This window comes from Dipodomys spectabilis, unplaced genomic scaffold (assembly GCF_019054845.1).
Source record: "Dipodomys spectabilis isolate Male_0828 unplaced genomic scaffold, ASM1905484v1 ptg000262l, whole genome shotgun sequence".
Lineage (NCBI taxonomy): Eukaryota > Metazoa > Chordata > Mammalia > Rodentia > Heteromyidae > Dipodomys > Dipodomys spectabilis.
This window is the reverse complement of record NW_024870939.1, coordinates 2,417,441-2,680,202: the sequence shown is the minus strand read 5'-3', so window position 1 is coordinate 2,680,202 and position 262,762 is coordinate 2,417,441. Positions and strand designations below refer to the sequence as shown.

Below are 262,762 nucleotides of genomic sequence, written 5' to 3'. Positions count from 1 at the left end.
TCCTCCCAACCACCCCTCCCCCCAACTATTCACAATTTCTCTTAAGATCTTCCTGGAGACAATTATTTCTTTAGAATTTAATCACTACCTGTAATTAATTTAATTTTTGTTTTAGGTATTTTTTAATTTGGCACTTTTGGAATTTGATCAACTTCTTTCACTGAATTACCAGATATGCCATCTAACATAGGGATAGATAAAATTTTAGGGATTATCAGTTGAGCAAGAGAGTGTTGAATTGATAAATCAGAATACTGGGTAAATTAAGTTATAATTTACCTGTCAGGATAAATGTCATCAACAGGGTAGAACTATCCAGAAAACTTAAAACTTTTACAGATTATAAAGGTCACTTGAAGAACAGAATATAACTATAAATTGCTTCTTATATCTGAGAATACTGTTGGTGATGTTGCTCCTCTTTTGAACATAATCCTCTGGGATCTTTCTCCAGTTGCCTTTCACACTGGAGTGGTGCTTTTTCTCTAGTATACACAGGTATACTACTTGGGAGGGTGCTAATTATTTGTAACTATAGAGCTTGCTCAGGAAATGTCTCTTATCATGACACAATAAACTTTAGTGAACATTTGGGCAACTTGAATTCATTTTTTTGAGCCTATGATTTTGAGAATTTGTACCATAGAATATGTGCTACTTCACAGTTACTTCCTGTCCTATCTTTTATATGAACAACATGAAGAACCTGACCTTAGGAAAGTATTCTTAACCTATCTATTCCTCTTGCCAGTGTCTGATTGGCTCAGGCAAGCTTCTGTATGTTTAAGTAATGGCTCCTAGGGTTTTTCTCTGCTTGCTATATTTAACAGAGTTGCAAATGTCTTCCTGGCTATAAGCCTGTTATTGTAGAATTGTTCCCTAGAATCATGGACAGTCACATTGGAAGAAATTGGAGTAAGACCAAAAAAAAAAAAGCAGGGGTAAATAGGGATGCAGCCAGTCTCATTTGTAAAGAATGTTTTGACAAGCAGCTTCTAAGGATGCTACCAACAGAGAGGGTTGTCATATTGTTACCGTCAGTGTTTTTTCTTAACTTTATTTCTCCTTATTTCAGTTATCAACTTGATTTGTTTTCAAACTAGCCTACCATTTGATATTGCATACTTCTTTACTGCTTCTCTGGCTTGTGTTCACACCATGTTGTTGAAAGCCTCTGATGAAAGGAACCAGCAACTGCCTTTTTTAAAGGATGTTTAAGCCAGGTGCTGGTAGCTCATGTCTATAATCCTAGCTACTCAGGAATCTGAGATCTGAGAATTTTCTACCAGCCTGGCAGAAAAGTCAGTGAGGCTTATCTCCAGTTAGCCACCTTTTTTTTTTTTCTAAAGACACCTGTGGAAGGCAGGGCTTAAGTAGTGGAGCACTAGCCTTGAGGAAAAAGAAAAACCAGGGATAGTGCCCCAGGCCCTGAGTTTAGGCCCAGGACCAGCACAAAAACGGGGATTGGGGGAAAATGTCAGTAGTATGTTTAGGCTTTTATTATATACATATAGTTAAAATAGATAGTTTAAAATTCAACCCTGATTATCATTTCTCAAAGTATTTTTGTATTACCTTCTGGTATTTGATTTCCATTGTGTAAATCATATGCCACCTCATGATTTGTCAATTTGTAGTACTATCTGCTGACAGATTTCTACTACGGTAGATTAGGAGTTAGCTCATTCATGATATGAATGTACACTATACCATGGTTGTCTTCCAGCTTTTTTAAAAATCAGTATTAGGAGTTCGTGTTACTAAGTAAAATACTATTCATTATGAGTCATAGTGTATCATGGTTGTGTTTCATTGCTAATATCCCCCTTTTCACTCATTTTTTTCCCTTCATCTTGTTTTCCCCTCTTCCTGTGGGTCTATCACTGATTATCTCCTATATCTCTAATGACATAAAATCTCATTTCTAGAGCCTTTTAATCTGTTGGTACAACATCAGTTTACTAGAGCTGCCACAGCTGAGTTACACGGACTACGTGGCTTAAATAACATTTATTTTTCACACTTCTAGAGTCTAAGAAGATTAAAGTGACCGCTAAAATTGTTTTTGGTTTCTTCTAAAGTTTCTCTTATACATGGCTGACGTGTGTGTGTGTGTATGTGTGTGTGTGTGTGTGTGTGTGTGTGTGTGTGTGTGTGTGTGTGTATACACACTAGCACATGGAAGTATTGAATCCAGGGCCTTCCAATGCTAGACAAATGTTGTACTGACTGGGGACCTGCATCCTCAGTCATATTGGATGAGGGCCAACCCTTGTGTTACCATTTTCATTTATTTAACTCTTAAAACTCTTACGTTTTTATATTCAAGGGCAGTTACATTCTCAAATGCTAGGTGTTAAAACATCAAAACAAGAATTTTGAAGGAATACAACTTAGCTTGTGAGACCTACATTGTCTGTTCTCTAGACCAGGGACATAGCTTCTGTTTTAGGATTTCCATTCCTCTTTATCCTGTTGATTTCTGAGCCCTTTATTTTGTATCTGGAATCCCATAGCTGCTGCTTTCATGGTTTACTTCCCTATATGGTGGAATATCCTTTCAGTACCTTTCAAGGAAGAATGGGATGTAATTTTTTTGACTTGGATAACTGAAATGGGCTTATTTTACTTTTTCTCTACATTGATAGTTTCATTAACTATCGGATTGCAGGTAGGCACTTTTTTTTTTTTTTTTTTTTCAGGTAGGGGGTAGGTTTATTCAGTAGAACTGCTGGACCAGGCAAGGTTGGCACTCCACGTGGCTAGGAAAGGCCTGGGAATGAGAGAGAGCTGGGAAAGAGAGGAAAGAGAGAAAGAGCTAGAAAAGAGCAGAGAGAGAGCAGAAAAGAACAGAGAGAGAGAGAGAGCTAGAAAAGAACAGCAAGAGAGAGCCTCTGGGCCTGGGCTAGGCCTTATCTAGGGTATGGGGGGGGGAGGGAAGGTATGGCCACATCAAATTCAGTGTGACCTCGTCCAGGTGTCCCAGTTGCCTAGGTAACGCAGGTACTGGGTGGAGACTTTGCTGCGAGGAGGGTGGAGTCTGCTGGCCATCCTGGAGCGGACCTTACATTCCAGCCTTTTAATAATCATGAAATAGGGCGTGGATTCTCTGGCTACTTGCAGGTAGGCACTTTTAAACATATCCATTGTTATTGAAGTTTTAGGATCCTCTTTATCTTGGGTTTCTTGATATATTTTCTTTAGCCCTTACCCCCACACATTTTTTATTATTTGTTTTGGTGTTTTGTTCTTTGATAGTGGTACTAGGACTTGAAGGCCTTATGCTTGAGCTTGGCTTTCTTCCTCACAGCTGGTGCTCTACTATTTGAGCCACATCTCCACTTCCTAGTTTTTAATTAATAATTTAGTGAGCTCTTTCAGTCTGGCAAGTTTTGAGAAATTTTCATTTTATATAATTTTCTTTCCAAGGAACTTCTAGCTGGGTAGTGAATTTTCTGAAATATACCTTTAAATTCATTGTATTTTTTTCTCTTATTTTCCACTTCTTACTCTAATTTTTTTTTCTGCTTTATTTTTCTGATATGTCTTCCCACTCACCCCAGTGGGGGACTAGAGATTGAACTCAGAGCCTTAGGCATGCACTATACCAATGGGGTAAGCCTCTAACCCTCCCTCCTACACACACACACATCCCAAGGGACCCTACTGCCTCAGCTTCCTGAGTAGTTAAGACTAAAATGCGTACCACCATGCCCAGCTCTCTACTTTTAATTTCTAAGAGCTGTTATTTTTTTTAATGAATATGTATTATGTTTGTTGAATGTTGCCAGTTTAAAGTTTATTCTTCCTCTCCATCAAATTTCTTTCTTCAGAAACTTTACTAACATTTTTCATCTTCCATTTGTCATCTCTCCAACAGCTTTGGAAATTTCATCTTTAAAAATTCCTTTACTGGGGCTAGGAAGGTGGCTCAGTGGTAGAGTACTTGCCTTGCATGCATGAGGCCCTGGGTTCGATTCCTCAGCACCACATAGGCAGAAAAAGCCAGAAGTGGCACTGTGGCTCAAGTGGTAGAGCGCTAGCCTTGAGCTGAAGAACTAAGGGACATGCCCAGGCCCAGAGTTCAGGCCCCAGGACTGGCCATAAAAACAATTCCTTACTGACATTTTAATGGGTTTGGGTAAAGGTTACAGATATAGGTCTGAGAGTAAGTGTAATGAATATTTAAATTTCCAAATGAATTGCTTTGGAGGTTTATCCTCAGTCTGGCAACCTTGGTTATTTTTAAATATCATGTCCCAGCAGTGTAGGCCATTGAGTGCTCTGTCATGATTTGGACCTATAATGTTACAAACACTTTACTATAAAGAAAGTCTCCATCCAGGATCCTATCGAAGCTACCTTTCCAGTGAAACTCTTAGCTCATAATTCTGTCCTAAAATTATGCTCTTTCATTATTTTCCCTTTGGAAATCTTAAGTGTCTTAAGGTTCCAGTGTCATTCCCATGTCAAGGCTTCCTATATCTGATTTGGAGCTAACTTTTACTGCATTCCAGTCTTTTCCTGAGTATATTGGGCTATACATGTTTATGCCTTTGTTTGTTTGTTTGACTGTAATATCTCTTGTTGTCTCAGTGAATCTCCTTCATTGCATATGCCACATTTTTTGTTGTTGTTGTTGTTGGTCATGGGGCTTGAACTCTGGGCCTGAGCACTGTCCCTCAGCTCTTCAGCTCAAGGCGAGCATTCTACCACTTGAGCTACAGCACCACTTCCGGTTTTCTGGTGGTTTTATTGGAGATAAGAGTTTCATGGACTTTCCTGCCCAGGCTGGCTTTGAACCGTGATTCTCAGATCTCAGTCTCCTGAGTAGCTAGGATTACAGGCGTGAGCCACCGGCACCCAGCTGCCACATCTTCATAAAGCCTTCTCACTCTACCCCCAAATGAATGATCCTTTTCTACAAGGTACCCATGTCATTATTTCATGCAGTTTCAGGTTTTATGCCATCATGTCAGTTCCCTTAATCTTCTCTTTGGTAACAGTACCATCTCTTTGGGCCCATACTCTGATTTCCCTGCCTTTGCCAGCAAGCCTTATTGAGATCTCAAAGCTGACTAAAATACATATTGACTCTAAGCCTGCTTGGTCTTTCAGAATCTACAAGCTTTCTTCTTGCCCTCACTTTAGAGGAAGTGCTGCACAATAATAGGCCATGGGATCTGCCTTTCTGAGCTATGACTGAAAAGTTGAGGTAATAAGAAGGGTGGAAAACATCCTCCTCTGTGGGTTTTTTTTTTTTTTAACTATTGAACCACTGAAGACAGGAGGGAGCCTGGCAAGCAGATGCCCCTTGTTTTTCTGGTGGAGATGACTTTTAGCTATGATTTTTGCCTGTAAGTCTTCCAGAGGAGTTCTGTCCTGCTGAGTGAAATGCCTGCCAAAGAACCTTCATGTCTTCATGGTTCACTGGAAAACCAGTGAGGTAACACATGGCTTTTACTCAACTTCTTCCTATTTGTCTCAGAATGCCTTACTTTTCTAGAGGACCTGATAATGTATTTAAAAACCTGGCAGTCATATGTAATTGTTTAATTGTTCTACCAGGCATAGGACAGTAGATGGTACCTGATCTTTCTCAGTGATTTAACATTCTCCATTTTAAAAACAGAAATGCCTATTATACCTCAGGTATTAATTTATCAACAATTAAGGTTTCTGCCTAGCTACTCAGGAGACTGAGATCTGAGGATCTTGATTCAAAGCCAGCCAAGGCAGAAAAGTCCGTAAGACATCTCCAGTTAACAACCAGAAAACCAGAACTGGCGCTATATCTCAGGGACAGAGCCCTGAGTTCAAGCCCCACAACTGACAAAAAAATTTCATCTTGGGGCTTATAGTCACGTGATTAGGAATAGTTTGTGGAATCTGAGTGTTTTACATTATTAGTTTTTCATATAAGTGTTAAATTCATTTTAACACTCATGAGTATTTACGCAAGTCTATATATCACAGAGGAGAATGAGAGTAATATTCTTAGGAAAGTTCTTATTTAGATCTCTTGAACCCAAATCTGTATTTCCCTGTATTTGAAGATGAAGGAATCGTTTTTAACTCTGAGATAACTCTTTGTAAAAAACAGAAAAATCCATCCCTTTTTAGTATATAGTTCTGAGTTTTGACAAGTATATATCAGTTGTAAACACCTCCACGACTGAAATATAAAATCGTTCTCTACTCCAAATTCCTTCATAGTATTAGGCTCCAGCTCCAACTACTGATATGGTTTGTTGTCGTATTGTTGTTTTATAGTTTTGCCTTTTCTATAGTATCTAGATGGACCATGGTTTGTTTCATTTGAAACTATTGAGGTTCACCCATGTCACCAAGCAGATTAGCCAATCATTTCTTTCTGTTGCTGAATTAGTATTCATTGTATGGACATACCACAGTCTGCTTACTATACGTTGCAAGTTAAAGGATATTCAGGTTTAGTTACTGAATTTTGTAAAAAAGCTACTAAAAACTTTTTTGGCATATGGATTTTAATGTTGGCATATTTTTCCCTTGAATTGGCATTGCTGCCATGGGTTTAGGGTATATTTAATTTTGTGAGACTGCCAAACTTAACCAAAATGGCTATATTATTTTGCATTCCCATTTACAAGGTATGAGAGTTGTGGTTGTTCATATCTTCACCAGCACTTAGCATTATCAGTTTATTTTAGCTATTCTAATAGAAAAGATGTAGTGTTGTCTTGTTTTGTTTTTTGAGATGATCTTGCTGTATAGTCCAGACTAATCTCAAACTCAACAACCCTCCTGCCTCTGCCTTCCTAATGGTAGGATTACAGGCATGTGCCATCATACTCCACTCGTTATTTTTAAGTAGTTTTAGAGACATAACAAAAATAGTAATATATTTTGTCATGTATGCCATTGCCACAAAGTAGAACATATTATCCTAGTTTCCTCATTTCCTTTGGTAACCCTTTTTTCCACCCTAGGTCCCCTAAGTAACAACTCATTTGTTTTCTGTCATTAGAGGTTAGTTTTATATAAATGGAATTTTATTTCTATGTCTATCTGTTTTTGATCAGTATTGAGAAAGTGGTTAAAGTATAGATAGTAGATTTCCTTTTATTACTGAGTTGTATTCCATTGTATGGATATGACTATTGATTCACTAGTGAGTTGTTTTCAGCTTTTGTTTATCATGCTAGGAATTAAACCCAGGACTTTGTGCTTCTAGGAAAGCACTGTACCTCTTGAGCTACACACCCAGCCCTATTTCTAGCTTTCTCCTGTAATAGTACTGGGATTCAAACTCAGTGCCTTGTGTTTGCTAGGCAGATGCTCTGCCACTTGAGTCACTCAGCCTTATTTCCAGCTTTTGATTATTATAAAGTTGATTGTTATAAAGGAGATGCAATGAACTGAGACAAATAGATGTATTTTTAATCAACTTTTTAGGGCCCACTTATAGTCTGTAAAATGCACTTTATTCTAAAGAGTATGATTTGATGAATGTGGCAAATTCATTTGCCCATGAAACATCACATCCAGATACAAAACATTGTCTTTACTCGAAAAGTTTCCGTTGGAGTCAGTGTCACTCATCTCCCAATGCCAATTAACCATTGATTTGCTATCACTGTAAAGCATATTTGTAGATCCTAAGTTTTTAACATAAAAATAGAATCCTACAACAGTGTGATTTTAGCTTGAAACAGAATCTACAGAAATGTAATTTTAGCTTATTTCCATTCTCATTGAATACAGCAATATATGAGGGTTCCAGTTATGTATCTTTGACAACCCTTTGCATTTTGTTTCAAATTTTAGTCATCATGCTCAAGCAGTGTGTAGTAATATCTACTTTTTTAAATTTGCATTTCCTCTTTACTAATACACTTTTTTTTTGCTTCTTTCTATGACATTGTGATCTTGGTACTCAAGATTATGACTGGTGATAAAGGATTTTTTTTTTTTCTGGCCTTTTAAGTGTGTTTTAAATGTTACCTATTCTTAATTAGGTTTGTTTTTTGAGTTTCAGTTTTCATATAATCTGGATACCAGTTCCAGAATAAATTTAAAAATTAAACAGCTTGTGAATGTATTGAAGACACACTTGAGTCTGATATAAATACAAATTTTAATTAAAAATTTGTTTTTTTGTTAAGACATTATAAAATTTTTAAAAATTCAGCCTAAGACTGTAGCATAGTGGTACAACACTTGCCTGCCGTGCCTAAGGCCCTGCTTTGGGTGTGATTTGTTGTTGTTTTTCCCTGACTGGAGACTTGAATTCAGGGTTGGATGCTTTATATCACACTTCTAGTCCCAAAGTGATGTTTCTCAACTATCCTATTTAGAGATACAGCGACCCTGACATTCCCTCTCTTCATATCATATAACCACCTGACAGCAATGTCATTTGCCTGTCTTTCCAGCCAATGACAAGTAGTAATGAAGGGCCCCAACCATAAAGAAAATAAAAAATAATTTACAAATTAGTACAACCAGTCTGGAAGACAGTTTGGAGATTCCTCAAAAAACTACCCTCTGATACACAGAACTAGAGGGAATCAGGGAAAAACATACCACAGTGGGACCCATCAGCTGCACTGGACATTGACCAAAATGAACTAAGCCACTCAATGGCAGCGATGGGAGGGAGGGAACAAGTGGGAAAGAGGGAACAGCTGACGCTTTGCAAAACAAAAGAAATGTACATAGCACCTGATGTGGAAGAAATAACTATTGCAATGCTCATAGAACTCATAAATGTTATAGACCATGATAGACAATTTGCTCCATGAAAGAGTGTGTTTGTGACTTTAACTAAGCATCACTATCCCATAATACTGTGAAATTCGGGGAATTATATAACCACTTAATCACAATAAAAAATTTGAAAAAAAAAAAAAAAAACTACCCTCTGATCCAGCCATACCACTCCTGAGCATCTAATCCAGAACATTAAAACTCAACATATAGTAAAACCACTTACATATCCATGTTCATTGCTGTGCTGTTTACAATATCGAAGATATGGAAAGAGCCCAGGTGCTCTACAAAACGTATGAATGGATCAAGAAAATGTAGTACATGTACACAATGGAACTTTAGTCATCCATTAGAATATTATGTTATTTGCAAGTAAATGGATGGACCTAGAAAAATACATGTTAAGTGAAGTAAGCCAGGCACAGAGACAAATCACATTACTTTCTCTCATGTAGAGGCTAAATATAAAACACAACTATGTGTGATAACGTATACAAGGTTCAATGCATTTGCACACAAACTAAAAGAATATACGTAGGGGAGAAATCCATAGGCATAACTACTCTGGACAATTAATATGCTGTTTATCAAAAAACCAGGAAGTGGAACTGTGTTTTGGGGGTGGGCACAGGAACTAAGAGAGGAAGGGTGAGGAAACATAGTCATAATGAGGCATGATAAATGGATGCCAGTGATTCAAAGATTCAAGCTGAAAGCTTGCCCATCTACTTCCCTTAGGATTAAGGGAACAAAGTCACTTGGGGGGAAATGAAGCTGGAAAACTTAAGGCCTGGTGTAGGCAACTCAAAAATATGGTATCTAGAAACTAGAGATGCTATCTTTGCTTCAAAGAGAAGCAACTGAATGCATTCTTTCCTGAGGGATGTATTTCTCGCCTAAGAATTCACAACTGCCTGACAGGATGCCAAAATACAGATTAGCCGGGTCGTTTCAAGGACAAGGATCTGCTTTACAGCAGATGTATTCTTACGTGGAAATAACACCAGCTGTAGTTAGAGCAAAGACAAAGCACCTAGCTTTGCATAACTTAAAGCTAGAACCCCTGCCTTTACCCTATAAATACCAACAGCTCAAGGAGCTGTGTCTCTCTGGGTGTCTCCTTGTGTATGTCTGTGTCTTTGTGTCCCTATGAGAGCACCTACACTCTGCTGGAGTGTGCCCCTGCCCTTCAGTTTGCTTTTTTTGTCTGTTTCCTTGCTTGTTTACTTAATAAAGCCCTATCGAGTTTTCTTACCATTGTGACTTGTCCAGAAATTCTTAAGGGGGATTCTGCGAAGTCAAGAACCTTAAGTGAAGAGTTCCTATAAGTAAAGGGGAGCTTCACTAAACCTCACCACTAGCCGGTGACAATTGTAATCAATGTACAATAAGCAAAAAGTGAGCAGTAACTGTGGGTATAGAATGGGGGAAATGGAGCAGAATGAAGAGGTGACATTGTCACTAAGCGTTGTACTCATCCTTACTGAATTGTAACCCCTTTGTACAACTAAATGGTTGTTTAAAAAATCATTTACAACCTGTTTAGCCTGAGAGCTTTATACAGGATTATAGATTTTTTTGAGCCTACTCTAGATAAAGAACCAGCCTTACTGGACTGATCTCATCTACGTATGATATACCCATCTCCAGTCCCCCAGGAGCAGGAGCCCGAAACCGGGGCTCCACGACCCCACCTCCCCCCCCCCCCCCCCCCGGTGACTTCTGGGAGAGCACGAGCGAAATCAAGGCCTACTGCCAGGAAAATAACTATAGGATGCCAGGCAGTGGGAACGAAGGCGGAATTCATCTCGGAGGATTGTATTGTTCCTTTCACAAGAAGAAACAAGAACAAAGCCAAGACTAAGGCTTAAAACCCGACTTCCACTTCCGGCTTCGGCCCGTGGGCTACTTCCTCCTCCTCCGGAAGTGACGAAATAGTACGTGTTCTCCTTGTCCGCCCCAAGACCTGGGACTTACGGAAAAGCGTCGGCGCACAGAAGGAGGGCACTAGGACCGCCCGCCGGGGTGTGGAAAGGTCTGGTGCCCGGGGCAGGAATAGTGCCCCGGAGCCAGTCTCCCGGGAAGCCGGCTCTGGGAGGGCGGGGATTGCGCACCGCCCCGGAAGTGGAGGTGGAGGGCTTTGTTTCCGGGAGGGAATCTTCCTGGACGGACCGCGAGCGGAGGGTGAGTTCTGCCCGCGAGGTGGCATCCGGGCCTCGGTGGGCCGGGCTGGTGCCCTGCAGTGCTGTCAGCTTCTTTCTGCTGATACCTCCGGTCCTGTCACCTGATACTTATCTCTGCCAGGCCCAGAAAGTGAAGGTCAAAGCATCGGCCCCCGGCGCGGGGTCAGTGGGAGGCCGAGGGCGACAGCGGCGGCCTGCGCCGGCCGTTCGGCGACTTGAGCAGCGCTTGAGCCCCGGAGATTCCGTCTCGTAAAAGTAGCATGGTTAAGCCCACGGTTTGCTAAAGTTGAGCTCCATACTGAGAAGGAGCTCGTATAGTAGATATTTGGGCTAGACCCCTGGGTGCCGTAGCAAATGAACTCTAAAGTCACGAGGAAACCGGAAGAGAGGGAAACTGCGTGTTGGGAAGCTGGCTAGGAGAAGGCCATCACTGAGGTAGCAAAAGAGATAGGAAGCACTGAGATCCTGTACCTGGGCACCGCGACACAAAGTTAGGACTCAACGGAGCATCACAAGAACGAGATCTTGTTACAGGAACCTGGCCTTGGGTATCCTGTTAATGTTGTCACAGAAAAATAAAGACATTTTTTAAATTCTTGAAAAATTTAAGACACATTAGCCCCCCCCCCCCCAAAAAAAAATAAGTTTAGTATAAAAGGAAAGAAAAATAGTACATAATCCAGACATAGGTACATGCACATCGAATAGCAGATGCAACCAATATTCTAATGGGTAATTATGGTTTAAAAAAAAAATTAATGCTTTTATTTGAATGTGTGTGTTAACTACTGGGGCTTAAACTCGTCCTGGGCACTGTGTCTCTAAGCTTTCTTTGCTCAAGGCTAGTGCTCTTAACACTAGAGCAACAGCTCCACTTCCGGCTTTTTGGTGGTTTTTGGAAATAAAGAGTCTCATGAACTTTCCTGCCCAGGCCAGTTTTGAAGTGTGATCCTCAGATCTCAGCCTCCTCATTGGGATTACAAAAGTGAGCCACCAGCGCCCACCTCTTTATTTATTCTGTGTGCGCTCGTGCCAGTCCTGGAGCTTAAACTCGGGGCCTGGACACTGTCCCTTAGCTTTCGTGCTCCAGGCTAGTATTCTAGAGCCGCCACTCCACTTTTGGCTTTTTTTTTGGGGGGGGGGGAGGGAGGGAGGAGTGCTTAATTGGAGATCAGAATCTCAGACTTTCCTGCCCTTGTTGACTTCAAACTATAATTCTCAGAGCTCAGCTTCCTGTGTAGGATTACAAGCATGAGCCACAGGCATCCAGCTTTTATTTACTTTTTTATGAGTGTTACCTTTTGATCTGATATCTTTATATTTTGCTTTTCTTGCTTTTTACACAATATTATCACTTGGCCCCAGAGGTTTTTAAGATTGATTTGATTATTAAATTTAGATTATTATGACAAATATTTCAACATTTCATTCAGGTGTGGGAATTTTTTTACTGCCAAAAGCCATTTGGGTATTTATAACCTCATTCATGGTCCATACAAAATTAACCATACAAGCCTAGCATCAATGGCTCGTACTTTTAATCCTATCTACTCAGGAGGCTAATATCTAGATGATCAAGGTTCAAAGCCATCCCAGGCAGAAAATTGAGAGACTCCATTTCCAATTAACCAGCAAAATGCTGGACTGAAGGCATGATTCAAGTGATAGAGCACCATCCATGACCAAAACGTGGGCAAGTTCAAGGCCCTGATGCCAAAAAAAGAAAGAAAAAAATCCAAGCAGACGCCTGACAGCAGCCAATAAGGAGCATACATGTCCCATCAAGTACTAGATGATTTTGTGGGCCTTACAGAACCTGAGGGCTAGAGGTTCCCTACCCTTGCAGGTTCTGCCAGATGCTTCCTTCAAGGTAAGTGTCTACCCTGGAGGCATATTTTTATTGGCATACTTTTTGTGCCCATGGTAATCATTTCCAAAGAGTGCCCCCACACATACACACCCAACAACACCCTCTGAATAAGTGTATTCCTTTAATATAGTCTTGCTCAGTTCCTTAGAGCACAGTAATTATTTGGGCAAGCAAACAAGGTCAAAGGGAGAGATCTGCTCTTTTCCCCTTTTTTATTAAATGTGTCAGATTATTAAGGGAGTGCAAGATATAAAGCAAAGGAAACAGGTGTGTGTACTTTTATTCAAGCTATTTATTAGTACAGTATTTATTTCTGATTTTCTGGCTTCTGTTTCCCATGGTTCACTTTCCCTGACCTATCCTTACATATTGAAGGGATTACTTGTGCCTATTGGTAGAGGTTGGATAATAGGAGGGCAGAAATTTCATTGAGGGGATTATTCTTACAAGCGACTGCTGTAGATAAGAGATGGTGGCAGTGGTATAGGAGAGAAATGCACAGATCAAGATACTGAGAAGATAAAAACTTCAGGACTGTAGTGATTGAATGTGGGTTTGGGTAAAAGGTACCTTTCATAGTACATTTTCTGTTGCTTAATGCCACAGGTAAGTTAGAGTACATTATTAAAAGAAAATGTGTTTGTTTTGGCTAATGGATACGTTCTAGGACCACATTTGGTGATAGATAACCTTGCTGATACAGCCCTGATGGTGTCAGAGGGCTCGTTAGGACACTTAGCCAAACTGGCTTTTATGGCCTACTCATTCTAGAGACTGTCAACCCATTAATTACACCAGTCTCTAATCTCCTTATGAGGGCAAAATCTAAATTACCTCCCAGGGGTCCTAGCTGGCTCCACCTAGCAATATCTCATAATAAAAATTAAATTTCAACTTGAGTTTCACAGAGGACAGAACATAGCAGCACCTAATGATGATTCTAAAGTTTCCAGCCTAAGTGAATAAATTACACTAAAACTAGTTTGAGGGCTTCTAAGGTTTCATTTCCTACTTGTGTTAAAAACACAAGATTTTTTTCCCTTTCTTATAAATATTTATGTTTTATTTGCTCATTATGGAAAACTCAGAACATACACATAAAAATATTCGGAATATACACACACTTTAACTAGAGAAGAATATAAATCTAATAATCTCACTACTTAAGATGGATGGCTATATATATTTTGGTGTGTTTTTCACATACCTTTTTTTTTCTGTGTGTGTGTGTGTGTGTGTGTGTGTATTTTGGTGTGTTTTTCACATACCTTTTTCCTCTGTGTGTGTGTGTGTGTGTTCCAGTCCAGTGTCTGAGCTTTTGTGCTCAAGGCTAGTGTCCTAACTCTTTGAGCCACAGCACTAGTTCTGGCTCTTTGGGTAATTAATTGAAGATAAGAGTCATGGACTTTCCTGCTCAGGTTGGCTTTGAACTGTAGTCCTCAGCCTCCTGTGAAGCTAGGATTATAGATGTAAGCCTCTGATACCTAGCTTTGTGCATTTTTATGAGGTCTCATTAACAACTTAAGAAGCCTGGGCTCCATAAATTCCTGGCATTCTGCTTCTGGTTGAACAGTTGGGAAACAGCTCCTTAACCCATGTATGAGCCTCCATCTGATGATCGGGGGACTAGCTAACTCTCTTGACTTTTTCCCATGAATACAAAAGAAGTAGAAACAGCTTAGAAGGAATAGAAAGATAACATCTCATAAAGATACCAAATGTACTTTGGAGATGGTTTTTCTAGGTTAATAGTTCTTAATTTTTTTTTGGGGGGGGTCCGGTCGTGGGGCTGAACTCTGCCTGGGCGCTGTCCCTCAGCTCTTCAGCTCAAGGCGAGTGCTCTACCACTTCAGCTACACCACCACTTCCGGTTTTCTAGTGGTTTATTGGAGATAGGAGTCTCATGGTCTTTCCTGCCCGGGCTGGCTTTGAACCGCGATCCTCAGATCTCAGCCTCCTTAGTAGCTAGGATTACAGGCATGAGCCACTAGTGCCTGGCAGTTCTAATATTTTTTATTAAAACTTTTCATTTGTTGGCAAGAGTATTTGTGAATTAACAAATGATAATCTCAGCTTTTGAATTAATCTTTTGGTCTTTTCTTTTTTCTAGTAGATTCCTGCTTGTGTTTGAAATGCAGTTAACACATCAACTAGACCTATTTCCTGAATGCAGGGTGACACTTCTGTTATTTAAAGATGTAAAAAATGCTGGAGACTTGAGAAGAAAGGCCATGGAAAGCAACTTTGATGGCGCACTGATAAATCCTACAGTGGTAAGTACAGAATGTAAAGAATGAATTAGCTATGCAATAAATTTAAGAATATGGTAATCTGTGGGACACTAGTGGCTCATGCCTGTAATCTTAGCTACTCAGGAGACTGAGATCTGAGGATCACATTTTAAAGCAGGAAAGTCTGTGAGATCTTCATCTCCAATTAACAACCAAAAAAACTGGAAATGGAGCTGTGGCCCAAGTGGTAGAGTGTAAGTCTTGAGCAAAAGAGTTCAGGGACAGCACCCAAGCCCCTGACTTCAAGTCCCAGGATAACCCCCCCCCCCCCACCAAGAAAAAAAAGAAAGAAAGAATCTGTTAATTATTCACAGTGTTTTTTAAGTTCACCTAAAATTTTGTCATCTTCAAGTAAGAAGTTCTTACCCAAGTCAGAATGGGCCGATCTTGAATTTAACAATGAGGTGATGCAAAAGTGACCATCTCTTCCCTAGGAATAGAGAGGGTTGAAGTCTAGCTCTGGCCCTGTTGTGGTCCAGCAGATACCCAGACTCCAGCTTCTTACCTGTCAAGTGAGAGTTTTGAACAAGACAATGTCTGTGGAGGAGGCAAAGCAAAGTGTTGAGAGCACATACTATGGGATCACATTCCTCTGGCGTATTCCAGCTCGGCCACCTACTGTGACTGAGCAAGTCATAGCCAGCTCTTACATACTTACTCTGTCCCTAGCATTGTTCTCAGTGCTTTTTATATCCTAACTTGATGTTCAGTGATTCTGTCAAAAACTGTTATTTTCTGCTGTTAACAGATAGGACTTAGAAACAGGGTGGAAAGATAGAACTGGGAATTAAACCCACACATTATTGCCTCGGTTACCTCATGATTATGTGTAAATAATATTGAATTCATTGAGTAGTTGGAGGATTAAATAAAATAACTAAAATGTTTAGAGTATGGCTTTTCCCATATTAGCTTTCAATTTAGTTATTTTGATTTTTCCCTATTTATCTTAAGTGTTGTAAAGAATTAAAATCATGTATATAATATTGGTATATATTAAATATAATTCTGTTATGATAATATAGAAAATTATATATTACATTACAGAATTATATAGACATACATAACATGTAATTATATGTAATATATTATAACTATATTATGTAATATATAATTTTAATATGTAGGATGTACATATACATAGACATATATACACATATACATATATATATATATATACATATATCGTTGACCCTTGAGATGATAGTTTTGAAGATTAGTCTATAAGAATCATGATAAGGGCTGGGAATGTGGCTTAGTGGTAGATTGCTTACCTAGCATGCATGAAGACTTTGAGTGCAGTTCCTCAGTACCACATAAACAAAATAACCTGGAATTGGCATGTTGGCTCTGTGGTAAAACAAAAGAAATTCAGGGATACTGCCTAGGCCCTGAGTTCAAGCCCCAGGACTGGAAAAAAAAAAAAGAATCATGATAAAGTCAAACAACTGGACACACTGAGTCAGTATAAGATTGGATGCATATTTTCAGAGTGCTCCATAACCTCTGTATAATTCTTTTTGTTTTGTAGATTGTCGATCCATTTCAGATACTTGTAGCAGCAAATAAGGCAGTTCACCTCTACAAACTGGGAAAAATGAAGACAAGAACTCTGTCTACTGAAGTTATTTTCAACCTTTCCCCAAATAACAATGTAATGTAGGATTTACTCTGTTGACCTTGTCTTAACCTTTGTGTGTGTTCTTCCATGATGGGTTGTAGACTGAGTTCCTGCAAACAGTTGTTAGCAATGAGTCAAGGTAATCATGAGCAGAGCTCTGGACACTGCCACTTGCTGGACAATAAGGTCTGTGGTCAGTTTCCATATGAATAAATGAAAGTTTAACTGAATAAATGAAAGTTTAACTAAAGTAAATGAAGCTAGTATGTCCTATGTGTCCTTACCATGTAGGGTTAGAAAGCCAAATGATAAAACATTAGGCATAGATGTTTTGTGTTTACTAAAACTCCTTGAGAGTAGCATACATGTCTTTTCTATATCTAGAACTTGCTGGTATCTAGTACAGCTCTTAATATATGTTCACTTATATACCCAGTGCATGGGAAGATGCTGTTTTTAAATTCTCATAGGAATCTTCCTTTCCTTCCCCTTCCATTCTCAGCTTCTCTACCCTCACCTTTACACCCCACCCCCTTGCCCTCCTCTGTCTGTACTAGTACTGGAGGCTAGAGCTCAAGGCCTTCCTTTGAAGTACCCTGTTTTCAGATGCCCCCTCAGACCACCAGAGACCACGATCAATGCAAACAGCAAAGAGTAGTTTATTGCAAGCTCGAGCTTGATCCTCTGCGTACTCAGCAACCGGTGATGCTAAGAGGCCCTGAGCGTAAAATCAGCCCAGTTTTTATAGTATTGAACAAACAACTTTAAGGAACTTTTACATAAGAAATTACATGATTGGTTAACATTTAAAACAAGCTAAGGTGGGCAAATATGATTGGTTAACCTTTACAGAAAAATATCCTTGGTCCATAGCTTGACCACAAACAGTTATGAGTCACACCTGGACCAACAGTATGCATGGCATGTTTTGCCCTGGGCTCTGAAGAACTGGTTGGTCAGAACATTATATGGTTTTAACTGAAACTCTTAGCTCATGGTCACTCAGGGACAAAGTCACTTGGGGGCTAACACCTGCCTTAAGCAAACGCCATCTATGGCTCCAAGAATTGTGCATGGCTTTCTGTCATAAAATCCTAGCATTGGGGCTAAAGTGGGCCACGAGTTAAGTCGCAGAACTGAGATGGGGTCTTAAGTAAAATGGAATTGCTTAGGTTTTTCACCTTGTACTCTTGTTTGGCTTTCCTGCTTAAGAACTGCATTATACCACTTGAGCCATACTTCCAGTCCAGCATTTTGCTAATTAATTAGAAATGGAGTTTCACAGACTTTTCTTCTTGGGCTGGCTTTGAAACTCAATCCTCTAAGGCTCTGGGGTCTGAGCAGCCAGGATCACAGGTATATACCATTAGTGCTCAATTAGAAATCCTTTTTTTAGTCATAGTTATTGAAAACTTTTATATGTGTTTTAATTTGTTTTATTATCTTTAAAGAATTCTACAAAGGAGTTTCAATTCAGCATGTCAATGTATGATTTGTGATTATAAAGCATCTTGACCAGAGTCACCCTTTCCATCATTCTCCACCCCCCACCCCCTCCATCTATCCCAGCTCCACCTATCCTCTCAAGTCATCGAGTTCCATTTTCGCATATGGCTGAACTTTTGCTGATGACATTTTAGTGTTAATACTACAACCAAGTAGTATCTAGAGAAAAATTAGAAAGCTTACATTGATATGGTTTAAAATACGTACAAGAGAAAAATCCATAAAATGCACTTGGTACGCAAATAGAATTTCCCAGTATCCGCAATAAAATTTACCACATAAATATTACCTCTTAGAGATCATTTGAAATAATTCTTGATACTATTTCTTTTCAAGCTATAGTTTTAGGGCAAAAAAGAAAACATATTTCTAAGGAGAATCAGATGAACAAGATAGAAGTTAAGATGCACTAAGATAAATGATTTAATGGGAATGTGATTCCAATCCAAAGGAACAGTAAAGAAGCCATTTATTCTGGAAAGAGAAGAGTGTGATAGGGAGTAGCCTTTTAAAATGCTAGACTATAAGGCTAAGCCAGAGAAAAATGGGATCAGACAGTAGACAAAGCCTAAATGTAGATAGAAAAGTAGGTAGGAAGTCAGGAATGTATGGCTGGAGGGTCACTTGGTCAGCGCTGGCATGCTGAGATTCTATAGGAACAAGATGCAGCGTAAGTGGAGAGTACTTTACAGACAGTAATAGTAGATGTGGGGATGGGATTCTTGAAGGGGACAATTAGGATAAGAAAAACAGGAAGAATTTGAGGAGGAAGATGCGTCAGGAAATGTTTCAGTCATAGAAGATGTAGGTTCATTGTTTTGTTTTGTTTTTTTCCCTTAGATTTCAGAGGCTCTGAAAAAATTTGGTATCTCAGCAAATGATACTTCAGTTCTAATTGTTTACATTGAAGAAGGAGAAAAACAGATAAATCAAGAAGACCTAATCTCTCAAGTAGAAGGTCACCAGATTTCTCTGGAAAATCTTTCTGAAATAACAAATATTGCAGAAGTCAAAAAGGTTTGTAAATCCATATTTTTAGAGTGTAATATCAAGAACAATGCTGCTGCTGGTTTTTTTGAACATCTAACAGATACTAATGCAGTGTTTTTAATAACATGGAAAAGCGTTCTACATTTTTAGGAAGTGGCTGGCTGTGGTGGTACACATCTGTAATTGCAACTCTCACAGGCCAAGACAGATCAGGAGTTCAAAACAAAACCAAACAAGACTACAGAGTGAGCCCCAGTGAGCCCCTGACTCAAAGCAAGAACAGCAGCAACAATAAATCAACCGAGCAACAAACAGACAAATACTTAGAGGGTGCAGGTTTAATGTAAAACATAACTAGAAAATGTCATTGATAAAAAGCATCCTTTAAGAAAGTGGACCTTTAAATATCAAACTTATGTATTACATTTAGAATATAAAATGTATTATGACTTCAGTATCTAAATTGTGCTTTTATGTATCTTTTTTTTTTCTTCTGAGTCTATGTAGCCCAGGGTAGCCTTAAATTTGCTATCTTCCTGTCTCAGCCTCCTCAGTGCTGGGATTACGTCATGTATCACTATGCTACTTTACAGTCAGCTTTTAAAATTTATATTGTGTTTTATGTCTTAAAAAATTGTCTTTTATGTTCATATGTGTACTTCAAAGGAATATTTGGCATATGTCATGAATTGTCATGTACTTTGAAAATTTTAATCATATTTATGATCTATCATTATCTCACCTGAAAATCTCACTTATGAAATTATTTGTGCATGAATCTATCAGCAAGTAATAATTTATGTTTCATTTTTACAGATATATAAACTGTCTTCACAAGAAGAGAGTATCGGGACCTTATTGGATGGTATTATTTGTAGAATGTCAACAAAAGATGTTTTGTGAAATGTTTTCATTATTAACTGAAAGTTCCAGCATTAAAGAAACATTGACTCTTGTTTGGCACGCACAAGGCCCTTAATGAAAACCCAATACCACCAGAAACAAAAGAAACATTAATTTTTCTTTCCTGAGTCAAAATTAATGTATGTTGATTATAGAAAAAAAAACCACATGGTATAAAAAAGAAAACAGAAGCCTGTTATACCTTTTTTATTATTTTAAGAGATAACTGTTGTAAGGTAAATCATTCCAGAAGCCACATTTTAAAATACAGAATATTGGAGTCTTTATCATACAGGTAATAGGCTGCAGGCTGTCAGTTGTTACAAAGGCCTGCAGCACGCAAATAACACATAACAGCTAGGAAACATGATAAGGAGGAAAGAAATAACAAAAACCAGCAAGCCAATTCAGCTCCAATGGAGAGCTGAATTGGGACTCCATGATGACTGGAGATGAGCCAGGAGACTGGACACAGGACATGATCACGGAGACACATGTGGCATGGAGGTAGGTAGGGTGGTCCTGGCCTAAATAGGTCGGCACAGTGGGTAGATCCTCAGGAAATTCCCAGTCCCAGGCACTAGATTGACAGATTCAATAACCTATTAGCCAAGTGCCTGCCCTTGCCTCCAGGGGTCTAGGCAAGCCCATTACCTGGGAAGCAGGGGGGGTAGGGGAGAGGGGGGGAAGGGAGAGTTTTCTTCCCCCAGCATGAGGACAAGATGCCAGACCCTACCATCCACCATGTGGCCAATATGGTGTCGGCTAAACCTTGCTTCCTTACTTCATTGTTACTATTTTTGTTTCAAATATATTTTTATTTTTATATAACTGGAATAAAAATTGCAAATACTTACGAATACCTACAGTGTTGTAGGTTCTTACATCTCTCAATTTGTATTCCATCCTTTGTTTCTGGCTACTCTGATCCCCTTCCTAGTCTCTGGGTACTGATTCTGGGCATTGTACAAGCAGGAATTCATTTTATTCTTACTGTGTTTTGTTTTGTCCTTGGAGTACTGGAGTTTAAACTCCAGACTTTGCACTTATTAGGCCACTTGAACACACTTCAAGACCTTTGCCTTAAGATTGTTTTTGTGGGTTTTTTTTTTTTTTTAAGATTTCCCCCACCTAACCTTTCCCCTTCTCTCCAAGCTGGCCTGAACTATGATCCTCCCAATGTCTGCCTCCAGAGTAGATGAAATTGTAGGTGTTATCACCTCACCCAGCTCCATACTGGTTTTATCTTCATTTTACACAAGGCAACAAAAAGTTTATAGAATTATTAAGAAACTTGTGAAGGCCATTTAGCTAATGTGCAGTCACATTTGATAGACAGTTTGATTTTTTTTTCTTTATCTCATGTGGTTGTCTCAGCCAAGAGAAACTGGATCAAGGCTCAACAAACTTGTTTGTAAGGCAAGATAAATATTCTCTTCCTTGTGAGCCATGTGATCTGCTTGCAGCTACTTAACCTGGCTGAAGTTCCAGTTGCAGTTGCAGACAACCCAAATACAATGAGCATGTTTATATCCCAGTTCATTTGATTTACAAAAACAAGATGGTAGGTACTATTTCATCTGAGGTCTACAGTTTGTGACTTCTGAGTTAGCAGTGACAAACAGTCCTTAAAGCTTAATACAACATGCTTGTGCCTTTTTCATTCTGCATGGCCATGGTTAATTGGGAGGAAAATTTATTGTAATGATTCAGAAACCATCAGCATGCCTTAGGGGAGAAGGTCCAGCTGTTAGGCCTGTTGGTGCTGAGGTTTAGAGTGGCACATAGGCCAAGGAAGTATAGCAAACAATGTTATCAGTGAAGCTCTGTTATTATGTTCTATCCTGCCTGGTATATACTATAAATGAAGCACATAACAGCAGACCATGGTAGTTTAACCTGAGGGGTTTGGGAATTCATGGGATTAAAAAGGAAGGAAGGAAGGAAGGAAGGAAAAATTTTAAATTTTGTTTTATTGTAAAGATGCTATACAGAGGTGTTAGTTACATGAGTGAGGTAATGAGTATGCTCCTTGTTGAACATTGTTACCTGCTCCTTTGTTTTTCTCCTACTATCCCTTCCCTCTCCTCCAACCTCCCCCCCCCCAAGTTGTAAAGTTTGTTGACAACATAGTTTCTTCTTCTGAGTATCATTGTTCCAATGGGTCATCCTGTGTCCTTGTTTCAGCATTTTGTTATTCCCCTTCCCCTTCCCAAATTAAATAAGTGTATATTCAAGAAAGAATGACACCACCCCATTTGTTAGGAAATGGAAAGAGTTGGAAAAAAATCATATTAAGTAAGCCAGACCCAAAGATATATAGGTCCCATGGTTTCCCTCCTTTGTTGTTGTTTTTAATGTACTATGTGGGTTTTTTTTTCTTTTTTATGCTCTTCTCCCTGTGGTATATCCCCTGTTTTCACTGTATTTTATTTTGGTACCCTGCATCTTGGAAGGAAATTTTTTTGGGGGGGAGGTCCGGTCGTGGGGCCTGAACTCTGGGCCTAGGCGCTGTCCCTCAGTTCTTAAGCTCAAGGCGAGCGCTCTACCACTTGAGCCACAGCGCCATTTCCGGCTTTTTTTTTCTGCTTATGTGGTGCTGAGGAATCGAACCCAGGGCCTCATGCATGCTAGGCAAGCACTCTACCACTGAGCCAACTTCCCAGCCCTTGGAAGGAAATTTTTTTGTTAAATTTTTTTAGTTAAATAGGCTGGTTAGTCAGGACCTAGACTCCTGGAAATAAACCTCATAATAAATAGAAAAACACTGCTGACCTAATAGAACATATTCAAGGAATGTGTTCCATTTGCCTACTTTTGCATTCTCAGTTCACTATACCTTCCCTGGGGGTAGGAAGGTACAGGGTAGTCCTGGTTAAGGACTATAGTTTAGGGCTGTAGTAATATCCAGCTGTCTCTGATCAATCCTTCTATGCCTCAATTGCATAAAGCTTAACCAGTCAGCATATCCTAGTGCTGTGTTAAGCTTAAAAACCCCTCAATTTAGCCACTTTCCTTGTAACTTTCTACTGGGACCCTTTTTGCCCAAAGGAAACCTTGTTTCTTTTTGCCTGAATAAATTCGATATTCACATTCTATTCACATTCACCTTTTTTGTTATCTGTAGACATTCTGTGAGTTCTGAGATACAAAGCCAAGAAGGAATCCTGTGTCCAGCTGCTCAGTTGTAGACATTGTCTGCTTTGGAGCTGGAGGAACAAATGGGCTTTGCCTACCTTGATCACAGCAGAATGATAGCTCCCACTAAGCAGGAAGATCAAGGAGCTGATTTCATGGGAAGATACTAGATTGGTTTGAGGGCCCAGATTTTTCTTTCCATTTATTTCTTTATGATGGCTTTATTGAAACATAATTTATGTTCTTTACCCTTTTAAAGTATAAATTTGAATCATTTTAGCATATATTACATTTTGTGTTTGTATGCGTGCATGCATTGCGTGCATACCAGTCCTGAACTTTGAACTCAAGACCCAAGCAGTGTCCCTGATCTTTTCTGCCCAAAGTTAGCATTCTTCCACTTGAACCACAACTCCACTTCCAGTTTTAGTGATTAATTAGTCTCACAGACTTTCCTGCCCAGGATGGCTTTGAACCATGATCCTCAGATCTCAGTCTCCTGAGTAGCTAGGATTACAGGTGTGAGCCACCTGTACTGCCACATGTAAAAGAAATGTTAAGTATTTGAAAATTTATAGAGAAAGAAAGCAGGTTGGTGGCTGCCTACAGCTGAGTGGGGAATGGAAGGGAGAAGTGTGAGTGTAGGTTACAGAATTTTAGGCTTTTGAAAATGCTCTAAAATTGTGGTGGTTATACACGGTGAAGAATATGTTAAAGAAGCCAGGCACTGGTGGCTCAGATCTGTAATCCTAGCTATTCAGGAGGCTGAAATCTGAATATCATGGTTCAAAGCCAGCCCAACAGAAAAGTCTGTGCGATGCTTATCTCCAATTAACCACCAAAAAACTAGAAGTAGAGTTATAGCTCAAGTGGTAAAGCGCTAGTTTTGAGCAAAAAAAGCTCAAGGACAGCACCTGGGCCCTGAATGCAAGCCCCAGGACCAGCACACACAAAAACAGACTACACTGTTACACTTTAAAAGAGTGAAGCAATTGAATTATATCTCCAAAAGGCTATTTAAAAATTATGCATTGTGCCGGGCGCTGGTGGCTCAAGCCTGTAATCCTAGCTACTCAGGAGGCTGAGATCTGAGGATCGCGGTTCAAAGCCAGCCCGGGCAGGAGAGACCGTGAGACTCCTATCTCCAATAAACCACCAGAAAACCGGAAGTGGCACTGTAGCTCCAGTGGTAGAGCGCTCGCCTTGAGCTGAAGAGCTGAGGGACAGTGCCCAGGCCCAGAGTTCAAGCCCCACGGCCGACCAAAAAAAAAAAAAAAAAATTATGCATTGTGTGATTTCATGTATATACCTTTCTTGAAGTAAGAAAATTTTCTTTCTTAGTTTTTTTTTTTTTTTTTCATTTGGCCTCTATTCTGCCAGCAGTTCACCAGTTCTTTGATGTCAGCCCACCAGGACATGCAAGGCCAACACAAAGACTCTAATGAAATTTACCTTTTCTAACTAGTGGGGATAAACACGGAGCTTGCTAAGTATTTTGTGTATAAAACTGTCTGCTCATTTTCAGAGCAGTCATACCTCTGAGGCAGTGACAGGGACATTAGCTAACCCAGCTGGAGGTGTTTCACTGTCCCTTTGCCTTCCTCTTACCCACGCCTCGTGGTCACCACCGTCATATCACAAAAGCTGAACCATAAGAGCTTTTAGACACCCAGGGCACAGCACACTCATTTACTTATCTGGTATGGAAAGATCAAGAGTCAGGCCAGCTCTCTGGACCTGGCCTCTGGACCCCCTGCCATGATTTAGTAACAGGATGAACTAGAACCATAGCTTCCTCAAATGAGACATTCCAGAAATGATCAGGTTCACAATACCTCACCCTTTCTGGGATTGAGAAATTTGTATCACACAAATGAGCAATTTCACCAAGGCTGTGGCATCTCGGCAGTATTAAGCTTGTCCAGAGCTCCCTGAAATCACCCATCTACTTAGACATTCAGGATTGTCCAGCTAAGACCCCTGCATGGCACAGCAAGGCTGCCTCAGGCTCAAGTGCAAGGACTTTTTCAAACCTTCTATGCAGCTTGGGAACTCCCAAGCTCCTATCCGGAGCCCTCTTTCCCCAAACCTCACCTCTCCTTGCATCCACGTCCCATGGGAATCCTGCTAGCCAAAGTTTTCTCATACATGGGTTTGTGCCAAGTCTCAGTCCCTGAGGTGCTGCAAATCTAGACTTGAATCTTAGGGTTTCCCTTGCATTTTGGCTGGAAGTTTCCATCCTGCAGCACTGAGGCTCAGGGCTAGAGTAAATGAACAGTGAACAAGTACTGAAAACAATTCTTATTCCACAGTCGTGTATGTCCTTAACCCTCACAAGTCATGAACTAAAATCATTGTGTTAGTCAACTCCGTATATGTTGTGGGAATTCTCAGATCAAACAAGCATCACTTTTGTCAGCCATCAGCAAAGAAAGAAAATCAGTTGTTTCTGAAGGAGGCATCTCAGGGATATGTGCCCAACAAAGAAATAGTCACAAAAATGCCTGCTAGAACCTAGGCACTGCGGGTACCACAACTTTTGATAGCTTATATTTCTGCCAGGATGATTACCCACCCAGTGACTGTCAGTTCAAAATGGGAGTCGCTCAATCTGGTTACTGATCCTTGAACTTCTCAGATTTTAAATGTTTGGCCAAGGAATATTGTTTCACTTGCCTCAACCATTTGAAAGCACACACAGTAACCATGCCACATGTGTCACATTACAGTGCTCTCCGTTATTACCCATTAAACTCCATCTTTGGAGAGTCAGCTTCTACATTAAACTTTCTCTTCAGAGCATCAGCTTCTATGTATTATTTTGCCTCCACTGAAAAGAGAACACTGCATCTTCCTGTGGACACAGCTAACAGTTTTCGAGCTGCCCTGGGTAGTGACAAGAGCAAGAATGGGGACTAAAAACAGGATGTCAAGGTTCATGGTCTAGTATGGTCTAAGCTGGAAAAAGATGGAGATGGCTGTGACCATCTATGACCACCAGATCCAGACTCTACCAAGAAACTGGCCTCCTAGAAAGTCATGGCAACATTTTGGGGAAGGTTTATCTTCACTTCCTGTATGGATCAAAGTTTCCCAGGGTCTGCACCCAAGCATCTTGCATATTGCCCTCTCTCTAGGCAGAAGCCACATCTGTGACTTCTTCAACCATGCCATAATTGTAAAGTCATCCACATGTCTCCCAGATGCCCAATGTGCCTGAGTTACTCTTTCAGTATAAGACCCCATGGCAGTCACATCTCTGTTTATCCCATTGTCCACTCAGCCCCTGACCATAATAAGTATAAGGTAAACACCATACCTTCCATTGTTACCCACTCAGGAGCCATGAGAGAATAAAAAAGCCAGGGCCCTAACTGCTCTATCAGGGTAGACCACATGGCAGAGGCTGAGCTGCTGTGAGAAAGGACACATCCTTTTCACAGAAAGGAGTCTATGGACAGGGATTGCTCCTCTATGGTGTGCTTGGCCTGTCTTAGTGAGACCAATCCTTAGCAAACATATGAGAAGTGTGGTGGGTGGGGGCAAGCTCTGAATAGCCGTGAGTGCTCACAGAAGCTGCCAATGTCCTCAGTTGGACACAGCTCTGCTGGGGGCTGAAGACACCTGCAGCATAGCAGGTACACCAACACTACTATTGAGTGAGGGCCTGACAGAGAGGAGGAAAGGTATGGATGGCAGTGTGGGAACCAGCAGATCACTTTTTCTAGGGGCTGGCACAGCTTAGAGAGGGGAAACTCAACTGTACAGGATCTTGTTGATCAGAGAGACTTGGACTCTTGCTGGTGATGAAAGGACCTAGGATGAGTGACAGTCCCTAGATACTTAGTGGTACATTCAGGGATTGGGTGGACCTTATTGAAGGCCAGGTGTGCTGGATGAGAGACACATCAGCCTGCTGGGAAAAGGAAAAGTGGTGGCAGGGTTCTCGTGGTGTGAGGACTCCTGGCCTTTTTTTTTAGGAGGGAGGCAGGGTCCGATCGAGGGGCCTGAGCTCTGGGCCTGGGCACTGTTCCTCAGCTCTTCAGTTCAAGGCTAGCACTCTACCACTTGAGCCACAACGCCACTTCCGGATTTTTTTTTTTCTGCTGATGTGGTGCTGAGGAATCGAACCCAGGACCTCAAGCATGCAAGGCAAGCGCTCTACTGAGCCACCTTCCCAGCCCCTCCTGAGCTTTTTTTTATAGCCTGCTTCTCTCCCCAGTTTAATGGCCCAGGGTTCACACGGTGAATGGACCTTCAATTCCTGCTGTGTTGCTGCCAGCTCTGTGATGCTGGATTTTAGTCATTCCTATGCAGTCAGCCAATGAGGTGCCACCAGTTCTGCTCCTCAGAGTCCTGAATGCCATGAAAGGCTAAGGATGTCCTGAGCACTCTTGGTCTTTGTCGGTGGAAGACTTGGGCTCATGCTGTGGGACTTGAGTCCCATAACCTTCCTGGTATCTCAGGTGTAGGTTGTTAGGTATGAAGGCTCTTTGCTTTCTCTGTAGCTTAAACTTGTATAGTGTGGCAAGTGATGGCTTAGCTGTAACTTGAGATTGAGAACACAAGGTAGGAGAGTGGACACAAAGGGCCTGTATGTATCAGCAATTCATATAAGTTACTGGACTAAATCTTCAAAACAAGAAGGCAGTTGTGTTTTACCTGGTTTTACAGGTAAAGACACAGAGGAAGATATACAAGTGGGACTCACATGGCCTCTTCTTGCTCTGCAGGGCTGGAGCAAAGCCATGCATACAGGCATAGCTTTGGCTCATGGGCAGTGAGATTTCAGTCACAGATGTCTCCCCATGGCTCCTTATCACATCCGCAAGTACCAGGAGAGCGACCACACACAGGTCCTTGTTCACCAGTGGCATGGAAGAGCACATTCCTGCCACTTCACTACCTGCGGAAGCTGCCCAGAACACTCCTGCTCTTACTTGGGATGCCTCTCACTACTCCTGGTCTATGGTTCATGGATGCTGGCCATTGGGTGTGTCTTCACTCTGCTCCTCTTCCTGTGGTTCATTGCCAGACTCCCCTGGAAGCAGTATGTGGCCATGTGTTCCCACACAGACTTGGCTGACATCACCAAGTTCTACCTGAGCTCCCATGATTCCTGCTTCTGGGTGGCTGAGTGTGAGGGGCAGGTGGTGGGCATGGTGGGTTCCCTGCCTGTCAAAGATCCTCCCTTAGGGAAGAAGCAGTTAGAGCTGCTGCACATGTCTGTGGCCTTGGAGCACCAAGAAAAGGGGATAGCTAAAGCCATGGTCAGGACTGTTCTCCATTTTGCCTGGGACAGGGGCTTCAGTAAGGTTGTTCTTGACACCATAACATTATAGCCAGGTGTTCAGGCCCTCTACCAAGGAATAGGCTTCCAGAAGACAGGCCAATACTACATAACTATATTTTGGAGGATAGTGGATATTTATTCAATCCAATTCAGGTATGACCTCCCTTCTGCCTAGGAAGAGGGCCAGTGATCTATTTCTGGGTATTAGTCAGGATCCATCCACATTGCTAAAGTTACTAAGCAAACTAATATAAACCATAAAAGTTCTTTTCTTCTGTCTATCTGAGTCCAATGAATCTAATGTACGGGATTTGGGATTATTAGGGGCTCTGCTCTCCATTCAGGCTTTCCAGGCTACCAGTTTCTGGGTGCTCACACTGGACAGCTCCTTCTGTGGCAAGCCTCCATGAGGAAGAGTGGGGACTGGAGGGTCTCTAGGTTTCGAGGTTCCCAGGTCTGGTCAGCACTGTAACTTCCAACAAGGAAAGGGCCTCCCACCCTAAGTGTCACCACCCAGTTGAGCTCCCTGCACACCCTTCTAGACCAAATCCATGACTGCAGTGAGGCAGCTACAGTACTTCCTAAAGGATTTGCCATAGAATCCCAAAGCTGGGCAGTGGTGCACAAATGTGTGCACTGGGGAGGGCATTATTGGGTCTGGATTGGAGTGGGCTAAGAGAAACAGGAAGGTGGAGTAGAGCCTCTTCCCTCCCCCACCAGAATAAATAAGATACTATGTAATGAGATCTAAATTCAGTGGGGATTAGCCTAAATTGGGGGAGGAAAGAGAGGTATGGGAAGAAGGAAATGGGAAACAATGGCTTCAAGAATATGTTGATGGAATTTTGTGGGGACTTGATAAATGTGGCTGTGCCACACATTGTGAATGGAATAAATGCTGCAAAGATTTACCCTATAAACAGGTAAATGTTGTTTATACAGATTTTCTCAAAAAAAAAGTATAGAAAAGGGGTTTAGATCGTTTAAACTCACAGGGAGGATCTGAAAAATTCCAGAGTGTGATGATTTAGATGGATTTGCTTAGAGCAGAGTGGCTGCCTTACCTGGAGTCTTTGGGAAATGCTACTCTGATCCCCAGTCAGGGAGGTGAAGATACACTGGGGGCAGGACTAACATTTCCACTCTGGCTGTTTAGCTAAAAAAAAATCAACACTTTGTCCAAAGGAATCTCAGCCCTCCTTATTTACATTGCTTGTCACAAGCTGAGGCACAGGCAGCTCAGGGTTAGATTCTGAAAATAAAATGACAAATCCAATAGAAGGTTTTGGGAGGACTGGGACTTTTGAGCTTGGCAGTCAATGTGTATCTTTCCAGCTCCTGCAAATTTAGAATATATACCTTTGTTATCTCTTGTGTAGTCATGCAACACAATGTCTGAATAACTACCAGTTACCAGGCTTTCTCTGGGCAGAGAAAAAACATTCTGATACGTCAATGAAGCAATGAGATCATATCCCCATGTGTGAGGAAATAGGAACAAATATACATCTACAGCATTTAGAGTATCCTGGAAGGTTCTGAGAAAGCTTTAGTGCAGGTAAGCAGGAAGAAGGAGGCATCGATGAGGGAACGGGCAAAGGTGAACTGAATCCTTCATAGGTGGCATGAGTAGGACTGGTAGAGAAGAGGGCCTGGCATGAGGCTGCAGTAGGAACCAGCCGCCCCTGAGATCCAGCAAAGGAAGGATCCTACTGGGTCCTCCCAGGCAGGTCATGGATGGCTCAGTGGATTGGCCTAAAGGCCCTGGTTCAGGTAGTTTAGGGCAAAGATGAGTTGTGGAAGAGCATCCTCCAGAAGCCTGTTCTTCCTTTCACAGTAGGGCCATACCTATGTGTGCCAAGAAGCCTTGTCTCTGACATGCAGCCACAATGAGATTGGAGCAGAGGGGGCTCAGCTAGCTGATGGGGAAAGTGGATGTACTGACTAAAGAGAAATTGGGGTGCTGTGTCCTGTGAGTGGAAAGCTGATGAGTATCAGAAAGTTTGCCAAAAGGGTCAGAGAAAGGTAAAAATGTTTAAAACCTAAGTACAGGCTAGCCAGACCTAAGGCCCAGGTTCAGAAACATCTTCTGTCCAGAGACCTCACTGGTAGCTTGCAGGGGGATCACGTAGACCAGGGATGAGGCTAAGCCCAGGCCCTTCTTCCTGGGAGATGTCTCGGTAGGGACTCCCTCTGGATATCAGTTGCACCTGCCCACTGGGTTCCTTGGAGATGGGTGCTTATAAAGATCACTGGTGACTAACATGAGAACAGGAAGCATTCTAGTGGCCATTGTGGGGTAATTGTGAATATAGGTATAGTCAGAAATAAAGTGCTGAGAAATCCAGGGACAAGCCTGACTGAATCACATTGCACATTTACATTTGAGAACAAAACTTCCAACTCAGAAGGCTTCTTTTCAGGGGGAGGAGAGAAATAAAACACTTAGGCTGTTTTTTTTTTTTTAAGAACTAAACCCCAATGTGAGGCTCAGCAGAGGCAATCCACTGGAAGGAGGCAAAGACAGAAATGTCTAATACTCTTCTTGTACCAACAAACAGTCCTCGGGAAGAGGCTGTGCCAGCACCAGGGACAGCCAGTGCTCACACACCCCAGAGGCATCTGGGTCACCTGCCTACCTGTGTCTGCCTAGTGGTTTTGCACAAAGGTAAAAGGCCTCATCTTCATGACAGGGGGTAGATTTGCCTCTCAGAGCCCATGTCAAGCTCTCCTGTCCTTCAGAACTGCAATCATCTGGGCTCCTCCTTAGATGATTCTATATTAAAGAGAGCTCCTAGGTCCAAAGAGTTACTAAAGAACAAAGGTTGCAGAAGCTCATTGGCTGTTAAGGTTTGCACATATCACAAAGGGGTAGAAGAAGCTTTTTATAATGGCAGGATTTTTATAGTCATTGCTCTAAGGAAAAATAACATGTTTCCTTTTTTCTTTCTTGAGAATTGCAAGGCTTAAATCATTTTTCTTTACCTTTACTTTTCTTCTGAAAGGAGTGACTCCTGAACAGACTACCAGGAATTCAAGGCCAACACAAAAATGGTAAGGGGATATTTTATCTTATATCTAATTACTAAAAAATTAGTTTGATAAATGGTTTTTGTTTGAGTTTTGAGAGTACTAGGGTTTGAACCCAGGTTCTCACACTTGGAAAACAAGTATTCTACCACATGAACTATACCCAGAATCCCTTTGCTTTTCTTTTTCTTTTGTTTTTTGTTCTTTTCTAAGACAGAGTTATATGCTTTCTACCTGGCCTGACCTGGATCCATGATCCTTTTCCATACCCTTCCTGTACAGCTGAGTTTATAGGCAGGAGCTACTATAGGTGACCTTGCTTAATATCTTAACATAATACTGCTTATTCAATCCAGGTACTGGTGGTTCATGCCTGTAATCCTAGTTACTCAAGAGGCTGAGATCTGAGGACTGTGGTTCAAAGCCAGCCCAGACAAGAAGGTCCATGAGATTTTTTTTTAAATCTCCAATTAACCACCAAAAAGCTACCAGTAGAGCAAGCAATAACTCAAGTAGTAAAGCACTAGCCTTGAGCAAAATAGCTCAGGCTATGAGTTCAAGTCCCCGGATCAGTGTGCACACACACACACATACACATACACACACACACACACATATGTATAAAGAAATAAACCCTGTATTTTCATATCCAGCCTATATGTTCATAATGCTAAGGAATGGAAACAAACAGTTGGGATAGGTCAAGTTGCTGCATTTTTTCCTTTGTTCTACCATGGTCACCACTCAGTCTCACCACAAGATATGGCTCATGCAAGCTTTTGCATCCAGGTATATCACATTCCTTATCTTCTCGGGCATAAGATTTTGCTAGCTAAGGTAAAATTGAAGCCAGCTTTGAAGATCTCTGGGACACCTGCCATTATTTAGTCATCATTCAAATAAACTGTTCTTGTTTCAGTCTCAACTTTCGAGGCATCATAGAAACTTTGAAATTTTGATGTAGAAAACTCAGAAATTTGTTTCAGCCCAACCAGTTACTTGACTAGGGATGGATAATCTCCTTAGTTTTGAGCTGGGCCACACGTCTCTGAAACCCTCAGCCATGAACTTCAGAATTTAGGAAAGTCTGTCTTTGTCCCTGCACTAAATAGTGAGACCTCTCAGGCTCAAATGCAAGCCATCTGCTCTGCCAGGAATTCCCAGCCTTGTGACTGAATCCCCACCCCATCCCACCTGGACCCTGCACCTGTCCTCAATGTCCAAGTCACTCACCATCACCTCAAGGTCAGAGAGGACTTAGCTCCTCCCCAAAGTCGGGGAAGCCTGTCTAGCCATTGTCTTCCAGACATACTGTTTGTGCCAGGACTTAGGCCCTATAAGATTCTCAGTCCAAGAATTTAGTTCTGGGGTGTTGGATGGAAGCCTTCAGCCTGGGGCATTAAGGCTGAGGGCTAGATGGAAAGAAAGACAAATACTAAAACCAGTTCTCATGGATAACACGGTGAATGTCGTCAGCGATTATAAACTGTACACTTAAAAACTCGTCATGTTCATCACTCCAGGTCCCTGGTGGGAGTAATCAGAATGGAACCAGTCACTTTTTATCAGTTTCTAGCCATATAAATGGCTAGATAAATGTTCTAATGGAAAATATATTCACTGGAGACCTAGATAGGGCCACACACTGTACAAAGTCCCTCACTACCTTCAGCCAGCAACATTCCTGTCAGGATGTCTGTCCAATGACTTGAGGGTTCAGTGGGGGTGTTGTCAGTGTGACTACTGATCCCTGAACCCCTAAGATTTAAACCTTTTGCCAAGACTGCTTTTTCAAAAACGCTGACATAATCCTCCTCATTTATCTTTAACATCTTCCCCAATAACAATCTTTGGAAGGCACCTGGAGGTCTTTGGCTTTGCTTTCCTGGAAGTTTTTTTATTGTGAAAATACTTTACAGAGGGGTTACAATTACATGAGCAAGGTAATGAGTACATTTCTTATCAAGCATTGTTGCCTCCTCCTTTGTTTTTCGCCTACTATCTGTTCCCTCCCACCTCCACAACTAAACTTCCCCACCTCGATCCCCCTCCCTCCACCTAAATTGTAATGTTCGTTTTTCAACATAGCGTCATTGTTGCAATGGGTCAATCTCTATTTAAACACTTTGTTTTTTCCCTTCCCCTCCCCAAATTATACCAACATCAAATACAGTGAAACCAGGGGTTATACTGTGGGGGAGGGACATACAAAGCAACAAAAAAAAAAATCACATGGTACCTTATAAATACTTTAGCAACAATGGCAAGAAAGAAAAAAACCACTTGTGTCCCTATCTTGGGGTTCATTTCACTTAACATCATCTTATCTGATCTTTTCTGCTTGTCCCAGACATATACTAGTTATTGCAAATAAGGGAAACCATGGGACTATGTTTTTTTGGGTCTGGCTTACTTCACTTAATGTAATTTTTTTTCCAAGTCTTTCCATTTCCTAACAAATGGAGCGATGTCATTCTTTCTGATGGAGGCATAGAATTTATATATCTCAGTGCTCCAAGCAAGTTACTGTTGTTAAATCTTCAAAACAACCTTAGAAGGAGGTATTACCATAACCTGTTGTATAGATGATGATATTCAGGCCCTGAGCAGTTAGTGACATAGCAAACACCACACAGCTAGAAAGGGAGGAATCACGGTTCTAATCAGGTGTTTCTGATCTTATACTTTCTCACAGTGGTGGTTTCAGGTGTCCATTTGTTTAACAGGGTTTCTATGTTTCCAGGGAGGCTGGGAGCTATTGGAGGAAAACTCAATGGCGTCTTCTTTCTTTTATAGGGATACAGGAAAGTGTGAAGACAAGTCTACTGGTCTCTTCTGAACACTGAGATTTCAGACACAGACATCTCCCCATGGCTCCTTATTACATCCGCAAGTACCAGGAGAGCGACCACACACAGGTCCTGGCCTTGTTCACCAGTGGCATGGAAGAGCACATCCCTACCACCTTCAAATACCTGCTAAAGCTGCCCAAAACACTCCTGCTCTTATTTGGGATGCCGCTCTCACTACTCCTGGTCTATGGCTCATGGATACTGGCCATTGCGTGTATCTTCACTCTGCTCCTCTTCCTGTGGTTCATTGCCAGATTCCCCTGGAAGCAGTATGTGGCCATGTGTTCCCACACAGACTTGGCTGACATCACCAAGTCCTACTTGAGCTCCCTACTTGAGCTTCTGGGTGGCTGAGTGTGAGGGGCAGGTGGTGGGCATGGTGGGTGCCGTGCCTGTCAAAGATCCTCCCTTGGGGAAGAAGCAGTTACAGCTGTTTCGCATGTCTGTGGCCTTGGAGCACCGAGGAAAGGGGATAGCTAAAGCCATGGTCAGGACTGTCCTCCAGTTTGCCCGGGACCAGGGCTTTAGTGAGGTTGTCCTTGAGACTGGAGCATTACAACCAGGTGCTCAGGCCCTTTACCAGGGAATGGGCTTCCAGAAGACAGGCCAATACTACATAACTATATTTTGGAGGATAGTAGGTATTTATTCAATCCAATTCAGGTATGACCTCCCTTCTGCCCAGGAAGAGGGCCTGTAATCTCTCAGGATGTCCTTTCCACTCTGCTATAGTTCAGAAGCAAACCGTGATAGTGCAGTAATATGGACAATTAAAGCTCATTGTTTGTATATATCCAAGTCCATATGACTTAGGGGCTCTGCTCCATTCAGGTTTTCTGAGCTACCAGTTTCAATCACATAAGGTCACATTAATGTTGTATTAAAAACAATTCAATGGGGCCAGGGGCCAGTGCTGACACCTGTAATCCTAGCTACTCAGGAGGCTGAGATCTGAGGATCACAGTTCCAAGCCAACCTGGGCAAGAAAGACTCTTATCTCCAATTAATCACTAGAAAACTGAAAATGATATGTGGCTCAAAGCAGTAGAGCACTAGCCTCGAGTTGAAGAGATCAGGGACAGTGCCCAGACCCAGAGTTCAAGCCCCACAACAACAACAACAACAACAACTACAACAAAAAAAATCATAATTAAGCAAGATTTTTTTCTGGTTATATTTCTTTTCTTTTTGTTTCCTTTGTTCCTTTATCTGTCTTTGAGAGTGTAAAGGGGAGCACAGAAATGGAGGGAGAAATGGTGAACAAATGTGACAGTGTTATTAGACATTAGGTTAAAAATGAACTACACAACTTGTGGGTGAAGGTGGGTTTGTCTATCTTTGGGAGTTTAAAGGGGAACACAGAAATTGTTAGCCCTCTCATAACCAGGCCATTGCCTAAAACTGTCTTGAAAACTAGTAGGGCCTTAGCATTCCAAGCCTATATAATGTATCCTTAACCAGTCTATGTAGAAATTTGTAGGAAACCCAGCAGGAGGTATGACAATCACCAAAGCCACTGGGAAACACCACTGCAGCCCAGCCAAGATCCAGCCCATCTCTTCCAACCTGGAGATTCCATTTGAAAAAAGTTTAAGGATAGCCTCTTATTATCTGCTGGACCTGCCTCCTCCTACCAGGGAGTTTAGGATTTGGCCCAAAAGAAGAACATAAGAATCAATGATTTGATTGGACACAAAAACCAGTGGGGAATGTGAGAACCAGAGGGGCATTTGAGAAGTCCTGCCCCACGCTGATATCACCATGCTGGTCTGCTGGTTGGGGAAGGGGGAATAAGGGGGAGGGGCGGGTGATCCAACATATTCAGGCTGAATGTTCTGGGGAAGGGGGATAGAGAACAAGAGATACCCCCATGAAGCCACAAGAGAGGTGCTTGCCAGACAGCATCAATGCCTGGGCTCTAGAACCCAGGCCAGTGGAGAGGCCTAAAGAGAGTCAGGCCTAAGGAGAGGCCTGAGGAGAGTGGAGAGGCCTGTGGAGAGGCTTGCTGAAAGTGGAGAGACCTGTGGAAAGGTGAGGCTTACAGGAAGGAGGAAGGAGGAAAAAGGAAGAAAATCTCGCAGCCTTGGAGGTTGTAGCTGCTCCTAGTTCTGAGGTAGCCTAGGACATGGCTGTTGCAGATGGACTAATAAAACTCCTTTGTCACCTTTAACCGTGCGTCTGTGGATTTTCTCGCTCTCAGGTCATTACAATCCAGAGAGTTAACAAGCAGAATTTAACAGATCTCCATGTTTATGTATATTGATAATAAGAACAGAAAACCTTTAAATCAATTTTTGATAATAAGACATATTAGTATATGAAGTAACCTTTGAATATCTAGAGGAGTAAATTTGGTGTTAAGTGAGGGTTGTAGAAAAACCCACCAAGTAGGCTGGGAAGGTAGCTCAGTGGTAGAATGTTTACCTTGCATGCCTGAGGCTCTGGGTTCAAGTCCTCAGCACCACATAAGCAGAAAAAGCCAGAAGTAGCACTGTGGCTTAAGTGGAAGAGTGCTAGCCTTGAGCTGAAGAGCTGAGGGACAGTATCCAGGCCCAGAGTTCAGGCCCACAACCACCACCACCAACAACAACAAAAAAAACACCATGTGGCCTTTGTCCCTTTTAGGCAGGTGTTAATTTCCAGTATCTGAAGAAAGAATAGGAGAGGTTTGATCTAGAGTGAGTGAGGAGCAATGTTATCTGAGAGAATTTCAGGCCAGGATTGCTAACCTTGAGAAGCACAGAGCAAGACAGGGAGAGAGAGAGAGAGAGAGAATAAAAAAGGGGAATGAGAGACAGACTGAGCTGCTCTTTGGAGGCTTATTTCCACCGCCATCTTGTGTCGGCTGAAGGTTGCCACACAGGCAGGCAGGCAGGCAGGCAGGCAGGCACAAGGAGAGAGAATTAGAAAGAGTTTGAAGCAGACAGTTTTAGTTTAGAGAATCTGAACCAACTGTGTACAGCAAGGAGAGGGAGAGGGAAAGGGAGAGAGAGAGAGAGAGAGAGAGAGAGAGAGAGAGAGAGAGAGAGAGAGAGAGAGAGATGGCCTTTTTAGCCAGGCACCAGTGGCTCACGCCTATAATCCTAGTTACTCAGGAGGCTGAGATCTGAGGATCATGGCTCAAAGCCAGCCCGGGCAGGAAAGTCCGTGAGACTCTTATCTCCAATAAACCACTAGAAAACCTGAAGTGGCACTGTGGCTCAAGTGGTAGAGCACTTGCCTTGAGCTGAAGAGCTGAGGGATAGCGCCCCAGCCCAGAGTTCCAGTCCCATGACCAAGAAAAATAAATAAATAAATGGCCTTTTTACTTGCCTGGGTGCCTCTATATACAGGCCCCATAAAATACTGGAGTCCAGTGTCCTATGAAGGGGTTATGTGGACTCATTGTCCAGTGAATATTGGGGCCAGATTTGATTGTACAGCCATATGAGCTTATGAGGCTTTAAGTAGTGTCTCAAAGTTAGACAGAAGACAGCCTAGAGGAGAATTTTGAGGAATTTTAGATGCTAGAGACTCCACAGCATCCTTGGGGATCTCCAGTCAACTAAAGGAGGGAGCAAGCATCAAGAGGGGTGGTCACCCACAGTTGCTGGGTCCATAGAACTTAAGGGAAACAACAAAAGGGGTCACCATACAATTGTTAAATCCCCAGCCTAGTGGCCTAGGCCTCCTGGGGCAGTGTGTGTGGAGGGAGAGGGAGATGACTTGGTACTAAGCTTTTATCCTGTGAATTTGGAGCCCCAGATTGTCACGCACCACTGAAGCAGGGGTGGATTAGCTGATGTTGAACATAGGAAGTGGCACTCCGTTAGGAGGAATTCACCTTGGCAGTTATCTGAGTGGGCTTGGACCCAGCAGGGGGCTCCCTGGGACAGCTCAGATTTCCCAAGAGGGGAAGAGTAAAGTCACTGGGGTGGGGGTGGGGTGGGGGAGCCTAGGATCTGAGTCACAGCACCAATATAAGCCCCCTCCCAGAAAACCACATGGACATACCTATGTATGGAGAAGCAGTTTATTGCCAGCAGAGGTTGACAAGGCCACCTCTCCCATGAGAGAAAGAAAAATGGTGCCTGTTCAGGGTCAAATTTATATTCAGGGAGGCTAGGGGAGGGAAGATGGGAAGTCTCCTGTGTGTGTGCAGCTGAGTGATAAAGCCAGCACTAGCTGGGGTGGGGTTTTCTGATTGTAACAATGACAAGTTAGGCTCACTCCCTGATGCAGCTGGGAGATAGGGGTAAATCAGGGCTCTGGGAAGTAAAGTGGGAGGAGCCAGGGCTGAAGGCCAACTGCAGTTAAACCTGGTCAGATCAACTGGTTTTGTGGGAGAGGCTGAGAACCTGAGATGGAGGGCATGCTTACAGAAATGGAGGGAGACAGGGTAAACAAATGCAACAGTGCTACTTACTAGACACTTGGCTGAAAATGAACTATAGCACTTGTGGGTGGGGATGGGAGGGAAACACTGGGAGAGAGTGAAGGAAGCAGTGACATTGTCCAAAAAGAAAAATACTCTTAGCCGGGCGCTGGTGGCTCATGCCTGTAATCCTAGCTACTCAGGAGGCTGAGATCTGAGGATCGCAGTTCAAAGCCAGCCTGGGCAGGAAACTCCGTGAAACTCTTATCTCCAATAAACCACCAGAAACCCAGAAGTGGCGCTGTAGCTCAAGTGGTAGAGAGCTCACCTTGAGCTGACAGTGCTCAGGCCCAGAGTTCAAGCCCCACGACTGACAAAAAAAAAAAAAGAAGAAATGTACTCTTTATCTGACTTACATAACTCTAATCCCTCTGTACATCACATTTTAAATGACAATAAAAATATTTAAAAGGCCCAGCACTGATGGCTCATGCTTGTAATAATAGCTATTCAGGAGGCTGAGATCTGGTATGGTTCAAAGCCAGCCTGGGCAGGAAAAGTCTGTGAGACTCATCTCCAATAAACCACTCAGAAAAAAAAAACAAACTGGAAGTGGCGCTGTGGCTCAAGCGAGTGCTAGCCTTGAGCTAAAAAGCTCAGGGACAGCACCCAGGCCCAGAGTTCAAGTCCCATGACAGACAAAAAAAAAAAAACAAACTAATGTACACAGCTTGTGAGACTGTGTGATAGGAGTTTTTCCGGACTTGGTTGGCAGTTCTATGGTGTCTCAACAACTATGCACAGGATTAGCTGAATTGCCAGGGCCACAGGGTTTCATCTTGTTCCAGACTGTCAACTGAGGAAGGACTCAAGGTACTTTGCCCAACACCAAGAGCAAAAACAGCAAAGAGCAAAGCCTTTTTCAAGCCTCTGTCTGGGTTGTGTGTAAAATACCCTAGATTTGGAGATGAACTATTGTCTCTCTGTAGCACAAGATGTTCAGAGTTACAGAGCAAAGAGCAAAGGTACTCTAGTCTTTTGTCATTGAGGAGACGGTATGAGAGTTGCCTTTATAGTGAGCATAAATGTATTGGACCCTGGCTAGGCCCAGTCGTGTGACTATCATAACCGAGGGAAGGCCAATCATGTGGAGCAATCCTGTGGGTCCAGGAAGAGGATATGGGATGGCTGTGTTCTCTAAGACCTGCCACTACTGGGACATAGCCAGATGCATTCTCCAAATGCTCAGCATCTCCAGAATGTATAAGTGTCTCAGGCTGTCCGGTGTCATCCTGGAAACCTCTATACAGAGTAAGTTGGAATGTGGGTCTGTGTTGCTGTTTGCTTTCCTGTTGCCTCTTTCCAGCTATTTATCTCTAACTCAGGAATACCCAAAGAGGTCCTCCTATCCCCGTGCTGATCTGTCACTGATCAGAACACTCCAGGCATCAGGTGTGGTGATACTGTAATCACACCTATTTGAATGTAGGATCATGGTTTGGTGGTGTCATTTGAGACCAAAAATTAGTTCGTCTTTTTCTCAAGAAACAAGCTGGGCATAGTGGTGCACCTCTATAATCAAAGCTCCTCAGAAGGTGGTAGCAAAAGAATCAAAGTACAAGGCCATCCCCAGGCCAAAAAAAAAAAAAGTAAAAAGGGATGAAGGTTTGTCTCAAATGGTAGAGCACTTGTTTAGCAAGTGAGAATCCTTGAGTTCAAACATCAATAGTAGGTACGTGTGCATGTGCACACACACAGACACACACACACACTGAAAGAAGTCCAGGAGCCCCTCAGCCAGTATCTTATGATACTGTTCAGGCAGTACTGAGAGGTCCTCTCCTCAGCCTAATTGCATCTGCTCATAGCTGACCTTACTAGTGTTAGGATGGTTAAATTAAACAAATAGAATATTAATTAGACTAAGGAAGGAGAAAATTTAACTGCGATAATTAAATCCCAGGACCTTAGTAAGTGCAAACTTCAGAAAGGGAAAAAAATCTGCAGCTTGACATTTACTGAGAATAGCAAAGCAAGTAAAAATAGGGCTGGCAGTCTGCAAGGCTAACTACCAATGTCCCCATGTATGGTTTTGTGTGTGTGTGTGATTATGCTTGCTCAGCAATTATACTAAAACATAGAACTTGATTGTTTGCAGTTATCTTTTATTAATAAGGCCAAACTTGTAAGGTAGGATCTCCTTTTAGAATAAAACCACCAGGTTAGTCATTAAAAGAAAGAAACCCAGAGAAAAAGGCTTGAGTAAATCAGGGGTTAAACACTGGATTACTGAGATTTGGTAATAGATGAAAACTAGGAGAATTTAGATTGTGTTCTGGTTAATATTAGTTAAACTCAAAACTGGGAACAAAGGGAAGATCAAGGACGAGAACTCTGTTGATTGATTATTGAAATTGTAATTGCCATTTATTATTATTAACGGCTAGCTTTGCTTCTATAACTTGCTTTCTTGCTGACTGCAAAATTACCACTGACAACCTGCAAGTGGCCTCTGTGGTTTTTGCCTTTATCATCCCTGGGTTGTTTGAGGTCAGGGCTGGTCTTCACTGTCTTGATAGTGCTCATAAAGTTTCCTAGCCCTGTAGACTGAGTGTTGGTAACTCCTTTTGCTGATTGTGGGTTCGAGTCCCAACCGCCCCAGGAAGTTGGGATACTTCAACTAGCAGTCACCTTACCAGTCTTTTATAGCGTATGGCCCTCCTTTAGTGTGTAGGCTCTATGCTTCTGTGAGAACTCAACCATCCACATACCTGTTTCCAAATCCCCAACCCACCACTGTTCATGTCGAACTTCTGAGGCTCCAGAACTGTAGTTCCAGCTCCATATTCAATGATGGGTCTTAGAAACAGATACTGTGTAGCCATGTAACCTTTCCCTGGCTTTGGGGCTACCAGCTCTCCACGTCTAGCATGCCCAGTGCTTCTAGGAGCAGTTCTCAGTCCACAAGGGTTACTCATGCAGAACACATATGTAAGTTGCTGCTAAGGCCTAGATGAGAGGAGCAGAGGGGCCAGGATGGATACACTGTGATAGTAGGGTAATGGCAAATCTTGGGCACCCAACAATGCCTTATAAAGCCCCAACCCCTCCCTGATAGAGGCTCCCACAGGGATTAGGACCTTTGCTCCTGGACACTCAGCCTGCCCCTGCTCCATCCCCAGTACTCTTAATGCAAAGTCATTTCTCCCTTTCAGTAAGTTTTGCTGGAGGGAACATGCTGTTCATTTGGCCTAGAGCATCCAGCCCCCACCTCCACACGTCTTTCAAACACATTGCTTTAATTTCAGCCACTGGAGTTTTCTAGTGAGGTATGAATAACTGACTAGAAAATCAATTTGTGAGCAGGGAGAAAGCTCTTTATCCTGCTTGTATTCTAGTCACCACTGGGATTTAGACCTTTCTTCTTTAAAGCATGAGCCTCACAGTAGTTGCTCTGTTGCCTAGATACCTTTTAAATGCAAAGCATAAAGCTTCTTATGTTCCTAGACTAATAACAGGACAAAAGTATTCACACTGGACGATTGCTCCTATTGCAGGCAACCTGCAGTCTGTCCAGGAAGAGGGGTTCCCTGATCCTTGAGACTCACAAGTCTGGTCACACTGCAACAATAAAGAAGGAAGAAATTCTCACTCATCTTCTTGGACCAAATCCATGCTTGCAGTGGGGCTGAAGGATTTAGCAGAGACGCCCAAAGCTGGACAGTGGAACATATGTGTGTGCTTTGTGGAGGGTATTGTGGGTCAGGAAGTGAAGACAGAGGCATCCCAGATTGGAAAGCTCCACATGCTGGCTTAGAAATGGAGCCATGACTTGAAGGTATGGAAGGTGCTGGGAAAAGGTGGGGGAGAACGATGGAAGGAGTAAGACTAATCAAGATGCGGTGTACTCAAAATCTGACTTGAGAAGTGAAGCCCCTTTGACAACTAAAGAGTTGAGACCAATCAAGCAAACGCGCAGGAGGTTTTAGGGATGGCTAGAAGGGCCATAGGGCTTGCAGGCTATTACTCTGCGGTCACCTGTCCCGACCCGCAGGACTTCAACGAGGGCAGTGAACCTAAGCGAGAAGGAATGAAGGGACAAGAGACACGAAGAAGGACAGCAAGACAAAGATTCTGATCAAGCTGCCAAATTTTATTTTTCACGCAGGGGTATTTATTTGCTTAGAATAAGGAAGCTTTTTCATTGGGGGTAGCAGCTGCAGGATGCTTGCTTAGGGCAGTGAAAAGGTGGTTGTTAGCAGCTACCGGGTGTTTGTATGGGGGGTGAAAAGGTGGTCGTTAGCAGCTACTGGGGGGTGAAAAGGTGGTTGTTAGCAGCTACCGGTATTTGTATGGGGCAGGATGAAAAGACCGGATTCTGTGAACAGCCTCCTGATGTTCCAGTGAGATAGTCAAGCCTATCATGCAGATAGACTATCTGCAGGGCTCTCGACAGTCACCAGATGGTCCTTCCTCTGGCCCACTACTTCGGTTATTGGGAAGAGGGTTCAGATGTACGCGGCCTCGGGGGTCTTGACCAGGACGGTGGGCGTGTCCGGGAGTGGGCGTGGCTGGCGGGGACGTGGAGGAGGAGCACGGCGGGGGGAGGAGCCACGTGTCCGGGCACGCTGAGGAGCAGTCTGTGGAGAACTCTCACTTGTTTGCGCAGGTCCTTATCCTTGACCCAGGTGGGCCTGGAGCTGGGCAGGGCGGGTGTCCGCGAGCTGGGGCGGGTGGGGCAGTGGAGCTGCAGGCAGGTGCCGCCTTCCCACCGCCCGGCTCCGCTCCGCTTCCGCAGAAACGGAGGGGGGGGGCGGGCGTGCCGACCGTGCAGCCAGGCGGGCCGCGGCTTCGCGACCTCCCCACCCCACCTCCCCACCCTCCGCCGAGACCAGGGTCCTCAGCTTCAGTCTCTTCCGGGACCCCGAGAAGCAAAGAGCGAGGCTGAGAGCAGAGGACCCGGGATCCTGTGATCCTGACCGCCCGCCTTCTTCTAGGCACGCCCATCCAAGCGATGGGTGTGAGTGTGTGTGTGTGTGATTCAAGTGGTAAAGCAGGAGCCCGAGTGTGTGTGTGTGTGTGTGCGCGCGCGCGCGCGCGATGGGGTGTGTGTGTTTGTGTGTGATTCAAGTGGTAAAGCAGGAGCCCGAGTGCAAACCCCAGTAAATAGAGCTTACTGGGGTGTGTGTGTGTGTGTGTGTGTGTGTGTGTGTGTGTGTAGCAGTTTTGCCGATGTATTTGTAACATTTAGCTATATTGGGGGGGAAATGTTAGCCGCATGCAGCTGGCTCAACAACTCAGGAGTTCAGATCTAAGTATCACTGTTCGAAGCCAGCCTTAGCAGACAGATCTGTGGGACTCAAACTCTAGTTAACCACCTAAAAGCCTGAAGCAGAGGTGTGGCTCAAGTGGTAGAGTGCCAGCCTTGAGCAGAAAAGCCAAGTGAAAAAGCACCCAGGCTTTGGGTTCAAGCCCCAGTGCTGGCACACACACACACACACACACACACACACACACACACACACACACACACACACACACACACACACCATGTGTATTTGGAAAGAGAAAAAAGACTATTAGGTGATTTAAACAAACAAGTTTAGAGATCCCATTACTCATAGGAATAGTTTGAGGAATAGAAGATGGCCACTTGGCTGTCTCAGGAATATGGACGGTTCAATGTAGACCGTGGACAGTTGTCCTCTCTCAGTGTTTTTATTAGGTAAATAATGCACATTACAGGGGGTAGTGAGACTACAAATACTAACAGGTGCTCCATTCTTATGAAATTGCCCTCATACAGAAACAATCTCTATGCAGTTCAGAAAGAAGACACATTGGCATTGTTGCTGTTGGCACCCAGCTCAGAAACTGAGTACTTGACACCTGGCTGCTGTGGAGTAGCCCCTGCTGCCTGCTTCCTATTCCAGTTCAACAAGTAAGTAAAGTTCACTGTTGGCTTCATCTTTTGTAAACATAGATGTCAGGAAGCAGTTACACTGCCCTTCCTTCCTCCCTTCCTCCCTCCCTCCCTCCCTCCCTCCCTTCCTTCCTCCCTTCCTTCCTTCCTTCCTTCCTTCCTTCCTTCCTTCCTTCCTTCCTTCCTTCCTTCCTTCCTTCCTTCCTTCCTTCCCTCTCCCTTTTTTGTCCTTGGCCATATTTCAGTCCCTATCTACTTTCTAGCTTTCTTTCCACTACTTGAAACTTACTTTTGCCAGCCAGGCCCCAAAGCTAGTTTTTGGAGCCCTCTGCCTGAAGTTTCTTCTGAAACATTCTCCTCCAATGAGATCCTATCAGTCTTTCAAATCTTACCCGAGTCTTCCATAGAGCTTGCAGAGTCAACATATATTGAGCTCTTGAAATATGCTAGAATATTCCTGGGATCCTGTATGGTAGTGACTGCTCCTTTTCTGGATTTATAGTTCTCAGTTTGTATAGTTTGGGTCATAATTCAAATTTTTTTTTTAGGTACTTACGTAGGAAACAGAAAAGAAAAGAGGGAGGGAGAGAGAGAGGGAAAGAAAGAAAGAAAGAAAGAAAGAAAGAAAGAAAGAAAGAAAGAAAGAAAGAAAGAAAGAAAGAAAGAGAGAAAGAAAGAAAGAAAGAAATGCAGGCAGAGAAGAGAAAGAGAAGGAAAGGAAGGAAGGGAGGAAGGAAGAAAGGAAGGGAGGGAGGGAGGGAGGAGGAAGGGAAGGAAAGAAAAGTTAGGGTTGAGCTGTTGCTGGGGATAGAAGGACCGCTGTGCACATGGAAAGTGAAAGGTGCTGCTTTGACTTTACCTTCACAAGTGATGGTCAAGGTCAGAGAGGTGACACACACTGAAGGTGGGCTAGGATTTGGACTTCAATCTGTTGGACGCTAAAATTCATATTTTGTCCAATAGACAACTCTGCCCTTGGCTTTATCTTCGTTATGGGGAGCCTGCGGTGAAAATATAAAAATTTTCGAGGGAAAAATGTTAGCCTTGAAAATATAAAATTTCATGTCTAAATAGGATTTCTTGCTAGGATTTCTTTCTAGTACAATGGAGGGAAGAAATTTGAAGTTTAAGATTTGTAACTTCAAATCCTAGTAGCCAAGTGTCAGTGTTTCATGAAAAGCTAACATAATCCTCATTTCTCTAGTTTGGGAAAAGAGGGTAAAGGGGCAAGGGAGAGTATAATCAAAGTACTTTGTATGCATGTATGAAAATATATAATGACAATCACTATGTATTTTATATTCATATTTTCTCTTGAAATGTTTTATATTTAAAGTATTGCAAGAAAGATAAAGGGAGTATAGTGAGAGAATAATAAAAAGTAATAGATAGCTGAATAAGATCAAAGTATATGCACATATGGCACCTACGTGGCAATCTTAAGTGCCAGTCATACAGCTTCCCAACCAAAAGCATACTTGTGGCCTCCAGTATTGCTAGAATTTATACCACTTACTTCAGGGAGCTGGTCCTGAAGGCCAGACTCTGTCACCTATACACACTTCCTTCTTCCTTTGGCCATCATTCTCCAGACAACATGCCTCTGGCCTGTCTGCTTGTTATCCATACCTGTCTTCCCAGGCCTAGGCCTAGGAAGTTTTTCTCACTGCCTTCAGACCCCAATGTCTCCTAGAGTTGGGCCCAAGCAATCTTTCTGGGAAGCCTCATTACTCACTCTTCTTGTGACCTTGGATCTGTCCCCTCTTCGCTTTGCCATAGCTGTGAGGGTATCAACCTATCACCCAACTCTCAAGCACCTGAGGAGCTCCTGCAATATAAGATCTTTGGTTATCTGTTTCCTCCTCAGTGCCCACACAGCCCCTAGCCACAGTGAACACGCACAATTAGTGTACGTAGATGTCATCTGGCAAGGAAGCAGCCCTTCCACAGTGAAGAGTTACAGAGAAGGGATCTCTTTTCTGTGGTTCTTAGCCTGTCTTCACAAGGGACATCCTCAGCTAACACTTGTGACAAATGTGATGACACAGCTCTGGGTGACATCTGCTGTTTCCTAGGCCTGTCAGCTGGAGGTCAGCTCTGCCAGGGACTAGAAAAGACACCTGCAGCTCCACAGGTAGATCAGCAGCACTGCTAACTGAGGACCTGATGGAGAGGAGGGCAGAGAGTACAGTATATTGGACTGCTAGGATCAGTTTTTCTAGGTCCATATACAGCTTGGGTAGAGGCAGTCTGTTTGAAGGATCTTTTTGAATCCAGGGGACCTGGTCTTTTGCCTGTGGTAAGAGGCCAGGGTGAGCAGCACAGTTCCTAGGCTCTTAAGTGTTGTGCTTAAGAAACCAGACTGAGCCAGGTACCCATAGCTCACATATGTAATCCTAGATTCTTGGGAGGCTGAGATTATTAGGATCATGGTTGGACGCCAGCCCAGGCAGAAAAAAGTTTCTGTGCCTGTTACCCTAGCTACTAGGAAGCTTAGAATAAGTGAGCCATCTCAAAGCAGAAAAAAACACCCTACCCCAAAAATGACTAGTAGAAAATAGGGCTGAAGGCATGGCTCATAGGCTAGAATGCTGGCTTACCAAGCATGGAGAAAGAATTCAAATCCCTGTACTGTACAGATGGAAGAGGAGGAGGGTTGGCCTTTCAAGAGTGAGGCCTCCTGATCTGACCTGGGTCTGCACCCTTACAGAATTAATTTCCTGAAAATTTCAAGGTAAATGGATTTGGGTTTCAACTGGCCCTTCCCTGTTTTTGACCTTCAATTTGATGATTATTTAGGATCTAGCCAACAAGTTGTCAACTCAGGTCTATTCCTCAAACATGAGGTAGGCCCTAGACAGTCTTTCCTAGATGCCATTTAGAGGTTGAGGCTGTCCAGAACACTCACAACTCTGTAGTAGCAGGTGAATAAATAAGACTACATGGTCAGGCAGGGTATGAGTAATGTCTGGAGTCCCACAGCCTTTGTGGGATCTCAAGGTTGGTGTGCTATGGTAGTTAGACCTTTGGGGCTACTCTGCAACCTAAATCTTTTTTTTTGGGGGGGGGGGGTCCGGTTGTGGAGCCTAAACTCTGGGTCTGGCTGCTGGCCCTCAGCTCTTCAGCTCAAGGCTAGTGCTCTACCACTTGAGCCACAGCGCCACTTCCGGCTTTTTTCTTTTTTCTTATGTGGTGCTGAGGAATCGAACCCAGGGCCTCATGCATGCAAGGCAAGTGCTCTACCACTGAGCCACCTTCCCAGCCCCTGCAACCTAAATCTTTACAATCAAGTGGAAAGAGGTTTGCTGGAACTTTAGTTGGGAACACAGGATTCTTCAGTGTATGTACTGCAGGTACCCAAGACAGTTTTGACAAAGGGTGCCATCTCAATGTACTACGAGTTCAGTCTGTAGTAAATTAAGGCGCTCAGGGGGAAGGGACCATATATATCAGAGTTTTGTGTAACATAAAGGCAGGGGTTACTTTAGCACAAGCTGAGAGATATTAAATGTTACACCTCAGATATCACACAACGGGAGAGAGGAAGTAGAGTCTAATGAGGTGTTTTTGATCTTACACCTCCCAGTGGTGCTGTCACATTTCCTTTTGAGTGATAATAGATAGAAAGACCCTTCAATGGATTGTCCATGGTTCCCCAGAGGCTGGGAGTTGGTGTGTGTGTGTGTGTTTGTGTGTGTGTGTGTGTGTGTGTAGGGGAATTCACATGGCTTCTTCTCTCTTCTACAGGGCTACAGGAAGGTATATAGACAGATCTACTAGTCTCTTTTGGACATTGGGATTTCCACCACAGACGTCTCCCCATGGCTCCTTATCACATCCGCAAGTACCAGGAGAGCGACCACAAATGGGTCCTGGCCTTGTTCTCCAGGGGCATGGAGGAGCACATCCCCACCACCTTCCGCCACTTGCTCATGATGCCTCAAACCCTCCTGCTCTTACTTGGGGGGCCTGTTGCTCTACTCCTGCTCTATGGCTCATGGATCTTGGCCATTGTGTGTATCTTCACTCTGCTCCTTTTCCTATGGTTCATTGCTGGATTCCCCTGGAAGCAGTATGTGGCCATGTGTTGCCGCACAGACCTGGCTGACATCACCAAGTCCTACCTGAGCTCCCATGACTCCTGCTTCTGGGTGGCTGAGTGTGAGGGGCAGGTGGTGGGCATGGTGAGTGTCCTGCCTGTCAAGGATCCTCCCTTGGGGAAGAAGCAGTTACAGCTGTTTCGCATGTCTGTGGCCTTGGAGCACCGAGGAAAGGGGATAGCTAAAGCTCTGGTCAGGACTGTTCTCCAGTTTGCCCGGGACCAGGGCTGCAGTGAAGTTGTCCTTGAGACCTCAATGTTTCAGTATGGGGCCCTGGCTCTCTATCAGAGAATGGGCTTCCAGAAGACTAAAGAGTTTTATGTAGACACAATAACAAAGCTACTGAATTTCCGTATAATTCGTTTTATGTACTGTCTCCCTTCTATTCAGGAAGCAGGGTTATAATCTTAGTTCTCGGTGGCAGGGTAAGATTGGACTCTAAAATAGTAACAAGAAAATCTTGAGATCTGAGTAGTACAAATCATTAAAGCTCAGATTTTGTGTATTTCAGATTCTAATCATCTAGGTGGTGGGATGGAGGCATTGGGAATTCTGTCCTTTTTTTTGAAGTGCTTCTGTTTCATTTGTCTACCTGGTGGTAATGTTGTATTAAAAGCAATAGAAAAATGATAGACATATATATCTTTCACTGTGGACCAGCAACAATTTGTCTTAGGCCTGGGCTACCAGGTCTCAAAGTCTCAGAATACCTGTGCAAATCCCTGAAGTGCTTTAAAGATTGCAGTATCTATCATCTTGACAATAGAATTGCAATCTTGAAGAAAACAATGGATGCTGATGACGGTACAAGAGAAAGAGCCTTTATACACTGTTGGAGGGAATCTAAATCAGTGCAAGAACTATGGAAACCAATAGGGAGAGTCCTCAAAAAACTAAATTAGATCGACCATATCAATATACTCTACCGTGCTTGGGTGTATATCTGAAGGCTGTGTGTAAAGCAGCACACAGTGGAGATAACCACACACTCATGTTAAATAATGACATTACTTACAGTAGCCAAGCTAAGGAATCAGCCTACCTTCCTAACAGTTGATGAATGGATGAAGAAAAGGGATATATATATATATATATATATATATATATATATATATATATATATATATATACACACACACACACACACACAATAGAATATTATTCGGCATTAAAGAATAAAGTTATGTCCTTTGCAGGAAGATAGATGCAATTCATCATGTTGAATGAGATAAGACAAACTCAAAAAGTTAAGTATCACATGTTCTTGCAAGCTAGACTTTAAATGATAATAATGATGATAATTATAGGACAGGAACCTTAAAGAGAGACTACCTTGCAGGGGTAATCACTGGGAGATGGGAAGAGTAAAGGAAAGGGTGCTAGGGGTGAACAGCAAAATATATGATAGATTTGTAAAATTCACTAAGTACTGCTTGAAAAGGATAGAGGATGATTAAGAGAGTATACTAAGAGTATAAATTACATGCATCTATGAAAGTATCACAGTAAAAGCCAGGCGCTGGTGGCTCACGCCTGTAATCCTAGCTACTCAGGAGGCTGAGATCTGAGGATCGCAGTTCAAAGCCAGCCCGGGCAGGAGAGACCGTGAGACTCCTATCTCCAATAAACCACCAGAAAACTGGAAGTGGCGCTGTAGCTCAAGTGGTAGAGCGCTCGCCTTGAGCTGAAGAGCTGAGGGACAGTGCCCAGGCCCAGAGTTCAAGCCCCAGGACCGACCAAAAAAAAAAAAAAAGTATCACAGTAAAGCACCTTTACACAACTTAAAATACATATTCCCAAGACATGTGTAAGATGTATCTAAACTCACAAAAGGGCAGAGCTGCTCCTAGATTTTCTAGGTCTAAAGGGATTACACAGGGGGGATGCCACTTTGACCCCTCCTGCACAAGTGGGGGTCAGGGTCAGAGAGATTGAATTCACTGGAGGTGGGGCTAGGATTTGAACTCAAACCTGCTGGATTCTTAACATTTTTATTTTGACCAATGAACAACTCTGCCCTTAGCCTTTATCTTGGTTGTGAAGAGCCTGAGATTTTGACAATTTAGGTTCTGCCATGAGAATATGAATTTATATGTCCAAACAAGATTTCTTGCCAGGACCAGTAGAATGGAGAGAGAGAGTTTGAAGTGAAAGGTTTGTAGTATCACAGCAAATATTCCTCTTCCCATTCCTGTACTCCTTGAAATTAAAAAAGCAAAAACAAAAAAATGTTCTCTGTCTTTAATCATTTGCCACACATTGCTTGAGTTCAGAGTTATTTTGAGCATTTAGGAACATCAATGAGACATTAGCCTTTGAGAAACCTGGGTTCAAAATGAGGGAGAGGGAAGGAAAGGTGAGGAGAGGGGAGGAGAGGACTATTCTCCAAAATATAACAGTATAATAATTGAAGTAACATATCGAAGTGGGGTGGCCTACCAGAACCAACTAAAGGGATTTCATACATTGTTTTTTGTTTTTATTTTTTTCAGCTGCTAGGCACATAGATTTATTATGGATTTAACAAATCACATGGGAGAACTGGTACCAATAACAACAAAAGTATGGAACAGAATTCCCACCCAAGCCAACATTAAAAATCACAAATGTGCAGGGTGCTGGTGAGGCAAGCTTGTATTCCTAACTACTCAGGAGGCTGAGATCTGAGGAGTACAGTCTGAAGATAGCTCAGGCAGGAAAGTCCATGAGACTTCTCTCCAGTAAACTACCAAAAAACCCACAAGTGAAGCTGTGGATCAAGTGGTAGAGTACTAGCCTTAAGCAAAAAAGGCTCAGGGACAGCACCCAGACCCTGAGTTCAAGCCCCAGAACACTCTGTCTCTGTCTGTCTGTCTGTCTGTCTCTCTCTCTCTCTTTTTCTTTCTCTCTCACACACACACAATTACAAATGTATGATTTTAAGGAATGAAAATGGTTGATCTTACCAGATTTCCCAAGTTTTATATTCCTACCTCCAACACAAATCTATTTTTCCCAATTTGGTATTGGATTCTTATATGAAAAACCTTGTTTTGGAGTGGGGGATAAGGGTAGGGTGTTACAGGTCTGTTGGGTTCAATGCAATATCCAAAGAAGTTTCCCTGTGCCAAATCTTAACTCTAGATAAAAACAGAGGATTACAAAACTTTTTCTTGCTTTTTTTTTTTTTTGGGGGGGGGGGGGGACTCCAGTCGTGGGGCCTGAACTCTGGGCCTGGGCACTGTCCCTCAGCTCTTCAGCTCAAGGCTAGTGCTCTACTACTTGAGCCACAGAACCACTTCTGGCTTTTTTCTTTTTGCTCATGTGGTGCTGAGGAATCAAACCCAGGGCCTCATGCATGCAAGGCAAGCACTCTACCACTGAGCCACCTTCCCAGCCCCTAAGCAACCTTTTCTTAAACCTATGATCACCATCATCACCCATGTGTCATGTGTTTCCAGATGAAGATTCAGGTTCTGCTTGTAGATTGCTTTCTTCTCTACACTGATTCTTTTTTAAAACATTTTTATTTTTATGTTATTATAAAGGTAATACACAGAAGAGTTACAGTTATATAAGTCAGGTGACAAGTTCATCCATTACCCTCCCAAAGACAGATAAACAATACAAAAAGAAAACAAAAACAAAAAACCTCATTTCCATTTCCTGCAGTTCATTTTGATAAATACTCTTTTTTACATGATCAGAGGCACACAGACATTGCACTTTTGTGTCAGAGACTTTTTATCAATTCTTTTTCCTTTAAAAATTATTAAGTAGTTCTACAAAGGGGTTACAATTTCAAGTCAAATAAATAAATCCTTTTGGTTATCAAGTAGGGAACTCACAAATATGTTCACTAGAAATATTAACCAAAGACGTTATTAGAACTATGCCTTCCTTGCCCAAAGGCCACCACAATCTTAGTCAATACTTTTGCCATGACCTCTGCCTAATAACCTTTGATTGGATCAAGCTGGGAGTGGCTCTGTTCTGGTTTCCTGACCTTTGAACTCTGTGGGGTTTAATTTTTGTAGACAAGAACTAGTGTTTCAACAGTCTTACATCCTCCTTACCTTCCTCCTCATTTCTCCTTAAAGCCTTCCATTTTGTCAGACTTGTGGCTGCACAACAGTTCCTCAGGTCCCATACAACTCATTGTACTCTTCTAGTCTCCATGAAACAGTGAAATCTTAGAGAAGAAGCCTTTGCCCTCCCAGGCTAGCAACTCCATAGTATCTTCTTGTAGGCACTGCTGTTGAGAGTTTCCGCTCTGCCTCCCCTCGATAGTGACACCACAAGTTATGAAATCCTTTCGTAAGTTTCCTCTCATATACTCTGTAGATTTCCTGTGGGTCTGTCTTTCAAGAGGACACCTGATTAATAACACCCCCCAAGATGCTCACAAACTGGAAGGAGGGTCAGTTATCAGAAATAAACATTGAAGCTAACCAATCAATGAGGGCGGCTCAGAGCCCAGGAGGCACTGCAAGGTGTGGGCACAGACAAAACTGGAAAGAGGAGAAACTTCCGTCAGTTATTGTACACTAGTAGCTATTTTGGTGCTTGGAAGACATCCATTAGAAAATTTATGTTGGGGCTGCTGGGAAGGTGGCTCAGTGGTAGAGCACTTGCCTTGCATGCCTGAGGCCCTGGGTTCAATTTCTCAGCACCACATAAGCAAAAAGCCAGAAGTGGCGCTGTGGCTCAAGTGGTAGAGTGCTAGCCTTGAGCTGAAGAGTTGAGGGACAGCGCCCAGGCCCAAGTTCAGGCCCCACGACCGGACCCTCAAAAAATAAATAAATAAATAAAATAAAAAATTTATGTTGCAGAAGAACTTTACAACTTGGGAGGAGGGTGGGAGGAGTTGGGAAGATGGAAAGGAAGGGCTGGTAGGGGAAAAACAGAGGGGAGGTAACAATGCTTGATAGGAAATGTGCTTATTACCTTGCTCCTGTAACTGTAACCCCTCTGTACAGTATTTCCACAATAAAAGCATATAAAAAAAGTTATTCTTTCTTACAAAAGTAGTGATACTGGGCCAAGAGAAGACAAGAATCTGTATACTCTCTTCCATTGGAAAAACTTTGATTTATATTTAACATTGAAAATTTGGGGCATAGGGATGGGAGGGAGAATATGGGAGAGAAAAACCAAAGGGGTGGTATTCATCAAGATGCATTGTACTCATAACCTGACTTTTGGAATTGTAATCTCTTTGTACAACTACTTAATAATAATTTTTAAAGTCCTACTGTACAATTTGAAGGCAGATCAAGAAGCCTATATTTATTGTAATTGTTTTTGGGCAGTATCTCATTTCCACTTGGGTTCAGAATTATAAATAGTTCCAATTTGTAAAAGAAAGAAAGAAATACTGGGAGATTTCATGTTAAAACCTAGACTTATGTCCTCTACTGAAAAAACAACAACAGTGAATGAGGCCTAACAAAAGGGTGTGAGGCATCCTTTTTTACATGTATGAAAACAGAATAAAAGTCACTTAAACTGTTTTAAGAAAAAAAGGAATATAAGGATGAGGGAAAGGGGCTGGGAAGGTAGCTCAGTGGTAGAATGCTTGCTTTGCATGCATGAGGCCCTGGGTTCAATTCCTCAGTACCACATAAGCAGAAAAAGCCAGAAGTGGTGCTGTGGCTCAAGTGGTTGAGTGCTAACCTTGAGCTGAAGAGCTGAAAGATAGCGCCCAGGCCCAGAGTTCAGGCCCACGACCAACACACACACACACACACACACACACACACACACACACACACAGGATGAGGGAGAGTGACAGAGGATGGAGGTTGATTGAGACATGTTGGCTACAAGTGTAGAAATATCACAATGACCTTTTCTTCTGACAAACGACGTGTGCTAATAATTTTTTTTAAGCTGGCATCTTTAGCTAGCTCAGTCCTGTAATCCTATCTACCCAGGAAGCTGAGCTCTGTGAAGATCATGGGAAGTCTATGAGATTCTTATTTCCAATTAAACACTTTAAAAGCCAGAAGTGGAGCTGTAGCTCACGTGTTAGAGCACTAGCCTTGAGCAAAAAAGCTCAAGGACAACTCTTAGGCCCTGAATTCAAGCCTCAGGATGGGCACAAGAAAGGCAGGGGGGTGGGGAGAGGGTTAAGGTCCCCTGCAGATTATGTAGTGGGTTAGGAAGGCCCTCCAGATTGTTAGAGCAGCTGTGGAACCAGGAAGTCAGGATAGCCTTGAGGAGGTCAGAGTCCAATTGTATATACTAACATGGAAAATATATTGCTTCGGGAGTCTACAGCTTGTGTAAGAGACACAAACTCTCTCAAATGTTTGGAAATTCAATGAGAAAGTCACTGAGTTCAGAGGCTATAAAATTAGCAAGTGTTCTATTTCTTCCAAAATCTTGCTCAATGAAGCCTCATAACAACCAGTTTTGTCCCTTAAAAAGAACAATGGAAAGGTAGGCGGATGGGGCTTAGAATGCTTATAGTCTGGGGTCTTCTTGGCAGATCCATGTATGGATACTGTAAAAACTCCACCCCAATCCCTCTGGATTTCTGATCACATCACTACAGGTAGTGGTCACTGACCTGCCCCTAAGAACATAGGTCATAGTGATCCTGCATATCTATGGGAGTGCTGTACCCATTGGACTCAGTAGGCCTCTTCACTCATTGGAGGCTAGCATAGCATCCAATGCAAGCTCATTGATGCAAGCTCATGCATGTGTGTGTGTGTGTGTGTGTGTGTGTGTGTGTGTGTGTGTGTGTACATGCCCATGTGCACGTGTCTTGGGGCTTGAACTCAGGACCTGAGCTCTGTCCCTGAGCTTATTTGCTCAAGACTAGCACTCTTACCATGTAAGCCACAGCTCCACTTTTGGCCCTTTGGTAGTTAACTGGAGATAAGAGTCTCATGGACTTTCTTGCCCAAGCTGACTTTGAACCATAATCCTCAGAGTTCAGCCTATTGAACAGCTAGGGTTATAAGCATGAGCCACTGGTGCCTGGCTCTGGACCACTTTTAAATGAAACCTAACTATATCAGGGAGTGGAATGTTCACATCTAGTCCTCAAGTGAAGACTAGAAAAGAGAGTAAACTTGAGACTGTTCATGTTCACATCTGCTGACACTGGCGATGTTGGACAGCAGCCCTCACCTCTCAGCTGGTGGGAACAGCCATGCCACAGCCTCAAACATGGCCAAAGTGCATCCTATATCCAGTGAGGACCCAGAAGGAGAGAGCTGCTCCTGCATACAGAACAGCAGAGAAGCCACAAGACCCAAACCTCCTTCAGGTCATCTTGTGACTGAGGCCACTGTGTATATGGAAAGCCATAGTCACACCAAGCACAAGGCGAGACAGAGCAGGGACAGTGCTCAAGCCTCTTGCCCCTCAGCTTGACTTGGATTTCCATCTAGTTAATATTACACAGACTCTCCCCATACCTGGAGCCCTCTCTCCTTGCCTCCTATTCCTAGTTCACCCTATGCTTCCTGTTCAATAAGGCCAGCATTCAACATTCCCAGTTTAATTTCAAACAGGCAAGTGTTCATGGCAATATTAAAATATATTCAAGACAATGCAACCACTCAACAATATTCAAAGTTAGCCTAATTAGCCCAGCACTAGTAGCTCATGCCTATAATCCTAACTACAAAGGAGGCTGAGATCTGAGGATCACAGTTCAAAGTCAGCTCAGGCAGGAAATGTCACATGACTCATCTTCAATTAACCATTAAAAAGCTGGTAAAGTGCTAGCCTTGAGCAGAAAACCTAGGCCGTGAATTCAAGCCCCAAGAATGGCATGTGCATGTGCATGCACACACACACACACACACACACACACACACACACACACACACACACACAATTGGCTGGACTAGAAGTTAACATTCCCAACCCTAGCAGCTTCCAAACACCAGCCTGGGTTTCAATTGTTGTTACCAACTCCCAGTTTCCATGAAGAAGATATAGGAAGTCCCCACAGGTAGGTCCTGATTTTTCTAAATTTGATCTCTCCCATCTAGCCTCCAGGAGTCTCTTGACATCATCTTTGACCCCTTCTTTTCTCATCCCAATTGGAGTCATTGAACTCCTGGTATTTCTACCGCAGAAGACACCCTCAGGTGATATGGATTTCACAGCCTTGATGTCTCATAGCAGACAGGCCACAAGTACCTTGAAGGATCAATGATAGAGCAGAAGACTCCGCCATCAAAACTGAATAGGGTGCTCCTTTGAGCAGTAGGCCCATTGGGTACAAGAATAGAAGGGAAACAAGACCTTTGAGAAATTTAACAAAAAGTGTTTTCTTCCTGATCCATACCTAGCTACATTTCAAGGTCCCACTCTCTGAAATCAAAACAAACTAGGTTTATACATAGCACCCACGTACCTGGGGACATTATTTTGCCAGGATCATTCACATGACTCTTAGAGTATCTCCTGATTCTGCCATCGCTGGTTTATGCTCCATGTGATAAACTGTACACACACACACACACACACACACACACACACACACACACGCGTGCGCCCCATATCTTAGCCATGTACCTTACAAGGAAAGTCATGCTTTGGTCCTGTAGTGTATGTGGAATAGGATCATCACTACATAACTAGAATACTGGCCCAGTAGCTTCAAGTCTACCCACATCCTCTACTCCTCCCTGACAACGTTTCCTAGAGCAGTGGCCATAATTGTCCAAAAACTGGACCTTCATCCTTAGTGTTTTCCATTCCTCTCTTCCCTCAGCCTGGGAAATCTCACTGGCTGAGGAGGCTGACGTCTCCTATGATCTGGGACCAAGCCCCTCACTCCTAATCCTGGTCACAGCTTGAAGGGCATCTCCCTGTCTTCCACACACTCAAAGCTCCTAAATTGTTCCTTCAATGTAAGACTTCAAATTAGTCATTCTTTTTTTATCTCAGACTTTAGACCACAATAAATATGATCTAACAATCCAGGCAAATGCTGGTTTCTACTTTAGGAGTCATAAGAGGAAAAAAGCAGAGCATTACCTGTTCTATTAGGACAAGGCACACAGAGACCGGGCTGTTAATAGGAATGGAAGCATCCTTTCCACAGAAGAGAGTTCATAGAGCAATAATTGCCCATTTGTGGTGCCTGGCCTTAGTAAGGTGCCTCACTAAGGAAAGACACAAGACACATGTGAGGATTGGTCCTGTGTGGCCACCAGCACTCATAGTAGCTGTCCACTGTTCTAAGTCAATTAGTTGATGTCAGCTCTATGCTCTACTGGGGACTGGAGAAAATGCCTGCCCTCAGCCAATGCATCAATATTACTGAGTGAGACCTGAGAGAGAGGCGGTGGGGTGTGAGGACAGTGTCAGGGAAGCTAGCAGGATGCATTTGTCTAGGACTGGGTGTGGCTTGAACTGAAAGAAGCTCAGCCACAAAGGACCTTGTTGCTGAACCAGGGTACCTGGATTTTTGCCTAGGGTGAAAGAATCTAGGGTGAGTGGCACAGTCCCCAGGCTCTTAGCATGAGTTGTGTGGTAGAGCCTGGTGATGTCAGAGACAGAATAGTGTGCTGTGGGGGTGGGGGAGACACTGAAGTCTGAGGTGAACAAGAAGAAAAGTAGCAGATCTCCCATGATGATGGAACCTATAGGCTGTCTCAGCCTTCACTACTATTTTGAAATTTCAGGAGGTTCTCAGGTGAAGGGACTTTGGATCCCTATTCTAGCACTTTCCAGGTCTCACCTTGGGTTTTATGACCATCTGGGAATCAGCCAATGAGGGACCAATGGGCAGGATCTAGACCGTCTCTTCTGAATGCCACAGAGGGACTGGGGACTTCCTGGACACGCTCGGACCCATGGAGTAGGCAAAAGGACATGGGTGCCAGGTAAGGGTGCCAATGGGGGATTCCACCAACTTTTTGTATCTCAAGTGAGGGGCAGTTTGGTGCTTGGCCTTTTGCTTTATCAGAAACCTCAACTTCCTTACCAGGGAGAAGGAGGCTTTGCTGGAACTTCTGTAGGGAAAAATAGGATTCAGCAATGTCTAAGAGTCTCTTTCCAGAATTGGAGAGAGGAAATTATCCTGCAACGGGGAGCCATCTCAACATACTAGAAGTATAGGCAGCCTGTAACAGAGCCAGAATGGTGGGGGAGGGAAGCAGGTGGGAGGGTAAGGTATATATTAGTGCTCCATGTAAGATATTGTATTAAATGCTCAACAACAACAACAAAACACAAGGCAGATCTTATTTTCCCTTCATGCAGTAATGACACACAGGCTCAGAAATGTTGGGTAGCATGTCCAACGCCACACAGCCAGAGTTTCCATAGGCTCTTTCTGAACCCACATCTACTACCAGTGGTGGTATGAGGCTTCCTCTTGGGCGAGAGTAAAAAGACACACTCTGGAGCAGGGTGTCCATGGAGGTTCCTGGAGGTTGGAAGCTGTGTGGGAACTCACAGGACTTCCTCTTTCTCCTACAGGGCTACAGGGAAGGTGTGAACTAAGGTCTAGATTTGGCTCACGGACGCTGGTATCTAAAACAAACATCTCCCCATGGCTCCTTATCACATCCGCAAGTACCAGGAGAGCGACCACACACAGGTCCTGGCCTTGTTCGCCAGTGGCATGGAAGAGCACATCCCTGCCACCTTCCACCATGTGCTGAGGCTGCCCCGAACCTTCCTGCTCTTACTTGGGGTACCTATTGCTCTACTTCTGGTCTATGGCTCATGGATCTTGGCTGGTTGTTGCACCTGCATGCTTCTTCTTTTCCTGTGGTTCATTGTAGAATACCCTTGGAGGCAGTATATGTCCACCTGTTTGCGCACCGATCTGGCTGATATCATCAAGTCCTACCTGAGCTCCCGTGACTCCTGCTTCTGGGTGGCTGAGTGTGAGAGGCAGGTGGTGGGCATGGTGGGTGTCCTGCCTGTCAAGGATCCTCCCTTGGGGAAGAAGCAGTTAGAGCTGCTTCACATGTCTGTGGCCTTGGAGCACCGGGGAAAGGGGATAGCTAAAGCTCTGGTCAGGACTGTTCTCCAGTTTGCCCGGGACCAGAGCTGCAGTGAAGTTATCCTTGAGACCACAATGATGCAACATGGGGCTCTGGCTCTCTATCAGGGAATGGGATTCCAGAAGACCGGCCAGTCATTTTTTACCATATTAAGAAGGCTAGTGGATATACCTACATTTCAACTAATGTACTGTCTCCCTACTGTTCAGAGGGTAGACCTATAATCTTATTTCTCTGTGTCAGAATGAGGTTGATGCTGAAGTAACAAGTAAATCCTAAGATCTCAGTTGCAAATCATTAAAGTCCATATTTTATGTACATCCAATTCCAGTCTGCTTGGTGGTTGGGTATGGGCACTGTGGATTCAGTCCATTCTTTTTGAAATTCTGTGTTTAATTTTTCTAACAATCGTGGTAATGTTACACCAAAAATGATAGAAACAAGACTTATTTCACTAATAAATCTGTAGATAAGGAATGTCTCCCAGAGCTTGGCTGCATAGCTTTACATGTATCAGGACACCTCTGGAAGCATCCTGTATTGCCTGAATTTCCAGGTCCCTGTGCTTCATCCTGTTCCAGTGTGCCAGCTCAGGCAGTCTATAAGATCTTGGCAAAGAAAAGTCAAAAGGTGCAAAATATTTTTAAATTTTTGAATTATCTTTAAATAGTTGTACAAAGGAGATATCATTTACCAAAGCAGTTAATGAATACAACGCATTTTTTTATTGTGAAAATACTGTACAGAGGGGTTACAATTACATGGGCAAGATAATGAGTACATTTCTTATCAAGCATTGTAGCCTCCTCCTTTGTTTCCCCTTCCCCATCCCTTCCCATCCTCCCCCTGCCAGTGCCCCCAATCCTCCCCGCTCCCCCCACCCCGCAGGAAAGTTGTAAATTTCGTTTTCGACATTAACGACTTGTACATCTCATTGTTGCAATGGGTCCACCTGTATCCCTATTTAAACGATTTGATTTTCCCCTTCCCCTCCACAAATTATACCGCCATCAAATACAGTGAACGCAGGGTTATACTGTGGGGGAGGGACATACAAAGGAATACAATGCATCTTAACCAGTGCCATCACTTTCGCCATTCTCATCCTCGTTCAATCCACTCCTTTCCTTACTTTTCCTAATTTTGTGGCTATATATATATATATATATATATATATATATATATATATATATATATATATATAATGGATTCTTGACTGCATTCTCCTCCCCATTTCCTCCCTTTACTTGTCTCTCCCTTTCCCCTTAGCCCTACATGCCCTCTTGCAAGTATTCATTTCCTGGTGCTTGTTTTGCTGGACTGTGACTTTGAATGCAAAAGGTTTCCAGAGACCCTGCAAGTGATTGTACAGAATAATCTGACACTCAAGTTGTTAGAGCCACGCTGCAGTAGAATCGGCACAATGCGGGTGAAGGCAAATGGTGCAGCCGTGTGAAGAGGCAGTGATTATTTTATCTGTTCTGGAACCAGGTCTGTGCACAGGAGGAGGGTAGTGTCCAATGAAGTGGTGGCAGAGGTTTTTGTGGCCCGACATGGACATGGTGACCCCTCATGGCTATCATTGGATGCAGCTTCTTTGCCAGTATGACTGAAGGGAAGGCAGAATATAGAGGGTCACTATTGTGCTGGAAGAAAATGTGGATTGGTACGTTCCCCCAGAGCATCCATCCTTGGGATCCAGGCTGAACCCTCCCTCTTTCCCCAATAGCTCAAGGACTCTAGAAACTTGTATATATCAGATATGACCTTGTCAATCTGGAGGTCCCCAATAGAAGAGAGTGGGGACACAGGTTTGTTCTGATGTTGTGGATCATCTCTCTTTCTCAGCTTCTTCATCTCTATCATTGGGCACCTGTGGAGGACTGGAGTCTCTCAACCAACCCGGAAGCTGATCTCTCACTTATCAAAGAATGAAATATACCCTTCAATCCGTATCTTATACCACTAGGCTGGAATTGGACATGTGCTCCATTCTGGCAAGGTGTCTGGTTTATTGCTATCTCCATGGAGGGTTGTATGGGCAACTCTGCCAGTCCTGTAACTAACTTTGTCACATACCCATATCATACATGGAGACCTTTTCCCTAGACATTGGATGGTTCCAAACACAAATCACTTGCAGCTCAGATTCCAGGTTTTGTATACCTCCCCATACCACTGTTCTAGACTTTGGGCTTGAAAGCCACCACGAAGCATCCTCCATGCCTGCCTCTGTGTGCTTTTCTGAAAATTCAACCATCACACACCCTTCCCTGCTGCTTCATACTGTTCATACAATGTGTTTTTCTGTTTAATGTGGACAGCTTCATGTTCAATGGAGCCATCAGAATAGCCCCTTGAAGGCTGACAGGTGCTGGGCAGATAGATTATTTCCTGTTTTAGGACCACCAGTTCTCTCCCATCAAGACCAGTGCTTCCAGAAGCTTTTCCCAGTCAACTGGTGCAGGGTCACGATATGAAGGAGGACCATCTTAATATTTTCTCTAAAGCAAGGAAATCATCAGAACACTTGTGGGCAGGCCCTGCTGTGAATCAGAAGACAAGAGCCGAGGCCAAGGGAAGGCCGCGTGGAAACACTGGGATATTAGTGAGGTGATGGGGGAGTGAACACGTAGGAATGCTGAAAGTACCTCCACTCCCCCCACCCCCCCCCCCGGTGGAGGCACCGCAGAAGACCAAATCGTTGTTCCTGTAACTTGGGGTTCTGCTTTCACCCTGGACTCACTCCCCAAGTGCAGCCAGATGCTCTGGTTCAATCAGTTTTACTGGAGACTTTCAACTGTGCTACTCCTTTGGCCTGGAACATTCTCACATCTTACCTCTATCCATACTTTTGTCCATTCAACAATAGCAGTTGCCAAGTGGGAGGTAGGATGACTGTGAGGGAAATGTAACTTAGTAGAGGCAAGAAGGCCCTTCCTTCTGCTTGTGTTCCAGCTGTCAAAAATGTAGCTCTTCAGTCCTCAAAGTTTTCTTTCCATGCCAGCTGCAACATGGAAAGTTTCTGCTAAAGATAAGACCCTTGGTTCATACCTGTAATCCTAGCCACTCAGGAGTTTAAGATCTGAGGCTAGAGGTTCAGATCCAGACCAGGCAGATAAATTGGAGAGATTCTTATGACCAATCAACTAGAAAATATCTGGAAATTCAGGCATGGCTAAAATGGTAGAACACTAGCTGAAAGTAAAGAAGCTGAGCATGAGTACAAGGCCCCTGTATTCAACCCCAGGATTGTCACACACCACACACACACGCACACACACACACACACACACACACACACACACACACACCATGAAATCTGGAGCTCTAGAGCCAACCCTGATACTTCTTATGTCTCAAGACTAATGCCAGCAGCAAGCGTTCATTCTCGACAGCTCATTTTGCAGGCCACATGTGGCCAGGTTTCAGCAGGAAAAGATCACTAGAAGGTCTTCTCTCTTTGTGGCTTCCAGGCCTGGTCACCACTGCATCTACCCAAGAGGGAGGAGCCTCCCATGCAGACTGCTTTCTCCTTGCTCATCCTCTCGGACCAGCTCTTTGCCTGCAGTGAGGCTGACACAGTTCTTCCTGAAGGATTTAGCATAGAGGTCCAAAGCTGTGGATGCCTCTGTGTGTGCCCTGTGGAGGGCATTGTGGGTCACGAAGGAGGCTAAGAACAACAGGAAGATATGGTAGAGGCTCAGATTGGGGAGTTCCATGTGATAATTGGGATCTAAAACATTCCAGAGTGTGAAGTTCTAGATGGATTTGCTTAAGAGCAGTATGGCTGCTGTGCCTAGATTATTTGGGAAATGCTACTCTGACCCCCGATTATACAAATTAGGGATAGGCATCAGGGAGGTGAGGATACACTAGGGGCAGGACTAGGATTTCTACTCTGACTGTTTAGATAAAAAATCAACACTTTGTCCAAAGGAATCTCAGCCCTCCTTGTCACAACCTGGGGCACAGACAGCTCAGGGTTAGATTCTGAATATAAAAATGAAAATCCAAATAGAATTTTTTGGAAAGACTGGTGCAGGGAGAGAGAATTTAAGGTTACACATTTGAGCTTGGCAGTCAATGTGTGTCTTTCTAGCTGGAAGTTTCTTTCCTGGAAACTTAGAACGTATAACTTTGTTATCTCTTGTTTGGTCATATACGTCCATTGATGAGCTCCTATCAGCTGGTAGACTTGCTCTGGACACTGAAGGACATCACTGATATATCAGTGAAGCAGAGATCAGATCCCCCTGGGTGGGGAGGGGGTTTAAGAACAAGATACATGTACAGCATTTACATGCTGGAAGATGCTGAGAGAGCTTTGGTGTAGATAAGGGGAGGATGAATGAGAGGCCAGGGTAAACTTCACAGGAGGCATGGATAGGACTGGTAGAGAGGAGGCCTGGTATGAGGCTGTGGTTGGAACCAGCCACCCCTGGCATTCAGAAAAAGAGAGAATCTTGCTAAATCTTCTCGGGCAGGTCATGGATGGCTCAGTGGATGGACCTAATGGCCCTTTGTCAGATGATTTAGGAAAAAGATGAGTTCTGGACAAGCATCCATTGGGAAGGCTGGCCTTCCTTCCACAGCAGGCCCCACATGCGTATACCAAGAAACCTTGGTCTTGAAATGAAAACCAAGTATTTACTAAGGAGCAATGGTTGACTAATAGGACAATGGTTCCATGTGGGACTTCTATCTCCTGGCTGGATAGATACTGACTGAGGAGAAGCTGGGATGCTATGTCGCATGGGCAAAAGAGCTGAGGGGAAAGCAGGGGTCCTCCTTGTCATGGAGATCAGAAGGAGGTAACAATGTGGAGCTCAAGTACAGGCTAGCAAGGCCTTGGGACCTTTAATGCCAGGTGCCAGTGGCTCAAGTCTGTAGTCCTAGCTATTCAGGAGGCTGAATCCTCAGGATGGCAGGTTAAAGCCAGCTTGAGCAGCAAAGTCTGTGAGACTCTTATCTCCACTTACTTACCAAAAAGCCAGCATTGGAACTGTAGCTCAAGCGGTAGAGTACTAGCTTTGAGCAAAAAGGCTCAGGGACAAACCCACATGCACACGTGCACACACACACACACACACACACACACACACACACACACACACACACACACACACACAATGTCTTTACTATGCCACTAGTCCTCTACCTTGCCATGGCCTTGTCTTACTCCACAACCAGGATTGACAAGATAAAATCCTGTGTGACAAAGTAACAAACATAACCTTGAGGTATCAGGCATAAATACTGAGGCACATTAATGGCCTCACGCTTTAGACCATGGCTTCCTGGGACTCTAATAATCCACTGCATTTTATCCTTACATAGTAAATGGTTGAGGTAGGGGGAATTGTAGATATTCTTCCTTTACACTGACGAATTCACTTTTACCCACATCAGAGTCCTAGGAACACACATTATCTGCAAAGCAACCCACCCTCTATTGATATATTATCCAGAGTTGCTCTCTAGGTCATCCTAATAACCAGGTAACCTGAGTAGCCTGGCTAGACCTGCTCTGGTGCAGGAGAGGCAGAGTTGGCTGAGCTAAGGGAACTCTCACTTGTCCAGAGGTGTCAGAAATGAAAGTGCTCAGAATTCCTCTTTCTAAATATTATAGGGTTCCTGGAATCTTTTAAGAGGTTCTTTTTCATGGAAATAGTAAACAGAAGTGTGAAGAATGGATGAATGTTTGTTCTAATTTTGCTGCCTGCTGGACAGTAAGATTAGAACGTCTTCCAGCCTTGAAGAAATAAAATTAAAATCAAAATCCCCCAATGTAGAAGGCCTCGGAAGGAGTAGGATAGAAAGAAAATACTTTCAGTGATGAACAGTGTTTTATCGCAGAGGCTGACACATCACAGTCATCCTATGAGAATATGGCAAAAAAAAAAAAGCGGATACATCCGCTTCACTCTCTCTTGATGAGATAATATTCTCCTGATGATAAATAGTCCTTGGTAGAGCACTGACCAGCACCAGGGACACAAATTGTCACTCTAGGTTCATCCTGGATACCTGCCCTTCTTTATTACTCACAGAATCTTCGGGAAGGGAATCAAGAACTTCTATCTCCATGACTTACCCACCCAGCCTATGTCAGGACCATCTAGTCTCCAAGGTCTTGGGAGAAGCTCTCTTCCTGGTCACATCAAACAGGATGCCCAAGCCTGGTGCTAGTGGTTCACACCTGTAATCCTAGCTACTCAGGAGACTAAAGATCATAGTTTGAAGCCAGCCTGGGCAGGAAAGTCCATGAGACTCTTATCTCCAATTAACTACTCAGAAAAAAAAAGCAGGAAGTAATGCTGTGGCACAAGTGGCAGAACGTTAGCCTTGAGAAAAAGAATCTCAGGGATAGCACCTAGACCCTGAGTTCAAGCCCCCTCTCCCTGCCACACCCCTAAACAAACAAAAAAACCAGGATGCCCAAGTCCTTGAGAAGACTATACAATTGGCAAGAAGCCTATCAGTTGTTAAGGTCTGTACACATTTCATCAAAATTAAAAGGTTTTCTGAAGACTCTTCTTTTTTCAAATGTGATGTTTATGACGTTTATTACTGTGCCCATTTTTAAAATAACCAAAGAAAAATCAATTTTAAAAATGCCCAACTGTTAGTCCAGGCAGTATTGACATTTCAGCTTGACTGGTTCATGGTAGAGCATAAATGTGTGGGCATCTGAAGCAATTCCTTACAGACCCAGCTTGGTTCTCCTCCAGTGTCTTCTCTTGGAGTTGTACCTGATTTTGTTATCAGTTTTCATCCAAATCCACGGGGGAATGGGGTGATTTTGCTTTTGCTTCTTGACCAGAAACCGCTTGATTCTGAAAGTCTTGTGAGAAGATGTGGTGAGAAGCTCAGGAAAGCACATAACCAGGATGGTGAACAAAAGCTGACGAGCTGAAGACTCTTAAGAAAAGCCAGAGATGACATCTTCCAACACTCAAAAAAGAAAAAACACACCGAGAATTCAAGTTTTCATTGTAATTTTTCCTTCACCTTACTCTGCTTCTAAGGGCAGTCCCAATACTCCACTGTCAGGACAACAGGCCCTCCAGCACTAACACAAAGACTGTGAACGGGTATTTTCTCTTCATCTGAAGGAATGGGGGGAAATGGGCTGGCTTAGGCTTTTGTGAAGAATTGCCTAACTCATAGAACAATCCTAACTCTGAGGTTTATAATTAGCTAACACATCTGGAGGTGCTTCACGGTTCCTTTGCCAACTTCCCTTAGCCAGGCCTCACAGTGACCACTCACTGTCACACCACAAGGTCTGAACCATAAGAACTTTTGCTTCCAGGACACACCACACTCCTTCACTTATCCACTATGGTGAGATCTGCAGCAGATATCCACTTCCAGGCAGCTCCCAGGGCCTCTGGGACCCTACCATTGTTTAGTAATTGCAACTAAACTAGAACCATGAACTCTGCTAAAGAAGACATATGAGATGGTCAGGTTTGAAAGTTCTGAACATTCTAGAAAAAGAGACACTTTGATTATTTGATTTAGAGAGTGATTTTGGACATTTATTTCAGACACACTAGCAACCTTATCATGTGTGTCATACATTTTGCCAGAACTAGTCTTACTCATAGCTCCCTGAAACCATCAACCATGACCTTCAGGACTGGGCATGTAGCTGAGTGTTAGAGTATGTGTTTTGTATACCTGAGGTCATAGGTTTTTCTCCCTAACAATAGGGAGAAAAAGATTTAACAAAGTAGCTGAAAAAGTCAAGAAAAGATTTACTTTGTCTCAGTGTCCAGGTTTCCATCTATGACCATCGATTTCTGCACCTGTGGTGAGGCAGCAAGCACATTACATTAGAAGAGTGTGATGGAGCAAAGCTGCTCACCTCATGGTGGCCAGGAAGCAGAGGAGGGGGACTCACAAACAAGATTTATCCCTTATGGTTACACCCTAGTGATCAAGTGCCTCCAGTTAGGAACCACTTCCTAACATTTCCACCACTTCTCAGTAGCCTACCAGCTGAGAAACAAGCTTTCAAACATGATTCAATGGGGGAACATTCTGGATCCAAACTGTAATAGTGCTCCCCACCTCCACTCAGCACGTGTTTCCATCTCTAGTTCATGAAGTATTTACCTCCAGCCTGAAGGCAAGGAAGCCAGGTTAGCCAGCATTCTCCTAAATGTGTTGTTTGTGTCAGGTAGGTCCTGGAAAGCTCCAATCCTAGAACTGAATGACAATGTTTCATTAGAGGTTGCCTAGATGCTTCCACCTTGGGTGCTCTGAGGCTCTGGGCTGCACTAATGCTCATCAAAGTACTGTGAATGTGCTTAATGACACTGAATTGCAATTAAGAATAGTTTTCCTTAATCCAGGTATATGTAGGCATTGTAAGAATCACATCACTTTTATATTATTATATGTTATTATTATAATCACTTGAGTGCTATCCTCTCCTGTCTTCCCTTAGCCTGGAAGCTCCCCCTACTGCCTTCAGGACTAAGATATCCTCTAGTCCAGGACCAATCATCCTACCTGGGCATCCTTATTGCCCTCTCTTTCAGTCTTTATGTTTGAACCCTCTGGAACCTGGTTACAGCTGTGAGGACATCCATCTGGCTCCCACACACTCAAAGCTCCTGAGTTGCTCTTTCAGTGTGAGACTGCATGTCAGCCACAACATTGTTCACCCCCTGTACTATCCCAGCCCTTTGTCACATGATGAAATGTTCAGCATGAACTACACACTGTAGGCAAATACTTGCTTCCACTGTTAGCCACTTCAAGAGCCAAGAGATGGAGAAGATAGGGCTTTAACTTCTCTACAAAGTTGGGCGTGAAAACAAAAGCTGAGCTACTTTGGGAACAAGAGCATCTTGTTCACAAAACAGAGTCCACAAAGAAAGGACTGGCCTTCTGTGGTGCATGACCTGTCCTAGTGAAGTGCATCCTTGGCTAACACACATGATGAATGTGAGCACTTGTCACATCAGTAGTACTTCTAGGGGGTGCTACTGTCCTGAACCTGTCAGCTGATGTCAGCTCTGCTTGGGGAAGGAAAAAATCACCTGAAGTTTAGAAGGCACATCGATACCACTACTGAGTTGAGAAGGGAGTGACAGTATAGAAGAACCACCCAGATATATTTGTCTAGGCTCAGGAGCAGCTCTGGCAGAGGAGGACTGTGAAGCTGAGCCAGGGGATTTGGACTCTTGCCTAGGATGAACAAGTCCAGGATGAGTGACATAGTCCCCAGGCTCCTTCCAGGGTTGTACAGAGGACCAGGGTGAATGTCAGAGAAGGAAGAATGTACTGGCAGGAGAGATGCTAGAGCCTGATTGAACAAGAAGAGAGATGCTGACCTCTCATAAGGAGAAGGACTGTGAGCTGTCCTAGCCTGCACTACTATGCCAAAATTCCAAGGGGACACAAGGTGAATGGACTTTGGATCCCTGTGTTATCACTTTCCAGGTCTTGACCTTTGGTTTTATCATTATCCAGAGGAGTCAGCCAATGAAGGGCCAATCTAGCTGTTTCCCACAGATTTGGTAGAATGTAGACAGTCTTCTGGGTGCCACTCCTAGGTGAGGATGTCCTAGACACTGGGCCTTACTGTGCATGTCAGAGAACACAGGTGCCAAGTAAGGGTGTTAGTAGGCCTGGAGGCCATCATGGCCTAATATTATAGGTGGGGTTGGTTTGGTGCTTGACCTTTTAGCTTAACGGAAGCCTCAATTTTCTTTTTTTTAATACATTTTTATTGTAAAAATACTGTACAGAGGAGTTACAGTTACATGAGTGATTGAGCATTGAGCCTATTGAGCATTGATGCCTCCTCCTTCATTTTTCCCCTACCATTCCTTCCTTCTCCAGCTCCCCAATTACTCTCCCCCCTCCCCCATCCCTCACCCCCATCCCCCCCTCCAAAGTTGTAAAGTTCATTTTCAACATAGTGTCTTGTATATCCCATCAACTTTCTTATCAGAGAGGAGGAGGCTTTTCTGTAATCTTTTGTTGGGAAGATAGCATAGTGAATGAGTTGGGGATAGGAAATTGTCCCACTACAGGATGCCATCTCAAGTACAGAGAACATGTATCAGGGCTAGGACAGTGGAGGGGAAAGTAAGGTATATATCAGTGCTCTAAGAAAGTTACTGCATTAAATCCTCACAAAGGCCTATAAAGGAGGTACCATTTCCTCTATTCTGTGTGAGGGCTCACAGACTCAAAGAGATTACATTGTGTATCCAACACCACACAGCCAGAAGAGGATGGAAACAGGGTTCCAATCAACTGTTTTTGACCACACATCAACTCACATTGGTAGCTGTGAGGCTTCTTCTAGGGTGACAGTAGAAAGATACACACTTGAGCAGGCTTTTCATGGTTCCTGGAGGCTGGGAGCTATAGGGGAAACTTACATGGCTTCCTCTTTCTTCTGTAGAGTTACAAAGAAAGTGTGAAGACAGGTATAGCCCTAGGCTCTTGGACAGACATTCCCCCATGATTCCTTATCACATCTGCAAGTACAAGGAGAGCTACCGGAAACAAGTCCTGGACTTAATTCCAGGGGCATGGAGGAGCACATCCCCACCACCTTTCACCATGTCCTCATGCTGCCTGGAACCCTCCTGCTCTTATTTGGGCTGCCTGCCACTTTACTCCTGGCCTATGAATCATGGGTTCTGCCCATTAGATGCACCTTCACCCTGCTCCTTTCCTGTGGTTCATTGCTGGATACCCCTGGAGGCAGTATGTGGTTATGAGTTCACACATAGACTTTCCTGACATCACCAAATCCTACCTGAGCTCCCAAGACTCCTGCTTCTGGGTGGCTGAGTGTGGGGGCCAGGTAATGGGAATAATGAGTGCAGTGACCATCAAGAATCCTCAGCCGGGAAGGAAGCAGTTGAAGCTCTCTTGTATATCTGTGGCCTTGGAGCACCAAGGAAAGGGAATAGCTAAAGCTCTGATCATGACTGTCTTCCAGTTTTTTTGTTTTTTTTTTTTTAAATTAACCCATTTATTGTAGGGTAGGGACATCTCAGATGGTAGAGCTTTTACTGGTCTTTTAATTCCTTCAGTCTTCTAATGGCAGACTTGACTGTGACGGCAGAAGTGGTGTTGTAGGTCCAGGCACCACCAGCCACTGTCTTCATGCAGGAATCACAGTGCCAGATGCCCACTGCTCGCCTCTTCATCTTTGTCTTGCCACAGAAGGAGCAGGTGTACTTGGCGTGCTGGCTGATTTCAATTTTTTTCACCATCTTCCGGAGTGAGGCACCATAGCGGATGCCGACCTTCTTGGTGCGTTTGGCCATATTGCCGTAACTCAGGTCCAGGCCCAGAGAGCGACTGTCTTCCAGTTTGCCCAGGACCAGGGCTGCAGTGAAGTTGTCCTTGATAACACACTGTTGCTATATAAGTCCCTGGTTCTCTAACAGAAAATGGGTTTTCAGAAGACTAGAGTGCCATTTCTGAACATAACAGCCAGGCTAGTATTTCTCCCTACAATTCATCTAATGTATTGTCTTCCTGCTATAGTTGGGTTATAATCTTACTTATGTGTCAGGCTAAGAGTAACTCTATGCAGTAACAAGCAAATTCTACATGGCCATAGAACAAATTATTAAAGCCCACATTTTATACTTCATGTTCCCATCTGCTTACTGGTAAAGTATGGGCATTGTGGGTTCTGTCCATTACGTCTTTTTAAAGTCCTGGGTTTAATTTTTATAATACTATGGTAATGTTACATAAGAAAAAAATAGAAACAAGAAATCATGTATAAATAAACAGTTTCTCCTATTCAAGTCCATGCCACTCACTTTGCCTTTGGACTTGATATCCACACAAACACCCTCCACAGGCTCTTCCCTGTTCTCCATGCCTGCTTCCTTGTGCTTCCCTGAAACCATCCACACACCCATTCCTCTGCTGCTCCTCACACAGCACTGTTGAAACCAAGTGTTCATTGAATATGGACATCATATGTAACATGACCATGAAATAGTTCCTTAGAGGCTGACAAGTACAGGCTACACTGTAGCTTATCTCCTGCTTTAGAGCTACCAGTTCTCCTTTCTTAGCAAAGTCAGTGTTTCCAGAAGTTCCCAGTCAGCCATGAAGTGGGACCACATGATCACTAGACTCTGAAGATTTTCTTTAAAAAGGGAAATTGTTTGACTCACCAGAACACATGTGGACAAGCCCTGCTTGGGTTCTGATGACAGGAACAGAGACCAAGGAAGGGCCATGTTGGACACACTATGATAGATGATGAGAGGGTAAACACCCAGGAATGCCAGAAACACCTCCACTTCCTCCCTGGGGAAGGCTCCTCAGGGGGCTAAGTCTCTGTTCTTGGACATTCAGATCCAACAGAGCAGCTTGGGCTCCTTTGCATCAGCCCTGACTGAGTTCACTCCCTACACACAGCCAGTTGCTCTGGTTCAGTCAGTTTTGCTAGGAGCTTTGGATTGTGCGACTCCTTTGGCCTGGACCATCCTTTATCCATATCTTTGTCAGTTCACCAACAGCAGCTTCCAAATGAAGAGTGAGGATAACTAGGCTGGAAAGATAATTTAGCAGAGGCAAGGAGGCCTTTCGTTCTGCTTATATTATGACTGCCAATTTAGTCTTTCACTCTCGAAGTTTGGTTCTAATCTGGTCTTGTGCTCCCATTGGGTTTAACAGACCTCTCATTTACCAGAAGTTAGCATAATGTACTCCAGGACAATCTGTCCTTCCTGATAGGTTGGCTCTGGGCCACTTTTAGATGAAACCAAGGGAATGGAATGCCACTTCTCATCCCCAGGCACCTGTCAGCTGGTGGGGAACAGAGATGCTACAGCCTCCAACATGGCCAAAGGGCATCCTACATCCAGTGAGGACCCAGAGGGAAAGAGCTGCACCTGCACACAGAACAGCAGAGAAGCCACGAGACCCAAACCACCTTCAGGTCACCTTGTGTGTGACTGAGGCCACTGTATGTGGAAAGTCATAGTCATACCAAGCACAAGGCGAGACAGGGCAGGGACAGTGCTCAAGCCTCTGCCCCTCAGCTTGGATTGGATTTCCACCTGGTTAATGTTGCATAGACTCTAATTATTGCACCCCACTGCACCTAGAACCCTACCTCCCTGCCTGCCATTCTCAATTCACCCTCTCCTTCATGTTCAATATTCAAGGTCAACATTGTTACTTCATCTTCTAATGTTCAAGTGCCAGAGACACTATTAAAGTGTATCTAAGACAATGTAATCATGCACATTAAATATATTAAATGTTAGCTCTAAATTGCGATTAGAAGTTAATATCCCACACATCAACAGTATCCACCAGGGCCCTCAGTTCCAGCTCCCACTCTCAGCTTCTAGTTTGCCATGAGGAAGCTGCAGGCACTTTTTACTACAGGAGGTCCTGGTCTTTCCATTGCCTCCACCCAGTGACCTCAGGATGCTCTTACCACAGTCCACGCTGTCTCTGCCCCCTTCTCTGTACTCATGCCCATTGGAATCAATTAACGCCTCTATTACTGCTCACTATGCATATCCAAAGAGCTCAGATTTCAGTGTCCTGACTGTCTCAGGTCCCAGGTGAACCTATAAGGTACACAGCTAGGGCAGAAAGCTCATTTGTCAGCACCAGTAAAGGTACCTCCTTTAAACAACAAGCAAATTGAATGCATATAAGCATCGAGAACTTTGTAAGTATCAAGACCTGAGTAGGCAACCAAGACTTTTGGAAAAATTATCCTCCAAATGTTTATTCCCGATCCACTCTCAGCCAAGTGTCATGAGTCCTTTTCTAGGAGTTGATATAGACTAGGTATTAGTTCCTAGTAAGCCTTATAACCAGGAGTTTCTGTGCACTGTGCAACCTAAACACCTTTGCCTGGGTACCTTATTTTTTCAGCAACATTCCACATGTCTCTTGGATTATCTCCTCTGTAGTATATTCATGCTCCATGTTAATACACACACACACACACACACACACACACACACACACACACCATACACCATGACTCAGTCATGCAGCTTCACAGTTAAAATTATACTTATGGCCATCAATGCTACCTAACCAGGATGCTGATCCTGCAGGGCCTGGCCCTATGTGTCTTACTTATTCTTTCCCTCCCTGCCTAGGTCAGCTGGTTTATCCAAAGTGATGGCCACCATCCTCCAAAAACTATGCTTCAGCCTTCCTGAATGTCTTCTCTTTCCACTGCCTAAGACCTTCCTTCACAGCCCTAGAGAGGACTGTCTTCTAGATTTCCTGGACCAGGGCTTCAGTGAAGTTGTCCTTGAGACTGGGACATTGCAGTCAGGTGCTCTGGTCCTCTACCAGAAAATTGGCTTTCAAAGAGCGGGTGGTCATAAAAGCAGACTTTTGACAGAAAAAATCCTCGATCACAGGTCTACCTATGTTTGCCAAGTTGCTTTACACAAAAGAAACAGGGACTCCTATCCTCGTGATGAAATGGATTTGCTCACATTAATGCTCATGTAGCCCAGAACCTGAGAGGTGGGAGCCACCTCCCTGATGATTCCAGCTCCAAGAAGGTCCTCAGGTCCTAGAGAAGGTGCATAACTGACTAGTGACTCATTCCTGTAAAGTTCGCTTACATCTCAAAGGAGCAGAGGAAGGTTTGACAGTGACATGCTTTCTAAGACAATGCTCTAAGAAAAAAGGAAAGACAAAACTTCCTTTTTTTAGTTTTTAAATATATATATTTATTGTTTTTGTAAAGGTTATGTACAGAGGAGTTACAGTTACATAATGGCACCCCTTCCCTTGCTCTCTCCCTGTAACTTTTCCTTTTTCTTCCTTTTCTTTTCACTCCTTAACTCTCTTTACTTCCTTCCTTCCTGCCTTCCTGCCTTCTTTCTCTCTTTCTTCCTTCCTTCCTTTCTTTCTGTTGTGGGACTGAACACAAGGACTCAAGAAAGCCAAGCTGGATCTTTACAACTGAGCAACAGGCCATTACCTTTTTTTTGTTGGTCATGGGGATTGAACTCTGGGCATGGGTGCTGTCTTTAAGCTCTTCAGCTTAAGGCTACCACTCTGCCACTTGAACCACAGCACCAATTCCAGTTTTCTGGTGGTTAATTGGAGATAAGAGGCTTACGGACTTTCCTGCCTGGGCTGACTTTGAACCATGATCCTCAGATCTCAGCCTCATTAGTAGCTAGAATTACAAGTGTGAGCCACAGGTGCTTGGCTTCCATTACCCTTTTCTAACAGCGAAAAGTTAATCTCTAACTTTTCATCTTTGTTTGCCTTCACATTGCTTCTGAGAGCTATGGCCTGAGGCTCCTGGGTCAGGCTACCAATACTTTGAGCTGATACACAAATTCTATAGAGGAAAAAATTATCTTCTGAATTACTTAGCCATCACCAAATAAAAAATCAAATAGCTTAATATTTTGTATGAATGTCCTGCATGTTGCTTTCTAGGAAATCCTTACTGAAAAACAATGTGACAAAGGGAAGACAGCTCCTGGTACTAAGTTGTTCCTGTGCTCCATTCCCTAACCCAGGCCTCCTGGGTTTTACTTATATGCACAAAGCCTGGCTTGAATCATAAAAGCATTTCTATCCAGGAAACATGCATATTCACCCCCTTTTTAAACTTTGGAGTGATTGCAGAAAATGTCCTGGTAGACCTTTGGACACATCGTACACTCTTTTTGTCAATGATTAATTGTTCTTTTAATAATAAACCTCAAACTTGAGAAGCAATAGCAAAAATATACCCAACTAATAAAATCCAGAAAACAAGAATAACTTTGCATTTGTTTTTAATGTTCATAACAAAAGCACCAAGAGTTCAATTAAAGACAGACAAGAAGCAGAATTATGTTTTTGAAGCAGCTATAATAATTAATCCTCTTAACTTTATTTGGGTCATTAAGGACCAGATCTCCAGGATTTCCTACAGATTCCATAACAAGCAAGAATTTCACCTGACACTATTAAATGATGCAATAAAAACTAACAGTAATGTACCCACTGGTATGTTACATTAACTTACAATTAAACTGTACTTGCTCCCCTCCTCCTTTTATTGTGCTAGTCCTTGGGCTTGAACTCAGGGCCTGAACAGCTTGAGCTTTTATGCTCAAGGCAAGCACTCTACTACTTGAGCCACAGCTCCATTTCCTGTTTTTATGGTGGTTAATTGGAGATATGATTCTCATGGGCTAGCTTTGAACCTCAATCTTCAGATCTCAGTTTCCTGAGTAGCTAGGATTACATGTGCGTGCTACAGGAGCTTGGCTTGTACTTGCTTTTATTTTTTATTGTTACTATAATAGTGATGTACAGAGGAGTTACAGTTATATAAGTCAACTAAAGAGTGCATTTCTTTTTGGACAATGTCACCCTTTCCCTCACTCTCAGTTTTTTCCTCCCACATCTTACTCTTTAGTAATAAACTAGAACCACAGAGTCTTTAAACAGAAAGATATTTCACAAATGAGTTACTTGGCTAGTTTGGACATATTTGAAGACCTGGTATAAAAAATTATCCCACAAATTTGTCTCAGTTAACATTTGAATCCAAACTAGGCTGACCCATAGCTCCCTGAACCCATCAACCATAACTTCCAGCAATCAGCAGACCTGGCTCAGCCCACTGAACTGCTCAAGTTCAAGACCTTTGTAAACTATCTGCTCTGCCTGGCACTTCCCCAACTTGTAACTAAATCCCTCTTACCCCAAGCAAAACTTGCACCTGTCCAGTCCATGTCATTCTCCCCTCTATCTGTAAATGTTTATCCCTTCTCCTGTGCAAGGAAGCCTGCCTAGCTATGATTTGTCTGGACATTATTTTATACCTTGTCTTAGACATTAGGAAAGTCCAAACCTAGAACTGAGTCCTGGAATTTCTCTTGTATTTTGACTGAAGCTCACACCCAGGACGCTAAGGTTCAGATCTGAACTAAAAAGAATAAAAAGAAAGAAAGGAAAGGAAAGGATAAAAGTACTCTTTCCCATCTTGCAAAATGGTGGGTGAGGTCTGAGAAGCCACACATTAAGAAGAAGACTGGAAGCCACAAGGGCTAGTGCCCATGGCAAACTGCAGAACTCTGAAGGCTAAAAAGCCCAAAGGCTGAGGCCCCGCTGCAGCTGAAACCGGGTCTGGGTCTGAGGAATGTTAGATACTCTTGATCTGCCATGTATGCCAGAAAAGCCAAGGATCAGAGGAAGTAGTTGGCTGCTAAATCCAAGGTTGAGAAGCAAAAGAAGATTCTTTGTGTCACAAAACCAGTTGGTGGTGACAAGAATGGGTGGCTAAGCTTCATAAAATGCCTAGATAGCATCTCACTGAAGATGTGGCCAGGAGGCTGCTGAGCCATGGCAGAAATCTTCCAGTCAGCATCACTTCAGGGAACACCCTCATCATCCTCACTGAGCGCCACAGAAGCAGGAGAGTAGTTTTCTTGAAGTAGCTTGGCAGTGGCTTACTACTTGTGACTGGATCTCTGTCCAGCAAGCATGTTCCTCTGTATAGAAATGTGTTATGGCCACCTCCACAAAAATCGATATCAGCAAAGTGAAAATCCCCAAATGCCTCACTGATAATGACTTCAAGAAGCGGCAGCAGCTGTGGAAATCTAGAAACCAGGAGGGTGAGATCTTTCGCACAGAAAAACAGAAATACAGGTTACAGCGAAGCACAAGGTTGAGCAGAAAGCTATGGACTGACAAAGTCTACCCCAAATCCAAGCTATTCTTCAGCTCCAAGGCTATCTGCCATCTCTTTTTGCTCTAACAAATGGAATTTATCCTCACAAAAGAGTGTTTTAAACTTACCATTTGTACATTTAAAAAAAAATCCAGTTCTCATCGCACAGTATTGGAATGTCCTTACTGCTGCTCAGTTGTGCACCTAAGATTGCTTACAATGGTAAATTCCATGTTCTCCATATTCTTACCAACTAGCCAAAAGAAGATGGACTCTGGGTTTGTTTCTCCCACAGCACAAGCTGTGTGCCATAGTTTCAGCTCTGCTCAGGGTAGTGACATGGCAAGAGCAAGTACGGCAAGCAGGGGACCTCCAGCCCCAACCACACCGAGTCCATATGAAGACTCGGTACTGCATGTGTGGATGGTGGTAGGAGTGACAGAGCAACGGTGCCCACCAGCTTTATACTCTGTCAGAGCAGCCATGACCTCTGAGCAAGTTGGGGTAACTTCATTGGACTCAATTTGGCTCATATTAACTCAGAGAATATATCTTCTTCTTGAAACCTGCACTAGGAAAGTGACTCACTTGTTTTAGATATCAATGAGAAATTTATTCAGCTGTCAGAGGTCCAAAACTAGAGTGTGTTCTCTCATCTCCTCTAACATTGTTCCCCATTGCCCATCAAAGCAATCCTAGTCTTCCTCCTACCTGTCCCATAATAAGCTCCCATAATGAGCTTATTATGGGACAGGTAGGAGGAAGTGGGCAGGTGGGAAGTGGGCACTCAGAATATTCACTCTGAGATCTTAGTGTCTTTGTAAATCCATGAGTTCAGAGGTGTGTAAACACTTGCTGCTGCCCACCAGTACCCATGCTCCACTAAGGACAAATTCCCCCATGGTGAACAGTGGTCATAGGCAAATCAGTCCCCCAGATCCTGGGAGCATTGTGTTCCTTCTATCTGTGAGAGTGGCAGTCACCAACATCTCCCAGTGTCCACCTCCTGTATTTGGGTTGCTGCCCTATTTGGCCTCACAAAGGAGCTCTTGTACCGTTGGGTTGTCTGGAAGTGTGGGCATGCAGTAGATCTCCATTTCTGCTTGAGATCCAGTTTCCTGGGATCACATCAATCCTCAATTTCCTTTATAGTGCTAGCATCCTGGGGACAGGATCTCTGTTCAGATTGCCCTGAGATTGCTGGATCCTGATGTGAATTGTAGTTGCAACAGCTAGGAATGGGAGATACTTTGAGATTGACCAGTTAACATTTACTGACATTGGGAATTCCTCAGCTTTAGTGGGTAGGGGACAAGGAAGCCACAGCTTCAATGAGGGCAGAAGAGCATCTGATATCCAATGACATCAGTGTCAAAAGAAAGATAACAGCAAGCACCAAATACCACTAAGTACTTTGTCAAACCCATCTTCAGCCGGCTACCTTTGTTCATGGACATGTCAGTTTGAGGAGCAATTCCATTCACTAATTCCTCAAGCCAGTTTGTAGGTGGCCTACATCAAAGCCCTAATTGCCTGGTTCAGCCTCCTACCATAGTAGTTCTGGGTTGGATGTCTCCAAGCACTGACCATGACCTCAGTCATACTTTGTGTGTTGTGCTAAGAGAGCATGACACAAGGTAAGAACTCACTTGCTATATGCTGAATAAAGAAATGAGTCAGGAAAATAAATCCCAGGCTCCTGTGGAAAGGGCCTCAAAAGTATAGATGTATATTAATGCCTGAGAAGAACTAGAGCTTCAGTGTAAAGCAAGGTTTTAGAGAAGATACAGTTACTAAGAGCCTATGGGAGGAAGAGGACAGTGCACCAGCTTCTTGCCTGCTTATTTGGACTTGGTTTCTGCCTGGTTAATGTTGCCCAGACTCCCATTAGGGTGCTCACTTGCACCTGGAGTTTTCACCTCCCCATCTCCCATTCCCACGTTAACTTCTGCTTACCATTCAAGTGTCAGGGGCAATATTAAAATGTTCTGAGGACACACTATTCATATGAAATGATAAACATCTGTTTTGAGTACTTAGAGGGTATGGAGGATCACAAGGCTCAGCTGTCTTCATCCAGGTTTAACCTGTGGTTGCAGCATCCAGTTTGCCTGAGGAGGCTGCAGGCAGCACCTCCAGCCACATCCTGACCTTTCTAAATTGGTCCTGCCCCCTAAATGCTTTGCCATATTCTTGGCCATCATCTCTGACCCCTGCCAAAACTCCATCCTCATTTGAGGCATTCTCAACCCAAATGCAATTCTTGGAGATCCAGGTCTCACAGCAATGATTGCCTTGCTTTGGTCCAAGTCACTATCATGACACTTGAGCCTTTGCTAATCTGATGACTATCGTGAACCAAAGTACTCTGCCTTCAACCACTGAACAATACCTTTATGCGAAGTAGAAATCAGTGCCTTTTCTTCCAGCGTGGCTTGGCAAATTCTGGCTTCCCCTTTCATGTACTTCAGGAGCCATTAGAGAAGGCCAGGGCCTTAAAATGCTTCACCAGGGCAGGAAACACGCCAGGAGGCTGAGCTGCAGTGGGAAAGAAATCATCCCTTCCAGGAAGGAGAGGCCATGGAGAAGGGATTGCCTTTCAGTGGTGCTTGGTTTGACTTAGGAGGCCCACCCTTAGCTAACACATCCAGAGCTCACAGCAATTTCCCATTGTCCTGGCCTGTCAGCTGGACGTTAGCTCTGCTGGGGACTGGAAGGACACCTACAACACAGCAGGTATATTGACACCAGTGCAGAAAGGGGGTTGGCAGAGAGGAGGAGTGGAGGATGGTGTGGCAAATACTAGGATCTGTTTGTTTGAGAACAGATTCAGCTTGAGCACAAGAAGCCCAGCTGTGTGCTCAGGGAACTAATTGGAGGCCATATGCATCTAGTGAGAAACACTGCAGCCTAAAAGGAACAAGAGGGCTGGCAGGCCTCCCATGACTGTGCAAGCACTTTGGCAGGGGTTCTGCAAGAATCATGGGGCGAATGGATTTGGATTTTTACTCTCACTTCTCAGTTCTTTATGTGCAGTTTTGTGATTACATAAGAGAAAGCTATTCAGGCACTAACCCGGATCTGCTCCCTAGAGATCAGACAGGACCCACACAGTCTCTTCTAGATGCCACTTGGAGGCTGAGGCCATGCTGGACGCTCTCTACTCTAGAAGGTGAGAGGTGATCAGGGGGGTAGGGTCCCCTGGGACTGCCCAGGACCTTCAGGGACTCAGGAGTGGAGTATGTTGTGTTTAGTTCCTTGCCATGTCTGCAGACAAGCCCTGTATAAACAAGTTGGAAAAGAAACACAAGATTCTGGACTCTGGAGAGGAAACAAAAAGCCGGTTACATAGGAAAGTCCCGTGACAAGGAGTCATGGCAATGTACTGTTGGGTCTTCCTCCATCCCACGAAAGACTGACAGGGTCCAAGGAAAGGTAAGTGCGGTGCTCACCCAGTCCCCAGCCTCCCTTAGCCTGGGAGACAATCAGACACAGCAGGGAGACAAATCCAGCAGGTAGAAAACTCGTTTATTAACAGAGAGCAGCCCTTTTTAAAGCCAACAAGGGCGGGTGGCATGGCAAGGGAGGAAGAGGAACCAATCACTGTCAAGGTCACACCCTACCATGCACCTAAGCCTTCAAGGGCTGGTTAGGCACTGATGGTAAGGTAAATTGGGCTCTGCCCACTCTACTCTCTCCCAGCGCTATCTTTGCTGCCCATGTGCTCTGCAGATTCCCCCTTTTTTTTGTTTTAATGGCAGTTATCCTTTTCCCTCCTCTGTAAAGGTAGTTTTAACAGGATTACATTGATAAGATAGCATTGGCCATGCAGGGGGTTTGAGGCAAGTCTAGGGGTCGAGATTTGCCAGACTAGGATAGGGAGGGCCGTTGTGCCTGTCCCAGTTACCTCACATCCCCACCTAGCACAATAATAAACATCAGCCCCACCACAGTTAGAAATGTCCGAAGCAGGGGCTGGGAAGGTGGCTCAGTGGTAGAGCGCTTGCCTTGCATGCCTGAGGCCCTGGGTTCGATTCTCAGCACCACATAAGCAAAAAGAAAAAAAAGCCGGAAGTGGCGCTGTGGCTCAAGTGGTAGAGCGCTAGCCTTGAGCTGAAGAGCTGAGGGACAGCGCCCAGGCCCAGAGTTCAGGCCCCACGACTGGACCCAAAAAAAAAAAAAAAAGAAATGTCCGAAGCAGTTCAATTAATTCCTGGGCACCTGGTGTATTTCAATTGAGCCAGTTCCTTGTATGTGCCTTTAAGCTAGCACAGGGGTCAAGATGACCTTTGAGCTTTACTGTCAGTTCCCAAGGGCTCCCAACATCTCACATCTCCCCTGTCTTTGTGTCTTTGTTTAAAGAAGTGAACCCGCCTGTCTTAGGTTGGGTGGATCACCTTGTCTGCCTTACCCGTCACCGGGAACTTCTTCAGAGTGAAGCTGAAGGCCCTGTCCTAGGTTGGTCGGACTGACACCCCCTCTTACCCGTCTCTGGCTGCGATTCCTCTCAGGGGGAAATTCATTCACTTGGAGCTTGATCTTATGTAACTGGCTGGCTAAGCTCATAAGAGTTTTGCAGTGCACGTATAATGCAAGGAAGGCATAGAAAAACCATCAGCAAAAGCATTACCAGGCCAGGAAATGTCATTACTAGTCCTTTAACATTAGTGAAGGATGGGATAACAGTCTTTGCCACTTCAGAGTCCAGAGGTGGGGATTGTTCTAATCCAGCTATTTGCCTGTGGGGTTGGACAAGATCTAAACTGGAAGCATAACAAAAGGTGGCTGTTTAACAATAAGTATGGATTCAATGCTGCTATACAAGCAATTAGTAAAAGAACAATTAAAGCAGGTAACATTAAAATAATTAACTCCTACAAAAATATTAAACAGTCCATAGGGTGGTGATCAAAATGAAGGTCAGGCCACCAGGTCGAAGGGACAGCTTCTCTTGTGGTGCTATTGACCATTTCTGCATTGCCAGCATTGATCACTACCCAGGTCACCTGTTGAGGTTGATGCAGATTCTATAGGGCCGTTCACCGGATTGGGAGTCAGGACAGCCAACAGCTGGAGTATCGCCATCTGCAATTGTTAGAGAACACAAGAGCTTCTCAAGGGCTGCTTGCCCTTGGGGATGGTTAGTAATTGTGTTTTTGGCTTTTCTCTTTAAAACACAAGCCTCGGCCATGGCCGTTTTTCTTTCCTTGTTGGTTAAAAACTTAAGGTTCCTGGCAGGGATCCAAATGGGAGCGGACTCCCCTATTGGGAAAACGCATCCAAATCCCCTGCCCATAGTAACTAGGAGGTCAGGTCCTCTCCCTTGTTGTGTCAGGGGGTCCTGACTTTCACTTGGAGCTTAGGGTTTAGTTGTCCCCAGTGCTTCTGAAATCTGGATTCAGTTGCCCCTTTTGAAAAATTTAAAATGTTAGAAAAAAAACAATCTTTAATATCAATCACAGCCAAGGTATATCCAGGGCATGCCTCTTAGGGGCGTTCCTACTAGTTCCATCCTTTCATTTAGGTCTTGGAGCAGATGCCAAGCCCCGGAGGCTTTTTGAATAAAAAATACGGGTGTGTTCCAAGGACTTATAGAAGGGCGAATATGCCCGAGGTTTATCTGTTCCTCCACCAGAAGGTGGAGGGCTACAAGTTTAGGTTTGGTCAATGGCCACTGCTCCACCCAGATTGGGCTTCCCAGCTTCCACCTAATGGGAGGTACTCAGGGGGCAGTGGCCTTTAGGATTGGGGGTGCACCTGAGCGGGTCCCCTATGTTCTTCTCTGTAATTATGAAAGTTAAAAAATCATTTTTCCTTAACTCCCTCTAGATCCTGTTTAAGCCTTTGTGCTTCTTCCCCATCCAGGATATCATCATAGGATGCTCGATGGTCTGTAGTGACCACGGCATCCATTTGTCTTAGCATGTCTTGCCCTAGTAAATTGGCAGTGAGGTTCTTTGCCACTAAAGGGCGTATCTTTTCCTGTTCTCCATCTGGGCTAGTCCATGTCATAAGGGCAACCATCTCTTTGGACTGGGAGTTGCCCCCTACCCCCAATATCCGGGGCCCAGGTGCAAGCTTCCAGTCCAAGGGCACTTCCTCCTCCCTGAGTATGGTTCGATCTGCCCCAGTGTCAATTAAGCAGTGAAACCTCTTTCCGCCTATGAGAATACTCATTTTAGGGTGGAGTCCTTCCACCAGGGGGACGGTCCAATGGGCCTGGGTCACCCTGCCACGAGGCTGCCTGGGCCTCACAGCAGAGGAGGTTCCTCCTTGAGTTAACGGGGCTGGAGGCTGCCCCTCCCCAAGTTTAAAGGCTTCCCATCTAAATCAAACTTGGATCGACAATCCTTTTTCCAATGGTATCCCTTCCTGCACCTAGGGCAGGGTGTAGGGGGCATTTTGCCCCCCCCCCCCCCCCCCGGCCGGTTGGCAGGGAATTGTTGTGTACAGTTCTCTTAAAATGCCCCTCCTGCCCGCATTTAAAACAAGTCCTTCTCCCCGATGGTCTTGGGGTTCCTCGGCCCTGGGCTGCCAGCGCCTGAGTAATAGCCTCAGTCATTGCAGACACCTGAGCCTGTAAAGCTAAAGCTAATGATTGGGACTTGTGCTGTTGCTTTCCCACATCCTGTGAGGCCACCACCTATCTGCCCAGGGAACTCTCAATCCCGCGCAGGCCATGCGGTGGTCTGCATTCCTTCCTTCCCAGACCAGCAGCTTTACAAACTGATCTCAGAGGTTCCCTGCCGGCAGCTTGCGGTGAACGCTCTGTTGGACTCTGTCTATGAAATCAGGTAGAGGCTCACCCGGTTTTTGTCTCACTCCTGTCATGGGGGACTCAGTAGGCCCATCATCCAGTTTATACCACGCAGCAAGTCCTGCCTGCCTCACCTGGTCACAGTACGGGCCAGGTATGGTGGCCTGTTGGACGCCAGTGGAGTACCCTTCCCCCATCCCTGCTAACATGGCATAAGTAATAGGTATCGCTGGTTGAGCCTGCCGGTTACTCTCCGCTTGCACTCTGCATTCCTCCTTAAAGAAAGCACACCATTTAATAAACTGAGAACTAGTAAGAACAGCTTTGGCCACATCCAGCCAGTCTTTAGGGACACACAAGTGATAAGCAATGTCCTTTAATAGGGTCTGGGCCCAGGGAGAGTTTGGGCCATCCTCCAGCACCGCCTTGCGGAGCTCTTTAAGATCCTTAGCTTCCCATGGATACCATTCCAAGGGCCTGTTAGCCCCTGCTGCCAGGTTGACCGGATACACTTGGGGAAGCGAATCCAGTGGCCTAGAGTCTGGGCTCTCGGGTGGCCCTTCCTTTCCAGAGGAGGTCTCCGAGTAGGTTACTTCCCTGGCCCTCAGCTCCTCCGTGGAAGGTTGGTAGGGATCCGGGTCTTGCAGGTCCCTCTTGCAGGTCTCGTAGAGAGCCATACCTCCCCTCCAATTGGGGGAATAGGGAGGGGGCCTAGGACCATCAGGATCACCTGGGTCAGAAGGGGTAACTTTCACCCTTGTTTTGACTTCCACTGTGCACGTTTCAGTGCGTTCTCGGTCGAATTTGACCCTTTCCTTTTCCTTCTCATTTCCCAAGTCCTCCTGTACTCCTTCTAGGCCTAATGTTGCCGCCTCCTCCTCCTTCTTCTGTGAGATACCATTACCCATACTAAGGGTTTCACTTACCCCGAGAGACCGCTTAGCCTCGGCCGGTATCTTCCTTTCATGCCCCACGTTGGGCGCCAGATGTTGGGTCTTCGTCCGTCCCACAAAAGACAGACGGGGTCCAAGGAAAGGTAAGTGCGGTGCCCGTTCCCCAGCCTCCCTCAGCCCGGGAGACAACCAGGCACAGCGGGGAGCCAAATCCAGCAGGTAGAAAACTCGTTTATTAACAGAGAGCAGCCCTTTTTAAAGCCAAAAAGGGCGGGTGGCATGGCAAGGGAGGAAGAGGAACCAATCACTGTCAAGGTCACACCCTATCATGCACCTAAGCCTTCACAGGCTGGTTAGGCACTGATGGTAAGGCAAATTGGGCTCTGCCCACTCTACTCTCTCCCAGCGCCATCTTTGCTGCCCATGTGCTCTACAGTAAATTGGGCTCTGCCCACTCAACTCCCTCTCAGCGCCGTCTTTGCTGCCCATGTGCGCTGCAATGTACCATGAAGTTTCTCCTCATGGGACAAGAGGGAGAGAGAGGAAGGGAAGATAGGTATGTGTATGAATTTCATGCAAGATCCTCAAAAAGATCCTAAAGTGAGGAATGTTTTATCCTGTGAATGTTAGGTTTTTAAAAAGAGGTAGCCGAGTAAGAACTGCACCACGCACGTGGTATTCAGGTAAGGGGTAGGTTTATTCAGCAGACCTGCTGGGACCAGGCAAGGTTGGCACTCCACGCGGCTGGCAAAAGAAAAAGGAACGTCTGGCCCCGGTTTAGGCCTTATATAGGGTAGGGGGTGGGGAAGGGTGTGTCCAGGTAAAGGGACTTGGGATAAGGTGGGAGAAAGGTGTGGCCACATCAGGTTAAGATGTGACCTCAGCGGATGCGGATGTGACCTCTTCCAGGTGTCCCAGTTGCCTAGGTAATGCAGGTACTGGGCGAGATCGAGGTCTGTTCGCCGTCCAGGAATGGACCTTACAGTGAACACACAGGCTTAGAGAGGTGAAGTCACCTGCCAAATACTTCCCAGCTAGAAAGGGGAAGAACTTAGGGTTTCAACCAGCTGTTTCTGAACTCACACCTTCTCCCAGTGGTGAGGTCATGTTTCTTCCTGAGTGACAGCAGAAAGAAATGGCCTTGAGCAGGCTCTCTATGGCTCCTGGGGCCTGAGAAGCAAGGAGCTCACTCACCTGGTATTCTCTGTCTCCTACAGGGCTGTAGGGAAGGTGTGCAGATAGATCAAGTCCTGGCTGGTGAACCCTGAGATTTCAAGTCATAGACGTCTCTCCATGGCTCCATATCACATCCGCAAGTACCAGGAGCGGGACCACAAAAGGGTGCTGGAGTTGTTTATCAGCGGCATGGAAGGAAACAGCCCTGCCACCTTCCGTCTCATGCTGGCGTGGCCTCAAAGCCTGCTGCTCTTAGTTGGGCTGCCTCTTGCCATGCTCTTGTTCTCTGGCTCATGGCTTCTGGCCATTGTCTGCTGCTTCACCCTGCTCCTGCTCCTCTGGCTCTATGCCAGATATCCCTGGAAAACACATGTGGCTAAATGTTTGCACACAGACATGGCTGATATCACCAAACACTACCTGAGCACACCTGGCTCCTGCTTCTGGGTGGCTGAGTGTGGGGGGCAGGTGGTGGGCATGGTGGCTGCCCAGCCTGTCAGGGATCCCCCCTTGGGGAAGAAGCAGTTGGAGCTGTTTCGACTCACCGTGGCTTTGGAGCACCGAGGAGAAGGAATAGCAAAAGCCCTGGTCAGGACTCTTCTCTAGTTTGCCCGGGACCAGGCTTACAATGAAGTTGTCCTTGTGACCAGTGTAGTGCGGCAAGGTGCCCAGGCCTTATACCAGCATATGGGCTTTTGAAAGACACACGAAGGCTTTTGGGACCTGACCCCGTGGCCAATGGCTATTGGTATAATCCATTTAACATACCACATCTCTTCTCCTCAGGAAAGGGGGCTGTAATACTTAATCACATACATATATATCCAGTTTATCATGCTATGGTTAACACTCAGTTCCTGACATTTCTGTAGTTTAAATCATTAAAGATCATTTTTTGTGCATATCTGACTCTAGCCTGTGTGGTGGTAAGACATAGATTCTGCAGTTTTGTTGTCTCCTTTTTTGAAGTGCTGTGTTTTGTTTCTAAAATGCCTAGGAAAGTGTTAGACATATATATCACTAGTGAGGCTGTGGAACAGTAGTGTTTCTCCCTAGGCCTGGCTAGGCAGCTCTTCCGGTCTTAGGAGAGCTCTGTAAGTGTCCTAGGTGGCCTGTCAAAGTGCCAGGGCTAGCTTACTTCAGCTTGTCTCAGCAGCTCAGCTCAAGCAAGGCTCGAGGTCTATCCAAACCAGTCAAAACAGAAGCAGAAAGGAGGGGGAAAATTCCAGGCCTCCTCATAAGTCACATGTGCAAAAACATCTGAGACTTTGATCCACTTCCTTGGCAGTGGAGCTGCACAATCAGAGGGCAAAGGTTTGGGGCATAGTCCTGTAAGGAGAATTGGGGCAGTGACATGCTCCATTTGCTCCATAGCCAGGTATGTACAAAGGCAGAGAGCAGTGGCCACTGAGGCTGGCGGGGAGGACTTCATGGTCTGACCTGGACATGGTGACCCCTCAATGCCACTACTTCTATGCCTTCCTCTGTGCTCAACCATCTACCCACTGGATCTCTTGCTAGTATTTCTATCAGGTGTCTGTTGCCACTTGAGTTCTGTTCCTCCCCTTATACTCATTGGCAGATCCCTAGGCACATCCACACTCTTCCCAGAGGTGCAGGCCATGCAGCCTCTGCCCTAATATGCAGCGTCTGGTTCTCCTCCCCTAGCAGGCCCAGTGCTTCCAGGTACAGGTCCCAGGGGGTGACATGAAAGTGGACCATAGTGATTTCTATCACTATCACCATAGTGATTTAAATGTTTTTTTAATTCAATATCAGGGAGTTGCTTTCATTCCCATAAGACTTGTGCAGGCAGGCCCTGTAGGTGCCCAGATGACTGAGAGGCAGAGGAAGCACCAGGATGCAAGGGATTGTGAAGGGTTGTGGGAATCCTGTAAACCTGGAAATGCCAGGAGAAGCCCCATCCCCCTCCCTGGTAGAGGCTGCTTCAGGGACCAGGTCCACTCCTCCTAAACACTCAGACCCCAAGTTGCTGCTCACCTTCTTGGGCTCTAATCTCTGCATCCATTCCTCGACTAGCCAACTTTTTTGCTTCATTCAATGCTGCCAGATGCCCTGTGTGCTCTTTCTTGGCCTGATTTGTTTTTCTTTTGTGTTTTTTTTTACCTTATTGTTATATTAAAGATAATGTACAGTGGGATTACAATTACATGAGTCATGTAATGAATACATTTCCTTTAGTATGGTGTTTTCCATTTGCTCACTCTCTCAGAGTCCCTCCTTCCCATCTCCATAGTTCATGAGTATCCAGTGAACTCCCTTGCTGCAATTTTGCACCCTTTCCTTCAAACTCTGTACCCTTCCCTCACCCTCCTAAAGATAATGCACCACATATTAAGAAAAGAAGACAGCATCACCAAAATATAAAAAATAAAAAAGAGAGCTCTCCTGTTCCTATACCTTGGAATTCATTTTGATATACACACATATAATTTTTTTATAAATATAAAGAGGCATGTAGGCATTGCACCACCTTTGTGTTTCTCTCCTCTGGGTATCCCCTTTTTCTGGTCTCATAGTGTGTGAATATCTAGAATCCTGCATAATTTATCATATCCCAGTGTATTTTAGGTCTAATTTCCTCATTTCAGAGAAATCATGCACTGTGTATCTCTCTGAGCTTGGCCTACCTCACTTAACATGATTTGGTGTTGTTTTATCCATTTCCCTGTAAATGGCATCATTTTATTCTTTCTAGTGGCTGTGTAAAACTCCACTGTGTACCACATTTTTTGGATTCCCTCATCTATTGTAGGGCCTATCTTTCTTGTTGTGAATAGTGTGGCAACAAATATGAATGTACAGATGTCTTTATCATTAACTGGCTTTTGCTGTTCAGGGTAGATGCCTAGGAGTGATATGGCTGAGTTGTAGGAAAGATCTTTGTTTGGTTTTATCGAGGAAACTCCAGACTGCTATCCAGAGTGGTTGTACCAGTTTACATTCCCACCAACAGGCACTAGGGTTCCTTTTTCCCTGGATCATTCTTATACCTCCTTTCTACCCATATCTTTGTGGGTTCTACAAGAGCAATTTTTAGGTGATGGGATGATGACTGCTTTGGAAATAGTGAGCAGGGAAGAGGACCTTCATCTTGTTTGTGTTCTGGTTTCCATTGAGATTCACTCTTCACTCTTCCAAGTGCAGTCCTTATACCAGCTACCACATTACCCAGATGCCCTTTGAAAACAAAGGGATATATGAAGCTTCCTTTGTCCTAAAGACTGAGACCAGCATGTGAATGTTCGCCCTACACAGCTCCTTCCACAGGCAACATGGCAGCCAGCCTCCAGGAGGAAGAAGGGACAGGAGGGTCCCTTGTTCTTTGAGGCTCTCACGACTTATCGCCACTGTAACAGCCAGGGAGTGAGGGCTCCGGCTCTCACTAATTCATCCCTGCTTATCTTTCTGGTCCAAATCTGTACTTGCAGTAGGGTGACACAGCTTTTCCTGAAGGACTCAGTATAGAGCTTGTCAAGTACGTGTGTGTGTGTGTGTGTGTGTGTGTGTGTGTGAGTGTGTGTGTGTACATTAGAGTGAGCATTATGGTTCATGGAGTGAGGCTAACACAAGAGAAGATACCGTGGGATGATTGACTGGGAAACTCACATGATAAAAAAAAGAAATTGCACCATGAGATCTGAGACAAATAATGAAAACCTCTAAGAGGTCATCAAAGAGCCTGGGGGTGGCCAGCTTCTGCTCATAGTGCAAAACACTACATCTTTCCTTATTAAGTCACTATCCACAGAACTGTGTTTCTTCTCTTGCCTAGTTCTCCTGATGGCACAGAAGAATGAGCCTTTCAGGGGAAATGAAACAATTCAGAGGTCTAAATAGTAAAGTTGAAGAAGCAGGAGGAGAAGGAGGAGAAGGAGCAGGAGGAGGGGTAGAAGAAGAAGAGGAAGAAGAAAGAAGAATTCTATAACTCCTCTGTACATGATCTTTATAATAACAAGAAAAGAAAAAGAATTATGAAAGTATAAATCAGACCACCAGATAAAAAGCTCTAGCTTGTCCTCTAGATGAGAGGTGTTATGCTCAAGTTCAAGTATGAGCATGTTCGTTGTGAATGTAGCTTCCTACTATGGCACTCACAGAAAGAATAGTAAAATAGATGGCAGATATGGTATGAATGATTGATACATAAAACATAAAACAGGGCTGAGAAGGTGGTTCAGTGGTAGAGCGCTTGCCTTGCATGCCTGAGGCCCTGGGTTCGATTCCTTAGCACCACATAAGCAAAAAGAAAAAAGCCAGAAGTGATGCTGTGGCTCAAGTGGTAGAGTGCTAGCCTTGAGCTGAAGAGCTGAGGGACAGTGCCTAGGCCCAGAGTTCAGGCCCCACAACTGGATCCAAAAAAAAAAAAAAAAAAACCATAAAACAGTCTCTACAAAGATCTATGCCTTATCTTTTTTAGTAGCTTCCATATAACTAAAGAATATTTAGAAATAAAATAATTATTTCAGGCCAGCCCCTTTTTCTTAAAAATTTATCTATGACAGTAGAAATAAGAGGTCTTCCTAACTCATTAATTAGCTAAGCTTTAAAGCTCAGGCTTCATGTACTATTTGTGGCCTTTAAAACATTTGTGCTTAAACACACACACACACACACACACACACACACACACACACACACACACACACACACACACACACACACCTTACTAGAGTTAGAACTCAGTTCCTTGTATTCCACTTTCACTTGCCTTTTGCCCTTATGGTTGGTGGTCTGTCACTTGAACCATAACCTCCAGCTTTGACCTGGTTATTTGGAGATAAGATTCCCAGATTTATCTACTCAGGCTGGTTCTCAGATCTTAGCCTCTGGAGTAGCTAGTATTATTAGTGTTAGTCACCAAGACCAGGAATACACACACACACACACACACACACACACACACACACACACGTATATGTATATCTTAAACTTAGGGCCTGGGCTCTGTCCCTAAGCTTTTTTGCTCAAGGTTGTACTCTACCACTTGAGCCATGGCTCCATTTGGCTGTTTTGGAAATAAGTCTCACAGACTTTCCTGCCCAGTCTAGCTTTGAACTGCAATCCTCAGATCTCAGTCTTCTGAATAGCTGGGATTAAACATGGGAATCACCAGTGCTAGTTTAGACGTATATTTTTATATGCATAAAATATTTCTATAGCATAAAAGAGAAACAAAACTAGTAATAGCAGTTGCCTTTATGGGGAAAAGCAATATTTTCTGTGCAACTAAAATGTCTCCATCTAGTAACCAGTCACCATCCTGTGACATTTCCTGCTACTGATATTTCCTGAAGTTATTAGCTTCTTGACTTCAGTTGTAATGATCATCCGTGTTGTTTGTAACCAGCCAGCCATGTCAAGGGTATGAGTCCTTGCAAGGCAGCTAAATAATAATACACTCCCTCCCCGCCCCTCCCCCCCCCACTTGAATGGGAATTTTCCACTGACTTTATCAACCTCCTCCAACTGTAATACTTAGCTGCTCCATTCCCAGCCCTGTTCCTAGCCAGCCTTGGTGAGAAGAATGTGTGCCTTTGCCTCCAAAAGGAGACTATCTCATCCCAAAAGGATAGTATGCCGCCCCAGTAGCAATTTTTCATTACCCCATCACTCTAACCAACAGTAGAACAATCATGAGCCTGACTCCTTAGCAACAAAGGAAAAGACAATGTCACCCTTTGTACTGGGATAAAAAAAACAAGCAACCCTCATACCAGCTGTGCCTGCCTAGATCTGGGGAGCATAATGGCAGAGCACCTCTCTTTACAGAAGTAAAATGCCTTGATGAAATCGCCTGCATCTCTTGTGTGTCTATTTTTCCAACACTTAGAGAAAAAGAATTAAGTGGCTATAGTAGAGGGTAAACAGATAAGAGACACCCAATTATTCAGCTTTCTATAGTTTCTGAATCTCTGCTATTGCAAGCTACTCATTAATTCAATTGATAAATGTATGTGTTTATTATGAAGATGCCATGGGAAGTTAAGTGAAGGGATAGTTTTAGGGATTCACTGGAAGCTTGCTTGCTTCAATAGTTGTTTTATAGTTGGAGTAGTGCTTCTGAAATAGTGGCTCTGGAAAGCAGTCCATCTCATGTAACTGAAGCAGTCCTCTGGAGATCTGGTATTTTTACTCTCCATTTCATAAACCTTTGAAAGTCATGCCCAAGGGATGCTTGAATTCACTGGCTCTCAGAGTGGTCCATGGGTCTTTGAGAGTTGCTGAGGCCCTTTCAGGGCATGTGCAAGATCAAAGCTACTTTCAAACCACTAAGGCCACTGTGTGCCTTTTTCTCTTGTTGTACTTATGGAGGCAAAAATCAATGGAGAGGAAGTTAGGACTTCAGAACCACTGTTGAAGACAGACAGCAGCACCAATCTGGCACCAAAATGTCAGCAATGCCATGCAGCACACAAAGCACTTGTAGTCCACCCTGAAATCTGGTCATTTGACTTAGGAATATGACAGACATTCTCCTGACAAGGAAGAATGAGTGCCTCACTTCAGCTGAAGAAACAGCTGACAGTATTAGCTGCCAATGAAAACAAGTGAGCTTAAGAATACAATTCTGGAACACTTCTATCTACCTAGACAAGCTTGAAAAGTGTCCAGTGCTTAGACTTTTCACTGGATCAGCAGTAATATTAACAAATGTGACCATTTTTTTTATCACTTTTAAGTAAATTTGTCAACACTGGAAAATCTGAAGAACACACTTGCCAAAACATTCCACATAAAACTACCACTTTTTGGGTTTCAAGAAGATTGAGCTGGGTGTGGTAGAATATATCTATAATGTCAGCACCGGAGAGGCTGAGGCCGCAGGAATGTGAGTTCCAGGCCAGCCTGGGTTACAAAACAAGACTGTGGGGGCTGGGAAGGTGGCTCAGTGGTAGAGTACTTGCCTTGCATGCATGAGGCCTTGGGTTCGATTCCTCAGCACCACATAAGCGAAAAGAAAAAAGCCAGAAGTGGCGCTGTGGCTCAAGTGGTAGAGCGCTAGCCTTGAGCTGAAGAGCTGAGGGACAGTGCTCAGGCCCAGAGTTCAGGCCCCACGACCGGACCCTCAAAAAAAAAAAACAACAAGACTGTGCCTCAAAGAATCCAAAGCAGAAAGGATTGATTACCTGGAAAGAGCATTAAGCTACTTATTTGTCTAGTTTCTGGTTACATATGTGTGGCGTCTGATTGTTTAAATGTGTACTTTAACTAGTATGACAAGTGACAACAGACAATTCAGAGGGAAACAGGAAGTCCAGCTGACTTCCTTTAAACCACAGAAAGAGATTTGTTAAAAAAAAAAAAAAAAAAAAAAGTAAAGCAGTATCAGCCTTCTCACTATAGTTTGTTGTTGTTGTTGCTGTTTTGGAAGATATCTTTATCACTTAAAATAGACTACTTATGGTAGTATACAATAGGCTTATTATTATTTTTATCTTGTTGCTGCTTTAAGTGGGTTGAGGAATCATTTTTAAGGTTGGAGGTATGGCTCAAGTAGTACCACATTTTGCCCCTGTTTTCTTTAACCCACTATTTTCCTAAAGTGACTTTTAGTGGGTTTCTTCCTGTTCATGAGCACCACACCCTAGATATCCAGCCATCCAATGTGATGATGGGATACAGCAATGCTGGGTACATCTGAGTGGCTAAATGCCTTCCTTAAAATGGTTGAGTTTAGAGTTTTGTGAGATGCAGTCACATACCTCTGTGCCTGCTAACCTCATTGCTTTCTGTCTTCCACTGGTGTCATTTCTCCAAGGATTTATGAGCAGCTTCCAGAGTACAGGAAAAGAGAGAAGTGGAGAAGAGAAGATCAAAATATAAGTTCAAAGGGCTACATCTCAGTTCTTCAGAAAGGTCAGCTGAATTGTTCCTCTGCTCAGGGTGGGATGACCAGGTTTATCAGGGGAGAGAGAGGTGGAGAGAAGCAGTCTGACCTATTTGTGCAATCTGTTGGAATTGAATTTGAAAAATGATGTTAGCTCAAAAAGCACTGCTATAGTGCTAGTATTTTGGGTATGAGACACCTGTGATCCGCTTTAGCTCCTCAACCTTAATTGCAACAAAACCAAATTTTCCACATAGGAAGTGATTTAGATAGCATGGTGGAAAAATTCAAAATAGCAGACTTGATAGAGTACCAGTGATTTTCATTCCCTTCATGGGTAAGTCAGATACCTCCAATTTTTTTTTTTACCTGAACTGAAAAATATCAGTTAGAATTAAAAGTATTGTTTGTAGCTGGGTGCCAATGGCTTATAACTGTAATCCTAGCTATTCAGGAGTATGAGGTCTGAGAATTATGGCTCAAAGCCAGCCCAGGCAGAAAAGTCTATAAGACTCTTATCTCCAATTAACCAACAAGAAGCTGAATGCGGAGCTTTGGCTCAAGTGGTGGGGACTGCTCTCAGGCCTCGAGTTCCAGTACCAAGACCGACATATACACACAGAAAGCATTGCTTGTATATCTTCTTTACTAAATGCTTGAGGAAGAATTACTGGTTAATTGCCATCATTTCATAGCTTAATAACATAAACAAGGAACAAGGTACGGGGAGAACTACTGGGTCTCTTCAAAACATAACTGGGGTCAAGAGTTTCATCTTCCCTACAGGGAAAGTTTACTTGACTTCTTTTCAGCCTTTTTTCTTCCATAGAAATTAACCAATCAACTCTTGGAATTAATGTAAGATTATTTGCCTCAGAGCCTTGGAGTTACTTTTTAAATTTTTATCTGTAAGTAGTAGTATAAAGCAATTTACAAATACAATATACCTTGGTCAATGTCACTCCTTTCAACATTTTCATCCATCTCTCTCCTATCCATCCTTTTCCTCACTCTTCTTAATTTTGTAGGATATACATTGGTTTCTTGTCTGCCTTCCCCCGCTCTTCTTCTCTTTTTCATCTGCCCTTTCCTTTTGGATTCACCCCACCCCTTTTGAGTATGGGCTTCCTAGTGTTTTGTTTGTTTGTTTGTTGCAAAAGATTGACTTTGCCTTTCTAAGGAATAACACTATTTGAGATCTCCTTTGATTTTTCTGAATTTCAGTTAATACATTTGTATATACTTGCATGCCATCAATGTATTTAGTTATGAGTTTTTAAACTAAATATAGTGCTTCTATAAGGTGAAAAAATGGATCTGTTGTCTCTTTGGTCCTGACTTACTTTATTTAACATAATTTTTTCCAAATCTTTCCATTTCTTTACAAATGGTACAATATCATTATTGCTAATGGATGAGGAAAAATCCATTCTGTATATACATTTTCTTGATCTATTCATTCACTGAGGGGCATCTGGGCTGTGGTGAACAGTGCTGCAATAAACATGGTTGTACTGGTAGCTTGACTGTATCTTGACTTTTAATCTTTTGGGTGGATGCCCAGGATTGGAATTTCTGGATCATATGGTAGTCTATGCTTAAGTTTTTGAGGAACCACCACACTGCTTTCCAGAGTGGTTAAACAAGTTTCCAATCCCACCAACAGTGTATTAGGATTCCCTTTTGGCCATATCTTTGCCAGAATCAATTCTTGTTTGTTTCTTGATAATTGGCACTTTAACTAGGGTGAGGTGGAATCTTCAATAAATGGTGCTGGCAAAACTGGATGTCCATATGCAGAAAACTGAAACTAGATCCTTATATATCATCTTGCACTAGCACCAATTCAAAATGGATTGAGAGCCTCAATGAAAGACCTGAAACCAGGTAACTATTATAGGAAATTGTAGGGGAAACATTAGGAATTCTGGGCACAGGTAGAACTTTCTGAGTAAAGACCCAGAAGCACAGAAAATCAAAGAGACTTGATGAATGAGACTGCATTAAACTAAGAAGATTCTATATGGCAAGAGACATAACCAACAAGCTAAAAAGATATTCTACAGAATTGGAGATTTTTGCCAGCTATACATCAGACAATGGCCTAATATCCAGAATATAAAGACAAGTTAAAAAGTTAAATCCTTCAAAAACAACCCAATTAATTAATGGACTAATGAGCTAAACAGTCTTTTCAGAAAAAGTAAAAATGGCCACTTCACAATGTCACTAGAACTGTTACCATGCTCATGTCACAGCTGGGAAAAGTGAATAAAGTTTCATGGGTTAACAGCAGAATCTCTTGTTCATGGAGTATATATAGAGCTCTTGGCTCTTCTAGTCTGGAGAACCAAGCAACTTGCTCTTTGAACATCAGGAGCCACTTTCCTCAGACATGCTCAACACCTTTGCCACACATGAATGCAAATCAAATAACATTGATATTCTTACTGATTTCTTAAGGGGACTGAGGAATAATCACACAGGAGAAAAGAGAGCTTTACAAAAGTAAAACTAATGTCTGGTTTCTAGGAGGGAACTCTTGGGTCATTTCTACTGCCATTGCCCCTTGCTCCCCAAGATAAACATCCTCTACTGAGGAAACTCCATTCTTAACAAACAAAATTATTTCCAAGAACACCCTTGTTACTTTTTTAAGGGAATTACATTTGAAATTTCTTTTACATATGTTAACATGGATAAATGCAGCTCTTAACAGGTCCTCTCCTAACTTTAAGAAAGCCATGTTTGGCCAGAAATAGTAACAAACCATCTCCTCTTTAGGCATTATGGTACAACCTGTGTACATGTGTGCATTTCTCTCTGTGTCCTTAGAGCTGTTTCCTCCAGTTCTAGTAGTTTTATTTTGAGTACTGGTAATGTTGCAACATTGGGATCCAAGACTCTGTACTGGACTTAGAGAAATGGAGTTCTCTTCACAGGTTCAGCTCAACTGTCTTGAGCCTTGGATGTTTGAAATGTTTCAAAGGAGGTTTGACCAAATTTACATAATCTTGTGGTTCCTGACCAAGTGTGATCACAGTATACAATCACACTCCACTTAAGAGCCCAACATTAGAGTTGAAGTAAACCCCGCAACCAACTGTAAGGCAGATGAAGTTAGACTGAAAAACACAATCCAGTTTTGTTTATGAGACTGAAATTACAGAAATGGTGGTAAATGTTTCAGCACATACTCACTGTCCATTCTTAGACCAGAGGCTGACAGTTTTGACCAGACAGGACTGGAGAGAAAAAGATGTACAGGCCAGCACTATCTCCTGTCAGGAGTCCAGAAAATAACTAGGAATATAAAGCTATGGAGTTTAATGGTGTTTTGATGTTCATTTGGTTGTTTGCTTGGAAAGCTTTGTTTCCTTGTTTTTATTATACCCTCAGCTGTGAGAAGGCAAGACTCATAACTGCCTTGTTCACTTTATCAGGCCAAGCACATGTGTAGCTCCCTAAAAATCTGTAGATTGCCCCAACAACAAATCCTCAAAGAAACAACTGCCCAATAAATAAGTGGGCTAAAGACTTAAAGAGAAACTTCTCTGAAGAGGAAAGAAGGATGGCCAATAGACACATGAAGAAATGCTCAACCTCCCTAGCCATAAAAGAAATGCAAATCAAAACAACATTGAGATACCACCTCACTCCAGTTAGAATGGCTAAAATCAAGAACTCTAATAACAACAGATGCTGGAGGGGATGTGGACAGAAGGGAACCTTACTGCATTGTTGGTGGGAGTGTAAACTTGTTCAGCCACTTTGGAAAGCAGTATGGAGGTTCCTCAAAAGACTCCACATAGAGCTCCCCTATGACCCAGCAATCCCACTTTTGGGCATTTACCCAAATGTTCACAAACAAGACCACACTAAAGCTACCAGCACTACTATCTTCATTGCAGCATTATTTACTATAGCTAAGATACGGAACCAACCCAGATGCCCCTCAGTAGATGAATGGATCAAGAAAATGTGGTGTATATACACAATGGAATTCTATGCCTCCATCAGAAAGAATGACATTGCCCCATTTGTTAGGAAATGGAAAGGCTTGGAAAAAATTATATTAAGTGAAGTAAGCCAGGCCCAAAGAAACATAGGTCCCACGGTTTCCCTTATTAGTATATGTCTGAGTCAAGCAGAAAAGGTCAGATAAGGTGATGTTAGGGAAATGAACCCTAAGATATGTATTCAAATGTTTTTTTCTCTCATGTGATTGTTTCTAACACATTTATAAGATTATTTCTTTGTTGCTTTGTATGTCCCTCACCCACAGTATAACCCCTGCTTTCACTGTATTTGATATCGGTATACTTTGTGGAGGGGAAGGGGAAAAACAAATCGTTTAAATAGGAATACAGGTGGACCCATTGCAATAATGAGATGTACAAGTCGTTATGTTGAAAGCGAACTTTACAACTTTGGTTGGAGGGGCAGGGGGAAGATGGGAAGGGATGGGAAGGGGAAACAAAGGAGGAGGCTACAATGTACTCATTATCTTGTCCATGTAATTGTAACCCCTCTGTACAGTATTTTCACAATGATAAAAAAATATCTGTGGATTGATACACAGAGGGTGATCAGCTCAGACTTGAAGCCAGTAGGCTCTAGAAAGGGGATTAAGTAGACAACTGATCATTTCCCTAAGGTACCTGAATATTATAAGGAAGCATTAAACATTCCGACAATGTCTGAGGTTAAAGAGATGAGACATAGAAATCTGAGTACCGACAAGAATATAACAGGTTTTCCTCCTTCTGACTTTCTTAATCAAATGATGTTTGTCCAACAGTCTCTTTGACAAGACTGAGAACAATTGGCTGCCAGTGTCTTATGTGAACATGTCTCTCTTGCATGGATATGCATATTCCAGATCTGGTCCTCAAAAACACTTGTTAATCCTCTAATCAGAAGGTGGCAGCCCTCCTAGGCTCAAAAACCAGCTCTCTGGATTTATTTTTTGTTTTGTTTTGTTTATTAATAAGTTTTTTATTGTGAAAATACCGTACAGAGGGGTTACAATTACACGAACAAGGAAATGAGTATATTTCTTATCAAGCATTGTTGCCTCCTCCTTTGTTTCCCCTTACCAACCCCTCCCATCTGCCCCTCCCTGCCCCCCACCACAGTTGTAAAGTTCATTTTTTAGACATAACTTCTTGTAGCTCTCTGGATTTCTCAGTCCTGAATCAGCCCCATTCTACTGAACTCTCTAGCTTCAAGACTGATTTGCTAGTGCTGAAGGTCTACTACAATCCAGAACTGGAACCATGTGTGCTTAAGTTACAATTCTTCAAATGGGCCTTGCTAGGCAGAAGAGTTCCAGAGAACTCAATCAGATGTGTCCATCCTTCCTTAGGATTCCTGTGGGAAATTATACCAGAACTGAACTCAAGTTTAGAATTCTAGATCGTATCCACAGGAGAGTTGCCAGATTTTACAATAAAATATATCAGACTCCAGTAAAATTTGAATTCCAGAACAAAAAGTGGTATTTTTTTTTAGCAGTATTGAGGATTAAACTTAGGACCTCACATGCTAAACAAGTCTACTACCACTTAAGTCATTCCTCCAGCATCTCATGGAACTGGTTATTTCTGAGGTAGTCTTACCATAGTCTTCCTACTTGTGCTTCCTGTACCACTGGGGCTGACAGCTACCCACCACTATATCTAGGCATTTTGTTTTACCTGTAATGGGGCTGTAACAAGTGCATGCCATTGTGCTCAGATAGTAATTAAGAGGTGTCTCAATTTTTTTTGACCTGGGCAAGCTTTGAACTATGATTTCCTATTCTCTGTTTTTCTCATAGTTATGATTACAGGCTTCAGCTACTGCTCCCAGATCAACCTTTTTTCTTTTTCTTTTTGTCCCAGTCCTAAGTGATACCAATAAACTTTTCTTTCTTCACCTTTACCTCCTCCTGCGTGTTCTTTCCTTGCCTAAAACCTTACACTAAGGGCTTGAACTAAGATCCTGGGTGCAGTCCCTGTGCTTCTTTTGCTCAAGGCTAGATAACACTCTACCACTTGAGCCACTGCTCCACTCTTGTTTTTGTTGATGTTGGTAATTAATTGAAGATAAGAATCTCACAGACTTTCCTGCCCTGGTGGCCCTGAACCATGATCCTCAGATCTCAGCCTCCTAAGTAGCTAGGATTACAGGCATAAGTTACTGGTACCTGGTTTGACCATTAGTTTTTCGTGTAAATCTGTCACGTGCTAGCTGGGCATCTAGGGCTCACACCCGTAATCTTAGTTACTCAGGAGGCTGAGATCTAAAGATTGCAGATGGAAGCCAGCCAGAGAAGAAAAGGCTATGAGGCTCTTATCTCCAACAAACTACTCAGAAAAAGGCAGAAGTGGTGCTGTGGCTCAAGTGAATGCCACCTACATGTCCTCCAGTGGCTGATCAAGTCTTACCCCCCAGGTAAGTGAAGAGTCTAAAGGCTTAGATTTCACTGTGCAGGCTCTGTGCCTCTCTCAGGGAGCTTCAGGGCCCCCCCTCTGAAAAACTTGGCCAAGTATCTAAGCCACATTTCTGAGAGCCTCCGTGGCTGAGGGACAATGTGGCAAAACATGGTGACATTTCCCACTGGTTGTTTCCCACTTTCTGGGCCAAACTGCACTGCGTAGGACGCTTCACAGCTGCTTTTGGTTCCAGATCACTTACCATGGGCAGGGCACAATCTAATATTCCTGACATTCCTCAGGACTCCCCCTTGGGTGTTCTCCTAAAAAATCTAGAAATGCTTAACCTTGAATCTGACATTGATTCACAGGAGCTCATGCATTTTTGTACTGAGATCTGGCCTGAATATCCACTGGACAATCAGCCCACGTGGCCCATTCATGGGACACTGGATCCTGATATCATACAGAATCTATCCTACTTCTGCAGGTGGTTGGGCAAGATGCCTTCTTTTTCTTTCTCTCCTTCCTCCAAACTGAATTTCTTCCTGAGTCCTTATGTTCTCTGCCCAACTCGTCCTGGCCACTGGCTTATAATACAGACTCTATTCCAGATCTGGTGAATGAGTTGCCACCATTTTGAACACTTGGAGCAACAGCCCCTCCTGCTGTGCCAGAGGAGGCAGGACTTCCACTAAAGGAGATGGGACTTCTGTCGAAGCGGGTGGGACTTCTGCGGGAGGTGGCAGCCCCCTTTTCCCAGCCTGCCAGTCACCCATTCCTGAACCCTCTGCTCCTGCACCAACCAAGGCCAAGGCCCCCTTCCATCGGCACCCCTTCTTCCACCACAGGACAAAAGCACGCCTGCCCTGGCCACTGGGAACCAGCTGTCTCAGAAACATTGAGTACCATCCTTACCCAGGCCCAAGAGCCTGCTACAGATCAGAGTTCTACCTCAGCCCACGTTCTCCCATTACCTGAGGTGGCAGGGGCTGATGGTATAGTCACAGTGCACATGCCCTTCTCATTAAATGACCTAGCACAGATCAAGACAGGCCTGGGATCTTTCTCCAGCAATCCACCTACAGGCATGTATTCCTATCCTATGAGGTAACCTGGCATGATGTATACTTAATCTTGAGTAATTCCCTTTTACCAGGGGAACAGCCAGATGTTTGGGAAAAGGCTTGCTGCTATGCAGATGAGATCCACAGGACCACCCCCATCACCCAATTGGGACTGAGGCAGTGCCTGACCAGGAGCCTCACTGGGATTAAAATTCTCAGGGTGATCGCCAAAGGGGAAACCAATTTACTGCCTGTATAATTAAGGGTCTCAAACAGGCAGACCACAAAGCCATCGACTATGACAAAATGCCCATGGTCACACAAAACAAAAATGAAAACCCATCTGCCTTTTGGGCCAGACTGAACCAGACCCTCCTTCAATATACTAACCTAGATCCCGAGTCTGTGGACAGACAGCACTGTTTAATGACTCATTTTATTAATCAATCCACTCTAGACATCTGGGATAAATTTAAAAAACTAGACATAGGCCCCTAACACCTACTAGTGAGGCTATGGAGGCAGCCTTTAAGGTGTATCCTGGCAGGGAGGAAAAGGCCAAACAGCTCAAGTACCAGATGCTAGCCAAAATCTACCAGCCTCCAGCTTTGCAACCAACCCCTTCCCGACAGGGTCCACCTGAGCCCTGCTATGTCTGTGGTCAAAAGGGGCACTGGAGGGAAACCTGCCCCCTGAAGAAGCCGTGCTACCATTGTGGCCTAGCCTGCCCACAGCCACTTGAGCCAATCTGACCATGCCCCAAGTGCAAAGTTTCAGGGCACTGGACCGTGGACTGTCCATCATCCTCTCAAGGATGATGGCCATCCAGGAAGGCCCCAATGCCCCCTCCTGGCACTCAGAGACTGGCAGCCAGAGAAGACTGAGGCAGTCCTGGACTCCTGGCCCCGACCACTCCCATCACCACACAGGAGCCCAGGGTGACAATCATGGTTGCAGGTAGGATGACCTTGCTTTTGGTGGACACAGTTGCTCACTGGGTTCCATGGCCAGACCTACCTAGCTGATACCTCCATAGTCAGGATGGAGGGAAAACCTTACACCCCTCCCCCAAATAAACATCCAAACCCTGTCCTTTGTCTTTTTTCAGGTGTAACCTGTCACTCCTTCCTTGTTATTCCTCACTGCCCAGTTCCACTGCTGGGCAGAGACCTTTTGGTCAAATTTGGAGCCTCTATTACCCTATGCCCTTCCCAATTGACACATATTGATTAGGCCACCCCCTCCACGATCTCCTTGTTGATGCCTTTAGTAGGCTCACCTAGCAATCCCTCAGATTTCCCTTTTTCACCCTTTGAGGTGGACCCCAAGATGTGGGATACCTCAACCCCTCTATTACTAACCTTCATTTGCACTGGTTGCTTACTTGTTGAAATGCCTAGACCCCACCACTAGGGGCTGGGCTGTTTGCCTTCGTGTTCTAGCCACCTCTTCTGTCCTATTACAGAGTCAAAAAAAACAAAAAAACACTAACCTTTGGTGCAAACCTTACCATCCTCTCACACCATCATCTCTCTGAGTTACTAACCTACAAGGGGTTGCAAACTATGTCTCCCTCCCGTATTGTCTCCCTTCAGTGTCACTGGTAGAGGACCCCATATTAACCTTCCAGTCCCACCTTCCATTATACCCCTCAATCCTATTACCCATTCCAGATCCGACTCCCCTTTCCCCCCACCAATGCTGTCCTCTTTCCTTCAGCACCTGCGCACTTTTCTCTGTAAGTATGTGGACCAATATGAACCTAAGCCCTCCGCAGTGCTCGCCGAGCCTTCCATCAAGGCTGGGACCTAGTGTACATTTCAAGAAATTACCTGCCATGGGCACCTAGTTCCACCAAGCTCTCTGCTGAGTGGGAGGGACCCTACTCAGTAACTCTCTACTCCCACAGCCGTGCAGGTTCAGGTCTGTCCACACTGGATTCACATGTTAAACATCAGGTGCCTGATGGGCGCTCACATACATCTGTGCCAAGTGGACCCCTGTCTCTACGGATAAAACAGATTGGACCTGGTCTTCCCTTAGTCATTGAGGAACCAGAGGACCCTGCTCTGGACAAGTAACATCTTCACAACCACCATGACCTTGGCCAGCTTTATATACAGTGCCTGGCGTCCCTTTCCCCTTCATTGACTACAGTGCCCTTCTCAGCAGGTGGTAGCTCCAGAAGAAAAGGCCTTTGCCCATATTCCCTGCCCAGTACTGTACATATTAAACCAAAAAGGGGAGAAATGTAAGGAAACGCCCACCTCGCAGGCCTAATCTCCGCCCTCCATGGCAGCGCATGCGCAGTAGCGAGGCACTCCCACTTCCGGCCCCCAACATAAAAGGGGCCTCCAAGGAGCCAGACGGCGCCATTTTCTCCCTTTCCTCATGAGAACTTGGCCTAGTCAGCTCTGCTGGCAATAAATCTTTTCTTCTACTTGACTTCTGTCCACGTGGTCTTTTGGATTACTTTTTTGGGGATTACTTCCTGCCTAGGTTTAGATTTTCTCCTTCATGATCCAATAAGACGTAAGAGTTTTTTGCTTGCTTTGTGGCGTATGGGGCTGGAAAACAAGTTTACCCCACATACAGGTCTTGTCCTTCTGTTCATCCTTCTATTGGCTTGTACCAGGCAGGCCTAAGCTACAGAGGTTTTGCAGACAGAGTCTTTCTGTGTTGCCCATACTGGCTTCAAACTCACAATATTTCTGCCGTAGTCTGCCAAGTGCTAGGATTACATATGTGTAACACTATGAAATACAAGTATTTTTTTGTTTTAAACATTGTTATTATAAAATTGATATACAGAGAAGGGCTACAGTTACATAAGTCAGGCAAAGAGTGCATTTCTTTTTGGACAATGTCATTACTTCCCTCCTTACCCACAAGTTGTATTGTGCATTTGCAACAGAGTGTCTAGTGAGTACCACTGCTGTACTAATGAAATGTCAGGAACTGAGTGTTACCATGGCAGAATAAACTGGATATATACATATGAATATGTATGTGATTAAGTATTACAGCCGCCCTTCCTGAGGAGAAGAGATGTGGTATGTTAAATAGATTGTACCAAGAGCCATTGGCCATGGGGTCAGGTCCCAAAAGCCTTCATGTGTCTTTCGAAAGCCCATATGCTGGTATAAGGCCTGAGCACTTTGCTGCACTACACTGGTCACAAGGACAACTTCATTGTAAGCCTGGTCCCGGGCAAACTGGAGAAGAGTCCTGACCAGGGCTTTTGCTATTCCTTCTCCTCGGTGCTCCAAAGCCACGGTGAGTCGAAACAGCTCCAACTGCTTCTTCCCCAAGGGGGGATCCCTGACAGGCTGGGCAGCCACCATGCCCACCACCTGCCCCCCACACTCAGCCACCCAGAAGCAGGAGCCAGGTGTGCTCAGGTAGTGTTTGGTGATATCAGCCATGTCTGTGTGCAAACATTTAGCCACATGTGTTTTCCAGGGATATCTGGCATAGAGCCAGAGGAGCAGGAGCAGGGTGAAGCAGCAGACAATGGCCAGAAGCCATGAGCCAGAGAACAAGAGCATGGCAAGAGGCAGCCCAACTAAGAGCAGCAGGCTTTGAGGCCACGCCAGCATGAGACGGAAGGTGGCAGGGCTGTTTCCTTCCATGCCGCTGATAAACAACTCCAGCACCCTTTTGTGGTCCCGCTCCTGGTACTTGCGGATGTGATATGGAGCCATGGAGAGACGTCTATAACTTGAAATCTCAGGGTTCACCAGCCAGGACTTGATCTATCTGCACACCTTCCCTACAGCCCTGTAGGAGACAGAGAATACCAGGTGAGTGAGCTCCTTGCTTCTCAGGCCCCAGGAGCCATAGAGAGCCTGCTCAAGGCCATTTCTTTCTGCTGTCACTCAGGAAGAAACATGACCTCACCACTGGGAGAAGGTGTGAGATCAGAAACAGCTGGTTGAAACCCTAAGTTCTTCCCCTTTCTAGCTGGGAAGTATTTGGCAGGTGACTTCACCTCTCTAAGCCTGTGTGTTCACAGGGTAAAACATTCCTCACTTTAGGATCTTTTTGAGGATCTTGCCTGAAATTCATACACATACCTATCTTCCCTTCCCCTCTCTCCCTCTTGTCCCATGAGGAGAAACTTCATGGTACATTGCCATGACTCCTTGTCACGGGACTTTCTTATGTAACCAGCTTTTTGTTTCCTCTCCAGAGTCCAGAATCTTGTGTTTCTGAGCATAAGTTTCTGCAAAGCCCTTTTCCAACTTGTGTATACAGGGCTTGTCTGCAGACATGGCAAGGAACCAAACACAACATACTCCACTTCTGAGTCTCTGAAGGTCCTGGGCAGTCCCAGGGGACCCTACCCCCCCAATCACCTCTCACCTTCTAGAGTCGAGAGCATCCAGCATGGCCTCAGCCTCCAAGTGGCATCTAGAAGAGACTGTGTGGGTCCTGTCTGATCTCTAGGGAGCAGATCCGGGTTGGTGCCTCACTGGCTTTCTCTTATGTAATCACAAAACTGCACACAAAGAACTGGGGAGTGAGAGCAGAAATTCAGTCTGGTGACCACGTGATTCCTGCAGAACCCCTGCCAAAGTGCTTGCACAGTCATGGGAGGCCTGCCAGCCCTCTTCTTGCTCCTTTTAGGCTGCAGCCTCTCTCACTGGATGCATTTGGCCTCCAATTGGTTCCCTGAGCACACACTGAGCTTCCTGTGCTCGCACTGAACCTGGTCTCAAACACTCTTCCTCTCTGCCAACCCCCTTTCTACACTGGTGTCAATAAACCTGCTACAAGCGTCCTCTCCAGCAGAGCTAACATCCAGCGGACAGGCTAGGACAGTGGGAAGTTGCTGTGAGCTCTGGATATGTTAGCTAAGGATGGGACTCCTAAGTCAGGCCAGGCACCAAAAAGGCAATCCTTTCTCCATTGCCTGTCCTTCCTGGAAGGAAGAATGATTCATTTCCCATAACAGCTCAGCCTCTGCCTCTGTGCCCTGCCCTGGTGGAGTATTTAAGGCTCTTTCTTCTCTCTTGGCTCCTGAAGTGCATGACAGGGGAAGCCAGCATTTGCCAAGCCTCGCTGGAAGAAAAGGCACTGATTTCATTGTTCAAAGGTGAAAGGCATTGTTCAAAAGTTGACAGTAGTTTACATTGGTTTATGATAGTCACCAGACTAGCAGAGGCCCAAGGGACATGATGATGACTTGGACCAGAGCAAGGCAATCATTGCTGTGAGACTTGGATCTCCTAGAATTGCATTTGGGTTGAGAATGCCTCAAATGAGGATGGAGTTTTGGCAGGGGTCAGAGATGATGGCCAAGAATATGGCAAAGCATTTAGGGGGCAGGACCAATTTAGAAAGGTCAGGATGTGGCTGGGGGTGCTGCCTGCAGCTTCCTCAGGCAAACTGGATGCTGCAACCACTGGTTAAACCTGGGTGAAGACAGCTGAGCCTTGTGATCCTCCACACCCTCTAAGTACTCAAGACAGATGTTTACCATTTCATATGAATAATGTGTCCTCAGAACATTTTTATATTGCCCCTGACACTTGAATGGTAAGCAGAAGTTAACGTGGGAATGGGAGATGGGGAGGTGAAAACTCCAGGTGCAAGTGAGCACCCTAATGGGAGTCTGGGCAACATTAACCAGGCAGAAACCAAGTCCAAATAGCAGGCAAGAAGCTGGTACACTGTCATCTTCCTCCCATAGACTTTTGGTGACTGTATCTTCTCTAAAACCTTACTTTACACTGAAGCTCTAGTTCTTCTCAGGCATTAATATACATCTATACTTTTGAGGCCCTTTCCACAGGAGCCTGGGATTTATTTTCCTGACTCATTTCTTTATTCAGCATATAGCAAGTGAGTTCTTACCTTGTGTCATGCTCTCTTAGCACAACACACAAGGTATGACTGAGGTCATGGTCAGTGCTTGGAGACATCCAGCCCAGAACTGCTGTGGTAGGAGGCTGAACCAGGCAATTAGGGCTTTGATGTAGTCTGTATCAGTAGGCCACCTACAAACTGACTTGAGGAATATAGTGAATGGAATGGCTGCCTTGTCCATGAATAGGGTTTAGGTGACTGAACATGAGTTTGACATAGTAGCTTTCTGGTATTCCGTGCTGTTACCTTTCTTCTGACACATACCTCATTGGATAACAGTTGCTCTCCAGCCCTGATTGAAGCAGTGTCTTCCTTGTCCCTCACCCACTAAAAGCTGAGGGATTCCTACTGTCAGTAAATGTTAACTGGTCAGTCTCAGAGTCTCTGGCATCTGCTGAGGACTAGCTGTCACAACTACAATTCACAGCAGGGACCAGCAATCTCAGAGGAATCTGAACAGGGATCCTTGTTTCCCAGGATGCCAGCACTGTGATGGAGATTGAGGACTGATGTAATCCCAGGAAACCAGATCTCAATCAGAAATGGAGGTCCACTGCATAACCACATGTACAGAAAACCCAATGGTACAAGAGCTCCTCTGTGAGGCCAAATAGGGCAGCAAGCCAAACACAAGAGGAGGACACTAGGAGATGTTGGTGACTGCCACTCTCATGGAAGCATACAGTGCTCCCAGGATCTGGTGACTACCACTCACCGTGAGGAATCTGTCCTCGGTGGGGCATGGGTACTGGTGGGCAGCAGCAAGTGTTTACACACCTCTGAACTCATGGATTTACAAAGACACTAAGATCTCAGAGCGAATATTCTGAGTGCCCACTTCCCACCTCTCTGTTGATCTTATTATGGGACAGGAAGGAGGAAGAGTAGGATTGCTTTGATGGGCAGTGGAAAACAACTTTAGAGGAGATAAGAGAACACACTCTCACTTTGGACCTTTGACAGCTGAATGGATTTTTCATTGAGGTCTGAAGTAAACGAGTCACTTCCTACTGTGGCTTTCCAGAAGAAAATATATTCTCTAAGTGAACCAAACACTCTAACAAATTTACCCCATCTTGCTTAGAGGCCACAGCTACTCTAAGCTGGTGGGCACCGTTGCCTCTGTCACCATCCACACATGAAATTCAGGAGTCTTCACAAGGACTCGGTGTGGTTGGGGCTGGAGGTCCCCTGCATGCTGTCCTTGCTCTTGCCATGTCACCACCCTGAGCAGAGCTGAAACTATGGCACCATTGTCCACAGCATGTGCTGTGGAAGAAACAAACCCGGAGTCCATCTTCTTTTTGCTAGCAGGCTAGAATATGAAGAACATGGAACTTACCATTGTAAGCAATCTTAGGTGCACAACTGAGTAGCAGTAAGGACATTCCAATACTGTGCGATGAGAACTGGATTTAGCACACGTCCTTTGTTGCTTTTCAAGGAATGTATAAATGTTAAGAGTAGAACACTGTTTTGTGATAATAAATTCCATTTGCTAGAGCAAAAAGAGATAGCATGTAGCCTTGAAGAATAGTTTGGTTTGGGGGTTGACTGTCAGTCCATAGCTTGCTTGCTTGCTTCCCTTTCTTCCTTCCTTCCTTCCTTTCTTCCTTCGTCTCTTCCTTCCTTCCTTTCTTCCTTCCTTTCTTTCTTTCTTTCTTTTTTTCTTTCTTTCTTTTTTGTCGGTCATGGGGCTTGAACTCTGGGCTTGAGCGCTGTCCCTCGGTTCTTCAGCTCAAGGCAAGTGCTCTACCGCTTGAGCCACAGAGCCACTTCCGGTTTTCTAGTGGTTTATTGAGATAAGAGTTTCAATGACTTTCCTGCCCAGGCTGGCTTTGAACCAAGATCCTCAGATCTCAGCTTCCTGAGTAGTTAGGATTACAGGCATGAGCCATGGCGCCCAGCCCTTCCTTCCTTTCTTTCTCTTTCTTTTTTTTCTTTTTCTCCGTTCCTTCCTTCCTTCCTTTCTTTATTTCTTCCTTCCTTTCTTCCTTTTCTTCTTTCTTTCGTTTAGATCTGAACCTTACTGTCCCTGGGTGTGAGCTTCAGTCAAAATACAAAAGAAATTCCAGGACTCAATTCTAGGGTTGGGCTTTCCTAATGTCTAAGACTGGGTACAAAATAATGTCCAGACGAATCATAGCTGGACAGGCTTCACTGCCACAGGAAAGGGGATAAAAATTTCCAGCTAGAGGGAAAATGACATGGACTGGAGGACAGGTTCAAGTTTTGCTTGGGTAAAAGGGATCTACTTGCAAGTTTGAGAAGCACCAGACAGAGTAGATGGTTAAGAACATCTTGAACTTGAGCAGTTCAGTGGACTGAGCCAGCTCCCCTGATTCCTGGAAGTTTTGGTTGATGGATTCAGGGAGCTGTGGGTCAGCCTAGTTGGGACAAGATTTCATTCTCCTTATTCAATTGTTGATTTAACTAAGACAAATTTATGGGATAATTTTTTACACTAGGTCTTCAAAAGTGTCTAAGCTAGCAAAGTAGGTCATTTGTAAAATACTGTATCTTTCTCCTTGAAGACTCTGCGGTTCTAGTTTATTACTAATGAATAAGGTATGGGAGGGAAAAACTGGGAGAGAGTGAGGGAAAAGGTGACATTGTCCAAAAACAAATGTACTCTTTAGCTGACTTATGTAACTGTAACCCCTCTGTAGATCACCATTATAATAACAATTAGGTGAAAAGCTAAAGTCATTTCCTCTAAATTCAGAAATGAGACAAAGATGTTCCCTCTCTCTACTCCTCTTCAATTTTAGTATTAGAATGCTGCTAGAGCAGTACGACAAGATGCAAACATAAAGGGAACCCAAATAGGGAAAGATGAAGCAAAACTCTCCCTCTTTGCAGATGACATGCTTTTGTATTTAAAGAATCCCATGGACTCCACTCCCAAGTTACTTGAGCTGATCCAAAACCTTGGCATAGTAGCAGGGTATAAAATTAAACCTCAAAACTCAATGGCTTTTCTGTATGCCAGTAACAAGAAAAGTGTGTCTGAAATAGGAAAGCAACTCCTTTTGTAATAGCTCCACAAAAAAAAATATCTAGGAGTTAACTAAAGAAGTGAAGGACCTCTTTGAAAACCTGAAAAAAGGAAATTAAAGCAGAACTAAGGTAGTGGAAAAACTTCACATGCTCCTGCATTGGGAGGATTAACATCATGAAAATGGCAATACTGCCAAATTCTGTCTACAAATTCAATGTGATACCTACCAATATCCCAGCCTCATTCTTCAATTAAATAGAAGAAGCAATCCAAAACTTCATATGGAACAATAAAAGACCCAGAATAGCAAAAACAATCCTTAGCAGAAAAAACAGTGCTAGAGAAATATCAATACCAAATTTCAAACTCTACTACAAAGTCATAGTATTCAAAACAGCTTGGTACTGGCACAAGAACAGACCTGAGGACCAATGGAATGGGACTGAAGACCCAGAAATAAACCCACACACCTACAGCCACCTAATCTTTGATAAGGGAGCTAAAAAAATAGAATGGAAGAAAGACAGCCTCTTCAGTAAATGGCGCTGGCAAAATTGGTTAAACACCTGTAGAAAACTAAAGCTAGATCCTTATATATCACCCTGCACCAGAATCAACTCCAAATGGACCAAAGACCTCAGAGTCAAAGCAGACACTCTGAAAACATTACAGGATGGAATAGGAGAAACTCTAGGGCTCCTTGGCACAGGCTGAAATTTTTTTAATAAAGATCCAGAAACACAACAAATCAAAGAAAGTTTGGACGAGTGGGATTGCATGAAACTGCAGAGTTTCTGCATGGCAAAGGACATAGCTAGCAAGATCAATAGAAAGCCCACGGATTGGGAGAAGATCTTCACTAGCTATACAACAGAGAAGGTCCTCATATCTAAAATATATTTAGAATTCAAAAAATTAAATCCCCAACAACAAATCCTCAAAGAAACAACCGCCTGATTGATAAGTGGGCTAAAGACTTAAAGAGAGACTTCTCTGAAGAGGAAATAAGAATGGCCAATAGACACATGAAGAAATGCTCAACTTCTCTAGCCATAGAAGAAATGCAAATCAAAACAACATTGAAATTCTACTTCATCTAGTTAGAATGGCTATAATCAAGAAATTTAATAACAAGAGATGCTGGAGGGGATGTGGCCAAAAGGGAACCCTACTGTATTGTTGGTGGGAGTGTAAACTTGTTCAAACACTTTGGAAAGCAGAGTGGAAGTTCGTCAAAAGACTCCACATAGAGCTCCCCTATGACCCAGAAGTCCCACTTTTGGACATTTATCCAAACGATCACAAATAAGGCCATACTAAAGCTACCAGCACAACTATGTTTATTGCAGCATTATTCACCATAGCTAAGATATGGAACAAACTCAGGTGCTCCTCAATAGATGAATGAATCAAGGAAATGTGATATATATATGCACATACATACATACATACATGCATGCATGCATACATACATACAATGGAATTCTATGCCTCCATCAGAAAGAATGATAACACCCCATTTGTTAGGAAATAGAAAGACTTGGAAAAAATTATATTAAGTGAAGTAAACCACACCCAAGGAAACAGGTCCCATGGTTTTCCTTATTTGCAATAACTAGTATATGTCTAGAATAATATTACCAGACAGGCAGAAAAGGTCAAAAGCTATGTACATATAACCATATAAGATGATGCTAAGTGAAATGAACCCCAAGATAGGGACACTCTCTGTTGTTTTTAACGTACTATGTGAGTTTTTTGTTTCTTTTGTATGTTCTTCCCCCATGGTACAACCCCTGTTGTCACTGGATTCTGGTGTCCTGCATCTTGTATATACATTTTTCTAATTTGGGGAGGGAAAGGGAAATAACAAAATGCTGAAACAAGAACATACGTTGGCCCATTGTAACAATGAGATGTACAAGACACTATATTGAAAACGAACTACAACTTTGGGGGTTGGGAGGAGGGAGGAGTTGGTGAGGTGGGGAGGGAAGGGATGGTAGGGGAAAAACAAAGGAGGAGGTAACAATGCTTGATAGGAAATGTACTTATTACCTTACTCATGTAACTGTAACCCCTCTGTACAGTATCTTTACAATAAAAAAATCAAAATAAACCCAAGTACAAGTCTCCAGTCACCTATGCATGTAATCCTAGCTACTCAAGAGACTGAGATTTGAAGACTGAGGAGGTTCAAAGCCACCCTAGGCTGGAAAGTCTATGACAACTGAAGGATTGACACCCCCCCCCCACCCTGTTTTCCCAGGTGCATACCAAAGTTAGGCAAGCCGCCAAAGTATGTGCAGACTGCTTGCCAGGGAGTGACGGCAATCCACCTAATCCTGGCTGTAAACATTCTATGGGCCAAACTGAAAAGCTCCTCACCTCCCTAGACCTAATGGTTTTTTCATTAACCTCTGATCAGAAGTTAATTCATTAACCTTATTGATCAGACCTCATAAAAACCAAATTCCTGTCTCACCTCTTTGCACAGTCTCCCAGCTTGCAGGAAGGCTGTGCCCCTCACTGCTACATCTCAATGAACAGTCCTCACCTATGGAATAGCGAGTCCTGCCTGTTCCTTCCTTTCTCTTCCATTTTCCTAATATATGGTGCCAATACTTGGGAGAGGAGAAATGCCAGGAGTGGATGGTCCCCTCCACTCACCTTCTGGCCACCTCTTATCAAGCCTCACTCTTTCTGAGGCCTCTCTCCACCAGGAGCACAGAGCCCTTTGTGCCTCTTCTTCCTCCATCTTCCTCTTCTATTCCCTCTCTTCTGTCCGTGGACTCCCTATCTCCAGGCAGGATGCTCTTGGCCATTTGATGATCCACTCCATCCACCACGCAAAAGCCTTCAGGACAAGGTAACCAGCTTTGGTCTGTGGCAGAGGCACCAATATGGGAATTTTAGGAATCCCTCACTTTTCGTCTGTGGGGTCACCAGAGGCCCCAGTAGTCTCTCATGCTTTGCTGACCCCCTGATATCCTTTAATTAGGACTTTGGGGATGGCCTCTCTTAATTATTGGACCATTTGTTTGCCTTCCCAAAGCCTCAGGGACAACTGAACTGGCAAAACAGGTCACTCCAGATCTGGCCTCAGGACAAACTCAAGCCTGCATTTAATACTTTTGATTGACTTGAAACTATACGGCAAGGGGCCCGAGGAGCCCTACACCCAAGCCTTGCTCTATTTCAGCTCCAGAGACCACCCATCCTGTTCTGCCTACCAAGTCATTTTCTGACCTCCACTTGAGGTTCCCCTCTGCTAGTCCTGCCCTGCTCACCAAGGCCTTCTCTGCCATAACCCTCCCAACCATCTCCTCTAAAAAGGTAACTTTCCTTGTCTTGTAGCTGCTCAATCTGTCTCCCTCCCGACCCTACTTTCTCTGATGACCTCCAGACTGGAGATTAGTTACCATTAAATTGGCTCCACTCCAGCCAACAGACCTTCGGCTTATGTCCTTGAGAATGGGATACAGGCTGGGTCCCAGGGACCCCCTCTAGGTTCCTTCTTAAAGGCTAGCCATCCTGGATCAGAGGTTCCCTAAGCCCAGGTCTTTTCTGCTTCCTTGCTCTTGTAACTACATTCTTACTTTCTGAAGTTTGTCCAGATTCTCTAAGCTAAAACTGCCTGTCCTCTAAGCAAACTTCCTCTATCGACCTTTGCCCCTGTGCATGCCTGCCTGCATACCTGTTAGCAACAAGCTAACAGCCCTGCTTAAACTCCAAAAACCAAACTTCACAACCAAAGCAACTTAATGAGACTTCTTCCCTTTGACACCCAACCTTCCATAAAAATTCCCCTAATGGACAAGGCCTTACACTATCCACCTTTTCCATACCTCCAAGTGCTTCTCCAAATGCCTGCCCCTCCTCATACACCTTGCCAAATAAGCCCCTTTGTACTTACACATTTCCCAACTCCCTTCTCTGGCTAATACACCTTCTTCCCTTCTAGACCCTAAAAAAATGGGCCTCTGCTCTGACTCTCTCACTAATCTATCACTGACAGTGGCTGGCTGGCCAACACACTAGGGTCAGCTTCTTTCTCTTACTTCTCTCTCCTTTTCCCACCCCAAAACCCCATAATGGGAGCAGTTAGACAGATAGCTAACCCCAAAACAAACCCATCCAAGTGGGAGGGAAGTGATGGTAGGGGAAAAACAAAGGAGGAAGTAACAATGCTTGATAGGAAATGTACTCATTTTCTTACTCATGTAACGGTAACCCCTCTGTACGGTATTTTTACAATCAAAAATTCTTGTACCCAGATAAGGATCCTCAAAGACTACCAAGGAGCTGATTCTGATGTAAGCACATAAGAGTCATTTATTACAAGCTTGAGCCTGGACTCACAACCATCACCGATGCAGTGGGTCAGAGTTGAGAGCCCTGACGCTTCCTCTAGCAGGGTTTTTATAAGGTTTTTAGGGACTTCTGTGCATCATTGCAACACTTAACAAATCATATCATACTGCAGGAAAATCATAAAATAATTCTAAAAGATGATAAGCGTAACCAGTGGTAGGAACTGACCAGCTATTAGGGATTAGCTGGTTCATGGAGTTGATGCTCTTCAAAATGATTGGCTAAAGCAGATGGTCTGAGCTGCAACCAAGTCGTCTTTAACTTGCAGGAACGTCTGGAACTTTGGGTTTTTCCTGTTATCTGCTGATTAGCTGTAGTTAGTGGAATTCACCGTAAAGAGGGTTATTCCTGGAATTTGCACTCAAGGGGGATCAAGGGGAGCGGCTGACACATTTCCTAGATGAAATGGAATCCAAATCTAAAACTGCTATATTTTGTTCAGGCTTCACAAAAATATATTTTTTAAAAAACATCCTTTTTGTCTTTGGGACTCAGACACTAATCCAGTTCTGTTCTCTTTCCTGAGTCTATTCATTTTAGAATTTGGGTTCTTAATTTCTCCTTTAAGGCTAACTCCTTTAGGAGACAGCTAAAGGCCCCCTAGAGAAACTTCTCCTCCCCCCTTCCCCCCCAGTTTACTATGCAGGTCCTGGAGACTGACACCTAGGAAGAGACAAAGGACCCATGATGGGTTTTTCTGCAATCCCTACTCTTCTACCAGGCTTACTCTGTCTTCACTCCTCTAGATGTTCAAGGTCAATTCATATACTAATGTGCCTCATTACCAAATTGTCTTAAAGATTTTGTTCTTGTTATCAATGTTTAAGAATGGAGAGTCTGTTAAATTCTCTTTGTTGTTTGTAGAAGTTAAAGTGCTTCTGCCTTGTTGCCACTTGAGTTTTGCCTTGTATTTTGTTTGGCATTGCCTGTTTTTCTAGCACTGTCCATGTGGTTCTATCATACAGTGGACAAAAAAAAATGTCTTTTGCCATTGTAATTCTACAACATTTATAGCAGATTTTCATTTTTTAAAAACCTAAGCACACCTTAAAACTTTTGTGCATGAGTGTGTGTGTGAGAACATGTTCAAACTAATCTACATTACATAAAAACTGTCATCATGGTGTAAAAAAGTAATCTTTTTCAATTTTTTAGTACTGATATTGAAGTGAGGAGGCTGAGTCTAAGTGACTTCTTACAGCCATCCTGGTGCCTCTTGCTGGGTGGAGAGAGTTCTCTACCCTACTGAAAAAGCCTGCAGGTGAGACCTGGACCATCCATTGAATGCAGATGCCTAGATCAAGATGAGCTAGGAGAGCCCTGCTTCAGAGATTCAGATGTCATAGCCTTACGGAAGCTTTGCATAGAGAATTCTGATTCTGCCTTGATTACCTCCCTGAATGGTTTGAATTACCCACCTCTGAGGAGCCTCTAACATTTCCTCTATATGGAAAGTGGAGGCATATCTTCCCTAGATGGAAAAGTTGTGCTGTTACCTGAGCTCGTACCTGTGTATGTCCTAATAAGGTCTGCTTTTGCTCAGCCCCCACCCCAAGCATGTGGTCTTTGTCCTTAAAAGCTTGGTGCAGGCTCATTCAGGGATGCAGATCTTTGAGACAGTGGTCCATCTGCAGTCACCAGCCTCCAATAAAGACTCCAAATTTGACCTCTCAAAATGTGGCTTCTCTGTTTTCTCCTGACTGGATTTGTATCTGATTTACTGTACAACATTCCTTCTTGAAATTATTTGTTCCTTGACTGCAAGTGTAAATCTGTGTCAACAGAGTTCATTATCAAGTGTTCTGCTTGTTAAAAGGAAAAATATTTATCAATGGAAACATTCCTAGCCAGTGGTGATGGAGATAAGGAGATAAAGAAATGTAAAGAAAGCAGAAAGTTAGTAAAGAAAGTGTTGGGAAAGGAATTGGGGAAACAAAAATTGGTTTCTTTTGGATAAGAAAGGAATTGGGGAGTAAGAATTGCCTTAAATGTTTGTTCCCAAATGGAAAGACAAATCCCAGAAAGTTCAAGTATGTAGCAGATGGTATGAGTATGTCTTTTTTTTTTCAGTCATGGGGCTGGAACACTGGGCCTGGGCATTGTCCCTGAGCTCTTCAGCTCAAGGCGAGCACTCTACCACTTGAGCCACAGCGCCACTTCCCATTTTTCTGGTGGTTTTATTGGAGATAAGAGTCTCACAGACTTTCCTGTAGTGGCTGGCTTTGAACCACAATCTTCAGATCTCAGCCTCCTGAGCAGTTAGGATTACAGCCATGAGCCACTGGTGCCTTGTAGAATGTCTTGAAAGATAAAACTTATAAGTAAAACGGGTAAAGTTGGAATGTAATTAAGTTGTGTACTAGTAAGTTTGTAACACAAAACTAAGTTGAAGTCAGACAATAATTTTCCTTCTAGTACAGTGTCAGTAACCATGCATAAGAGCATTTTTGGGGGGGGTCACTTTTGGGGCCTGAACTCTGGGCCTGGGTGCTGTCCCTCAGCTCTTTAGCTCAAGACGAGTGCTCTACCACTTGAGCCACAGCAACACTTCTGGCCTTTTCTGCTTATGTGGTGCTGAGGAATCGAACCCAGGGCCTCATACATACAAGGCAAGCACTCTACCACTGAGCCACCTTCCCAGCCCCAAGAGTATTTTTTAAAATAACCTCTCAGCTTTACTTCCTTTTGGAAGTTTGTTTACACAGTTGACTCAAACTTATGATCCCTGTTTTAGTACTGCTAGTGCTGGAATTAAAGGCATGTATTACCACATCCAGCAAGACTCGATTTTATTTATTTATTTAGTTAGTTATGCCAGACCTTGGACTTGAACTCAGAATCTGGATACTGGCATTGAACTTTTTTGCTCACAGCTGTATCACCTGAGAGCCACAGCTGCTGCTGCTGCTGTTCCTCCTCCTCCTTCTTGTTAATTGAGATAAGAATCTTCTAGTCTTTCCTGACCCAGCTGGCTTTAACCATGATCCTAACATTTCAGCTTCCTGAATATCTAGATTACAGGTGTGAGCCACCTACAGCCAGCCAACTCCGTTTTAATTTCTTTTTTGTTTTTTGGTAAGTCATGGGGCTTGAGTTCAGGGTCTGAGCACTGTCCCTGAGCTCTTCAGCTCAAGGCAAGTGCTTTACCACTTAAGCCACAGTGCCACTTTCAGTCTTCTGGTTGTTAAATGGAGATGAGTCTCACAGACTTTCCTTCCCAGACTGGCTTTGAACCGAGATCTTCAGATCTCAGCCTCCTGAGTAGCTAGGATTACAGGCGTGAGCCACTGGCAGGCACCCTGCTCTCCATTTTAACAGCACCTAGACTCACACCCTCGAACAGTTCTATGTGAATACATCATTGATCAGCTACCATGTGGTTTGGTTTTAATTGTCCCTCCTAGCCAGTATGAGATTTTTCCTGGTTGGTCTGGACTTGATCCCAAATTGGCTGGGGGTGGGGGGACAGAGGGAGACAGTGACAGAGCTTGTAGTCCATACTAGTAAGACCCCTTTGGCCAAACTCAAGCAACTATGAAGTTTAGGAGTGTCTCATAGACTGACTTTATCAGGAGTCTATTCTTAGAATTCTGTCTGCTCTGTAGGTCCTATTATCTCAAAACACTGCTCAGGTTGACTTTTTAGTGGCTATGTTTTTGCAGAATATAAACAGGTAACAGTTATAGGGACTTTCTTGACCAGGTTGCCAAGGACTCTTATTTCCAATTAACTACCAAAAACTTGGAAGTGGAGGTATGGCTCAATGGTAGAGCTCTAGCCTTGAGCACAAAATCTCAGGGACAGCACCTAGGCCCTGAGTTCAAACCCCAGGATCAGCACCAAAACAAAAAAACAAAAATGAAATAGCCCCTGTCTCTGATCATTTAGTTCTTGGAATTCCAGGAACAGATTAAGTTTTTCTCAATGCTTAATAAATCAATATACAATAACATAGGAAGTTATATTAATTCAGGACTCATTCTTCGATAAGCCTTCCAGTTTATGTTTTTAATTTGTTATTTTAAAGATGATGTACAGAGAGATTACAATTACATGAATCAGGTAATGAGTATGTTTCCTTTCGTACAGTATCCTCTGTTCCCTCACTCTCTCCCAGTCTCTCCCTGCTGTCACCAACCACAAGTTGTATTTCACTTTCATCATGTTGTAAGGGAACTCAGTTACAAGAAATAGAGAAGCCATCACTCAAGAGGCCAAATTGGGAGTCTTTATTAAAGGGCCAGAGCCTGTATGGTAGACTCCTGTCTCAGACCAGCAGCAGCAAAAGCAGCTAGCACAAAGCTTATATAGACCAAAACCACATAAGATGTGAGACACAGTCCAGGGGAAATCAAGGGCTAATTATCTAAGGGAAGTTAAGACCTTACAGGAGCTTAACAACTTAGGACATATTTGTAATCCAAAAGATGCCCTCTATTACCTCTAGACATTTTTTCAGAGCTGTGTAGAAATCCTCCTGTGCCCAGAAAGGCACAAAATGGCTTGTAAGGACAAGGTATATTGCTTCAAGGCATATTGTTTAGACGCAGTCTCCTTACTTCATCAGTGTCCAGTGAGCTCCACTGCTGCACTTTTTACCCTATTCCCTTGAGTTCTATTAGTCTATAAGGTTTTGGGTTTGTTTTTTTTTTTTAAGGTAGGTCATGGGGCTTGGACTCTGGGCCTTGGCACTATCCGTCAGCTCTTCAGCTCAAGGCAAGTACTCTATCACTTGAGCCACAGTGCCACTACTGGTTTTCTGAGTGGTTTATTGGAGACAAGAGTCTCATGGAGTTTCCTGCCCGGGCTGGCTTTGGACCATGATCCTCAGATCTCAGCCTCCTGAATAGCTAGGATTACAGGCGTGAGCCACCAATGCCCAGCTATAAGTTTTATAGTTACAAATAAACTAGTTTCCCTGAAGACTTCCAAGATGGCAGATTAAAGACATACCATCACATTACTTTATCTCCATGAATCAGAGATAAAACCTCTCTCAAGGAAAGGTGAGCAATTTGGAAAAGTAGGAGAGGACATCAGTTTTTTAAAAAGAAACAAAAAACATGAGTGAGAAAGAGAAATTTAAATTTAGAATTATTGAAATTTACAGTTATGAAAGAAATGGAGAAGGCTTTGTTTAGGAGGAACCCAGAGCAGCCCCACACTGTCCCCCTGTCCAGTGCTAGTTGTAGGAGTGAACAAACTGTAGCAGGTGTCTTGAGCTATGCCATATTTATGTGGCACATGTTACTTTGCAAACATAGCACCAGTAAGGTATTCTAGGGCCAATCTCATTACAGCTGAGACAGGGGGCCAGGGCTACTCAAAACCTTGAGACCCCCCTCCCAGGGCAAGCCACAGGCCCTTGGCTGTGAGAGTAGACAGAATCCATGGAATGTGTCCTGACTCACTCTACCCCTGTGAATTCGGGTGACAAGAGTCAGCCACATGCAAACCCAGCAACAGCCCAGTATTGAGGGGAGATGGCAAACTTTACTGCAGATGAGCTCGAGTCACTTAGCACCCTGACTCTTCCATCTAGAGGATCCAAGGCAAGCAGTTGAAGGGGGGAAACATAGCAGCTCACACCTCAACTCACTAGCTATGCTGAGCAACCATTCTATCCCCTAGAGCCATTGCCATACACCCCTGGAGGAAACCCACCTCCAACACAACTGCTGCCATGGGCCCCTCTTTCCACTACTACCCACACCCCCATCAGGACATGGTCTACCTTCCTAATATTCATTTTTTAAAGTTATGTTAATTGTTCAGAGTCTTTTCTATTGTGTCTCACAGACATATGCCATATATATGTTTACATGTATGTTTGTTAACCTAACATCCACTGTTACTTTTGTGCTTCCTAACCTAGCTTACTTTACTTATATGATGGTAATCTTCAGCTCCATCAATTTCCCTGCAAATGATAGTTTCTTTATGGCTGTGTAACATTCCATAATATATATATATACCATATTTTTTATATTCATCAGTTGTATAGGGCATCTGGGCTATTTTCATAGTTTGGCAATTGTGAATAGTGCTGCAATGAACATGTATGTTCAAATGCCTCTCTTATATTCTGCCTTACATTCTAATCAGTGTCCAAGAGTGGTATTGTAGTTTTTTTTTACTTTTTGAGAAAACTTCATACTAATTTCCACAATGTTTGTAATAGTTTACATCTCCACCAACAGTATATATGGATTTTTTTTTTTTTTGCCAGTCCTGGGGCTTGAGTTCAGGGCTTGCTTGGATGCTATCCCTGAGCTATTTTGCTCAAAACTAGCACTCTACCACTTGAGCCACAGCTCCACTTTCAGCTTTTTGGGTAATTAATTGGAGATAAAAGTCTCAGACTTTCTTGTCTATAATCCTCAGATCTCAGCCTCCTAATAGCTAGGATTAAAAGCATGAGCCATGGGGCCCCCAGCCCATGAGGAATTCTTCACATCCTCACCAACATTTGTTGTTTGTGTTAATGATGGCCACTCTGACTAGAGTAAGATAAAATCTCCTTATTGTTTTGATTTGTATTTCCTTTAGGATCAAGGATATTGAACATTTCATTATATATTTACTGGATATGTGTACTTCTTTTGACTGTTCAGTTCATTTGCCCATTCATTAAGTTGTTAATTCATTTGGCGTTTAGGGTTTTTTGTTGTTTTTTTTTGTCTGTCATGGGGCTTGAACTCTGGGCTTGGGAGCTATCCCTCAGCTTTTCAGCTCAAGGTGAGTGCTTCTCTAAGTAATTTTAGAAAGAAGAGTTTAGATACACTTAAGCCATATCCAAAGAAACACAGCTTGCATGTTTCCCACATTTGTGGTAATTAGGATATGCCTATAAATCTACAAGTAAACGCACTGAAAAATTTAAATGTATATGTGTACATATATATACACACATATATCCATACACTGGGGCAGGATAAATTGTACAGGTCTCTAGACATTCACAGATTGAGACCAAAGGAAGATATGCATAGGAACAGATCAGCTATGTGCACATGACCGTACAAAATAGTTTACAAAATGAACTCCAAGAAAAGGAAATGAGATTTTTTTAAGTTGCTGTTTTTGTCTTTTCCTTTTGTCTTGTTTGACTTTGGGAAGGTAATGGGGGCAAAGAAAAGCTGAAACAAAGGGTGAAAAAATACAACAGTGGTACTCACTATACACTATATAAAAATGAACTATACATCTTGTGGGTAGGGAGAGGGGAAAATGGAGATAATGAAGGAAAGAAATACATGGTTCAAGACAATTGTACTCATTACTTGACTCACGTAACTGAAACCCCTCTGTATGTCACCTCTACAATAATGAAATATAAAAAAATGGGGGTAAAATCTAAGTTGGGTAAAGGCGGCCAGGGAGAGCAAAGCTGTTAAGTTTTATGGGGAGTTGAAGCTATACCATCTGCTTTCACCAAGCCACCAGGAAAGTGGGAGAGGCCATGCTGAACCCCAAGTCCACTGGCTACCGAGACTTTAAAGGCATTCCTTTGGCCAGCCTGACACCATATTCTATCATGGAAGAAAACTAGTGATAGTAGACAGTTGCCATTGGAACCTAAAGACCATTGTGTCCCTAAGGGATCTGAACTTGGGCCAAGCAGGCAGGCTGTTGCTAGCTGGGAGCCATGAGAAGGGAAAGATACTGAGGGAGGCAGAGATTGCTTTTGCCTGAGGTAGGATTGTGGGCAGTGGGACATGGCAGCCCTTGAATTACACAGGCTTCAGGGAGTGGACAAAAGCAGATTTGTAGGAACTCATTTGTGCAAATGAATGGAACATTGATGGTTTTCCAGAAATTAGGGAGCGGTGGGGCCATGTACAAATCATTTGACAATCAATAGGTAGAAAATCTAGGAAGCTGATTCCAGATTTTTTTATTCTGTTAACACCATTTTTTTTTTCAATTTGAAGGGAAAGATTTTGCTTTGAAAGTGCTAATAACAGACACTAAGATTCCTTCTTGTGTTACTAGTGTACTGGTATTCCAAGTAGCCTTCATTTTTTGTTTTTGATTTTTCTTCTCTGGCCTATGTATCTGCCCAGCCCCCCTGTGTGCATGCTGGAGGTTGTGGGTGTGTGCAGGAAGGGTCTGCCAGCCCAAGCTACTTCAGCCTTCCCCAACCTGCCACCCATATTGTGAAAATACAATGGGCCATTTAAAAGTGTACAATCAGTGTGCTCATTACCTTTGCAATGTTGTGTAACTGCCATCACTGTGTTTTAAACAGGAGCTGTGCCCGCTAGGAGGAACTTCTTGTCTTCTCCATCATCTGCCCTGGTATCCTTGGTTCTGCTTGCCTAGTCGATATCTCATGTAAGTGGAAATATGACTGGGTCTTTTGGGTCTTGCTTCTTTCATTTTTCTGATTCATTTTGTGGTAGCTTCTATCAGAGTTTTCTTCATTTTTAAAGGTCAGATTTATTCTACAATATGTGTACACCACCTTTTATTTACTACTGACGTCATGTCAAGGCATAGCAGCTACCCTTCTCCTCCATTACCCTGTCATGTTCACGTGTTCTTTCTTTCCTCATTCTTTCCCTCCCTTCACCCTACCTTTTCCTTCTCCCTCCTTTCTCTTTCCCTTAGTGGTATTAGGGCTTAAACTTAGGATATGCTTACTAGGCAGGTGATCTACCACTTGATCCATGCCCTCAGCAATAACTTTCTCATTTTCAAATTCTGTCCTTTCCCTTTAGATCATTTGATTTTTTTTCTCACTGTTGTAATACCTCTGAATGGTATCACTTAATATGTAAGGCTTCTGATTTCCTGATACTTTCTGCTTCATGACTCTGCATATAAATGGAATGGCACAGTATTTGTCCTTTGTGTTTCTTTCTTTCCCATCCTTGTCAACTACCATCCTTAAAAAACCTTGTATCTCATGGTGTTACATACCTGTGATCCCAGCATTGAAAGGCTGGCAGAATTGTCAATCTGAAGCCAGTTTGGGCTTGAGACAGAGACCCTGTCTCAAAAAAGCTACAGCTAATGCCTGCTTGGTGCAAGCCAATAAAATGATGAACAGGAGGACAAGATCTATACATGGTGGTATCCTGCTTCCCATCCCCACCCCACAAAACAAGCAAGGAAACTGCTAGTATCCTCTTGGTTTATAATGTTTATTTGCACTCTTAAGTGATAGATTTATTTAATTTATACAGGATTTCACCAACTGGCCCAGGTTGGCATTTTTATGTGTGTGTACCAGTCCTGATACTTGAAAGGCTAAGGTGCTGTCCCTGAATGTTTTTTGCTCATGGTTAGCACTCTACCACTTGAGCCACAGCTCAGCTTTGAGGATTGCCTGCATTGGTTCCTGATACAATTTGGGTTCTCTGAGTCTTTTTTCCCACCTTTCTCCACAATCCATACAAAACTCTAAAGCTTTATTCTATTGCTACTTCTGCACATGTCCCTGTTGCTGCTAGCCTCAGCCTAGTATGTCCTCCAGTACCTGTGCATGAGGGTTGGCAGATAAATATGGGCCCTAATGTTTATAGAAGCTTTATTTTGTAAGTGCTAAAGATATTTACTTATGAACCTGTTTAACAATCTAATAAACCATTAGAAAACATCTGATACACTAAAATGTGTATGTTATATACAAACATATTATATATTATATAAAATACATTACATAAATTAAATGATCATACCACCTGATCGATGAATAAAGGTCTCTTTACTGTAGACAAGACTTTTAAAGTTGTGTCTCTTTCCCAAGCCCATCTCTCTGAAAAGCGAAATTTTTTCTCAATTTAATCAGTCTATCATCTATGTATGTTTCTGTCGGTCTATCTGCTTATGTATTTCAAAACCACCAGGGTCCACATGTCACTGAACACCTTTATTCTGGCTTGTTTTTGAACTTTATTTAGCATCACACTAACAGTCCCTTCAACCTCAGTCTTCCTGTTTTAGAACATGAATAATGACAGTATTGTACAATGTATTCTGTAGTTTTCTACTCAGTTATTCCTAAGATTCATCAAAATGAATTGGCAGTTGTTTATTAATTTTCCCCTCTGTCTAGAATTATTTTGTGTGAACATGCCAGTTGCTTACCCATTCTCTTGTGAAAGGGCATCAGAGTTGTTTCCAGTTGTTTACTGTTAGGAAGCTGTTGCTGTTAATCTTCTTGGATGGACTGGTGGTGGGCATTTTTGCCAGAGTGCACACTTAAAGGCAATATGTGAATGCATTTTGATCCATATTTTTGCCAACACTTGGAAAGAATTAAAAATATTCACTAAACTATTAAGCATCAAAAGGTATTTTTATTGTTTATAATGTGCATTTCCTTCATTAAAGTGAAGCGATGTTTTGTGTTGATTGGGCAGATGTGTTTGTTCTTCTATTATTACTTAGCCCATTTTCCAATGAATGGCCCATTTTCCTATGCCTTTTAAAGAAATTGATTCATACAAGTTCATTATATATTCTGAATGAAAACCCTTTGTGGTTTACATGAGCTACAGTTATTCTCTCCCATTTCCCACATTGTCTTTTCACTGTCTTAAATAACATTATTACATCTTACCTATACATTTACTCTTCTTGTTGTTTGGTTTACTGTGAGTCAATCAGAAGTGATTTATTTTCTAAACTAAAACACATAAAAAGAGGGGCTCATTCTTGAGTACAATTAAGACATAATACCATTGGGATTTACAACACTGTGGCAAAAGCCTCTATGGAGAAAGAACTTCTTTTAAACCATCTGTCACTCTACTTGACACACTGCCCCACATCCCAGAAATGACTAAATTACATAAGCACACAGAACACAAAGAATAAGCTTTATTAAACCAGATCCATAAAAATAAGGACTATGTTTCTCCGGGTTCATAAAAAAATAACTCCAAGACTCTGAGAAAATAATCTTACATTAATCCCACGGAACTTTTCTTCCCAGGAGTTGACTGGTCAATTTCTGTGAAGGAAAAAAAAGGCAAAAAAGAAGTAAGTGTGCCCTCAAAGGCAGGTGGCACTCCTGACCCCAGCTTTGTTGTTGAAGAGACCTAGATGGTTCTCGCCACAAGTTGTTTCTTGTTTATGTTACTCAACTATGAAACTATGACAATTAAAGAATTCTTCCTGAAGTGTTTAGAAAAGATAATCTACAAGCAATATTTTTAATTCTAACAGATATAGACAATCTCTAATCATGACAGACTGAGCACACCGTAAGTTTATAACACACAAGCACAGCAAAGGGATCAGTTCTGTGATGCTAACACAGTAGCAAGGCCACACAGAGCCCTCTGCCTTCCCCAGTGTGGGCTCAGGGCACTCCAGAGACAGTCCTCTAAGTCAGGGTGGGAGGATCTGGGATCCAGTCTTTTGGTAATTGACTTTGAGAGTCCTAGAGGTATAGTGAGGAGGCTGGGAGGAAACAGGAACAGTAAAGGCATGGTGCTCCAAGCCCAGTGTCCAGTCTTCATCCCAGGGAATCCATTTGAGCAAGACTCTTGTTCATTCCACCATTAGATAATATCACCTCCTATGTGCAACATTTGGTTTCATTGCAATTAAGGTTAAGGAGCTGAAACTGATCACAGGTGCATTGTGTCTGAAATACTAGCACTACAACAGTGCTTTTTGAACTCACTCCACTTCTCAGGCATTGAGAGGTGCTTCCCTTATTTCTCTCTTAATAAACCTGGCTATCCCACTCTGAGCAGAATGACAACTCAACTAACCTTTCTGAAGAGCTGAGCTCGCAGCCGGTTGGACTTATATTCTGATTTCCTCTTCTCTTCTTCTCTCTTTTTCTGTACTTCTGGAAGCTGCTCATAAATCCTTAGAGAATGGCACCGGTGGAAGACAGAAAGCAATGAGATTAGCAAGTACAGAGGTATGTGATTGCATCTTACAAAACATCCCTAAATTCAACCACTCCAAGGCATTTACTCCCTTGTGCATGTCCAGCACTACTATGTAACCCATCATCCCATTGGAAAGTTGATATCTAGGGTGGGGTGCTCATGATCTAGAATAAACAGGTAAACAAAAATATACCAAAGCCTTATCAGTACTCACTTCTGGGAAAATAGTGGGTTTAAAAAAATTTGGGGGGCAAAATGTTCTACCACTTGAGCCATGCCCTAGCCTTAAAAATTACTTATTTCTTAACCCACTTAAAAATAACAGTAAGCTGAAACATAATAAGCCTATTACATGTCTAAAAATAAAGGTATTTTCCAAAACCACCACCACCACAGTAACAAAAAACTGTAGGCTGGTACAGTGTTTTACCCCCCCCCCCTTTTTTTTTTAAAACAAATCTCTCTGTGGTTTAAAGGAAGTCAGCTGGACTTCCTGTTTCCCTCTGAATTGTCTGTTGTCACGTCATTCTAGTTAAAGTACACATTTAAAGAATCAGACTCCACACATATGTAACCAGAACCTAGACAAATAAATAGCTTAATGTTCTTTCCAGGTAATCAATCCTTTCTGCTTTGGATTCTTTGAGGCACAGTCTTGTTTTGTAACCCAGGCTGGCCTGGAACTCACATTCCTGCGGCCTCAGCCTCTCCAGTGCTGACATTATAGATATATTCTACCACACCCAGCTCAATCTTCTTAAAACCCAAGAAGTGGTAGTTTTATGTGGAATGTTTTGGCAAGTGTGTTCTTCAGATTTTCCAGTGTTGACAAATTTACTTAAAAGTGATAAAAATGGTCACATTTGTTAATATTACTGCTGATCCAGTGAAAAGTCTAAGCACTGGACACTTTTCAAGCTTATCTAGGTAGATAGAAGTGTTCCAGAATTGTATTCTTAAGCTCACTTGTTTTCATTGGCAGCTAATACTGTCAGCTGTTTCTTCAGCTGAAGTGAGGCACTCATTCTTCCTTGTCAGGAGAATGTCTGTCATATTCCTAAGTCAGATTACCAGATTTCAGGGTAGACTACAAGTGCTTTGTGTGCTGCATGGCATTGCTGACATTTTGGTGCCAGATTGGTGCTGCTGTCTGTCTTCAACAGTGGTTCTGAAGTCCTAACTTCCTCTCCATTGATTTTTGCCTCCATAAGTACAACAAGAGAAAAAGGCACACAGTGGCCTTAGTGGTTTGAAAGTAGCTTTGATCTTGCACATGCCCTGAAAGGGCCTCAGCAACTCTCAAAGACCCATGGACCACTCTGAGAGCCAGTGAATTCAAGCATCCCTTGGGCATGACTTTCAAAGGTTTATGAAATGGAGAGTAAAAATACCAGATCTCCAGAGGACTGCTTCAGTTACATGAGATGGACTGCTTTCCAGAGCCACTATTTCAGAAGCACTACTCCAACTATAAAACAACTATTGAAGCAAGCAAGCTTCCAGTGAATCCCTACAATTATCCCTTAACTTCCCATGGCATCCTCATGATGAACAGACCAAATTAAATAAATGAAGGTAATGTTTACAATGGCACAGACTCAAATGGTATAAAAAGGTAAATATTTGTGTATTTCCTATCCCTGGCCTCTGTAACCTAGCCATAAATTTTTTTCCCCCAAAGGGATCCACTATTACCAAGTTTGTTTGTGTGTGTGTGTGTGTGTGTGTGTGTGTGTCTTATAGAGGTATTGTATAATATATACACATATACACATATACAAAGTACATTTACATAAGCACAAATACTTCTTTTTAGAGGCCCCCAAATAGCACCTGTCTATGCATGCTTTTGTAACTTGATTTTGAAAGCCTAACTAAATGTGCTGGAGAGAATGCTTCTTTTTCACTTTATTAGATAGACTGCTAGAAATAGTATTGCTAAGAAAAAAGGGTTAGCCTCAAATAGACAAATTATTTTCTAAATATTCTTTAGTTACAAAGGCATGGACATCCATAGAGCCCATTTTTTGTTTTATATATGAATCATTTATACCTTATCTGCTTTCTATTTCACTATTCCTTTTATACTGAGAGCCATAAGTGAGGGTAAGGTAGAGTTCTTGACCATCTAGTGGCTTGATATACATTTCCATAATTACCTGTTGTTTTTTTTCCTTACCGTTTAGACCTCTGAATCATTTCCTTCCTCCCAATAGGTTTGTTCTTCTGGACCATCCTAAGAACTAAGAAAGAAGTGATATTTATTGATTTAATCAGGAAAGGTTAGTGATAGTCTAGAGCTACAAGAAGAAGCTGCTAGCCTTTGACCGCCTAACCTGAGCTAGCCATATCAGATATTGAACACTGACTGTGGCCAAGGCCAAAGCAGGACTGGATAGGGCAACTGTGAGAGCAGCCTGTGGTCCTTGTGGCACAGACTAAAGAGTGGGAACTCTAAGAACAACCAGTTTATAGGTTGTGATGACAGCATTAGGTAGTACTTCACAGTTTTCACAGCTTTCATGTTTCATTGCTTGAGATCTTAGGTAACTATCTTAGATATTTATTGTACCTACCACAAGATATGCTATGAGACCACCAGAGAAGGAGGAAGGATTACTACTGGTTTCCTATTGTTGTTGTTACTACCATCATATGAGGTAGGCAGCCAGAATTGGGTCCTTCTTCAAAGGAATCATATTTTTTGGAATCAAATTGTTCGTGAGCCACAGCTAGTGTATTAAAAAAAAAACTCTTCTTACACATGTTCTCCTTTGTAAATGCAGTGATTGGTCAGAGTAACTGGCATACTTGGAACACAGAAGTGTTGAGAACTAGGTTGTGGTGGTCTGCTACCACAGAGATTTGAGTCTCAGCAAGCAAAAGGCACATTCAGCCCTCCTATGTGGCCTCACACTCAGCAGCACTTTCCAGCAGAGCAGCAGCCCAGCCTTCTCTATCACTCGTAGGAAAATGACAAGAGCAGGTACCTCTCTTAGGCAGGGGGTGCATGGCATTGAACAGCGCATTCCGCTCACTCTGAAACACATTCTGTAGCTTCCTTTCCTGGACTATTAACTTGAGGCGCTTAACTCGCTCTCCAGAGCGAGAGATGAAGTCAGGTCTGTGAAGCTGAAGTGATTCCTAAGGAGAGAAGGCCCAAGCTCATATGAATGATGGAGTCTGATCTCTTAAGTGCCCAGAAAAACAGCCCTTGCCTAGCAGGTTTGGAGATCCTCTTTCTAAATCACAGAAAAAAATCTAGAATAGAACGATTCTCTGATCACGCAAAACTGGGAGAGCTCTAGAAGGGAAATCAAAGAGCTCAAAGAAGTGTTTTTGGTTTAAGCTCAGAACTAAAACTGGGGCAGTTACAACTTTCTCAAATGTACCTTATCCTTTTTAATATCCTCTTCAAACACACCTATCATTAAATAACATTTATTTTAGCCCTCAAAGAAGACACTTGTTGAGGGCTGAGTGTCATTCAGAGGGACAGTGCTTGCCTAGTATGTGCAAGGCCCTGGGTTTAGTGATCAATACTGGAAATAGAGTAAGAGACAGACTGCCAGAGACAGAGGCAAAGAAAGAAAAGAGAGAGAGAAGAGAGAAAGAACACAACACAATTACCAGGTGCCTTTTGATTTTTTTTTAAATTTTTTTTTTTCCTTTTGCTTATGTGGTGCTGAGGAATCGAACCCAGGGCCTCATGCATGCAAAGCAAGCGCTCTACCACTGAGCCACCTTCCCAGCCCCAGCCAGGTGCCTTTTGAGTCTTGTATAAAATAGAAACAGACTACCTAAGTACAGAAACAAATACAATGTTGGCATACACCAGGCCTCTATGAACTCCACAGGTTGGTATTTAGGCATTTGACAAGTAGTGCCATAATCACTTCCCTTCTATTGGCTTGTCTCCACATCTCAGGGGAGATAAACTATTTAGAGCATTATGAATACTACAGATGTTGACTAATGAGAAACCAAGTCCTTACACAGTGAAAGAGATGAACTGCGTAGCTGCTAACAAGGTCATGTAACTAAACCCCAGAATGCCAGTCACACACCTAACTCATCTGTGACTTGTCCTTTTCCACTCTTAAAAATACCTGTAGAGTTGTCCTCACGAATGGCGTCAGTTGCTCTTGGCCAACATCTCCTCCTGGGCCTGGCTGTAATCCCCAACCAACCTTGCACTGCTTCTGCCAGTTCTGTTCTCGCAGTGGCTCTCTCCAAGGTTTGGTTCTGGATATTGGCTCAAACCAGGAGATACCAGGACCATAACTCTTAGGACAGTTTTCTTTCTTAGTTGCAGGCTTCACATTTTCCACAGGAACAAACCAGGAAACTCCTACAGGAAATATTTTTAAGAAGAAGAGAGATGTTTTTTTAAACCCACCCAACTACCATCAAAGACAAGTATATAATAGACTTTTAGGGGCTCAGCTGTCAGGTACCCCGAGGGTGCCCTTGAGTATTAACTGCAACACTCTGCAAATATTGTTCTAGATATTTTCAAAATTTGTCCAAAAAGTGGATGGGGGTTGGAAGAGCCAATACAGTCAATCCAAAAACAAAGACTCTCAGCATTGTAAGAGACCTCACTCACTACTTTTTCTGCCACAATGATTATAAGCTAACTGGAATGGGAAATCAACTTTCAAAATAAAAATTACGAAAGAAAGAGAAAATGCACTGACCTTCATAGGAATTCTGCTTACTCTTTAACTTTTTGTCTTCAAGAGGACTGGCAAAGAGTGTTTTCTCTTTGATTATTTCTTCTGACACAGAAGTCTTATCACTCTCCTCTTCTAATCTGGCTTCACTAGAACATGGAGTTGGGAAAGTCACTCCAACATCACGAGTATGTTTTTTGACACCATCCAAAATCTCCAAGTTACCTGAAAGAAAAACCAGATGTCTCTGGAAACATCTATGGGGTTTAGGTGATGATGGTTTTACTTTAAGTCAACAGGTAAACCCTGCAAAATGATTCAAAGAAATGTTGCCTTTTTAGTGAGTAAGGGAACAAGAAGAAAAAGGGAAGCACGGTTAAGAAATTAGAGACAGAGAGGAGGAAGAAGAGAGGGAGAAAGAAGGTTTTTGTTTCTAAGTTTACATATTAGAGACAAAGACTAAATATGCATTCATATGTAAATGATTTGGTTCTGATCTCAAGTGAGAAAGACAGTAAGCACTTGGGAGATCCTTAATGGCAATTACCAAGGTATGGAAGATGTTGATAATGACAACTACAGATACAGACAACTAAAAGGAAGAAAAACAAGATCTTTACTTATTGTTACTTTATAAAGTCAAAAGGTACAGAAAGGTAAAAACTGAAAACCCTCCTTCCACCCTTGTGTTTTATTCACTCCATGAATCCTATCATTCCAGAAAATTGTTTTTATAGGTTCAAGAAATTCTCCTGATTCCTTCATTTAGAAAAAAATTGTTTGTGTGTGTGTGTGTGTGTGTACAGTAGAGTCTGGGCACTGGTAGCTTATGCCTACCTACTAAGGAGGCTGGATCTTAGAATCTCAGTTTAAAGCCAGCCCAGGCAGAAAAGTCTGTGAGACTCTTTATCTCCAAATAACCACCAAAGATCTGTGGCTCAAGTGTAGGAGTGATATCTTTGAGCAAAAAACCTCAGAGACATTGCCCAGGCCCTAAGTACAAGCCTCAGGACCAGCCTCAAAATCAGTTAACCAACCCAAAAAAGAAAAAAAAAACTGCATGTAGTAATAATAATCCTTTATTTAAAAAAAAAATTTTGTTTGTCATGGGGCTTGAACTCTGGACCTGGGCACTGTCCCTCAGTTCTTCAGCTCAAGGCAAGTGCTCTACCTCTTGAGCCACAGAGCCACTTCCCCATGTAGTAATATACTGTACACTATTATATCCCTTGAGGCTTTTTTTTTTCCCAGTTATATACCTTGGAGATCTTTCTGTATTAGGACAGAGAGAGCTTGCTAATTCTACACAAGATTTCATTATACGCAAGTATAAGAACTGATTTAACCATTCAGCTACTGATGAGTACCAGTTTTAATTTTCTTCTATCTGAGGTATTATTTCAATATTCATACTTGACATTTTGCAAATATCCAAGTATACATATCTCCAGGCTAAACTGCCACAGCAAAAATGATGGGTTAAAATAATTTTGCTAGAAACTGCCAAATTACTCTCGCAGAGATTTTACCAAGTTATACCCTTACCAGGAGGAGCATAACAACTAGATAATTTCTAGCTTATAATACTTGGATTTTTGTCAATTTATAAATGAAAAGTAACGCCTAGATGTCTATAGTTTTGATGTTGATTTCATACTTATTTATCTATTTATTATTTATTTTGCTGGTCCTGGGGCTTGAACTCTGAGCCTGGGCATTGTCCCTGAGCTTCTTTTGCTCAAGGCTAGCACTCTACCACTTGAGCCACAGCGCCACTTTGGCTTTTTTTGAGAACTGGAGATAAAAGAGTTTCATGGACTTTTCTGCCCTCGCTGGCTTTTAACCATGATACTCAGACTCCATCTCCTGAGTAACCAGGATTATAGGCATGAAACATCAGCACCTGATTTTATTTCCTTTAATATGTGAGAGGTGAATCTATGTTTAAGAACCCTTTTTATTTTAATAGAAAAGTTGATTTACCTGCTTGGATGCCTTTGTTGAACATGGGCACTATTTGCTCAGTGCAAAGAGTAGACTCCAAGCTCAAGCAACTACTGGCAGATGCAACAGAGTCAGAAGAAATCCTGTGGTTTGCCATCTGAAAAGTCAAGAGACCCTGTTGTAATTATCTGTAAGCAATGACACAACCATCTCCAGGATAAACAAGCCTACTGGTTCTCAAGAGTCAAATTGTTTGTTGAGATGCAATTGGAGGAAACTGTGAATGATGTGAACATGGACCATGTATGTGCCAGAGAGAATTCTGTTTCAGCAGAACAGAGACCATGGTGTTATAAAACAGGAAGACACAAGGATATTATTGGGTATTTTCCCAGGGCTTGGAAAAAAAAAAAAAAAGATGCTCCTCTAACCTTAGCCTGATGCCTCTCCAGAATGATATTTTCACTTGACACCTATACATAATTTTGATGCTACCTAAGGAGGCCTGGGAGGAGCTAAGTGATGAACTGCATAGAGTGCTCTTTCTACTCAAGAGTGGATTTGGACACTCACACAAAGACAAATAGCAAAACACTAAAGGACCTGCGATGTTTCTTGAGTAAGTGGAGTATTATGAATCACAGGAAAGAGCCTGAAAGGCCTTTACAGCTATATTATGAGCAAGTAGAACAATAAAGATAAATTGTTATTGAAACTGATAGAATGTTGGTGAGAAATGAAAAGATCATCCAAACATAGTTGAACAAATACAAAACAGTATTACTTAAACTTGTTTCTCAAAGAAATGTCTTGCCCCAGGTTGTGGCTTCAACATTGTAGGAGGAAGGTTGTCTTCTTAAAAATGTGTTGATGAGCCTGAAGCAGTCTATCTTTTTAACTATGATCCTTATCACTTAGCCTCTTGCACAACTAGGATCACAGCATAAGCCATGGGCACCTGGTTCTGGAACAGTCTTTTAAGACCCACCAGAGCATCTAATTTGGCCAAGATGTCCACCTGAGCAGGGCAGTGAAATTCCCAGGCACAGTAACCACCAGGAGTATTAAATGTCCAAGGACAAGTACTAGATTCACATCATTTTTTACTCTAACCTGTTTAATTGAAAAAGTTCTAACCTTCCATCTGTGATGATCTCAATGGATGGTTGAACTAATTACCAACCGTAATTGTCAACCATAACCCTACGTGGGCTAATGTATAAACAGGGTTCAATATAACACTGCCTTCAGAAAAAAAAAAAGACATCTTAAATGAGGTTAATGAGAAATTTCAGATCCTTCACCAGGCTGACACCAAAACACTCCAGATCCAAAAAATTCAATACTGACAAGGTTGCTAAATTAGAATCCAAATTCAGATGATAACATACTCCAAGTATATCATTATCCTAAGTGTCATGCAAAGGTTCAACAGAAGGTATCTAAGACAGATGTTTAAAAATTACATCAGAGGCTGGGAAGTTGGCTCAGTGGTAAAGCGCTTGCCTTGCGTGCTTGAGGCCCTGGGTTCGATTCCTCAGCACCCATAAGCAAAAAAACAATCCCAAAGTGGTGCTGTGGCTCAAGTGGTAGAGCGCTAGCCTTGAGCTGAAGAGCTGAGGGGCAGCGCCAAGACTCAGAGTTCAGGCCCATGACCGGACCCAAAATAAAAACCCAAACAAAAATTACATCAGAGGACAAATAGCCCCTGAAGTCTGGTTAGAAAAAATATACCAAACCTACAGACAAATACTAGGTTTGTTCTAGAAGCCTCTGAAAATATATGAACTATCAATATGACCTTCATTGGGCAATACTAAGTGAAAACTACAGGACTGTGGGCATGAACGCTTCTTAATTAACATAGCCCACAAAGTCTATAATGAGATGGCTTAATAAACCACGGCTTTTGTTGAATCACCCAGAATTAGAAATCTAGAACTGAAAGTCCTACTTAAAAAGGAAAAAAAGTTCTTAGGGGAAAACTGATATGCATACTTTGATGAGTATTAAAAGACAACCAATTCCAAACTCTAAAAAAAAAAAAAAAAAAAGACAGCTAGGTGCTGGTGGCTTACACCTGTAATACTAGCTGCTCAAGAGGCTGAGATCTGAGGATCTCGGTTCAAAGCCATCCCGGGCAGGAAAGCCTGTGAAACTCTTATCTCCAATAAACTACCAGAAAACTGGAAGTGGCACTGTAGCTCAAATGGTAGCAAGCTAACTTTGAGCTGAAGAGCTAAGGGACAGCGTTCAGGTCCAGAGTTCAAGCCCCATGGTGGACCAAAAAAAGAAAAAAAAGACAGATTTGAGAAGTTTTTTTTTTTTTTTTGGTTGGTCATGGGGCTTGAACTCTGGGCCTGGGCACTGTCCTTGAGTATTTCAGCTCAAGGCTAGTGCTGAACTACTTTGAGCTCACAGCACCATTTCTGAGAAGTTTCTGATGACAGGAATCAATGGTGATTTTGATGGGGACTAAGAAGTCCTCTGACAAATCTTTAGGCTCCAAACATTATTTCCTCACAGAAGATTAGGGCACAACTGACAGTGTAGTACAAGACCATAGGTTCCTAATCAATAATGAAGCTATATTATTTAATGACTCCTTTAGCAAAAAGGACTAATTGGATTCTACCTATTACTGGAGTATTGGGAAAGCCCCAAAAGCAGATTTTCCTACAGCCACTAAGGTGACCTAGTATTCTGATTCACAGCTTTCTGTATGTGCTAGTGTCTAGTTCCACTATGAGCTCAAACTTGCTCTGTGAGCTCAATTATTAAGTGACCTTCCTCCCAGAGAAGCAGTAAATACAGGTGTATGTGCACCTGAATAGGCACTCCATCTTCAGCTGATGTTAACCCAGGAAAAGCCACCAAAGTGTCATGCCTTCTACTGTCATCTTGTTTCTGTTAAAGATACTCTAATTCCACCACTTAAAGGCTTAAAATAAAATAAAAACCAAAACAGTAGGCACTTGAGGGAATCCAATCCATAACTCCTCCAAATTCTAAAGTGAAATCTGATCTAGCCCTACCACTCATTTTTAAAAATACAGTATTTAATACCCAACCCAACATGATAAGCTTTAGTTCCAACTACATTGTAAGTAAAAGCCACATTTGATATTACTTTCTAATAGAGTTTATCAATTGTGACCCAAATGGACAAGAAAGTAAACAACACTACTGAGGTAGTCTATGAGGCTAGGCTGCTGGCTATTTACTTCAGCCACGCATTATAGATAATAACTCAAGAAAAATTATTTTGAATGGATATTATAATTGATACAAAAACCTTTGAGAACTCCCTGAATGAGTGAGCAATAAGTAAATGTGAAGGTATAGGACATTATAGCACATTACCATCAATGATGTGAAAACTTGGCTAACATTAAATTTATGCTTAATTTTATTTTTCCTCTATAACAAATTGACCTTAGATTAGTGAATTGATTTGTATGCTGTTCCACTCACATTATTATACTTGTATCATGTCAGCTACTCAGGAGGTGGAGATCTGAGGATCATGGATTAAAGCCAGACCAGGCAGTAAAGTCCATGTAGAGCTGTGGCTTAAGGGAAAAGCACTAGTCCTGAGTTTAAACAAGCCCCACAAGTGACAAAAAACAACAACAACAACAAAAAACAATCTGAGGACTAGTATTTTATTCATTATCTATAAGCCATTAATAAAATTGTTCAGGATATTTACCCTATAGTACCTAACACTTACATTCTTCTAAATTTCTTATTGGCAGAGGGTAAATGGTTCACTTGCTTTTCCATTCTACATGTAAGTCAGCTGTGAATACCTTTTGCCTTTAAATGGACAGACTCTCATCGACTATTCTTTAATACTGTTTGGTAGTGCTGCCACTTGGATTAAAAATCTCACCAGTGAGCTTTGAGGATATATTAACTACAAGAGTTTTAAATGTTATTATTTGAATTGGGGAACTCCACTGCAGTATGTAGATGATTTGCTCATCAAGAGCCTCGCCTAAGAAACACCATCCAGATTCAGAATCACTTTGCCAAATGCTGGTATAAAATGTCTTTTTCTGAAGCAAAATTTGCAAAGAACAACTTGTTTACCTGTGGTTCCAATTATATCAAGGTTAGTGAGGACAGTATTTAGGTCCCCAAGACCTGAATGAAGTTCAGAAGGTTCCTGGGACTGACAGGCTACTACAGAATACAGATACTTATTTGGAGCTTATAGTAGTGAAGCCCTTAGCTTTAATTGGGATAGATCTTGAGCCTTTAATTTGGTTAACAAATGTTAAACTGCTCTTAAAACTCTCAAGGACTGATGGAGGTTTGCCCATGCTCAACCTTGTTCTTTTCAGTTGCTGGGTAGTTTCCCAACCTGCATTTCTTCGAAGCAATTGGACTATATGGCCAATGGGTGGCCTGCTCCTTTCTGGACAGTAGCTTAGGCCTTTGAGTTCTTGCTTGGCTTTTTTTGCTCATTGCTGGTGCTCTACCATTTGAGCCATGCCTCCAGCCCAGTAGCCACTTGTGATGTGAAGGAAGCTGAAAAGTTTACCCTTGGGATGACCTACTACCATTGCCACATCAGGTCTTAAACTTGCTGAACTGCCAGGAGGCTGGACAAATATCAAGCGATCTTGTTAGATGATCTTAATGTGACCCTTCAAACAACTATCAGGTTTAGAACTAGCTATGTTGCTGTCTGCCTGCAGGATCTGATCCTGCAGATTGATTTGTGGATTGATTTGTAGAAGTTCTTTATACTTTTGTAGCTGACAGGTGTGACACATTACAAGTAGGTTATGCAAACTGAGAACTCTTCATGCATGAAAAGAGCTTCATGTATTATGTAAAACACCACTCTGTTTATTCAGTAGTGCCTCTACAAGAGCTCATCAAATCAAACTACCCCCAGAATATACATCTGCTCAAAAGGTTACATTAATAGTCTCCAGAAGGTGTTATATGGAGAGAGGTTTCTACCTCCAATAATGATACAAAGGATCCTCAGATGATATGCAAACTCCTTCATGGGCAAAAGAGGTAGCAATCAATCACACACTGCCCTAGGTATCAAAGGGAGACTGTAAACAGGTAGAAGAGCCCAACAATGAAATTTATGAAACCCTTTCTCTATTGGAAGGTAAACCCTCATATAGACATATCTGAAAAGCTTATTTTTGTTATGGCTTAACTATCTCCATTAAGACTCTAATGTTGAGTGAATTATATTAACTTAATTTTTTCAGGTGATACCTCAGAGGGCCAGTATTACATCAAATAATAAAAGAGGTAACCCAGAGGTGCCAACTTTGTTTAAAGAGTATCTGAAGAAAAACAGCTGCCTATAATCTCAGGGTGCTCAGGATTATGGTCAATTCCTTTAAAGACTGAAAGTGGACTTCACCCATATGCCTAAGACTGCTGAAAACTTCAGTTACCTACTAGCTTTTGTTGATACATTTTCTAGTTGGGTCAAGGCATATCCTATAGTACCAAAAGAGCTTCAGAGGTGGTATGAGCCCTGCTAAAAGACATTATCCCTATATATGGCATACCCGATTCCTTACAAAGAACAGAAGACTTCTCTCGTTTCATAGGTAACAAAACATGGGTGACATGGAATCAAGCCAGGTACCAGCTGTAAACCTAGCTAGCTTCTTCAGGAAGCTAAGATTAGCCCTCCTGATCCCTACAAAATCTATGTTATCCCACTAAACAGAAATTTCCACAAAAGACCTCAAATATCTCTTCAAAAAAGGCACTTTATCCAAGCAGCACACCGGAATCATTAATTATACTTCTGTCACTTCACTTTTTCCTTGCTCCAAAGCACCTCAGTCTATCTTTTTCCAGATTAGACTCTGTAGTTTCTGAAGTCCATTGGCAGACTAACTTGCATGTACAAGAAGCTCCCCTTCTCTGCCCCCATTAGACTGCCTTGGAAAAAACAGTTAATTGGTTTATAATAAAAATTGTCCATGTGGCCTAGAATTGGGAAGCATGTATTTTTCCTTCACCTGGCAGAGAATGCCTATTCCTATCCTCTAATCAAGAGCACCCTGGGATGTTTTAAACAGTTAACTGTAACAAAATTGTGTTTGCTTTAGTCAATGCCACTCTAGTTTGGGCTAAGGAGTAAATGATGAATCAAGTGGTTAAGGACAAAACAAGTTCAGCTAGGAAAATATAGCTCCAAGCAGTTAAAACTAATAATTATTGTGAAACATGGGTTATACCCCAAGAGATGGTTATATGAAATCTATCAAAATTGAATCCATGGCTTAGCCAACAAATTCATTTCATAGACAAGGGCACATTCCGTACCACAAGGATGGCTATGTAAATGCAAAAACCATGAGTGGTCCTGCTTGCCCTATGAATGCATTGTTTGGCGCAGCTGGAGTTGCCCATGCCTTCCAGAACAAACTGTCTCCCATTTGTTAGTTCCCTATACTCCAAACACAGTAAAAGCCAGAAACCAAATAAAGAGAACTTCTTGGTGGTTCTACTCCTGGCTATATTCAATATAGAAGTATATTAATATACAGGCCCTATTCGATATAGGGTTTTTACTTAAGCACTAATCAAACACACACACACACACACACACACACACACACACACACACACAGCTTTTAACCAATTCAGACAGGCTACCACCACTCTTAAATCATAGACTACACACTTCCTTTGCAAGAAAGCTTCCAAAATCAGATTGCCTTAGGAATGACTGCTGTTCAAAGGAGAACTTGTGCTGTTATCAAGACAGAGTATTGAAGGGTGCTGGTGGCTCCTAGTTACACAGGAGGTTGAGATTTAAGGATGGTAGTTCAAAGCTAGCTGGGGCAGACAAGTCTGTGAGACTCTTATTTCCAATTAACCACCAGAAACCAGATGTGGCACTGTGGCTTAAAGTGGTAGAGTGCTAGTCTTGAGCAAAGAGAGCTCAGGGACAGTGCCCAGGCCCCAGGTTCAAGCCCCACAACTGGGGGAGGCAAGCGTGCTGTAATTATATCCTTAATTATTCAAACAGTGTAACTAAAGTGATGAGATATAAACATATTGTCTCTGCTGATCAATTTAGTAAATGGCTAAAATCTTTTTTTTTCTGAATGGAGACACTTATCTTTAAGCCTGTTATTTTCCTTTCATTTCTCCTCATCAGTGCTGTTTAACTTACTGCAATTCGTAAGGCTAGAGCCCAGACCATTTTACCAACTTAGAAATACTTCTGTTGGGCTGGGAAGGTGGCTCAGTGGTAGAGCACTTGCTTTGCATGCATGAGGCCCTGGGTTTGATTCCTCAGCACCACATAAGCAAAAAGAAAAAAGCCGAAAGTGGCGCTGTGGCTCAAGTGGTAGAGCACTAGCCTTGAGCTGAAGAGCTGAGGGACAGCTCCCAGGCCCAGAGTTCAGGCCCCACAACTGGACCCAAAAAAAGAAAAAAAAAAAAAGAAATACTTCTGTTAACTTGTGGGCAGGAACAGGAGGGGGAAACGGGGAAAGCAAAGGTAACGTACAAAAACAAAATATACTCATTACCTGACTTATGAAATGGTAACCTCTCTATATACCACTTAATAATAATAAAATTGTATTTCAAAAAATACTTGTTATATTCCCCACAAAAGGCATATGAAATTAATTCTCTAATCCTGTCAAGATCTTCCATTTTGAGATCTCTACTATGACCCAATCAGCAATAAGTAGCTAGTAAAGAAAATGGCCTTGGCATGATTGTTCCTAATGAGCCTGATTTGTTTTCCATGGTTTGTTATTTTCCTGGTTTCTAAGCACAAAATCATTAGCATATAATCAAAACCATTAGAGTGGTATGTGGAGCTTTATGACTACAGAGTGAATGATGGCACCAGATAAACCAGTTTGTTCCCAAAAAAAGAATGAAAAAAAGGAAGGAAGGTGAGAAGAGAGGAAGGGAGGGAAGGAGAGGGGAGGGGAAGGGAGGAAAGGAGGGAGGGAAGAAAAGGGAGAGGAGGAGAGGGGAGAGGAGGGAGGTGGCTTTGGGACCTTAGCTCCCAAATTAAAACTGTGACTTGACAGTGAGGAATTGAAGGAGGGCACCAATGTTACCAACTCCATTTTGTTCTTCTCAGGCTCTATGTATACCTCTTTGATTTTTTTTTCCTGAGTCTCATATAATCACCTAGGATTCCAGAAGGGACAGGACTGATTGCTAAAATTTTTATATGAAGGAGGACCAAACTCCCCCCAAGCAATAGCAAGCCTTGCACAACAAAGACATCCCACAAAGGGCAATAACCTATAATGACTGTAAACTGGAGCAGTAACCTATAGCAGAAGTAATTGTGAGACTCAGATTGCTGCTCTCAAGTGATGTAGTGATTGTAATTTCTCCAGGAACCATTCAAGACTAAGATGATGACCAATCAGACCACTGACCTGGTCAAGCCTATCTGCTATGTCAACTATGCATATTTCAAATCCTTACTCTTGCCTCTTTTATTCTATAAAACCTTAAAGTTCCAGTAAGCTCCTTAAAGATAGTTTGGGGGCCTGTGTTCAGATGCAGCTATGTTCAGCTAAATTTCCTTTCTCTATCTTCCACTATTACTTGTCTTTTTAATCAACATATTGATGTGGATAGCACAACTTAGTTCAGTTGGGGACCCTGGAGTGGGGACTTTTTGCCCTAAAATCTCCTCTTACCAAAGGACAGTGAGGAAGATGAAATCATGTAGATACACAATACATCCAAGGTGGCTCTAAACAAGGGAAACCATGTGAGGTACCCTCTCAGACTTACTTTCAAAGGAGACATTTAAAAAGCAAAGTGTGCTACCAATTTTATGAGAAATGGTAATATATATATATGTTTGCTGTTTTGCATATAAATATTTGAAGGAAGAGTCCAGGTTGGAAAGGAAGAGGTAAACTTCTTTTCATTCATAAATGACAGGATCCTACCTATAGAAAATACTAAAAAGTCACAAAGAAATATTCAAAATACTACTAAGTTTAGCCAGACTGCATACCAGTAACATTAGAGATAATAAGTAAGGACATTTCCGTATTGTTGCAATGAACAAACAAAATTTAAAAAACAATCCTATCAAAAACATAAGAAATAAAATATTTAAGAATTAAGTTATAGGGCTGGGAAGGTGGCTCAGTGGTAGAGAGCTTGCCTTGCATGCATGAGCCCCTGGTTCGAGTCCCCAGCACCACATAAGCAAAAAAGAAAAAAGCCAGAAGTGGAGCTGTGGCTCAAGCGGTAGAGCGCTAGCCTTGAGCTGAAAAGCTGAGGGACAGCGCCCAGGCCCAGAGTTCAGGCCCACGACCGGACCCAAAAAAAAAAAAAAAAAAGAATTAAGTTATAGATATGCTAAGCTTGAATATTAAGGACTATAAAAGATTTCTGGGAAATACTAAAGATAAAAATAAATTATGAGACATTTCACATATATGGATTAGTCTAAGAAATCTGTAACTGTTCTCAAGCTTCCATGAAAATGTAAAGAACTGTAAGAGCCACAAATTATTGAGGAAGAACGGTGGCTAAGTGTGAAGAAGCATACCTGTAAAACTAGTACTTGCCCCCCAGAAGGCAGAGGCAGGAGGATGGCCTGGGCTACAGAGTTAAACCTTGTCTCAAAAATAAAACAACAACAAAAAAAGATAGAAAACTTACGTTTTTCAAGTTAAAAAGTTTCAGTAATTTAGACATTGTGGAATTCATGTAAAACTGACAGATATATTGATTAAAAGAACAGAAGAACTAAGAGTCTAAAAGCTCATTTATTGAAAATTTACTTTCAACCAAACAGCAAGGCCATATAATGTTAACCTCCCTCATGTAATGTTAACTTCCCTCATAGATTCACCATAAGCACAATGCAGATCTGTATTTGTGTCTAAACAATTTGTTTGGACCATGGGATAGAACATTTAAAAAAATTAATTCACAACTGCTACTGGTAAACTACCAACTATCCATGGTGAATCACAAATATCTCATCAACCTTCAGAACTAAGTGTGAATCAGCTCACATAGTTCTATGTAATGGGGCTGCCACATATAGATGTGACTATCAATATAAGTGGTAACTGACATTATCAGCTACTATGGTTTAAATGTGTATAATCTGGCAAGGAACTATGTGCTTGTTCTCTGCTTTAGTTTCAATGTTCACTATTACAAGAGCAAACTTACTGATGTTGCTTTATTATGAAAAGGGAAAAAAGAAAGGAAATGATATTTCAGAACTTTTGAATTGTATTTGTTTCAAAAGTATAAGGTAATGGGTGCCAGTGGCTCATCCACTTATATAAGGCTTGTGGTTGAAAGACAGCCAATGTAGTACTGTAGTACCAAAAAAGTGCCAAAGGCTCAACTGGTAACGCACTAGCCTCGAGCAAAAGTAGCTCAAGGATAATGTCTAGGTCTTGAATTCAAGCCCTAGGCACCACACACACACACACACACACACACACACACACACACACACACACACACACACACACACACACACACACACACACACACACACACACACACACACACACACACACACACACACACACACAAAATTAGGTACGATTTGGGGTGCAACTCATTCTCATACTTGTTGGTTAGAGACATCAGATACAGAAAAGCTTTTCAATTAAGAAATAACTTCCTACATAAAAATGAGCCTGGATACACATATCCATTCTTCATGAAGGAAGACTGTTACTACTGTTCACCAGACAGCCACGAGCTTGTAGGAGATTCTTTTCCTTGTGAGGAACAGGTTTGTAGTAATTAATTTAAAATCACCTAAGTTTAGGACCAGATAGGTACACTGATAAAAGTTTGAGTCAAAATTAGAAATAAAGTCTAGGATCCCAAAAGACAGTGTTTTGTTGTGAACAGTTTTTGGAAATGTCCAAATCAATAAAAAAAATTACAGACCCCATCATCTCTGGCAATACTGGGGTTTGATCTCAGGTCCTTGAGTTTATTAGGTCCTGGGTAGGTTCTACCACTTGAGTCATGCCTCCCAACCCTTTTGCTTGGTCATTTGTCAGGCAGGGTTTTTACCCAGGGCCAGCCTCATACCACATTCCTTTTACCTATGTTTCTAGCACAGCTTTGATTACAGGACACCTGGCTTGGTTATGGGACCTCACTCATTTTTTTGCCTGGGCGGGCCTTGAACTATATCTTCCTGATCTCTACTTCTTGAGTATCTGGGATCACAACTGTGTGCCATCATGCTTGGCCCTGAAAATTATAGTTTTAATAATAGAATTTAGAGGCTACTAAGGGGTGAACCAATTATAAAGTATAAAAAGCACCATTTATACCCCGTTTTCTCTGTATTTGATGTTGGTATAATTTGTGGAGGGGAAGGGAAAAAACAAATTGTTTAAATAGGAATATAGGTGGACCCATTGCAACAATGAGATGTACAAGACGTTACGTCGAAAAACAAACTTTACAACTTTGGCGGGGGGGGGGGGGGGGGGGGGGGGTGGGGGGGTGGGATGGTAAGGGAAAACAAAGGAAGAGGCAACAATGCTTGATAAGAAATGTACTCATTACCTTGCTCATGTAATTGTAACCCCTCTGTACGTTATTTTCTTTTTTTGGGGGGGTCCAGTCATGGGGCCTGAATTCTGGGCCTAGGCGCTGTCCCTCAGCTCTTCAGCTCAAGGCTAGCACTCTACCACTTGAGCCACAGCGCCACTTCCGGCTTTTTTTTTCCTTCTGCTTATGTGGTGCTGAGGAATCGAACCCAAGGCCTCATGCATGCAAGGCAAGCGCTCTACCACTGAGCCACCTTCCCAGCCCAGGTATTTTCACAATTAAAAAAAAAAAGTGCCATTCCGACATATACATATACACATATATATATATAATGTTGGTCATAGGGCTTGAACTCAGGATATGGGTGCAGTCCTTGAGCTTTTTTGCTCAAGGCTAGTATTCTACCACTTTGAGCCACAGCACCATTTCTGATTTTCTGGTAGCAATAGAAGATAAAGAGTCTGGACTTCCCTGCCCAGGCTGGCTTTGAACCATGATCCTCAGAGTTCAGCTTCCTGAGTAGCCAGGATTACATGTGTGAGCCACCAGGGTCTGACCCACATTTTTGACATATATTTATTTAATTCCAAAACACAGGACTAAAAAATTGTAAATCAGGAACTCAGGTCATTTTAGAAAAGCAGAACCTGGTATCTACTTTCTTAGATATGGTAGATAAATAACTATGAAAAATACCAAATCTCCATTTTGTTTGCATAATAGGTCCTTAGAAAATTTCTTGTGATACCAGAATAAGACTGCAGAATGAAAAAAAATGTAAAGCCAAAATTCAAACTATAGCTATGAGGATTGCTAATATATACCATGGAAGTCATTATGGCAAAAGGTCATTAAAACCGAGTTCAAAGCTAGCCTGGGCGGAAAAGTCCCCATAAGACTCTTATCTCCAATTAACCACCAGAAAACCAGAAGTGGAGCTATGGCTCAAAGTGGTACAGTGCACCTTGAGCAAAAAGTGCTAAGGGACAGCAACCAGGAAGAGTTCAAGCCCCAGGAAAAAACAAAAAACAAACACCACCAAGAAACTGAAGATAAGATCTGAAACTTTAAATCTACTACTAGAAAATATAGGGAAGCACCTGGAAATTGTTAGGTATTGTTAGATATTTTCCGACTAGGATTTCAGTTACCCAGAGGATGAGACCAAGAATTGACAAATAGAATTACATCAAATTGAAGAGTTTCTACATAGCAAATCAAACAATCATTAGAAATAAGAGACAACCTAAGGAATGTGAGAATATCTTCACCAACTATCTAACCAATAAAAGACTGATATTCAGAATATACAGAGCTCAAAAAATTAAACAGCAAAAGAGTAATCCAAGCCATAAATAAGCAACAGATCTAAATACAAATGGCTGATATATGAAAAAATGTTCAACATCCTAAGCCATAAAAGACATGGAAATCAAAACCAAACTAAGATTAGTCTTACTCCACTCAGAATGGTATCAATCAAGGAAACAAACAACAAATGTGTGTGTGAGGAGAGAAACCCTCATATGCTGTTAGTGAGAATGTAAACCAAGGAAGTCACTATGGAAATCAAAATGGATTTTGATTTTCCTCAAAAAACTAAAGCTAAAACTACATCTTTCCTTATAACCCTGTTGTACCAATACTGGGCATAAATCTGATGGAGAGTAAATCAATACCAGAAAAGTACCTGCACATCTATAATTATTGCAGCACTATGTGGAATCAGCTGAGGAATCCAATAACAAATGAATAAAAATGTGATTATTACATATAATTTTATAGATCACATTTGTATATATATACATACTATGGATACACAAACCATGAAGAAAAATGAAATAATGTAATTTGAAGGAAAATGGATGGAATTTGAAGACATCATATTGAGAGACAAACCAAGCTCAAAACCCCAGATACTGTATTTTTATGCTCTTATGTGCAAGCTAGACTTAAAAGACATGGAGATATAAATGTATGTGTACACATATACACTGTATACATAATTAACTATATAGATAAGCATAAAATGTGAGTCTGAAGGACTATACTTATGAGAAGAGGGAGATGGAAAAGAGAAAGACAGTAAAAGATTTTGTAATATATTGTAATTATATATGAACACAGTAAAAAGAACTTTAATGAAAGCTTTGACTTTCATTAAGGGGTTGGGAAAACAGAGAAAGAAAAACAGCTCTGTTTGAGGAGGTACTAGTAGGAGAATAAGGAGGTGAATAAGAATGGATAGAAGTGGATTGTTTGCATATATGAAAATAGAACAATAAAGCCTACTGAATTTTGAGAAAATGGGGAAGTAAAAGAGAGGAATAAAGGGGGTGAGGTTGATTGGAATACACTATACACAAGAGTGAAAATGTCACAATGAAATCCTCCCTTGTATAAGTAATATATGCTAATTTTTAAAAATTAGGTCAAGAAACTATAGTAAATTTCCTGGCGGAGATTGAAGAGAAACCAACAGTGAAGTACTCAACTCATGGGAGGAAAAAAAAAAAACCAGAAATTTGACAAATGATCATGAAAACCCTATAAGATGATAGTAGTGAGTTGAAATGGGTCCCAAAGATTTTCTATCAGATTTGAAAATTCAAGGTCTAGAAGTTATCCCATGTTTTCCTTCTTTGCATTCTGCCAAATATTGCTCCTGTGTGTATGTGCAAGTGCAGATTATCCAGATAACTGGATAACATGCAAAAGAGAACAAAACTGCATCCTCTACATATAAACATTTTTAAAAAATGATCATGGATCAATAGAAAGCCCACAGATTGGGAAAAGATCTTCACTAGCCATACAACAGACAAGGGTCTCATATCTAAAATATACTTGGAACTCAAAAAATTAAATGCCCCAACAACAAATCCTCAAAGAAACAACTGCCCAATAAATAAGTGGGCTAAAAACTTGAAGAGAAACTTCTCTAAACAAGAAAGAAGGATGGCCAATAGACACATGAAGAAATGCTCAATCTCCCTAGCCATAAAAGAAATGCAAATCAAAACAACATTGAGATACCACCTCACTCCAGTTAGAATGGCTATAATCAAGAACTCTAACAACAACAGATGCTGGAGGGGATGTGGACAGAAGAGAACCTTATTTCATTGTTGGTGGGAGTGTAAACTTGTTCAACCACTTTGGAAAGCAGTATGGAGGTTCCTCAAAAGACTTCACAAAGAGCTCCCCTATGACCCAGCAATCCCACTTTTGGGCATTTACCCAAATGCTTACAAACAAGACCACACTAAAGCTACCAGCACAACTATGTTTATTGCAGCATTATTTACCATAGCTAAGATATGGAACCAATCCAGATGCCCCTCAGTAGATGAATGGATCAAGAAAATGTGATATATATACACAATGGAATTCTATGTCTCCATCAGAAAGAATGACATTGCCCCATTTGTTAGGAAATGGAAAGGCTTGGAAAAAATTATATTAAGTGAAGTAAGCCAAGCCCAAAGAAACATAGGTCCCATGGTTTCCCTTATTTGCAATATCTAGTATATGTCTGAGTCAAGCAGAAAAGGTCAGATAATGTGATGTTAGGAAAATGAACCCTTAGATATGTATTTAAATGTTTTTTTCTTTCATGCATTTGTTTCTAACGCATTTATAAGATTATTTCTTTGTTGCTTTGTATGTCCCCCCCCACAGTATAACCCCTGCTTTCACTATATTTGATGTCGGTATAATTTGTGGAGGAGATGGGGAAAAACAAGTCGTTTAAGGATACAGGTGGACCCGTTGCAAACTATGAGAAGTACAAGTCGAAAACGAACTTTACAACTTTGGTACCCGGGGGCGGGGGAGAAGAGAGGGAAGGGGGAGGGACTGGGGGGGGGTGCAGGGGAGGCTGGGAAGGGATGTGAAGGGTAAACAAAGGAGGAGGGTGTAATGTTTGATAAGAAATGTACTCATTATCTTGCCCATGTAATTGTAACCACTCTGTACAGTATGTTCACAAAAAATTAAAATTAAAAAATAAAAATAAAAAAATGATCATGAATCTAATTGTAAGAGCCAGTATTACAAACCCTTTAGAAGAAAATAAAGCAATAAAATTTGCTTAGGCAATAATTTTGTGTTTTGGTGTTTTGCTTTTTTTTTTTTTTGGAGGGGAGGGGGATGTTAGTCATGGTGCTTGAACTGTCCCTGAGCTTTTTCATCAACACTGTACCCCTTTGAGCCATAGGGCCACTTCCTAATACCTGTTGGTTAATTGGAGATAGGAGTTTCATAGACGTTCCTGCCCAGAATGGTTTCAAACCACAATCCTCAGATCTCGGCCTCTTGAGTAGCTAGGATTAGGCAAGAGCCACTGGTATCCAGCTAACAATAGTTTTAGATATGACACGAAAAGCACAAATGAGAGACATATATAAATTGGACTTGGTCAAATTAAAATTTGTGAACTATTAAATGCAACCATCAAGAATTTGAAAAGCCTAAAAAAACAGAACATGTTTATAAAGCATGTATCAAAACATTTGTATGCAGGATTTAGAGAATTTATAGAACTTATATTCATAATAAAATGAGAACACAATTTAAAAATGAGCAAAGGATGAAAACAGAAATTCCTCATAGAAGATATACAAATAGCATGGCTGATAGTACAAGAAAAGGCATTCAATATTACCAGCCATTAGGAAAATGCAATTCAAAGGTAAATGAGATACTACTGCCTAAAATCCATTAGGATAGCTATAATTAAAATACAGATGCTAACTACTGATAAAGATATGGAAAAATTTGGCTGGGTGCTGGTGGCTCACACTTGTAATCCTAGCTACTTGGGAGGTTGAGATCTGAGGATCATAGTTCAAAGCCAGCCCAGGCAGGAAAAGTCTGTGAGACTCTTTATCTCCAATAAACCACCAGAAAACCAGAAGTGTCACTGTGGCTCAAATGGCAGAGCACTAGCCTTAAGTTGAAGAGCTCAGGGACAGGGCCCAGGCTGAGTTCAAGCTCCACAACCAACAACAACAACAACAAAAGATATGGAGAAACTAGATTATGCTAATATGCTCAGTGGTAATGTAAAAAGTTACAACTACTTTGGAAAACAGATTAGCACTGGGCATGATGAAGCTGAGGGGGAAGATCAAATTTAAGAGCAGTCTGGGCTACATACCAAGAACATGATTCTTAAAATTAAAAAAATGCAGGGTGGCAGGTATTCATGGATTAAATAGAGATGTACCATATGACCTAGCAATTCAACTTCTGACAATTTCAAAGAAAACTGAATAAAATAGGTCCACACAAAAACACACACCTTTTTATAGTAGCATAAGTCAGCATAAGAGTATAAAAAGTAAAACAACCAAAATACCCATTAACTTATGAAGATGTAAACAAAATGTATAACCATGTAAGGTGTTTATTCAGACATAATAAGCAATGAAGTCATTCATGCTGCAATGTAAATGAACTTTGAAAATATTACTTAAGTAAAAGAAGCTACACACAAAAGGTTATATGATTCTGCTTATATCAAGTGTTCTTAATAAGTGAATGTGTAAAACCAGAAAGTGGGTTTGTAGTGGCCGGGAGGTATGGTAAACAGAAAAGAACTTCTAATGAGCATAGGGTTTTGTTTTCAGGAAACAAAAATGTTTGGGTATGACTGAAAAAGACAGTAGAGTCTTTAAGTATATTAAAAGTAACTGAATCATACACTTTAAAAGGTGAATTGTGTGTGAACTTGATCTCAATAAAAGTAATAGTGACCAGTGCTGATATAATCTGGAAAAGAAATGAGACTTTTTTAAAGCTTAAAAAAGAAAAATATTTTACAATTTTAAAAAATAAAAACATTTAAGAACCCAGGAATAAGGATTGGAAGGATTAACATATTGAAAATGGCAATACTTCCAAAGGCTATCTACAAATTCAATGCAATCCCTCTCAATATTCCAACCTCATTCTTTAATGAAATAGAAGCAACCCAAAAATTCATATGCAACAATAAAAGGCCCAGAATAGTAAAAACAGTGCTAGAAGAGTATCAATACCAAATTTCAAACTCTACTACAAAGCCACAGTAATCAAAACAGCTTGGCACTGGCACAAGAACAGACTTGAGGACCAATGGAATAGAACTGAAGACCCAGAAATGAACCCACAGACCTATAGCCACCTAATCTGTGATGAGAGCTGAAAAAAAAAAAAAAAAAAAACAGAATGAAAGACAGCCTCTTCAGTAAATGGTGCTGGCAAAACTGGTTAAACACTTGCACCAGAATTAACTCCAAATGGATCAAAGACTTCGAAGTCAAAGCAGACACATTACAAGAACGAATAGGAGAAACTCTAGGGCTCCTTGGCATAGGCTGAATTTTTCTTTTTTTTTTTGTAGGTCGTGGGGCTTGAACTCTGGGCCTGGGCGCTGTCCCTCAGCTCTTCAGCTCAAGGCGAGCGCTCTACCACTTGAGCTACAGCGCCACTTCCGGTTTTCTGGTGGTTTATTGGAGATAAGAGTCTCACTGTCTCTCCTGCCTGGGCTGGCTTTGAACCGCAATGCTCAGATCTCAGCCTCCTGAGTAGCTAGGATTACAGGCGTGAGCCACCAGCACCCGGCTGAATTTTTCTTAATAAAGACCCAGAAACACAACAAATCAAATAAAGGCTGGACAAATGGGATTGCATGAAACTGCAGTTTCTGCATGGCAAAGGACATAGCTAGCAAGACCAACAGAAAGCCCTCGGATTGGGAGATCTTCACTAGCCATACAATGGACAAGGGTCTCATATCTAAAATACACTTAGAACTCAAAAAACTAAATCCCCCAACAACAAATCCTCAAAGAAACAACAATAAATAAGTGGGCTAAAGACTTAAAGAGAAACGTCTCTGAAGAATTAAGAATGGCCAATAGACACATGAAGAAATGCTCAACCTCCCTAGCCATAAAAGAAATGCAAATCAAAACAACACTGAGATTCCCTCACCCCACTTAGGATAGCTATAATCAAGAAATCTAGTAACAACAGATGCTGGAGAGGATGTGGCCAAAAGGGAACCTTATTGCACTGTTGGTGGTAGTGTAAACTTGTTCAACCACTTTGGAAAGCATGTATGGAGATTTCCTATGACCCAGCAATCCCACTTTTAGGCATTTACCCAACCGATCACAAACAAGGCCATACTAAAGCTACCAGCACAACTATGTTTATTGCAGCATTATTTACCATAGCTAAGATATGGAACCAACCCAGATGCCCCTCAATAGATGAATGGATCAAGAAAATTTGGTATATTTATACAATGGAATTCTATGCCTCCATCAGAAAGAATGACATCGCCCCATTTGTTAGGAAATGGAAAGACTTGGACAAAATTATATTAAATGAAGTAAGCCAGGCCCAAAGAAACATAGGTCCCATGGTTTCCCTTATTTGCAATAACTAGTATAAGTCTAGGACAAGCAGAAAAGGTCAAAAGCTATGTACATATGACCAGATAAGATGATGTTAAGTGAAATGAACTCCAAGGGACACAAGTGGTTTTCTTTTTCTTGCTATTGTTTTTATTTAATATGTACTATGTGATTTTTTTGTTTTTCTTGTATGTTCTTCCCCCATGGTAAACTGTTTTCACTCTACTTGATGTTGGTGCCCTGCATCTTGTATATACATTTTTCTAATTTAGGGAGGGGAAAGGAAATACAAAATGCTGAAATAAGGATACAGTTTGACCCAGTGTAATAATGAGATGTACAAGACACTATGTTGAAAATGGACTTTACAACTTGGGATGGGGGCGGGTGGGGGGGGGGGGGAGAAGTTGAGGAGATGGGGAGGGAAAGGATGGTAGGAGAAAAACAATGGAGAAAGTAACAATGCTCGGTAGGATATGTAATCATTACTCATGTAATTGTAACCCCTCTGTACAATATTTTTACAATAAAAACATTTTTAAAAAAGTATGCAGGAATAAAAAACCATAAATGTGGTGCATTCCTATAACTCAATACTCCAGAGGCTGAGATAGAAGGATCAATAAGAGTTCAAGGCTAGTGAATTTTTTGTTATTGTTGTTTTGCTGGTACTGTGGCTTGAGCTTATACCACATACAAAAATTAACTCAAAATGGATACGAGGCCTACAACCATAAAACTTTCAGAATATGGGAAAATTTTTATGACAATGAACTTGACAATAATTTTCCTGGATATGACACTAAAAGCACAGACTTTGAACAAGGTTAAAAATAGACAAGTTTGATATCAAACTCAAAACCTGTATACCAAGAAACACAATCGTCAGAGTGAATTAGCTGAATTCAGAATGGGGGGAAGAACACTTAAAAACATGTATCTGAGCCAGGCACTAGTGGCTCTTGCCTGTAATCCTAACTACTTCAGGAGGCTGATATCTGAGGATCTTTGTTTGAAGCGAGGACAGGCTGGAAAGTTTATGAGACTCTTAAATCCAATTAAACTCCAAAAATGCTGAAAGTGGAGATGTGGCTCAAGTGGTAGAATGCTAGCCTTCAGCAAAAAATCTCAGGGACAGCACTCACAGCCCAAATGCAAGCCCCAGAAATGGCACACATATACATGTGCACACACACACAACATGCACACATGCATGCGCACACACATGTATCTGATAGTAAGTTAATATCCATAAAATATAAAGAATGCTTGCTACTAAAAAGAAAAAAAAGGAAAAGAAAACTTGATTGTCCTTAAAATAGATGGAGTCCAGTGCAGGTGGCTCACACATATAATCCTAACTACTTAAGAGGGTTAAGATCTGGAGGATCAAGCTCTGGAGGTCAGTTTTGCAGGAAGGTCTGCAAAATTCAATCTTCAATTAATTTTAGACTGGAGGTATGCTCAAGAGGTACAGTGCCAGCATAAGAAACCTGAGTATTGGAAGGGATGGGAAGGGGAAACAAAGGAGAGGCTACAATGCTTGATAAGAAATGTACTCATTATCTTGCCCATGTAATTGTAACCCCTCTGTACAGTATTTTCACAATAAAAAAAAAAAAGAAACCTGAGTATGTATGAGATCCTGAATTCAAGCCCCAGGACTAGCACATGTACACATATATACACACACACAATTGCACACATCATATATGTGTGTGTGTGTGTGTTTATATATATATTTATCTATGATGTGTGCATCATACTAACATGATGTATACATCACACGTACATACATTCCACAAGGGCAAAGGATTTGGGATAACTTTACTGAAGGTAATACACAAACTGCCAACACACATGAAAAAATAAGGGAATCATTAGAGAAATACAAAATTCAAATCAAAATCCTAACCTGCTATCACCTCACATGTAAGGTTATTATGAAAAGTCAAAACAAGTATTGGTGGCATTGTAAATGGGAAAACCTCTATGGAAAACAATACTGAGGTTCTTCAAAATGTTAAAAAAAAAAAAAAAAAAACTAGCATACAATACAGCAACTTCATCCTTGGTATAAATCCAAAAGTACTATCTCAATGTATTTACACACTTATGTTCACAGCAGCACTACTGATGAAAGCAAAGAGATGGAGAAATACCAAATGCACCAAAGGGTAAATGGAGATATATGGTAGATGCAACCAATAGAATACTATCCAAACTTCAAAGAGAAGAAAATTGTTGCAAGCTTATAAAATGTGAGGATGTTATGTTATTGAAATAGAGTAATTCACAAAAAGACAAATAGTGTGTGATTCCACTCAGATGAAGTATCAGAAGTAGTTAAATTCATATAAACAAAAAGCAGATTAGTGGTTAGCAGAGGCTGACATGAGAAGAAAAAGTTAAGGGTACAGATTTCTAAGACAAAAATGTTTTAGAGACCTATTTCACAACAATGTAAATATACTTAATATTGCTGACTCAAGAATGATTAAGATGCTGAGTGCTGGTGGCTCACACCTATAATCCTAGCTACTCAAGAGGCTGAGATCTGAGGATCCCAGTTCAAAGCCAGCCCGGGCAGAAAAGGCTGTGAGACTCACTCAGAAAACTGGAAGCGGCCTTGTGGCTCAAGTGGTAGAGCACTAGCCTTGAGTTGAAAAGCTGAGGGACAGTGTCCAGGCCCAGAGTTCAAGCCCCATGACCAACCCCCATCCCCCCTCTCCCAAAAAAAGGATTAGGATGAAAAGTTTTATGTTTTGTAGGGTTTTTTTTCACTGTAATAAATGTCTTCATAAACAGAAGGCTGAGGCAGGAGGATCATTTGAGCTCAGGATTGGAGGTCAGCTTGGCAAACAGTAAAATTGTATTAGAAAAAGTTATTTTAACCCACCCTACTCTTCCAATGTGAAATATTTACTTAATAGAAACACCAAAATGGGGGGGGGGGATTAGGAAAATTATATTTAACCCAAACATATTGTGATTTCACATGAAGCAAATCTACTTAAAAAGATTCTCACACTAGCAGAGAGGAGGGAGACAAATTTACTTAGATGCTACTTACACTGAACAAAGTGACTCACAAAAGCCAGAAACAAAAGGACCAGCCAAGTGCATTTTGCAGATGCCAATTTAAAATGCACTAGGTAAAAGACGATTACAGGCAAAATAAATTTAACGGTAAATGTTACTTTACACCATTTATGGTAAAAGCTACAGTGAATAAAGAAGTCATATATATATATATATATATATATATATATATATATATATATATATATATATTTCCCATTTGAGTAGTTTCCATGTTGAGTACTAGTGGCTCATGCCTGTAATCGTAGCTACTTAAGAGGGTAAGATCTGAGGATCATGGTTCCAAGCCAGCCCAGGCAGGAAAATCTGTGAGACTCATCTCTAATTAATCACCAAAAAGCTGAAAGTGGAGCTGTAGCTCAAGTGGTAGAGAGCTGGCCTTGAATAAATATACATACAAAAAAGCTCAGGGACAGCACCCAGGCTCTGAGTTTAAGCCTCCAGGACTAGCACACACACAGAGTATAAATATTTCCTATTACCAAAAGATGAACTAACTTTAAAATATACTTTTTTCATATATGCTTAACAGATCTTTTTCCAGATCTGAAAAAAATATTTAGAAAAAATTCAATCAACAAAGATAACAGGTGCAATTGTAATGCCATACTTTATATAGAAATTCTATCTTGTGTATAAAACAGACATAGAATACTTTTTCATAGTAAGCAGGAAAGAAAGCCTCTATTCTTAAGACAGAAACACAGTGGATATAGGCCCATTTTCCACTCGGTCATGTAAAGAACTAGATCAAACATTGTTTCTACCCTTATAGTAATTACATTGTACAAATTGCAAACTCATGGCTTTTCCTGAAGGTGGAGTACAGGTTGATACCTATAGCAACATAAGAGACAAGAGTTACTAAATCACCTAAATACACAATTAGACACCAGGAAAAAGGCCGGACACCATATTAAGTGGTTGAAGTGAAGTGTGTACATGTTGTGAATATGATGCCCTTAGAGGCTATAGAAATTAATGTCTATGTTCTCTTACAGGCTAACTCTCCAGAACATCAAACAAGGGAAAGAGAGAAGACTTTAAAAAAAGACATGTTCTCATGTCATGCAGACATGAGAAAGAAATGCAAAGTTGTGAGAGGCACATAAAACTTAACTTTGACTTCAACAAAAATGGTGGAGTACAGACTTAAAGGATATGGGGATGGGGGGACATGCTTTCCCTAGAACCTCCAAAACAACCAGGCAAAAGGCCATCAAAATCAACCTTATCAAGACTATGAAAGATAGTCAAAGCTTTATAGGAACCAAGACAAAGGCTACCTAGAGAAGGTAGGAGAATTTCATAGCATTTTAACTTATCCTTGTGCCATACACAGCACAGAACATCTTAAATATGGTAGCCTGAATTTCTAATGTAGGTAAGCACCCGCCCCAAAGAGCAGAGTATCTTATTCCCATGGAGGTTTGAATTTTCTCTGAAGACTGATAGAATGGCTTGTCTGTGCTTCACCTAACTTGGAATTCTCTCAGGGTAAAATTGCTCTACAAAGAATGAGTGTTCCTTGAAAACAATGAAAACCAAATGAACAAGAAACTGCTGCCTGAGGGGAAAAATAATAGTTGACAAGTACAGCTGAAATCTTAGAGGTATAAGGATTTGAACAATTACACAGGGAAAAAGAAAGTATGCAAAGAATAAGATCCATGTCAGAAAGACCTAGACCATAAACTTTCAACCACAGGCTGAATTTAGGCGCAGTAAGAAACAGGATGTGAGGCTAAGGCAGAGCTGAAAATTCTCCAACAAAGACTAACCGCTGCGAGGGAAAGAGACAGAGACAGAGAGACAGACACACAATATGTCTACCCTAGGTCCTGTTCCAAAGCTTTATGCTCAAGATTAGTGCTCTCCTATTTGAGCCACAGCTCTGATTCCACTTTTTTAATACTGACTAGTTGGAGATAAGAGTCTCTTGCCTAGGCTAGCTTCAAACAGTCTCAGCCCAGAATAATTAGGATTATAGAACTGAGCCACAGAAAACCAGCCTAACTGTCAATTTTTTTCAAGATTATGAGAGAGATAAAGGCTGTTTCCAGCCTGGCAGCCCCAAAGTTCCCAAGCCATTGACCTCTCTACTGACGATGGAACTGAGATGGCAAGACTTAATATGTTCAAACTAAGCTTGGCCCAGTAGCTCCAGGCTGGCCCAGGCTAAGGTGAGAGGACTATATGCTAAGAAGCTTAACATAATCTGACCAGAAAATACCAAGTGGTAAAAAGCTGCTCACCATCATTTGTCAATACAAATACAGTGAGGCACAATCACAACCCTATCAAATCCAGGGCAACACAACGCCATATTCAGTCCAGTATATGGACAGACAGCACTGTCCTCCCTGCTGGTGGTTAGGAAAGAATAGCAGCTACCTTGCAGAACACCTGGTGGTTCTCTGTTAAAGTACCCTAGAGTCAGTCTCTCTCTTTTACTCAGAGGAGCTGAAAACTGAGTTCTACCAAAAGCCTGCACACAGATGTATATAGCAGCTTTATTCATAGGTGCCAGAGCTTGAGTAAAACCAAGATGCTATTTCAACAGGTAACGAGTGAGGGCTTAGGCACATCTACACTGAGTGATGCCACCAGGACTCCATTCATGACACACTGGAAGAGATCTTAATGTTATTTTACCATGTGAAGGAAGCCAGACCCTTCAGGCGGCGGCCTACTACATGATGCCACTTAAAAGATTTTTCTGGAGAAGACTTTAAAACTATAAAGGGTGAACCAGGCACCAGTGGATCACACCTGTAATCCTAGTGACTCAGGATGCTGAAATCTGGAGGGTCACAGTTTGAAGCGAACCTAGGCAGGAGAGTCCTTGAGACACTTGTTTCCAACTATCCAGCAAAAAGCCAGAAATGGTGCCGTGGCTTAGGTGGTAGAGTGCTAGCCTTGAGCAAAATCAAAATCTCAGGAACAGTACCTAGGCACATATGTGTACACACACACACACACACACACATACACACACCACCCCCACCACCACCCAAAAAAAAAAAAAAAAAACTACACAGGTGGAGAGATGGGCCACATTTGTGCTGATGAAGCTGCTGTGATTTTATTTTCTAATTATTAAATTACTTTAGTGTTAAAAAATATTATGAGGCATATGAAGAAACACCCCATTCATTGAGCTGAGGAGGGAATGAAGGGATGAAGAAACTGTACCTGAGGAAGCACAGATGGTGAGCTTATTACACAAAGTTTTTACTTTAATAGATTTATAGATTTGAGAGGTATGGTCTTACTAAATAGCTCAAGTTGCAACTACGTATCCAGGCTGGCCTCCAACTCATGTTTGGAAAATAAGCATGAGCTACCATTAGCCTTAGACAGAGACCTTAAATCAGTTGCTTTACATATGCTCAAAGAGCTAAAGGAAATCACAGATGATGAACTAAATATGTGAAAAACTTACCACCAAATAGAAAATAACAATAAATATAAGTAAAAGTTATGAACCTAAAAAGTGAAAAATTCACTCGAACATTTCAACAGCAAATTTTATCACACATGTGAATTCTATCAGTAAATTTTAGCATAGGTGAAATGAAATTATCTAGTCTAAGGAAACAAAGTGAGCAAAATGAAGACATCATCCAGTTTATCTAATAGTATATATTTTGGGAGTCCTAGAAAAAAAGAATAATATGCATTTCTATACTCCCCAAATTTCATAGAAGACATGAACCTAAATAGTCTAAGATATTCAATGATGTCTTAATAGGAGATATTATCATCAAAGCATCAAGAGCTGAAGATAGAGACTCTTGAAAGTAGTAAGAGCAAAAGTACTAAGATTTATAACATACAAGGAGGGATCATCAGTCATCTTAACTTCCATTTCTCATTAGAAATCATGGTGAATAAAAATAACTTATCTCCATGAGCCAGGTATGGTGGCTCAGGAGGCTGAAGTGGGGCAATCATGTAAGCCTAGATGTTCGAGACAAACTTTGATAACATAGTGAGACTTCATTTAACAACAAAAAATAAATTAAAAAAATAAAAGAAACCTGTTTTCAACAAAACATTCCACTAAGAAAAAAAAGAACAGGGGATGAGGGTAAAAACAGTACATAAAAGCATCTACCATTTTGACTCCATAAAGGGAACAGTCAAATTTGACAGGAGAGACTATATTATATTCTGAAGAGAAAAAGAGAAAAAAAACTATCAGGAATCACAAAGAGGTAGCAAAGTAATAGAAAAGCACAGAAGAACAGACAACAGAGAAAAGTAGCAGCTACTTCCAAGCTCTGTCCCAAGGGGAAGGAGAATCGAAACATGCATTCACAGGTAAACCAAATGGCACTAGTAACAGACTAGAAATTCTAGTTCCGAGACAAACCGACACTTCCTAAAAGCTTTATACCCAGAAGATTTGGAAAGCCAGTGACTACTCTGGTAAGGAAAACTGTTCTCTGGTAGATAGAGACTGTCTCTCCCTTAACCATACCATTTTGAGGGTCTATTATTTGAGATTAAGACACTCTGTGGGCTTGAAAACAAGGAACAGTCACAGTTCAAGGAGTTTTGGGAATAAGAGTCTTCGATATTTGTCTAGATAAGAGGCAGTCACAAGAAGTGATTGTGGAGACAGAGGAAGTCTAATGTGGTGCCACATAAATATTCAGGCAATGGGAAATATCCAACAGCAAAACGGTGCAGTGGATTGGAGACCCTTCTCAGCAAGGTATGAGTCCTATCTTGAGGCTTGTAGTAGAAACAAATACTATAGTTGCATACAGAATTTGGCCTCTGGAACCTGTGTCCTAGGCTTCATGTGTTGACAACTCAAGTCAGTTCCCTCTGAATTATGTGAAAGCCACAGCTTTCCCCTCTCCCACCAGGAAAGTAAACTGTTTGACAGGGTCTGAACATACTAAGGCATGCTTTCCTGAATATAATGAAACATGCTCCTGTGAACTACATCCCATCATGTACTTGCATCTAGGTGAATGGGGGGAAAGTATGCAAAACATAAAGAAAACATCACGACTGGAAAAGGAAGTCCTTTTCTATGTGCATTACTTTAAAAAATAAATTGGTTATGTTCTCTAATGAAAAGACAGAGATAACAGAATGAATCCCAAAACACAGCCACTCGTAAGTGTCACTTTAGACTTAAAGACATGGAATTTCAAAGTAAAACCATAGAAAAGTAGTACCAGACAAACAGTACCCTATCCTAAAGACAAAACAATTTCAATTTAAACATGGTTATAAGAGTCAACGGAGGAAATTTTACTAAAAAGCCAATCCAAGAAGACAAAACACTTATGAACATATATGCACCTGACTATAGAGCCTTACAAATGACAGAACTGAATGGAGACAGACAGTTCCACAGTAACAGCTGGAAATTTCAATACTTCCCCCTTTCTGACAGGATGTTATTATGTAACCTGTCCTCAAAGTAGGTAACCAAAGCTAATCCTGAACTCAATAACCTCCTGCCTCTGCTCCTGATTGCTCGGATTGCAAGCATGTACCATCACACTTAGCAAATATTACACTTTCAATATGGATTTAAAAAAAAACTAGAAAGACCAATAAGAGCAGTAAGAACATAGAAAGCTTGTCCAACTCTGATCAACTAGTCCTAAAACATATTCAGAACATATCACAAGTTACCAACCAATTTCTTTTATGAATATAGATGTAAAAGCCCTCTTCAAAATTCAAACAAACCAAATGTAGCAGCTTATGGCATGACCAATTGGGAATTTTCCCAAGAATGCAAGCATTCAACATGGTTCAACATATGCTTATCAATAAAGATATACTAAAATAATAGAAAAGGGGAGGGGAGAACCCAGCTGATCATCTCAATAGAAGCTAAAGCATTTGGCAAAACCCAAAATTCTTTCATAATAAAAATCATCAAAACAGAAAAAAAGGAATATTCTCAGCATGACACACTTCATATGAAAAATTCAGTTAACATCTATCTTGCCCACCCTTCTCTCTTGTCTCTTTCATAACGTTTTTCTCGATGGTGAAAGTTAGGTAATGTTCCTCCTGAAATCATGAAAAAAAAGATACCTGTTTTTGCCACTGTTATCATTAGATTTAACAACGATTTTGTGTGTGTGTGTGTGTTGTTACTAGAACTTAAATTCAGTGCCTGAGCACTATCCTGAGCTTTTTTGTTTAGGCTAAAGCTCTGTCACTTGAGCCACAGCTCTACTTCCACCTTTTTTTTGGTAGTTAATTGGAAACAAGAGTCTCATTTTCTTGAGGCTGTGAACCTCAATCCTCAGACCTCAACCTTTTGAGTAGCTAGGATTTACAGGCATAAGCCACCAGTGCCCAGCATGAATGAATTTTTTAAGTAGCATAGGAAACAAACAAACAAAAAAACGGTATGTTAAACTACATCAAAATTTAAAATTGCTGGGTGCCAGTGGCTCATGCCTGCAATCCTAACTACTCAGGAGGCTAAGATCTGAGAATCACTGGCAGCAAAGTCCATGAGACTCTTATCTCCAATTAACTACCAAAACCCAAGCTGTGGCTCAACTGGTAGAGCCACCAACCTTAAAGAAAAAAAACTCAGGGACAGCAATCAGGCTCTGAGTTCTAGCCCCAATATTAGTAAACACATACGTACACGTACACATACATACATACATACACACACACACACATACACACACACAGCAAAGTTATCTCCCTCCCGGCTTCAACTCATCTTTTCATCCCTCAATAAGTTTATTTTTAATAAACCATGATGTAGCTTACCCTAGCTTCAATTTTTCTATCATCCCAAATTTTGATTTACTTTTAGAACTTCATATTGTATTACTTATGTTGTGTTTTTGTGTGATTATAGGCACTTCAAATATTTCTTCAAAGACAGGAAGAGTAGAAAAATAAACAAAAACCAGGTAATGCTGTTCAGAATAGATGTTATTCTGAACTTGAACCTCCCACGTCAAGAGTGTACTCTGTAGATAATGAAAGTCCCCTCTCATCCAGAGGGAAATTGGTAAATGAGTGTTGATGAAAAGAATGACAACTCACTGTACTACACTTTCTCACTCTTTTCCATTTAGTAAGAAATGTTATAGCGCGGAAAAGGGCAAATGGCTTTTTTTTCACCTGTGTGCAGAGATTAACTATTTAGAAGTCCATGAACAAGGCAGTCAGATGCAATTTGCAGCCAGATGCAATTTGTAGCCATGTACCTGGATGTGCTTCCTTCTGGTGTGCTCAGAAGTCATTTGGGGATGACTTATGTTCAATGCTTTCTTGGTATGCTTGCAACGCTTCTCAAGGTATCTCCTCTGTTGGTTGGTGATGCTGCTATATAACTTAATTTGCCTGGGTGACAAACATACTCTTTCATGGCCAAAAGCTTGAATCAGTCTTGCAGTGTCAATGGTGGAAATGGAGCTACTCCTTTCATGCAAAGTAACCTCTCTGTCTGTTTGGGTTAATATATCTGAGTCACGAGGAGAAGTGGTGGTAGAAAGAATGTTGGTGGTAGTATCTGTGAGTAGCTCACTTTCCTCTGAAGGCCTAGAATCTGAAGAAGTGTTGCTAATATAATTTAAATAGGGTTGTTTTTTCAGAATATATTTATCAAATTTAATCTGTTCGATCTTAATCTGACTAGACTTTCCAGTCTGATGAGAAGCTACCTTGCTTTTTCTAAGATCACCTATGTTTTTATGGCCTTTTTCTAGACTTCTATAGCGCTTCTGCTTCTGAAGTTTTTTTTTCTGCTGTTTATTATTCCATTCCTTAAAGTCTCGTTCCCCTCTGCTATCATCTAGTGTACTTTCTGAGACCTGAAGAGAATGTGTGATGGGATTCTGAAGAAGTTTAGCCAGGCGATCAAGACGCTCTATCAAAGACAGTTCTTTCTTGTCACTGACATCAAGTGGCTTCTGTGGTTTCTGTTGCTTCTGTCGCTCCTGGTACTTGTTCCAAAGTTCATTCAAACTTGTAGTGGGCTGTGTTGTTAGTTCTTTGGTAACTTTATGGTCCTTTTTTGGATCATTTATTTGTCTTTTATTTTTTAGATTATCTCTGGCCTGACTTTTAGAAGCATGTGCCTCTTCATTGTCTCCCAGATTCATATTGATGCTGAGGCTCTTTCCTCTGGAGTAATCCATCTTAGTCTTGTCCACACTTTGATAAGAAAGAGGAAGACAAGTAGGTTCTCTAAGTTTATTTGAATGATGCTGAAAGAAATCTTTCCAAGACTGCCTCATAAGAGTACTCTTTCCCAAAGACTCATGACAAAAGTCTTGATCGTTTGGTAGATGCACTGGATGATGAAAGTAAAATTTGGCTGATCTGAAGACAGAATGAGTAGTATTTTCAAATTCTGAGTGACACTTGGATTCTGTAAGAAAAAAAGATTGAATAAACTTAGGACTATTTTCATTCCCTTCAGAGAACTGTTTGTTTAATTCCTTAGGTATAAGACAAAAACTGAAAAACTTACATAAAGTTTCAGAAAATTCATTCTTATCAGATACTTACTGTACTTAGCTATCAGACTGGGAAGGATCAAAATATCTCGATTCTGAGTTGAACTATGCTATTATATGACAGAGCTATGAGACTTAAAGTCACATAAAGAAACTTTAGTCTACAGATAAGCTTAGCTGCTGATTTACTCACTACTCACTATTATACACAGTGTTATTACATGTATTCTATTTGTTTTTTAAAAAATTCACCCTATTAATAAAACTGAAATGGTTATGGGTAGCCCAATTTTCAGCTGAAAAACTAAAGACTTTATTTTCATCAGTCATTAAATGGATGAAATAAAAAATATTTTTATAAATTTTTAAAGCCTTCTAATAGTTCTTTACTATGAACTACCTCCATTTATTTTCTCAAGACTTTGTTATGGTCAAATATGCATGGCATAAAAAAGTTAAAATCTTCCAGCCTCATTATCATCATCAACTCCTCCTCCTCCCCCCCCCTCCCCCTCCCCCTCCTCCTCCTCCTTCTTTTTATTATTATTATTCTACAATAAATAGTCATTTGGAAATGCAATAGTATTTTACAACCCGTTATAGTTTCAATACTTGTGCTCTCTGAAATTCATATTACAATTTAATCCCCTAGGCTATCGTAGTAAGAGATCTTGCCTTAAGTAGGTGATTAGGTTAAGATGGCTCCACCTTCTTGAGTGGGATCAATACCCTTTAAAAAGGACTTAAAGAAGCCATCTACTATGTGAGGGCATAACCTTTTTTCTTGAGACAACAAAGCACTGAGGTGTCATCTTAGAAATAGACTAGGCTCATATTAGACATCAGATCTGCCAACACCTTGAACCTGGACTCCTCAATCTCCAGAACTGTGAGAAATAATTTTTTATAATAATTTTATGACAGCAGGATTGGATGGATTAATACTAAATTAAATACACTAGAGCCTACTTCATCTCCTTTGGTTCTTTGATCTATTATACTTCTCATATATTTAGGTCATCCCTCTTTATTGGACCTTTTCCAATTACAACTTTTAGTACATAATAATCTCAGAAAATCTTCATATCCTTTCAAGTATTAGCCCACTACTCTGCTTCTTTTCACAGTCAAGCTGCTAAGTATAATACAGATATTTTTTTAAAATTCTCTTTATCCCAATTTTCTCTTCAAATTACTCTCCTAAAAGGAGCTATACCACTAGACTAAAACTGCTCTACTAAGATCAATGAACCTCCATATGCAACTAACATTAGATTATTTTTACAGATCTCAAGACTTCTAGAATCAAAATATAAAACATAGAAAAATTTTTCCTCTTCTTGAATATGATTTTTCAGGCTATATTGTTCATTTTTCTTTTCTTTATTGTTTTGGTCCAAGACCAGGACTCAAACTCAGCACCTGACACTTTCATTCACTAGCTGGCACTCTATCAACTGAGTCACATCTCCAACTCTTCTTTTTCTTTTACAAGCTGTGTCACACTATCCCCTACAGAGCTGCAATATTTTGATTCTCCATTTCATTTTTTGTGTATGATTAAAAAAAAGTCTTTACAGAAGTAGCAATTATTTTACAAACTAATATATATGTCCACATAGATAACACAGCATTAAAATGCTGTTTTTAAAAAAAGGAAAAAAAATCAAAAAACCAAAAACGAACAAAAAGCCTTTGTTTAAAGCATGAAGCTATAGCCTCATCAGAAGAAAGAAAAAAGAAAGAAAGAAAGAAAGAAAGAAACCAGTCCTCACACATACTGGCACACACATCCCAATCCCATTACCTGAAATATCTATTTGTAAGGATTCTTTCTCTTTCGGCCTGGCTTCCTTACAAACAGTCCTTTTAATATGGATTTCCTCTTTCTGTTTAAAGGCTTTAGTTTCTGGTAGGTTCTCAATCTTCTTGTCTTGTATTTGAGCTGAGTCCTCAGCAGTGATTGTCTCACTAGAATCTAAAAGAGGAAATAACACATTAATAAAGACTGGATGGTAACAAAAATAGTAAAATGCTTCTACTATGTCAAAAGTATTGTTACTGGTATGGAAAAATAAATAATGTGTTCAATCAAAATGTGTTTAAAAAACAATCTAAACTGGAGAACAAGTAAATCAATAAATCAATTATATGAATGGATCAGACAATTCCCATAAGAAACAAGAAAGACCAATAAATACATTTTAAAAATTCAACATTGCTAGTCACCAGGAAAAAGCAAATCAAAATAGTACTGAGATTCCATAAAATAGCAATAAAATGTTGATAAGGATATGGATCAGAGGGGGAGGAATCCTTCCTTATATACTCTTGGTGGGAATGGATAATGAATGCAAATAAATAAGGGATGCAAATCAATTTTTTGGAGTTGCCTTAAAAAAAAAAGCAACAGGCCGGGCGCTGGTGGCTCACTCCTGTAATCCTAGCTACTCAGGAGGCTGAGATCTGAGGATCGTGGTTCAAAGCCAGCTCGGGCAGGAGAGACTGTGAGACTCCTATCTCCAATAAACCACCAGAAAAAACCGGAAGTGGCGCTGTAGCTCAAGTGGTAGAGCGCTCACCTTGAGCTGAAGAGCTGAGGGACAGCACCCAGGCCCAGAGTTCAAGCCCCACAACCGCCAAAAAAAAAAAAAAAAAAGCAACAGAGAACTCCATGATCCTATTCCTAGGTATTCACCAAAAGGAATATAAATCATACTCCAGGAACAACTCTAGTCTCAACAGGCAAACTATGGAATCAACTAGGGAGCCCATCAACACATGAACAAATAATCAAAATATGGTATATATACACAAAGGAGTTTTATTCAGCCATAAAAAAAATATGTAGCTTCGTGTGATCTCACTCTGTGACCAAGTCTAGCCAGTAGGATGTAAGTGGAATGATATATGCAAATTCTGAAAAAATCCTTATAAATAAATATGCTTTTGTAATACTGTAGCTAATAACTACCATTTGATAATGAAAGCCAAAAATGTTTAGGCAACAGAAGAAAAAGACTATTGTTCCCTGCTACACTGCCAACCTTGAAGAATGTCTGTCTGAGTTTTTATAAGAAAGATATGTTCCTGTTTCTTTCCTTCCTTCGTTCCCTCCTTCCCTCCTTGCTTCCAGCCAGATCTGGAAGCAGTCTCTGAACTCTACCACTTTGAGCCACAGTTCCACTTCTAGTTTTCTAGTGGTTAATTGGACATAAGAGTCCCATGGACTTTCCTGACCAGGTTGGCAGGATCCTCAGATCTAGCCTCCTAAATAGCCAGGATTACTGGCTCCTGGCATGCTTCTGTTTCTTCAAGCTCATGTTTTATTTTTGTTTTCATCTCAAAGTAATTCTAATTTAAATATACTATCATGGGAATTTTTAATCAATATAATCCTGCTAAAGTAAAATAAAGAGCTAGTTAATAGTAAATAAATTAAATTCCTATAGCTGAGGTATAAAAGTTATTAGAGTATCCATATCTTGTAGTATCAAATTTATTTTATCATTAAAGAGAAAAAGTTCACTAAGCACATTTCTGACAGTAAGATTAACATGTTTCATATTCAAAAGTTCTCCAGGAATATCCTGTTCAGTTACCTTCAGTGTCTTTCTGCAAACATTCATTTCCTTCAGGCCAGGCAATCTTAGTCACAACTCTTTGACTAAATATCTCTTCTTTATGTTTACCTGAGAGAATCTCTGGCACTTGAATTGGAGCCTCTGGAATAATGACATATTAGATCCCATAGAGAAGGAAAATATAATAGATACAATATGCAATATGTCTTCACCCTCATAAAATCCCAAGCCCTTTCTAAGTTAGGAAAAAATCGCTTCAGCAGGCTTCATTATATAAAACCATGACATGAATTGGTTAGTTTTCCATATTTTTCTAGGTATAACAAGTTATATAAAAATTTTTCTCATAGTTTGATGCAAAAGTAAAAACAAATAAAAGATCAGGTTGTTTTTCTCAAAGAGAAAAGTAGACAAACACTTTCCGGCCTTACAAAAACAATCTGTTGTCATTTATGGAGCCAATTTTGGTATTTCACTTAATCGAAGAAAACACCTCATCTAGATTTCATTTATAGAATTTTCATATAATTTTTTAAAATTTCATGTAGTTATGTTATTTTGAATTTGTCTAAAATTTTGTTTCTTATATCTTTCTATTTCTTCTTGGTCACACTTCATTTTTTTATCTCTATGCTTATTTCTCAACAAAGAAATAAAAAAGACAACAGAGATTACTAAAGCCAAAGAATCAGTCTAAATTTTACTTATCATGCTCTTTTCTTTTAAATTCATTGTGCTTTCCTACTCAATATGACTTCAATACTGCTAATCTATTTGATCTAAATGTATTCTGAAATATTTAGAACACTTCGCTAAATGTTAATAAAACATTTCGGGAATGCCAAAGGTATAAATAACATAATAAATATGAAAGTATTAACAACTAACCTTAATAAAACATTACAGACATATGCCATCAATAATGTCATTTTCTCTTCTCAAATCTTGTATTGAATTTAGAGCTTATCAATCTCAAGGATTGCTTATTAACTTTTATAGATTGCAATAATACTAACCAATTAATAATTGTTAATAAGGTATAATATTCAAATGAATTTCCTATAAAAGGTTCAATATCGTATTCAATGCTGATAATTTAGATTTAGCCAAATCAATATATGACTCTGATTTTCAGTGTTATTTTACTATATTGTTATTCTACTATTTTATTACCATATCATCTCACCATATCATCAACACAAGGTTGTTTCCAAGTTTTTTACATTAAAAAGCACTACAATGTAGTCTTATAAAATTTACCATTGGTTGTATTATTGCAAATATTCTTTGAGTCTGGTAGGTTGGTTTTGTTTTTTGTTTTGTCAGTCATGGGGTTTGAACTCAGGGGCCTGGGCATGGGCACTGTCTCTGAGCTTTTGTGCACTCAAGGATAGCACTGTACTATGTTGAGCCATTACACCACTTCTAGTTTTCTAGTGGTTAACTGGAGGTAAAAGTCTCAAGAACTTTCTTGCCCTGTCTGGCTTTGAACCCTAATCCTCAGATTTCAGTTTCCTTCTCAGCTAGGATTACAGGCATAAACCACCAGCACCTAGCCCTCAGTCTGTTTTATCTGTTACAATTTATGTCTTTTATGCATAAAAGTTTTCATTTTAACAATGAAATGTTGTGCTTTTTCTCTCTAGGGTCTCATGTTTTGTCTTGCTTAAGATATCATTAATTTTCTTTCAGGTGACTGTTTCTAACACATTTATAAGATTATTTTTTTGTTGCTTTGTATGTCCCTCCCCCATGGTATAACCCCTGCTTTCACTGTATTTTGAGGTTGGTATAATTTGTGGAGGGGAAGGGAAAAAACAAATCATTTAAATAGGGATACAGGTGGATCCATTGCAACAATGAGATGTTCAAGTCGTTATGTGGAAAAACGAACTTTACAACTTTGGTTGGAGGGGGGAAGATTAGGGGGGGCAGGGGGAGGATGGGAAGGGATGGGAAGGGGAAACAAAGGAGGAGACTACAATGCTTGATAAGAAATGTACTTATTATCTTGCCCATGTAATTGTAACCCCTCTGTACAGTATTTTCACAATAAAAAAATAAAAAAGATATTGTTAATTACCCATGGTCATAAAGATAAACTATCTAAATTCTTAAAAGTTTACGTTTTCCTTTTACACTGAATATGCCTGGAATACATTTTTGTTCATCATGAAGTTGGGATTTGATTGCTGTCCAAGCTCTAAAGAATAGCTTATCTTCATTTCTTTATACATTGTTCTGCCCTCTCTGTATATAGTAAACTTCTACATTCATGAATGTATTTTAGGGTCCCCTTGTTTCACTTTTCGGTTTACTCTTTAAGAAATGATACTTTAAATAAGCTACATACAGAATAAGTTTTGATGTCTGACATAGTAATTCCCTTACCTTATCACTTCCACATATTTTTCAATTTCCCATAAAAGTTACACTTATCTACCTGGCAAATTCCGTGCAATAGTCTACTGGAAGGAACCACTGGTGCCCAGCTCTTTTTAAAGGATTAGATTAATATCTTACTTTCTTCTATATGCCCAATATAATATCAAGAAAAAAGAGCACATAATGAATCAGTAAAAGGTTAAAGCCTATACAATATTCTCACCTAAATGAAAAGGGGGACAGGTCACAGAATACACAAAGTGTCATTACCTGCATCACCTTTCTGAAAGGGCTTTTTTCCAACCAAGAAGGATGCCTTAGTTACTGCTCTTTTACTGTAGATCCCTTCTTCATGTTTAATATTTACGGTGTCTGGGGGGTTATCATCCCTTGTGCCTAGCACTTGAGCTGGAAAGTCTGGAGCAACAGCATCATTGGATCCTATAAAAAAAAAATGTAGGGGAAAAAAATAAACACTAACACAGACTTCAAGTTGAGAAAGAAGTCTAAACAAATTGCCTCTCAGAAAACATCTATGAAAGAAGCACTGTGACAGGAGTGTTACAGAGTAAATTAGGCTATGTCAACCAAACTAAAGCTATCAGACATTTGGAATAAATGCCAGCAAAGAAGCAAATGACATCAAGACATAAAAAGTGAAGCATTATTTTCAGGAAGAAGGCTACTTCCAGCATTCCAAAAAGTTTTTGAAGGAAGAAGAAAATAGATTATACCTTGAGGATTGAGAAATAGGCTTTTCTGGTCTGAGGAGAAAGGTAGAAAGGCATGAGAACTTGCCTAAAAATAATTAAAGCAAAAAAGGGTTGGAGTCTAGAAAGTATGAAGCCCCAGGTGAAAAGTTCATTATCACCCCCTTCTCAAAAAAAAAAAAAAAAATTCTGTAGTAACTGCAGAACTGTCTTTTACAAAATAGATTTTCTTTTCAAATGCAGGATTCCTTGTATTATAGGAATCTGATCTGTAACATAACCACAACAGATATTTTGTTCACCTTTCATAAATCTTCTTCTTCTTCAACCACCTTTTTAACAAAAGGCAATTCTACTCATCCAGTTTCTCACTCTAGAAAACTAAAGATCATTCTTCACACACCCTTATCCTTTTTCTTTCCATATGCTATCACCATATGCTATTTCCAAACTAAAAGGTAATTCTATTAGTTACATCACTTTAACCCTAAAAGCTTCCACCTCTGCTACTGATTAGTGCAACAGTCTTCTAATCAACATGACTTACTTTATTTTTCTTTACATTGACTCTGACTTTTCATCAACAAGTCATGTCATCACACAGGCAGAATCAATCTTACAAGTATAAATAAAATTGCACTTGCTTACTAAAGTCCAAATGCTTTAATATAGTTTACATGCCTGTGCATGATTTTTTATCTGTCTTTAAACCATATTCACCCACTATTCTAACATTACCCTGCTAAACACATCTTATTGGAGGGTCACTGTTTTGGACTAAACTCATGCAAAAGACAGACCAAAATGGAGTCACTTATTTTAAGCACCATGCAATCAAACCAAAACTTCAAATAGGAAAATATTCCTAAATTGTCCCATTTTCCATTAAAAGTGAGGTTTGCAGCAACCAACTGAAAAAGACCATTTTAACAAAATGGGAAGAAAAAGTAAGCCATTTCTTTAATCCTTACAAGGAAGTAACATGGGAATCAAACTGGTAGGGGGGGTATTATTATTTCCTTGTTCTTGTTATCTTATTAAAACCAACTAATTTGCCAGCAATCAATTATTTAGCAATCAATTATGCAGTGGGTTACTGCCTGATTCAGGGTATTTAATAAAAGCCAATTTGATTTTTAAACTAAAGTCTGAACTTAGGGCCTCTACCACTTGAGCCATATCCCCTAAGCCTTTTGGCCTAAGTTATCTTTCAGATAGGATCTTGCACTTTTGTCCGTGACCAATCATAGCTCCTCTACTTCTGGCTTGTGTTTTTGGTGATCAATTGGACATAAGTCTCATGGACTTTCCTACACAGTTGGCTCTGAACTGTAATCCTAAGGATCTCAGCCTCTTGGTAGCTAAGATTACAAGGCATGAGTCACCAGCACCCCATCACATTGAAGGCAAATGGCTTCTGGGTTTGAGGCACAGTGGTCAAAACACATCTTGCCTCCATTCTTTGCCCTCATCCTCTATATTTCAGCTTAAAAGTTGCCTCCCAGAAAAGGAGAAAATAGACTGCACCTTGGGGGTTGAGGATCTCCTAAAACTGAAGGGGTCCCCTTGTTTTGCTCACAGAACTCTTCCTTAACACTTACTATTTGTAATTATGGACTTATGGTTTGTTTGATGACTATCTCCCTTCCTGAATTTAAACTCTATCTTAGGAGGGGCCATGTGTAACTCTGTTCACCCCCTTGTAAATGTAGCACCTATAAATCTGCTTGGAACCTATTAACAATTTTTTTTGGGGGGGTCCGGTTGTGGGGCCTGAATTCTGAGCCTGGGCACTGTCCCTCAGCTCTTCAGCTCAAGACTAGCGCTCTACTATTTGAGCCACAGCGCCACTTCCGGCTTTTTTTCTGCTTATGTGGTGCTGAGGAATCGAACCCAGGGCCTCATGCATGCAAGGCAAGCACTCTACCACTGAGTCACCTTCCCAGCCCACAACTTTAATTTTTTTTTAATCTTTTTTTTTGGGGGGGAGGGTCAGTCGTGGGCCTTGAACTCTGGGCCTGAGCACTGTCCCTCAGCTCTTCAGCTCAAGACTAGAGCTCTACCACTTGAGCTACAGTGCCACTTCTGGTTTTCTGGTGGTTCATTGGAGATAAGAGTTTCAAGGACTTTCCTGTCTGGACTGGATTTGAACAGCGATTCTCAGATCTCAGCCTCCTGATTAGCTAGGATTACAGGTGTGAGCCACCGGCGCCCAACCAACTTTAGTATTTATTTGTTGAAAAAAGCAAATGAATATTAGCTGATAACTTCCTTCATTAAAAAGTATAATCTAAACAGGGCACCAGTTTAGAGACTCATGTCTTTAATCCTAGCTACTCGAGAGGCTGAGATCTGGTTCAAAGCCAGTCCAGGCTGGAAAGTCTATGAGACTGTTTTCTCCAATTAATCATCAGAAAACCAGACGTGGTACTGTGGCTCAAAGTGGTAGAGCACCAGCCTTGAGCAAAAGAGCTCAGGGACAGCACCTAAGCCCCAAGTTCAAGCCCTGAGACCTACTAAAAAAAAAAAAAAAAAGATTTTCAGCAAGGCGCCTATAATCCTAGCTTGAGCTAAAGACCTCAGGGACAGGGCCCAGATCCAAATTTCAAGCCCCATGACCAACAACAACCAAAACAAAACAAAACAAAAGTTACATATATATACATATGTATATATATATATATAATACGTAATTATATATATATAGTCTTGCTTAAAAAACAGAAAAACATGAAAAAACAATCTTGAATGTGTACTGGGATCAGATCACATACAGTTTCATATTTTTTCACTCTAGGAGCAATATATTTCCCATGACATAAGACACCATATCACTGAGTAATTTTCTTCTCCATCACCCACCACAATGTTACATTTTTAGGTTAATGTCTTCAACTAGATGGAAATCTCAGAAATGTACACAAATAGCAGGACACTAGAACTGTTCACAAAGTACTGGGACACTTGACTAGATTTCTATTATCTAAAGATATTCTGTCATTGAAACAAATGTCTTTACAACTAAGAGTGGGAAAACCAAAGAATTTCCTATCGGCAATAAATTAAGTGAGCCTGTTTCACTTCTGGAAAGTATGCATTTAAAAATCAGTCAGCCAGCCGGGCGCTGGTGGCTCACGCCTGTAATCCTAGCTACTCAGGAGGCTAAGAGCTGAGGATCGCGGTTCAAAGCCAGCCCGGGCAGGAGAGACCGTGAGACTCTTATCTCCAATAAACCACCAGAAAAACCGGAAGTGGTGCTGTAGCTCAAGTGGTAGAGCGCTCGCCTTGAGCTGAAGAGCTGAGGGACAGCGCTCAGGCCCAGAGTTCAAGCCCCATGACCGACCAAAAAAAAAAATCAGTCAGCCAGGAGTTGGTGGCTCACAACTGTAATCCTAGCAACCGAGGAGGCAAAGATCTGAGAATCACAATTGAAAGCAAGCCCAGGTAAGCAAAGTACATGAGGTTCTTACCTCCAACCAAACACCAAAAAGTCTTACGTAGATCTGCCATTCAAATGACAGAGCACCATCTGAATAAAATGCTAAGGAGACGGTATCCAGGACCTGAGTTCAAGCCCAACTACTAGTGCATGTGTGTGCCCCACCACACACAAAATCTTTCTTTTTTTTTAAAATTTTATTGTCAAGGTGATGTACAGAGGGGTTTACAGTTACACAGTAAGGTAGTGAGCATATTTCTTGTCGAACTTGTTACCCCTTCCCTCATTTTTCTCCCTCTTTCCCTACTCCCATGCCCCTGCAAGTTGTACAGATCATTTCCAACACAGTGTCTTGTATCACTGTTGTATTGGTTCCCTTTGTTCTCTGTCTCACCATTTTTTTGTTCCCCTTCCCTTCCCTAATTCAAACAAACATATATATAATACGATACCTAGAGTACTTCAGTAGAAGAATGGATAAAGAAAATGTGATATATATATATATACACACACACACACACACACACACATATATATATACATATACTTACATACAATGGAATTCTATGCTTCCATCAGAAAGAATGACACTGCCCCATTTATAAGGAAATGGAGGACAGGGGGAGGATGGGAAGGGGAAATAAAGCAGGAGGCTACAATGCTTGATAAGAAATGTACTCATTATCTTGCCCAAGTAATTGTAACCCCTCTGTACAGTATTTTCACAATTTAAAAAAAAAAAAAGGAAATGGAGGGACTTGGGGGAAAAAAAATCATATTAAGTGAACTAAGCCAGACCCAAAGACCCATGGCTTCTCTTATTTGTAATAATTAGTATACGTCTAGAACAATCTTAGCAGATGAGCAGAATAGCTCAATAGCTAAGTACATAACCACATAGGATGATGTTAAGTGAAATGAACTCCAAGATATAGACACAGACATTTTCCTTTGTTGTGTTGTTGTTGTTAATGTACTATGGGATTTCTTTTTTCTTTTGTGTTTTCCCCCTATGGTTTATCCCGTTGTCACAAAATCTTTCAAGGAATGAAAACATCTTGAATTTTGGTTATAAACCCAATATGCACACTTGATGAGCATTTTTGTGATTCATTTATCTCTATCAATCAGAACATTAAGAGGTTATATCAAAGACTTTAATACAGCTGCTATTAGAAATTACTTGGTCCTCGGTTAAAATTGTTTTAAGAAATGAGGGCATAAGGGAGACAGAGTAGGAAAGAGTACATCACATACATATATATACATATATATAACTAATAAATGCTAATGAAAAATCTTTTAAAAAGAAACTACTTGGTCTCTTAGAAAAACAAGAAAAAAAAATCTGCCTACCACTAAGGTCAACTTCTCTTTTTCATGAATACACACACACACACACACACACACACACACACACACACACACACACACACACACACGGACAATGAAGAAAGCTATTTGTCAAAGTAAACTAAATATCTCCTATACACCATTCAAAATGTTATCCCCTCAAATCAAACCATCACACCATACCAATTCGCTATACTTCAAAACAAAGCTAAGCCAAGCCAAGCCAAGCCAAGCCAAGCAAAATAAAATAAAATAAACAAAAATAAACAAAACACATGTCACAGATAGCACCTATTAAGCTCTTTCCACTTTGTGGTTTGCCAGTGAAGAAGTCAAAGGATGATGCTGAAAGCTATTTTAAACTTCTAGGGAAACAGTGATATTCAGTACCAGATGTATTCCATGAACAGTAAGTTCCAGGCAGTTCAAAATTTCAACATTGGATAGTGTTCTGTTCTTTTCAATGCTGTTAAATCTTTGAAACAGAAGATTTTATGCTGTTGCTATTATAAAAAACAAGAAATTGGAATGGCTGTGACTAATTTCATCTGAAACAGGGAGAAGTGGTATAATGCCCAATGGCTGTACATAAGCCATCTGTTAGTAACTGCATTTCCAACTTACTTATTCCAACATATTTTTTATGAACTATTTTCTTTCAAAAACCAAAGCCAAAAATAAAAGTTCTGTTTGCTAAGTTGTTAGATCAAAACAGAATTTCTCTGTATCCAGAAGCTGCTTGAAAAAGAACTCTACATGCATTATATGCAGATTGAGAAAAAAATAGAAATATTAAAGACACTATGAACCAAGAAAGCTTAGAAACTTTTTCCCTAGATGGAGTCCACTAATTGAAACAATTGACCATATAATTTTCACCAAATACTTACTAAATGCTTAATGGTATACAGCATATATGATTACTCACTACCTATCTGAATCAGATCAAGACATGAAAAGCTTTATATTTCACAAAGTTTAAAGATCCCGAAACTTTCACTTAACATTTTGTGATCAAAATGGTAAGTCAACACAAAATTTCAAACAATAAGATTTTGAATAATTTCTGCATTAATACCTGAATGTGAGCTCTCAAGGGTAGTGTCTGATGATTTGCAATCTGGAAATGAAGGAATTGCTTCTAATTGTGGAACATAGTACATCTTCTGACTACCAGCTGGCTTGTATGGCAATAGTACAGGCTGACCTAAGGGGGTAAAGATCAAAACAATTCATAAGACAGCTGTTAATTTATTGATTACATATTGATTAACATCATGTGCCAGGAAATGTTTACATTTCTCAGGGCACATAAATGACCTCAACTGAAATCTACCTTTGCTTTTAAGAGGAACCGGAATGCTAGAGGCAGAAGATATACAACACATCAATAAACAAGCAAATTAGATGTTATTGTAATAAATTATAAATGGCATACTAAAAACAAACAAACAAACAAAATACTGTAATAGATTAGGAATACATGAGAAATCCCAGGAGGAAGCAATTAAAGATTATAAGTGTTAGCCTGTTTTTAAGTTATTGCATACTATCTGCATTTTTACAAAAATCATTAAAGTAGTATAAATTTCACATGTTACTCTACCAGAAGTTAAGATACTCTTGTCATAACTATGTAAATAAAAGATGGGTAGAATAATCATCTAGATCCTAATGCTTGGATTAAAAGTAGATTTAATAACAAGAAAATCAGTGACAACTTTCTAAGGTAATTACATGCAAAATTTGGTACAACGACCCTTACAATCTGCACCATGTGAAGGACTAATCTGTTGCACTGAAGATGATGAAGAAAACTTCACAGGAACTGTGGGTGGCTTTGAGGTACTGGGTTCTTCACAGTCGCCAGCATTAATAAAAATCTCAGATGAAAACATGGTCTTTTCTGGACTTTCTGTTGTTATCTGAGTGACAGCATCAGATGATAATTTGCCAGAGGAGGCTGAAAAATGAGGCTTACTCTGTTCTCGTGAACTGAAAAGAGAAGAGATGGCAGATCATATCCTTGGTCATAAATATTTTGCAAACACAGCAATCTCAAATGTTCTTAAGGTATTTCCACAATACCCTTCATTTTCTTAGGAACACATTAATAAGTGGTCATGTGTTTACTTTTGTAATGCATTATATACTTTAACTTGGGAAACAGTACTTTTAGTTTTTTAATTATTAGATGGCCACTATGAAGTAAAAGACAGGGGTAAATGCCTGGAGTGTTCAAAAAATAAAAAAAGTAATAGTCTTCTCTCAAGGGAAACCAGAAGCTCTCAAATTTATATATATAAATCAAGAGTCAATAAATGGTCAAAATAGATACTAGCTATCAAATTTGTATAAAGATGATAAAGAACTTACAGTAAATGAGAACAGAGCAATAAATGGTCAAAATAAATAACTAAGGAGTAAATGCAATTTTTTCTTTAAAAGAATACTGAATAACACAAGTAGACACCTTCCTACCAAAAGTGGTCCTGCTTAATCTTCACCTACCTCCTTGAACTTAGGCTGGAATTAATTGATTTCAAGGAATATTGTGTAAGAAGGGAGAAACAGTAACTTCATAGTGGAGAAAACTGGAAAACACTACTTTATCTAAGTGATGAAGGCTGACATCACCAAGGAGGACTTGTTGATATCATATTTCCTATATGATGTAAAAGGAGCACTTGGGCTGTGATATTATTTCCCTGAACCTGAGACCTGCCAAAACCAAATTTAAGAACTATCTAGAAAATACCTAACACTACATTATGCAAGGTTATGAAAAGAAAGGAATGACTGACAACTGTTTTAGTCTGTTTGCACTGCTATAACAAATGCTACAGTCTGTACAGTATTTATTATCTATAACAGAAATTTACTGTTCACATTTCTGGAGCATGGGACATACAAGATCAAAGCACTGGCAGATTTTATGTCTGATAAAGGCTCTCTTTCTGGTTCACAGATGGTGTCTTTTCTTCATGTTCCCATATATACAAGAGACTACATAGCTAATTTAAATCTCTTTCCTCGTTCATAAGGGTATAAATCCCCTTCATGAGGGACTCACTTTCATGACCTCATCCCCTTCTAAAGACTACATCTCCAAATTTCATCATAATAGGGATTATATTTGGGCATATGAATTTTGGAGACACAAATATTTAGAGCATTGCATTCTGTCCCTGCCCATCAAAATTCAGGCCTTCTTACATACAAAAATCCATTCATTATATCCTAAAGCCTTAATTCACTGCAGCAAAGAATAAAATCAAGTCTAGAGCATTGTCTTAATCAGATATGAATCGATTCAAGTTATAATCCACTTAAGGCAAGTACTCCCCAGATGTAAACCTGTGAAGTTAAGCCCATTATGTGCTTCCAAAAGACAATGGTAGGACAAACAAGCACAGGATATACATTCTCATTCCAATAGGAAAAAATGAAAGGGAGAGGTGAGAAGGAATGAGTCCCAAGAAAGTCCCAAACCCTAATTCTCAAGAATGGCCCTAACTAAAGGGTTTGCACTAGAGTGAAAGTTCATGCCTTCTGGACCCACAGCTTTGAACAATCTTGCCTCTAATGCAGAGTTTTGTGGTTGATCTACTTCCCTGATGACTCAATGAGCAACTCTTGTGGGCTGGAATTATACCCAGGTGGCACTATTCTGGTACCTTGGGACAGCCTTGTCCTCATGACTGCTAAACAATGCCTGCAGTGGTTCTCCCTATGGCCTTGCTCTCACAGTGACTTACCTGGGCTCTATGGCTCTCTACAGCATTTGTACCCCTACAACGTTGCTGGGAGCAGCACATGCAATACTCACACCTCAAAGCCACACCTCCAAGATGCATCAAAATTGACCTTGACTGTTGATAAGCAGCAATTAATATAGGCCTTTTCTAGCGTGTTTCTAAAAAAACTCTTCAGGCTTCTCTCCATTACAAACTTTCAAAGCCACTTCCACATTAACAGGTATTTGCTATAGCAGCACCCCCAATTTCTTGCCTTAGTCTATTCAGGCTGCTAAGAGAGTATCACATGCCGGATGACATATAAACAATAAAATTTACTACACATAGTTCTAAAGCAGGGTACTGGTACATTTTATGCTCTCTGCTTCACAGGGCAAAAAGGATTTGTAGCTCTCTGAAGTCCTCTTATAAGATACTAATCTCATTCAAAAGAGATCCACCGTTATGATCTAATTATCTCCCAAAGATCCCTTCTATTCAATAGTTAACTTTAGGAGGATACAAACATTTATACTAAAGCAATAACTAACAAAATTGAAGGTATTGGATTGGGTCATGGAACAAATATGGACATTAATAGGAACTGTAATAGATAGATGCAAATAGACTCCACAAATGGGACTGCGTCAAAAAAATTTCTGCACAGCAAAGGACATAAGCTAAAAAGATAGCACACAGAATGGGAAAAAAAATCTTTACCAGCTTATACACCTAACAAGTCCTAATATCCAGAATATATAAGGAGCCTAAGAAACTAAACCCCCTAAAAAATCATAACTCCATTAATAAAAGGGCAAAGGAGCTAAACAGAGACTTTTCACATAATAATGGCCAGTAAACACCTGAGGAAATGCCACACACTGGCCATACAAGAAATGTAAATCAACACAACATTAAGATTTTATCCCATCACAGTAAGATTGGCATCATCCAGAATATAAACATTAACAAATGCTAGCAGAGATATGGGGAAAAAGAAACCCTACACTGTTAGTGGGAATGTAAACTAGTGAAACCACTCTGGAAGAAAGTTTGGAGATTCCTCAAAAAACTAAACTATCCCTATTCCAGGGATACCACTCTTGGCATGTACTCAAAGTATTACAGGTCAGGATTTAGTAAACACATTTGCACATCCATGTTCACTGCTGCTGTATAGAAACAGCCCAGATGCTCAAAGGTGGATGAGTGGATCAAGAAAAGGTACATATATACAATGGAAATTTACTCATCTATTAGAATAATATGACATTTTCAGGGAAACAGAAAGACAGAAAAAAGTAGGTTAAGTGAAGCAAGTCAGGTTCAGAGGGACAAATGGCACATTATTTTCTCTCTTACATGAAAGCTAGATCTAAAATACAAACATAAAATACAAACATATATACATGTATATAGACTCAAACTGACTATCCATATACTTAAGAGAGTAGTCCAAAGACCCAAATTGTTTAACAAAATGAATACCAGGAAGCTGAACCATGTTTGGGAAGATATAAAGGAGGGTACATGAATGGAGGATACAATGATGAGCAAATGCAGTCATTATATACAATCTACATTATGTAAATACTGAAGTACGTAACTTAAGAGTAGGGGGAGGGATTGGGGAAAATAATGAAAGGGGTGACATTAATCAAGATGCACTATACTGATAACCTGATGTATAGAATTGTAATCGCTTTGTACTACTACTTAATAATGAAATTGTAAGAAAATGTAAGCTGTTAACACTGGATAAGCTGGGGGAAGGCTGTAAGAAACTTTATTTTTAATTAACAAATTAATAATTAAGTTATACCAGTACCAGGACTTGAACTCAGGGTCTTGGCTTTCTTGTTCACAACTGGCACTTAAGCTACCACTTAAGCCACATCTCCAGCCCAGCTTTTTCCTTTTCTGTTCCTGCCAGCTTAGAACCACAATCCTCTCAGTCTCAGTCTCCTTAGTTAAGATTACAGGTGTCAGCCAGCAGTGCCTATCAATGGCTATTTCTGAAAATGAGTCTATGTTCCATTACATGGCAACAGTTCTAACACAAACTAGCTCTTCTGTCTAAAAACTACATTTACCAAAATAAAAGAATAAAATTACTATATTTGAAGTTTCCTGAGAGAAGAGGCTAAATACTTAATCCCTGAGGGAGAAGTTCAAAGGTAAGGAACTAAACACCCATCAGATTCTCAATCAAAAGTCAAAAGAAAGGTTAACACTGTCCAAAAGAAAGAAATGTATTTATTGCCTGACTTATGAAATGGTAGCCCCTCTGTACAACATTAATAGTAACAATAAAATTATTTTTTAAGCCAAAAGGACCACCATTCAAGAAAGGGGCTGGGTTAGAAATAGTAAAATTATTTACAAATCTTACAATGCTTAAGAAATAGATTTCCATTGAAAAAGTGTAACTGGAGCAAATACGTAGCATATATTCTAAGACAATAAGGATGGAGAAACTAAAAAGCTGAATTCCAAATAGCTGAAGGGTTCATAGTAATTACTGAAGAATCAAAAACTTATGAAGCAGGAATTATGAGAAAATCAGACAAGAAAAGGGTACTCCAAAAAAATGAAGATCCTGAGACCTTTCCTTCAGAATCATGAAAGGACTTTAAAGTCATTATGAGCTTGCAGTTTTATCTATCTCCTACCCTAAATTCTCCCTATTTAACTTGAAACCAGTGTCAGTACCTCTAAAGATAGCTAAAGATGTCCTGAAGTGCTGCGGGAGTTGCAGGGGGGTGGGGGTAGGAACGTGCCTGTGTAGCCTTTCTTTGCCCTTTATTGTTTCTCTTTATTTTGCATGTGGAAGCAAATAGATAACATGGGACACATGGATTTGGGTTGAGGTCTAAAAACTTGGCAAGCACAAGACTTCAGTCACATACAATAACCTTGAATATAATCTTTCTATAGAAGGATGAACTGCTACATGGAATCTGAAAGAACTGAGACTCTCAAGAGAACAGAGAAACTGAGTGCCTCAGTTCTCCAACACTAGTAAGAACTCAGTGCAATCACTAGTTCATCCCACTATCAGGCATATTAGGGAAAAATTTTGAAAGGTGCCACGTGTACCACAGGAGACACAAACAGGTAGACCTGTGGGGCAATTGACCCACAGACTAAATAAAGAACACTGTGCAGTCAACAACAGCTTCCAGTAAACAAAGAAAGGAAGCCTAAGATAGGAATAGCACAAAAGGGGATAACTGATCCTTGACCAGTCCACTCTTAATTCACATATAATATCAATCTATACATAAGAAAATACAAGATATGCTAGCTATTTCTCATCTATAGGATCTATAGGAGTGGTGGTGGAGGACCAGCCCCGTGCCCTGAGCACATGGGCACATGGGCAAAAATCTATATACTGAGCTATCCCCCTTGTCTGGAGAACAAAAACTACACTGTATCCCTCCCACAACAAATTCCTTCCCAAGCACTAAAAAACACTTCAGATGCAAGACTATAGGTAATTAAAAACTTAAACAGCAAAGTATTCTAGGATGTATAAATCTCAACACAGAAACACAAATATGAAAAAACAAGCCAACATGATATCTCCAAAGGTCAACAAAAGACATTACCAATAATGAACAGTAAAAAAGCCTAAAGAACTAAAAAGCATGATCATAAGAATGGTAAACAAAATAAAACAAGACATGTATAAAAAGATAAATAAAAGATGATACAAAGCTGAGTGCTGGTGGCTCACTAATCCTAGATACTCAGGAGGTTAAGATAGGAAGATTGTGGTTTCCAGACTAGGCAGGAAAATACATGAGACTCTTTACCTCCAGTAAACTTCTAAAAAGTCTTAAGTAGAGCTGTAGCTCAAGAGGTCTTTATCTCCAATAAACTTCTAAAAAGTCTTAAGTAGAGCTGTTGCTCAAGAGGTAGTACGCTAGCCTTGAGCAAAAAAAGCTTAGGTATGAGTAGCCAAGCCCTGAGTTCAAGCCCAGCACACACCACACACCACACACCACGCACCCACGCACGCACGCACGCACGCACGCACGCACGCACGCACGCACGCACGCACGCGTGCACATGAATACAAACAGCTTAAGGAGCTAATAAAACCTAATTTAAAAAAAACAATGTTGGATATGCAAAAGAGAAATCCAATAAAGAAATCCTGAAAAAGAAATTGAAATTCTGAAAATAAGTCAATTAAAAAGAAGGAAATCTCTCTAGCAGAGAAGATTGAACTGAAGACAGAACATCAGACCACCTGGATAAGGTAGTAATGTTAGAAAAGTCAAATGAACAAATAGGGAGGAAAAATTAAGAAATACAATGAAACCTCTAGGAAACAACTAAGATATCAAAACTAAGAATTATGAGCTTAGAACAAAGAAAAGAGATACAAGCTAAATGGAGAGAAAACATATACAAAATAGGAAAAAATTTCCCAAATCTTGAAGAAAGAGCCACACAATTACAGGAAGCTTTTAGGACAGACCAGATAAAAAAAAAAAAAAAAAAACCACTCCAAAACACATCATAGGTAAAAGATTAAGGATAAAGTACAGAAAGCTAAAAAAGGGAAGCACCAAGTCATGTACAATGGTAACCCATCAGAATAACAGGATATTTTTCACCAGAAACTTTAAAAGGACATGGAATGATATACTTCAAGCACTAAAAGAAAACAGATGCCAATGTAAACTAATCCACCCAGCAAAGAGTAGATTATTCATAACTGAATGACAAACTATTTCAATGAAGTAAATTAATTTATAACCACTAACCCAGAACTGAAGACAAAAATGTTTTACACACAGAAGAGAAAAAATAAATATATCCATGAAAATATTTTAGAAAACAAATTCCACAAGATCAGTAGATAAACAAATGAAGGGGAAAAACACTATAAAAACAAATGCAGAAGTCACTATACATACTTTCCAATAATAACACTGAACATCAATGGTCTTGATTCTCCAATCATAAGACATAAACTGGTAAGCTGGCTTAAAAGCATAAGCCAACAATTTGTTGCCTATAAAGACAAGCAGCTTAAGCCAGGCACTAGTGGCTCACACCTATAATCATAGCTACTCAGGAGTCTAAGATCCAAGGATCATGACTCAAAGGCCAGCCCAGGCAGAAAAGTCTGTGAGACTCTTACCTCCAATTAACCACCCAAAAAGAAAAAAAAAAAAAAACAACCACCAAATCAAAATCAGTCAGAAGAGATAAAGAAGGTCATTTCATAGTAATAAAGAGAACAATCCATCAAGAAGTATCAATTGCTAACATCTATGTGCCAAATGTACATTTGAGTAAAGATAGCCTCTTCAATAAATGGTACTGAGAAAACTACATATACACATTCATAAGACTGAAACTAGATTTCTATCTCTTATCCTGTTCTAATATCAAATCAAAGTGGATTAAGTATTTTAATGTAAGACCTGAGTCTTTGAAACTACTACAAGAACACAAAATACAACTTATTGGTAGTAACTTCCTGAACAGAACTGAATTTGCTGAATTGCTCAGCAAAGAAAAGCAAAGACTGACAAATGGGATTGCATCAAACTGAAAAGCTTCTGCAGTCACTGGACTGAAAAGACAGAAAATTTTTGCTATACATCAAAAGGGAATAATAACCAGACTATACAGGGAGCTCAAAAAACTAAACTCACCAGGAATCAACAACACAATTGACATATAAGCCAATAAACTGAATAGACACCTCTCCAAACTACAAATGGTCAGTAAACACATGAAGCAATGTTCAACATCCTTAGCCTTAAAGAAATCTGTATCAAAAACAATACTGAAATCTCATGTCATTCCAGTCAAAATGACTTTCATAAGCAACACATACAGTAAATGCAGGAAACAATTCAGGAAAAAAGAAACCTTTGTTATTAGCCACTATGGAAATCAGTATGGAGGTTTTTTAGAAAACTAAACAGAACTACTATATGATCTAGTGATATCTGTCTTGGGCATATATCCAAAGAAATGTAAGTCAGGATATAATACAGGCACATGCATACCCATTTATTGCAGCACTTTTCACAGTATCTAAGCTGTGGACACAGCCCAAAATAGCACCCCACCACCACCAACACACACACAAAATGGAATAATTTTTAGCCATAAAGAAAAAATTCGGGGCTGGGAAGGTGGCTTAGTGGTAGAGCGCTTGCCTTGCATGCCTGAGGCCCTGGGTTCGATTCCTCAGCACCACATAAGCAAAAAGAAAAAAGCCAGAAGTGGTGCTGTGGCTCAAGTGGTAGAGTGCTAGCCTTGAGCTGAAGAGCTGAGGGACAGCACTCAGGCCCAGAGTTCAGGTCCCACGACCGGACCCAAAGAAAAAAAGAAAAAGAAAAAATTCGGTTTTCAGGAAAATAGATGGAATTCTCATCATGTTAAGGAAAGTACGCCAGGTTCAGGACACAAGTCACATGTTTTCTCTCCTATGTGGACACTAGGTCTAAAAGATAAAACATACATGCAAACATACATATACATACAAACACGCATAGATACACATAAAGAGAGAATATGTTTGTAATTGTGGGACTATTTGCAGGGATTGCAGATGTTAAGAGGGTGAAAAATATCAAATAGCTGGGTGCCAATAATCTGCAATCCTAGCTACTTAGGAGTCTGAGATCTAAGGAGTGAAGTTCAAACCCAGTCCAGGCAGGAAAGCCTGTAAAACCAGTCAATAAATGACCAACATGCCAGAATGGAGCTTTGGCTCAAAGAGTCCAGCACTAATTTTGAGTGAAAAAGCTAAGGGGCACACCCAGACCATGAATTCAAGCCTCAGAGACAAGCATACAAAAATATCAAAATACATCATCTGAAACGAAAATAGCAGAATGAAATCCATTGAATGCTATTGAATAACAAGGTCGGGAGATGAAGAAATTGCATAAGAGGATCTGTTTGATTAAAGCATGTATATATGAATTGTGAAATGTAAAACTCTTTTGAACAATTAGCATATAATTTTAAACAATGAATGACAGCAATGTAAAAAAGAACATTTGGGATGTGAGTTTAGTGAGAAGAGAAATAAATGGAGATGAAGAGAATTTGTATTTGTTAATACAAAAAAAAAAATCTGAAGTTGTTATCTAAGACAAGTATACAAACACAGGGAGATTGAACACTATACATTTGTGTGTAAACACCAGTACCGGGGCTTGAACTCAGGGCCTAGTCTAAACATTATCTCTCAGCTTTTTCACTCAAGGCTAGCATTCTACCACTTGAGCCAGAGCTCTGCTTCTGGGGGGTTTTTGCTGGCTAATTGGAGATAAGAGTTCAATATACTTTTCTTGCCCATGGCTTCAAACCATGATGAGATCTCAGCCTCCTCAGTAGCTAGGATTTCAGGTGCATGACCCACCAATGCCCAGTCTATGAATGATATACTTTTAAATAACCAAAATTGAATAAATCTGGAAGGCAATTATAAAATTCCTAGAATCAAATGAAAACAAAAATACAACATACCAGAACCTGCCAGATAAAACAAAGGCAGTTCTAACAAGCAAGTTTATAGCAATAAGCACCTATATTTAAAAAAAAAAATCAAAGATCTCAAACAGATAATCCAGCAGATGCACCTCATAGGAAAACAAAAACAACCAAATTAAAAATTGGTAGGTTGAAAAGATAAAGATCAGGACAGAAACTAATAAAATGGAATCCTAAAAAAAATCACAACACACAAAGAATAAAACAAGAAGTTATGTCTAATTCCTAGTTAGAAGAATCAAGAGAACAAAGTTAATGAAATTAGAGAGGAAATGGGTGATGTTACAACAGACAACAATGAGATCCAGATTATCAGAAAGACATTTTTAATGAACTAAAAAAATCTAGAAAACAATGTAGATTTCTAGATACAGATGACCATATGACCTACCAAACTTGAACCAAGAAGATATAAACAACTTAAGCAGATACCTAATAATTAGACACTGAAGCAGTAAGTTTCCCAACAAAGAAATCCCAAGAATGGATGGATTCACTACAAAATTTTACTAGACCTTTAAAAATGAAACTCAAACTGGGAGCTGGAGGCTCATGTCTGTAATCCTAGCTATCTAGAAGACTGAGATCTGAGGACCTATATATCAATGCCAGCAAGCAGGAAAGCCCATGAGATTCTTATCTCCAAATAATTACCAAAAAAAGCCTCAAGTGAAGCTGTGGCTCAAGTGGTGAAGTGCTAACCTGAACAAAAAGCTCAGCAACAGTACCTAGGCCCTGAGTTCAAGCCCTAACACCAGCAAAAAAAAAAAAAAGGGTGGGGGGGGGGAACCTTTATACTTGTTGATGTAAATTAATCCAGCCACTACAGAAACCAGTATAGAAGGTCCTCAAAAAGTAGAACTATGCATACACACAGTCTGACAAACCCAGGTTCAAATCCATGAAATGGCTATGTGTGATCTAAAAACACTTAAATTCTCTTACGTCTTATGTTTTAAAAAATATCTAAAATTGAGGCAATCCTATCTATTCCCAATGATTATACTAAATATAAAGTAATATAAGTATTCATCATGCCTGACATTTAATACATTCTAAGCAAATGGCATTGCTATTAGGTTCATTTTTATAATTTTTATAATCATCTATTATTTTCTTTTCATTCCTAACTTTATCTGATTTTTTTTTATTTTTTCTTATTTTCTTGGTACCTGGATTTGAACTCAGGGCCATGTGCTTGTACACCTTACTTGTCTGTCTCTCAACTATCTGAACTATACATATTCCATCCTGGCTTTTCTCTAGCTATTTTGGAGTCTCACAGACTTTTCTGCCCAGTCTGGCTTTGAACTGCAATTCTTGGAATCTCAGCCTCCTGAATAGCTATGATAACAGATGTGACTCATCAGCACCTGGCTGCTTTATCAGTTTTTGAGGAATTCAGTTCCAGTAAGTTGGCATTTAAACTTTGAAAGATTTCAGTATTGTACAAAATTTGTTGACTTTCTAATTTTTAAGCATTTTAAAAATCATCAGCACTGAGTTCTAGAGTCTCCTACCATTTTTAATCCTGAAACAAGACTGATGTTCATTTTCCTTCCACCATTCTCACACAGGAGTATGAGATTTAGTAAGTTGTCCAAGATTGTGGCTAAAAATGTCAGGAGTAGTGTTCATAATTGTGAGAGAGATAGTAGTATTATATAAGAAAGCAAGTTTTTGCTTTGATTAAACATTGGATTATCTCCTCTTTTTTCTTACAGACTCACTTAGTACAAGTAGCCCATGCCAATTTCAGTTTCCTAGTGAATAAACAGAAATATTAGCACTAACTTCACAGGATTGTCATGTAGACTAAATGAAATAGGATATTTAAGTTTTATGGCCATTAACTACCATAGCAGATATAAGAATTTTTGCCCTTTCGAAGTCCAGGGTTCTTTTCACTGTGGTATGTTGCTTTTTAAACCATAAGATACAAACAACTAGCCACAATAAAACTCATTAAACTTTGTCATTAAATAACAAAGTGTTAAAAGTAGCCTAAATAAGATCAGTTTAATACATTTATTGCTAAGTTTGGTTTCATTCCCTGTAATACAATTTGAGGTGGGCATATCAGAAAGAAATTATGATGATATGCATTAAGTGATACTAGTGATGCTAAATTAACATATGGCTAAAGTAGTTATCTGCCAGGATTCCCCACTATAAAGCTGCTTTTGTCTTCCTTATAAATACTAAACATTTTAGAAAAATTATGAAATAAAATTAAGAGGGAGAGAAAGCAGGAGAGATACACACACAAAAAAAGCATGCACACACATGTAATGGCGAGCTCAACTTGACTGGATTAAAAAATACTTAGGAGATTAACCCTCTTCTACCACATGCTCCAGTAGCTATAATGATGTACGTAAGTCCATAGGGTCAAGCAACCATGGACTGGACCCTCTAAAAACCAAGAGCCATAATAAGTCTTTCTTCCCTTACGTTGTCAGATATTTGGTCACAGTGACGTGAAGACACAACTAAGACAACATGCAACCCTTCAAAGGAGATCTTCAGAACATTTCCAACATAAAATCAATTAGTGAATCATTAGTACCATTGAATGATCAAAGATTATACAGTAATTCAGTTCCTTACAACACTTGCTATTATCTTGAAAAAAGGCCTTTGACAGCATACAGTACCCTCATATGCTCTTATTTACATATTTCTTGAAAGACTTCTGCATATTAGCAGATATAACCTCCCTTAAGAAAAATTGCACTGCATTTTCCCCAAGCACTTACATTTGCTTAAATATTTAAACCCTTCACAAATTTCATCAGCTTGCTGGTTATCACAAAGAGACTCACCCATCTGCTGATACCGGAGTCTCCTCTGGTTTGGAATATCCTTCCAAATCTGAAATGTTCACTTGTGTTTGCCTTGAGGTAACTATCTGGCTATTCTGAGAAGGTAAGTTTTTCAAGTCCTGAATAATAGTCTTACTATCTGGAAAAGGAGATTGTACAGCTTGCAAGTCCGGAGGAGTTTTAGGTCCTAGAAAACCTACATATTCTTGATCCTGTGCTAGAGGTTTACTGGTCAATAATTTGGAGGTTGGTTCCAATGATTCCGAAGATTTATATTGTAGGTCACGATTAAACTCACTATTCATCCTTGTTTTAGAAGCAGGATCCAACAGGTGAAACCTTTTATCTAAGGTTCCACTATCCAACTTGGAAGGAGTCTTGGGACAAAGAGTTATACGAATACATGAAAGTGCTTTTCTATTTGATGGTGGAGTAGATGCAGATGTTTCTAATTGACAGTAATCGGGGGCCGACTGGGATATCACATTATTGAACTTGGCTTCAACATTTATCAAATTAGAAATGGGTGAGTTAGGTCTATGTTGAGTCTTTTCTACCACACAATCCTGACCTTGCGAAAAAAGGAAACGGTGGGCATCTACACCTGGGGCTTTGCTCTGATGTTGTTCAAGACAAATAGGAGAATGAAGGTCTGAAGCTACAGAATCCTGACATTGAGGAAGGGGAGTATGGCTTTCTCTCATCTCATGATCTACATGTGGGACTTTGCTTTGTTCATAGAGTTCTTTTTGTTCAAGAAAAATGCAAGGAGGAAGGTTTAGACAAGAGGGAGAATGGTGTTTTCTCACAGAGTGATCTGTATGTGGAGATTTACTTTGTTCAAAGAGCTCTCGTTGTTCAAGAAAAATGTGCGAAGGAAGATCTGGAGTCGGTCTGTCCATGCTAATTAGAGTATTGTTATCAGAAAGCTGAACTTCCTTGGAATTGGTACCATTTCTGGGCTCAGAATGACTGACTTTAAAACCTGATCTTTCTAAGAGTTTTTCTTCTTGGTGAGAATGCTCAGAATCAACAGGTAATGTTTGGCTTTGCCTACTCCCTTCTGCTAAAATAGTCATTTCTCTATCTGGTAAATAACTAAGTTTTTTAATTGATGAAGGGGAAGAGGCTTTCTGTTTAAGATCTCTAGGAGAAATTTGCTCTTCAATGACATGTGAATTAAATACCCCCACAGGTGCTCCAGTATACTGGCTACCTTGAGTAACACCAACCTTAAAAACAGAGGAATCTGAAATGCATTTAGAATGTCGGTGAGATGAAAAAGTGATGGAAGTAGTAAACTGTTTCATGGGTTCTGAGGGCTGTATTTGTGGTGAAGAATGAAAATCCACTTCCTTAGGTGGCACAAAAGCAGGTTCTATCTCTGACAACCAAGGATCTATGTTTTCACGGAATGGCATTCCAAAACTCTTGCTAATTTTGAAGTCATCATGCATAAGGTTTTGAAAAGGGGGATGACTTTGTAACTGCAAGGAATTCCAAACTTTGAGATGGGGGTTGTTCTGATCTAGTGATTTAGAAAAGTTGATGTGTCTGTTTCTCCAGGGTGCTGGGCTACGTCGTCCTCTTATCACTTCTGAGGGTTCAACAGATCTAGAAACACAAGGGTGGCTGTTCACTTGTGGTGGTTGAGTAGACACAGTCCTGAAACATCCTTTTTCATGGCTCTCAATAATAATGTGACTGCATACAGACTCAGGTGGACATCCTATTCCTCGTGGACTCTGTAAACCCAAGAAGATACAAATAGATTTTTACCTAAAGTAGTTCAAACAGTTATACTATACAAATCAGTTCTCTATTCGTGCTATAATCGGACCATGAAGATCATTTATTCACCTATGGCAGGTCAAAAACAGCAAGAAATGACAATTACACTCTACTAACTACTAAAACCATTTAGTAAAGTTCTACAATTTTCTAGCAAAGTATCAGAACAAAACTATTATTGTCCTCCAGCACAATTTTAACTTTCTTCTATTTAGTTAACTCACCAAACTTTTGTTGGCCACATAGCCACGAAATTGTATATATTTTCTTCTTTTGAGGCTAATTGTGATCATATGACCAACTTTAGTCTAATAGGAGCAAAAATCATTAATAGTTAGCTTCAGCTTCTTGTCCTTAAAGTCCAATTCTTGTCCTCCATGTTCTCCTCCTGTACTACCAGTTTACTCCTTTTAATGTTTTTTTAATTTACAGAATAATGGGCTTCATTATGATCCATCACAATTACTCTTGTCACCTGAAAATGCTGATGCCAAGAACAACCATGGTGTCATGGGTAAGGATAGTTTAGTTGTCCAGCCAACATGGGCCTTTGGATGATTTCAAGGAACAGAGCTCACTTTTCAAGCCTAGACTAGGACATAAAGAGAATTCTGCTTTATTTGAGCCATTCAAAACTAATTTCTATTTATTTTTGGCTCTCTACTGCAGAGGCTTAATCTACAACCCACTGTTTTATTCCCCCAAAACAGGAAAAAGAATTAGTGCCTTTTCCAAGGGCATAGAGTCAGTGCTCAAGGCTACCATACATACAAAATTTCACTCAAGTTTCTGTATTTTATCTCTAAATGTGTTATACTTTAGCATTCTATTTGATGATATAGAAATTTTATTTCATACAAAAATTTTAAACTTTTATGTATTTTTCACTTGATGAAGATATAGTTTTTCCTAGTCTTCCTATATAAAACTAAATCCTCTGGTCATTACAGAGGAAACCAATACAGAACATACAGAGAAGGCAAGAAGACTGGCTACAGATTTTAGAACTTGGAAAATGATATGGTGATGACACCTCTGGATTTTCTTTTCATCTCAAACATCCAAAGTTGAAGAATCCAGCAAACACAGGATCAATAGGCATAGCCAAATCTCTAACAAAAACTAGGTTTTAAAACAACAACAACAACAATGAAGAACAGTAAAGGTATGAGCTATAAAAGGAGAACTGTATGGGCAGAGGCAGAACAAATGACAAGATATTAAAGGCATGAAGTAGATCCTCAAGTTTTGTTATTGTTTTCTTTTTTCTTTTTCTTTTAGTGCATGTTCTAGTGCTTGAATTCAGGGATTAGGCCTGTCCCTGAGCTTTTATTATTTTTTTTAACTCAAGGCTATTGCTCTAGCATTTGAGCTACAGCTCTACTTCTGGCTTTTTGGTAGATAACTGGAGATAAGTGTCTCATGGACTTCCCTGTCCAGGCTAGTTTTGATCTGGGGTCCTCAGATCTCAACCTCCTGAGTAGCTATAGGATTAAGGCATGAGCCACCTGCAACCAGCCAACCCCCAAGGTTGTTTTTGTTGTTGTTGTTGTTTGTCGGTCATCGGTCTTGAACTTTGGGCCTGGGCGCTGTCCCTGCACTCTTCAGCTCAAAGCTAACACTGTACCACTTCAGTCACTGCACAACTTCCATTTTTCTAATGGTTAATTGGAGGCAAGAGTCTCCAGACTTTCCTGTCGGGGCTGGCTTTGAACTGTGATCCTCAGATCTCAGCCTCCTGAGTAGCTAGGATTACAGGCATGAGCCACCAGCACCTGGCTAACCCTCAAGTTTTTTAAACACACATACAAAGAAAGCAAAATAAAATTGAAATCCCCTTGTACAACTTAAAAGATTAAAAAAAGTCAGACACTAGTGGCTCATGCCTATAATCCTATCTACTCAGAAAGCTGAAGAATTGAGGATCACAGTTCAAAGCCAACCTGGGCAAGAAAGTCCATGAGACTCTCATCTCCAATTAAGCATCCCTTCCCCCCTCAAAAAAAAGCCAGAAATTAAACTATGGCTCAAGTGGCAGATTGCTAGCCTTAAACAAAAAAGCTCAGGAACTGAAGCCCTGAGTTCAAACCCCAGGACCAGCACAACAAAAAAGAAAAAGAAAATTCACCAAATACTTTTTGAGGGCAAGAGAGAGAGGATAAAGGAATATAATAGAGGAGATGAACTTGGTAGAGTATATTATACACAGCTATACAATTATCACAAGGAAGCCCATTTGCATTATATACATGCTAACAACAAAATAAGACAGAAAGCCTTTAATCTTTATACAACTAATCCTGAAAAAATTGTAGTCTTACCTATACCAATACTAAACAAAAGCCAAATCAGAAGCCTAGGCTTCTCTTCTTGTAAAACTAGAATGAAGAGCCAGGCGATGGCGGCTCATGCCTGTAATCCAAGCTACTCAGGAGGCTGAGATCTGAGGACCACAGTTCAAAGCCAGCCCAGGCAGAAAAGTCCGTGAGACTCTTACCTCCAATTAACCACCAGAAAACTGGAAGTGGTGCTGTGGCTCAAGTGGTAGAACACTCACCTTGAGCTAAAGAGCACAGAGGGACAGCACTGAAGACAGAGTTCAAGCCCCACAACCAACCTCCCTCCCCCCAGCAAGGGGGAGGGGGGGGACAACAACAACAAAAAAAAAACAGGATAAAATGAAGTAACACATCTCAGGAGCCCATGACTTGATTTTCATTGTGTGTATGTGTGATGGTCCTAAGGCTTGAACTCAGGGCCTGGACAAGATCACTAATCTTTCTCTTCAAGGACTGCACAGTTCCACTTTCTGGCTTTTTTGTGGTTAAATGGAAATAAGAGTGTCACAGTTTTACCAGCCCAGGCTGGCTTTGAAACATGATCCTCATATCTCAACCTCCTGAATAGTAGAATTACAGATACAAGCTGCTGGCACCCAGCTCCAGCACTTGCTTTTATCCCTGCTACCCCTTATCATGTCAATAAGGGAGTCTGAACTTTTATTTCCATTCAGCAATAATAAGATGCACTGTCTACTTCCAGCTACAACCTGGAAGAAGGTATTTGCAAACTTCATATCCAGAGATGGGTTTATATCTAACATATATAAGCAACTCAAAATTCAATGGGACTGTGGGTATAGCTCAATGGTAGAGTGCTTCCCTAACATATGCAAGGCTCAAAATTCAAACCTTACCACTGCAAACAGACTAAATATACAACAGTGGAAGAAAATGGCAATCTAAATAGGAAATAGGCAAAGCATAGATAATTCATTAAACAGGATAAAAATCAATGCAAAATAAGGATATAAAGAAGCAAAGTGTAAAATCACTAACAAATATATATAAATTAAAACCCAAATGTGGTATCACCCATGTACCTGCCAGGATAGCAAATATGAAAAATAATGATAATATCAATGTTGGTGAAGATGTGGAATAATAGTGGGTCACTTATACATTCTAATAGGAATATAAAATAACAATGTGTATCCACCAAGGGTGTTGGAAGCTTGGCCTCAATGTGACAATGTGGGAGTCGGTGTGATCTCAAAGAAAACAGAGTAACTCTGAGTATTTATTTATCATCTGGAGAGGGGGGAACAGAAGAGGAAGGAGAAGAGAATAGGGAGAATGTGTGTATATATGTGTGTGTTTAATTACATTCATACATACTATCTACTAAGAGGACATAAAGGAAATGACCTCATAAGATCACATCACACCAAGATCTTAGTATCTAAACAGTTTCTGCTAAAAAGAAATCAAGGCTTCCTAGAAAACAATGTTGGGAACATGACAAAAAAAAAAAAATACACATTAACTAGCTTTAGAAAGTTCTCACTTGCCAGGTGCTGACTGCAGTTCAAAGCCAGCCCAAACAAAAAACCAGAAGTAGAGCTGTCGCTCAAGTATATATATGAAGACTGAGGCTCAAGTGGTAGAATGCTAGCTTTGAGCAAAAAAACTCACAGTACCCAAGCTCTGAGTTCAAGTCACAGGACTGAAGAAAAAAGGGAAACTGCCAGCCACCAGTGGCTCATAGCCTGTAAACCTACCTACTCAGGGGACTGATATGTGATGATCACCATTCATAAGACTCCTATCTCCAGTTAACCACCAAAAAGCTAGAAGTGGAGCTGTAGATCAAGTGATAGAGTACAAACCTTGAGAAAAAAAAAACAGAACAGAGCCAAGCCCAGAGTTCAACCCCCAGGACCAGCCCTTCCCCCCAAGAAAACAGTTGATAGTACTTGGCGGTACTGAACTCAGGTCTTATGTTTTCTAGGCAGGTACACTACCACTTGAGCCACATCTCCAACTTCTTTCATTTCTGCTTTAATTCTGTGGATTTTTTGTTTGCTTTTGCTTTTTTAAAAAAGCTGTTACGTGGTCTGGGAAGTTGGCTCAGTGGTAGAGCACTTGCCTTGTATGCTTGAGGCCCTGGGTTCAATTCCTCAGCACCACATAAGCAAAAAGAAAAAAGCCGGAAGTGGCGCTATGGCTCAAGTGGTAGAGTGCTAGCCTTGAGTTGAAGAGCTAAGGGACAGCGCTCAGGCCCAGAGTTCAGGCCCCACAACTGGACCAAAAAAAAAAAAAAAAAAGCTGTTATGTACATACCTGGCCCAGTCTGAATGTTGTTCTTCTATTTATACTTCTTGTATAGCTGGGATAACAGGTACACATCACCACACCACACTCAGTTTATGTAACTTTTCTTAAACAGAGAAAGTATAAATATATACATACATGGATATATATAGATATATATAGAGAGATATAGATGTGTGTGTGTGTGTGTGTGTGTGTAAATGAATGAATGAAACTAGCTAGGCTTCACTTTTTTTTTTTTTTTGGGGTCCGGTCATGGGGCCTGAACTCTGGGCCTGGGCGCTGTCCCTCAGCTCTTCAGCTCAAGGCTAGCACTCTATCACTTGAGTCACAGCACCACTTCCGGCTTTTTTCTTTTTGCTTATGTGGTGCTGAGGAATCGAACCCAGGGCCTCAGGCATGCAAGGCAAGCGCTCTACCACCGAGCCACCTTCCTAGCCCCTTCACTTTCATTTTATGTTAACTATAAGAAAAACTAAGAATAGGCAGATGTCTGTGGCTCCCACCTTAGCTACATAGGAGGTTGAGATTTGAAGACTGAGGTTCAGAGCCAGCCAAGGCAGAAGACTAATCCAAGAGACTCATCACAAATTAACAAGCAAAAAGTTAGAACTGGAGTTGTTGTTCAAATGGCAGAGTACCACCCAGGAGCAAAAAAAATCAAGTGAGAATGCAAGGACCCTGAGGGAAAACCCCAAAGGGGACAGGGGACACGCAGGAAAATGTGTGTATGTGCTTGTGTGCATCATTCCTGGGGCTTTAACTAAGCCTAGGCACTGTCCCTGACTCTTTTGCTCAAGGCTAGTGATCTAACCACTTGAACCACAGCGCCACTTCCAGCTTTTTCTGAGTAGTCTAAGACTCATGGACTTTTCTGCCAAGGCTAACTTAGAATCACAATCCTCAGATCTCAGCCTCCTGGGTAGCTAGTATTACAGGCATGAGCCACGGGAGCCTGCAAGCATACAAATAAATAAATTCTTATTTTTATAAGTTATATTTTTCTCTCTAGATGAATTTGCAATAAACATTTCCAGAATCTAATCCTTAAATCTTAACCTTGGAAGAATTAAGACTCCTAACATTTTAGCCCAAGATCCAAAATCATCAGCAGTTAGAATCATAAGAAATCAAGTAAGAGATCCAATTTCCATCTCCCTTTCTTTTACATTTTGCTTTCATTATTAGATTTCTTTATACCTCTGAGAAGTCGGTTGTTCTCCCTTCACAAAACAACTTTGCTTTGATCTCTTCTACTTTCCTTCTGTCATCTTCATTTAATTCTGAAATGGGGTATCCATAATCATGTGCTAAATTCAACTTCAGCTTCCAGGCTAGAGAGAAAGCATAGAAACATTTGAGATACAATGTAAAAGTAATCATTTTTCAATAATTATGCTAGCAAAGAAAATCAACATATACAACTTAGTAGCTATCCCAATGTGCCCTCAATGACAGGACAAAATTCTTGAAGGATGATTTCACAGAAAGGTGTGATTTTTTTGAGATGTCGTCTAAGCTACACAGTCTCTTGAAGGTAATCCTCTTGCCTTGCCTTCTCCAATGATGCTATGGATTATAGGTATGTACCACTATGCTTAGCCCAAAAGTCTGATTTTCTAAGTTACAGAGTAAAAAAGATTCACAGATTCAAAAATACCACAGATTCAAAAAAGTCACATTAAATAAAAGTATTCAGTCAGTTTTATCTCAACCTTCATTACAATCAAGCGAGTCTCTAAGAATTCAACCTCCTTTTACTGTCATTGACAGTTACTGTCACTTGTATGAAAACTAGCTTTTGGGAGTGGGTACTAAGGCCTAGACATATCCTAACACTCTAACTTGGCTTTTTTACTCAAAGCCGGCACTCTGTCATCTGTGCCACAGCTCTACTTCTAGCATTTTACTGGTTAATTGGACATTAAGAGTCTCAGGGACTTTTCTCTCAGAGCTGGGTTTGAATTGTGATCCTCAGATCAGTATCCTGAGGAGACAGAATAACAGGCGTGTGTCATCAGTGCCTTTGCCAAAGCTGATATTTTAAAATGGAAGGTAAGTTTCTTTTTTTTTTTTTTGTCAAGGGCCATTTTGATATTTGTAACCTCATTTGTAAGCCTAAGATTTACTGAATTTTGCTTTAAAAAAAACTCTGAGAGCCGGGCACCGGTGGCTCATGCTTGTAATCCTAGCTACTCAGGAGGCTGGGATCTGAGGATCATGGTTCAGAACCAGCCCAGGCAGGAAAGACCGTGAGACTCTTATCTCCAATAAACCACTAGAAAACCGGAAGTGGCGCTGTGGCTCAAGCAGTGGGAGCGCTCACCTTGAGCTGAAGAGCATAAGGACAGCGCCCAGGCCCAGAGTTGAAGCCCCATGACCGACCAAAAATAAAAATAAAAACTCTGAGAGTCACTGAAGCCACCTATTGTTGGCCTTGACAGAACCTAACCAAATGGCAGAGCCAGAGCAAATGATTTAGATGGCCTTATATGGTCTGTGAACCAAACGTTTCCCACCCTTCTTTTAAAATGAGACTCATCTCCAATTAGCCACCAGAAAACTGGACGTAGTGCTGTGGCCCAAGTGGTAGAGTACTTGCCTTGAGCTGAAGAATGCAGGAACAGTGTTCAAAGCCCAGAGTTCAAGCCCCACAACCAACCAAAAGAAAAAGAAAAAGAAAGAGTGTAGACAATTAACCTCAAATATTCCCAAGTTTCTGAATTACTTATTAGTTACCCTTCCAACAACATGTCTTAAAAGTTGTTACTTTCTTGTTTGCTTAAGTTTTTTGTTTGTTTGTTTGTTTTTGTGCCAGTCCTGGGGCTTGAATTCAAGGCCTGGGCACTGTCCATGGAGCTTTTGTGCTCAAGGCTAGCACTCTACCACTTGAGCTATAGCTCCACTTCCATCTTCTTGGTGTTTAACTAGAGATAAAAGCCTCAAGGACTTTCCTGCCTAGGCTGGCTTTGAACCATAATCCTCAGATTTCAGCCTCCTGAATAGCTAGGATTACCAGAGTGAGCCAATGATACCCAGCTATTTCTTTCCCTTTTAAGAGAACCTATTAATAAAATTAATGGTATTTCTAAATGAAATTTTTTAAATCCCTTACCCATTCTATAGTATAAAATACCTTAGTCTTTATTTTTCATAATGTCTAAGATCAGCTCCAAGAATTTTATTAGCAAAGAAAATAAAATAAATATATATAATTTTAGGACACAAAATAATGCACAGCAAAGTAAACTGCAGACTTTTTCTGCTTCAAAAATAAACATACAGCCAGGCGCTGGTAACTCATACCTATAATCCTAGCTACTCAGGAGGCTGAGATCTGAGGATCGAGGTTCAAAGCCAACCTGGGCACGAAAGCCCATGACTCTTATCTCCAATAAACCACTAAAAACTGAAGTAGCACTGTGGCTCAAGTAGTAGAGCGCTAGCCTTGAGCTGAAGAGCTGAGGGGGACAGCACCCAGGCCCAGAGTTCAAGCCCATGACTGACAATAAACAAACAAACAAACAAACTACAATGGAAGGACTGGGGAAACATAACACCTTTAGGAACTTGGAAGCTCAATCTACTTTTTTACTTCCTATCTGACATCAGAATCCACTTTTCTTAAGGCCATAGATTCAAATTAGTGTTATTAATGCTATAATTAGCTACCTCATTTGTTAAATTTTTTTTTCTGGATTGCTGGTGGAAAATGTTAAGCAATCAAAAATTCTACAGAAAAATAAGGAATATCTTCATTTTAAACAAATTATCAACCACAATGTTTATAAACCAAAGTGTGCCTATCACAAATGATCAGCTCTTACCTTGTGCTCGTACCCGACTTTCCTCTTCCTCTGCATTTTTAAGTATTTGTCTGGCGTGATTCAATGAGGATTCACACTGCAGAAGGTTTTTCACATGTGCAGCCAGTGAGTCTACACTATCATAACCATCCTCACTGTCTGACACACACTCTTCCTCTCTGCTATCTGTTATGCTTGTCTTTGGTGAAACACATGGAAGAAAGTTTAGAACAACATCAGAAACTGATTCCAAAGACTCTGGTAAATTACTGTCCCATGAGCAGGAACCATTTCCATCACTTACATCACTACTTGAATCATTTTTTATGATAGTCATCATAGGTATAATCATCTTATTCCCAATGGTTCCATTATAGCCTTCAGGTTCAGACCTCATCATAGATCTGGCTGCTTCATACTGCCTAAAAGGTCCATCCAATGACACTCTGGGTTTGCTTTCTGCTTCCGGTAGAGGACTTCTAAGTGTAGTTGAACTAATAAACTCCCAATTTCCAATGCCTCTCTGGAATTTCAAATTTGTCTGTGTGCCAATATCCTTCTGTATACATCTGATACTTGGGCTTTCCTCTGTAAATGTTTGTCTCTGCAACAATTCATTGTTAGTTACATCAGTTTTGGAGGGTTCTTTGAAGCAAACCATCTTCTTTGATTGTACAAATGGAATATCATTAACATCTCTGAAAGGGACAAGGGGGGCAGAAAAATTGCATCGTTTCAGAGCTATATTTTCTGCCTCCATTAAGAGAGTCCGAATTTCTTTAAGCGTTTTGGAACCGTTGTCTGAATCCCGGATTTCCTCAGAGACAACATCTCCAAAGCTCTGAGATTCTGGCTTACTTATTATAACTCCATCATCAGTTTCAGAATTTAAAAGCATATTGTTTGAGCTGACATTGGAGTCAGAATTCAAATTATCTGCTAGTCTTTGGACATGTTCTGATACAAGTTCTTGCTTCTTGTCATGTGAGTAAGTACCAGAGGAAACTGTAGGTAATCCAGTAATTTGCTCAGCTTTCCCAAGACCACTTGAGCCCTTCAGAGAATTTTCAGTTTGATGTCTATCTGGCAAATCCTTCTGATAGAAACTATTCCCTTTTTCCTTATGTGAAAAGGAACTGGAAGAAGCTGTTGGCAACACCGTTTTCTGGTCCACTGGCTCAGGAGCTGTTGAAACCTTTAGCACATCTTCAGGTAAATGTCTGTCTGGCAATTCCTGTAAAGAAATAACACTAGCTTTCTCTTGGTGTAAATGAGAACTAGGTAAAGGTATTGGTATCCCAGTTTTTACATCAGTTGGTTCGGGGACAGTTGAAATATTTTTACTTTGTTCTTTATGTGGCAACTGCTGTTGAAAGAAAATGCCAGACTTTACTTTTTGAGGATAGAAGCTACGAAAAACTGCCAACGGAGTCTTCTGGTCATCTGATCCAATCACAGTTGAAACCTTGGGCTTCTCTCTCTGTAAGTAGGAACTATGGGTAGCTGTTGGTAACTCAGTCTTCTGGTCATCCAGTAGATTTGCAGTTGAAATCTTGAGTTTCTCTTTATGAGAGTAGGAACTTGGTACTGTAGGACTCCTATTCTGCTCAGTTGGTCCAGGAGCTGTTGAAGACTTCAGAGACCCTTCAGTTAGATCACCATCTGGCAAGGTCTGTTGGTAAAAATCACTGGGATTCTCTCTCTGAGAGGAGCTAGAAGGTCCTGTTGGTTTCTTCTGTTCTGCTGATACAGAAACTGCTGAAACTTTCGGAGCCTCTTCAGTGAGATGGCTGGCTGGTAACCCTGGTTGAGAGAGAACGATGGGCTTCTCTATGTGTGAGTAGTAACTTACAGGTACTGTTGGTACTCCAATATTGGGGTCACTTGTTTCAGGAAAAACCAAAGCATCAGCAGCTTCTTTACTAATTTTTGGCAATTCCTGCTGAGAAAAACCACTGGGCTTCTCTGTATGAGAGTAGGGACTAGCGGTCATTAGTTGTATACCAGTCTTCAGCTCTTTAGGTCCAGAAACCCCTGTTTTCAAAGTTCCTTCAATGAGAGATGGTACCTCTGGCTGGTAAGAGATAACAGGTTCCTCTTTCTGTGAGTAGCCAGGAGAAGGTACTATGTATATCCCAGACATGTCATCAGCAAGTCTAGGAACACCTATAACTTTCAGTGCTTCTGTAGTAATATCTGGCAACTCTTGCTGGTAAGAAATAATGGGCTTCTCTTTATGTGAGTAAGGAGTAGAGGTTACTATTTGTATTCCAGTGTTCTGTTCAGCAGGTCTAAAAACACCTAAAACTTTCAAAACTTCTTCACTACGATCTGGCAAATATTGTTGTAAAGAAATTCCAGACGGTACTGTTGATATCCTAGACTTTTGGTCAGTTGGTCTAGGAACAACTGAAATATTCATATTCTTTTCAGTCTGATTACTATCTGGCAATTCCTGTTGGTAAGAAACAATAGTTTTCTGTTGACCTGAGTAGGATGAAGAGGTTACAGGAGGTATCCCAGGCTTCTGGTCAACTTCTTCAGGAAAAACTAAAACTTTCAAAGGATCTTTATGTAAATGACTCTCTTGCAAGCCCTCTTGGTAGAAAATGGACTTTTCTCCAAGTAAGTAGGAATCTGAAGGTCCTACGGGTGTCCCTATCTTCTGTTTAGCCTGTCTAGAAATAGCTGAAACTTTCAAAGCGCCATTAGTTAGAGGGCTACCTGGCAAAGCATGTTGATAGAAAATAATGGACTCCTTACCAACTATAGGTGTTCCAGTATTCTGGTCAGCTGGACCAGGAACAACTGAAACTTTCAGAGAGTCTCTAGGTATAGGACTACCTGGTACAGCCTGCTGGTAAAAAATACCAGGCTTCTCTCTCTGTAAATAGGAAGCAGAAGGTATTGGTGTCTCTGTTTTCTGGTCTCTTGTTCCAGATACACCTGAAATGTTCAGAGTTGCTTCAGTTAGATGACTCTGTGACAACCTCTTCTCATAGAAAATACCAGACTTCTCTTTACATAAGTAGGAAGTAGAGGGTGTTATTGATACACCAGGTATTTGATTAGCTGATCCAGAAACAGATAAAATTTTGTTAGCCTCTACAATTCTATCTGGAAGGGTGTGTTGGTAGAAAATGATAGGCTTCTCTCTCTGTGAGTAGGGAGTAGAAGATACTATTGATATTCCAGACTTCTGACCATTTGGTCCTGGAACAACTACAACTTTTAAAGACTTTTCTACTTGATGACTATCTGGCAACTCCTGTTGATAGATGACACTAGGCCTAGAGGGTACTGCTTGTATCCCCAAATTCTGGTCAGCTGATCCAGAATCAGATGCAACTTTCAGAGCTTCTTGAAGTAGATGACTCCCTGGCAGCGTCTGTTGGAAAAAAATACTAGGCTTCTCTCTATGAGAGTAGGAACTAGGCAATTCTGATGGCATACCAATCTTTTGGTCACCTGGTCTAGGACTAACTGAAACTTTCCGCAACTCTTCAGTTAGATGACTTTTTGACAAGGCCTGATGATAAAAAACATGAGACTTTTCTCCATTTGAGTATAAAGCAGAAGATACTGTAGGTATCCTGGTCTTCTTGTCATCAGACCCAATAATACCTGAGGTTTTCAGAGATTCCTCATTTAAATGACTCTCTGGCAACACTTGTTGGAAGGACTTATCAGGTTCCTCTCTGTATGAGTAGGGAACAGAAGTTACAATTGGTATGCCGCTCTTCTGGTCTGCTGGCCTACGAGTAACAGAAGCTTTCTGAGTATCTTCAGGTAGGTAACTACCTAATCGAGACTGTTCAAAGAAAATATCAGACCAATCTCTCTGTAAATAAACAGCAGTTACAGTTGGTATGCCAGTTGTCTGGTCAGCTGGAGTAAGAGGGAGTGAACCTTCCACAGTCTGTTCAGGTAGATGGCTACCTAGCAGAGACCGCTGGTAGAAAGTATCAGGCTTATCACTTTGAGAATAGGAGGTAGGGGTTACTGTTGGTATGCCAGTCCTCTGGACAGCTGGAATAAAAGTGGCTGAAACTTTCAGAGTCTCTCCAGGTAGGTTACTACCTGGCAGAGGCTGCTGGTATAAAAGACCAGGTTTCTCTCTTTGTGAGTAAGAAGAAAAGGTTACACCTGGTATACCAGTCATGTGGTCAGGTGATTTTGTAGCTGCTGAAGTTGTCAGTGGCCAATCAGTTGGGTGACTAACTGGCAAGCTCTCTTGGTGTTTTCTTTGTGAGTAGGAATTTTTAGTTGAAAGTAATATCCCAGTCTTCTGGTCAGCAGGACCAAGAGGAGCTGAAGATTTTAGAGTCTCTTCAGGTAAGTGACCTTTTGGCTCAACTGGCTGGTAGAAAATACCAGGCTGATCTCTAGGTGAGTAGGGAACAGAGGATACTGTTGCTATCCCAGACTTTCGGTCATCAGATGTCAGTGGCTGACCAATTAGATAACCTTCTGGTAAACCCTCCTGGTATAAATTACCACCCCTCTGCGTATCTAAGTAAGAAGTTGTAGGTACTGTTATCTCAGTGTTCTGGTCAACTGGCTCATAAATATCTGAGACTTTCAGATTCTCTTCAGTTAAATGACTATCTGTCACAGCTTTCTGACTAAGAGTATCAATGTGCTGACCAATAGTATACTCTTGAGAAGAACTTGCAGCCAACCGAGATAATTCCTCAAAGGACATAGATAAATGAGATCCAAGGTCTGAATCTCCAGGAGTGGTAGTGATAACTGATTCCAACTTAGATTCAGTAATTTCAGCTTTGCCTCCTTCAGTAGTATCTCCTAAAGAAAGAGAGATTTGTATGTGTGTGTGTATATATATCTATATATAGAGATAGATAGATAGATATACACATACATACACACACATATATACATAGATATATGTATATATATACATATACATATATTTTCAATTCTTAATACCTTTATTTTCACTGGGAAAAAAAAACAAGCTTGGCTACCAAGGGCCATTAAGTGTTTAGAAATCAACCCTATGGAAATAATCAGGAAAGGAGACAAATATATATATGAAGACATAAATTGTAAAGCAAATTAAACAAATACATTAAGTGCTTTAAAATAAACAGGCTATCCACTTATAAAGTATACACAGGTGTTAGAGTCTGGATTTTTAAAGAGTTTCCAATGAGATACGAAAAGGCTGTTGGTTCTAGGGTTTAATTTCATCCTCCTCACAAGCCAATAGTTGACCTGTTATTTCATGATTGCTGACAGAAGACAGAATACTCTTGTCCAAGACAGACATCTTTATTATATACATCACAGCAAAGAACCATCAGCTAATTTCCAAGGATTCTTCTTACCCTCAACTCTCAAAAGGTTACCAACAGGATCAAGTAGATGCTGTGCATGTAGTGACTTGACTGACTCTTCCTATATAATACAGTTCTTAAGTATACAAAACTATAAAAGACTTTAAAGGTTAGGCTGAGAAGCTGTTGGCAGTTTTGAATCATAATCTAGAAATATGAGTTCAAAGAGGGTAGAAAGGAAATGTGGATGTCAAAGCAGCAAAACTCAATGGAACTTTCTATGACAACAAAAATGTCCCTCAGATTTTCACTCTCATGCTCATATAAATGAAAATAGTTCTAAATAACAATGTCAATAAACAGCTGCAACACAAATGACAGAGTCTGATAAGTTGTACTCACTAAAAAAATGTTTACTATAGGCCAGGCCCTGCTCTAGACATAGGATATAGCAATAAACTGCTAATAAACCCTATGTTACAATGCCTATAAGCTAGCACAAGGAGTCACACAACAAATTCATGCATAGAATATACTGTATGTTAGATGTTACTAAGATGGTTACTATGTAGCAAGCATTATGTGTTCTTTACATACAAGGAAACTTGAGTTTACACCTATCCAAGATAACTACTATATGATGCTTCTCAATGTAGTTATCTTGGTTACTTGCATATACTGATTCAGGAAGACTGGAGCTTTTTACAAGTTCTCTAATAATGTCCAATGCTATTGCTCCTTGGACCACATAGGTCTAAGTAAGAAAGATCTTTTTTTTTCTAGGGATACAGAGTAAGCAACAAAAATGAGCACATTCCTTTAATGCTAGCACTAAATTCCAAAGTCTTCTCATTGCAACTGACTGCCCTTCTCTAAAACTATAAGTGAGCTTCAAAATGCTAGCTCAAAATAAAATGAAGTTTGAGGGTTAAATTATAGGGTAAAAAAAAAGAACGCTTTTAAAAATTCAAAGCAAAAAACAACTGCAGACTGTATTGTAAACTAAGAAGGAACAGGAGTTATATTTTTGTCCACTGATGTAACCATACTCACAGGCCTTCTTCCTGCTTGCTCTGTGTCTCTGTCTCTGTCTCTGTCTGTGTCCTGAGACTTGAACGCAGAGTCTGGGTACTATCCCTGAACTTTTTTTGCTCAAGGCTAATGCCCTATTCTAAAGCCAGAGCTCCACTTCTGGCATGTTTTTTTGGTGATTATTAATTAGAGATAGAGACTTGAAGATTTTACTGCCTGGGCTGACTTTGAACCTCAATCCTCACTCAGATCTTAGCCTTCTGAATAGCTAGGATTACAGGTATGATCCACTATACCCAGCCAGTCTATATTTATTTTTATTTTAAATATTTAAAGTGGAAAGCTCTCCTGCAAATTTAAAAAACTAGAAAAAATACAGATAAAAGGGGTCCAAAAAAATTAAATGAATTTGTAAGAACTTCAAAACTCCATTAAATGACTGAGAATCACAGAGTTAGTAAAGGGGAGGAAATGTTATCTAAAGGCATATGAAACAAAGTAATAGCAGAAAACTTCCTGAATCTTAAAAATGAGAAATCCAGTCAGGTCTAAGAGGCATTTAAAAAAAAAAACAGACCAGACCAGAATACAATCTTCTCCACAATAGGCCATAATTAAAACAACATAAATATAGAAGTCAAAAGAAGATAACTGAAAGTTTAAGATATAAACCAGTATTATAGAAGGTTCTCAAAAATATCCTAGACACAAAACAGAAAAATCAATATAAACATGAAAAAAGTGGAGAAAACTAGTTAAGTGTCAGTGGCTCATTCCTGTCCTAGCTACTCAGAAGGCTGAGATCTAAGGATCTCAGTTCAAAGCCAGCCCAAGCAGAAGAGCCTCTGGGACTTTTTATACTCAGATACACCTGATTAAGTAACTTCAAACCTAAATTAGCCAGCGCAAACTAAGAAGGCATCTTCATATTAATAAAAGTAACTTTCCATCAAGAGGACATAATAATTGTTAACATATATGTTCTAAATGAAAGGACATCCAACTTCATTAAAAAACAAAACAAAACACTTGGACTTAAAGCTCACACAAATAGGAGCTTTAATGACCTCAACAAATGACAGCACTTTACTGATAGCAGACTTTAATGCCCAACACAATGATAGGAAACTTTTATGCCCCACTTTCACCAATAGGTCATCAAATTAAAATCAACAAAGAAACCCCAGACCTAAACAATACCACAAACCAACTGGACCTAACAGACACAAACAAAATACTTTACTCAGCAGCTACACAATACGTATTTTCCTCAGCAGCCCATGGATCACTGTCCTGAAATGAAGTTTGAATAGGTAAAAGGAAGCCTTAATGGAAAGTGTGTAGATAAATGACAAAGTCAATGAGGGACAACTATAATCTCTCAATTGAGATTCCCGAGTTTATTCCGTATTTTCTAAGAAATATTATTCCTTGCTTCTTACATCCACAACTCTCATTTGACAATTTATATTAACAGCCAAAGAAAGTAACACACCTGAGTTAAGTTTCCAAACTTAAAACTTACTTTCCAAACATTTTCCAGGCTCGGGCCAATGATACAAAAATGCACTTTTCCCTCCCCTTCTCTGGAAATAATTCAATAGACAATCACAAAAACACTATGGAAGGTAGAAAATGAGTGGCAGACGGGTTAAGGATCCCTTTGCTTTCCTTCAACTCTCATTCATGTGTCCTTTGCTAGATGCTAAAAAAAGCATGAAACCTGGAGCTACTACCAAGAATAGGAAGGGAAAAGGGAAGGGAAAAAAGAAAGGGAGATCTGAGAATTACTGTTCAAACCCAGCCAGGGCAGTTAAATCATGGCTCAATTGATAGCATACCAGCTATAAATGAAAAAGCCAAGAAAGATAGCAAGGCAAGGCAGGATTCAAGCTGAAGTACTTGCACATACAAAAAAGAAAAATCATATGCCATTATGTTCAGCATATATAAAATATATTTAATCATATTTAAAGTGGGAGGGTACAATCAACTAATTTACTTAGTTTCCAGTGGTAGAAGACTGATACACATAGAAAACAGAAAGGTCTATGACAATAATGTGATATCCACAACAATCACTAAAATACCTACACAAAGCAATATGCTCAAAATATTCTGGATAAATAAAAATGTAATACAAAATATGTAAGAGAGGAAATGGCACTGTGGCTCAAGTGGTAGAACGCTAGCCTTGAGCTGAAGAGCACAAGAACAGTACCCAAGCCCAGAGTTCAAGTCCCACGACCGACAAAAAAAAAAAAAAAAGATACCAAAATATGTAAGAGAAAATAAAGTGGCAGATATAAAGCCCAGTAATCAGAAAGAGTAGCAATACCTACTTTTAATAGTCTAAATACTCTAACTAAATACAGATGTGGATAATCTGTATGGATAATGGAGTGGATAATAAAATGATCCAACTATGTGATATCTATAAAACAAATTCATAACATACATAAATCAATAAACATAAAACATCTCAAAAAAGAGCCAAAAACAGCCAGGTTCTGGTGGCTCACACCTGTAATCCTAGCTACTCAGGACGCTGAGATCTGAAGGTTGCAGTTCCAGCCAGGGCAGGAAAGTCCATGAGAATCTTTTTTTTTTTTGGGGGGGGGGGGTGTGGGGTGGGGGTCCGGTCATGGGGCCTGAACTCTGGGCCTGGGCGCTGTCCCTCAGCTCTTCAGCTAAAGGCTAGCGTTCTACCACTTGAGCCACAGCGCCACTTCTGGCTTTTTTCTTTTTTGCTTATGCAGTGCTAAGGATTCGAACCCAGGGCCTCAGGCATGCAAGGCAAGCGCTCTACCACTAAGCCACCTTCCCAGCCCCTCCATGAGAATCTTATCTCCAATTAACCAACAGAAAACTGGAAGTGGTACTGTGGCTCAAAGTGGTAGAGCACTAGCCTTGAGCAAAACAACTCAGGGATAACCCCAGGTCCTGAGTTCAAGCCCCACCAACCAACAAAAATAAAAATAAAAAAGAGCCAAAGACAAGAACTTACATGATCATCTCAATAGATGCAGAAAAAGCCTTGGACAATACCCATTCATGTTAAAACCTCTGGGAAAGATGGGAATAGAAGGAATATACCTCAAAATAATAAAGGCTATATATGACAGGCCAACCGCAACATCATACTGAATGGTCAAAACTAAAACCATTTCCTCTAAAGTCAGAAACAAGGCAAAGCTTTCCACTCTCCCCACTTCCATGTTCATGGATATGTAGAATTAATATTGTGAAAAATGGCCATACTGCCAAAAATGATTTACAGATTTAACACAATTCCCATCAAAATCCAATGAAGTTCTTTACCAACAGAGAAAACCATCCAAAATTTTACATGGAACAACAAAAGACCTTGAATAGTCAAAGCAATTCTAGGCAAAAAAAAAAAAAGCCAGAACTATAATAACAAAATAACAAAAAGCTGTAATAATAAAAACAGCTTTGTATTGGCACAAAAACAGACCTGAAGATCAATGGAACAGACTAGAAGACCCAGAAATTAAACCATACACTTACAGTTATCTGATATTTGATAAAGGAGCCAAAGATATACAGTGGAAAAAAGATAGCTTCTTCAATAAATGGTGTTGGGAAAACTGGGCATCCATATGCAGAAAACTAAAGTGCATTCCTATTTGTCACTATACACCACCCTCAACATCAGACCTGAAACTTGGAAATGACTTCAAGAGGGAGGAGAAACACTGGAACTTATTCTAGGCATAAGCAGAAACTTTTTCAAGAGTCTCAAGAGCACCGAAGATAGGAGAGAGAATTGACAAATGGGATTACATCAAAATAAAAATTTCTACAGCCAAGGACATAGTTACTAAACTAGAAAGACAGCCCACAGACTGGGTAAAGATCTTTACCAACAATACATCTGACAAAGACCTAATATCCAAAATATTGAAGGAGCTCAAGAAACTAACCACCCACTCAAAAGAACCTAATAAACCAATCACTAAATGGGCAAAGGAGCTAAGGAGAGACTTCTCAGAACAAGAAGTAAGAATAGCAAAGAAATATAAAAGGAAACACTCAACATCCCTGGCCATTAAGGAAATGCAAATCAAAACAATTCATACACCACTTTACCCCAATTAGATTGGCCAATATCGTGGATTCATACAACAGCAAATGTTGGTAGCATGTGGGGTGAAAAGAACCCTATTGTACTGTTGGTGCGAACGGAAACTAGTACAACCACTCTGGACAGCAGTCTGGAGGTTCCTCAAAACACATAGATCTTCCCTACAACCCAGTCATACCACTCTTAGACATCTACCCAAAATATCACAAGCCAGCATACCATAAGAATAATTACACATCCATGTTCACTGCTGCACTATACACAATAGCCAACATATGGAAACAGCCCAGATGTCCTATAATAGACGAGTGGATCCAAAAAAATGTCATACCTATACACAATGGAATTTTATACAGCCATTAGAAAGAATAATAATATGTCATTTGCAAAGAAATGATGGACCGAGAATAAATCATGTTAAGTGAGGTAAGCCAAGCTCAGATAGATAAACAGCACATGTTTTCTCTCACATACGGAAGCTAGATCTAAAATACACCAGGACATAATGAATTATACAGGATTCAAGGCATTCACAGTAAGACCAAAGGAGGATAGTCATAGGGGAGGAAAACAAAGGCTCAATACGTATGTGCCTCTGATCATATAAACAAACTCCAGGAAATGCAAACAAGAGTTTTCTTTTTGTTGTTTTTACTTTTCTTTTTGTTTTATTCATTTATCTGTAAGGGGATAGACACAGAAATGGAGAGACAAAAGGGTGAGCAATTGCAGCAGTGGTACTCACTAGACACTATGTTGAGAATGAACTATGCAACTTGTGGGTATGTATGGAAGGGAAAACTCGGAGAGGGGGAAGGGGTGATACTGTCTAAAAAGAAATTACTCATTACCTGACTTATGTAACTGTAACCCCTCTCTGTACATCACCTTTATAACAACAAAAACTAAAATAGAAAAACAGAAAAAGAACTATTATATAAAATGAGCATGGTGAAAAACACTTAAAATCTCTGCACTTAGATAATAGAAGGTAGCTTGAGCTAAAAAAGCAATGCACTATCTTTTTAAAAATAAATCATATATAATGCATATATTAGTATATTCACATATATTAATATATGCTAACATATATATTAGTGTGTATGTGTGTGTATTCTACAAACAGTATTCTTTTAAAAATAGGAGCAGCTATGCCAGTACCAGTGACTTATGCCTGTAAATCTAGCTAATTCAGGAGGTAAAGATCACAAGGCTCTTGAAACCAGCCTGGGCAAAACATTCACTAAACTCCATCTCAGACTAACAACTGGGCATATTAATATGCCCCTATCAACTCAGGTAGGCAGGAGGCTGAGATCAAAAGGATTGCAATCAGTCCATGAAAAAGGCCACAAGACTCCATCTCAACAGAAAAACTGTTCATGGTGGCACATCCCTTCCCAGATTGAGGGAAGAGAACATAATAGAAGCATAATGGCAGTGCTGACTCTGGCAAAAAAAAAAAAAAAACTATCTCAAAAATAAAGCAAAAAGGCATGGATCAAGTAGAGTGCTTACCTAACAAGCACAAGGTCCTGAATTCAAGATACAGTAGGACCAAACAAAAACAGCACAGGTACAAGTGGCTACACCACCAGATAAAATAAGATTCAGAATAAAATTTTCTAGGGATATCACATAGTAATTAGGATTAGTACAACATCAAAGATACATATTATAGATATATGCACCAAGTTAAAGACAAATGCACAAAAATCCAATGTGACAAGACAGAGGAACTAAGAAATGAAAATGGAAACAAAGAGTAGGAACAAACTAAGAGTAAGAAACTTGATAAGAATTTAAACTATCTCTTCTGTGCATTCTCTACTGGAACACCTTTCTGCTATACTCTATTCCATAAATTCCGCTCTTGGTATTTTGTTCTCTATTCAAAGGTAGAAAATCTTTTTTTCTGCCAAGGGCCATTTGGATACTTACAACATCATTCATAGACCAAACAAAACAGGTCTTACACAGCTGACAAGAAGCATACAAAAGTATGTGTATTTACCCTGCCCTGTACCAAATGATTTTTTTAAGCCGTATAAGGCCCAATACCCAACATTCCTCAAAATGAGGAATGTTCTATATGCTTCCTCAAGAAATTCAACTAGTTGGATTATTTACTCATTCATTCATTTTGGTGATAGTGAGGTTTGAACTCCAGCCTCATGCTTGATAAACAGGCAATCTACAACGAGTCAGGTTGTCCATTTTAAAATAAGTTATGCACTAGTGGCTCATGCCTGTAATCCTACCTCCTCACAAGGCTGAGATCCAGAAGACTGAAGCTCAAAGCCAGCCCAAGCAAAAACTTCAAGACTCTTATCTCCAATTAACCAGCAGAATACCCAACTGGAGACACAGCTCAAGTGGTAGGCCACTAGACAAAGAAGCAAGCCAACTAGGCACAAAGCTCCTGAGTTTAAGTAATGGCTATACAAACAAATTGAAAATAAATAGAATAAAAAGTAAAATAGCAGGGGAAATGATTATCCAGAGCCCATTTCAATCCAATTATTTATTGAACACAGACATAAACTTCTTTTATCTGCCTCTTCTTCATCCAACTGGTAGAGGGATTTCTACCTAATGGTTATGGGGATGTAAAACATGCAACACCTGAAACTGGACAGACGAGAATGACAATTTGTTAGTTACATACTCACAGCCTAAGGGCCAAAGACTAGGTTACACAGGGGTTACACCTGGACACTGAATGAACAAATAGGAACTGGAAGAAGCACAACTAAAATATAGTAGCTAAGTGTCTTTTTTATTTGAATAATGTCATGGGCTAGGAGAGGAATTAAGCACATTATGATGATTACCAGGTGATATACAACTCCTACAATTGATAAGTGAGCCTTTCCAACTGGTTGGAAGTCATACGTGAGAGCAGGAATTTTGTGATTAAGCCTTTTGAGGCCTAGCTTAACATGTCAAGACAGCATATAATAATGAATCGTAATTTAAGGCCTTCTATCATAGTACTATCAGGAGCTCAGGGTCTTATTGGTAGGAATGAAATGGAGCATCTGAGTACAACAATAGAACAATGCATAATGTAACAAGGTAGAATAGGGAAGAAATAATGGGAGAAAGATATAAAGGAAGAGCACAGGGCCAATTTACTTTTCCCCAATCCCCATTTGCAAAATGGAAGATTTACTCCATACATGAAAAGGACTGGGACCCAAAAAAAAGCATGAAGTACATTTGCAAATATTCAAAAACAGATAATTTTTGGTAACATCCATCGTATAAAAAATAACTAAAGAAGCTAGGCACTGGTGGCTCACACCTGTAATCCTAGCTACTTAAGAGGCCGAGATCTGAGGAGGGCAGTTCAAAGCCAGCTCAAGAGTCCATGAGACTCTTGCCTCCAATAAACCACGAGAAAACTGGAATTGCACTGTGGCTCAAGTGGTAGAGCACTAGCCTTGAGCTGAAGGGCTCAGGAACAGTGCCCAGGCCCAGAGTTCAAGCCCCACAACTGACAAAATAAAATAACTAAAGAGAGCCATGTGCCAGTAGCTCACACCTGTAATCCTAGCTACTCAGTAAGTTAAGAACTGAGGATCTAAGGATCCTGGTTCAAAGGCAGCCCAAGCAGGAAAGTCTGTGAGACTCTTATCTCCAATTAATGAGCACAAAGCCAAAGTAAAGCAGTGGCTCAAGTAGTGAGGCTCAAATAGTGAAAGCAACAGCGATAAGCAAAAAAGCAAAAAACTCAGGGATAGCCCCAGGGCCCTGAGTTTAAGCCCCAGGACCAGCACAAAAAAATAAAAATAAAAAATAAACAAAGCTAGGCAAAATGAAAGTAAGTATGAGACAAAGCAAAGTGCTAGTAAAGGCAATAATGTGACTAAGCACAAAGACATCAAGTTTACACATCTCCCTTCCTGTATTACAAATGATTTAAAAAAATTTTAAATACATAAGGTAATAATATATGCAATTGTATCTGGGAGCTATAACAAAAACATAATACACTTCACAATAGCAAAATGATGTGAGGTGCAAAGCTGGAGTAGAATACAGAAGTTACATTAGACAGAAGTCTACATAAATAAATTAAAGCGTTAAGAAATAGGTAATATAGCCAGGTGTGATGGCTCATGCCTGTAATCCTATCTACACAGTCTTGAGATCTTAGGATCACAGTTTGAATCCAGATTGGGCTTAGGAAACTCCATGAGACTCTATCTCCAATAAACTACTAAGAAAAAGACAGAAGTAGTGCTGTGGCTCAAGTGGTAAAGCACTAGCCTTTAATAAAAAAAGCCAGGCCCAGAGTTCAAGCTCCAGGTCCAGGAAAGGAAGACAAGAAACAAAGAAAAGAAAAGGAAAAGGAAGGAGGAGGGAATATAAATACCTACTCTTTTTCTCTAAGCTTCTTTAAGATACATTAAATGATGTAATTACAATAATAAAGCAATCTATTGGGGGATTTGTAACACATTATTTATAATATGTGTAACAGAAATAACACCAAAAGAAAGTAAAAAGAAGAAAGAAGGGAGTAACATAGAACTAAAGCTTATTACACTAGACTTACTTTACTATAAATCACGAGTATATTCTGATCAATTGATACTATTAGCTTTAGAGTCAAGAATAAGAATTTAACTCTTAAAAATTTCTCTGGAACTTGTTGTTACTATAAAATATTCACTTAGTGAATAAAAAGTGGTAAAGGAACAAAAGAATAAAAACAGGAGTATTCCAAAAAAAGTAAATGAGAAAACTTAAGTTCTATCAATCATGACATTAAATATAGCTAAATATCACATCAAAAGTCAGACTGCCAGACTGAATTCAAAATTGAAAAACTCAATATACAACTATGCTACTTAACAGAAGATACATTTTAGATTAAAAAATTTAAATATAGATTCAGCGATGAAAAATAATAAAAGTTATAAATATCAAACATAAGAGCTAAAAAAATGTCTACAACAAACATCAATACAGACATTAAACAAGAAATGTTGCTAGAAATAAACATATAAGTCTAACAATAGATTGATTCATCAAGAACAGGAATAACAACATATATGAACTTCATATCACAATCTCAAAATACAAAAAGCAAATCAAAGAGAAAAAAGTGAGAAATAGATTAACAGTTGAAGATTTTTATTACCCTCTTTTGAAAATGAAGAAAACAATGAGGTATACCAACAAGGATACAGAAGACTTGAATATATAAACCCACTAGAACTAAGAGACATCCATAGAATATTCTTCTCAAGCATAAACTGTACATTCTAAGGATAAACTATGTGTTTAAGCCACAAAACAAGTCTCAATAACTTCAAAGGGCAGAATAATCACACTAAGTATATTTTCTAACAAAACATGAATTAAGCCAGACATTGGTGGCTCATGCCTATAATCCTAGCTATTCAGGAGGCTGAGATCTGAGGATTTCAGTTCAAGGCCAGTCCAGATAGAAAAGCACCTGAGCCTCCTAACTCCAATTAACTTTAAAAAATAAAAATAAGTAAAAAGCTATCAGTGAAACTGTGGCTCTAAGTGGTAGAGTACCAGCCATGAGCAAAAGAAGTTCAGGGACAGAGCCCAGCCCCTGAGAGTTCAAGTCCCAGAATCCACACATAAAAAAGAAAAAAAGAACTGAACTGAGTGAAATCAATAACAGTAGGAAATACATAGATATATGGAATTAAACAATACATTCCTAAACCTAACAAAAAGAACAATGAACAAAACTCACAATGGAAACTGCTTTTAGATTGATTAAAACCAAACACAAGAGATTTATATTGTTTAGTTAAGAGTCTTGGAAAATTATAATGCTATAAATAACTATATAGGGATATTAAGTCACTATCCTAACCATAATTAAGAAAAAAGAAAACACACAAATGAAATATAAAACAAGTAGAAAGACTAAAAAAAATTTAATAAAAAAAGACAAGAGAATTCAAAGTTTATTTAAGAAGATCAGCAAAACTGACATTTAAATACTCAAGAAAAATGGAGGAAAAATTGAAGATTACTTCAGGAATGAAGGGGGCATTATTACCAACCTAACTGAAATAAAAAGGATTGTATGAGAATATCTTACACAGTTCAAAAAGAACTAAAGCAAAGGTGGTAGACCAGCTGCCTGTAGACTATCCCCAGGACCACAAAACAAAACAGTACTATTAGAAAGGAGGAAGAATTGGAGAGGAGAGGGATGGAGAAAGAAAAGGAGGAAAGGAAGGAGAAGATATAGGAAAGGAGGGAAATGACAAGTTGGGGGTGTGAAAAGAGTGATTTGGTAGAATTTATGCTGAACTGAACATGAGATGCAGTAAACCAAGGAAAAGGGTTAGCTGGTAATTCTGAGATTGAAAGCAATGATTTTATAATGCTGTCAGCTTTAAAAAGCTTAGTGGTAGTAGCTGGGCACTGGTGGCTCACACCTGTAATTCTAGCTACTCAAGGGCTGAGATACAAGGATCAAGATTAGAAACCAGCCCAAGCAGACAAATCCACGAAACTTTTTAATCTCTATTTAACAAGCAAAAGCCAGAAGTAGAATATGGTCTAAATGGTAGAGAACCAGCTTTGAGCAAAAAAGCCAAGGGAGAGGACAAGTGCTAAGTTCAAGCCCCAGTACCAGTATAAAAAATAATAATCCTTAAACTAGCTGGACATGATGACATATATATAATCCCAGCACAAAGAAGGCAGAGTCATTAAGATTGTTGAGTTCAATGCTTAGTTACACAGGAAGTGGAGAGCAGTCTAGAATACATAGAAGACCCTCAATGGAACCTCACCCCCACCACCCCATTATAAAAAGAAGAAAAAAAAAAGGAGGAGGCAGTAGCTAGTGCTTTGGCTCAGTCATTCCCCCAGAGGCCTCAGAACAAGGAAAGCCAGTAGTGTAACTTTCAGTCTGATAAAAAAAAAAAAAAAGGCTGAGAACCTTAGGAATCCACTGGTGAAAGGCCAGCACTGATGGAAGGCCAGAGAATCAGGAGGTGCAATGTTCAACATCAAAAGAATGATCTTCCAGCTATAGAGCAAACAAATTTGCCTTAATCTACCTTTTCTTCAATCCAAAACTCTGCCAAACTGAGTTGGCTGGTGGCTCACGCCTGTAATCCTAGCTACTCAAAGAGACTGAGATTTGAGGATCACAGTTCAAAGCCAGCCTAGGTAGAATAGTCCATTAGACTTTTATCTCCAATTAACTACCAGAAAACTGGAAGTAGAGCTGTGGCTCTAAGTGGTAGAGGCTAGCCTTGAGTAAAAGAGCTCAGGGACAGCACCCAGGCCCTGAGTTCAAGGCATACAACTGACAAAAAAACTCAGCCATCTGGATGGACTCAGTCAATTTAGTCTAACTTCTTCCCCACAAAGCCTCACAGCTGTATATCAAGATATTTCTTAATCTAGACAGGTTGCTAAGAAGGTAAAGCAAATATTTTTCATGAGCCATAATGAAGATATTTAATATCTCCTTTTCCTACATACCTACAATCTTTGTTACAGTGTCAGGCGATACCCTCAACATTCTCAGATTTGAAGAATGATGTTCCGAGTCTCTAGTTGGCTCATATGGAGCAAATGAAGGCAATGAAGATGAAAAGGACTGATTAATGCACAAATTAGAATGACTTACCTATTAAAAAAGGAATAAATATAAGATTAATTTCAGATTTCATTGGATAAAAAACTTCAGTTTTAAAAATAAACATTGAGCAGTTTTAAAATGTACTTAAGATTATAGTTATAACCCTCCTGAATTCATACACAGTTCATATCTTGTTTAGTAAATTCTGAGAAGACTCTACAACAAAGATGTATCCAATCTAAAATGGTAGCAATACTGAGAAGACTTCTTGACACAAAGTACACTCTTTTTATTATATTTAAGTAATTGTACAAGGGGGTTGCCATTTAACAAAGCAGTTTATGAATTTATCTTGATCAATGACATGGCTTTCAAAATTCTCACCCATCCCTCCCCGACCTTCCCTCACTCTTGTTAATTTTGTAGGATATACATTAAATTCTTGACTGTATTTCCCCCCCTTCTCCTCTTCATTTCTCTATCCCTTTCCCCTTGACCCCACCCCATCCCTTTCAAGTACCCATTTTCTGGTGTTGATTTCATTGAACTTTGAGTTGGCCTTTCCAAGGAATTACACTATTGGAGTTCTCCTTTGAATCTACTGTATTTTAGCTAATACTTACATACCACCCAACATATTTACTTATAAGTTTATAAGCTAAATCTAGTTTCCACATATAAGGGAAAACACGTATCCCCTTTGTTTCTCTGGGCCTGATTTACTTTACTGAACATAATTATTTTCCCACATACAAAGTACAAACAAGTTTTAATTCATCCCACTCGAGTCTTTTTTTAGTATAGCTCATTTATATACGTATGTATATATATATATATATATATGTATGTATTAATCATGATACATAGATATTTGTAAGAGAACACGTGTTTCTCCTTGTAGCATCCAAAATTAACAAGAAACCTTAGCTTAGGAACAGTGCACAGGATCCTGAACTGCTCCAAAAGATGGCCTTTTCCAAGACACCACAGAACACTCTGTTGTTTTTGTAGTTGTTGTTGTTTGGTGGTAGTCCAGGGCTTGAACTCAGAGTGAGGTTCTGTCTCAGAGGTTCTTAGCTCAAGGGTAAGGCTCTGTTATTTGAGCCACAGCTTCATTTCCAGCTTTTTGTTGGTTAACTGGTGGTAAGAATCTCACAGACTTTCCTGCCTGGGCTGGCTTCAAACCTTGATCCTCAAATCTCAACCTCCTGAGTAACTAGTATTGTAGGCATGAGTCACAAGCACCTAGCTTGAACTCACTAACTCTTATAGTCTGAAACAAACGTTTCTTTTACATATTCCTAGATGTCAGAGAAGACCAAAGTATAAATCACAAGTAGGTATTAGAAGATATAAGTGGCTGCTTTACTTTCATTATCACTTTTCAACTAAAATATTTCTTATCCTACCAATGAGAAATGTCAAGTAGAAAAACTTACAGGTTTGTTCTCCTTAGATGATGATTGTAAAGTAGGCTGCCAATTCAAGGAGCTCTCACAAAGATCATCAAGCAAGTTCTCTAAAGTTGCTAGCTCAACATACTCACTAGTAGCTAAATTATATTGATCACATGTCTAGGAAATAGTAAAAAAGTAAAATAACATTTCTAAAACAATACTAGAAAAGAATATATTTCTACAATTATTTTATTGTGTCTTACTTTTCCTTGTAGTTCATCAACTTTTTCACAGCACACAACAGCATGTTCATCAAGGCTACGACATTTACTGTCACCATCCAGAGTAATCACATCAGACTTAGCCTTCCCATGCAGGTCCTCTACAAAACAGGAATAATTCTGCATAATTGCATGTATAGTAAAACATATTGTATGTATAGTAAAAACTGTTCCTATGGGCCAAGGAATTTCACGCTGGCCTATATCAGCTTTCAGCAATGTCTCTTGGCCAACTACAATTTATGATTTAATGATGCATTACCAGTCAGTGATAAAGTACCTTGTGACTTTGCATCATATGCCACCAAGTTTGCTGAAAAGCTGTTTTCTGCAGCTGCAGATACCTTCAATGGCATTACTACAATTTACATCCTTACCCAAATTATGAGGAATCTGCAACTTCTTCAAAGGTCTGCTGCTTTAAATCTTGTTTCATTGGACAAATAATGTTTGAAGATCCTACCTTCTTTGCAAGATCAAGACCAGAAATGGACTTTATCTTCCCAAAGGGAAGAAATGATTCATTGTATTTATCACACTGAAATAATGCTGACTGTGTTTTCCCTTGACCAATAGCCTGGTTGTAAGATTTTTCACTTAAAGAATCAGATGGTTTAAGCTCTGAAATAACAAAAAGTGGCTTAATGAACATGTTCTGAGGAGCATTAGGAGGTGATTTTATATTTGGATACCAATGTAGGGAGATAGCATCATATTCTTTAGGCAACAATGATTCCGAATCTGCCGGTTCAAACACCCCAAGAGCAGACTGATAGTTTGGATGTTTAAACTTATCAAAGAAAGAATTTTCATCAGGATAGTTTAATTGGGAAAGATCTGGATTTGGGGGTTGTCTCTCTTGGCTGTCATCTGTTAAAGATAATCTTTTTATTGATGTCAGTTTGGATTTCACTTACAGTACTACTCTCTGTCTTTGTAGACTCAATAGAGGCAATAACTGCCTCAAAAGCTACATTTTCAGTAGCATCAATATTATTCTCACCAAAAATAGAAGTTGCCTTTTGGTTTCTTTCCTCTTCAAAATACAGTGGCTCTGATGTCTCGTCCAGCTGGACTTCAACTGTCTGAAGAGGACCACTAGAAGCTTCTGTCTTAGAGATATCATGTCCCCTGGAGAGTATATGAGCTTCTGAAACCCGTACAGAATTATCCACAACTACAACATTCTCAGCATAATTCATCTCTGGAGATGTGGGATGTACCTCTGAAGATGCCAAATTACTTCTACTCTCATTTTGTTCAAAATATCGGGACAACTCTTTCTGCAGATCTTCTTCATTTCCTTCATATCCCTCCAAAAAATCCATCTTTTGTTTCACCTCATTCTCAGCTGGAACTCTTAAATCAACATTCTCAAAATAATGATTTTCAGGGTCCAAAGGGGCCCCCTTTTTTCCTCGTCTTTCCAATAAACATCGCAGAAAAGAATATGACCTTTTACTATGAGGAGGAGTAGCAACTTCTTGTGGAAAACAAATGTTGTCTGTACTGTTTAGACACGTTTCTGCTTGCTGTAAAGCTTCCTCTTTCCAACACTGCACATGTTCAGAAGAAGCATCAAAACTGTCATTTGACTTAGTAGCTATGTTGTCATCACTAATGGCAGATAAAGTTGAAACTGAAATTTGATCTTTATCAGCTAAATTGTTTTCTGACTGCTTTGTATCTTTTCCTGGCTTCCATGACATATATGAACAAAGAACATTGTAACTGTCAAAGTCTTTGGGGGTTTTTAGGTCATTAACAACATATTCTTCACTCTTTTGTTCAGGAGATAAACAAGAGTGCTGAGACCCAACATTTGTGCTACTTATAAGAGGATACTGAGATACACTAAAGCAACTGTTAACCAAATCTGAAGATGCTTCTGAAGTAGCCTGGAGCAAAGCTTCACTAACTTCTGATGGTCGAGAAAACCATTCAATATCTTCAGATTTATCAGGAATGCCTCTGAAAATATACAGTTGAAAATAAATAACATATTAACAGAACTTTTAAGTACTACTACAAAAATATAAACCTGATGTCACTGAAACCGTTTATTTGAAAGCATGTTAAAAATAATAATAAACATTTGACCAGGTGCTATTGGCTCATGCCTGTAATCCCAGCTGCTCTGAGGCTGAGATCTGAGGATTGTGATTTAAAGCCACACCAGGTAGGAAAGTAGCATGAGACTCTTACTTCCAAGTAACCACCAAAAAACAAGAAGTATGTTGAACTGTGGCTCAAATGATAGAGTGTTAGCTTTGAGCAATAAAGCTTAGAGACACACCCAGGCTCTGAGCCAAGCCCCATGACTGGCACCAAAAACCAAATTAAAAAGGAAAAAAAAATCTAATTTTAACTTCTTGTGACTAGTGAATGAATAAAGAAAATTTTGTGACCAGAAAGTAAACTACCATCCTGTTTTCCAGATATTATCTCAGACTTCTCCTAAAATAGACAATAATCTGATTTCCCATTACTCAAAACAAATTTTATAAAGAAAAATTCAAACTAATCTCTTAATAAGCTCTACTGTTTTAAGTGCTCATCCACTACTATTTAATATTCATTATACATACTTAGACTTATTTACTACTCATCTATCATTTAGTGAAAAAAATCAAATGAGCTACTCCCAAAATGAAACAGTAACTTAATCATTGGTTGACAATCTAGTGTGCACAGAGCACTCTTCATAAAAGTACCAAAAAAGTAATGTATAGCCTAAGAGGCAAAAGGACATTTTTACTATCTAAATATCTATAGTTTTTAATTAAAGGTGAATTTTTATTTCAGTTCTAAAAAGACATGTTTTTGGATAGATAGTTCAAAGTATGGTTTGAAGAATTCTTTCCCATTATGATTTTTCTAAAAGAAAAATCTTAAAATTTTTATTACTTCAGATTCATATGTACTACAAGGTAAAATGAACTAAGCTGACCTACTAACAGCTGACCAAAATAAAAGAGTAGAAAAAATTTGTAATCTAGAAATTAATGCTTTGTTGCAGAATGAGGGTGAGGGAGGAGGAAGATAATACCAGAATAATGAGGAACCTTAGAATAAGGAAAATCTAGTGTACCTAACAAATTCAGTGTGCTTGAAATGCTAAGATACTTTAGAAATGTTTTTAAATAAACTACAGTTACCTAGCACATCTCTACAGATATATTACTGCCATATTAATACTTATCATTTAGGACTTGTTATCTTCAGAGTGTATGGTAAGAAAATCTAATCCCAACTTCAAAATTCAACCTTACACTGAAGTCATTAACAACTTATCATAAGAAACAGTAGAAGCTGGGCACCTATGGCTCATGTCTTTATTCTAGCTACTCAGAAGGCTGAGATCTGAGGATCAAGGTTTGAGACCAGCTTGGGCAGGAAAGTCCATGAGACTCTTATCTCCAATTAACCACCAAAATGCCAGAAGTGAAACTCACTCAAGTGGTAGAGCACTAGCCTTAAGCAAAAACAAGTTCAGGGACACACCCTGAGTTCGAGCCCCCAAAAAAAGAAAAATGGTAGAAAGATTAAAGAAAAATAAACCACCCTACCTCAGAGGTGCAAAATCTAGTTCACTTTGGTGAAATAAGGAATCAGGCCCAAACTCCTGGTCTTGTGTCAAACATGTCAGCAAAGGCAAATCAGGAGTAGCAAAGTCATCATCCTGTATTACTGGAAAGTTTCAAATACAAAAGTACTGACAATTTGAAATGAATTCTTTGGCTTATTTATGAAATACTTTAAAATATCTAAACATGCTATCTGAAAGTATCTACAAACTTTAGAATAATAACAGCATCAGCTACCATTTATCGATCCTGACATTGTCCAAGCACTTAACATACAACATTTTATTGAATATTCATCATAACCTTGAATGATAGGTACTATTATACTTACCTTATAGGTAAAGAAACATGATTAACAAAGTTTAAGAAGTATTAAGTAATTTGCCCATATTTAAATATTTTAAGCATCAGAATGAAATTTTATAAATATTCTCTTTAGTAAATATGAAATTGAGTACTTCTTAACTATTATAAGCATTGTTCCAGCTTGAATAACATAAAAACTTAATATTCATTATATCAAAATAATTCAGGGACTCTTGGGCCCTAATAAATTCTTAAGAAGTAACTAGGATCAAAGTTAGATTCAAAATACTATGAAAAGATCATATGCAGCTAGGCACCACTGGCTCACACCTATAATCCTAGCCACTAAGGAGACTGAGATCTGAGGATCCTGGTCTGAAGTTAGCCTGGGCAGGAACACTTATGAGACTTTTCTCCAATTAACACCCAAAAAAGCCAGAAGTGGAGATAGCTCAAGTGGTAGAGCACTAATCTTGAGCAAAAAAGTCCCAGCCCAAGTGCAAGCTAAGGACAGGCACAAAAAAAAAAAAAAAATCAAAAATCATATGCAACCAAGTGCTAGCAGCTCACACCTGTAATCCTAGCTATTCAGGAGATTAAGATCTGAGGATCAAGCTATTCAGGAGATTAAGATCTGAGTATCAAGGTGAGAAGCCAGATAACTAGCAAGAGAAATTATGCATAGAATACTATGCAATGGTATTATCTTGAATGAATAATTTTTTTAATTGCTCAGCTTTAAAAATCCAAGAGTCCATCACTGTGAAGATTAAAAGGTGTTTGTGACTTTAAAATAAACAAATAAATAAATAATCCAAGAGTTGGAAATCAGGAAGATAGTGGTTAGAGGATAGCCCAGAGAAAATATTTGTGAGATTCCCATCTCAACTAATAACAACAACAAAAAGCTGGGTATAGTGGATGTACCTGTCATCCCAGCTATGTTAGAAGCTTCAACAGGAGCGTCTCCAGGCTAGAGGTGTAGCTCAAGTGGTAGAGAACCTGCCTAGTAAGCACAAACCCCAGTACCATTAGAAACAAAAGCAAAAGCAAAAAATTTATCAGCTTTACCAGCACAACTATGTTTATTGCAGCATTATTTACCATAGCTAAGATATGGAACCAACCCAGATGCCCCTCAGTAGATGAATGGATCAAGAAGATGTGGTATATATACACAATGGAATTCTATGCCTCCATCAGAAAGAATGACATTTCCCCATTTGTTAGGAAATGGAAAGGCTTGGAAAAAATTATATTAAGTGAAGCAAGCCAGGCCCAAAGAAACATAGGTCCCATGGTTTCCCTTATTTGCAATATCTAGTATAGGTATGAGTCAAGCGGAAAGTCAGAGAATGTGATGTTAGGAAAACGAACCCTCAAATATGTATTTTAATGTTTTTGTTTCTTTCATGCATGTGTTTCTAACGCATTTATAAGATTATTTCTTTGTTGCTTTGTATGTCCCTCCCCCACAGTGTAACCCCCGCTTTCATTATATTTGATGTCAGTATAACATGTGGAGGAGACGGGGACAAACAAGTCGTTTAAGGATTCAGATGGACCTGTTGCAACAATGAGAAGTACAAAATGTCATGTCAAAACCAGCTTTACAATGTCGGTGGGGGGGTAGGGGGGTATGATTGGGTGGGGGGGAGGGGGGAGGCTGGGAAGGGAGGTGAAGGGTAAACAAAGGAGGAGGCTGCAATGTTTGGTAAGAAATGTATGCATTATCCTGCCCATGTAATTGTAACCCCTCTGTACAGTATGTTCTCAAATAAAATAAAATAAAATTAAAAAAAAAAATTTATCAGCTTTAAGTTCTAATGTAGGAAATATCAATAATCCAGATAAACAAAATTCTTCAAAGTTGTGTTTAAAATGTGTAAGGGAGACAAGCTTGACTGACTCTTGCCTGAAATCCTAGTTATTCAGGAGACTGAGATCTGATGATCACAGTTGGAAGCCAGCCCAGGTATAAAAGTCTGTAAGACTCTCATCTCCAATTAATCACCAAAAAGCTGGAAGTAGAGCTTCTGGCTCAAGTGGTAGAACATTAGCCTTGAGCACAAAAGCTCAGGGACAGAGCCTGGTGCCAGTGGCTCACACCTATAATCCTAGCTACTCAGGAGGCTGAGATCTGAGGATCACAGTTCAAAGCCAGCCTGGGGAGGAAAAGTCCATGAGACACCTCTCCAATTGACCAGCCCAAAACAAGAAATGGCACTGTGGCTCAAAGTAGTAGAGTGTTAGCCTTGAGCAAAAGAGCTCAAGGACAGTGCCCGGGCTCTGAGTTCAAGCCCCACAACAGATATACATACATACATATATACACACACACACACATACATACATACATACACACACACACACACACACACACACATACACTCCTATCCCATTGCCCTTACATATGTACAAAACAGACATAAAGTCTTTATTCTCTATTCAATCATACAACTATAAAACAATATTAGTGGAAATAAAACTTTATTTGTGGCCAAGTGCTGTTGACTTACAGCTAGGGGCAATCCTAGCCACTGAGAGAAGGTCAAGATCTGAATGGTCATAGTTATAAGCCAGTGCAGGCGGAAAAGAAAAGTCTGCTAAACTCCCTCCCAAAATAACCAGCAAAGAGCAGGAATGGAGACATGTCTCAAATGGTAGAGAGTCAGCAGAGCAAAGAGAGAAAGTATAAGACTCTAAGTTCAAGCCCCAGTACCTCCAGAAAAAAATTTATAAAGAAAACACATTTGAAATTAATTCAACTTTGCAACTATTTTCCTAAAACTAAAATCATTTTTCTCAATACAAATGTAATATTGATTTCTACAATATACTTTCTTGATTTTAGAATGTCTACAACTGCATACAAACTGAGGATTCCATCCTCAAGCCACTGTTCTCCCTGAAATTACTGTCAATGAGTGTTCACAGAGCTCACTATGTTGTCTTCTGCCCTGAGTGTACCAGTACATTCTCACTGCTCTCATTCCCTTCACATTTTCCCAATTCTTCACTGTCATTTGAATCGTCAGTCTGTTTGCTTCTCCCAATCGATGCCTACTTCATTCACAGCGCAATCCCAAGTGAAATATCTGCTATACTTAGTTAGAACTCAGATTTATTTATTTACTGAATTTAATGAGAAATTGAGCTGGACTCATGCTCATAATCCTAGCAGCTCAGGAGGCTGGGACCTGAGAATCATGGTTCAAAGCTGGCGCAGGCAGAAAAGTCATAGACTCTATCTCCAACTAATCAACTCATAGTGAAATCTTTAACCCAGTACTGAAATCCTTCTATCATAGAAATTTGTATTACAATTTTGTTAAGACATTTTGCTGTGGCATAAATTCACTTTACTGTTATATTTCTTCTTATAGACATTTTTCGGGTATCAAATTGATCAACAGCTCAGTTTAAGCTATATGAGCTCATTTTAACTTGAACACTGAGTTAGCAAACACTTTGTAAAGGGTCAGAGAATAGATATTAGGTTTTAAATATTAGGTGGATAAAATACAGACTGTTACACATTACATATCCTTTGTTTTTACAATCTTTTAAAAATGACAATGGTGGAGCACATAGCTCAGTGGCAAAGGATTTGCCTAGCACATATAAGGCCTGGGTCCAATCCCCAGTACTACAACAACAGTAAATAAAAATGTAGCTGGGCATGCTGGAAAATCGAAGCACTGGGAGGCTCAGATACAAGGATCTTGAGTTTAAGGCAAGCCTGGGCTACATAGAAAGTTTCAAGCCAGCCTGAGCTATTATAGATCAAGATCCTGAAGGGGGGAAAAAAAAGTACATTCTTAGCTTAGACAGTATAAAATCAAGCCTTAGTGTGTGGGCTGTAGTTTATAGATTTGCCCTCCAGATCATCATAATACCTCATTCCACTGTATTGTTCTTTTCTGAATAATCTTTTTTACTGAATAACGTGTTTACTGAATAACCTTTCGAAAAGAGAAGGAGGTAGCTTCATCTTTCTGTCCCTAGCATCAAATAAATACAAATTGGGCACTTATGGACACTTACATTTATGAATGAATTAAAAATGGGTTGCTTCCTCTTTAGTATGACAGCCTTGCAAATGTGATTACATCTACCAAACTCCTCCCAAAGGTACTCTTAATTTTGTAAACATTTTTCTCAAAACACAGACATAAAACTGACTTTAATGTCATTAAGAACTGATTGTCAATCCTAGAATGTTAGCACTAAATATGTTGATTTGGACAGCATTGGCATATTTGAAAAGAACTTGCTGAATTCAGTCCTATTCATGCTAATTTACAAAACTCTATAAAACCATTTGAAAGATACTTTAAAGTTTATTTTTGGTAAGAAGCTAATAAATCTGTTTTATACCAAAAAAAGGAAAGTAGTAAGATCTTCTCAGATAAAGCAAGCCACTTAATCTCTTTCTCCTAAATTTTTGGTCTCAAACCTGAAGATAATATATGCCTTAATTCTTAACTCTTCAACTGCACATTTCATACATAACTACACTAGCCGCCCAATGTGAAAAATCAAAAACTAATTCCTTCGAGTACAACTCTATAGAGATCTTCAACTCAAAAAGTCTTAGCCCCCCCAAAAGTGTTTTACAAATGTAAGACGTTGCTACTAGATAAAAATACAGAAGCATTACCTAGCAGTGGAGAGCTCAATTTCTTCACTTGGCCTTCTGATTGGGTCAACACACCTTCTTCCAAAAAGGAAGACTCGGTCACTTTAGATCTTTCTGCTTTCAAATTAATCCTGGTCTGGGATGTATCCAAGTTTTGAGGAGAAGACTTTTTTTCTTGTAGAAGACCATGCCAAGATTCCATTCTCTAAAACATTAATTTTAAAAGAAAATATGCTGTCATTAATTGAGTTAACATATATATTAATAGATTAAAATGTTCACTCATGGCCTAGAGCCAGTGATTCATAGCTATAATTTTAGCTACTAAAGAGGCTGAGATCAGGAGAATCTCAGTTCAAGGACAGTACAGGTAAAATAGTTCTAGAGACCACTTTTTAAACCAATAGCTGGGCACAGTGGTTCATGTCTATCATCTCAAGCTATGTAAGAAGCTGAAATTGAAAGAATCAGGATTCTAAGCCAGCCTAGAGAAAATCTGTAAGAGTCTATCTCCATACAAGGCACTGGTGGCTCACACCTGTAATCCTAACTATTCAGGAGGCTGAGATATGAGGATTGTGGTTCAAAGCCAGCCTAGACAGTAGAGTCTCTGAGATTCTTATCTCCAATTAACCACCAGAAAACCGAAAGTGGTGCTATGGCGCAAGTGGCAGAGCCTTGCCTTGAGCTGAAGAGCTCAGGGACAGCACACACACACACACCCAAAGTTCAAGCCCAATGACAGACAAATAAATAAATAAAGGATAGAGTGTGGCTCAAGTGGTAAAGCACCTGTCTGGCAAGTATAAAGCCAGTGGTCAGATCCCAGAGTACTGGGGGATGAGGAGAGAGACCTAAAACATGTATAGACAAATGCCTCTGTTGTAGAATTAGGAAGCAATCACATCTGTGGCTGGCTATGTCTTGCATGTTTCTTTCCTAAATTTTTTAAACAATATGCAAAAAAAATTTTTTTTGGCAAACCACAGTCATATTCTGGTTAACATCTTACAAACTATGATTTGAGAAGAAGTAAAATCAGCAAAGGACACTGAGAAAGAATAGCTGTAAGAGTAGAAACAAAATCAGAAAAAATCAAGAAAGAAAGTGATTTTAAGAAGTTCTGCAATTATTAATATTACCAAATATTATACATTAAACCTAAGGTTAAAATACAACAATATTTACTATATTCAGCAACACAAATGTAGCTACAAAAATATTTATCATATTCAACTACCCCAGTGTTGCTTTCATAGGTGTAGGGTCAGAACACAAAGTAATCAGTAAGCAGAACCTAACTAGTACAGTAACAGTTGGGGGGGGGGGGAGGGAGGGGAAGAGAGTGAAATATAAGGCAAATATATTTTAAAAAAAAAAAAGAAATATAGCTGATATGAAACATAGAAAGTCCTTAAAATATATAAGAACTTGTAAAACTAGTCATTGAGGTCAGCAAGGTCACAGGCTCCAAGATCAATGTCTACTTCTATAATCATGTACTGAACTACAAAAAAGTAAAAATTTTTACATCAATTAGTCTAACAGAATATGTAAGCCTAGTACAATGAAGATAAAATACTGACAAGCCAGATGCTGATGGGTCACTCTGATAATCCTACCTACTCAAGAGGCTAAGATATGAGGATTGAGGTTTGAAGAATAACCAGGGCAGGCAAATCCAAGCTCTAATTCACCAGCAAAAAGCCAGAGGAAGAGGTGTAGCTCAGTGGAGTGCCAGCCTTGAGCAGAAAAACTAAGCAAGATCTCAAGGCCCTGAGTTCAAGCCCCTGTACATCTAAATAGTTTAGTGAGTCATTAATATTGTTAAGATGTCAATTCACTCCAAATTGATTTATGTAACCAATAAAACCTTAATCAAAATTGCAGCAGGCTCTTTAAATAGGAATTGACAAATTAATACTAAAATCTGTAAATTTCGAGAATCTAGCATTAAAAGTCTGTTGTTGTTTTTTTCTAAAAAAGGATATGGAAAACTTACTATTTGATTTTAGAACAGTACAATAATTAGGAGAATGACACTAGCATAAAGATAAATCAGTGGAACACAGAGAGGAGAAATAGGCCCATGTATATAAGGTTAGTGTATTTTTAACAAGATGTTAAGAAACCCACCAAAGAAAAAAATACCTCATAGTGCTAGACTAACACATAGATATTAAGAAAATATAGTTAAAACCAGGTACTGAGCTGGGCGCCGGTGGCTCATGCCTGTAATCCTAGCTACAGAGGAGCAGAGATCTGAAGATCACGGTTAAAGCCAGCCCAGGCAGAAAAGTCCATGAGACTCTTATCTCCAATTAACCACTAGAAAACCGGAAGTGGTGCTGTGGCTCAAGGGGTAGAGCACTTGCTTTGAGCTGAAGAGCTGAGGGACAGCACCCAGGCCCAGAGTTCAAGCCCCACAACTGCCAAAAACAAAAAACAGGTACTGGTGGCTTAATCCTAGCTACTCAGGAGACTGAGATTTGAGGATCACAGTTCAAAGCTAACCTGAGCAAAAAGTGTCTGTGAGACTCTTCCTCAAAAAAAAAAAAAAAAAAGCTGGATGCAGAACTGTGGCTTAAGTGGTAAAATGCTAGCTCTGGGCACAAAAGCTCAGGAACAGCACTGACAGACTAAGAGACACACAGACACACAGCCACACACACACACCAAAAACAAAAACAAAAACCCAGAACAACAATGAATACACAGATCTGCTTATATACATTCTTTGATATATATGTTACATATTATAGTATGTTATACTATATATCATCAACTCATTAGACAGATTATCAACTCATAGATAGTGACTCATACCTGTAATTACAACTATTTGGGAGTCAGAGAAAAGAAAAACTGAGATTTAAGGCCAGCCTACGCAAACTGACAGCAAGATTGCATCTCAACCAAGAAGCTGTACATTGGTGCATACCTGCCATCCCAACTACTCAAAAAACTTATGAGGAGCGGGGTGCCAGTGGCTCATGCCTGTAATCCCTAGCTACTCAGGAGGCTGAGGTCTGAGGATCATGGTTCAAAGCCAGCCCAGGTAGGAAAGTTCCTGAGAAGAGTCTCCAATTAACCACTAGAAAACCAGAAGTGGTAGAGTGTTCGCCTTGAGCTGAAGAGCTCAGGGATAGTGCGCCTAGGTTCAGAGTTCAAGACTCATGACCAACCAAAAAAAAAAACATAGGTAGAGAGTGCTCCAGGGCTAAAAGATGACTTCCTAAGTGAAAAATAGGAAATAACAAAAATAGACATTTGGCTCTAAAAGGTATGGCATGTATAAAGCAAGAAGTGCTGAGTTCAAACCCCAATACCACCAAAAAGTTCACTTGACAAAGTATACACTTAAAAGAAAGAATATGTCTATATTTGATTTAGACATCAATAAAGTTGACTTTGAAAATGTGAGAGAAAGATAAAGGAACACAGAAAATATTAATATATTTTTCACATACTCATAGCAAACTTCTTGTGCTGCTAATCAAAAAACAAAAATAGTTTACCAGTTGATCTACAAACGTACCTGATCATCCTCAGAACTCCACTGGCTTGTTGTTTCCAATGAGACAAAACTGGTATCAGAAATTTGTGTTCTAACATTGCCTTGATATAATGGCTGTTGCCATATATTACAGGTCAGTGGAACAATCTGCAAACCAAAAGCAAACATAAACAGACTAGTAACACTTAGTACTAAAGAAAGAAAGAAATTAAAAATCAGAACAATTAAGTAATGACAGATGTCACATAGGTTCTCTAAGGTATATAAACCAACTCTCATATAGGTTTAGGGCTAAAATTTATACCTCTTCTGTATAATGTCCCAACCTACAAAAGCAAATTCAATTTCAGAAGCAAAGCAGGTAAGGAAAAAAAGCACAGAAAAACAATATAAAAAAGACAAAATAAGATGGATGAAATTGCTTATCTGCAATAATGGTATATAAATGTACTAATTCATTTGTTTAAAGAAGCCACAGTTTAAGTATAGTGTTATTTGTAAACTTACATTATTTAGAACAAATATAACTAAGTCATAAAAAGACCAAAATTTAAAAAAAAAGTATAGAAAACAGTATGGTTAGAGTCAAGCTACACTGGCTCTTATCTATTATTCTAGCTATTTTGGGAGCTGATATCAGAAAAATCATGGTTCAAGGCCCAGCCAGGAAGAAAATTTCACAAGATCCTTCTCAATCATACCTGGATGCAGTAGCACACACCTGTTATCCTAGATACCTAGGAGACTGAGATCAGAAGGATCACGTTCCTGGTAAGCACAGTCCAAGATACTCGGTTCTCAACGGAAGATGGCCATGGTTGCACCTGTTATGCCAGCTTACATAGGAAGCCTGCAAGAGGCAGACTGTGGTCCAGATGCACATGTAAAAATAAAAGCTCTATCTCAAAAATAATCAGCACAGGGAAAATTGGGTGACCACATGCAGAAAACTAAAAGTGGACCCTAGCCTGCCACCATGCACTAACATCAACTCAAAATGGATTAAAGATCTTAACATCAAACCTGACACTCTGAAAGTACTTCAGGACAGAGTAGGAGAGACACTTTAACTTATAGGGACAGGTATGAACTTCCTGAACAGAGTCCCAGGGTCACAACAAATTGGAGAGAGACTCAATAAATGGGACTATCTTAAAATAATAAAGTTCTGCACAGCTAAAGAAAGAGCAACCAAACTAGAAAGACAGCCAACTAATTGGGAAAAAATATTTACAGCAATATATCAGACAAGAGCCTAATATCCATTAAATACAGGGAACTCAAGAAACTAACCCCTCCCAAATCTAACAAACCAATCATGAAATGGGCAAAGGAGCTAAAGAGAGACTTCTCAGAAGATAAAAATGGCAAAGAAACACATGAGAAAATGTTCATCATCCCTGGCTCCAAAGATACCACCTTACCCCAGTCAGAGCGGCCCACATCCTAAATTCAGCCAACAATTATTGCTGGTAGGAATGTACACTAATACAACCACTTTGGAAAGCAGTCTGGAGGTACTTCAGAAAGCTAAATATAGACCTCCCTTACAACCCAGCCATACCACTCCTAGGCATCTACCCTGAGCAACAGGAACCAAGATACAAGGACACATGTACCTCCATGTTCATTGCAGCACTGTTCACAAAAGCCAATATATGGTAACAACCCAGATGCCCCACTACAGATGAGTGGATCCAAAATTTGTGGGACCTATATACCATGAAATATTATGAAGCCATAAGAAAGGACAAAATAATGGCATTTACAGGGAAATGGATGGAACTAAAAAAAATCATTTTGAGCATGGTAAGCCAAGAGCAAAGAGGCAAATGGCACATGGTCTTCCTAATAAGTGGATGCTAAAGTCAAAATGCAAGAAGATATGACAAAGTAAACAGGACTCGAGAAACAAAGGACTTCCACTCATTTTGTCATATCATTGCTAAATGACTCCATGTTCTTGACCACATATATGGTATATGTGTGCACGCATCTGAGGGAAGGCAGGAGGTCACAGAATCAGAGGGAAATGGGAAAACATAAAACAGAGAGACCTATCAGCTGCACTGGACATAGATGAAAATGAACTAAGCAACTCAAAGGCAGCGATGAGAGGGAGGGAATGAGAGGGAAAGAGGGAACAGCTTACACTAAGCAAAAGAAAAGAAATGTATCACTTGATGTAGAAGAAATAGCTGTATTGTCAAAGCTCATTGAATTCACAAACTTTAGGGGCTGGGAAGGTGGCTCAGTGGTAGAGCACTTGCCTTGCATGCCTGAGGCTCTGGGTTCGATTCCCCAGCACCACATAAGCAAAAAGAAAAAAGCCAGAAGTGGTGCTATGGCTCAAGTGGTAGAGCACTAGCCTTGAGCTAAAGAGCTGACGGACAGTGCCCAGGCCCAGAGTTCAGGCCCCATGACCAGACCCAAAAAAAAAGAATTCACAAACTTTATAGACCATGATAAAGACAATTTGCCTCATAAAGGTTAAAATGTGTTTGTGACTTTAACTAAGTAACACTATTCCATAATACTGTGAAATATGTGAAAATTATATAATCACCTCATCTCAATAAAAAATTTTTAAAAATAATCAGTACAAAAAAAGGCCTAGAGCCACAGCTTAGTACTACAGTGCCTGCTTAACAAGCATGAGTCCCTGAAAGAAAAAAAACAGTAGCATCAAAATAATAAAAATATTGTTGGAGCCAGATGAAAATATTATGTATAGAAGTAAATCATAATGTTGAGATAATAGAAACTCAAAAAAAAAACAAACATCATGTTTTTGGTCATATGCAAAATTTAGATTTAGATTTAAATAATGGAACATGAGTATAAAAGGGACCTATCTGGCAGAGGGAACCAGAAAGATGGAAGAAAGGGAAAGAGAAGGTACTGGAAGAATAAACATGACCCAAGTAGAGAGACAGAGAGAAAGAGACAGAGAGAGGGACAGAGAGAGAGAGAGAGAGAGAGAGAGTTTAAAATGATAGCATAATGAAACTCTCTAGATACTGTTAGAAAATGCATTGTACTTTGATAATGAATTGAAAATATATTGTACACATCTATGGAAATCAAGTACACACTGATCAAAGACACTGCATTCACTTATGGAAATATCACAATGAAATCTCTTTCCTCATCTGTATAACTAATATAAGCTAGAAAAAAACTGCTAAAAAAAAAAAAAAAAGAACAACAATAACAAGAGGAGGAGGAGGAAGAGGAAAAAATTCCTTTATAGAATTAATCTTTGCTAATAACACTAAGAGGAAACTTTTTAAGTATACAAAATAGTATGTCATAAAAATATTAAAATAAGGTGGGTGCCAGTGGCTCACACCTGTAATCCTAGCTATTCAGAAGGCTGAGATCTGAGGATCATGATTCAAAGCCAGCCCAGCCACGAAAGTTCATGAGACTCTTACCTCCAAAAAAAGCTGGCAGTAACACTGTGACTCAATAGCAAAAGCAGCTCAGGAGCAGTGCTAAACCCAGAGTTTAAGCCCAAGACCAGAAAAAAAAAAATTAAAATACTGTATTAAATCTACCAACCTCCCCATCCATTCTTGACTCAAAACTACCTACTAAGGTTTTGAAAAATCCCTCCCTACCTGGAGGGAATCTGCACTATTTAACCCAATGCTATTTTCATGGCACACCCCAAGTACTAACCTTGGAGTATTCTCAGAAAAACCTCACCCCCAGCCCTGGATGAAAGTGCCCAAAGCCCTGGGCAGGCCCTTTAGCAGCAACTACCTGATCACAACCTGCAACTGGAGACATACACATACCCTTTCCACTCCATTGTATCTCCAAGTCTGTTCTGCTACTTGGTGCCCCTCTTCACAACTGATAAAAAGTCTGATCTGATCTATTGAGATCTGTCCCCTTTCCTTTCATCACTTGATCTTTCGTAACAATACCTACCTTTCTTCCTTTTTCTCTTCCTTTGTCTCTATGTCTCTTCTGTACCATGTTAATGCTATTTTAGGGTTTCTTACCACTGCACTATTGATATGTGGGAAGATTTTATGGGAGGTTGTCCTGTACATTGTAAAATGCAACAGCATCTGTGTACTGATAAAATGGCCCCAGAAATGACAATGAAAAAATATCACCACTGCCAAATATCTCATGGGCATCAAAATGGCTAGAGGTGAGATGACTATATGGTATAAAACTGAGGAGAAAAAAAAAACTAGGACTGAAAGATAACTAGATTGGGGCTGGGAAGGTGGTTCAGTGGTAGAGTGCTCACCTCACATGTAGGAGCCCTGGGCTCGATTCTTCAACACTACATAAACAGAAAAAGCCGGAAGTGGCACTGTGGCTCAAGTGGTAGAGCACTAGCCTTGAACTGAAGAGTTGAGGGACAGCATCCAGGCCCAGAGTTCAAGCCTCACAACTGACAAAGAAAGAAAGAAAGAAAGAAAGAAAGAAAGAAAGAAAGAAAGAAAGAAAGAAAGAAAGAAAGAAAGAAAGAAAGAAAGAAAGAAAGAAAGAAAGAAAGAAAGAAAGAAAGAAAGAAAGAAAGAAAGAAAGAAAGAAAGAAAGGAGAAAGAAGAAAGAAAGAAAGAGAAAGAAGAAAGAAAGAAAAAGAAAGAGAAGGAAGGAAGAAAGAAAGAAAGAAAGAAAAAAAAAAGATAGCTAGATAGCTACACCCAGGTGCTCATGCCTATATTCCTAGCTACTCAGGAGGCTGAGATCTGAGGATCCTGATTCAAAGATAGCCCAGGCAAGAAAGGGCAAGAAAGTCCATGAGACTCTTATCTCCAATAAACTACTCAGAAAAGGTCAGAAGTAGTACTGTGGCTCAAGTGGTAGACTGGTATCCCTGAGTACAAACTGGCTCAGGGACAGTGTCCAGGCCCTTATTTCAAGCCCTGGCTTAAAAAAATAAAAAAAGATAGCTATGTTATAATAAAATTGTCAGTTCACCTAGAAGATATAGCAATTTGAAATTTGCTTATACCTAACTTTAAATATTGAAACTATCTTATTAAGATCAAAGTGAGAAATTGAGAAATTTTTAAAGATCTTTCTAACAGACAGAAAAAAATTATGACTGTAAGAACAATCTTGATCTCTTCATCTTTATATAAAATTTGGCAGAAGATTCTTCTCCAAACAAAAAACTTACAAAAACAAATTTTACAAACCTATGAAGTTAATCTCAATTAACTCAAAATTTTTATCAGCAGATCATATTCTAACTACATAACAATTAAAGTAGAAAAAACTATAGGGCTGGGAAGGTGGCTCGGTGGTAGAGCACTTGCCTTGCATGCTCGAGGCCCTGGGTTCGATTCCTCAGCATCACATAAGAAAAAAAAGCCAGAAGTGGTGCTGTGGCTCAAGTGGTAAAGTGCTAGCCTTGAGCTGAAGAGCTGAGGGACAGCGCTCAGGCCCAGAGTTCAGGCCCCATGACTGGACCCAAAAAAAAAAGAAAAAACTATAGAAAAAAAACTAAAATTCTATTCTCTACTCTTAAATTTCAGCTCATAAATTACACTAGAAATTAGAAAATGAAATTAGAAAATAAATGAAATTAAAATTCTTTTTAAAAATGTTACAAGAAATACTGCATCTCTCAGATGAGCCAAGGAATAAAACAAAAAATAATCAGAAAATATTTATTTTTAAATTCTATTGCATATCAAAATTCATGGGATATAACTAAGTTGTACTTAGAAAGGAACACTTTCTTAAATGCATTTATTAAAAAATAAAACTAGAAAATCAATGAGAATAACCCTTTAATTCAAGAAGCTAGTTGCGAGTCATTGCAATGTCAGCACTCAGAAGGCGAAAGCAGGAGTATTTTAAGTTCTGGCTAGCATGAGCTATAATACATAATGAGACTTGGCCTCAAATAAATAAAAAAATTAAAAAAGATGAGGGCTGGGCATTGTGTAAGTGGCAGAGTACTTGATTAGTGTGAGAAGAGCTCCTTATCTAGTAGTTTGCTTCCTTTCTGTCAATATTGTGACAATCAGTTTTTTTGAAATGTTCAGCTTTGGCCAGGTGGTTTGGTCCTTGTTGATTACATTTTAATTGCATCTTTTTCCTACTTCACTTTAAAATATCTTGTTAGATGCTCCTTGAATTTTAGTTGTGTCCTATTAATTTAGTCATATCCTTTTGCAATTGTGAACCTAACAGAGTTTTCCCAATCTAAGCAGAGGGGCTGGACCTATTGGGTTAGGGATAAAAAAGAAGCAGCCTGCCCATTCACAGTGTACTTGCTTGCCAGATTTCTAGCTGATGGCACATCCTTCTACAGAAGTAAACTTTGCCTTTCTGAATTCCTTTTAAGTTAGTGTCCTTATTCATATATAGCACCCCAACACCCTGAGACATTTCTAACAGAAAACCAAAAGCCCTGAGATCAAACCTAAGTACCACCAAAACAAATTTTAAGAAAAAGAAATTCAAAAAAGAAGAAAAAAAAAAAAAACAGAAAATAACTTAAAAAAAAAAAAAAAGAGCCAGACAGTGGTAGCCCATGCCTTATAAGTTTAGCTCAGCCAGTGGCTCACGCCTATAATCCTAGCTACTCAGGAGGCTGAGATCTGAGGATCGCAATTCAAAGCCAGCCTGGGCAGGATAGTCTGTGAGACTCTTATCTCCAATAAACCACCAGAAAACCAGAAGTGGTGCTGTGGCTCAAACGGTAGAGTGCTTACCTTGAGCTGAAGAGCAGAGGGACAGCACTCAAGCCCAGAGTTCAAGCCCCACAAAAAAAAATAATAATAAGTTTAGCTCCTCAGGAGGCTGAGATCTGAGGATCACAGTTCAAAGCAAGTAGGACAGGCAAGTCCCTAAGACTCTCATCTCCAATTGAACATAAAAACTGGAAGTAGAGCTGCAGCTCAAGAGTTAGAGCTCTAGCCTTGAATGAGAAAATTAAGTGATAGTATCAAGGCCCTAAATTCAAGATCCAGTACCAGCAATGATAATGATGATGATGATGATGATGATGATGATGATGAAAAAATTGTAAAAATAAAGATATGATCAACAAATTACTGTGATTTCAACATATAATTGATCCTGGCATTAATTCTGGCTCTTAAGAGGTAGATGCTAGAGTATTTCAAGATGAAGGCCAGCATAAACTAGGTAAAGACCTTCTCAAAAACAAAAATCAAACTAGCACCAGTAGCTCATGCCTATTAGCCTAGATACTCAGAAGGCTGAGATCTAAGGATCATGATTCAAAGCTGGCATGAGCAGGCAAGTTCATGAGACTCATATCTCCCAATTTACCACAAAAAAAGCCAGAAATGAAGCTATAGCTTCAGTAGTAGAGCACAAGCCTTAGGTAAATAAAGCTCAGGGACCCTGCCTAGACCCTAAATTCAAGCTCCAGTAATCTCTCGCTGTCTCTGTCTATGTCTGTCTGTCTGTCTGTCTGTCTGTCTGTCTGTCTGTCTGTCTCTCTCTCTCTCTCTCTCTCTCACACACACACACAAACAAAACGGTAACCCTGGCTATCAAAGATTGAGATTCAAGGGGCTGGGAAGGTGGCTCAGTGGTAGAGCGCTTGACTTGCATGCATGAGGCCCTGGGTTCGATTCCTCAGAACCACATAAGTAAAAAAGCTAGAAGTGGCACTGTGGCTCAAGTGGTAGAGTGCTAGCCTTGAGCTCAAGAGCTGAGGGACAGTACCCAGGTACAGACTTCAGGCCCCACAACCGGACCCAAAAAAAAAAAAAAGACTGAGATTCAAAGGATCCTGTTTTAAACTAGCCCACACGGAAAGTTCAAGAGACCCTTCTCAACCAGAGTAATTCATCTGTCATCTCAAGTACAAGGGAGGCTGAGATCAAGAGGAGATATCATGGTTCAGGCAACACGGGCCAAAAGAAAAAAAAAAGTTCATGAGTCTTGATCTGAATAGAAGCTGGACACTGTGGCACATGCCAGTTATCCCAGTATAGAAAAAAAAAAAGCATAAAATAGGAAGATCACGGTCTAGGCAAGAACCCAAGCAAAACAGAAAACTCTATCCCAAAATAATCAGTACAAAAAAGGGCTAAATCATTGCTCAGGGTTAAGAATGTCTGCCTAGCAAATTTGACAAAGTCCTGTGTTTAAATTCCAACACAACCAAACATTTTAAAAAAGAAAGACTTAAGAGGGAAATGTTTATAGCAATATGAGATTCACAAAAAGTGGACAACTTTCAAGCGAATGAATTGTTACTAATCAAAATCAATCAAATAAATTAAATCAACAATAAAAAAAAATCTTTCAAAGTGACACTAAATTCAACCAAAGACAAAATGAGAACAAGATGGTATACTAGTAAGTTCCTGGCACTCATTTCTTTAAGTAAATACCACATAAGTAACAAAGTCCTGTGTTAACTCTAGAATTCAGAGAAGCTGCAGAACCAAGTGTATGTTTAAGCAAGAAAGAGATATACTCAAAAACACTAGGGAATTTAATGGTGTTTTTTCTCATGCTTGTCCCACTCACAACCCACCACAACATGGAAAGTAGGGAAGAAGTTACCTCATTTCCATTTTTAGATCAGGATGGAAGGAGTAGAACTTGCAATGAACTAGCTTGTCTTGAGGCTGACAAAGGGATTTGTTTCTGTCTCACCTAACTCAGAACACTGCTAGGAATAGGTATGGTTTAAATTTCAGATTGAAGATCACTATAAGCTCTGGTGGACCTATGGCATGAGAGTTGCAGGGCCTCAACACTGCACAGGTAGTGGAAGAGAGAGATTATAGGTAGAATATAACAGAAAAACTCAAGCCATCAGGAAAGCAAGTGTGAAACTTTGGGGGCAATAAAAAAATTTTTAATTGAACATATGGAAGAACTGGAATAAAATCACATATACAGATCCATGGTAGACATGCTCAAAAAAGATGTACAAAGGACCATGCACAGTCCTTCACCCAGGCTGATTAGTAAAGATGTTCCCTTTTCACAAAACCAATCTTCAAATACCTAACTTTCAACAAAGCACTTTGAATACAAGAAACAGGAAAAAATGTGACCCATTTGAACAAACAAAATAAAGTCTGTAAAAATTAACCCTAATGAAACAGAAGTCTCTGCCTTGCTTAACAAAGATTCTAGAACCTTTAAGCATGTTAAAGGAGGACAAGACAAAAAATCAGGAAAATGGTACTTACAGTAAAAATATAAACAGATATAATCAACAATTTTTTTTTTGTCGGTCATGGGGCTTGAACTCTGGGCCTGAGCACTATCCCTCAGCTCTTCAGCTCAAGGCTAGCACTCACTCTACCACTTGAGCAACAGATTATTTTTTAAATGACATAGCTTGACTTCAATGACTCACACCTGTAACTCTATCTACTCAGGAGGCTGACCTGGCAGAACAAGGTTCAAAACCAACCTTGACAGAAATGTCAAATCTCAAATTAAGCAGTAAAATGCTAGAATGGAGTTGGCTTAAGTGGTAGAACACAAACTGTGAATGTTGAACAAGCACAAGGCCCTGAGTCTCTGAATTCAATACCCACCCCCACCAAAAAAAAAAACAAAACAAAAAAACAGCTAGGTCCATGTTTGTAATCTCAGCAGGATGATCAAAGTTTTAGGCAAAACTGAATTACACATCAAGCTCAAGGGACTGGTGGCTCACATTCTAACCCTAGCTTCTCAGGAGGCTGAGATTTGAGGATCGTGTTCAAGGCCAGTCTAGGCAGGAAAATCTGTGAGACTCTTTTCTCTCACAAAAAAAGCTGGAAGTGGCACTGTGGCTGGCTCAGACAGTAGAGTGCTAGCCTTCAGCAAAAGGAACTCAGGCCCAGAGTTCAGGCCTCATGACCAGAAAAAAAAAAAAAAAAAGTTCAGGCAAGCACATAGTATAAAGCAAGATTGTCTCTAAGTTAATTTAAAAATTAAAGCTGGGAACCAGTGGCTCAGATCTGTGATCCTAACTATTCACAAGGCTCATAAGGGGTTGGAAGCATGGCTCAGTTGGTAAGTGCTACCCACTAAGCAAAAACAAAAAGTTGGACCTGAAAAAAAAAAAAAAAGAAAGAAAGAAAACAGAAGATGAGATCTGAATATTTTAGTTCAAAGCCTCTTACCTCTAATTAATCAGCAAAAAGCAGCAAGTAGAGGTGTAGAAGCACTAGCCTTGAGCAAAAAAAAGCTCAGGAACAGCTCTCAGGCTGAGTTCAGGCCCCAGTACTAGCAAAAAAAAAAAAAAAAAGGAGGGCCAAAATGTACATTATTTTTAAAATATTCACTATTCATATTGAAACTGAGAACACAAGTAGACTGATTAAAAAAATACCAAAAGATATTCCATGTAAATGGTAACCAAAAGACAGGAGTACTAATATCTGTCAAATCATATATAAAACACAAAGAAGGATATGATAACAAAAGGGTCAATTCACCAATAAAACAATTAACATAAACATATTCAATGTTTTTATTACCTGTATATTTTAACATTTTATAGTTAATGTTTAAAAAATACACATTTATAACATCAGAGCTCAAATATTTAAAGCTAATTGGCTTTTAAAGCTAACTGAACAAAGCTAGCTCTACAATAATGGCAGACATTGAATGGTTAGACATTAGACAAAAAGTTAATAAAGCAGCAGGAACCTTGAATAACACTATAGATCAACTGAACCTAACACGTATTGTGAGAAAAACTGTCTTTTCTATCAAAGTGTACTGCTTTAAAAGTTCCTGCTTCGTCCTCATAGCTGGGTTCTTGTTCAGGAAAAGAGGAACAGCTTTGGGATAAGAAAGAATTTTTTGAAATATAATGTTTTGTCTTATACTGATATCTTGTCAAGATGGAATTAGGACTTGCCCAGACTGTATAAATAATAACAGAAGGTATGGGTATATTTTAAGATTACTAGTGAGGGGCTGGGAAGTTGGCTCAGTGGTAGAGCGCTTGCCTTGCATGCCTGAGGCCCTGGGTTCAATTCCTCAGCACCACATATGCAAAAAGAAAAAAGCCGGAAGTGGCGTTGTGGCTCAAGTGGTAGGGCACTAGCCTTGAGCTGAAGAGCTGAGGGACAGTGCCCAGGCCCAGAGTTCAGGCCCCATGACCAGACCAAAAAAAAAAAAAAAGATTACTAGTGAATTATTAATCTTATTTCAAAAATCTTATATAAATATATTTCCCCTATTCAAACTAGCAAATCTCCAGCAGATTGTGAACCTGAGCTCAACCAATCTGAGCAGAGGGGCAGGTCCTGCTGCCTTAGGAATATCAGAGCAGACTGCCTGTTCTGTGTGCTTCCGTGCCAGATTTTTGGGTGATGGCATGCCTTTCTGCACAGGTAAATTTTGCCTTGCTGAGACAATTCATTATTTTCATGTCTATCGTTGTAACTCCTGTGGCTCTTGGAGAGCATATTTACAACATGTATACACAGAACACTACAACTAATAATAATACAATATATATTCTTCTCAATAACAAATGGGCTATGCATCAGAATACACTATTATTAGGACATAAAACAAATCCTAAATTCAAATTGCAATTCTGCAAATTATCTTTTCTGATAACTATGAGTGTGGGTATGTAGCACCAGTCTGGGGGGGGGAGGAGAGGAAGGCCCACCCACCAGACCATTCCCAATCATCCAACTGCAATTTAGGCAGTGCCCCCACCAGGAGCCTCACTGGGATTACAATTCCCCCCCCCCACTGGTCGCCAAAGGTGAAATCATTTTACTGCCTGTATAATTAAGGGTCTCTAATAGGCAGGCTGCAAAGCCATCAACTATGACAAAATGACTGCGGTCATACAAGACAAAAATGAAAACCCATCTGCCTTTTGGGCCAGATTGAGTCAGACCCTCCCTTCAGTATACTAACCTAAACCCCAAGTCTGTGGACAATGATGTTTAATTACTCATTTTATTCATCAGTCCGCTCCAGACATTCGGGATAAAAAAAAAATAGACATGGGCCCCTAACATCCACTAGTGAGGCTATTGAGGTGGCCTTTAAGGTATGGTATCATGGCAGGGAGGAAAAAGCCAAAAGACTCAAGTACCAGATGCTAGTCAAAATCTACCAGCCTCGGGCCTCGCAACTAACCCCTTCCTGATGGGGTCCACCTGGGTCCTGTTATGGATGTGGTCAAAAGGGGCATTGGAGGAGAACCTGCCCCCTAAAGAAGGCATGCTACCCGTGTAACCAGCCAGGCCATAGAGGCACTGCCTGCCCGTAGCCACAAAAGCAAACTGGGCCATGCCCCAAGTGCAATGGTTCAGGGCACTGGGCTGTCCATAATCTTCTCCATGACAGCGGCCATCCACTAAGGCCCCTCGCCCTCTTACGATGTTCTGGCACTGGCTGCTGGAGGGCCTGGACTCCTGGCCCCAACCACTCCCATCACAGCACAAGAGCACAGCATGACAATCATGGTTGCAAGTAAGATAATCTCACTTTTGGTAGACACAGGTCCTATGTGTCTGTGCTCACTGAGTTCCATGGCCAGACTTAACCTTGTTGTAAAGTAAATCATCCCAGAAGCCACATTTTTTTTTTTGGGGGGGGGGGTCAGTTGTGGGCCTTGAACTCTGTGCCTAGGCGCTGTCCCTCAGCTCTTCAGGTCAAGGCAAGCACTCTACCACTTGAGCCACAGTGCCACTTTGTTTTCTGGTCATTTATTGGAGATAGAGTTTCACGAACTTTCCTGCCCGGGCCAGCTTTGAACTGGAGTAGCTAGGATTACAGGCGTGAGCCACCAGCCCCCAGCATCCAGAAGCCACATTTTAAAATATAGAATATTGGAGTCTTTATTATACAGTTAACAGGCTGCAGGCCGCCAGTTGTTACAAAGGCCTGCAGCACTCAAATACACATAACACAGCTAGGAAAAATGCTAAAGAGGAAAGAAATAACAAAAACAATACCAACAAGCCAATTCAGCTCCAATGGAGAGCTGAATTGGGATGCCATGATGACTGGAGACAAGCCAGGACACAGAACACGATCACAGAGACATACATAGCATGGTGTCCTGGAGGATAGGCTGGTCCAGGCCTAAATAGGTTAGCCCAGGGAAATTCTCAGTCCCAGGCCAGTACTGGACTGACAGATTCAGATTCAGTAACCAATCAGCCAAGTGCTACTCCTGCCTCCAGAGGTCTGGGCATGCCCATTACCAGGGAGGCAGGTGATGGGGGGGGGGGGGGGGGGGAGTTGTTGTTCCTTCCCCCAGCACGAAGACAAGTTGCCAGACCCTACAATCCACCATGTGGCCAAAATAGCGCTGGCCAGACCTAGCCTCCTTACTTCAGATCTAGCCTCCTTACTTCAACCTCTGTAATACCTCCATAGTCAGGATGGAGGGAAAACCTTATAAACCCACCCACCCACCCACCCCCCCAAAAAAACCCTGGCATTTGTCTTTTCTCTGGAGTGACCTTATTTTCCACTGTCAATTACTGCAGTTGGGCAGAGACCTTTTGGTCAAGTTCGGAGCCTCTATCCTATGCCCTTCCCAATTGTCAAAACATGACAATGATTCAGCCTCACCCACAATCTCCTTGTTGATGGCTTTAGTAGGCTCACCTAGTGACTCCTCAGATTTCCCTTTTCCACCCTCTGAGGTGAAAGTGTGGGATACTCACAACCCTTCTATTGCTAAACACCACCCCCTCCTAATTCACATCTACCTGAGGGACCCCCAACACTTCCCTTCACAGCCCCATATCCTCTCCCACAGTCTTCTGGGACTGCAACCAATTGTTCAAGACTTACTGAGAAAAAAGGGTTTTTACCTCCCCCTTTCCTAATAATACCCCCATCTTAGCAATAGCTGAGCTTAACAGCTTGGCCATTATCCCCTAACACCCTATTGTGTCCAACCCTTATATGCTGCTTTCCATAATCCCTGTGACGGTTGCCAATTGGACTTAAAAGATGCCTTTTTTACTACCCCTTTGTCTCCCTCTTCCCAGGACCTCTTTGCCTTTACATGGACTGACCCTGTTACCCAAACCTCAATTCAGCTCACCTGAACCCCACAGGGAGGTTCCAGGATAGTCCCCACCTGTTTGGCCAAGCTTTAGCAAGGAATTTAAGAGACCTAAATTTAAAACCATCCACCCTTATCCAATATATAGATGATATTCTCTTCTGCAGTCCCACCAAGCTATTATGTTACAACCTTACAGTAACGCTTAACTTCCTAGCCTCTCAGGGATACCAAATCTCACCCAATAAGGTACAGGTCACTCAGCAGTCTGTGGCTTATCTGGGAGTTCAATTTACTCCCACGCACAAGGTTATTACTATCCCCAGGAAACACCTGATTACTAATTACCCTACCCTCCTACACTAAGTCTGAGCTTCTATCCTTTTTGGGTCTAGCTGGCTACCTCAGGTCCTGGATCCCTAAATACTCCCTCTTAACCAGTCCTTTATATGAAGCAGCTGGAGGGTCACCTGAGGAACCTCTTTTGTCCCCCTCCACTCTCATTTCTCCTTTTAGGAGGCTTCAACTGGCCTTATTCCAGGCCCCTGCCCTCAGGCTGCCGGATCATTCACACCTGTTCTTTCTATATATAACTGAAAACCAGGGATTTGCATTGGGAGTTTCAGGTCAGCAGATCGGACATTGTTTGCACCAGTTATTTGTCAAAACCCCTAGACCCTCCGATTAGGAGCTGGGCTCCTAGCCTCAGAGTCCTAGCCTCCTCTTCTGTTTTAATACAGGAAGCAAAGAAGCTAACCTTTGGTGCAGCCCTAACCATCTTCTCCCACCATCACCTGAGTTACAAACCTATAAGGGGCTACAGACTATGCCTCCCTCCCATATTCTCTCCCTTCAAGAGTTGCTGGTAAGCCGGGTGCTGGTGGCTCACGCATGTAATCCTAGTTACTCAGGAGGCTGAGATCTGAGGATCATGGTTCAAAGCCAGCCCGGGCAGGAAAGACCCTGAGACTGTCTCCAATAAGCCACCAGAAAACCAGAAGTGGCGCTGTAGCTCAAGCGGTAGAGCGCTCACCTTGAGCTGAAGAGCTGAGGGACAGCGCCCAGGCCCAGAGTTCAAGCCCCATGACCAACAAAAAAAAAGAAAGAAAGAAAGAAAAGCCTCTAATATTAAGTCCTTTTGAAATTATGTATGGCCACCCACCTTTGCCTCCTCTATTTCAGGCTTCAGACCTTCACCCGCACCCCCAAATGCTGTCTTCTCTCCTTCAGCACCTGCGCACTCTTCTTTGGAAATACACGGATAAATATAGCCCTATGCCCTCCACATTGTCCTCCAGGCCTTCCATCAATGCTGGGGACCTAGTGTACATTTCAAAGAATCACCTGCCACAAGCACCTAGTTCCACCAAGCTTTCTGTAAATGGAAAGGACACTATCTAGGTAACTCTACTCCACTGTGGTGCAGGTTCAGGGCTGTCCACATTGGATTCATCCGCCACGTCAAATGTCACCTACCTGATCAACCTTCATACACTTCCAAGCTAACAGGACCCCAGTCTCTACAAATCCAGTCTTCCTCCAGTCCAGGAACTAGAAGATCCCTCCCTGGACAAGTAACATCTTCATAACCACTTTGGGTCAACTTCTTGCACAGTACCTGTGCCCCCACCCCCAACTGACTACCTCACCCCCTCTCAGCAGGAAGTAGCTAAGAAACAACCTCCAGCCCATACTTCCTGCCTGGTATAGTACATATTGTAAGTCAGCAACCCCCCCCCATTTCCCATCCCCCACCCAGACCTAAGCTCCCTGAAGGGCCGGTGAGGCACCTCCCAGCTCCAGCCCCAACAGTATAAAAGGGTCCTCCTAGGAGCCAGATGGCTCCAAGTTCTCCCTCCTGAGAACTTGGTCTAGTCAGCTCTGCTGGCAATAAACCTCTCTCTCTACCTGACTTTGTCCTCAAGGTCTTTTAGGTTAATTTCCTTTCAAGGACGATCTCAGTTTCAGGCCATTCCAAGAAAAAAAGTGTGATCCTATCTCAGAAACAAGTAAAACAAAAAGTGTTTGAAGTGTAACAAGTGGGTACAGTGTCTAATCAGCAAGGATAAAGCACTGAGTTCAAACCCCAGACAGGCCCAAAAAGACAAACGTATACTGCTTTTTTGTTTTGTTTTTTTTGGTCAGAGGCCTGAACTCTGGGCCTGGGCGCTGTCCCTCAGCTCTTAAGCTCAAGGCTAGCACTTTACCACTTGAGCCACCGCGCCACTTCTGGCTTTTTCTGCTTATGTGGTGCTGAGGAATCGAACCCAGGGCCTCATCCATGCAAGGCAAGCACTCTACCACTGAGCCACCTTCCCAGCCCTTACATATATTACTATATTACATTATTACTATCTTTTCACTTATATGAAATACATAGAATATATAAATCTATAGAGACAAAGTAGTGTTAACAGTGGCTTACAGGGATAAAAAAGGTATTAATTACTAAAGTATACAGGAATTTCATTTAAGGTGTACAGAATGTTCTAAAATCAACTATAATAATAATACCAATCTATGAAGATAATGAAAGTTACTGAATTGCATACTTTAAATTGTATGACATATGAATAATCCAATAAATCTGTAAAATATTTTTATATGAGTTGGGCCGAAAGCCGGGTATCAGTGGCTCACACCTATAATCCTAGCTACTCAGGAGGCTGAGATCTGAGGATCACGGTTCAAAGCCAGCCTGGGGAGGAAAGTCTGTGAGACTCTTATCTCCAATAAACCACTAAGAAACTGGAAGTGGTACTGTGGCTCAAGCAGTAGAGCACTCGCCTTGAGCTGAAGAGCTGAGGGATAGTGCTCAGGCCCAGAGTTCTGGCCCCACAATGGACAAAAAAAAAAAAAGAGTTGGAAGTGTGGCTCTTTTTGCTTTATTTTACCCTGTTTACCCTGGACTAGGATCCTATTTACACTTCCCTCATAACTGGGAAAACAGGCAGATACCAACACACCCAGCTTTATTTTTGGTTGAGATCAGGTCTTGTGAACTTTATACCCAGGCTGAATTTGAACAATTCCTCCCTCCCCGCCCCATCTCAGCCCAAATAGCAAGGATTACTGACATGAGTCACCACACCTGGCCATGCTGCAAGGCCCTACTCTCCTCAGATCACCATGGCAAAACTCTTCAACTCTCCATTAGTTTGTTTTGATTGTTTTTCTGTTATTTCTTTATTATCCTCCTGGCTGAATTTGCTACCAGTATTAAGTGTATTCATGCTGCAAGTCTTGTTTTTGGCTTAGGCACTCAGGGCCTAGGCACTGTCACTGAGCTTCTTTTGCTCAAGGCTAGCACTCTACCACTTGAGCCACAGCACCACTTCCAGCTTTTTCTGTTTATGTGGTACTGAGGAAACAAACCCAGGGCTTCATGAATGCTATGCAAACACTTTACCACTAAGCTGCATTCCTAGCCCAGCTACAAGTTTCTTGGGGACATGTATCCTCCTCAGTCACTGGCTTTCTAATAAAGACTCCAGATATGACCTCTCAAGAAAAAAATTAGTAAACTGAAACAATGAAAATTTCAAAACTCCAACAGCTGTTCCCTTGGATGGAAAATAAGCCCCTACCTAGTGAAAACAAGAGCAAAATAAACATAATTACACAATACTGAGAATGAAAAAATAATCATATACGAAATGAACAATACTGTGAGGCACTGCATTATAATTAAACAGAAATCCTTGCTAACATGATGTTTCTAGGAAAATTACAAATTACTAAAACTAACCCAAGTCTAAGTTTATGTGCATAAATTACAACCTGAAAGGAATCCAGATGTATAAGTTTCAGTATTTTCAAACACAAAAGAATTCCTATATAATGGTTCTAGGGCTTAAAAATCAATCTTTTTTTTTTTTTGTCAGTCGTGGGGCTTGAACTCTGGGCCTGGGCGCTGTCCCTGTGCTCTTCAGTGCAAGGCCAGTGCTCCACCACTTGAGCCACAGCGCCACTTCCGGTTTTCTAGTGGTTTATTGGAGATCAGAGTCTCATGGACTTTTCTGCCCGGGCTGGCTTTGAACTGTGACCCTCAGATCTCAGTCTCCTGAGTAGCTAGGAGTAGCTAGGATTACAGGCGTGAGCCACCGGCTCCCGGCTCCAGTATTTTTCATAAGAATGGTGTAAGACTGACAAAGTACAAGGCTCTTCTGTGAAATGTTAACCTGGAAGATGTTGAACACTGAATGGAGGCTAGAGAATATAAGTGAAGGGGATAAAGGAAGAACAGGAAATTAATGCACAGATTTCCAAACACTGTTCATGACTCCATTAAAAGTTAAAGACCGGGGCTGGGAAGATTGCTCGGTGGTAAAGTGTATGCCTTAAAAGCATAAGGCCCTGGGTTAGATTCCTCAGCACCACATAAGTAGAAATAGCTGTGGCTCAAGTGGTAGAGTGCTAGCCTTGAGCTGAAGAGCTGAGGGACAGTGCCCAGGCCCAGCGTTCAGGCCCCACAACCTACAAAAAACAAAAACGTTAAAAACCAGCCGGGCACTGGCGACTCAAACCTGTAATCCTAGACTACGGGATGTCAAGATCTGAGGATCTCATCTCCAAATGACCACCAAAAAAAGAAAAAAAAAAAAACAGAAGTGGAAGTGTGGCTGAAGTCGCAGAGAGCCAGCCTGCAGAAGAAAAAAAAAAAAAAAGCAACAGCATGAAGCCCAGAGTTCAAGCCCCAGATCGTGGCTGAACTCCGCAAGCTAAACAAACTCCACCAATTGAGCCACTCCTCCAGCTACTTGAAAAGCAGTATATCTATGGTAGTTTCAAAGTCATCTTCACAGATCGCCCCTAAACCCAGCTCTTTCTCCTTTGTCCACAAAAGCATTGTGATTCTCGTTTTCCCAGAGTGTTTGGAGACTGGCATTCGAACTCGCTCCCAACGTCTGGGGATCCCCACCACAATAACTACCAACGAAGGCGCAGAGCCTCTCGACACCTCTCACTAATTACTCTGGGGGATTCAGGCCCGTCTCCCCAACAAGCTGTATCCCAGGTAACCACTCGCTGGGGAACAACGCGGGAAACCGTAAGCCCCACCTCCTTGCACAAGCGTTAAACTACTGGCTCTGGGGAATCGAGAGGGGCGCCTCCGAACAGCTGCCTCGGTTCAAAAGGCCGGGGGCCCACCGAGGGGAGGAGCGGGGGAAATGAAACCCGAGATGGGGGGATCCGGGAAGAAGGCCAGTCACCGGGCTGAATCCGGGCCCCAGAGGCAAGCAGCACCCCTAAACTCCTTGCGAAGCTGGCTGCCTGTCAGGCACGGTGACAGGCAGGGCCGGAGTGCGGGGCCGGGCGCCCCTGCGCGCGGGACCGGCCCTCGCGCGGCCCCGCGCCCCGTCCGGGCCCCACTCACCTTCTCCCTGCTGGTCCGCTCGCCCGTCAGGTAGCTGTGCCGCGGCGGCGGGGGCGGAGAGAAACTCGCTTCGGGGGGCGCCTGCAGCCAGGCCTTGGCCTCCTCGTCCTCCTCCTCGTCGTCCACCTCGTCGTCGATACTCTCACGAGACTGAGACTGGAACTCGAAGTCGAAATCCACGTCCAACTCCGGCCTGGCCTCTTCCTCCACCTCCTCCACCAGCACGGTCTCGTCCGACTTCTCTGAGTCCTCCTTCTCCGCTACCTCCGCCTGCTCGACCTCCGCCCGCTCGACCTCCGCCCGCTCGACCTCCGCCCGCTCGACCTCCGCCGCTACGTCCGCTACCACCGCTTCTTCCTCCGCCTCCGCATGGTCTTCCTCCACTACATAGTCTTCCTCCACTGCAACGATGTCTTCCACCGCCTTTTCTTCCTCCTCCTCTTCCTTCTCCCCCTCTTCCTCCTCCTCCTCCAGCTCGCCCGGCCACGGCAGGTCTTCAGGCTCCATGTTCGCGTCACGCTCAAGGCGGCTGTGGTGGAGGAGGAGGAGGAAGGGGAGGAGAAGGCGAGGGGAGGGGGCAGGGAAGGGTGGGGAAGCAAGCTGACTGGCGGTTGCGGCCGCGCGCAAGCGCAAATACTGCCTTGCTTCCCACGGGGCGGGGCTAAGAGCGAGCGCGCGGGTTGCTAAGGACGCCCCGCGGGGCGGGCCGGAAGGTGACGGGACTGGGTTGCCGGCGATGACGTCACCACCCACCTGACCCTCGTCATTGGCTGGGACGTAGCGCACAGAACTGTAAGCTCACAATAAACCCCCACTGGGCTCCTGGTAAGGAGCTGGCACCGGGCCAGCGCGAGAAGAAAGGAGAGGGGAAGGGAGAGGAACCTAGGACCCTAGAATAACCACACCCACAAATTAGAGGGTTTTTTTTTTTTTATTTTTAGTTTATTGTAAAGATGCTGTGCCAAAGGGTTACAGTTACATGAGTGAGGTAATGACAACAGAACACTGTTAGCCCCTCCATTGTTTTTTTCCTACTATCCCTTCCCCTACCTCCCCCACATTGTAAAGTTTGTTTCCAACGTATTGTCCTGTGAGTATCAGAGATTTTTTTTTTTAAGATTTTTGTGCCTGTGTGACTGTGTAGCAGCCAGGTGGTTTAAGAACTGGGCACTGGCTTCTAAAATGTCAGAGTTCAAACCCTGAGATCACCATTTTTTCCCCCTATCCTGGGGCTTGCACTCAGGGCCTGGGCACTGTCCCTAAGCTGCTTTTGCTCAAGGCTAGCACTCTACCACTTGAGCCACAGCACCACTTCCAGCATTTTCTGTTTATGTGGTACTGAGGAATCAAACCCAGAGCTTCATAAATGCTAGGCAAGTACTCTACCACTAAGCCACATTCCCAGCCCCTGAGATCACCATTTAATAGTGGATAAAAACATTCCATAATTAAAATAACTAAATGTGAGGAATTTAGTAGTATTAACTTGGTGATTATTGTGCAATAGCTCACCAGATACTTGTCGTTCTCTTAGGTAAATGGACATAAACTTGGCAAGGCTGAAAATCAGCCAAGATGTGGTGTTTCCATGAATTTGTTGAAATGGAAGTCTCAGGAACTTTGCCTACCCTTGCCTAAAACTGCAGCCCTCCTGATTTCTACCTCTGGAGATACTGAGATAACAAGGGGAACCTCCCCAATCTTTTAGTGAGAAAGTACAGAAGATAATTTTAGAGACATCATAAACTGCACCTCAACTTACATACTTTTCTAGTCCATACATACTAATGATTCCAGCTCTGGTTCCAAAGTACTATTCAAATGTAGCTAGAGATAGGTGGGTAGGTAGGTAGGTAGGTAGGTAGGTAGGTAGGTAGGTAGGTAGGTAGGTAGGTAAGTAGATAGATAGATTAAAAGTTTAAGTGAAAATTAAGGGTCCATGGTAGACTCAGAAGGAAAAAATAACCATCATTTGTAATAACCATCTATCAAAGCAGAAACCCAAAAGATGAGAAAAGATGGGTAGACCCCCATGAAAGGATGGAACCCTCACCATAAACAGTCCTGTATTGGGACTAACAATTCAGGTCCCTGACTTGCATTTTCCAGAGCAGTCCTACATCTAAGTGAACACATGAAAACCTGGACTCAGACAACTCACATAATAATATTTCTTCATCTCCAATTCTAACCCATAGGTTCAAAGAATGACTCTCCTGATCCTGTCTGTGGGTGGTGGTACCCTTCATCTAGAAGCTAAGAGGCAATAAAAGAAGGAACAAAGTCTTTAATAATTCTTCCTGTATCTATTGCTACCACTTTTCTCCTTCCCTTCCTCCTCCTACTCTTCCTCTACCTCTTGCTATTCTCTAGTTTCTGAATAAACAAAAGTAATAGAAGTAAAAGAAAAAAAACAGTAGAGGAGGAAAGTAATCTTAATTGGGGTTTAGGAATTCAGCCTTAAGACAAAGGGCAGATTTTAAGAAAAAGTGAAGGAACTGGGTCATTAAAAACCCAAAACGGGGTTGGGAATGTGACTTAGTGGTACAGAACTTGCCTAACATGCATGAAGCTCTGGTTTGGTTCCCCAGTACCACATAGACAGAAAAAGCAAGTGGCACTGTGGCTCAAGTGGTACAGTGCTAGCTAACCTTGAGCAAAAGAAGCTCAGGAGCAGTGCTTAGGCCCTGAGCTCAAGCCCCACAACTGGCAAACACACACACACATACACACACACACACAGAGTGGGTTAGAACAGGTAAGGTAGAATGATGGAAGAAGGTATACTACATTATACTCAAACTGACCTGTTGAAACGAAACCCCTTTATATAATTTGTACACACACACACACACACACACACCACTGAGTTGATTTGCAGACCTAAGATAAAAAGGATATACTTTTCTTTAATATGTTCCATCATTCCTCAAACCACATCTAACTGGAAAATAAGAATATTAAGAATCTGCTGGAGGGGTTGGGAAGTTGGCTCAGTGGTAGAACACTTGCCTTGTATGCATGAGGCCCTGGGTTCAATTCCTCAGCACCACATAAGCAGAAAAAAAAAACAGAAGTGGTGCTATTGCTCAAGTAGAGAGCTAGCCTTGAGCTGAAGAGCTGAGGGACAGCGCCCAGGCCCAGAGTTCAGTCCCCACGACCGGACCCACCCCCAAAAAAAGAATCTGTTAGACACCAATGGCTCATGCCTGTCTGGCTCAAAGCCAGCCTGGGCAGAAAAATCCATGAGACTTTTCTCCAATTGACCAGCATAAAGTAGAGGCTTAAATGGTAGAAGGCCAGCCTTGACCAATAAAGCTAAGCAACAGCAGATGTCCCTGAGTTCAAGTCCTAGTACCTGCACAATTCTGTGTGTGTGTGTGTGTGTAATCTGCAGAGTCAAATATATGACCAATGTATCCTCCAAACCTTCAATAACCCCTTGAAGTTGTACCTGGTACTTCTATTGTATTTGTTCTATAACCCATTCATCTTGAACCAACACTTTGGCTTCAGTAAAATTTATTCATTCAGTATTTATTTTCTGAATTCCTATAAAATATCAGCCATCTGGGATAAATTTAAAAAAGAGTGACAAAGATGTAGACCTCATGCTTATATTGTAGCAGGGAGACCAGACAAAACTTATAAAAAATAGAGTAAACCTAGAGTGTTCTTTGAATAAAATGTCATAAACTGGGTGTAGTAACACAACTGCAGTACCAACACTTGGGAGTCAAAGACGGGAGGGTCACAAGTTTGATGTCAGCCTATCAAAAATGAGGACAAAAGGAGGAAGGAGGAGGAGGAAGAGTCTAAGAGTCTATTAGAGTCTAAGATTCTAACTCCAATTAACTAGCAAAAAGTAGGAAGTAGAAGTATGACTCAAGTAGTAGAGTGCCAGCTGTGAATGGGAAAAGTTGAGCAAAATCACAAGGACCTGAATTCAAGCCTCAGTAGTAATATTAAAAAAGTGAAACCCTGCAGAAAGTAGAAGTGTGACTCAAGTGGGAGAGTGCTAGCCTTGAGCAAGAAAGCTCAGGATCAGTGCCCAGACCTTGACTTCAAACCCAAAGTTCAGGATCAACACAAAAAAGAAAAAAAAATTAAAGTGAAACTCTGTAAATATCAAGAAAACGATGATCCTTTGAGCCAAGACTAGTTTTGTAATTACCATTTAAAGACAAACAGGACTGATTAAAATTTGACAGACAGAAATAGAAAAAGGCTAGAGGTGTAACTCAGCAGTTAGAGTTTATGCCCCAGCAGTCCAATGACAAGAATTCATACCACAGTACCACCAAATAACCAGCAAAAAAGCTGAAGGTGGATGTGTGGCTCAAGTGGTAGAAAGACAGCTATGAGAAAAAAGCCAAGCCACAGAACAAGGCCCTGAGTTCAAGCCCCCCAGCACTAGCACAAAAAGGGAGGGAGAGAAGGAAAGGTCAGTAATGTAGCTATACACACACACACACACTCTCTCTCTCTCTCTCTCTCTCTCTCTCTCTCTCTCTCTCTCTCTCTCTCTCTAGAAAAGACCAGGGAGATTAGGTTATTGAGTGAGGGGGAGAGAATTGATGAATTAGGTGGATAAATAGACAAGAACCAAGAACACAGGGTATACTGAGGAATTTAAATTTGATTCTAACTATAGCATTGAGCATTAAGGAATAGATAAGTACCACTAGAAGAGTAATCAATATGCATTTTGAAAAACTTACTTAGGCCACTGAGTGGAGAATTGATTGTAAGATATGGGTACAAGAATGAGTTCTAGAAATAGATCTCCCATTGTGGCTATTAAAAGACCTCAAGATGGGAAGATGAGAGATGTTGCACTATACTTATAAGTTGCCATGTAACTATCAAAGGGATAGGAGAAAAGAGAAAATAAGGTTTTTGTGTGCCTATTTTATATTAATATTTTACAGTCATTGCCCTCTCTAACCTCTAGAGAAAAGTGGGAATGCATTTTACATATGAGAAAATCAAAGGTAAGGTAAGGTAAGCCGGGAACTAGTGGCTCACACCTGTAATACTAGCTACTCAGAAGGCTAAGATCTGAGGATCACAGTTCAAAGCCAACCCAGACAGGAAAGTCCATGAGACTTTTTTTTTTTTTGGGTGGGGGGGTCCAGTCATGGGGCTTGAATTCTTGGCCTGGGTGCTATCCCTCATCTCTTCAGCTCAAGGCTAGCACTCTACCACTTGAGCCATAGCACTACTTCCGGCTTTTTTCTTTTTGCTTATGTGGTGCTGAGGAATCGAACCCAAGGCCTCAGGCATGCAAGGCAAGCACTCTACCACTGAGCCACCTTCCCAGCCCTCCATGAGACTCTTATCTCCAATTAACCACCAGAAAACTGGAAGTGGTGCTATGGCTAAAGTGGTAGAGCACTGGCCTTGAGCTGAATAGCTCAGGGATAGCTCCTCGGCCCAGAGTTCAAGCCCCACGGCTGACCGCCCCCCCCCCCCCCGCCCAAAAAAAAGGTGAAGTATGTTAAATAATTTGCCCAATATCATGCAGCCAGTAAGAACTACCTGGATGGTCAAAGAGAATTCAAGCCTGTTCTCCCTGGCTACAAAGTTTGTACTCCTTCCCACTGAACCACATAGTAGAAGAGATGCCTCCAGTGGGATAGTAGGAAAACACACAAGTTCTGATCCTGCTCTAAGTGAAGTGGGAAAATGTCCGCCTTCCCTAAAGTAGCCGCCACATTTTCAGCATTAAGATGGGTATCAGGTAAGTGTGGGAGAAAGTGAGAACAAAGGAGGGCAAAGAAGTTTGTAATACAAAACAGAAATGGAGGATGAGACTCACAGAAAGAGGCATCTAAAAGTTCTGCAGAAAGGAAGTGGGAAGAGCCTGCATTTCTGGGATTGTTGCTGAAAAAAGTTTAGTCATGGTTTCCGTCATACATTATACAGATGAGAGGAAAAGTGATGTGTTTAAACCCTGAACTGTCTATGCACTTTATAGTCTTAGTGTTATGGCTAGAACAACCTACAGGATCTCTCCCATGTAGATGTCTCTTATCCTAATTACTGCCATCTTCACTTGCCCCACTTCAGCCATGCCAACCCCCTCACTGTTCCTAAACTTATAAAAAGCACTTCCACTTCAGGGCCCTTGTACCTGCTCTTCTCACTGCCAGAACTACTTCTATAGTCTGCTCATTCTATTAGAAAGAACCCTGACAACTCAGTACACTCACCCATGCTTTACTTTTCTTAACACTTAATCCAACATCTGTTTCTTATCTACCACCTCTCACCACTGGAATACAAGCTCCATGATAGAAGGGATTTTGTCTCTTTTTACCTACTATTGTGGGTCTAGTCCCTAAAACAGTCTTTGACATATTAAGATGCTGCTTGGTGGATATTGTCAAATGAGGATTAAATTGAATTGGCTGGCCAAAAGATTCTGAATAGAACTGTTGGGCTGGATTTGGTTTCCACTGGAGCTGATACAGATGTCTGCCTATTGGAGAACTTTTTTTTTTTTTCCAGTCTTGGGGCCTGACCTCTGGGTGTGGGTACCTGTCCCTCAGCTCTTCAGCTCAAGGCTAACACTCTACCACTTGAGCCACAGCGCCACTTCCAGCTTTTTCTGTTTATGTGTTGCTGAAGAATCGAACCCAGAGCCTCATGCATGCAAGGCAAGCACTCTACCACTGAGCCACCTTCCCAGCCCCTATTGGAGAACTTTCGATTTCCCCTCCCAGCAGGCTCCTGAAGGTACTAGGTGGGCAGAAAGTGAAGTGCACCTCCATGTGTTTGTGTGGTTGGGAGGGAAGCTGATTATAACTTGCTCCTGGTGGCAAACATTGCCTTAGGATGAATCATTTCCATTGATGGCTAAATTAATCCCTTAATAGCTTCATTTCTATGTTTTTATAATCAGAAAAAATGATAAAAGTTTATGGTATATGTAGAAGTTTTATTTTCTTTATGTACATACATGTATATATGGCTGTGTAGATAGACTATATTAGATTTTGCCAGAAAACCATACGCCGTCGAGGTACAAAGAACAAAGAAAAGGTTCATTGTCAGTAAAGGGACAGGCAAGACGCCTTCTCATAAGAGTGAACAAGTGCTGGCTATTGTGTCAGGTGACCTTAATAACCTGCTGGGGCTAGGAGGCAGAGACCCCAGTGTGGACATGTGGACCAGGGTCCCATCATGGCAGGCTAGGATTTATGACTACTGCCCAAGTAGTAGATAAGGGGTCTTGGCAGTTTCCCAGACCTGAAGGTCACTCTAAGGGGATCTTGCTGCCTTCTAAGAGCTGAGGGATAGCGCCCAAACCCAGAGTTCAAGCCCCAGGACCGACAAAAAAAATTAGGAAAATAAACTTAAGACTTATTGTATTTGAAGACTTATTGGACCACTGTGAAAAGAATACTAACCCACATTTCATCATTTGACACTCAAAACAACATCCCACCCTGAATAACGAATCCCTCAGGGATGTACTTTAACTCAGAGCCAATTATTTATAATTCCTGAGAGGTCTGGATATTTTTCTCTCCCCAGGTACAGTTACTATGGTAAATAGGCATAAGTCCCTTTGGGAAAGATTAGGAATAGAGTTGCTATATCTAATTAAGTTAGCATAAAATTCAAGGGTCCCAATTTCTCCTTCATTCAACAGATCCAAGACCTTGAACTGATTCAGAAATGGGAAAAGAGAGAGAGGCTGTGACTTTTTATTATGATAGTTTAAGTCAGAACTCTCTTCATACACTTAAAGGTTGATATATATGTATATATATATATATATATCAAATAGTAAATATATGTACATATATAGAGAGAGATAGATGTAGTTTTACTGTTTGAGTAGAATCTTAGTGGACTGTCTGTTTTGGTGGTCTGTATGCCCATGTGAGCTACATCAGAGTTTCCTATCAATCAAACTATTTCAACTGTCAATCTGGCCCTGTTGCCTATTATGCAGCCAAATCCACTTTCTTCTATTGGGTAAGTATCACTCTGTGGCCTCTGCTACTGTGGGATGTGACCAGCTCTACTGAAATGAAAGCAAGTTATTTCAGGTTGGGCCACAGTACCTGTAATCCTAGTTTCTCAGGAAGCTGAGATCTGGAGGATCTCTGTTTGAATCCTGTAGAAGCAAAAGACATCCAGGAGGTTTTATCTCCAAAATAATCAGCAGGGCTGGAGGTAAGTGGTAGAGTGTTAGCCAAACAAGCAAGCCAAACAAGTCCAAGGCCCTGAGTTTAAACTTGGGTTTGAAGAAAAAAATTAAAAGAATAAATTGTAATAGCAGAATCCCTGTCTGATTTTTCTCTTTTCCATTTCTATCTTTTTTTCCCACTTTTATTTTTCTGAGCCAAATGAAAGGAAAATTCTTGGAGTCTTCTTGAGTAGTTTATTTATTTATTCAGTTACTTAGTGAGTAAGTAACCAATCTACATTTGACGAATCCACTGCAAAATTCCAAAATACCCATCTTTGGATTTCTCTAGACCATATTTTGCTATGAATTCCTGTTTCCTAAATTGCAAGTTGACTAGACCACATCAAGTTCTAGTCAACCAAGCAATCAATCAAATTCTCTAAAATTAATTCAAGCCAGTGTATTCCTAATTTTTGGACTCTGTCCACATATATTATATTATACTATAATTTTATATTTTTTAATATGACTATTATTATTAAAATGTTATACAACGAGGTTACCATATTGTAAGTATTATTCATGTCTTGTTGAAATAAATTATAAAACATGCAATTTGTTTGCTAAGTAGGGCTTGACTTAGTCCTCTGGGAGATGGGACAACATGACATGTATTTTGCTACAATGAAAGGAGATGGGGTTGGTGTGAGAACTGGCATTCACTTGCAAGTGAACATCTTAGGAGAGGCAGTAACAAATGTTCCAAGCAGGACAGGAACGCGTGGGTGGGGGGGCCTTAAGGGGAGAGGGTTCTAATGTGAAGAGAGAGGCTCAGTGGAGTTTGAAGTAATTGCTACCAGCCAGATCTGCCCAAATGTCTCCATTCCAATTCTTATAGCACCATTCCATAACCAATCAATGCCCTAACTTTAACCTAAAAGATCAGGCAGGACAATATAGTCAGTCTCTGTCAATCCATGAAGCCAGCTAACATCCATGTGGGACTACAAGAAGACATGCTTTTAGGACAGCCATAGGAACTCCCTGGTTCTCTAATTATACCTTGGGGCAAGAAGAGAAAACCTTTGCTTTTTTCTTATCTTTTTGTTGTTGTTGTTGTTGTTGTTGCCAGCCAAATGACCTTGTGACCTTTTTACATAGTCTATCACTGCAATTGCAACAAGTCATTGTTTGCCAGTCCTAATCACTGAGAAGGCTGAGATCAAGAAAATTGTGGTTCAAAGCCAGCTAGGTCAACAGGAAAAAAACAACAGTATAGTGATGTTTGCCTGTCATCCCAGCCATATTGGGAATGACTGAGGTCCAGGTCAGTCCAGGGAATATTGAGACCCTATTACAAAAAACAATCAAACCAAAAAGGCTATAAGTAAGGTCAAACAGTAGGAGTGCCAGCCTGTTAAGCATGAAGCCCTGAGTTCAAACCCCAGTACCACTGGGAAAAAGTAATAAAAGAAATAGAGGTCTGGGCAGTGACTCAGAGGAATTTCTTCAAGCTGTTGCTCACTAAGAAAAGCAAAATAAACAAAAAGTGTATATGGTATGATCTTTGGAATCTTTTTGATTGATGAAATGAATATATATACTTATGAGTATTATATAACATAAGGACAGAGAAAAATGCACAGTATGCTTAGGACATAGGTTATAAGAGTGATATGTAAGTGTGAAGTAGAGAAGAAGACATGGAGAGAAGGAAAAAGAAAAAGCTAGGTGCTGGTGGCTCACACCTATAATCCTAGTAATTTAGAAGGCTGAGATCTGATGATCACAGTTCAAAGCCAGCCCAGGCAAGAAAATCTGTGAGACCCTAATAGCCAATTAACTATCAGAAAACTCATGTTCAACTTTAACTCAAAGTGGTAAAGTGCTGGCCTTGAGCAGGAAAGTTCAGGGACAGTGCCCAGTCCTTGAGTTCAAGACCCATGATCAACAAGAACAACAGCAAAAGAATTCTAGTCAGCTTGTTAATTACATGAATGATTCTGGGAAGGAAGCAATGGTACTCACAGCTAGTTTTCTAGTTTCTACAATTCTCTACATAAAAACAACAGAACTACTAAGTAGCAAAATCAAAGCATATTTAAATATTTATAGTGAAGATTGCCAGATGTAGCAAATAAAATTACAGGATGCTTAAATTTGAAATTCAGAGAAACTAATTTAAAAAATTGTGTCCCAAGCTGGGCACCAGTGGCTCATGCCTGTAATCCTAGTTACTCAGAAGGCTGAGATCTGAGGATCACGGTTCAAAGCCAGCCCAAGCAGGAAACTCCGTTAGACTGTTATCTCCAATAAAAACCACTAGAAAACCAAAAGCGGCACTGTGGCTCAAGTGGTAGAGCGCCCACCTTGAGCTGAAGAGCTCAGGGACAGTGCCCAAGCCCAGAGATCAAGCCCCAAGACCAACAAAAAAAAAATTGTGTCCCAAATACTATGAAGAAATAGAAAAACTAGATATAAATCAAGGAGGGTAACAATGTCAGAAAATCCCAGAGCCAATCACTTTTGTTTGCAACACTACACAAAAGCAACAGAAGAGGGAGCTCTGAGAAATTACAAAAGACTTTCTGGAATGTGGCCTTCTTTTATATATAGTGAATATTCTTTTAAAAAATTTTTAATATGTATTTTTTATTGTAAAGATACTGCACAGAGGGGTTACAGTTACATGAGTAAGGTAATGAGTACATTTCCTATCAAGCATTATTATCCCCTCCTTTGTTTTTCCCCTACCATCTTTTCCCTCCCCTCTTTTTTTAAATTTTGATTGATGGATAATAAGTATATATATATATATATATGGAATACAATATACGCAAATTCATGTACACAGGGAAATTAGCATATCTACAACTTTAAATACTTCATTTGTGGTGAAAACATTTGTAGCTATTTTGAAACATATTATTATTAACTGTAATTACCGTACTAAGCACAACTTATATCTCAGTGTATGCTGTGTCTATCACATTCATTGACGAAAAGATTCACATCCCATTTCTCCCTGCCTTTCAAACCTCTGGAAACACTATTCTACTCAGCTTTTTCAGATTTTATAGATGAGATCATTTAGAATTTGTCTTTTCAATGCCTAGTTCATTTTGGTTACTATAATGCTCACCAGGTTCATCCACATTGTTGCTTGGCATTTTTGTGGCTAATTGGAGATGGAGTCTCTCAAACTTTTCTGCCCTGGCTGGCTTCAAATCTTAATCCCCAAATCTCAGCATCCAACTACATCATTTTCTTAATGTCTAGAAAAAAAATTTCACTCAAAAATAAGCAACAAAGTAGTACCAAGATAAAACTCCACACAAAGTCATTCAAAGAAAAAAGAAAGAAAACACCCCTGTAACCCTAACTACTCAGGAGGCTGAGATCTGAGGATTGAGATTCAAAGCCAATTCAAGCAGAAACTCGAGATTCTTATCTCCAATTAACCACCAACAAGCCAGAAGTGGAAGTGTGGCTTTACTGGTAAAGTGCTAGTCTTGGGATGTGAGGCTTTGATTTCAAGTACACACACACACACACACACACACAACTTGTCTTTTTCAGACTGGCTTATTTCCCTTAGTATGATGATTTCTAGTCCCTTTCCCCCATTTTTCATCAGACAACATAATTTTATTACTTTTTTTCACTTTTTTTTTTTTTGCCAGTCCTGAGGCTTGAACTCAGGGCCTGGGCACTATCCTGAGCTTCTTTTGTTTAAGTTTAGCACTCTACAACTTGAATTACACTGTCACTTCTGGCTTTTTCTTTTCTTCTTTTTTTTTTGTTGTTGTTGGGCATGGGGCTTGAACT

At 41.0% G+C, this 262,762-nt stretch overlaps 8 protein-coding genes and 3 pseudogenes across 13 annotated transcripts; 7 read left to right on the top strand and 4 right to left on the bottom strand.

Moving 5' to 3' along the window:
- Nucleotides 1-10,731: 10,731 nt before the first annotated feature.
- On the top strand, nucleotides 10,732-20,168 carry Tprkb (TP53RK binding protein). 2 transcript variants are annotated; one of them, XM_042699700.1, is made up of 5 exons: nucleotides 10,732-10,935; nucleotides 14,918-15,077; nucleotides 16,627-16,749; nucleotides 19,063-19,239; nucleotides 20,029-20,168. In XM_042699700.1, exons 2-5 carry the CDS (start codon nucleotides 14,937-14,939, stop codon nucleotides 20,113-20,115), a joined length of 528 nt encoding a protein of 175 aa, XP_042555634.1. In that variant the 5' UTR covers nucleotides 10,732-10,935; nucleotides 14,918-14,936; the 3' UTR covers nucleotides 20,116-20,168. The 2 variants fall into 2 exon arrangements, with proteins under 2 accessions (XP_042555634.1, XP_042555631.1); XM_042699697.1 differs by having other exon boundaries at nucleotides 10,733-10,935; nucleotides 14,915-15,077.
- Nucleotides 20,169-27,988: 7,820 nt separating this feature from the next.
- LOC122125136 lies at nucleotides 27,989-28,812 on the top strand (annotated as a pseudogene).
- A 5,560-nt stretch (nucleotides 28,813-34,372) lies between these two features.
- Nucleotides 34,373-35,152, top strand: LOC122125135 (probable N-acetyltransferase CML1). Its single transcript, XM_042699696.1, is given in 2 exon segments — nucleotides 34,373-34,758; nucleotides 34,760-35,152. Coding segments are annotated over 2 exon segments (681 nt in total). The 5' UTR covers nucleotides 34,373-34,446; the 3' UTR covers nucleotides 35,129-35,152.
- A 7,377-nt stretch (nucleotides 35,153-42,529) lies between these two features.
- Nucleotides 42,530-49,435, top strand: LOC122125133 (probable N-acetyltransferase CML1). Of its 5 annotated transcripts, none has more exons than XM_042699693.1 (3): nucleotides 42,530-42,620; nucleotides 44,589-44,723; nucleotides 48,453-49,435. In XM_042699693.1, exon 3 carries the CDS (start codon nucleotides 48,527-48,529, stop codon nucleotides 49,208-49,210), a length of 684 nt encoding a protein of 227 aa, XP_042555627.1. In that variant the 5' UTR covers nucleotides 42,530-42,620; nucleotides 44,589-44,723; nucleotides 48,453-48,526; the 3' UTR covers nucleotides 49,211-49,435. The 5 variants fall into 5 exon arrangements, with proteins under 5 accessions (XP_042555627.1, XP_042555625.1, XP_042555629.1 ...); XM_042699691.1 differs by lacking the exon at nucleotides 42,530-42,620 and adding an exon at nucleotides 43,370-43,470; XM_042699695.1 differs by lacking the exon at nucleotides 42,530-42,620 and adding an exon at nucleotides 43,380-43,470 and having other exon boundaries at nucleotides 44,606-44,723.
- A 9,880-nt stretch (nucleotides 49,436-59,315) lies between these two features.
- On the top strand, nucleotides 59,316-61,231 carry LOC122125153 (probable N-acetyltransferase CML1). Its single transcript, XM_042699719.1, has 2 exons — nucleotides 59,316-59,962; nucleotides 61,045-61,231. The coding sequence occupies exons 1-2, from the start codon at nucleotides 59,316-59,318 to the stop codon at nucleotides 61,229-61,231; spliced, it is 834 nt and encodes a 277-aa protein (XP_042555653.1).
- A 5,128-nt stretch (nucleotides 61,232-66,359) lies between these two features.
- LOC122125201 (60S ribosomal protein L39-like) lies at nucleotides 66,360-66,780 on the bottom strand. The gene has a single exon (XM_042699775.1). It carries the CDS (start codon nucleotides 66,659-66,661, stop codon nucleotides 66,482-66,484), a length of 180 nt encoding a protein of 59 aa, XP_042555709.1. The 5' UTR covers nucleotides 66,662-66,780; the 3' UTR covers nucleotides 66,360-66,481.
- A 3,984-nt stretch (nucleotides 66,781-70,764) lies between these two features.
- LOC122125173 (60S ribosomal protein L37a-like) lies at nucleotides 70,765-71,113 on the bottom strand. The gene has a single exon (XM_042699742.1). The coding sequence runs from the start codon at nucleotides 71,085-71,087 to the stop codon at nucleotides 70,827-70,829; it is 261 nt and encodes an 86-aa protein (XP_042555676.1). The 5' UTR covers nucleotides 71,088-71,113; the 3' UTR covers nucleotides 70,765-70,826.
- A 922-nt stretch (nucleotides 71,114-72,035) lies between these two features.
- Nucleotides 72,036-77,583, top strand: LOC122125152 (annotated as a pseudogene).
- An 8,745-nt stretch (nucleotides 77,584-86,328) lies between these two features.
- LOC122125210 lies at nucleotides 86,329-87,103 on the top strand (annotated as a pseudogene).
- Nucleotides 87,104-104,554: 17,451 nt separating this feature from the next.
- On the bottom strand, nucleotides 104,555-106,063 carry LOC122125159 (probable N-acetyltransferase CML1). Its single transcript, XM_042699725.1, has 2 exons — nucleotides 105,991-106,063; nucleotides 104,555-105,405 (listed from the first exon to the last, which is right to left on the bottom strand). Exon 2 carries the CDS (start codon nucleotides 105,327-105,329, stop codon nucleotides 104,646-104,648), a length of 684 nt encoding a protein of 227 aa, XP_042555659.1. The 5' UTR covers nucleotides 105,330-105,405; nucleotides 105,991-106,063; the 3' UTR covers nucleotides 104,555-104,645.
- Nucleotides 106,064-125,683: 19,620 nt separating this feature from the next.
- Alms1 (ALMS1 centrosome and basal body associated protein) lies at nucleotides 125,684-251,301 on the bottom strand. Its single transcript, XM_042699701.1, has 25 exons — nucleotides 250,789-251,301; nucleotides 231,455-231,580; nucleotides 227,938-228,121; nucleotides 222,951-223,071; nucleotides 220,385-221,352; nucleotides 219,364-219,482; nucleotides 219,143-219,277; nucleotides 217,604-217,751; nucleotides 199,685-204,469; nucleotides 198,184-198,189; nucleotides 197,058-197,191; nucleotides 189,454-191,198; nucleotides 177,118-177,347; nucleotides 176,431-176,559; nucleotides 170,121-170,291; nucleotides 167,484-167,606; nucleotides 165,689-165,859; nucleotides 162,628-163,793; nucleotides 133,389-133,506; nucleotides 131,430-131,630; nucleotides 130,839-131,080; nucleotides 129,720-129,873; nucleotides 128,909-128,972; nucleotides 126,604-126,703; nucleotides 125,684-125,834 (listed from the first exon to the last, which is right to left on the bottom strand). The coding sequence occupies exons 1-25, from the start codon at nucleotides 251,293-251,295 to the stop codon at nucleotides 125,790-125,792; spliced, it is 11,892 nt and encodes a 3,963-aa protein (XP_042555635.1). The 5' UTR covers nucleotides 251,296-251,301; the 3' UTR covers nucleotides 125,684-125,789.
- Nucleotides 251,302-262,762: the final 11,461 nt, after the last annotated feature.

Bases quoted from the DNA above. Each gene is read 5' to 3' on its own strand.
- Tprkb (XM_042699700.1), top strand. From the start codon at position 14,937: ATGCAGTTAACACATCAACTAGACCTATTTCCTGAATGCAGGGTGACA. The intron at 16,750-19,062 runs GTAATGTAGGAT...TTTTTCCCTTAG, and splicing joins ACCTTTCCCCAAATAACAAT to ATTTCAGAGGCTCTGAAAAA. The intron at 19,240-20,028 runs GTTTGTAAATCC...TCATTTTTACAG, and splicing joins ATATTGCAGAAGTCAAAAAG to ATATATAAACTGTCTTCACA.
- LOC122125133 (XM_042699693.1), top strand. From the start codon at position 48,527: ATGGCTCCTTATCACATCCGCAAGTACCAGGAGAGCGACCACAAATGG.
- LOC122125153 (XM_042699719.1), top strand. From the start codon at position 59,316: ATGGCTCCTTATCACATCCGCAAGTACCAGGAGAGCGACCACACACAG. The intron at 59,963-61,044 runs GTACTGTCTCCC...CTTTCCCCTTAG, and splicing joins ATACCTACATTTCAACTAAT to CCCTACATGCCCTCTTGCAA.
- LOC122125201 (XM_042699775.1), bottom strand. From the start codon at position 66,661: ATGTGCTTTCCTGAGCTTCTCACCACATCTTCTCACAAGACTTTCAGA.
- LOC122125173 (XM_042699742.1), bottom strand. From the start codon at position 71,087: ATGGCCAAACGCACCAAGAAGGTCGGCATCCGCTATGGTGCCTCACTC.
- LOC122125159 (XM_042699725.1), bottom strand. From the start codon at position 105,329: ATGGCTCCATATCACATCCGCAAGTACCAGGAGCGGGACCACAAAAGG.
- Alms1 (XM_042699701.1), bottom strand. From the start codon at position 251,295: ATGGAGCCTGAAGACCTGCCGTGGCCGGGCGAGCTGGAGGAGGAGGAG. The intron at 217,752-219,142 runs GTAAGTTTTTCT...CTTTTTTAATAG, and splicing joins CATCTAAGGAGAACAAACCT to GTAAGTCATTCTAATTTGTG. The intron at 129,874-130,838 runs GTATTTTTAAGA...TTCTCTCCTTAG, and splicing joins TCGTGAGGACAACTCTACAG to GAATCACTTCAGCTTCACAG.